A 288,358-nucleotide genomic window follows, 5' to 3' on the forward strand; every position below is an offset into this window, starting at 1 on the left:
CTGTCCTCCCTGTCATCTCAGTCCCGCCCCTAACCGCTGCAATGGGGCCTGGGCTGTACGGATCCCAGAGCTTGCCTATGCGAGCACCTTGCTTGGCCAACATGTCAGCCTGCTGGTTTCCATCGCTATGGGGTTCAGTGGTTGAGTGTGCCTTCACCTTGTGTATATAGATCTTCCCTTCCTCTCCTATGGCTGCCATGATCTTTTCCACTAACGGCTTAATTGACAGGGGTCTCCCGTCTGCAGATGTATATCCGCGACGGGACCAGATAGCCAGGTATTCCACGCACGAATTGCATATGAACATACTGTCTGAGCAAATCGTGTACGGGGTCGGGAATTCCTCGAGGTGTGTGACCACGTACACCACCACCGACAGTTCAACATGCTGGACACTTATCGTACTGGGGAGTCTAATCGCCAGGGCAATGCCTGCCTCTGGGTCATACACCCTGCAGTCTGTGAGTCGTTCACCCGCAGATACAGTGCTTGAACCATTCACATAGATTTCTCGACCTGTGGGATGTAACCCGGCCCGAAAGCCTACGTTAATTTCCCATACCCCTTCTACGGAACACCGGTGGGCTGTCCCTGGATAGATCATGTTGGCTGCGAGCCTCTGCTCACAGAGACCCTTTACCCTTAGGTCCATCTGAGAGAGGATAGGGTCCAGCGAGCAATGCGGGCACTGCTCACTGTCCCGTCCTTGATTCTCCCATCCAGGAGCATTTGGATGGGCGTGTGATGGGTAAGGAGTGTAATAGGGGCCCCCCTGTGAAGATCAGTGATCTTTTCACAGCCCAGTAAGTGGCTAGGAGGTGCCTCTCACAGTTGGAGTATCCCTTCTCCACATCCGTGAGTATCCTGGAGGAGTAGACCAGTGGTCTCAGCCGGCCGTGCTGCTCCTGGAGCAGTACTGCGCTCAGACTGTCCCCGGGACAGTCTACTGCTACCTCCAGGAAGAACTCATTTCACCCATCAATAGTGCCTCGAGCTGGCGCAGTCTGCAGGTCTTTCTTGAGATGAATAAATGCTGCCTCGCAACCTTAGTCCCAATCCCACTCCACTCCCTTGTGTAGGAGTCAGAGCAGAGGGGCTGCTGTGATTGCATAATTCTCAATGAAATCTCTGTAGTTAGCCCCAGAAAAGATCTTACTTCTGTTACTGTGTTGGAGGCTGGTAACTTCTGCACTGTTTCCCTTCTAGCTTTGTCAATGGCTCTTTCCCCAGTGCGCACAGTCAATCCCAGGAATTTTACTTCCTTCTGGCCGATCTGTGCCTTCTTGGGATTAACTTTAAACCCCTCTTCCTTCAGCAGCTCCGCCAGCAGTGGACCGTGCTCCTCCCCGTCATCGGTGAATAGGAGCAGGTCATCTACATACTGTACCAACTGCTGGGGTCTACTGAAGTTCTTTAAACAGTTGGCCATACATTGGTGAAAAATGCTGGGGCTATTGTGGAAGCCCTGGGAAAGATAGTTGCAAGTATATTGCTGGCCTTTAAAGGTAAAAGCAAACTTGTACTCGTCTTCTCTTCATAGGGGGATAGACCAAAACCCGTTAGAAATATCCAGCACCGTGAAGGTGGTCGTGGAGGCTGGGATACTTCCAATGAGGCCGGCGACGGCAGCAACCGTGGGTGCACAGGAGGGGATGTTACGGTTGAGTACTCGATAGTCCACTGTGGCTCTCCAGGAATTGTCTGGTTTCTTGACCGGCCCCAAGGGAGAGTTCACATGGATGGCTATTGGTCTCAATAACCCCTGTTTAACCAAAGAATCCAAGACTGTTTCCATGTCTGCCTCCGCCTCCCTGGGGAAGTTATACTGTTTCTGCAGTCGGGTCATGTGGTCCCCATCTATGCTAACCTCGACCCCGTTTATCCTTCCACAGTCATGTTTGTGAGTGGCAAAAGATGCAAGGTTTGCCGTCACATACTCTTGGTACTCCATCGGAGTGTTACCCACCAGTGATTCGAGGTCGTAACCCTTCTTTGGCTTCATGGTGCACACCGTCCCTTTGCCCCGTTTCTGTGGGATAACCACCACCTCACTCTCTTGTCCCGTGCATACTGCCCCCCAAAGACAGTGGTTCCTTAAATCCACTAGGATTCTATGGCCAAGAATAAAATTGGCCCCCAGGATCCCCCTCCCTTCCTGTTCTCACTTCATTAGGACACAAGTCCACTTGATGTGGAGTGTTCCCAAATGAATAGAGTGCGGAATGGAGAATGAACCAGCCTGCTCAGTGCCTGTGAAACCCACTAAGCTGTGGGGACCCCACTAGACAGAGGTGAGGCGGCGGGGTTAGCTGCATAGATAAGGGTGCTTGATGCACTGGTATCCAGCAGGTAAGTCTCTTTCACCTTTTCCACTTCTATCTGAACGGTCAGTCTCCCCCACGCATCATACTTGAGGGAACACAGGTGAACAGGCTGTGCCTGTCCTAGTCACTGTTTTGGATGGGATGGGGCAGATGGGATTTCAGTACCGGTGGCAGCAGCTACCCTCCCAGGGCCATCTAGCATTGTTCGGAGCGCAGTCATGAATGTGTCAAATGTGTGTGCAGAGACTGGTTTCCCGGTCTCGGCCTTTTGCGCAGGAGCTGGAGAATTTTTACCTGCGCTACTCTTCCACGGATTCCTACAATCCTTTCTCCAGTGGCCACTCTTCCCACACCCGAAGCAGGTACGCTTCGTATTGGAGGGGTTGCCTCCCTCTGGTGCCATTCCCTCTTATCCTGACCAGGTCTGATTTCGTGGACCCTTCCCTTGGGTGGGTGCTCTTCCGTCCCTCTGCCGTTCAGGTAGGCTAGGGTCAGTTGCCTGACCACTCCCTCCTCGGTGGCATGGGGATCTCTTGGGTCAAACCAGGCCTCAGCCTTTGCTTTAATTCGTAGTGAACTGTTTGCCACCAGGCTTCGGAGCCAGCAGGCTCTCTCGTCCCGGATTAAGAGATTCCGGTTGAGGTCCCCACCACAGGCGCTCTGGAATACAGGCCGCAGTCTGTCTGCGAAAACCTGTGGGGTTTCCCCTGTGAGCTGCACTGTTCTCCACTCTGGATAAGGGACTCCCATCATTACAGCCCATGGCTTTCAGAATTTCCTCTGCCCCCTTTTGCTCTCGGCAGAGAGGGACAGGTACAGCTTGCCATCCAGTGAGAGGAGGAGCATTTTTGCTATCTCGGCATCGTCACACCCGTTAATGTCCCCTGCCTGTTCCATTTCCATAAAGTGAATTGAGGAGTTTCCCTTCAGAATGAGCTTTCTCGGGTGGTTTATCATAACCCTAAGCTGTTGGGCAGTGTGTGGAACCAAAAATTGACTTTCTAGGGGCCCCTGACCCCCACCACCGTTGGGCGGGCCAAACTTTTGTTGCCGGACCGGGCACATCGACCCCGGTTCTGGCCCTTCTGGCTCTGGCTCGCCCACCTCTCCCAGCTGCCAAACTGAGCTGAAACTTGGCGCCACAGGTGGTGGTGGTCCACAATCCCTGTCCACCTCACAACCCGTCCACCCCTCCTGCTGCCGAACCGGTGCCATCACCGGCGCCACAGGTGGTGGTCCACAATCCCTGTCCACCTCACAACCCGTCCACCCCTCCTGCTGCCGAACCGGTGCCGTCACCGGCGCCACAGGTGGTGGTGGTCCACAATCCCTGTCCACCTCACAACCCGTCCACCCCTCCTGCTGCTGAACCGGTGCCGTCACCGGCGCCACAGGTGGTGGTTGAACAGTTTCCGCCTTCTCTTCCAGGTTTACCACGGCCGCACCCGGGCTTATTAGGCATACCATGCCTTTTGCCTTGGACAGAGCAAGGGTTAACCTTCTGATTTGTTGCTGGCAGGGACCGTGGTCTCCTGACTCAAACCCATTAGTGCTGGCTACTTTGTAAGCAGCCTGTACATCTCTTAACTTCTCCTCTTGCTCTATTACTTGAAGGGTAAGGCGAGTATTTTCTTCCTGCAGTACCTTTTCATTATTCTTAGCCTTTGTGACCTGTCACTGAAAATAATCCTGGCTTGAGTTCTTGAACCTCTCCATTAGCTGTGCCTTTCTGTGCTTCAGCTTACGGAGTTTTCCCCATAACCTTTCTCCTGCCATAGCCCTTTCATGTGATGTTTCTGCACATTCCCACATTTCTGCCTGCAGTGACTCAATGTTCTTATCTAGGAGCTGGACTTGTCGCTGTAAGCAGGCCAACCAAATTGCCTTTTCTACCGATTCCTTATGGTCTTTGCTTGCTGTCCACTGGGCCACAGCGTCTCCCAGATGCTCAGCATGCAACAGACCAAGCACCCATTCCTTAGTGACATTCACTTTCTTATACACATAGGAGGAAATCCTCTCTTCCATCTTAGTTCTTTCCTCCAAAACAGTATTCTCTGCATCACATCCTTTGTGCCAAGGTCCTGCCGCGGTCTATAGGGGGTGGTCTCGGGGCTCAGGTTCACTTCTGACTTTCTGAGCAGTTCGAATCGCTCCCAATCCCTGGGTTCTAGACTTTGGATTTATTTGGGGATGTGACAAAGTGCAAGAGGCAACTGATTTTGGTGCAAGAAACTTCGATTTTATTAAGGTAAAGAAAGTACAATGTCAAAACATACAATCACTAGAATAAAGGACACTTTATCACATATTCAAAAGGGGTTACAGTAAATAATACACCTCCCACCTCCCAATGCCTAACTCTGATGAGGTTGAACTCCAGGGCAAACAGGGATTATGCTCACTAATCCTTTTATTGTCAGTTAGCGGTGGTTCACGGTTTCGAGGTTCTTTGGACTCTGTAGGTTCTGCTTGTCATAACCCGAACGGCGTGGAAGACTTCTTACTGTGTAGTCTTCAGTTGGGTGGTGTCCGCTGATGCGGTAGGGCGCGTATTGGATTTATGGGGTGAGTACCCGCTTCCTTCCATCAGCAGTAGGTTTTAACGTTCTTTTAGGTAATATTTCACCTGTTGGTAGCAAGGAACAAATTTAGAGTGGAAACTTTCGAATCTTCAGTTTCTTCTTGAGGGGTTTCATTCTGAGAATTTATCGATCGCGGTGGTTTGACGTTCCCACATTGGCTGTGGTCAGTTGATGCCGCGATGGCGATGTCCGAAGTTACTGGGAACTGCTTTTCTCTGCCTTGATGATGTTCTTCCTTCTTCTTCGGTAGCAGAGCAGTGTAGCCCAGGAGTGTCATCGAGGCTGAAGATATTGATGTTCAGAGGAGCTGCGTAGAAGGTTGTGTAGCAAGTTCTCTGGAAGGCTCATTAAGGCTGCTGTTCCTCTTAAAACAGGGCCCCAGTTATACTTTGGAAGTCGTTCTAATCTGCGCATCAAATCAGCCCCGATTCTTTGTCTTAAATTTGGCGGGCTTGATATTTCTTTGTCATATTTTGGCCGACTCATTACTGGTAACCTGTTTCGGATGTGTAGATCTGTCGAATTTGTTTCTCGATCAGGAAAATTAGTTTTGTGGTGTCTGCCTAGGTCTGAGTTTTCCATGCGAGCTAGATGGGCCATTAACATTATGCATGCGCTGGATGGGTTTCCTGCTTAGAGCTATGGCTGGCTATCTCTGGGTCGATTGTTGCTATGTTAATGTCTCCTGGGGAGAAGGGTTTTCGGGAGATCGAGAGCCAGCGGCAGTTGGTGAGAGGGGAGCGACCTGTCAAAAGCCCAGCGGGAGATCGAGAGCCAGCGGCAGTTGGTGAGAGGGGAGCGACCTGTCAAAAGCCCAGCGGGAGATCGAGAGCCAGCAGCAGTTGGTGAGAGGGGAGCGACCTGTCAAAAGCATACCTGTGCAGCTACAGCGGGAGAGAAAGCAAAATAGAAGTAGAAAGTAATCAAAAAGTGATGTCACAGCCAATGTGGTAAGTGATTGGCTGGTGATTGGTGAGTAGCTTTTCTTTTCTTTTTTATATCAGTAAGTGAACTGCAACATTGTTATTACCAATTTAAGGGTATCTAAGGTTAAGACATGGCAGGAGAGCTCGGCCATGTGATATGCTCCTCCTGTACCATGTGGGAACTCGGGGACACTTCCGGTGTCCCTGGGCGCTACGTGTGTGGGAAGTGTATCCGCCTCGAGCTCTTGACGGTCCGCGTTGCGGAATTGGAGCTGAGGGTGGATTCACTCTGGAGCATCCACGATGCTGAGAATGACGTGAGTATCACGTGTAGTGAGTTGGTCTTACCGCAGGAGAAGGGTCCACAGCCAGATAGGGAATGGAAGACCAGCAGGAAGAGCAGTGCAAGAAAGATAGTGCAGGGGTCCCCTGTGGTCATCCCCCTGCAAAACAGATACACCGCTTTGAGTACTGTTGGGGAGGATGACTCATCAGGGGAGGGCAGCAGCAGCCAAGTTCATGGCACCGTAGGTGGCTCTGCTGCAAAGGAGGGCAGGAAAAAGAGTGGGAGCGCGATAGTGATAGGGGATTCGATGGTGAGGGGAATAGATAGGCGTTTCTGCAGACGCAACCGAGACTCCAGGATGGTATGTTGCCTCCCTGGTGCAAGGGTCAAGGATGTCTCGGAGCGGGTGCAGGACATTCTGAAATGGGAGGGAGAACAGCCAGTTGTCGTGGTGCACATTGGTACCAACGACATAGGTAAAAAAAGGGATGAGGTCCTTCGAAAAGAATTTAAGGAGCTAGGAGCTAAATTAAAAAGTAGGACCTCAAAAGTAGTAATCTCAGGATTGCTACGAGTGCCACGTGCTAGTCAGAGTAGGAATCGCAGGATAGCGCAGATGAATACATGGCTTGAGCAGTGGTGCAGCAGGGAGGGATTCAAATTCTTGGGGCATTGGAACCGGTTCTGGGGGAGGTGGGACCAGTACAAACCGGACGGTCTGCACCTGGGCAGGTCCGGAACCAATGTCCTAGGGGGAGTGTTTGCTAGTGCTGTTGGGGAGGAGTTAAACTAATATTGCAGGGGGATGGGAACCTATACAGGGAGACAGAGGGAGACAAAAATGAGGCAAAAGCAAAAGACAGAAAGGAGATGAGGAAAAGTGGAGGGCAGAGAAACCCAAGGCAAAGAACAAAAAGGGCCACTGTACAGCAAAATTCTAGAAGGACAAAGGGTGTTAAAAAAGCAAGCCTGAAGGCTTTGTGTCTTAATGCAAGGAGTATCCGCAATAAGGTGGATGAATTAACTGTGCAAATAGTTGTTAACAAATATGATGTGATTGGGATTACGGAGACGTGGCTCCAGGATGATCAGGGCTGGGAACTCAACATCCAGGGGTATTCAACATTCAGGAAGGATAGAATAAAAGGAAAAGGAGGTGGGGTAGCTTTGCTGGTTAAAGAGGAGATTAATGCAATAGTTAGGAAAGACATTAGCTTGGATGATGTGGAATCTATATGGGTAGAGCTGCAGAACACTAAAGGGCAAAAATCGTTAGTGGGAGTTGTGTACAGACCTCCAAACAGTAGTAGTGATGTTGGGGAGGGCATCAAACAGGAAATTAGGAGTGCATGCAATAAAGATGCAGCAGTTATAATGGGTGACTTTAATATGCACATAGATTGGGCTAGCCAAACTGGAAGCAATACGGTGGAGGAGGATTTCCTGGAATGCATAAGGGATGGTTTTCTAGACCAATATGTCGAGGAACCAACTAGGGGGGAGGCCATCTTTTACCCACTAAGATGAGTCCAAGCACTGGCGGTGGGGGGGCGGGGGTCCCACAAATTTTGCAATCGTACAAGACCCCATCACTACTGCTATAAATGCCCTAAATTCTGTCCTCAATAAATGGAAATGTGTTAAGGCCCTTAAAATAACTCACAATTATTCTCCTGATAAGCCCCTTCTTCAAGCAGCCTCTCACTTCCTCCGCCGTTCAAAATGGCGTCCGTAGTGCTAAGTCCTGCCGAACAGTGCCAGTCAGGAGCAGCTTATCTCCACCAATCTTGGCGAGCGATCAGCCCAGCGATGTGTGGGTGCTGTGGTGAAAGTTGTGGTGGATGATGTGAAATTCTTGCGTGCCGACGATCTTTGGCCAATGTTCCGGCCCAACTTTCCACTTTTAAGGTAAAATTTCGCCGATAGATGGACAATAGCCCAGCGATCATCAGGGGAATGTCCAGCCCCATGAGTACGAGTGGTGGATTTGGAGATAATATAACTTCATAGGAGCAAGTCTTTTTTTGGTTCCGTCTTACTGGGTAGATTTTTTACAATTAGTTTTTATATTTTTTAGATTTGTCTGTTGCGAGTTCCTCCTAAAACATTGAGGTTATTCACTCTGAAGAGAGTTACTGTGGTATCTCTTTACTTTCATAGTTCTTTGTAGTTTATTATTGTTGGTCATTTGAGCTGGTTACTGCTTTTGAAGTGCCTTTAGGTGCATCAGGTATTGGTCTGAGACCAGCAGCTGCAGTTGTCATTCCAGCTAGGCAGGATATTGATAATACCGCCAGACTGGAACTTTAACTGCAATAATTAAGAGAATGTTTTGCGAATGCCGAGAGACAGATACGCACAGCACTGTCCCATCAGTTAGAAACTTAAATGTTTGGAGTGGGGAATCTTTACCTTTTTTAAAGAAGTGCTGAGGAAGACCAATCCAGGTTTAGAAACATAGAAAATAGCTGCAGGAGTAGGCCATTCGGCCCTTCGAGCCTGCACCACCATTCAATAAGATCATGGCTGATCATTCCCTCAGTACCCCTTTCCTGCTTTCTCTCCATACCCCATGATCCCTTTAGCCGTAAGGGCCATATCTAACTCCCTCTTGAATATATCCAATGAACTGGCATCAACAACTCTCTGAATGAAGAAGTTTCTCCTCATCTCAGTCCTAAATGGCCTATCCCTTATCCTAAGATTGTGTCCTCTGGTTCTGGACTTCCCCAACATCGGGAACATTCTTCCCGCATCTAATCTGTCCAGATCTGTCAGAATCTTATATGTTTCTTTGAGATCCCCTCTCATCCTTCTAAACTCCAGTGTATAAAGGCCCAGTTGATCCAATTTCTCCTTATATGTTAGTCCAGCCATTCTGGGAATCAGTCTGGTGAACCCCCAAAACCATGTGATTTCACTTTGCACACCAATCTCTTGTGTGAGGCCTTGTCAAAAATCTTTTGAAAGTCCAAATACACCACATCCACTGGTTCTCCCTTGTCCTCTCTACTAGTTACATCCTCAAAAAATTCCAGAAGATTTGTCAACCTTTCATAAATCCATGCTGACTTGGACCGATCCTGTCACTGCTTTCCAAATGCGCTGCTATTTCATCTTTAATAATTGATTCCAACATTTTCCTCACTACTGATGTCAGGTTAACTGGTCTCTAATTACCCTCTCCCTCCTTTTCTCTCTCCCTCCTTTTTTTAAAAGTGGTGTTACATTAGCTACCCTCCAGTCCATAGGAACTGATCCAGAGTCGACAGACTGTTGGAAAATGATCACCAATGCATCCACTATTTCTATGGCCACTTCCTTAAGTACCCTGGATTGCAGACTATCTGTCTCCAGGGATTTATCAGCCTTCAATCCCATCAATTTCCCTAACACAATTTCCCGCCTAATAGCATATCTTTCAGTTCCTCCTTCTGACTAGACCCTCGGTCCCCTCGTATTTCCGGAAGGTTATTTGTGTCTTCCTTCGTGAAGACAGAACCAAAATATTTGTTCAACTGCTCTGCCATTTCTTTGTTCGCCATTATAAATTCACCTGAGTCCAACTGCAAGGACCTACGTTTGTCTTCACTAATCTTTTTCTCTTCACATATCTATAGCAGCTTTTGCAGTCAGTTTTTATGTTTCCGGCAAGCTTCCTCTTATACTCTATTTTCCCCCTCCCAATTAAACCCTTTGTCCTCCTCTGCTGAATTCTAAATTTCTCCCAGTCCTTAGGTTTACTGCTTTTTCTGGCCAATTTATATGCCTCTTCCTTGGATTTAACACTATCCTTAATTTCCCTTGTTAGCCACGGTTGAGTCACCTTCCCCATTTTATTTTTACTCCAGACAGGGATGAACAATTGTTGAAGTTCATCCATGTGATCTTTAAATGTTTGCCATTGCCTATCCACCGTCAACCCTTTAAGTATTATTTGCTAGTCTATTCTAGCCAATTCACGCCTCATACCATCAAAGTTACCTTTCCTTAAGTTCAGGACCCTAGTCTCTGAATTAACTGTGTCACTCTCCATCTTAATGAGGAATTCTACCATATTATGGTCACTCTTCCCCAAGGGGCCTCGCACAACAAGTTTGCTAATTAGTCCATTCTTATTACACATCACCCAGTCTAGGATGACCAGCCCTCTAGTTGGTTCGTCGACATATTGGTCCAGAAAACCATCCTTAATACACTCCAGGAAATCCTCCTCCACCAACATTGCTACCAGTTTGGTTATCCCAATCAATGTGTAGATTAAAGTCGCCCATGATAACTGCTGTACATTTATTGCACGCATCCCTAATTTCTTGTTTGATGCTGTCCCCAACCCATTACTATTGTTTGGTGGTCTGTACACAACTCCCACTAGCGATTTCTACCCTTTGGTATTCCATAGCTCCACCCATACCGATTCCACATCATCCAAGCTGATATCCTTCCTTAATATTGCATTACTTTCCTATTTAACCAGCAATGCCACCCAGCCTCCTTTTCCTTTCTGTCTATCCTTCCTAAATGTTGAATACCCATGGATGTTGAGATTCCTGTCTTGGTTATCATGTCTTCGTGATGCCAATTACATCATATCCATTAACTGCTATCTGCGCAGTTAATTCGTCCAACTTATTCCGAATACTCCTCACATTGAGGCACAGAGCCTTCAGGTTTATCTTTTAACACACTTTGTCCCTTTAGAATTTTGCTGTAATGTGGCCCTTTTTGCTTTTTGCCTTAGGTTTCTCTGCCCTCCACTTTTACTTTTCTTCTTTCTATCTTTTGCTCCCATTCTACTTCCCTCTGTCTCCCTGCATAGATTCCCATCCCCTACCATATTAGTTTAACCCTTCCCCAACAGCACTGGCAAACATTCCCCCTATGACATTGGTTCTGGTCCTGCCCAGGTGCAGACCGTCCAGTTTGTATTGGTCCCACCTCCCCCAGAACCGGTTACAATGCCCCAGGAATTTGAATCCCTCCCTTCTGCACCACTCCTCAAGCCACGTATTCATCTGAGCTATTCTGTGATTCCTACTCTGACTAGCACGTGGCACTGGTAGCAATCCTGAGATTACTACTTTTGAGGTCCTACTTTTTAATTTAGCTCCTAGCTCCCTAAATTCGTTTTGTAGGACCTCATCCCATTTTTTACCTAGATCGTCGGTACCTATATGCACCACGACATCTGGCTGTTCACTCTCCCTTTTCAAAATGTCCTGCACCTGCTCCGAGACATCCTTGACCCTTGCACCAGGGAGGCAACATACCATCCTGGAGTCTCGGTTGTGGCCGCAGAAACGCCTATCTATTCCCCTTACAAGCGAATTCCCTATCACTGTAGCTCTCCCACTCTTTTTCCTGCCCTCCTGTGCAACAGAGCCACCCATGGTGCCATGAACTTGGCTGCTGCTGCTCTCCCCTGATGAGTCATCCCCCTCAACAGTACCCAAAGCGATGTATCTGTTTTGCAGGGGGATGACCGCAGGGGACTCCTGCACTACCTTCCTTCCACTGCTCTTCCTGTTGGTCACCCATCCCCTATCTGGCTGTGCACCCTTTAGCTGCGGTGTGGCCAACTCATTAAACGTGCTGTTGATGACATCCTCAGCATCGTGCCTGCTCCAGAGTGAATCCACCAGCAACTCCAGTGCCGCAGTGCGGTCTTTCAGGTGATGCAGGCGGATACACTTCTCGCACATGTAGTCGCCAGGAACGCTGTAAGCGTCCCTGACTTCCCACATAGTACAAGAGGAGCATAGCACGTGTCCGAGCTCTCCTGCCATGACTTAATGCTTAGATTAACTTAATTTGGCAACAACAATGCTAAAGGTTACTTACTGATAAAGAAAAGAAAAGAAAAACTACTCACCAATCACCAGCCAATCACTTACCTGCTTCGGCTGTGACATCACCTTTCAATTTCTTTCTACTTCTTTGTTTACCTTCTGCCTCTGCTGCAGCTGCACTGGCTGGCCTCTCCGAACTCCCCGCTCAAACTGCCGCTGGGCCTTTTTATAGGCCTCTCCTCCGACGTCCCCGGATTCCCGCCTCTCCGAACTCCATACTCAAACTGCCGCTGGGCCTTTTTATAGGCCTCTCCTCTGACATCCCCGGACTCCTGCCTCTCCGAACTGCCCGCTCGAACTACCGCTGGGCTTTTTTATAGGCCTCTCCTCCGATGTCCCCAGACTCACGCCTCTCCAAACTCCCCGCTCGAACTGCCGCTGGGCCTTTTTGTAGGCCTCTCCGATTTCCCCGGACTCCCGTCTCTCCAAATTCCCCCCTCAAGCTGCCGTTGTACCTTTTTATAGGCCTCTCCTGCAACGTCCCCGGACTCCCGCCTCTCCGAACTCCCCACTCGAACTGCCACTGGGCCTTTTTGACACTGCCTTGGATTTACACTGCAAACATGCGGTGTTAAATTAAAGCGGTGTGAAACTACAGCTTCCCTGAAGTCTTGCTGTGGTTCATTCTGCAGTCAAGTCAAGTGCTGAAGCTGGATTTACATTATGAGTTCAGTGTCGGTGCAAAGTGGAAATCACTAAACTTGCAGTCTAAATTCATCTTGGATTGTGATATTGAGGGTTGCAACCAATGCTTCAGTGAGTCCTAATTTAAGCATCATATCTGCCTCTTGCAACTTCTGGCCATTTTCTTATTTAGAAATTAGAATACCAGATGTATGCTATTAATCGTGTGCTCATTGAAAGGCCATTTTGCTCATAAGCTCTTTATTTAGCGGTACCCATGAGTAGCTAACTCTTGAGAATAGGATTACAGAAGATGGTCATCTGGATTGCCAAAACTGTGTGTCACTGAATACTTATGATTGCATGAAGCCTTTCATTATCTCACAATTTAATATATGAAACAAGTCTCTGGTTCAATTGAAAAAAGATCTATTATCAATGGATTTGTATTAACATAGACATAGAAACATAGAAAATAGGTGCAGGAGTAGGCCATTCAGCCATTCAATGAGTTCATGGCTGAACATGAAACTTCAGTACCCCCTTCCTGCTTTCTTGCCATACCCCTTGTTCCCCCGAGTAGTAAGGACTTCATCTAACTCCCTTTTGAATATATTTAGTGAATTGGCCTCAACAACTTTCTGTGGTAGAGAATTCCACAGGTTCACCACTCTCTGGGTGAAGAAGTTTCTCCTCATCTCGGTCCTAAATGGCTTACCCCTTATCCTTAGACTGTGACCCCTGGTTCTGGACTTCCCCAACATTGGGAACATTCTTCCTGCATCTAACCTGTCTAAACCCGTCAGAATTTTAAACCTTTCTATGAGGTCCCCTCTCATTCTTCTGAACTCCAGTGAATACAAGCCCAGTTGATCCAGTCTTTCTTGATAGTTCAGTCCCACCATCGCAGGAATCAATCTGGTGAACCTTCGCTGCACTCCCTCAATAGCAAGAATGTCCTTCCTCAAGTTAGGAGACCAAAACTGTACACAATACTCCAGGTGTGGCCTCACCAAGGCCCTGTACAACTGTAGCAACACCTCCCTGCCCCTGTACTCAAATTCCCTCGCTATGAAGGCCAACATGCCATTTGCTTTCTTAACCGCCTGCTGTCCCTGACAAAATTATATAGATTCATGAGTTTTAGCAAAAGTTCTTTTTTTTTCAAGTGTTTGCTAAGCTGTGTATAATATTTCCATTTTTACATTGCCAATGTTAAAAAATGGAACAACAACTTAACAACTTGAAATTATTATTGAAATGATCCATTTGAAATCTGTAGAGGAAACCGAGTTCATATTTGATAAATTTGCAGAGATTTAAAAAGGATGCTGAAAAAGTGAAGAACTACAAGTTTAAAATACAACTTCTTGGATCATTTGATCCACAGCAGAAGCTTATCATACAAGATCCCTATTATGTAAGTAGCGAAAGCTTCCAATTTATTTGTTTGTATTCATACAAATGTGGCAGAATTAAAAATGTTGAAAAATCCAGAAAAGTGGAAATGTACTTCATTTTTCATTTCCATCTTCTATGCTAATAGTTAGTATGTTATTTGGAGATTTTTTTGATCCTATTTTGTTTCTCATTCCCAGGGAATTGAAAAAGATTTTGAAGAAGTGTATCAGCAATGTTTAACATGTTGAACAGCATTCCTGGAGGCTTCTACTTAACTGTACTAAGGACTACGGTTATCATGTGTTAGAAAAATCATTTTCAATGAGTACAAATCTTGCCAATATCACTGATTCGAAACTTCCAGAAAACTTCTCTCTGAAAATGAAATTAAATATTTTTTAAAAGTTGCATTAGTTTTGAATGTTTCATTATTTACGATGTTCTGGAGAGGCAGTAGTTTTTCGCCATAGTAAGGATATGAATGTGGCATTCATCCACATCGACTTAAAATGCAAAATTTGCATTCAAACTTGTAATTGATGGTCTGTTGTCATGAATTGCCAATAAGGGAAATGTCAGAACAATATGAGACTCTGTTAAAGGAAGGTTTTAACATAGGCCCCTTGGGGAAGAGTGACCATAATATGGTGGAATTCTATATGAGAATGGAGAATGAAACAGTTAATTCAGAGACCATGGTCCAGAACTTAAAGAAGGGTAACTTTGAAGGTATGAGGTGTGAATTGGCTAGTATAGATTGGTGAATGATACTTAAGGGGTTGACTGTGGATGGGCAATGGCAGACATTTAGAGACCACATGGATGAACTACAACAATTGTACATCCCTGTCTGGCGTAAAAATAAAAAAGGGAAGGTGACTCAACCGTGGCTATCAAGGGAAATCAGGGATTGTATTAAAGCCAAGGATGTGGCATACAAATTGGCCAGAAATAGCAGTGAACCCGGGGACTGGGAGAAATTTAGAACTCAGCAGAGGAGGACAAAGGTTTTGATTAGGGCAGGGAAAATAGAGTACGAGAGGAAGCTTGCAGAGAACATTAAGACGGACTGCAAAAGTTTTTATAGATATTTAAAGAGAAAAAGGTTAGCAAAGACAAACGTAGGTCCCCTGCAGTCAGAATCAGGGGAAGTCATAACGGGGAACAAAGAAATGGCAGACCAATTGAACAAGTACTTTGGTTCGGTATTCACTAAGGAGGACACAAACAACCTTCCGGATATAAAAGGGGTCAGAGGGTCTAGTATGAAAGAGGAACTGAGGGAAATCCTTATTAGTCGGGAAATTGTGTTTGGGAAATTGATGGGATTGAAGGCCGATAAATCCCCAGGGCGTGATGGACTGCATCCCAGAGTACTTAAGGAGGTGGCCTTGGAAATAGCGGATGCATTGACAGTCATTTTCCAACATTCCATTGACTCTGGATCAGTTCTTATGGAGTGGAGGGTAGCCAATGTAACCCCACTTTTAAAAAAAGGAGGGAGAGAGAAAACAGGGAATTAAAGACCGGTCAACCTGACATCGGTAGTGGGTAAAATGATGGAATCAATTATTAAGGATGTCATAACAGCGCATTTGGAAAGAGGTGACATGATAGGTCCAAATCAGCATGGATTTGTGAAAGGGAAATCATGCTTGACAAATCTTCTGGAATTTTTTGAGGATGTTTCCAGTAGAGTGGACAAGGGAGAACAAGTTGATGTGGTGTATTTGGACTTTCAGAAGGCTTTCGACAAGGTCCCACACAAGAGATTAATGTGCAAAGTTAAAGCACATGGGATTGGGGGTAGTGTGCTGACGTAGATTGAGAACTGGTTGGCAGACAGGAAGCAGAGTAGGAATAAATGGGTACTTTTCGGAATGGCAGGCAGTGACTAGTGGGGTACCGCAAGATTCTGTGCTGGGGCCCCAGCTGTTTACATTGTACATTGATGATTTAGACGAGGGGATTAAATGTAGTATCTCCAAATTTGCGGATAACACTAAGTTGGGTGGCAGTGTGAGCTGCGAGGAGGATGCTATGAGGCTGCAGAGTGACTTGGATTGGTTAGGTGAGTGGGCAACTGCATGGCAGATGAAGTATAATGTGGACAAATGTGAGGTTATCCACTTTGGTGGTAAAAACACAGAGAGACAGACTATTATCTGAATGGTGACAGATTAGGAAAAGGGGAGGTGCAACGAGACCTGGGTGTCATGGTACATCAGTCATTGAAGGTTGGCATGCAGGTACAGCAGGCGGTTAAGAAAGCAAATGGCATGTTGGCCTTCATAGCGAGGGGATTTGAGTACAGGGGCAGGGAGGTGTTACTACAGATGTACAGGGTCTTGGTGAGGCCACACCTGGAGTATTGTGTACAGTTTTGGTCTCCTAACATGAGGAAGGACATTCTTGCTATTGAGTGAGTGCAGTGTAGGTTCACCAGACTGATTCCTGGGATGGCGGGACTGACATATCAAGAAAGACTGGATCAACTGGGCTTGTATTCACTGGAGTTCAGAAGAATGAGAGGGGATCTCATAGAAACTTTTAAAATTCTGATGGGCTTAGACAGGTTGGATGCAGGAAGAATGTTCCCAATGTTGGGGAAGTCCAGAACCAGGGGTCACAGTCTAAGGATAAGGGGTAAGCCATTTAGGACCGAGATGAGGAGAAACTTCTTCACCCAGAGAGTGGTGAACCTGTGGAATTCTCTACCACAGAAAGTTGTTGAGGCCAATTCACTAAATATATTCAAAAAGGAATTAGATGTAATCCTTACTACTCGGGGGGGTCAAGGGGTATGGCGAGAAAGCAGGAATGGGGTACTGAAGTTGCATGTTCAGCCATGAACTCATTGAATGATGGTGCAGGCTTGAAGGGCTGAATGGCCTACTCCTGCACCTATTTTCTATATTTCTATGTTTCTAAGAACATAAGAAATAGGATGAGGCCATACTGCCCCTCGAGCCTGCTCCACCATTCAATAAGATCATGGCTGATCGTTGACCTCAACATTACTTCCCGCCCAATCTCCATGTCCCTTGATTCCCCGAGACTCCAAAAATCTATCTACGTCAGCCTTGAATATATTCAGACACTCAGTATGCACAACCCTCTGAGGTAGAGAATTCCAAAGATTCACAACCCTCTGAGTGAAGAAATTCCTCCTCATCTCTGTCTTAAATGGCCTACCCCTAGACACTCCAGCCAGGGGAAACAACCTCTCAGCATCTACCCTTTCAATCCCCTTCAGAATCTTGTATGTTTCAATGAGATCACCTCTCATTCTTCTAAACTCTAGAGAGTACAGGCCCATTCTACACAATTGCTATCTTCTTACTGTTCTTTATGGTGGAGAAATTGATTTGTATTTCAGAAATTATGAAAAAATCTGCATGACATAATTCTTGATCACAAAATGAAATTTTTGATGAGTTGGTGTTTATAAATACCTCCTTCACTTTAAAATATACTACGGTTTTTGTCATGGTTACATAGCAACCATCTTGAATTATACTTGCATGAAGTTTTACAGCATCCCAAAATATGTAAACAACTGTCTTTTACAATTATACATTTTTCTTCAATGTAATTATTGTATAGAAGCTAAAACTACCATTCAGTTAATTACCTTTCATTAAATTCAGATTGCCTAATTGATCTAAAATGATTAAAAGCTACAGTGAGAAGATAGGTTTTAATATTAGCAGATGTTTGGTTTGATTGTTACTATCTACAATAAAGTGCTATTCTTCACTATACCTCCATTCTGTGGAGATTTTATGTTAAAATATTCCACAATACTTGTTTAATCATACTTCTTCTTTCCCTTCCTCCATATATTGTAAGAGTGCACCTTAGTTGTGGGGAAACTGCTGGGCACAGGTATAAAAACAGTGTCTAAAAGTTAAAACTACCTTTTAGTTCATTACCTTTCGTTAAATTCAGATTGCTTGATTGATGGAAAATAAACTACAGTGAGAAGAGTACAATGAAAATGGCCCCTCAGATAGTAGTTTCCCATTCCTGCATTGAATAAAGCCCCAGGACCTGCATCATTGTAGCAGTGTGGTGTTTTTTTAACCCTAGTTATAAGAACATAAGTAATAGGAGCATAAGAAATATGATCACCTCTCATCTTCTAATCTCCAAAAAATATAGGCCCGTTCGACATAATCTCTCATCATAAGACAGCCCTCTCATCCCAGGAATCAATCTAGTGAACCTCTGTGGCATCATCTCCGAGGCAAGTATATACTTCCTTTGATAACGAGACCAAAACTGTGCACAGTACTCCAGTTGTGATCTCACCAAGGCCCTGTACAATTGCAGCAAGACTTCCTTACTCTTATACTCCAACCCCCTTGCAACAAAGGAAAACATGCCATTTGCCTTTCTTATTGCTTGCAGTCTGCTTGCGAGCTTTCTGTATTTTTTGCATGAGGACACCCAAATCTCTCTGAACACCAACATTTAAAAGTTTCTCACGATTTAAAAATGATTCTATTTCTATTCTTCCTAACAAAGTGAATATCCTCACATTTCCCTACATTATACTCCATCTGCCAACTAACTGTCCACTCACTTAGTCTATCTATATCCCTTTGCAGACTCTTGGTGTTCTCCTCACAGCATATTGTCCCACTTAGCTTTGTATCATAAGAACATAATAAGAACATAAGAATTCGGAACAAGAGTAGGCAATCTAGCCCCTCGAGCCTGCTCCGCCATTCAATAAGATCATGGCTGATCTGGCCGTGGACTCAGCTCCACTTACCCGCCCTCTCCCCGTAACCCTTAATTCCCTTATTGGTTAAAAATCTATCTATCTGTGACTTGAATACATTCAATGAGCTAGCCTCAACTGCTTCCCCTGGGAGAAGAAATTCCTCTCAACTCGGTTTTAAATTGTCTCCCCCGTATTTTGAGGCTGTGCCCCCTAGTTCTAGTCTCCCCTACCAGTGGAAACAACCTCTCTGCCTCTATCTTGTCTATCCCTTTCATGATTTTAAATGTTTCTATAAGATCACCCCTCATCCTTCTGAACTCCAACGAGTAAAGACCCAGTCTACTCAATCTATCATCATAAGGTAAACCCCTCATCTCCGGAATCAACCTAGTGAATCATCTCTGTACCCCCTCCAAAGCCAATATATCCTTCCTTAAGTAAGGTGACCAAAACTGCACGCAGTACTCCAGGTGCGGCCTTACCAAATACACTATACAGTTGCAGCAGGGCCTCCCTGCTTTTGTACTCCATCCCTCTCGCAATGAAGGCTAACATTCCATTTGCCTTCCTGATTACCTGCTGCACCTGCAAACTAACCAGGTCCCTCTGCATCTCAGCATGTTGTAATTTCTCCCCATTCAAATAATATTCCCTTTTACTGTTTTTTTCCCAAGGTGGATGACCTCACACTTTCCGACATTGTATTCCATCTGCCAAGCCTTCGCCCATTCGCTTAACCTATCCAAATCTCTGCAGCCTCTCTGTGTCCTCCACACAACCTGCTTTCCCTCTAATCTTAGTGTCATCTGCAAATTTTGTTACACTACACTCTGTCCCCTCTTCCAGGTCATCTATGTATATTGTAAACAGTTGTGGTCCCAGCACCGATCCCTCTGGCACACAACTAACCACCAATTTCCAACCCAAAAAGGACCCATTTATCCCGACTCTCTGCTTTCTGTTCGCCAGCCAATTCTCTAACCATGCTAATACATTTCCTCTGACTCCGCGTACCTCTATCTTCTGCAGTAACCTTTTGTCTGGCACCTTATCGAATGCCTTTTGGAAATCTAAATAGACCACATCCATCGGTACACCTCTATCCACCATGCTCGTTATATCCTCAAAGAATTCCAGTAAATTAGTTAAACATGATTTCCCCTTCATGAATCCATGCTGCGTCTGCTTGATCATCAGCAAACTTGGATACATTACACTCGGTCCCTTCATCTGGGTTATTAATATAGATTGTAAATAACTGAGGTCCCAGCACTGATCCTTGCGGCACCTCACTAGTTACAGCCTGTCAACCTGAAAAAGACCCGTTTATCCCTACTCTCTGTTTTCTGTCCATTAACCAATCCTCTATCCATGCTAATACATTACCTCCAATCCCATGATCCAAATATACTACATCCACTGATTCCCCTTTATCTATCCTGCTATTTACATCCTTAAAACACTCTAATAAATTTGTCAAAAACTATTTCCCTTATTTGTTCTTGTGTGGGACATCTCATCACAAAAAAATTGAGAAATGTTCTCGAGCCTCTACAGAAGTAGATTAAGCAAGACTTGTGCTAGAATGTCAAACAAAACTTTTAGTTATATAGGGCCCAAGTTTCCACAAGAAAAAAAACGGGCGCCCCTCCGAGCTGGGCGCCCATTTTCGCGCCTAAAACAGCGCCTAAAAAAATCCTCGGTATTCTCCACCGACTTACAGGTCCTGTGGCACTCGGCGCAGCCGGCACGAGCTGTGGGGGGGCGGAGCAAGGTCCCTGTGCTGAAAACAGTGTCGGGACCTCTGCACATGCGCGCCACAGTCGGCACGCATGTGCAGTAGCTCCAGGCGCCGAACTGTGTGGGAGGGGCCCGAAGCACGCAGCCCCTAGCCCTGGCCCAATGGCCTCACTGGGGCTGCGTGAATGAGGCTCCTCCCACGGCCAGCTCCTGCTTCCCCCCCCCGACAAGACCCGACACTCGCTCCCCCCCGCCGACCAGACCCGACCCGACACCCACTCCCCTCCCGACCCGACACCCGCTCTCTCCCCACCCCCCCGCCCCAACCCGAGACCCGAGACCCGCTCTCCCCGCCCCCCCCCCCGCCCCGACCCGAGGCCCGCTTCCCCCCCCCCCCGACCCGACACCCGCTCCCCCCCTACCCGACACCCGCTCCCGCCCCCCCCGACACCCGCTCCTGTTCCCCGACCCCCCCCGACCCCCCGACCCCTCCCCCTCCCCTCCCCTCCCCCTCCCCTCCCCTCCCCTCCCCCTCCCCTCCCCTCCCCTCCCTCTCTCCCTCCCCTCCCCCCTTCTCTCTCTCCCTCCCCCCTTCTCTCTCTCCCTCCCCCCTTCTCTCTCTCCCTCCCTCTCTCTCTCTCTCTCTCTCCCTCCCTCTCTCGCTCAGCGGCACGAACAGCTGCAGAATTCTCCCTGGCTGAAGCACTTTCACACAGGTAGGAAGATGGTTTATTTAATCTTTTCTTGGCTTATAAATGTTTATTCAGGTTGGATTTATTTGTATAATATTTGTAGAAGTATAAATAAGGATTTATTGTCAAATTTAATGAGTTCCCCTCCCCCCCCACCTTGTTCTGGACGCCTAATTTGTAACCTGCGCCTGATTTTTTAATGTGTAGAACAGGTTTTTTCAGTTCTACAAAAATCTTCACTGGCGCCATTCTACTTTAGTTTGGAGTACGTTTTCACTGTGGAAACTTTCAAATCAGGCGTCAGTGGCTGGACACGCCCCCTTTTGAAGAAAAAATTTTGTTCTAAACTCGAACTGTTCTACCTGACTAGAACTGCAGAAAAAAAAATGTGGAGAATTGCGATTTCTAAAATAGTCCGTTCTCCACCAGTTGCTCCTAAAAATCAGGCGCGAATCATGTGGAAACTTGGGCCCATTGTGCCTTTAATATAATAAAACATCCCTGGGCACTTCACAGGAGTGGTATCAAGCAAAACTTTATACCAAGCCACATAAGGATATTAGGTGAGAGGTATGTTTTAAGGAGCATCTTAAAGGATGAGAGAGAGACAGAGAGCTAGAGAGGCGGAATAAATTAGGAAGGAAATTCCAGAGCTTGGGGCCCAGGCAGCTGAAGGCATAGCTGCCAGTGGTAGAGCGATTAAAATCAGGGATGCACAAGAGACCATAATTGGAGCAGTTCAGTGATCTCTGAGGTAGTAGGGCTGGAGGAGGTTACAGAGATGGGGAGGACCAAGATCATGGAAGCCATTTGAAAACAAGGTTGATCATTTTAAAATCTAGGCATTGTCAGACCAGAAGCCAGTGTAGGTCAGCAAGCACGTTAATGCATTTAGCCTTTCCAGGTTTTGACTTTTTTAGGTTCCTTAGTTGTCTAAAGTGTCAATGCCAGTCCACATTGGACTGTTAAGGCTGTCTTTTTCAGGATGTGCTGCACAAAATAATAATTATGCTGTTTTAGGTTGTGTAAATAGTCCCAGCAATCCATCCTGTGCCCCATTGTAATCCATGTTAAGATCAGATGCAACAGATAAAACCGAGGTTCAAATTGGAATTTTACACAGAACTACACATGTGCTGAGTGCACTGTGGTTATACAATATGGCCTTCAGCATTACATGGTTTAGATCAAAACATTCTAAATGTCTCCACAGTTAAGAGACACATCACCAACTGTCAAAGGCTTCAAATAATGTGTAAAATTAAATAATCAATTAATTGCAGAAAATGTTTGGCATCCAAACAGGCTGTCTCGACTTGCACAGTTTGCTGTGGTTTCACAACACATATGTAGCGAACAGTTGCACCATAGTTCCCATATTATAGAAGAAAGAAATAACTTGGATTTATGTAGTGCCTTTTACGACCTCAGGATGTCCCAAAGTGCTTTACAGCCAATTAAGTACTTTTGAAGTGTAATCACTGTTGTAATGCAGCAGCCAATTTGCGCACAGCAAAGTCCCTCCAACAGCAATGAGCTAAATACCCAGATAATCTGTTGTAGTGATGGTGGTTAAGGGATGAATATTGTCCAGGACCTGGGAGAACTCCCTTGCTGTTCTTCGAAATAGTACCATGGGATCTTTTATGTCCATCTGAGACGAGCTTTGGTTTAACACCTCATCTAAAAGACGGAACCGCTGACAGTGCAGCACTCCCTCAGTACTGCACTGGAGTGTCAGCCTCGATTTTGTACTCAAGTCCCTGGAGTGGGATTTGGACCCGCGACCTTCTGACTCAGATGATAGTGCTACAAACTGAGCCACAACTAACATTCACAATGAGATAGACAAGCACATTAAGCCAGATAAATAATGATGTACAGTCTGATGTCACTAAACACACATCGGCATTGATCAGACACAATTTACGCGGTGGAATACTAATGGACGAAAATTTAACAAATCCATCTGTAATTACCTCTGCTATTTTAGCACAGGCAGTCACCCTTTTCGTTTAAACATGTTAATGCAGCCACTAAAATAGAGAATAAGCATCTATACAACAGTAACCTATAGAGTAATTTGGGAGCCAAAGTATTCTGTTTGCATGTCCTCTTTCCCTTGCTTCCACAAATAGCTTTAAAGTTACAGGTAGACCAAGCGAATTGGTTAGAATAGACTGACAAATGATAATTAGAGGGTTGACGGTGGATCGGCAATGGCAAACATTTAAAGATCATATGGATGAACTTCAACAATTGTACATCCCTGACTGGAGTAAAAATAAAACTGGGAAAGTGGCTCAACCGTGGCTAACAAGGGAAATTAAGGATAGTTTTAAATCCAAGGAAGAGGCATATACATTGGCCAGAAAAAGCAGCACACCTGAGGACTGGGTGAAATTTAGAATTCAGCAGAAGAGGACAAAGGATTTAATTAGGAGGGGGAAAGTAGAGTTTGAGAGGAAACTTTCCGGGAACATAAAAACTGACTGCAAAAGCTTCTATAGATATGTAAAGAGAAAAAGATTAGTGAAGACAAACATAGGTCCCTTGCAGTCAGAGTCAGGTGAATTTATAATGGGGAACAAAGAAATGGCAGACCAATTGAACAAATACTTTGGTTCTGTCTTCACGAAGGAAGACACAAATAACCTTCTGGAAGTACTAGGGGACTGAGGGTCTAGTGAGAAGTAGGAACTGAAGGATATCCTTATTAGGCGGGAAATTGTGTTAGGGAAATTGATGGCATTGAAGGCCGATAAATCCCCATGGCCTGATAGTCTACATCCCAGAGTACTTAAGGAAGTGTCCCTCGAAATAGTGGATGCATTAGTGATCATTTTCCAACAGTCTATCAACTCTGGATCAGTTCCTATGGACTGGAGGGTAGCTAATGTAACACCACTTTTTTAAAAAGGAGTGAGAGAGAAAACGGGTAATTATAGACCAGTTAGCCTGACATCAGTAGTGGGGGAAATGTTGGAATAAATCATTAAGGATGAAATAACAGCGCATTTGAAATGCAGTGACAGGATCGGTCCAATTTAACATGGATTTATGAAAGGGAAATCATGCTTGACTATTCTTCTGGAATTTTTTGAGGATGTAACTCGTAGAGTAGACAAGGGAGAACCAGTGGATGTGGTGTCTTTGGACTTTCAAAAGGCTTTTGACAAGGTCCACACAAGAGATTAGTGTGCAAAATTAAAGCACATGGTATTGGGGGTACTGTATTGACGTGGATAGATAACTGGTTGGCAGACAGGAAGCAGAGAGTCGGGATAAGTGGGTCCTTTTCAGAATGGCAGGCAGTGAATAGTGGGGTGCCGCAGGGCTCAGTGCTGGGGCCCCAGCTATTTACAATATACATTAATGATTTAGATGAAGGAATTGAATGTAATATCTCCAAGTTTGCAGATGACACTAAACTGGTTGGCATTGTGAGCTGCGAAGAGGATGCTAAGAGGCTGAAGGGTGACTTGGACAGGTTAGATGAGTGGGCAAATGCATGGCAGATGCAGTATAACATAGAAACATAGAAAATAGGTGCAGGAGTAGGCCATTCGGCCCTTCGAGCATGCCCCGCCATTCAATGAGTTCATGCCTGAACATGCAATTTTAGTACCCCATTCCTGCTTTCTCGCCATACCCCTTGATCCCCCTAGTAGTGAGGACTACATCTAACTCCTTTTTGAATATATTTTGTGAATTGACCTCAACAACTTTCTATGGTAGAGAATTCCACAGGTTCACCACACTCTGGGTGAAGAAGTTTCTCCTCATCTCGGTCCTAAATGGCTTACCCCTTATCCTTAGACTGTGACCCCTGGTTCTTGACTTCCCCAACATTGGGAACATTCTTCCTGCATCTAACCTGTCTAAAACCGTCAGAATTTTAAACGTTTCTATGAGATCCCCTCTCATTCTTCTGAACTCCAATGAATACAAGCCCAGTTGCTCCAGTCTTTCTTGATATGGCAGTCCCGCCATCGCGGGAATCAGTCTGGTGAACCTTCGCTGCACTCCCTCAATAGCAAGAATGTCCTTCCTCAAGTTAGGAGACCAAAACTGTACACAATACTCCAGGTGTGGCCTCACCAAGGCCCTGTACATCTGTAGGAACACCTCCTTGCCCCTATACTCAAATCCTCTCGCTCTGAAGGCCAACATGCCATTTGCTTTCTTAACCGCCTGCTGTACCTGCATGCCAACCTTCAATGACTGATGTACCATGACACCCAGGTCTCGTTGCACCTCCCCTTTTCCTAATATGTCACCATTCAGATAATAGTCTGTCTCTCTGTTTTTACCACCAAAGTGGATAACCTCACATTTGTCCACATTATACTTCATCTGCCATGCATTTGCCCACTCACCTAACCTATCCAAGACACTCTGCAGCCTCATAGCATCCTCCTCGCAGCTCACGCTGCCACCCAACTTAGTGTCATCCCAAATTTGGAGATACTACATTTAATCCCCTCATCTAAATCATTAATGTACAATGTAAACAGCTGGGGCCCCAGCACAGAACCTTGCGGTACCCCACTAGTCACTGCCTGCCATTCTGAAAAGTACCCATTTACTCCTACTCTTTGCTTCCTGACTACCAACCAGTTCTCAATCCATGTCAGCACACTACCCCCAATCCCATGTGCTTTAACTTTGCACATTAATCTCTTATGTGGGACCTTGTCGAAAGCCTTCTGAAAGTCCAAATACACCACATCAACTGGTTCTCCCTTGTCCACTTTACTGGAAACATCCTCAAAAAATTCCAGAAGATTTGTCAAGCATGATTTCCCTTTCACAAATCCATGCTGACTTGGACCTATAATGTCACCTCTTTCCAAATGCGCTGTTATGACATCCTTAATAATTGATTCCATCATTTTACCCACTACCGATGTCAGGCTGACCGGTCAATAATTCCCTGTTTTCTCTCTCCCTCCTTTTTTAAAAAGTGGGGTTACATTTGCTACCCTCCACTCCATAAGAACTGATCCAGAGTCTATGGAATGTTGAAAATGACTCTCAATGCATCCGCTATTTCCAAGGCCACCTCCTTAAGTACTGGGATGCAGACCATCAGGCCCTGGGGATTTATCGGCCTTCAGTCCCATCAATTTCCCAAACACAATTTCCCGACTAATAAGAATTTCCCTCAGTTCCTCCTTCTTACTAGACCCTCTGACCCCTTTTATATCCGGAAGGTTGTTTGTGTCCTCCTTAGTCAATACCGAACCAAAGTACTTGTTCAATTGGTCTGCCATTTCTTTGTTCCCCGTTATGACTTCCCCTGATTCTGACTGCAGGGGACCTACGTTTGTCTTTACCAACCTTTTTCTCTTTATGTATCTATCGAAGCTTTTGCAGTCCATGTGGATAAATGTGAGGTTATCCACTTTGGAGGCAAAAACATGAAGGCAGAATATTATCTGAATGGCGGCAGATTCAGAAAAGGGGAGGTGTAACGAGACCTGGGTGTCATGGTACATCAGTCATTGAAAGTTGGCATGCAGGTACAGCAGGCGGTGATGAAGGCAAATGGTATGTTGGCCGTCATAGCTAGGAGATTTGAGTATAGGAGCAGGGAGGTCTTACTGCAGTTGTACAGGTCCTTGATGAGGCCTCCACTTGAAATACTGTGTTCAGTTTTGGTCTCCTAATCTGAGGACGGACGTTTTTGCTATTGAAAGAGTGCAGCGAAGGTTCACCAGACTGATTCCCGAGATGACTGGTCTGGCATATGAGGAAAGACTGGATCGACTGGGCCTTTATTCACTGGACTTTCGAAGGATGAGAGGGGATCTCATAGAAACATATAAAATTCTGACGTGATTGAATAGGTTAGATGCAGGAAGAATGTTCCCGATGATGGGGAAGTCCAGAACCAGAGGACACAGTCAAAGGATAAGGGGTAAGCCATTTAGGATTGAGATGAGAAGAAACTTCTTCACTGAGAGAGTTGAATTCCCTACCGCAGAGAGTTATTGATGCCAGTTCGTTGGATATATTCAAGAGGGAGTTAGATGTGGCCCTTAAGGCTAAAGGGATCAAGGGGTATGGAGGGAAAGCAGGAAAGGGATACTGAGATGAAAGATCAGCCATGATCTTATTGAATGGTGGTGCAGCCTCGAAGGGCCGAATAGTCTACTCCTGCACCGATTGTCTATCTGTCTATGTTTCTATGTTACGAACAACCAATACACACTATCGGTACAGGCAGCGCATTGTTACTACTTCTAATGTAAGGAATGTGACAATATGTATTTGTATATAGTTTAATTTGTATTTGGCTTTCACATATGTAATGTCTACAGAATTGGTTGGGTTATGCATATCTTCTCGCACTGCTATATTTAGATGTTTGATGTGTGAAGAGCTTCCTGAATTGTATATGCCTTATTCGCAGTACTATGGAAATGACTACTAATGCAGGTACATGAGAGACATTTAAGGGAAGATTGATGGCTTGTGGTTAAAATGCTAATGAGGTAAGCTTTGATGTTGTTTCTCCAGAGACTGTAAAAATATTTCGAGAACTTCTAAAAATATTAACCAGATTCTAATTTGTTTCCCTCTGATTTCTTTGAGGATTTTAGGGAATATCCCTCAAGCAGCTTATGAACATATTTTTCCATGACCTTTGCTGATGTCTACTTGTATTATAGAATATTGAATGAAAATAATTGGATCTAAGAATTTGAAGATTGATGTCAAGAATCTACTTAGCATTTTGCAGCTTCTGTAATAATGTTGCACCTTCTTTATTAAACTAGCAAAGATATATACGAGAAAAACAAAATATAAAAATGAACTGAAGGAAGAAAATACCAACATTGGACTTGAATGAAAATATCTGAGTTTGCGCTTGCATTTCCTTACTTAATGAGTTGTTGACCTTAGCAATGCCATCATGTGGAGGTGCCTGCTGAAGGTCATGTAAATCATCAGGGACAGACCAGAAAACAATACATATGCAGGAAAAGAGATAACCTGCAAAGGATGTTGCGTGACTTTTAGTGGAGAGGATTGAGAACTGTACATAGCATTGGATAATACAGGGGAGCAAAAACAATGTATGTATCCACTGTTACAGATAGGACTTTTAAGCACTACTGCCCTTTCAAAGGTTGTATCAGACCCCCCATTAGCAATCTGTGTCCCTCATGATGAGGGATTATATATCTTGGGTTGCATATCCTAGGCTAATCTTATTAATTGTGCAGTGTAATTTATGTTGAATTCCTACTATGGCCCCAATTTTAATCCAACCCACTCATTGGGAATGGGATGAGTGTGCAGTTAAAATCGCAAAAATTGGCTTACCACCCTGTTCACCCCGCATGCCATTGTAACTCGAGAGATTTCTCAGGTGGCAAACACATCCACTGAATTCAAATTTGTGGTCCTATGACATCATTTAGGACCGACTCCAAAGTGGTTTTAACTGGGTGGGTCACCAATCCTAGCAGGATTGGTTTCACAAACTGAGTGACATGACTGGAAAGTGTACTTAAAGAGGCATTCACCTGCAGGCACTCGAGTCATTAAGATCTGTGTGTTATTGTGAGTAGTACATTTTCAAGGCAGTTTTCAGCTTCCAGTTTGCTTATTTGTGCTTTTTCCCCCTTACCTATTATCATTAAGCATTCACTGTATTATGGATGCTGTATATGGTTCACTGCTTTGGATGGACGAACAGTTGGAAGAAGAGGAACAGCAGCAGCATCTGGGCCTATTAAAAGACAGTAGGTGAGGGAAGCTGCTCACAGAAGGCTTTACCCAGCCCACAGTGGCTATAGGCCAAGAGTTAGTTTCTTGGATATTGCCAGTGACCATTAAAGTTACAACCACCCGTAACTTTTTGATCACATGCTTCTTCCATGCTGCTACAAGCGACATCACCCACATCTGCCAGTCTGCATTGCACAGTTGCATCAAGCAGATCACCTAGGCTCTCATTGCCAAAGAAAACCTGTAAATTACCTTCCCAATGGAAGTAGCAACCAGAATGAGAGAGCTCCTGGGATTTATAGCAGATGTCCAGGGTGTAATAGTCTGCACTCCTGTAGTTTTCAGGGCATCAGAAGATGACCACAGCTTTTCTCAACAGGAGGGTCTTCCCGCCGTCAATGTTCAACTCTTGTGTAATGATCGAACAAAGATAATTAAAAGCTGCTAGTTTTGCTGGCAGCTGCCATGATACCTTCATTATGCAACACTCATTCATCATCCAACCTTTGCACCCATCCAGGAACTTCTGTGGATAGCTGCCAGAGGACCGGGATACCCCTTGGTTGATAACACCCTTCTGCAATCCGACCACACCTGAACATCACAGGTACAGTGTAAGCCATAGGATCATTAGCAACATCGTAGAAGATGCCATTGGCATTTTGAATCCACGGTTCAAGTGCCTTGATAGCTTTGGGACCCTGTAGTTAGCTACATTCTGGATAGCCTGGCAACGTAAAGAGAACTGGAGTTGAACGAGGCATATCAACAAGATATTATGGGCTTCTGAGCTCGCACAGATGTTCTGACCACTGGGCAGAATAATGCAACGCTCCAATCTATGGGTGTGGCATTGCTGCTGGCAGGTACCAATCAGTCACCTGCTGATTGCCGATTTAGGTCTAAGAGCAAAGCAAATTGAGAGTTGTTCAACCATGATTGGACAGCAATTTCAGTCCAATTGTATGGGTCGACATTTAACAGATAGAACCTTCTCCAGGCCAAAGCCTGGACCCATGTAAACCATAAAGCCACACCAGACTTCTAAGCTGCTATTCTGAAGCGTGAGACAGAACAATCAATGAGTTACTCAAGCAAAATGTTGACATTTCTATGAGCGCAGAAGGGTGCTCAAGAATAGATCTGGAGGCCCGCTGTACAGATTACAGAATCAGACATCAGCACCTCACTACTTTTTACAGTTGTCTTATTTGTTTCCACTGATGGTGTAGTTGGTATAGCTGGTGTGCAGCTGAGCCCTATAGGCGAGATAGTCCCAGTTTCGATCGTTGCTTTCCGCAGAGCTAGCTGGTCTCAGACAGTAGTTGGGAGATACAGTTGGTTTAGGGAAACTAGAATTTCGGCCAGATCCACTGATCCCTACTTGCAAAAAAACTTGTCAAATTTGGACTCCTGGTCAAGTTCCTTTCGGACATTTACTGAAGGATTGCCACTTGGGAAAGTAGCATACGGCACCCAGGTGCTGTCAAACTGTCCCCAGCACGAGTTAGCGCCTTGAGGGCTCAGGGCAGGACAGTGAAGGAACATTTAAGGAAAATAGGATCTAATGTCAGGATTGAGTCAGATGGCATTTTCTTTTCAGACTTGTTAGCCAAATGTTCCCACGTGGAAATGTCGACGAGTTCAAAGAGTCAATAACGAAAAGGAAATCTAACAAAAAACAAATCGAGCTCTGATTATGACGATACTGGACTACTGATGTACAACCAACCACTCAATGGTACCTGGATGCAGGTAGACAGCTAAGCAGTGTCCTGGAAAGGAATAGTCCAACTTAACCCTGTGTTTAAAAAAAAAAGTCTTATTCTTGTCTCCAGTGGCCAAAGTTTCATCAACACTCTTTGACCATTTAATGCTGCTGACCTCATCGAAATAATTTCTTAATTTTTTCAGATAGGTTTCAGCCCTCAGCAAGGGGACCTAATTGCCCTGAAATGTGTAGGGATGCAAGGCTGAAGAAGTAACATGCAAAATAAGCAAGCTCATACCATCCCAGCAGAATGTTTGTGATCTGTGTTTGTGTCGAGTTACAGGTACCGAAGTGTTGGGCAACAGCCAAGCTGCTTGTGTTTAAAAGATCATTTCAGTGTGTCATTGCATTTTATTGCAAAGATAGTGTTACTGATCTGCAGGGAAAGCCAAGGACTTTAACATGCTACCATTAGGTCATCAACTTAAATTTCATTAAATTTTACAGCACAGAAGGAGGCCATTCAGCCCATCATGTGCCGGCTCTTTGAAAGAGCTGTCCAAATTAGTCCCACGACCCTGCCCTTTCCCCCCATAGCCTTGCAATTTTTTCCATTTCAAGTATATATCCAATTCCCTTTTGAAAGTTACTATTGAATCTGCACCAGACTGATTCCCGGGATGGCTGGACTGACATATGAGGAGAGACTGGATCAACTGGGAATTTATACACTGGAGTTTAGAAGGATGAGAGGGGATCACATAGAAACATATAAGATTCTGTCGGGACTGGACAAGTTAGATGCGGGAAGAATGTTCCCGATGTTGGGGAAGTCCAGAACCAGGGGACACAGTCTTAGGATAAGGGGTAGGTCATTTAGGACTGAGATGAGGAGAAACTTCTTCACTCAGAGAGTTGTTAACCTGTGGAATTCCCTGCCGCAGAGAGTTGTTGATGCCAGTTCATTAGATATATTCAAGAGTGAGTTAGATATGGCCCTAATAACTAAGGGGATCAAGGAGTATGGAGAGAAAGCAGGAAAGAGGTACCATGATCTTATTGAATGGTGGCGCAGGCTCGAAGGGCCGAATGGCCTACTCCTGCACCTATTTTCTATGTTCTATGTTCTAAGAAGAGGCACCATCAGCCAATGAAGAATTGAATGAAGGTGAGGGGTGAACCACAAAAAGGAGGGCCAGTAAAGCATACTTTTGGTGATGTCCTCAAATCTCATACCTGAAAAGCCAGAAAAAGGCTCAACTGTTAACTGTCCTTGTTACTCCATTACGTCTGCATTGAAGAATATTGAAACAATTAAGCCAACCTCGAAGTCTACAAATCAGAAAGTTATTGACAAAATAAAACTGTAATGAAAAGAAACTTTGGGCCAAAGTTCCAAATGTGATACAAGTGTTGATTTCAATTACAGACACAATATTGTAGTAAAATCAGAAAAAGCTGGAAATACGCAGCAGGTCAGGCGACATATGAAACAGTTAACGTTTCAGGTCGATGACCTTTTATCGGAACAGGAAAACATTAGAGATATAGCAGGTTTTAACAAGGTGAAAGAGACAAATGGAAATTCCATCGCAAAGACGAGCAGAACTTCTTCAAGGTGGGCATTCCTGAAAGAGAAGTGGCAGTGAATTAAACACTAATACAAAAGGAAAATACTGTGGATGCTGGAAATCTGAGATAAAAACAGAAAATTCTGGTCAGGCAGCATCTGTGGCCAATTCACTAATTCACTACCACTCTTGTTACCTACCGCCCCTCCCAGTCCCACAACATCGGTGATCATTCATCAACATACACTCCATCATCCGGAGGCTAGCATCGGCCCCCATCCGATCCATTCCTCCCTCCCTCCCTCCTCTGTGTCGCCTTGTGCTGCAGACCTATCCATCCACAGTAAGCCAGCCTCATCATTGGCTGGCTGCGGGTGGAAAACTGCCTCGCTTCGGAGGTCCCCAACCTGCCTTCCCCATTAAAATCCAGGCCCATGTGCCTAGTGAGTGAAGGAAGGAGCCATGGGAGAAGTTGGTGATTCTGCAAAGGCTACCATGTTTTTTAAAATGTATTCATTCATGGGATGTGGGCGTCGCTGGCAAGGTCAGTATTTATTGCTCATCTGTAATTGCACTTGAGAAGGTGATGGTGAGCCACTTTCTTGAACTGCTGCAGTCCGTGTGGTGAAGGTGCTCACATAGTGCCGTTGGAGAGGGAGTTCCATGATTTTGACCCAGCGACGATGAAGGAACGTCAATATATTTCCAAATCAGGATAATATGTGACTTGGAGGGGAACTTGGACGTGGCGGTGTTCCCATGCGCCAGCTGCCCTTGTCCTTCGAGCTGGTAGAGGTTGTGGATTTCGGAGGTGGTGTCGAAGAAGCCGTGGCAAATTTCTGCAGTGCATCTTGTAGATGGTACACGCTGAAAAGAGAAGGTAGCAAGGAAGAAGTGAGTGTGTGTTTGTAATGGGACTGAAACGTGGTATCCTATGCTCTTGTGTTGGGTAGTCAAGGATGTTGTGAGGGGGGTGTGGATTGTTGAGAGTGCTGGGGAGGAGCTGCCATGTTCTGTTTAGAGAGATAGAGAAATGAAGACTGTAATCATCCTAGCTACTCCTGTGAGGTCATTGAAGCATTTTCCGCATTGCTCCAGGTCTTGGGGGTAATGCTCGAGTTCACAAACTCAACAATGTGTCTCCATGGGCTAGACTTTCCACTTTTGTGCAAATCGGCCAAAAATGGGTGTTATTTTCAGTGTGGGCAGTAAATATGGGTTTTGAGATCGCCGGATTATCACCCATTTCCAAAACCCTAACTTTCCATCTTTTAAAAAGGGTGTTACCGCGAGCGATCTGAAATGGGCGTTAGCATTAAAAATTTTGATCTTCTGCCGTAAAATGTCGCCGACCATAGCAACAGCATGGCAATGCGTTTCACGAGGTCAGGGGTCATCATTACATGCGCAGAAGAGGAGACAGAGAGAGAGGGAGCAGAGAGGGATTGAAAGCGTGTGTGGCTGTGGGTGTGTGCTTGTTTGGCTGTTGTGGGAGGCACGACGGAGATTGACCAGCAGCAAAAAGCCCACTAAGCACCAAGAAGGTAGTTGGCACTGAGCTTTTGTCCAACAAATAATATATAACATAGAAGGGATGGAGGAGGTCTTGGAACTGTTAGCCAGGAACACTGGTGGCAGAGGGCTTCCAGTTGTTCCGGAGCGCGGCACTGCACCCCAAGGTGCCGCACCCCCATTGACACATGGGAGCCAGGAGGGAGATCTTGCTTCTGGCTCGGAGCACGTTTCCACCTTGGGAGAGTCCTCTCTCGTATCCTTCCAAGCAGCGGTTCTGCCATCATCACCCCCACTGAAGCAGCGCCTGAGGAGCTCCTCGGCCAGGCAGCTTGGAGTCAGGAGGGGAAGGGGTAGAGGTGGGGAGGAGAAGTGAGGTGCATGGCCGCAGGTGTTGTCTGGGGTATATTTTTAGGTTGCTGGTGCTATTTTGGTGGAAGGGTCCGGGCAAGGGGCGAGGGGGCTACCTTGTCGGTTTGCATTTGTGTTCTGTTTTGCTGGAAATGGGAACCATTGTAATGATGTAAATGTGATAAATTTGTTGTGGGGTGGGGTGTTTTTTGCAGTTATATTTATGATTTCAGACAAATGGTCGGATTAAATGTTTTTTATTTAACATAACCTTGTTGCGCATTGTCTCAGATAGCTGCACCATTACACACTGGTGATTCCTTAACATGAAAGGGTATAATTACACTTAACTTGAATCAACTTAAACTTTAACTGTCACCAAGGTGATGCATATTGATGTATGACCTACACACCCAGCAGTGTTGCAGCTTTGTAAATAACAACGTTCTTTCAAGCAAAGCGTTCATTTATGAGCTGCTGATGTAAGAGTCTTGAGGCTATGTAGTCACCATGGGCCCTTTCCTGCGGTCTAGAGGGGGGCGGGGGCATGGTTTCAGCATCAGCCTAATTGTCTAGCCTGAGGTCAGCGTCCACCTCCTCATCCTCCTCTTCCTCTCTCCCCTGAGGTGCAATTCCCTTCTGGCAATTCTTGTCCCCTTCTGATAGCCAGCTTGTGCAGCATGGAGCACACCACCACAAATTGGGCTAGCTGCTCAGGGTGGTATTGGAGCTCACCTCCTGAGTGGTCCAGGCATCTAAAGTGCTGCTTATGCACTCCAATGGTTTTCTCGACAATATTGCGAGTGGATCTGTGGCTCTTGTAGTATCGCTTCTCAGCTTCGGTGTGGGTGTCATGCAGGGGGGTCATCAGCCAGGTGGCGAGACCATATCCTTTGTCACCAAGCATCCAGCATTGACCTTGAGGCTGACTGGTAAACATGTCAGATACAGCACTTTCACATAGGATGTTAACATCATGGATGCTGCCCAAAAATTTTGCATTCACTGCCATAATAATTTGCTGGTGGTCGACAATGAGTTGCACATTCAGGGAGTGGAATCCCTTGCGGTTCCTAAAAACCTCTGCATCCTGAAACGGTGCCCGCATCGCGATATGCATACAGTCTATTGCTTCCTGCACCTTGGAGAAGTTAGCAATTTGATAGAATCCTAAAATCCTCTCAGTCTGAGCCTCTCTGGTCATAGGGAAGCTGATAAAGTCCATCCTGTGTGCGTAAAGGGCTTCAGTGACCTGTCTAATGCAGCAATGTGTGGCATGCTGAGATATAGCACAAATGTTGCCAGCTGTGGCCTGAAAAGAACGAACGAGCCGCGGTGACCTTGACCTCGACGGACAGTATGGTCCTCATGGTGCTGGCAGGCTGCACATCTCCCCTGATGAGCTGGCATATCTCACTGATAACCTCCTCGTGAAAGTGCAGTCTCCTAAGGCAGGTGGTGTCGGACAAGTTGAGGTAAGACTGCTTCTCCCTGTAAGTGCGGTGGGTGTAATGTCTGGCCCTCCTCATCAGTCTGGCACATCTTACATTGGGCACATAATACTGTCGAATGTACCTTCTGCCATCTTGAGTCTGCAGCATGTAATTGGTCATCAACAGAGGGTAAGAAATGACATGGCCCATTCCAATAGCTTCACAAACAATAAATGTCCCCACTAAGACACCTAAAGTAAATTTCAATTGTCCACAGTATGAAAAGATGTTTGTTCAGATGTTCACATCACCTTAAAAGACCTCCAGAGTACATTCAAACTTCCCCGAAGTTGAAGCAGAGCAGCCTTTTAAATGAAGCAACCTGCGATTTAGAAAATGGCGTCCATACTGTTGTGATTAGTTCAGATCAGTTCAACTTTTTCACAGCGTTTTTTTCGGCGAGTGATATTGTCGGCGAGATGTGTGCGAGGTGCCGAAAGTAATGCTGGCCGATTTTCTAGGCGTTCGTTTTGGCAAATGTGATCTTTATGACAAAAAACAGTGGCTGGGCGGTATTATTATATCTCGGCGTTAATTACGTGCCGAAAGTAACGCTGGGCGATAGGATGGCCGTTGGTTTCGCCCATTCTGATCTTACCACCCAAAAAAAGTGGGCCGGCAGTATTATTTTTTAGCAGCATTAGGTATATGCCGAAAGTAATGCTCGCCGATGTGACCAAGTAATGGGCATTACTTTCCATTTTGTGGCTAAATGGGCGATATATAGGCATTACACATCATTTCAGCGTTAAAATGGACATTAAATGGACGGTATGCATCCAAAAATAATGTAAAGTCTAGCCCCATGTCTGGTGTGTTTGGATCATCTTCCCACTGACTGGAAAGAGAGCTTCTCTCCATGCCCTCATTTCTTCTAGCAGGATCTGTAGTGAAGCTTCAGAGAATGTGGGGCCTAGCCTCCGACCCATGGTGAATCAGTTTCTTCCTCCACCACTCCAAAGCGAATGAGCCAGAAGGGATTGAAACCTCACTTTAAAGGGTGCATTCTGCTTTAAATAGACCTCTGGCTAACCTGCCAGATATTGTGCTGACAAAGTGGACGGATTTCCAGTTGTATCAGCAAATTAGGTGGGAAACTCGGCCATGAGACTGTACAATACCTGGGCCTGTTTTCTGGAGCAATGGTTGAGTTTCGAACTTGCCCTCCTACCCACATGCCGTGAATTAAAATCTGGGCCTGTGTCCTTATTGTGTATATATGACAATCCTTAGATCTTATACAGACTAAAATTAGCACAGGGTTGACAGTTTAAACAATGAAGCACTGAAACATGGCAATATGCTACCCAGCACAAAGCAGTACACATTAGAGCTGATTGTGGGGTTTTTTTCTGTAGAAAGTGTAAGGGATATATTATAGCAGGCAAAAGAGCAACAGATAGGTGATCAGAACAATACTGAAGGTAGTGAACAAATCAATATTAGGAGGGTCTGAGGAATTGCCTATGTAACACTTGCTTATGTAGGTATAGCACACTTACAATGCATTCAAACGGTATGGTTAACCTTAGTAAAACTTAAACAGCCGAAGTCAGCAGTTGCAAATTTTGATTAGAAGTCTCTGAGGAAGAGATAGGAAAGTCAGTATTTTGGAAACATGCAGACTGTGGCAAAGTGCAAATCATGGAACAACACAATGGGAGATGGACAATTGCATGTACCACTCAGAGCCAATCTGATAAGAGTTGACAAATCAATGTAACTTCGCTGATAGCAATAGACCTATCGATAATTTTGTAGGAGGGTAGCTCCTTTCCAAAGCCTGTATAAATTATACTCAAAACCTCATGTTTTTCGAAGGTTTAGACTGAACCTTCCCGTGCATTGCTCGAAATAAAGCCGGTTGAACCTGAAAGGTTTCATGTGTTACTTCTGTGGTCGTTATACAGTGGGAGCTGGGCGAGGTGTCGCTTAACTATATCAGCTAATCCACCCCAAGGAAGAGAAGCCTTCCTTTTACCCCAACAGAAAGCAACTATTATCATCGTTACAAAAGCAAAATACTGTGGATGCTGGAATTGGAAATAAAAACAGAAAATGCTGGAAATACTCAGCAGGCCAGGCAGCATCTGTGGAGAGAGAAACAGTGTTTACGTTTCAGGTTGATGACCTTTTGTCAGAACACGAATAAGATAGAGATGTAACAGGTTCTTAAGCAAGTGCAGGGGCAGGGAAAGTGGTGGGGGAAGGAAAAAAACAAAAGGGAAGGTCTGATAGGATGGAAGGCAGAAGAGAATAAGAGACAAAAGGGACGAGGGTGCATGGCAAAAGGAGATGGTAATTGGACGTTAAGAAACAAAAGATGAGTCTAGATAGGGTGTAAATAGAAAATTCATCAACAGCTGCCGTGGGAAAGAGAAAAACATTTAAAAAATAGGGGCAGAGATTATGGTGTGAAATTGTTGAACTCGATGTTGAGTCCAGATGGCTGTAAAGTACCTAAACGAAAGTTGAGGTACTTTACCTCGAGCTTCATTTGAACAGTGTAAGAGGCCAAGGACGGAGAGATCAGAGTGGGAGTGGAGCGGAGAATTAAAGTGATAGGCGACCGGAAGCTCGCGGTCAAGCTTACAGACTGAATGGAGATGTTCTGCAAAGCAGTCACCCAATCAGCGTTTGGTCTCCCCAATGTAGAGGAAACCACATCGTGAGCAACGAATACAGTATACTAAATTGAAAGAAGTACAAGAAAATCGCTGTTTCACCTGGAAGGAGTGTTTGGGGCCTTGGACGTGGGAAGGGAGGAGGTAAAAGGGCAGGTGTTGCATCTTCTGCGCTTGCATGGGAAGGGGAGGGGATGCTGGCGGTGATTGAGGAGTGGACTGGGGTGTCGTGGAGGGAGCAGTCCCTTCAGAATGCTGAAAGGGGAGGGAAGGGGAAGATATGTTTGGTGGTGAGATCATGCTGGAGGTGGCGGAAATGGCGGAGGATATTCCGTTGAACGTGGAGGCTGGTGGGGTAAAACGTGAGGACAAGGGGAACCCTATCGATGTTTTGAGAGGGAGGGGAAGGGGAAGGAGCAGAAGTGTGAGAAATAGAATGGACATGGTTGAGGGCCATGTCAACCATGGTAGTGGGGAATCCTCGGTTGCGGAAGAAGGAAGACATATCGGGAGCACTAGCATGGAAGATAGCATCGTCAGAACAGATGTGATGGAGACGGAGGAACTGGGAGAATGGAATGGAGTCCTTACAGATAGCAGGGTGGGAGGAAATGTAATCCATGTAGCTATGGGAGTCAGTGGGCTTGTAGTAAATGTTTGTCAATAGCCTATCCCCAGAAATGGAGGCAGAGAAGTCAGGGAAGAGAATAGTCAGAGATGCACCATCTGAAGGTGAAGGAAGGGTGGAAATTGAATGCAAAGTGAATGAAATTTTCTCGTTCTGGGCGGGAGCAGGAAATGTCACTGATACAGTCAACAATGTACCGGAAAAAGAGGTGAGGGAGGGGACCCGAGTAGGACTGGAACAACAAAAGGCAGGCACAGCTGGAACCCATGTGGATTCACATAGCAACGCCTTTAATTTGGAGCAAGTGAGTGGAATGAAAGGAGAAATTGTACAATGTGAGGTGGAGGAGGATGGTGGTGGATGGGGACTGGTTGGGCCTCTGTTCAAGGAAGAAGCGCAGCACCTTCAGGCCATCCTGGTGGGGGATGGAAGTGTAGAGCGATTGGACGTCCATAGTGAAAAGGAGACGGGGCCAGGAAATTGGAAACTGAAAGTGGCATCGGAAAAGTCGCTGATGTAGGTGGGAAGAGACTAGACAAGGGGAGAAAAATTAGTCGAAATCGGAAGAAATCATTTTCCTGGGGCAAGCACAGGCTGAAGCGATGAGTCTGCCAGGACAGTCCTGTTTGTGGATCTTGGGAAGGAGGTAGAAGCACACTGTGAGTGGTTGGAGAACTATGAGGTTGGCGGCTGTGGAGGGAAGATCTCCAGAGGAGATGAGGTCAGTGACTGTCTGGGAATTGATGGCTTGATGTTCGGTAGTGGGGTCATGGTCCAGCGGGAGGTAGGGGGAGATGTCAGAGAGTTGCCATTCAGCCTCCGCAAGGTAGAAGTTAATTCGCCAAACAACAACAGCACCACCCTTGTCAGCAGGTTTAATGACAATGTTGGAGTTGGATCTGAGCGAGTGAATGCTGTAAGTTCAGAGGGAGTTAGTTTGGAGTGAGTGAGGGGAGCAGAGAAATTGAGATGGCGGATGTCACGCCGACAGTTTGCAATGAAAAGATTTAGATAGGGTAAGAGGTCAGAGGGAGACATCGAGGTCGAGCGAGAATTCTGAAAACGGGAGAAAGGGTCAGCTGTGCGGGGGGAAGACTCCTGACCGAAGAAGTGGGCACGAAGGGGAAGGCGGCAGAAAAGGAGCTCAACGTCGTGCCGAACTCGAAATTCATTGAGGTGGGGGCGTAAGGGGATGAAGCTCAGGCCTTTGCTGAGGACTGATTGTTCGGGGTCAGAGAGGGGATGGTCAGAGCGGATAGTGAAAACACAGCAGGGGTGAGATTGTAAGAAGGGATGGGATCAGCGGAGAGTGAAGGGGAAGGAGGTTCCGGAGAGGCGTTGGAGTCCAAGAGTTGTTGAAGCTTACTATCCTTGACACCTGAAAGGAAGGAAAAAAGTTTTTTGTTAAAGCGCCACATGAGGCGAAGGATGAAATGGAACTGTGGACCAGGACAACTTAGTGATAGTGAGTCGGTGCTGCTGAAGAGAAAGGTCGAGAGCGTGAATCTCAGGATGCGGCGAGATCAGTGGTTCAAGGAACGCTGAATATTGTAAGGGGTGGTTTGCAAGGGGTCAGCTTTCCCTTCTGACCTTATATGAGCGGTTCCAAATCGCTCCCACACCCTTGGTTCTAGACACTAGAATTATGAAGGGACTGTGACAGACTTGGACAGACAATAGGTTTCAAGGTAGGAAGCAGGTATGGCTTTATTGTGTTTAAAAAGAAGTAAAAGGCACACCTTTAATAACACACACAGACCAATACACACTGAGGGGCACAACACATTGAATAAATTGTCCAATTACAGTCTGTGGGGAAAAGAATACAGCTTAAACTCTAAATGGGGTAAAAAGGAGAATGCAGATACATTTACACAAGTTATCTCAGCCTCCCTCCCCCAATTCCCCTAACTAACTAAGTTATAGCTCTGTGGGTTCAGGGGCCATGCTCACCAATCCCCTTTTTGACAGTTGCCGGTGAATCGCGGTTTCGGGGTTCGCTGCACTTGGCCTTCTAGGCGAGCCGTACCCCGGTCAGAGGAGAGGACTTCAGACTGCGTAGTCTTCGGTTGGGGTGCATCCGTTGATGCGGTAAGTTGCGTTTTGGATGTATGGGGTAAGTACCTACTTTCTTTGGTTAGGAATAGTTTAGTTAGTCCCTTTTGGTAATTTCTCACCCGTTGGTCGTTCCGAAGTAGATTGTAGAGTGGAAATAAATGTCGATTCTTCGGTTTTTGCTGAGTTGGTTTTGGTTGGTCGTTTCGCTGGTTGTGGTGGCCCGGGTTGTCAATTTGGTTGCTGACAACCTTCCATTTCGTGGGCCTCGTGCTCGGTCAGTCCTTGATGATTTCTTGTAGTTTTCTTCGCTACTCCATTTCTTCACTCCCCACCTCCGGCTGCTTGTGTCTGTCTGTGTTTGAGTCTGTGTTCTGCTGTTCGAGTCTGTGTCCTGCTTTCTGTGTTCTGTTCCTTGGTAAAACTGGGAAGAGATATACCCACCAAAGGCTTCCTTATCTCCCACCAAATCTAGCCCAGCTAACTGAAACTTGATTAAGTGGTTTTAATCTGGCGTTAATAGGCTTTTCGAAGTTGATGAGCTCTCCATTGTGCTAGTCTGGCCTGAGCCAGATATTTCTATGCCTGTTGAAAAGGTGTTGGAATATGTATGTGGCATTGTTTAAATGCTAATGTTTTCAAGGGGCAAGTTTCGAGGGTATACAGTTCCCAGACAATTTGATTAGTTCCAATGTCCAAACTGGCCCTTTAGATATTGACCCCACCCCTTTTCTTGCAGACCCAACATACACCTTTTAAAAATCTCAAATTCGATTAAAGTTCGTAGTTTCTTCCATGTGCACTTTAGGATTTCAAACTTTCTGATAGATAGTTCCAAATTAAATTCCCTTTCCTATGAGTCCAAACACTGGGGGGGGGGGGTCTCCATGAATGCACCCCCTTTTATCCCCTGCAGGCCTTGTCTGCCCCTTTAAAATTCATTTGTGTCCCAAAGTTTTCCTTCCATTTTAAAAGTCCAGAAAGGGATTCTTCTCCTCTGCAGGGGAAAGGTACCTGGAATCTTTGCGAGATATTGGTAAATTCTACAATATCTTAGAGATATCTGTAATCCTGGGTGGATCCAAAACATGAAGGAATCCACGTGGATTAAGTCAGAGCCAGAGACAGTTGCTGTGGAAAGAGATGTGACTCTGAAAGCAAGTTTTGATAGATATTTGATCAAACACGAGAAGGGAAGTAGAAAGCAAAGAAGATGAACAAGGTAAAAGAGACAAAAGGAAATCCCATCTGAGGACAGAGAAGAACTTCTTCAAGGTGGGAAATCCTAGAAGAGAAGTGGTAATGAATTAAACACTAATACAAAAGCAAAATACTGCGAATGCTGGAATCTGAAATAAAAACAGAAAATGCTGAAAATACTCAGCAGGTCAGGCAGCATCTGTGGAGAGAAAAACAGAGTTAACGCAGGAGATGCAACACCTGCCCTTTTAGCTCCGTCCTTCCCACTGTCCAGGGCCCCAAACACTCCTTCCAGGTGAAACAACGATTTACTTGCACTTTGAATTTAGTATACTGTATTCGTTGCTCACAATATGGCCTCCTCTACATTGGAGAGACAAAACATAGATTGGGTGACCGCTTTGCAGAACACCTTCGTTCAGTCCGTAAGCGTGACCCTGAGCTTCTGGTCGCCTGTCACGGTAATTCTCCACTCCACTCCCACTCTGATCTCTCCATCCTTGGCCTCTTACACTGTTCCAATGAAGCTCAACGCAAGCTCGAGGAACAGCACCTCATCTTTCGTTTAATTATTTTACAGCCTTCTGGACTCAATATTGAGTTCAACAATTTTAAATCATAACCACTGCCCCTATTTTTTTTTCTGTTTTTTTCTCTTTCCTACGGCAGCTGCTGATGATTCTGCCAGCTCCATTTACACCCTATCTAGACTTATCTTTTGTTTCTTAACTTGTTCCATTACCGTCTCCTTTTGCCTTGCACCATCATGCCTTTTATCTCGTAATCTCTTCTGCCTTCCTTCCTACCACAGACCTTCCTTGTTGCTCTTTCCCCCCCTCCCCCCTTTCATTGCCCTTACACTTGCTTAAAAACCTAATACATCTCTAACTTTTTCTAGTGCTGATGAAGGGTCATCAACCTGAAATGTTAACTCTGTTTCTCTCTCCACTGATGCTGCCTGACCTGCTGAGTATTTCCAGCATTTTCTGCTTTTATTATCATAGTTACCTTGTTTAAGTGACTGTTGTGGAAAAGTAATCAGTTCACAGGATTTTGAGAAAAGATTTATTTTGTTGTGTATGTATAATGTATGTACTGTAACATGCTATATAAAGCTTCTATATGTCTGTACTTGGAGCTTTGTAACAAGTTTTGGTATTTACACATGATATCGATGAAGGATATCGATGCTGAGTATACTATGCAGAGTGGTGTCTAACTTAAGGATTCTTATGAGGATAGAGTTAGTGCTATTTACTTTAGAGAAATAAAGGTTTCTAAGGTACATGTTTGAGATTTTTAAAATTATGAATTGACTGGACTCATCAGTTGGATAGGTTACTTGAGATGAATAGGAATGGTAGGACTAGAGAGCATAGGCAAAGAGTTAGGTTAGATGCTAGAAAGTACTTATTTTTGTAGAATGATCGCTGCTTGGAACAGACTACTTGCACATGTGAAGGGTATGGATTAATTGGTCTGTTAAAAGGAAACTTGACAAGTTCCTGAATGAGGAGGACGTTTCCAGTTCTACAGTGTAAGTTGCCAGCTAGTTGTGACTTCAAGGAGTTACAGGTTACCACAATTCTCTGGAACTTTAGTTGGGGAGTCAGAGAAGAATTTCCCAGAGAATTTCGCAAGTTGACTTTCGGGGCTTTCCTTTAACTTTGGTGCCATTCTAGGAGATTACTTATCTACATAAGAACATAAGAATATAAGAAATAGGAGCAGAAGTAGGCCATATGGCCCCTCGAGCCTGCTCCGCCATTCAATAAGATCATGGCTGATCAGATCATGGACTCAGCTCCACTTCCCTGCCCGCTCCCCATAATCCCTTATCCCCTTATCGATTAAGAAACCATCTATTTCTGTCTTAAATTTATTCAATGTCCCAGCTTCCACAGCTCTCTGAGGCAGTGAGTTCCACAGATTCATAACCCTCTGAGAGAAGAAATTTCACCTCATCTCTGTTTTAAATGGGCGGCCTCTTATTCTAAGATCGTGCCCTCTAATTCTAGTCTCCCTCATCAGTGGAAACATCATCTCTGCATCGACCTTGTCAAGTCCCCTCATAATCATATATGTCTCGATAAGATCACCTCTCATTCTTCTGAATTCCAATGAGTAGAGGCCCAACCTACTCAACCTTTCCTCATGTCAACCCCCTCATCCCCGGAATCAACCTAGTGAACCTTCTCTGAACTGCCTCCAAAGCAAGTATATACTTTCATAAATATGGAAACTAAAACTGCATGCAGAATTCCAGGTGTGGCCTCACCAATACCTTATATAGCTGTAGCAAGACTTCCCTGCTTTTATACTCCATCCCTTTGCAATAAAGGCCAAGATACCATTGGCCTTCCTGATCACTTGCTGTACCTGCATACTAACCTTTTGTGTTTCATGCACAAGTACCCCCAGGTCCCACTGTACTGCGGCACTTTGCAATCTTTCTCCATTTAAATAATAACCTGCTCTTTGATTTTTTTCTGCCAAAATGCATGACCTCACACTTTCCAACATTATACTCCATCTGCCAAATTTCTGCCCACTCACTCAGCCTGCCTATGTCCTTTTGCAGATTTTTTGTGACCTCCTCACTCCTTGCTTTTCCTCCCTCCTTTGTATCGTCAGCAAACGTAATACTCAGTCCCTACTTCCAAGTCGTTAATATAGATTGTAAATAGCTGGGGTCTCAGCATTGATCCCTGCGGAACCCCACTCGTTATTGGTTGCCAACCAGAGAATTAACCATTTAGCCCGACTCTGTTCTTTGTTAGTTGGCCAATCTTCTATCCATGCTAATATATTAACCCCAACCCGGTGAACTTTTATCTTGTGCAGTAACCTTTTATGTGGCACCTTGTCAAATGCCTTCTGGAAGTCAAAATACACCACATCCACTGGTTCCTCTTTATCCACCCTGTTCGTTACATCCTCAAAGAACTCCAGCAAATTTGTCAAACATGACTTCCCCTTCATAAATCCATGCTGACTCTGCCTGACCGAATTTTGCTTTTCCAAATGTCCTGCTATTGCTTCTTTAGTAAATAACACCAACATTTTCCCAACCACAGATGTTACGCTAACTGGTCTAAAGTTTCCCGCTTTTTGTCTGCCTCCTTTGTTAAATAGGAGCATTACTTTTGCAGTTTTCCAATCTGCTGGGACCTCCCCAGAATCCAGGGAATTTTGATAAATTACAACCAATCCATCTGTAGGGGAGGACGAAAACCCCCTCATTTTACCCAGAAGGAAAAGGGCTGTGGGATCAGTCTGTGCTGTGAATTGAAACCGATGGAAGGAAAACTTTGGGACACAAATGGAGACCCCCCCCTCCCCTCCCCAGTGTTTGGACTCATAGGAAAGGGAATTTAATTTGGAACTATCTACCAGAAAGTTTGAAATCCTAAAGTGCACTTGGAAGAAACTACGAACTTTAATCGAATTTGGGATTTTTTTAAAGGTCTGCAAGAAAAGGGGTGGAGTCAATATCAAAAGGGCCAGTTTGGACATTGGAACTAATCAAATTGTCTGGGAACTGTATACCCTCGAAACTTGCCCCTTGAAAACATTAGCATTTAAACAATGCCACATACATATTCCAACACCTTTTTCATCAGGCATAGAAATATCTGGCTCAGGCCAGACTAGCACAATGGCTACAGGAGGCCAATGCAATCAACACCCACTCAAACCTTGAGTAGGTTAAGATCAGTGGGAAAAAAACCTAAAAACCTCAAACTGCTGCATTTTTCAAAATCAAAAGTCCACCAATGAGAAGAATCGACTTCAGCAGGAGAGGCGGACTGGATAATCTGGCTATAAAAAAGGGGTTTCTGACATAGTGGTATCGAGAAGTGATGATTTTCCCTGCCCTCGTGATTCAACAACCACAAGCCTCTCGACACTGAAGGAAAACCAGTGTCCGAAGACACCGAAGATAGAAGAAACAAACCACCAGACTGCGGAAGGCACAAGTAGTGAGTATAACCTCTGGTCCCCAGAATTCCCAACTGAGTTAGGCCAGGAAAGGTGGGAGGTTGGGCATTGTACTGCTAAACTGGTGTAAAGATTTTCGTTGTGTCCGTTTAGTGGGATTTAGGGGGATTGTTTTGTTGGTGCATTGCTGTTTGTTGAGTTACACCTTGCCAAATAAATTGGAAGCCTAAAGTTCCTCTTGGAATCACCTTGTCTCAGTTCTATTGTATTACATCTCCTGATCGTGAGTCTTATGTCAGAACCGTGTAAGGGAAGCTAGGAGCACCTCGAAAACGCTCAACGCTCAAAGGCTAGGGAAGAAGGGGTTAGGAGTGTTTGACACTCACAGGTGCCTCACAGGCTAGGCATAAGCTGTGGGGACGCACGAGTCTCAAAACCCCCTTCATAATCTGTGGACACAGTCTCTCCAGGGGTGCTCTTGCAGCACTCAGGGTACCTCACAGGCCAGGCATAAGCTGTGAGGGCAGAAGCCCAGAGAGAGACACCCAAGGCACAACAACAACCCTGTGAAAACCCCTTACAGAACATGGCGACCACGAAGGGACTTAAGCAAACAGGAGATATTAATATAACAGATGAGGTGATAAGAGAGGAAACTAAAATGGAGGAGAGAATTTCCTCATACATTTTTGGCAAGGTGAACCTCACCAAACCTTGGGTGCAAGCCCTCACTCAGGCAGAGCGCCCAGTGGATGCTGCTGCTCAGTGGACAGCAGGGAAGGACCACAACCACAGGGTGGAAAAGGCCATCTGACTTATCTGCCTCACCCGCCAAGTCCGAAAGCTCGACCAGCGGGTGAAGGACTTCAGAAATCAGAGGAGTTCTCTGCTATCCGGGCTGCGGTTGGGGACAACCTGCTGGCCGAATTAGCTGAGGAGCAGCAAAGGAACCGGCAGTTGGAGGAGACCTTCCGAAATAGCCGGGACTATCTTCAGTGTCAGGTCACTGAGGCCAAGGGTAGTGAGGGGTCCCTCCGGGAACAGAACTCTCGGTACACCCAGAAAATTTGGGAACTGGAGAATAAATTAAAAGACGTACAGACAGCCTATAAAGTGACCAGTAGCAGTGAGTTTGCAGATCACGGTCCCTGCCAGGAGAGGATTAAAACTCTCAGCCACGCTCTATCCCAGGCAAAGGGAATGGTCGCCCTGATAGGACCTGGAGGTTCCACAGGGGACAAAGGAGAGTATTGGGGGGTAGAGGAGAATCCAAAGGCAAGAGACGCCCGACCGCCTCCTGAGGCACCGATGGTTTGTCCGGTGGGGTACCAGGAGGGGCGGGGCACGCAGGTAGTAGCATACCCAGGGCTGGGGGCAGGACCAATGTGTCCCGTTTAGCAGCAGGGATGTGAGGTTCCAGCCGAGGGTCAGTTAAGGGCTGGATCAGGTGACCAGGCACTGTCTGCTGCACCGGGTATGGTGGGACAGCCGGAGGTAGAGGGACCAACGCAGAAAGATCCTGAACCAGGGCGGATGTGCCCGGTCAGGCAGCGCAAGTACGGTCCTCCACAGGGAGGTGGCCAAGGTCGGGGAGCGCTGGAGAGCGACTTTATTATTCCCCACGGAGTTCAATCACTCAGGGCCATGGTGGCCCATATGAGGCAGGCAGGATAGCAGCAGCAAGAAGCAAGCCAGGGACACAAGGGAGCGTAGGGGCGGCTGTGGCCCCGGACCTTAAAGTAGTCCAGATGCAGGATCCGATCCTGAAGGCTGCCTTGGCTGCTATCAAAAGGGGGGAAAAGATAGAGGGCCCATACAGTGCTGTAGATATTGTTGTGCGGGAAGGCATGTTGTTTAAAGGGGACAAATGTGTAGTGCCGCCACAACACCGGAGGGAATTCCTTCAGCTGGCCCATGAGGGTCCAGTTGCGGGACACCCTGGGCCGGAATCTACCTGGCAACGGGTAGAAAAGGCAGGGTGGTGGCCAGACCTCCGGGAAGACGTCCGCAACTTCTGTGCGGGCTGTCCAGTTTGCGCTGCAAACAATCCAGACCCTCAGAAAAGGAAGGCGTCTATGGGACACGTCAGGCGGGTAGAGGGACCATGGCAGTCGATCCAGATCGACTACATCGGACCCCTACCGGCCGCCCAGGGAGGTTATAAATACTGCCTCGTCCTGGTGGATGTGTTTTCCAAGTGGGTGGAAGCCTTCCCTTGCCGAACAGCTACCGCGGTGGGGACTGCAAAAATCCTGGTGAGGGAGGTGTTCTCTCGGTGGGGTCTACCTCAAATCGTGGAGTCCGACCGAGGAAGCCACTTCACCGGCCAGGTGATGCAGGCCACCCTAAAGGTGCTGGGGATAAGAGCCAAATGGCATGTCGCCTACAACCCTCAGTCCTCAGGCACCGTAGAACGCCTGAACCGGACCCTAAGGGAAAGGCTGCGCAAGGAGATGGGAGACTCACCGAACAAGTGGGTGGAGGTATTACCGTTGGTCCTCATGGGAATCCGGGCCAGTCAGTCAAAGAGCACAGGCTACTCACCCCATGAGCTGATGACGGGCCGGATCATGAGAACCCCAGTGCATGTGTTGGCGCCAGTTCTCACCGAAGGGCAGCTCCGAGAGGTGAACCGGGACCGGTTTGTCAGGAACCTGTTTGAACACCTCAAACAGATTCACTGCCAGGCTGCGAGTAACATGGGCAGACAGCATCAGAGTAACCAATTGCTGCTAGAACCCAGCAAACACCACGAATGGGAGATAGGGGACCAGGTCATGGTGAGGAACTATGCTCGGGTCGGGGTTTTTGAAGCATTATATATGGGACCATACAGCATAGTCGACAAGGCTAGCCCTATGGTCTATGCGGTTCGATTGCCTCGCCGGGTGAAGTGGTATCACATTAATCAATGGAAATTGTTTGACCCCAAAAGAGGTAAAAAACAGAGGGGACGAGCAAGGGAAGGGAATCAGGCACTGGGGGAAGAACAGGCCCCAGTGGATTTGGAGGCTCCGGAGGAGGCAGCGGGCCCCGAAGCTCTACAGCCGGGGTTGGTTCATTGCTCCTGTAAGGCTATCCCACCACTGGGTAGAGGTTCCCAGCCCACTAACAGAAGTAGGGAGAAAGGCTCTACCATTAGCAAGGTTCAAGAGGAAGCTGAACCTCCCATGGTGGATCAGCTGGGGCTAGCCCAAGAAGTGGAGGAGATGGCATTGCAGCCCATAACGTGGGACTCTGCACCGACAGTAAGGAGGAGTGACAGAGTGCCACAGCCCAGGGCGCCGTGGTCCCCTGTTAACTTAGCCTCCCGCCCCAGACCGATACGGCGAAAGACAACAGGGAGGGTGCTCTGTTGCACTAGCAAGGGTCTCCCACCGATTATCCGGGGCTCGGGACGGCCTTGGAGGGCAGCACAAGACTCATTAAGGGGGACCATACGAGCCCCTCAGCGGAGGACATCCTGGTCCCCAGGGTACGGTCAGCCAAGTGGTCGACGACGCCTGTACAGTGACAGGATATAGCCTGGCCACCCGGGGACGGGTGGCGGTGTGTATATTTTCCCTTCCTGTTTTGTTACTTTGTGTTGTGTGTATATGTGTTTAGGTAAGGCAGTGATGGTTAGGTACAGCATTTTTGTGTTTAGAACATGTTAAGTGGGCCGAGCCTGGAGAGGTCTCTCAAGGCAAGGCCATGTTCTTCTTGCCTTTCAGATGTCAACACCTCCCTACTGGACGTTAGTGATGCTGGTATCGCTAAGGATCTGCACCGGGCACCGAGGGGGCACCGAGGACTCCCTGGTTTTCAGATGCTCCGGGGGCAGAGCGCCGACAGTGACCACAGGAGAAGGGACTCCGGCGGCGGATGGCCGGGTCACCTACTCCCACGAGGGGAAATGGCCTGGGTGGTTGGGATCGAACTCCACCAAGTACTCCAACCATAAGGACTTTACCTACGGAGAGGCCTCCATCCCCTGCCCGGAGATCACTGTGGCCACTTCCAGAGTGAGAGTGACAGAAGGCAGGAAGGTATGCCTAACTTGCCAAGGGGACATACCTCTGGGACGGTGGTGGTGGCTCAGAAAGCTCAAGAGGGACGTGGGAGACCGACACTCGGACTGGGAACGTCTGGATAATGATACCTACCGAACCATCATGGGGTCATCTGGCGGGGTCACGGTGTGCTGGGAGAAATGGTGGGCGTACGACCAAGGAATTTATTTGTGTATGTGGGGATCCACTCGCGTGTGTTCAGAGGGGGTCTCCATTGCTTTCTATAGGTGATGGCAGGATGTCGGGGATGGGGTGGTATGGGATCGCAGTGGGGAGGCGTGTGTGATCCCCAATCCCCGGGTACCAATAAATGCCACTGAACTTGTAGTTCGGGAAAGAAAACCCCCACCCACGGCCAAGCCCATCATCCCACACGAGTGCCCGACAACAACCAGGGGGCCGGGGAATGGTTTAGTGTTGGTCCCTACCGAGAAACTACTTTATCAGGGGGTACACTACGCAGTGGCATCAGTGGTGCTTATCTGACAGAAATCCGCCTACCTACGTGGTGTCCCCGGGAAACCGAGCTGTTATACCAGGCTCTGCTGCGGGAGATGTTCCGGAAGTTCTATGAACTGGACTTCGGGGATGTCAAAGTGACAGACTTGTATAAACAGTGGGATAGGGCCGAACCGGGCAGCAGAAGCGTGGCACTTTAAATGACATTCTTACGGGGTTTAACACCGGGGCGTCCGCCATAAACAGTTTGGATAACATGCAGCTGGCCCTCCAGATAAATGGGTTAAAGAATCAGCTGCGCAAAGTCCTGGGAGACGAGAATACCATAGTGGGATCTGCGCTCCACGAAGAGGTGGCAATGACAGTTCACTTAAAGGAGATTATCTCTCAATTGGAGGCGCAGGCCAGGGCTGCAAACGCCTTGATTCGGGAGGATAGAAACGCCTCCGATCAAGCCGCCCAAAATGAGGTGTGCGTGCTCTATGGGGCCTGGTTGCTGGGAGAGGGACGGAGTAACCTCGAGGATCTGAGACAGGGACAGGTCCCCTCCTGGATCAGCAACCAGCACTTAGCAGCACTGCACCCTTACGATAATGTTTTGAGTCCTTGCCAACTTCATGTAGCATCGGAAGCCTACCCGGTACCGGTGGACTGTGGAAAGTCAAATCATACCATCATGGGTGTGGTGGTCAGGATGCCCGTGATGGGGGCGTCCCCACGATCAGCACCCCTGTACCGAGTGGAGAATGTGGGAGTCATTCGTGGAGGGGTGCATGTTCGATTCCAAGAGGTCCCACCTTATGTCACAATGTGGGAGCACACTGTGACAGGTACAGACCTCTCGGGTTGTCGGAGCAGGGGAGCACAGGTAATCCTGTGCCCCCAGCACTTGAACGCTTTTGCAAGGCCACAATGCGGGTTCAGCACTGCTGGGGCAGAGCCTATCAATTGCACAATGGAGGTAATGGCCCCTAACCACATGCCTCCACAGGTAGCATATGTAGGCGGTGGGACATATTGTGTCACCACAAGTGCCCAACGGTATGAACACGGACCGGGAAGGTGGTGTCCAATTCCGTACAGCAGCTTTTGCTTTAAACCCAGGGCAGAGGTTCAAGTGGCACACACCAGAATCACACCCATCCCTGAACCTTCCACGATTCACCTCACGGTACAAAACAACCTCAGCCATCTACAACAATATGTCGCCCAGTTTGGCTATCCCATTGCCCCACTACCTGAGAAACTTACAGCCCTCCTCCAGGCAGTGGATTTGTCTGAAAAACATTTTTACACCATGGAGCAGAAAACTGAAATTCTAGCAGGGGAGATTGCCCAGATTAAACCCCCAGCATGGTGGGATTTGGGAATACGGGCAGACATACCTGCATGTATCCGGGTGGGATCGCATGCCTTAGTAATCGGCCAACTCCTGATTGTAGCTTATCTGCTAGTTACAAGCTGTAAGCTCAGGAGAAAAAGAAAAAGAACGCAGTTCCTCAGGCTACTACACAGCCAGGAGAGCCGTTGCTAAACACTCAAGGTGTGTAAACAAAGCTTGACCACGACACTTAGGCGGTTTTGTTATTTCCAGGGATGACTGCGTTTTCATACATGGCTCCTGGGGAGTTTGCAGGGCAGGTTTCTTTGTTTTACGTTTGAGACCGAAATGAGACTCCATGTACAATTACTGCAGTTACCTTAAGTACATATATGTATGTTGCTGTCGTGTATTGTAACCTGTTGGATTTCTGTGTTTAGTACCGCGTTAAAAGGAATTACGATATATATCGACGGGATCAGTTTAGAGTTAAACTGGGGAAAGTTGGGCAATTTGGGAGACCTAGGGTTTTCTCACCACCCTGAACTTTGACACACTCGAGTGGTGTCTGACTGTGTCAGATGGGGGATTATGTAGGGGAGGACGAAAACCCCCTCATTTTACCCAGAAGGAAAAGGGCTGTGGGATCAGTCTGTGCTGTGAATTGTAACCGATGGAAGGAAAACTTTGGGACACAAATGGAGACCGCCCCCCCCCCCGCAGTGTTTGGACTCATAGGAAAGGGAATTTAATTTGGAACTATCTACCAGAAAGTTTTAAATCCTAAAGTGCACATGGAAGAAACTACGAACTTTAATCGAATTTGGGATTTTTTTAAAGGTCTGCAAGAAAAGGGGTGGAGTCAATATCAAAAGGGCCAGTTTGGACATTGGAATTAATCCAATTGTCTGGGAACTGTATACCCTCGAAACTTGCCCCTTGAAAACATTAGCATTTAAACAATGCCACATACATATTCCAACACCTTTTTCATCAGGCATAGAAATATCTGGCTCAGGCCAGACTAGCACAATGGCTACAGGAGGCCAATGCAATCAACACCCACTCAAACCTTGAGTAGGTTAAGATCAGTGGGAAAAAAACCTAAAAACCTCAAACTGCTGCATTTTTCAAAATCAAAAGTCCACCAATGAGAAGAATCGACTTCAGCAGGAGAGGCGGACTGGATAATCTGGCTATAAAAAAGGGGTTTCTGACGTAGTGGTATAGAGAAGTGATGATTTTCCCTGCCCTCGTGATTCAACAACCACAAGCCTCTCGACACTGAAGGAAAACCAGTGTCCGAAGACACCGAAGATAGAAGAAACAAACCACCAGACTGCGGAAGGCACAAGTAGTGAGTATAACCTCTGGTCCCCAGAACTCCCAACTCAGTTAGGCCAGGAAAGGTGGGAGGTTGGGCATTGTACTGCTAAACTGGTGTAAAGATTTTCGTTGTGTCCGTTTAGTGGGATTTAGGGGGATTGTTTTGTTGGTGTATTGCTGTTTGTTGAGTTACACCTTGCCAAATAAATTGGAAGCCTAAAGTTCCTCTTGGAATCACCTTGTCTCAGTTCTATTGTATTACATCTCCTGATCGTGAGTCTTATGTCAGAACCGTGTAAGGGAAGCTAGGAGCGCCTCGAAAACGCTCAACTGTGTGTCACAGGCTAGGGAAGAAGGGGTTAGGAGCGTTTGACACTCACAGGTGCCTCACAGGCTAGGCATAAGCTGTGGGGACGCACGAGTCTCAAAACCCCCTTCATAAGCTGTGGACACAGTCTCTCCAGGGGTGCTCTTGCAGCACTCAGGGTACCTCACAGGCCAGGCATAAGCTGTGAGGGCAGAAGCCCAGAGAGAGACACCCAAGGCACAACAACCCTGTGAAAACCCCTTACACATCCACAATCCCTGCCGCTATTTCTCTTAAGACCCGAGGATGCAAGCCATCAGGTCCAGGGGATTTATCTGCCTTTAGTCCCATTATCTTACTGAGTACCACTTCCTTAGTGATTGTGATTGTGTTTATTTCCAACCCCCCTATTGCCCTAGACTATCCACTGTCGGAATATTGTCAGTGTCCTCTACCGTAAAGACTGATACAAAATATTTGTTCAGAGTTTCTGCCATCTTCATGTTCCTCATTACTAATTCCCTGGTCTCATCCTCTAAGGGATCAACATTTACTTTAGCTACTCTTTTTCTTTTTATAAACCTATGAAAACTCTTGCTATCTGTTTTTATATTTTGCGCTAGTTTACTTTCATAGTCTATCTTCCCTTTCTTAATCATTTTTTTAGTTGTTCTTTGCTGGTTTTTAAAAGCTTCCCAGTCTTCTGTCCTCCCACTAGTTTTGGCCACTTTGTATGCCATTGTTTTTAATTGGATACCGTCCTTTATTTCTTTAGTTAGTCACGGATGGCTATCTTTTCTCTTACACCCTTTCCTCCTCACTGGAATATATTTTTCCTGAGAGTTGTGAAATATCTCCTTAAATGTACACCACTGTTCATCAACCATCCTGCCCTTTAATCTATTTTCCCAGTCCACTTTACACAACTCTGCCCTCATACCTTCATAGTCTCCTTTATTTAAGCTTAGTACGCTGGTTAGAGATCCAACTTTCTAGGGGTGGGTCAATGGTATGCGTGTTTGTAGCAGGTCGTTATGGGTCAGGTTTCATGGGTTTGATGATCTTTGCCGTCCCTTCTTTTCATCAGTTCATATGCACCTATCGATACTGACAGATTGTTATTGAAAAAAATTATAGCAACTGTGCCAAATATTTCTCAGTTTGCCATGTAAACGGTGCTCTCATTCCAAATACTTTCAGGAGATTTTGAAGCTATCTATGGATGAACCACAAAACAATGGATGGATTCATATATTGGGCTCTGTGATATAACTTCTCCCTTGAACACATTATGCTCACATCTCTCAAGTCTGGCTTTGGAAAGCACAGCTGTGAATCAGATAATTTTCTTACTTCATGCTTTGGGCAAATTAAGCACCGATATTACATGGCAAACTGAGAAATATTTGGCACAGTTGCTATAATTTTTTTCATGTAACTATCAGATCGTCTATGACATTAATCACAGGTTGTCTGGGATCTGGAACATATTCATAATTTTTATCTGCTGATCTGGTCCATCCCTTTATGGCCCCTATCCTAAATAGAAAAATCCAGGTAATCCAGGTACTTCTAAATGGCTGAGCTCAAACAGACAGCATTTCATTTGCCTGAAAATTTCAGGCCCGGGCCAATGATTGGCTATTTTTCTCTTTTGCTTATTGATTATTTTGCATCAGTAATGAAGTGTGATGTCTGGAGTAGATACATGCTAGTTTTTTTTTTTAAATATACAGTATCCTGTGAAGTTGCTGATGATGAGTAAGAGATTTGTCCAGATTAGGACTGTTATGCCAAGTAGCATGATCTGGGACATTTATTTATCAGCATAGGAAGCAGCCCTGGAAAAGGGAGCAATTGGACGGGTGCCCAGGGGATGGCAATACTGGGATGGGGTCTCGAGCTCTAGCAGTACTTTGAGGGGGTACAAGGATATATAAATACTGGGAGGTGGTCCTGTCATAAGAAGCACTGCAAAGTAGGGGGTCTGGTGATTTTTCAGCAGGTTCTGGGATCTGGGATGGCTGGGAGGTGGTCTTCGGATCAGGGAGCACTGAGAGGGATGATCCTGGGAGGATAGGAAGCAGTACACAGATCTGGGAGTACTGGAAACGCAGTCTAGGGGACTGTAAGCACTAAGAAGGGATTGATAACCCAGGCAGGATGAAATTGAGGAGTTCCTGGAGGGAGTTTGGGAGTACTGGGGGGACAGACTCTGACAGTATTAGGTCTGGAAGCGCAGGAGGGGTGGGACCCCAGAAACATGCAAGCAAAACTGCCCTTCACGTCTTTTGTGCCATCAGGCAATACTTCCTCCCCCATGTTCCTGCCTGTTAGTCTCCTCCCCTGACTTGTACATGGCCTCTTGTGAGTGGTCAGGTATTCCCCCACTTTTCTTGTCATTAGCCAGTTCCTGTCTCTATGTTCCTGCCTTAAAGCAGTTAGTATACTGTTAGTGAGTTTGCTTACTATTATTATACAGGCTAGAATCTTCCCAGCCCTGCGAGTGCAGGTTTGGAGGCGGGTCGGAAGCTCTGAATTCACCTCCGGGTCAGTTTCTCAACTGTCGGGTCTGCCTGCGCAGGCAGACCCGACACCAAGTGGTGGGTCAGTCAGTTAGCATGCATAAGAGGTAATTTAAAGGTATTTTAAAGGACTTTACCCAGGCACTTACCATTTTACCAAGTTTTCAATGAGTTTGCTGTCCCTCGGGTTTCACGCTAGGTAAGTGTGTCGGGTTCTCAGTGACTCTCCATTGCCTAGGCTAGTTGACGGCGGAAGAAGTGGTATAAAAGCTACCATTTCACAGCTGTGCACTTTCCAATGTCAATAGCTAAAACCTTCAGGATTTGAAAGACATTTTTGAGCTATGTGCAATTAGGAAGTGTTTGCAGTTAACTCTCTATCCAGTGTCACCTCCTTGCAGCAACCTCTCTCACCATTGATGGATTGCTTCTGTCATCTGAACCTCACCTGCCATCTATTCCAGCAGCATCAGTGCCCTTGAAAAAATTTCACCTTGGTCCTCAGAATCCCACCACGATCAGTCCCAACATCAACACCACTAAACACACCAGCATCACCAACACCACCAACCTTCTCTGCAATCACCTGATGCTGCACAGGACACAGGGCATCAGCACCTGACCACATTGCTGCTGGGAGGCCAGGGATGGCCACATTTACTTCACTTGACGCTGTGCACCCTGGCTGCCAAATGATGCGCCAGGTTGGCACCACTCCACACCAGCACCATAAAGCATCCCTGCAATGCCCAAGCCATTCCTTTCACACTCATCACCATGACAAGGGTTACCCTATTCAGTATAATTCACTAATTCACTTCCAAAGGTTCACACAAATCTGTCCAAGAAATCAAGTGTTCAAAATAAAGATTTCAATGTTTGACAACACATTGGCAGAAACTCTACATGAATATTGGCTAAAAGACCCAAGTGCCTACCTTTGTGTGTTATTAGTTGGTATGATTGGACAAGGATGAGGATGAGTGTGAGGAGTGGCTAGTGAGATGGGGAAGTGGGGAAGGGTTATCCTTATGTCTGACCATTCACTACAACTTACTAAGTCACTTCCAAAAGTGCACACAAATCTGTCCAAAAAGCATAAAGGGCCTGAAATTGGTGGACATTAATTCCGCCCAAGCTGAAATCCTGATGGTACTTTGGGTGGAAGTTTCATGGAGAAATCTTCAGACGTCCGCCCGGGGGCAAAAATGGGACTTACGCGTTGAATCTGGGCAACAGCAGGCAGCAGCTCCCATTTTCGGCGACAAATGCAATTCTCAGCAAAGTACTGCTGAGGATTGAGTTGGGCCCAGAGGGGGGCACTGATGAAATTAAAAATTTTCAAAAATAAAAAAAAACACAAGAAATCCTTCAGGGGACCCCATCCTCCTGAATCCCTGCAAAAATAATAAAGAACAGTGGACCAACCTATTTTTGCAGGTCTTCATACTTACTGTTGCGGTCAGACTTGCCTCCACGCGGCGGACTTTCCCTCTTCTGGAGCGTAGGACCGCCCAGACCAAACTGGCAACTCGGCAGGCGGGAGGACACTTAGGGCTGGTGCACTCCAGTGGACGTCAGTGGGCGGTCCCCAGCGGTCTTCTCTCCCCGCCGGCAGGAGGCCTCCACCAAACTTGCTCGGAGCAGAGATCACACAGAAAACTCGGCGGCGTAAGTCCACCAATTTCTGCCCCATGGTGTTCAAAATAAAGATTTCAATGTTTGACAATACATTAGCAGAACATTGGCTAAAACACCCAAGTGCCTACCCTTGTTTGTTGTTAGTGGGTATGATTGGACAAGCATGAGGGTGAGTGTGAGGAGCAGCTAGTGACATGGGGAAGTGATAATATAGATAGAGAGGGATGGGTGGAGGTGCAAGGTAAGTTGGTGTGAGTAAGGATGTGCAGGAGTAGGGTAGGGAAGCCAGAGTGATGGGGATGTGATGAGTGGCACAGCAGAATGAGGGGGAGTATGGCTTTGCAGTCGTATTTCGAGATCTACTGAGATCATTGAAAGGTTTGCGCCACTACAGCCAGGTCCTCCTGTGCAATGTGCAACCAGGCTGCGTTGGTGTCTCTTCCACCCATTGGAAGGGAAGAGAACCCCCCCCCTACGTGTTGTGACTCCCTCCATAAACAAAAGGAGGGAGTCATGGGAGAGCCTGTGTGCAGATGTGCACCTTTGTGCAGTGCTCGTTAGTGTTTGCAGCACCTCAATGTTGCAAAACACTGACAGCACAACTGTGAAAAAAAGGTTGGCCATGGTACCTTTAAGAAAACTGGCTGATAACACGTCATCAGATGACGCCATCAGATCTGTTTTCTGTTAATTGGCTGGGAACCTCACAAGGCGGGTTTAACAAGCTGAATCAAGAGAAAATTGTGTTGAGAGGGCGGGATGGAGCCGAGAGCCTGTTCCCCACTCGCCACCAATGCCGGCCGCAGAGGACACGCCACTATTGGCGCAAATGCGGCCAGTGCAGTCTTTACTAAACATAAATTTCTGTAAACAAACTAAAATCACCTCAAAAATTGCTCCAAAGATGATCATTTTTGTAGTTTTCAAATTATTAATATTTAAAAATGATCATGAATGGAGGATGGTTCAGAACAAATCTTTTTAACTGAATTTTCAATCAAAATGAAAAAGGGAGTGACTTGCTTTGATTGACATGGACAGCAGCCAATCAGAAGGAACTCAGTAATTGAATCTCATCTTTTAGTTGGGTTTAAATCATTTGAAAAATTAAACTAACAGCTCTTTCACCTTTAGACTGAGCAAAAAAAATTCTCAATAAACCATATTTGTTTTTTTTTCCTCTATACTTCTTTTAAATATGTCAACAAAGAAGCCACAGGTGCTGCTAATCACAGTTATCTGATAAGAGTCCATAAAAGAAATTCAGCTGTTAATGGCCCGACAATTATGGCTGGAGGCTTCCTGCAGGCGGACGCCCCCGACCGAAATGTTATTTTTCTGAAAGCACCTGATGGTCCCGGAGGAGCGTATACTTACAGTCCGATGCCTAGATGCGCAGCCTAAGGTATGGGTGCACACATCCCAGGAACGTAAGCGCAACCTGCAATCACGTGGGCCTGGACCACCAATCACAATGCAATAATCTCATTGATAATAATGGGAGCTCTGTTTTTATTAGTTCCCATTACTATCAATGAGAATAACCCCCTAAAACACAGAAACACAACACAATAAATAAAAAAAACACCTCACATATTTAAAATTAATTGAAATTGAATTTAATTAAATGTTTTAGAAAAATATATATATTATTTAATTATTTTAAATATGTTTTATTAGGGTTAAAAATAAACTTACCTTAATGGACAGGGTTTTTAATATAAAAATTAGTGATAAAATTAAAATTTTCTATGTTTTAAAATTCTTACATTGGTAAAAGTAGGCTATGCGCCTGCTTTTACCAGGTGTAAAAGTTTGAAGGATATTTGCTGGGCATAATTTGAGCAAATAGCCCAAATCTCTGCGTGCGAATGTCCTTCTCCCGGGGATGCGTGCGCTCTGTCAAAAGACAGATCGCTAATGGTGGTTCCCGCCGCATTCGCATCGCGTATCGAAAACCAGAACTTGCAAGGCCTCTTCAGGTGCATGCGCACATCGTAGAGGCCGCAATTAATGACCCAGTATTTTAAATGTGAGATTTGCCTGAAATAAAGCTTTTAAAAAAAGAACAAAAAGCTCTTAAAAATCCCTACAGGGAGGAGAGACACATTTCTGATTCAATTCAGAAACCTGATACATACTGCACGTGTTCAGCATACACAAGTGGAGGATCTCTTCAAGTGTTCTGGTGGAGAAAACATTCAGTCAAAACCCAGGCTTTTAAAACAAGCTGAGGCCTTGAAGTAAAAAGTTTAGTTGAAAACCTACTCAAATTAGTCATCCAGTTTGCATTCAAATCCTTTACAAAAATACACAAATTGTTAAAAGAAAATAAAAATTTGACTTTTCCACTGAAAAATAAAGATTGGAACATTTGTAATTTAAGCATCATCAAAGCTACATCCATGTGTGTAATCAGTACAGGGTCATATTTTAAATGGGCTTTTTTTTTTAAACACACACACTAAAGTTTACCGGAATGAAACTTCTGCAATTTGCATGCCAACCTTTCTTTAAATAATTCTGAAGGAAGTAAGGAACGAAGGAAAGAAAGGGATTTTTTATAGCGCCTTTCACGACCACCGGACGTCTCAAAGCACTTTACAACCAATTAAGTACTTTTGGAGTGTAGTCACTGTTGCAATGGAGGAAACGCAACAGCCAATTTGTGCACAAGCAAGCTCCCACAAATAGCAATATGATAATGACCAGATAATCTGTTTTAGTGATGTTAATTGAGGGATAAATATTCGCTAGAACTCCAGAGATAATTCCCCTGTTCTTCTTCGAAATAATGCCATGGGATCTTTTACATCCACCTGAGAGGCCAGATGGTGCCTTGGTTTAATGTCTCATCCGAAAGACGGCACCTCCAACAGTGCAGCACTTCCTTAGCACTGCACTAGAGTCAACCTAGATTTTTGTGCTCAAGTTTCTGGAATGGGACCTGAACCCACAACCTCTGACTCAGAGGCGAGAGTGCTACTCACTGAGTCACAGCTGAAAAACATATAGTGCCACAAGTTGAAGAGAATCGTATCAGCACTGTGGCTGAATAAATATTACTCATGCATCCTAGGAAACTCTACTTTAGGATCTACTTTAACTAACGAGTTATAGTCCTGAGTATATACGAACATACGAACAATGACAGACAGGTAGAGACTTTCTGGCCCATCGAGCCTGTCCCACACAATATCACAACATATACACACCATCCCACTCAAAATCATGTGATCACCTGGGAGAGGCAACAAAAACAGATTAAAAAACCCAAGCCATTTTGGGGAAAAAAATCTGGGAAATTCCTCTTCGACCCATCTGGGCGATCGAAACGAGTCCAGGAGATCATTCTGGCCATTAAATTCTCTGCAATCATCATCATCATAGGCAGTCCCTTGGAATCGAGGAAGACTTGCTTCCACTCCTGAAGTGAGTTCTTTGGTGGCTGAATCCCTTACGAGAGCCACAGATTCTGTCACAGGTGGGACAGATAGTCGTTGAGGGAAGGGGTGGGTGGGACAGGTTTGCTGCACGCTCTTTCCGCTGTCTGCGCTTGATTTCTGCATGCTCTCGCTGTTGAGACTCGAGGTGCTCAGCGCCCATTCGGATGCACTTCCTCCACTTAGGGCGGTCTTGGGCCAGGGACTCCGAGGTGTCAGTGGGGATGTTGCACTTTATCAGGGAGGCTTTGAGGGCGTCCTTGTAGCGTTTCCGCTGCCTACCTTTGGCTCGTTTGCCGTGGAGGAGCTCCGAGTAGAGCACTTGCTTTGGGAGTCTCGTGTTTGGCATGCGGACTATGTGGCCTGCCCAGCAGAGCTGATTGAGTGTGGTCAGTGCTTCAATGCTTCAATACCTGCAGTACCTACCTTCTGTAAGAGGTAATCTCTGCCGCAGCCAGAAACAAATCTAGCTTTTGCTTGAAGGAATTCAGTGAATCTGCATTTCTCCACATGAAAGGGCAGCTTATTCCAGAGGTCTACTATTCTCTGGGAAAAGAACCACCTCCTGACATCTAACCTTGATCTAGCTTTATACAACTTAAATTTGTGCCCTCTGGTCCTGCCTAACCTATTTAATTGAAATAAACTGTCAGCTGGAATACTGTCTATTCCCTTCATTATTGTATAAACCTCAATCATATCACCCATAAGTCTAAGTCTACGCTGCTCTAAGGTATAGAATCCCAACTCTTTTAGCCTATCTTGATAATTAAGATACTTTAGACTTGGAATTAGTCCAGTGGCCTCTTCTGCTCCCTTTCCAGAGCCTCAATATCACTCACCATGTGTGGAGACCAAAAGTAGACACAGTATTCCAAGTGCAGCCTGACTAAGGTCTTGTACAAGGACAAAACAGTACGTCTCATCTTATACTCAATTAGAAATAGCAAATATGGTCGAGTGGGACCTGGTGTGGGATAGGACATGATCAGATACGTCTCTTTCCAATTCATACCCCTTAATCTTCTCCTAACCAGCCTCCCATCCTCCACCCGCCATAAATTTCAGCTCATCCAAAATTTCACTGCCCATGTCCTCTCGCCCATTACCCCCATACTTGCTGACCTACATTGGCTCCCAAACTCCACACCCATCCCCCCAATTCAAAATTCTCATCCTTGTGTTCAAATCCCTTCATGGCCTTGCCTCTACCTATCTCGTCACTTCTTCCAGCACTCTGGGCCCAAATTTCCCCATGAGTTGCCACATTTTTTGGGGTGTAACTTGATTTTTTGGTGAATCTTTTTAGTTGGAAATATGGTCATTTAATTTGCGCCAGTGTAAGTGAGTTAGGTTTTTTGTTAGGTCAGTTCTTTTTTCAAAAGGGGGCGTTCCCAGCCACTTACTCCATTTATGCCAATTTGGCCAGAAAAAAGTTGTACTAAACTAACTTAGGGCAGCGTATGTGTCCACTTTTGTCCACACAGAATGACCTTACTTACAGTTAAGGAATCAGCGCAAGTAACTATATTTAAAGCACCACCAAGCGCCAAACAAAGCACAAAAGGTAATAAGCAATTAATTAACAATTAAAATAGAAGGAACCCTGTCCCTAAAGCACCAAGACCAAAGTAATAAGCAATCAATAAATAACAAATAAAAAAAATAGAAGGAACCCTGCCGCTAAAGCATCAAAATCAATCAGTAAATAACAAATAAAAAATAGAAGTCCTACCTTAGGGAATGCAGCGGGCCACTGATGAGGAAGCCCATTCAGCCAGGGCTAGGGGTGGCGTGCTTCGGGCCCCTTCCACACAGCCTGCAGCGCGCGTTTGCAGAAATGACCTGCCAGGAGCTACTGCAGATGCGTGCAGACTCTAGCGCACATGTGCAGAGGTCTCGGCACTGTTTTCAGCGCCGGGACCTGGCTCCGTCCCAATCTATTGAGCCATGCTGTGCCATGACCAAGGAGAGTCTGGGGAGCGGCCAGAATATGGACATCTTTTTTCGGCGCGCTTGGAGGCGGACAAAAGTGGTGCACCATGGGTGAGGGCGCCAGAGAAACAGGTTAGGGAAATTCTAGCCATTTAACCCTCCATGTTTCTCTAATTCTGGTCACTTGTCCTTTGGTCATAAATACGCTATATAAATGCAAATTGTTGTTGGTGCAATAAAATCCTGAATTATTTCTTCCAAATTATTTCTTCCAGAATTGTAGCTGTCAAGATGACCAAAGTTAGAAATTTAAAACTGAACAATAAGAAAATGTTAGGAAGAGAAACACGATTCTTTTATATATTTGACTATTACATGTTAGATTCTAGGGGAATCAAGGGATATGGGGATCAGGCAGGAAAGTGGATGAGGTTGATGATCATCTATGATCTCATTGAATGGTGGAGTAGGCTCGAGTATGGCCTACTCCTGCTCCTAATTCTTATGTTCTTATATCAGCCAGAAATAAAACATGCACATATAGGTGCCCAATGTCAAGATTTCTACATAAAACATTGCTCACTGTTACAAGTCCATTACTGGAATACACAGTACTGATTGTTAGGTTACTGAAATGGCTACCTGGTTTTTCTTACTACGTGAATTTAGACAGCTATCCAAATGGAGGTAATTATAAAATATTGTACCTTTTAGCATTTTTATTGCAGTCATGTGAATAATAATCTCTCTAATTGGTGTTGAATAAGACCTAGTTCTAGATTTTTAACCTAATTCTTTTGAAGAAGGCATCAGCAGAAGGGTACATGTGAGGTGAATAAACACAAAATGATATGCTCCATTGTAGATCAGAGAAAGTGATTTGTGTGTAGTTGTTGAGCAACATTCAGGTAGGTGATCTTACATTCATTCATCTTCCATATAGAAATGCACCATGCCAAAGTAGAACAATAATAAAAATGGGAATCTGTGACTCCAACATTCCATCAGCTTGGTATACCCAGTTGTTGCCTTGAGTGCTCAGATGAAGACAATAATGCATCTTGGGTGAATACAGAGAAACTCCTTTCGATATTGACTCACAAAGGCAACACTGTGAATAGAGAAACTTTACTTAACCAATGTAAATATATTTAGCCACACATTATTTGCTAATGAGTCTACCTAACGTATTGCTATTAAATGAAGCAAACATTTGCCTAGACTGGCAAATATCCTTGTTCTGTCTGTCCAGAAATCTAAAGTACTATAAACAAACATTGACAAATTATACTTCCTCTCCATAAAGGAAGCATGTGGTGGCAGATAAAACTTTGTTATTGTAATCTTCTTGGACAGATGAAATTCAAACAATTTTAGGAAAAAGATCTGAATTCAGACTTAGGATTGGTCTATCTAAAATGCTTAGTACAATAAGGAAGGTCAAACATGACGTATTGCTACTTTGTGTGCCAATGTAAAAGCTACAAACAAAAGCAGCCCTAACACTAAAATCACACAAGATTCCGGGTTCAATTGGGCCAAACGTCAGTTTGTGAAGAATAAAGTTCAGGTCTTGCTGATAAATAAAAGGCTTCCAGGCATCTTTTATAAACCTTGACAACATAAAATGTTCACCAATTGAATTTCATTGACAGGGAAAGGCAATATACTGCAAGAGCTTCTATGTAGACATAAACTGGATAACAAACATAAAGCGAACAATAACTTCAGGAAAAATATACCCCAAGTGGTTGAAGGAATTATTTTTCCAATGTATGCAATGTAAATATTTTTTTTAAATCCCAAGGCACTTTATATAAAAATGTATAGAAGACTAATGCCGAGCCAGGAAGGGAGAGATTACGAGCAGTATGATTAAAGACCTGCGCATTCAGGAGATATTTTTAAAAGGAGCAGAGAGAGAGAGAGGTTTAGGGAAAAAATTCCAGAGCTAGATGAAGGTTCTGCCGCTAGTGGGGAGATGAAGGAGTGTTTAGGGAGGCTGGAGGGGGCTACGGAAATAGAATGGGGCAAGCCATGAAGAGATTTAAAACAAGGGCAAGCACCTTCAATTTCAGGCATTAGGGGACGGTTAGGGATAGGGGGGATGGGGGGGTGGGGGGCAAAGACAGGAGATGCTAGGTGAATGAAATTTAGTGCAGGAAAGGATACATGTTGCAGTTTTAGACACATTGAAGGTTATGGAGCAAGCAGTATGGGAGGCAAGCAAGGATAACATTGATACAATCGATTGTGGAGGTGACAGAGGCATGTACAATGATTTCCGTGGCAGAAGGGTTGAGGTAAGGACAGAGGCATGCAATTTTGAATGGGCGGAAGTAGTACAATACATAGTATTTACAGCACAGAAACAAGCCATTCAGCCTAACAAGTTTAATCCGATGTTTATGCTCCACAAGTAGGCAGCCTTAATAATGGAGAAGGTGTGGGGTCTGAAACTCAGCTCAGGACAGAACAGGATGGGAAGGTTAGGAACAGTCTGGTTCAGCTTGAAGTAATGGCTGAGGAGGATGGAATCAAAGGCGAGGCAGGGGCTTTGGACAATGGCCCGGATTTTGCAATCAGCGACGTCCTTGCACTTGCCCACAGACATTGGGCCCAAGTTTCGGGCCGCGCCTAGAACGGCGCAGCCCCGACCTGGACGCCCGTTTTTCACGCCACAAAGTGCACCTAAAAAAACCTCACAGATTCTCCGGCTCCCTGCTGGTCCTCTGGAGCCGGGCGAGGTGCAGCACGAGTTGTGGGGGACGGAGCTAGGTCCCTGCGCTGAAAACAGTGCCGGGACCTCTGCACATTGTAGGGGAGGACGAAAACCCCCTCATTTTACCCAGAAGGAAAAGGGCTGTGGCATCAGTCTGGGCTGTGAATTGAAACCGATGGAAGGAAAACTTTGGGACACAAATTAATTTTAAAAGAGCAGACAAGGCCTGCAGGGGATAAAAGGGGGTGCATTCATGGAGACCCCCCCCCCCCAGTGTTTGGACTCATAGGAAAGGGAATTTAATTTGGAACTATCTACCAGAAAGTTTGAAATCCTAAAGTGCACATGGAAGAAACTACGAACTTTAATCGAATTTGGGATTTTAAAAAAAAGATGTATGTTGGGTCTGCAAGAAAAGGGGTGGGGTCAGTATCAAAAGGGCCAGTTTGGACATTGGAACTAATTAAATTGTCTGGGAACTGTATACCCTCGAAACTTGCCCCTTGAAAACATTAGCATTTAAACAATGCCACATACATATTCCAACACCTTTTTCATCAGACATAGAAATATCTGGCTCAGGCCAGCCTAGCATAATGGCTACAGGAGGCCAATGCAATCAACACCCACTCAAACCTTGAGTAGGTTAAGATCAGTGGGGAAAAAAACCCCTCAATCTAAAACTGCTGCATTTTTCAAAATCAAAAGTCCACCAATGAAAAGAATCAACTTCAGCAGGAGAGGTGGACTGGATAATCTGGCTATAAAAAAAAAGGGTTTCTGACGTAGTGAAGAAAGAAGTGATGATTTTCCCTGCCCACGTGATTCAACAACCACAACCAGCAAGCCTCTCGACACTGAAGGAAAACCAGTATCCGAAGACACCGAAGATAGAAGAAACAAACCACCAGACTGCGGAAGGCACAGTAGTGAATATAACCTCTGGCCCCCAGAACTCCCAACTCAGTTAGGCCAGGAAAGGTGGGAGGTTGGGCATTGTACTGCTAAAGTGGTGTAAAGATTTTCGTTGGGTCCGTTTTAGTGGGATTTAGGGGGATTTAGGGGGATTTAGGGGGATTGTTTTGTTGGTGTATTGCTGTTTGTTGAGTTACACCTTGTCAAATAAATTGGAAGCCTAAAGTTCCTCTTGGAATCACCTTGTCTCAGTTCTATTGTATTACATCTCCTGATCATGAGTCTTATGTCAGAACAGTGTAAGGGAAGCTAGGAGCGCCTTGAAAACGCTCAACTCTGTGTCACAGGCTAGGGAAGAAGGGGTTAGGAGTGTTTAACACTCACAGGTGCCTCACAGGCTAGGCATAAGCTGTGGGGACGCATGAGTCTCAAAACCCCCTTCATAAGCTGTGGACACAGTCTCTCCAGGGGTGCTCTTGCAGCACTCAGGGCACCTCACAGGCCAGGCATAAGCTGTGAGGGCAGAAGCCCAGAGAGAGACACCCAAGGCACAACAACCCTGTGAAAACCCCTTACAGAACATGGCGACCACGAAGGGACATAAACAAACAGGAGATGTTAATATAACAGATGAGGTGATAAGAGAGGAAACTAAAATGGAGGAATTTACTCATACATTTTTGGCAAGGTGAACCTCACCAAACCTTGGGTGCAAGCCCTCACTCAGGCAGAGCGCCCAGTGGATGCTGCTGCTCAGTGGACAGCAGGGAAGGACCACAACCACAGGGTGGAAAAGGCCATCTGACTTATCTGCCTCACCCGCCAAGTCCGAAAGCTCGACCAGCGGGTGAAGGACTTCAGAAATCAGAGGAGTTCTCTGCTATCCGGGCTGCGGTTGGGGACAACCTGCTGGCCGAATTAGCTGAGGAGCAGCAAAGGAACCGGCAGTTGGAGGAGACCTTCCGAAATAGCCGGGACTATCTTCAGTGTCAGGTCACTGAGGCCAAGGGTAGTGAGGGGTCCCTCCGGGAACAGAACTCTCGGTACACCCAGAAAATTTGGGAACTGGAGAATAAATTAAAAGACGTACAGACAGCCTATAAAGTGACCAGTAGCAGTGAGTTTGCAGATCACGGTCCCTGCCAGGAGAGGATTAAAACTCTCAGCCACGCTCTATCCCAGGCAAAGGGAATGGTCGCCCTGATAGGACCTGGAGGTTCCACAGGGGACAAAGGAGAGTATTGGGGGGTAGAGGAGAATCCAAAGGCAAGAGACGCCCGACCGCCTCCTGAGGCACCGATGGTTTGTCCGGTGGGGTACCAGGAGGGGCGGGGCACGCAGGTAGTAGCATACCCAGGGCTGGGGGCAGGACCAATGTGTCCCGTTTGGCAGCAGGGATGTGAGGTTCCAGCCGAGGGTCAGTTAAGGGCTGGATCAGGCGACCAGGCACTGTCTGCTGCACCGGGTATGGTGGGACAGCCGGAGGTAGAGGGACCAGCGCAGAAAGATCCTGAACCAGGGCGGATGTGCCCGGTCAGGCAGCGCAAGTACGGTCCTCCACAGGGAGGTGGCCAAGGTCGGGGAGCGCTGGAGAGCGACTTTATTATTCCCCATGGAGTTCAATCACTCAGGGCCATGGTGGCCCATTTGGCCAAACTCACTCGCAGCGGGGACCCATCTATCCACTTCATGGAGGTGATGCAGGCAGGGGAAATTAATGGGTGCGACGACGCAGAGACAGCCAAGCTGCTGCTCTTCTCTCTGGACACCTATTTGTACCAGGCCCTACCGGCAGAATGCCAGAGGGGACAGCGTACATTTACTGAGGTCCAGAGGGCTGTCCTTGAGGCTATGGGCTTCGATGACGGCAGTCCTTTCGAACGGGTCGAAAGGACAAGGCAGCTCGCAGGGGAAACCCCGCAGGCGTTTGCGGACAGGCTGTGGGCGGTATACCATGCAGCCTGTGGGGAGCTCCTCGACCGGGCGAATCTTTCCGCGGTACAGACCGGCCGCTGGCTGAGGATGCTGGTGGCATACTGCTTGCCCCGGCTCAAGGCCAGGGCAGAGCTGTGGTTCGATTCCTGGGACCCCAACCTCACCGAGGAGGAAGCAGTGGTCAGGCAACTGGCACTGGTCCAACGGAATGGAGGAGAGGAGGAGGAGAAAACCTCCAAAGGTCGGGTAAATGAAGTAAAACCCAACCCGATTCCCAAAAGGGAATGGCACTAGGAGGGTGGCCGCTCTTCTGATAAGGAGGGAGTGTGCTACGGGTGCGGGAAAGCTGGGCATTTTAAAAGGGATTGCAGGAGCCTAGTAAAGAGATATGGGGGGAGAAGTTCTTTAGGAGCCGCCCAGAGTGGGGGAAGTGGAGCGAGCTCCTCCCCATCCTTTGACGAGATAGTAGCTGCAGTGAGGACAGCACTGGAGGGGACTGGGAAGGTAGCCACGGCAACAGGCAGGGAAGCACCAGAAACCCTGCCAGTACAGAGGCCGTAACTAGCCCAGACCCAGCCTGCATACCTGTGCCCACTAGAATACGACCCCTGGGGACGACCCTGGGTCAAGATGGAGGTTGAGGGTGTATTGGTCACCTACCTTTTGGACACTGGTGCTTCCAGCACGATAGTCCATTCGGAGGACCCCGCAACCTCACCTCTATCAAACGAGGTGCCGTATCAACTAGTTGGGTTCACAGGTAATGAGAAGGCTGGGTTTTTCTCAGTCCCGCTCGCAGTTCGTTTAGGAGCACTCCAAACACAATGGAAGTGCGTCCTGATGAACTGGGAGCAGGTGGGAAAAGGGATTTTGGGGGCTGATTTTATCATCGCTCGCCAGATCCTAGTAGACTTGAGGAATCACTGTCTATGGGGCACAGTGGGCACGGGAGCAGAGGGAGAAGTCATGGTTATTGATAAGAAACAGGGAAAAGGGACTCTGTGTACAATGAAGCCAAAAGGGAGTTACGACCTGGAGGTTCTGGTCGGTAACACCCCGGCCGAGTACCGGGCCTATGTGCAAGCAAATCTTGCAGCATTTGCCACCCATAAACACGACTGTGGGAGAGTCACAGGAGTGGAGGTTAGAATAGATGGGGATCCCATGTCCCGCCCGCAAAAGCAGTATGGCTTTCGCCGAGAGGCAGAAGCAGACTTGGAGACAGCTTTAAGCTCGCTTGTCGAGCAGGGTGTTTTGAGACCCATAGCCACCCATGTCAACTCCCCGCTTTGGCCAGTTAGGAAACCGGATAATTCTTGGAGGGCTACGGTGGATTATAGGGTGCTCAATAAAAACATCCCAGCTTGTGCCACCACAGTAGCGGCGGTTGCGGATCTGATAGGGGAAATCCCTGCATCCGCAACCACGTTCACAGTGTTGGACATATCCAACGGATTCTGGTCTATCCCTGTACGGAGGGAAGACCGGTGCAAGTTTGCCTTCACCTTCCGGGAACAGCAGTATACATGGAGCTGCCTCCCATAGGGCTTTCATAATAGTCCCAGCATCTTTCACCAATGCATGGCGAACTGCTTAAAAGGCTTCAGCCAGCCACACCAGCTGGTCCAGTATGTGGATGACCTGTTGTTGTTCACAGACAGCAGTGAGGAACACGGTCCACTGCTGGCCGAACTGCTGGTCTTACTGAAGGAAGGGGGTTTTAAAGTTAACCCCAAGAAAGCCCAGATAGGTCTAGGAGAGGTAAAATTCCTGGGCCTGACGATAAGGGCAGGAGAAAGGGCCATTGATGAGGCTAGAAGAAAGGCAGTGCAGGAACTCCCTGTCCCTAGGGATGTGTCGGGGGTAAGGTCTTTCCTGGGAATCACTGGCTACTGTAGGGACTTCATCGAGGACTATGCAGCCACTGCCGCCCCTCTGCCCAGACTCCTACACCAGGGGGTCGAATGAGAATGGGACAAGGGCTGTGAGGCAGCATTTGTCCATCTTAAGAGAGACCTGCAGGTAGCACCAGCCCTAGGGGCAATTGATGGGGGGGAGGAATTCTTCCTGGAGGTGGCAGCCAGTGGTGACAGCTTAAGTGCAGTGTTGCTCCAGGGGCGAAACGGTCAGCTGAGACCAGTGGTGTACTCCTCCAGGGTCCTCACGGAGGTAGAAAAGGGATACTCCAATTGTGAGAGGCACTTGCTTGCCACCCACTGGGCAATAAAGAGAGCTCAGATCTTTACCGGAATATCCCCCATTACACTCCTCACCCATCATACCCCGACGCAGATGCTGTTGGACGGGAGGATTAAGGACGGGACAGTGAGCAGTGCTAGAATCACTCGCTGGACCCTCCTCCTCTCCCAAATGACTTTAAAGGTCAAGGGCCTCTGCGAGCCCAGGCTCGCAGCAAATTTAATCTATCCAGGGCAGCCGCATCGCTGCTCTGTGGAGGGAGTATGGGACATCAACTTTGGATTTCGGGGCAGGGATACACCCCACAGACCGCGAGATCTACGTTGATGGCTCTAGTTCAGTGTCCGCGGGTACAAGACTCACGGGCTGTGGAGTTTGGGATCCCAAGGCAGGAATTGCCTTGGCTCTTAAACTCCCATGCACCCTGAGCGCCCAGCAGGCGGAACTCTCGGCGGTGATGTATGTGGTCACACACCCCGAGGAATTCCCTACCTTATACACGATTTGCTCGGACAGCATGTTCACTTGCAATTCGTGTACAGAGTATCTGGCGATTTGGTCACGCCGGGGGTACACCTCTGCGGATGGGAAGCCCCTTGTGACCAAACCCCTGCTAGAAAAGATCGTGGCTGCAGTGGGAGAAACCGGGGATGTATATATCCATAAGGTAAAGGCCCACTCCAAAACTGAGCCACGGGGGGAAGGTAACCAGCAGGCAGACCTGCTGGCAAGGGAAGGTGCTCGTACAGGTCGCCCATGGGACCCATACGAGGCAGGCAGGATAGCAGCAGCAAGAAGCAAGCCAGGGACACAAGGGAGCACAGGGGCGGCTGCGGCCCCGGACCTTAAAGTAGTCCAGATGCATGATCCGATCCTGAAGGCTGCCTTGGCTGCTATCAAAAGGGGGGAAAAGGCGGAGGGCCCATACAGTGCTGCAGATATTGCTGTGCGGGAAGGCATGTTGTTTAAAGGGGACAAATGTGTAGTGCCGCCACAACACCGGAGGGAATTCCTTCAACTGGCCCATGAGGGTCCAGGTGCGGGACACCCTGGGCCGGAATCTACCTAGCAACGGGTAGAAAAGGCAGAGTGGTGGCCAGGCCTCCGGGAAGACTTCCGCAACTTCTGTGCGGTCTGTCTGGTTTGCGCTGCAAACAACCCAGACCCTCAGAAAAGGAAGGCGTCTATGGGACACGTCAGGCGGGTAGAGGGACCATGGCAGTCGATCCAGATCGACTACATCGGACCCCTACCTGCCGCCCAGGGAGGTTATAAATACTGCCTCGTCCTGGTGGATGTGTTTTCCAAGTGGGTGGAAGCCTTCCCTTGCCGTACAGCTACCGCGGTGGGGACTGCAAAAATCCTGGTGAGGGAGGCGTTCTCTCGGTGGGGTCTACCTCAAATCGTGGAGTCCGACCGGGGAAGCCACTTCACCGGCCAGGTGATGCAGGCCACCCTAAAGGTGCTGGGGATAAGAGCCAAATGGCAAGTCGCCTACAACCCTCAGTCCTCAGGCACCGTAGAACGCCTGAACCGGACCCTAAAGGAAAGGCTGCGCAAGGAGACGGGAGACTCACCGAACAAGTGGGTGGAGGTCTTACCATTGGTCCTCATGGGAATCCGGGCCAGTCAGTCAAAGAGCACAGGGTACTCACCCCATGAGCTGATGACGGGCCGGATCATGAGAACCCCAGTGCATGTGTTGGCACCGATTCTCACCGAAGGGCAGCTCCGAGAGGTGAACCGGGACTGCTTCGTCAGGAACCTGTTTGAACACCTCAAACAGATTCACTGGCAGGCTGCTAGTAACATGGGCAGACAGCATCAGAGTAACCGATTGCTGCTAGAACCCAGCAAACACCACAAATGGGAGATAGGGGACCAGGTCATGGTGAGGAACTATGCTTGGGTCGGGGTTTTTGAAGCATTATATATGGGACCATACAGCATAGTCGACAAGGCTAGCCCTACGTTCTATGTGGTTCAATTGCCTCGCCGGGTGAAGTGGTATCACATTAATCAGTGTAAATTGTTTGACCCCAAAAGAGGTAAAAAAACAGAGGGGACGAGCAAGGGAAGGGAATCAGGCACTGGGGGAAGAACAGGCCCCGGTGGATTTGGAGGCTCCGTAGGAGGCAGCGGACCCCGAAGCTCTACAGCCGGGGCTGGTTCACTGCTCCTGTAAGGCTATCCCACCACTGGGTAGAGGTTCCCAGCACACTAACAGAAGTAGGGAGAAAGGCTCTACCATTAGCAAGGTTCAAGGGGAAGCTGAACCTCCCATAGTGGATCAGCTGGGGCTAGCCCAAGAGGTGGAGGAGATGGCATTGCAGCCCATAACGTGGGACTCTGCACCGACAGTAAGGAGGAGTAACAGAGTGCCACAGCCCAGGGCGCCGTGGTCCCCTGTTAACTTAGCCTCCCGCCCCAGACCGATACGGCGAAAGACAACAGGGAGAGTGCTCTGTTGCGCTAGCAAGGGTCTCCCACCGATTATCCGGGGCTCGGGAGGGCCTTGGAGGGCAGCACAAGACTCATTAAGGGGGACCATACGAGCCCCTCAGCGGAGGGCATCCTGGTCCCCAGGGTACGGTCAGCCGAGTGGTCGACGACGCCTGTACAGTGACAGGATATAGCCTGGCCACCCGGGGATGGGTGGCGGTGTGTATATTTTCCCTTCCTGTTTTGTTACTTTTTGTTGTGTGTATATGTGTTTAGGTAAGGCAGTGACGATTGGGTACAGCATTTTGTGTGTTTGGAACATGTTAAGTGGGCCGAGTCTGGAGAGGTCTCTCAAGGCAAGGCCATGTTCTTCTTGCCTTTCAGATGTCAACACCTCCCTACTGGACGTTAGTGATGCTGGTGTCGCTAAGGATCTGCACCGGGCACCGAGGGGACACCGAGGACTCCCTAGTTTTCGGATGCTCTGTGGGCAGAGCGCCGACAGTGACCACAGTAGAAGGGACTCCGGCAGCGGATGGCCGGGTCACCTACTCCCACGAGGGGAAATGGCCTGGGTGGTTGGGATCGAACTCCACCAAGTACTCCAACCATAAGGACTTTACCTACGGAGAGGCCTCCATCCCCTGCCCGGAGATCACTGTGGCCACTTCCAGAGTGAGAGTGACAGAAGGCAGGAAGGTATGCCTAACTTGCCAAGGGGACATACCTCTGGGACGGTGGTGGTGGCTCAGAAAGCTCAAGAGGGACATGGGAGACCGACACTCGGACTGGGAACGTCTGGATAATGATACCTACCGAACCATCATGGGGTCATCTGGCGGGGTAACGGTGTGCTGGTAGAAATGGTGGGCGTACGACCAAGGAATTTATTTGTGTATGTGGGGATCCACTCGCATGTGTTCAGAGGGGGTCTCCATTGCTTTCTATAGGTGGGGGCAGGATGTCGGGGATGGGGTGGTATGGGATCGCAGCGGGGAGGCGTGTGTGATCCCCAATCCCCGGGTACCAATAAATGCCACCGAACTTGTAGTTCGGGAAAGAAAACCCCCACCCACGGCCAAGCACATCATCCCATACGAGTGCCCGACAACAACCAGGGGGCCGGGGAATGGTTTAGTGTTGGTCCCTACCGAGAAACTACTTTATCAGGGGGTACACTACGCAGTGGCATCAGTGGTGCTAAATCTGACAGAAATCCGCCTACCTACGTGGTGTCCCCGGGAAACCGAGCTGTTATACCAGGCTCTGCTGCGGGAGATGTTCCGGAAGTTCTATGAACTGGACTTCGGGGATGTCAAAGTGACAGACTTGTATAAACAGTGGGATAGGGCCAAACCGGGCAGGCAGAGGCGTGGCACTTTAAATAACATTCTTACGGGGTTTAACACCAGGGCGTCCGCCATAAACAGTTTGGATAACATGCAGCTTGCCCTCCAGATAAATGGCTTAAAGAATCAGCTGTGCAAAGACCTGGGGGACGAGAATACCGTAGTGGGATCCGCGCTCCATGAAGAGGTGGCAATGACAGTTCACTTAAAGGAGATTATCTCTCAATTAGAGACACAGGCCAGGGCTGTAAACGCCTTGATTCGGGAGGATAGAAACGCCTCCGATCAAGCCGCCCAAAATGAGGTGTGCGTGCTCTATGGGGCCTGGTTGCTGGGAGAGGGACGGAGTAACCTCGAGGATCTGAGACAGGGACAGGTCCCCTCCTGGGTCAGCAACCAGCACTTAGCAGCACTGCACCCTTATGATAATGTTTTGAGTCCTTGCCAACTTCGTGTAGCGTCGGAAACCTACCCGGTACCGGTGGACTGTGGAAAGTCAAATCATACCACGATCAGCACCCCTGTACCGAGTGGAGAATGTGGGAGTCATTCGTGGTGGGGTGCATGTTCGATTCCAATAAGTCCCACCTTATGTCACAATGTGGGAGCACACTGACAGGTACAGACCTCTTGGGTTGTCGGAGCAGGGGAGCACAGATACTCCTGTGCCCCCAGCACTTGAACGCTTTTGCAAGGCCACAATGCGGGTTCAGCACTGCTGGGGCAGAGCCTATCAATTGCACAATGGAGGTAATGGCCCCTAACCACATGCCTCCACAGGTAGCATATGTAGGCGGTGGGACATATTGTGTCACCACAAGTGCCCATCGGTATGAACACGGACCGGGAAGATGGTGTCCAATACTGTACAGCAGCTTTTGCTTTAAACCCAGGGCAGAGGTTCAAGTGGCACACACCAGAATCACACCCATCCCTGAACCTTCCACGATTCACCTCACAGTACAAAACAACCTCAGCCATCTACAACAATATGTCGCCCAGTTTGGCTATCCCATTGCCCCACTACCTGAGAAACTTACAGCCCTCCTCCAGGCAGTGGATTTGTCACAAAAACATTTTTACACCATGGAGCAGAAAACTGAAATTCTAGCAGGGGAGATTGCCCAGATTAAACCCCCAGAATGGTGGGATTTGGGAATACGGGCAGACATACCTGCATGGATCCGGGTGGGATCGCATGCCTTGGTGATCGGCCAGCTCCTGATTGTAGCTTATCTGCTAGTTACAAGCTGTAAGCTCAGGAGAAAAAGAAAAAGAACGCAGTTCCTCAGGCTACTACACAGCCAGGAGAGCCGTTGCTAAACACTCAAGGTGTGTAAACAAAGCTTGACCGCGACACTTAGGCGGTTTTGTTATTTCCAGGGATGACTGCGTTTTTTATACATGGCTCCTGGGGAGTTAACAGGGCAGGTTTCTTTGTTTTACGTTTGAGACTGAAATGAGACTCAATGTACAATTACTGCTGTAACCTTAAGTACATATATGTATGTTGCTGTCGTGTATTGTAACCTGTTGGATTTCTGTGTTTAGTACCGCGTTTAAAGGAATTACGATATATATCGACGGGATCAGTTTAGAATTAAACTGGGGAAAGTTGGGCAATTTGGGAGACCTAGGGTTTTCTCACCACCCTGAACTTTGACACACTCGAGTGGTGTCTGACTGTGTCAGATGGGGGATTATGTAGGGAAGGACCGAAAACCCCCTCATTTTACCCAGAAGGAAAAGGGCTGTGGGATCAGTCTGGGCTGTGAATTGTAACCGATGGAAGGAAAACTTTGGGACACAAATTAATTTTAAAAGAGCAGACAAGGCCTGCAGGGGATAAAAGGGGGTGCATTCATGGAGACCCCCCCCCCCCAGTGTTTGGACTCATAGGAAAGGGAATTTAATTTGGAACTATCTACCAGAAAGTTTGAAATCCTAAAGTGCACATGGAAGAAACTACGAACTTTAATCGAATTTGGGATTTTAAAAAAAAGATGTATGTTGGGTCTGCAAGAAAAGGGGTGGAGTCAATATCAAAAGGGCCAGTTTGGACATTGGAACTAATCAAATTGTCTGTGAACTGTATACCCTCGAAACTTGCCCCTTGAAAACATTAGCATTTAAACAATGCCACATACATATTCCAACACCTTTTTCATCAGACATAGAAATATCTGGCTCAGGCCAGACTAGCATAATGGCTACAGGAGGCCAATGCAATCAACACCCACTCAAACCTTGAGTAGGTTAAGATCAGTGGGGAAAAAAACCCCTCAATCTAAAACTGCTGCATTTTTCAAAATCAAAAGTCCACCAATGAGAAGAATCAACTTCAGCAGGAGAGGTGGACTGGATAATCTGGCTATAAAAAAAAAGGGTTTCTGACGTAGTGAAGAAAGAAGTGATGATTTTCCCTGCCCTCGTGATTCAACAACCACAACCAGCAAGCCTCTCGACACTGAAGGAAAACCAGTGTCCGAAGACACCGAAGATAGAAGAAACAAACCACCAGACTGCGGAAGGCACAGTAGTGAGTATAACTTCTGGTCCCCAGAACTCCCAACTCAGTTAGGCCAGGAAAGGTGGGAGGTTGGGCATTGTACTGCTAAAGTGGTGTAAAGATTTTCATTGGGTCCGTTTTAATGGGATTTAGGGGGATTTAGGGGGATTTAGGGGGATTGTTTTGTTGGTGTATTGCTGTTTGTTGAGTTATACCTTGTCAAATAAATTGGAAGCCTAAAGTTCCTCTTGGAATCACCTTGTCTCAGTTCTATTGTATTACATCTCCTGATCATGAGTCTTATGTCAGAACAGTGTAAGGGAAGCTAGGAGCGCCTTGAAAACGCTCAACTCTGTGTCACAGGCTAGGGAAGAAGGGGTTAGGAGTGTTTGACACTCACAGGTGCCTCACAGGCTAGGCATAAGCTGTGGGGACGCATGAGTCTCAAAACCCCCTTCATAAGCTGTGGACACAGTCTCTCCAGGGGTGCTCTTGCAGCACTCAGGGCACCTCACAGGCCAGGCATAAGCTGTGAGGGCAGAAGCCCAGAGAGAGACACCCAAGGCACAACAACCTTGTGAAAACCCCTTACAACATGCACGCTACAGTGGGCGCGCATGTGCAGTAGCTCCAGTCGCCCAAAACTGTGTGGGAGGGGCCCGAAGCACGCAGTCGCTAGCCCTGGCCGAATGGCCTCACTGGAGCTGCATGCATAAGGCTGCCTCCCACGCCCAGCTCCTGCTTCCTCCCGACCCGACTCGACTCTCGCTTCCCCTCCCCCGCCCCCGGACCGGACCCGACCCCGACACCGACCCGACTCCCGCTCCTCCCCTGCCCCCCCCACCCGCGGACCGGACCCAACCTGACCCTCCGGACTGGACCCGACTCGCACTCCCCCCCTCCCCCCACCTGACCTGACCTCCCTCCCTTCCCGACCCGTGCTCCTGACCGATCCCCTCCCCCGGACTGGACCAGACCCGACCTCCTCCACCCCCTCGACCCCGGACCCCGGACCCGACCCGACCCGACGCCACCTACTTGTAAATCTAGTGCTGGGGACGGGCCCTGCCCGAAGTCTTGGGTCCTGCCGGGCCCGTTCAGCCTCCCTCCCCCTTCTCCTTTCCCCCGCTTCTTCTTTCCCCTGCTTCTCCTTTCCCTTCTCCTTTCCCCCCCTTCTCCCCCGCTTTCCCCTTCTCCTCCCCCCTTTCCCTTTATCTTCTCCTTCTCCTCCCCCTTTCCCCTTTTCCTCCCCTCTTCCCCTTCTCTTTCTCCTTCTCCTCCCCCTTCCCCTTCTCCCTCTCCTCCCCCCTTCCCCTTCTCCTTCTCCTCCCCCTTCCCCTTCTCCTCCCCCTCCCCCCTTCCCCTTCTCCTCCCCCTCCCCCTTCCCCTTCTTCTCCCCCCCTTCCCCTTCTCCTCCCCCCTTCCCCTTCTCCTCCCCCCTTCCCCTTCTCCTCCCCCCTTCCCCTTCTCCTTCTCCTCCCCCTTCTCCTCCCCCCCTTCCCCTTCTCCTTCTCCTCCCCCCTTTCCCCTTCCCCTCCCCCCCTTCCCCTTCTCCTCCCCCCTCCCCCTTCTCCTCCTCCCCCCCTTCCCATCCCCCCTTCCCCTTCTCCTCCCCTCCTTCCCCTTCTCCTCCCCCCCTTCCCCTTCTCCTCCCCCCTTCCCCTTCTCCCCCCTTCCCCTTCTCCTTCTCCTTCTCCTCCTCCCTTCTCCTCCCCTTCTCCTCCCATTCTCCTTCTCCTTCTCCTCCTCCCTTCTCCTCCCCTTTCCCCTTCTCCTCCTCCCCCTTCCCCTTCTCCTCCTCCCCTTCCCCATCTCCTTCCCCATCTCCTTCCGTTCTCCTCCCCCCCTTCCCCTTCTCCTCCCCCCTTCCCCTTCTCCTCCCCCCCTTCCCCTTCTCCTCCCCCCCTTCCCCTTCTCCTCCCCCCCTTCCCCTTCTCCTCCCCCCCTTCCCCTTCTCCTCCCCCCCTTTCCCCTTCTCCTTCTCCTTCTCCTCCCCTTCTCCTTCTCCTTCTCCTCCTCCCTTCTCCTCCCCTTTCCCCTTTTCCTCCTCCCCCTTCCCCTTCTCCTCCTCCCCCCCTTCCCCATCTCCTTCCCTTCTCCTACCCCCCTTCCCCTTCTCCTCCCCCCTTCCCCTTCTCCTCCCCCGTTCCCCCCTTCCCCTTCTCCTCCCCATTCCCCTTCTCCTCTCCCCTTCTCTCCCTTCCCACCCCTTCTCCCCCATCCCTCCCCCTCTGCCTCCCTCCCCTCCCCCTGCCCCCCCACTCTCTCCCTCTACCCCCCTCCTCCCCCTCCCCTCGCTGTCAGAAACACAGACACTGACAGACAGAGAGTGAGGGACACACACAGACAGACAGACAGAAAGATAGACACACTGACAGAGACACACTGCGGGGGGGGGGGGGGCATCCCAGCACGCTGTTGGAGGGCTCCCGGTGCTGCAGTCGGTAAGTAGAAAATGTTTTATTTATTGATTTTTAAAAAAAATTATTTCTTATTAATTTTTTTTGATTGATTTATTGGTTGATTTATTGATGTTTTTATCATTTATTATTGATGATGGCTCCTTATTTGTAAAACTGAAGTGTTTAATGTTTGTAAACTTCCCTTTAAACCCCCCCCCCCCCATTCCCTACGCCTGATTTGTAACCTACGCCTGATTTTCTAAAGAGTAGACAAGGTTTTTTCGAGCGTACAAAAATCTTCACTTACTCCATTCTAAGTTAGTTTGGAGTAAGTTTTCACTGCCGAAACTTTGAAAACAGGCGTAAGTGGCCGGACATGCCTCCTTTTGAAAAAAAAATTCTGTTCCAAAGTGAAACTGTTCTAACTGACTCAACTGGAGCAAACTAAATGCCGATAATTTGAATTTCTAAGATACTCCGTTCTGCACCAGTTGCTCCAAAAAATCAGGAGCAACTGAGGCCGAAACTTGGGCCCTTTCTGTGGGCTTTTGCACTGCCACTTGTGGTTATTACGGAGTCAAAACAGCACGGCGCTCTCTACAGGGGACTCGTATGAATGGGGAAATCAATGGTGTGTCTCCTTAACCAATCAGATTGAATAGTCCTTACTGAAGCAAGCAGGGGCCGAAATTGCCCCTTTCTTTAAGACCTGTTACCTGTTACCTCCGCAAATCGGCGGCCATGCTGCGGAGGGGAGTGGCCACCGACGTTTGGTGGAATGGCCGCTGCGAGACCAATTGCCCTCCCGAGTTTTCCTGGTGGTGCCCCGATTCCACCCTTACCGCTCCTCTGCTGCCGATCGGTGTTAAGCACATCATCACGGTGTGCACCGCCAATCTAACACCTGACGGCGACATTCCCCTCGGAAAATCTTCGGCCCGCCCGGTGGTGCCAAAACAACTCTTTCCCCGGTGGTCCAGTGAGGCTGTGGCCTTTTGCAGCAGCCGTACAGCTTCCCTTAAAGGGGAGAACTCACTGCTGCTATGTTTTGTTTTGTCAGCTGACTGCTAAGTCAGCCCAACAATTATGCCCCTGGGTTCGGCCGGGCCACCAACAGGCAGCCTGGCACCCTCTCTTAGATGCCAGGCTGCTGGCCCGGCCGAAACCCTCTATGGTGGCCCAGTGGACCGAAATTTAAAAAGTGTGGAGGCTCTCGCCTTTATTCCACTTTAAGTGAAGGGGAGAGCCATGGTGACGTGGTGCCATGATGACATCATCGCAGTGGTGAATATGCACCGCCCCCAACTTCCTCCTTTCAGTTGTTATTCCGCAGCTTTTTTGCCCCTCAGTTGTAGTCACCACCCCCCATTATGACCGACTTCCGGATGAAAACAAAAAAAAAACAAAGAGCGGAATTTCCCGAAAGAGTCGACCAGAACTGCAGCTGCGGTAAAAACCATTGAAACGAGATGCGTGCGCCCCGTTTTAGGTGGGGGGGGAGCGGGAGGGGAGGGGAGGGAGCAATTTGTACCCCGCAGAGTTTAATGCAGGATGTGCAAATTAGAATATTTAATTCAATGCAAAATTATGTACAGAAAGTGAAATAAAGAGAGGGAATGAAAGAATGGATTAAGAGAGATAAAATAGACAGGACGATATAGTAAAAGAAAACTTATATTTTTCAAAATTTCCCACAAAAATTAAAATCTGAAGGAATGAGACTGACACACTTAAAAGTAAATTTTCAGTGTCAGAGAGGTTGTTTGGCAGTAATTAAGACTTATCATGCTGTTAAAATGAACGTACACTTGAATGGATAGGCCCTAACTTTTTCTGACGTTTCAGTAGGTATTTAGTGGGTAAATACCACAACTTCATGCCCATCATGTATTTCAATGCTAAGTTTCTTGGCAAGGTACCGGTGTAGCAAAGCTTCTGGATGAGCAGGGTAACTTGGACAGCAACTTTCTGATTTCCACGTTTAACTGCACATGTGCGGATGCCAGAAGTTGCTGCCAGATTTACGCCTTAATAATGGTGAACGTTAATAGCCTCATCATTATTCTTACCACAAAATCCAGGCTAATGGCTTTTTCTAGTGTTTAGGTGGATGTCGGACAAGTAATCTTACATCATAAAAATAGTCAAGAGCTAATGGAGAAATAGAGCTGAGCATTAGTGATGTACATATGGAAGCTCAACCTGTGTATGCAAAAAATCCAGAACAAGTCCTTCCATGTAGTTTATGATATGATGACATGACTCACTGAATTACTACAAGAATAAAAGACCCATTATTGTCCCATTCAGTATTCAGTTTTAAGCAGAGATTGAACAAACAAGGTAATATATTGGGCCTGAAATTCGTGAAGAATCACTGCCGCCCGTTTCTCGGCGGTATTCGGACAGTCCGTGGTTTTTTACCGCCCGCTGCCACTGCGATCCTCCAGCGCCAATGATGGAAATGTAGTGGGCAGCAGCAGGAGCAGCATGGAGCAGGTGTTAACAGGTGGTGCAGGCCATTAGACTCGTCAAAGATTGGATGTCGAGTTCTGTGCATGCACGGTTTTTTTAAATGCGCATGCGCGATTTTTTTTTCAGAGACCGAGTTCTGCGCATGCGTTTTTTTTGTTGGAATTCACACTCACTACTAATACGAGAAGTGCCAGCAACAATAGTGACTCAAATCTATTTTGTTTTGAAGTTGCTTCAATGGATATTTGATTCATTCTATCACTGCACGCCCTGCAACCTGCCGGGTCTGTGTGTGATGTCACCGTGGCAACCAGTATTTCTTTCTCAGATGTCAAAACTTAAAGAGTAGGTCATGCAGTCACAGGGCCTCTTCTGTAATCCCCCTGAGCAAAACTGAATGGTCATGGCGGTGACTTCTGTTCAGAGGGAATCAATTAGGGTGGAAAGCATCTTTTCCATAGATACTTATTGTTGTGATCCTAACACAGATGAGACAGCACACAGGGGCCAAGTTTCGGCCTGAGTTGCTCCTGTTTTTTTGGAGCAACTGGTTTAGAATGGTGTATCTTAGAAATTGCAATTCTCGGCATTTAGTTTGCTCCAGTTCTAGTCAGTTAGAACAGTTTCAGTTTGGAACAGATTTTTTTTTTTCAAAAGGGGGTGTGTCCGGCTACTTGCGCCCATTTTGAAAGTTTAGGCAGTGAAAACTTATTCCAAACTAACTTAGAATGGAGTAAGTGTAGATTTTTGTACACTCAGAATAAACCTTGTCTACACTTTAGAAAATCAGGCGTAGGTTACAAATCAGGCAGAGGGAATGGGGGGGGAGGGGGGTTTAAAGAGAAGTTTACAAACATTAAACACTTCAGTTTTACAAATAAAGAGCCATCATCAATAATAAATGATAAAAACATCAATAAATCAACCAATAAATCAATCAAAAAAAATTTAATAAGAAATATATTTTTTTTAAATCAATAAATAAAACATTTTCTACTTACCGACTGCAGCACCGGGAGCCCTCCAACAGCGTGCTGGGATGCCCCCCCCCCCCCCCCAGTGTGTCTCTGTCAGTGTCTCTATCTCTCTGTCTGTCTGTGTGTGTCTCTCACTGTCTGTCTGTCAGTGTCTGTGTTTCTGACAGCGAGGGGAGGGGGAGGAGGGGGGTAGAGGGAGAGGGGGGGCAGGGAGAGAGGAGAAGGGGGAGGGATGGGGGAGAAGGGGGAGAGTTGGGGGAGGGATGGGGGAGAAGGGGGAGGGATGGGGGAGGGAAGGGGGAGGGAAGGGGAGGGAAGGGAAAGAAGGGGGAGGGAAGGGGAGAAGGGGGAGAAGGGGAACGGGAAGGGGAGAAGAAGGGGAAGGGGAAAGGGGGGGAGAGGAGAAGGGGAAGGGGGAGAGGAGAAGGGGGGAAGGAGAAGTAGGGGGAAGGAGAAGTAGGGGGGAAGGAGAAGGGGGGAGAAGGAGAAGGGGGGGAGGAGAAGGGGGGGGAGGAGAAGGGGGAGGGAGGCTGAACGGGCCAGGCCTGGCCGGGCCCAAGACTTCAGGCAGGGCCCGTCCCCAGCACCAGATTTACAGGTAGGTGGTGTTGGGTGGTGTTGGGTCGGGTCCGGGGTCGGGAGCGCGGGTCGGGGTAGGGAGTGCGGGTCGGGTCGGTGGAGGGGGGCGGAGGGAGGTCGGGTCGGGTCCGTGGGGGGAGGCGGTCGGGAGCATCGGATCGGGTCGGGGGTGGGGGGGTGAGGAGGGAGGTCGGGTTGGTTCGGATCGGGGATGGGGGGGGAGGAGGGAGGTCGGGTTGGTTCGGGTCGGGGGGTGGTGGGGGAGGGAGGGGGGAGGTTCCGGGGGTGGGGAGGGAGGTCAGGTCAGTTCGGTTCGGGTCGGGGGGGGGGGGGGCGCGCAGAGGGCGGTCGGGTCGGTTCGTGTCGGGGGTGGGGGGAGGGAGATCAGGTTGGGTCGGGTCCGGTCCGGGTGGGTGGGGGGGGGGGGGGGCGTCGGGAGCACGGGTCGGGTCGGGAGGAAGCAGGAGCTGGGCGTGGGAGGCAGTCTTATGCACGCAGCCCCAGTGAGGCCATTCGGCCAGGGCTAGGGGGCTGCGTGCTTCGGACCCCTCCCACACAGTTTTGGGCGCCTGGAGCTACTGCACATGTGGGGCCACTGTAGTGCGCATGTGCAGAGATCCCGGCACTGTTTTCAGTGCAGGGACCTAGCTCCGCCCCCCACAGCTCGTGCTGCGCTGCGCCCATCTCCAGAAGACCAGCAGGTAGCTGGATAATCTGTAATTTTTTTTTTTTAAGTGCACTTTGTGGCGCAAAAAACAGGCGTCCAGGTCGGGGCTGTGCCGTTCTAGGCGTGGCCCGAAACTTGGGCCCACAGGGAGGTTAAAGTAACAGTGACCTCAGTCTTTAGTAAGACACTCCAGAGTGAGGAACAGGCCTTAGCGGCTGGCTTATATACAGTGCTCCCAAGGGATTCAAGGATCCCTTGGGACTTCAGGGGATGCAATCCCTGGTGGTGGAACATGGGAGTGCATGCTTTACAGATACACAACATTACTCCCCTACAAAGTCAAAGTTAAAACTATTTACAAGGTGAGGCGGTTGGAAGCCTTTCTTTCCCTGGTGGACCGCCTCTGTACAAATGTCTGTTCTGGTGTGTTGGCTGTGCCCTTGCTGGGCTGGCGTGTTGTTGGCCCTACAGGGCTGCTGGGTGAGCCTGGCCTTGCTGGACTGTTGGGCGTGATGGGTTCGATTTCCTGGTCCAGGGTGGTGTCGTTGATCCTTTGGGTGTGTGTTGTGGCTCGAAAAAGGTGGTGTCTGCTGTGGGTTGTTCAGGGCAGTCTGTGAACTGCAGCCTCGTTTGGTCCAGGTGCTTTCTGAAAATTTGTCCATTGTCTAGTTTGACGACAAACACCCTACTCCCTTCTTTAGCTATCACCGTGCCCGCGATCCGCTTGTGACTATGTCCATAGTTCAGCACATATACAGGGTCATTCAGATCAATTTCCCGTGACACAGTGGCGCGACCATTGTTTACATTTTGTTGCTGCCGCCTGCTCTCTACCTGATCATGCAGGTTGGGGTGAACCAGCGAGAGTCTGGTTTTAAATGTCCTTTTCATGAGTAGGTCATGGGTCTCGTGTAGTAGCTGAGCAGTACTCGGGACAGGTGGGTTTGGAGTGAGCCTTCTTTGACTCGTTTAAGGCTCTGTTTGATTGTTTGTACTGCCCGCTCTGCCTGCCCATTGGAGGCTGGTTTAAACGTGGCCGAGGTGACATGTTTGATCCCATTGCGGGTCATGAATTCTTTAAATTCGGCACTGGTGAAACATGGCCCGTTGTCAGTGACCAGTATGTCAGGCAGGCCGTGGGTGGCAAACATGGCCCTCAGGCTTTCAATGGTGGCATGGCAGTGCTTCCCGACATTATTTCACATTCAATACATTTTGAAAAAGAATCCACCACCACCAGGAACATTTTACCGAGAAACGGGCCCGCATAGTCGACATGGATCCTTGACCATGGTCTGGAGGGCCAGGACAACAAACTTAGTGATGCCTCTCTGGGCGCGTGCTCAACTGAGCACACATGCTGCATTGCCGTACACAGGACTCTAAGTCAGGGTCGATACCGGGCCACCACACATGGGATCTGGCTAGCGCTTTCATCATTACTATACCCGGGTGTGTGCTGTGGCGATCCGAGATGAACGTCTCCCTGCTCTTTTTGGGTAGCACTATGCGGTAACCCCACAACAGGGAGTCTGCCTGAATGGACAACTCGTCCTTTCGCCGCTGGAACGGCTTGATTAGCTCTTGCATTTCAACGGGGATGCTGGCCCAGCTCCCATGCAGTACAGTTTTTTACTAGGGACAGTAGAGGATCTTGGCTGGTCCAAGTCCAAATCTGGCGGGCTGTGACAGGTGATTTATCATTTTCAAACGCTTCCATGACCATCAACAAGTCTGCGGGCTGCACCACCATCAACAAGTCTGCAGGTTGCGCCATTTCCACTCGTGTGGTGGGCAATGGTAGCCAACTGAGAGCATCCGCACAGTTCTCGGTGCCTGGCCTGTGGAGAATGGTATAGTTATAAGCTGATAGCGCGAGTGCCCACCTTTGTATGCAGGCTGAGGCATTAGTATTTATCCACTTATTTTCAGCGAACAGGGATATGAGGGGCTTGTGATCGATTTCCAGCTCAAATTTGAGGCCAAACAGGTACTGATGCATTTTATTTACCCCAAATACACACCTTAATGCCTCTTTCTCAATCATGCTGTAGGCCCTCTCAGCCTTAGACAAGCTCCTGGAGGTATAGGCGACAGGTTACAACTTCCCCGCAATGTTAGCTTGTTGTAATACACTCCCGACTCCGTATGATGACACATCACATGCTAGCACGAGTCTTTTACATGGGTTATACAATACAAGCAGCTTGTTGGAGCATAAAATGTTTCTGGTTTTCTCAAAAGCAATTACTTGTTTTTTTCCCCCATACCCAGTTCTCACCTTTATGCAATAACACATGTAGGGGCTCCAAAAGGGTGCTTAACCCCAGTAGGAAGTTACCAAAATAGTTGAGGAGTCCCAGGAATGACTGCAGCTCCGTGATGTTCTGTGGCCTGGGCGCGTTCCTGATAGCCTCAGTCTTGGCGTCTGTGGGCCGAATGCCGTCCGCTGCGATCTTTCTCCCCAAAAACTCCACCTCTGTTGCCATGAAGACACATTTCGACCTCTTCAGCCACAGCCTTACGTGATCCAGTTGCTGGAGGACCTCCTCCAGCTTTTGTTGGTGCTCAACGGTGTCCTGACCCGTGACCAATATGTCGCCCTGTAAAACCACCGAGCATGGTACTGACTTGAGTAGGCTCTCCATGTTTCTCTGGAAGATCGCTGCAGCCGACCGAATTCCAAACGGGCATCGGATGAACAGTTCCTTGTGCATGTTGATGCAGGTGAGGCCCTTCAAAGACTCCTCCAGCTCCTGCGTCATGTAGGCCGAAGTCAGGTCGAGCATGGTGAACATCTTGCCTCCTGCCAGCGTCGCAAATAGGTCGTCTGCCCTAGGTAGCGCGTATTGGTCCTGTAGCGAGAAACGATTAATAGTTACTTTATAATCGCCGCAAATCCTGGCTGTGCCATCACTTTTGAGTACTGGAACAATCGGGCTGGCCCACTTGCTGAATTCCACTGGGGAGATGATGCCCTCGCGTTGCAGCCTGTCCAGCTCGATTTCCACTCTCTCCCTCATCATGTGAGGTACCGCTCGTGCCTTATGGTGAATGGGTCGTGCCTCTGGGATCAAGTGGATCCGTACCTTCGCCCTGGAAAAGTTTCAAATGCCTGGCTCAAAAAGGGAAGGAAATTTGTTAAGAACCTGGGTACATGAGGCCTCATAGTGTTCAGATGTCATCCCAGTTCCAGCGGATTTTGCCCAGCCAGCTCCTTACAAGCAGTGTGGGGCCATCGCCCGGGACAATCCAGAGTGGCAGTTCATGCACCGTGCCCTCGGAGGTGACCTTGACCATGGCGCTGCCCAGGACAGTGATAAGCTCTTTCGTGTACGTTCTCAGTTTCGTGTGGATGGGGCTCAGGGCTGGTCCGAGTGACTTGTTGCACCACAGTCTCTCAAACATCTTTTTACTCATGATGGATTGGCTAGTGCCAGTGTCCAGTTCCATGGCTACGGGTAAGCCATTCAATTTTACATTTAGCTTTATAGGTGGACATTTCGTCGAAAATGTGTGCATCCCTTGTAATTCAGCATCTGCCTCCTCTCTCTGAGGCTCGAGATTGCTTTGATCCACCTTGGACCGATCTTCCTCTGCCACGTGGTGGTTAGCAGGTTTTGCAGAGCTAGCAGCTTGTCTGCAAGCTCATTGGAGATGCCCCATTGTTCCACAGCTCTTGTAAACATACCCTTTGAAGCGGCATGAATAGGCTGAATGGAAGCCTCCACAATGCCAACAAGGTGTGAATTGCCTTGCATTCATCCTTTGTTGTGGACTCTGGGTCACCTGAGGCCTGCTGGCAGGACTCCTGGTTTCTGCCCTGTACATTTCTGCTGGCAAACACAGTTCCAATTAATTTATGAACATTGCTAACACTTGTATGCTGAGAGATTTGTTTGGTGTTATCACTGGTGGACATAAACGCCTGTGCTATCGCAATGGCCTTACTGAGGGTCGGTGTCTCTACAGTCAAAAGTTTTCGCAGGATGGTCTCATGGCCAATGCCCAGTACATAACAGTTTCTGAGCATTTGCTCCAGGTAGCCATCAAACTCACATTGTCCTGCAAGTCGCCTTAGCTCGGCGACGTAGCTCGCCACTTCCTGACCTTCAGATCCCTCGGGTCAAGATGCTCCCGAACCAGTGTACACAGCTCCTCATACGACTTCTCTGTGGGTTTCACCGGAGCCAGAAGATTCTTCATGAGGCTGTAGGTCGGTGCCCCGCAGACCGTGAGGAGGACCGCTCTCCTTTTTGCAGCGCTTCCTTCTCCGTCCAGCTCGTTGGCTACAAAGTAGTGGTCTAGCCATTCGACATAGGCTTCCCAGTCCTCACCCTCCGAGAACTTCTCCAGGATGCCCACAGTTTGCTGCATTTTTGCATTGGATTCGTGTACTCGTCGCCAGTTATTGTGTTCCTAACACAAATAAGACTGCACACAGGGATGTTAAAGTAACAGTGACCTCAGTCTTTATTAAGACACTCCTGAGTGAGGAACAGGCCTTGGGCGGCTTATATACAGTGCTCCCAAGGGATGCTGGGATCCCTTGGGACTTCAGGGGATGCACTCCCTGGTGGCGGATCATGGGAGTGCATGCTTTACAGATACACAACACTTATCACATGGTGAAGCACCGATCCTACAATGAAGCTGGGGAAATGACCGCTTGTGCCGATATTATAAGGAGGAATCGCTGATCAGAGTTGTGCAGTTTTCCTGCTGCCTGTCATTTGTCTATGCATATTTGACCAGTTGCTCTCGGCCTGCAGCCAATAATGAATATGTGGAGCAAAAATAACTTCTGCAGAATGGTATGTGCACCAGATCTTTGTCTGTCCCATTTATTGTGGTTGAAAGGCTGCATTAGAGTGAGTAGCATGCGGCGGACCGGCCCGGCAATCGACGCGGTCCCGGCCTGAAAGACCATCAGCAGGCCGGGGCCATCAGAGGGAGCAGTGTGCGGCGGCATACCACTGCAGGAGGGCGACGGCTGCGAAGCCAAGTCGCTCATTGCAGTGTGGGCAGGCACAGCAGGAGGGGCGAAGGAGCGGCGAGAGATTGTAGTAGGAAGTGACCGGGGGCCCAGGAGAGGCATGAGTCTGCGACCCAGAAGAGGTGAGGACACAGGGGCAGCATGAGCCAACCCACACTGCTCTATGTGTGCACGCTCGGTCTGTGCAGCAGAGCTGGTCTCCAGTCGTCTTGGTTAATCCTTGCCACTGGACCAAGACCTAGCTCTGTCAAGCCCGTGTGGTGGCTGGTGTGCAATGGCCACCGCACGTTAAAAATTTCCAAGCACAGGCATCTTCCACCCTCCAAAATGTAGTTTGGGATCTGGAATATTAAGTACTTCATTGAAGTACCTGTGAACTCATTCCTTTTTGGCGTGGAAGCAAGTCATCCTCGCTTCGAGGGACTGCCTATGATGATGATGGTAGTTGAAGTATATTTAAACCCCTGATGGTTTGTAAATTGTGGTGAACTGTGTATTTTTTTCTTTTGTTACAGAAAATCCAAGGCACGTTATTATTGCCCTCCAGAATCCCGAAGTGCTTACATAGGTTGCTCTGGTAAATGTGGTATTGTATATATAATCCAGATATGAGGGTAACATAGAAACATAGAAACATAGAAAATAGGTGCAGGAATAGGCATTCGGCCCTTCGAGCCTACATCACCATTCAATATGATCATGGCTGATCATGCAACTTCAGTACCCAATTCCTGCTTTCTCTCCATACCCCTTGATCCCTTTAGCTGCAAGGGCCACATTTAACTCCCTTTTGAATATATCTAACGAACTGTCCTCAACAACTTTCTGTGGTTGAGAATTCCACAGGTTAACAACTCTCTGAGTGAAGAAGTTTCTCCTCATCTCAGTCTTAAATGTCTCACCCCTTATCCTTAGACTGTGACCCCTGGTTTTGGACTTCCCCAACATCAGGAACATACTTCCTGCATCTAACCTGTCCAATCCCGTCAGAATTTTATATGTTTCTGTGAGATTCCCTCTCATTCTTCTAAATTCCAGTGAATATAAGCCTAGTTGATCCAGTCTTTCTTCATATGTCAGTCCTGCCATCCCAGGAATCAGTCTGGTGAGCCTTTGCTGCAATCCCTCAATAGCAAGAATGTCCTTCCTCAGATTAGGAGACCAAACTGCACACAATATTCAAGGTGTGGCCTCACCAAGGCCCTGTACAACTGCAGTAAGACCTCCCTGCTGCTATACTCAAATCCCCTGGCTATGAAGGCCAACATGCCATTTGCCGCCTTCACCGCCTGCTGTACCTGTATGTCAACTTTCAATGACTGATGTACCATGACACCCAGGTCTCATTGCACCTCCCCTTTTCCATATCTGTCACCATTCAGATAATATTCTGCCTTCCTGTTTTTGCCACCAAAGTGGATAAACTCACATTTATCTACATTATACTGCATCTGCCATGTATTTGCCCACTCACCTAACCTGTCCAAGTCACCCTGCAGCCTCTTTGCATCCTCCTTACAGCTCACACTGCCACCCAGCTTAGTGTCATCTGCAAATTTGGAGATATTACATTCAATTCCTTCATCTAAATCATTAATGTATATTGTAAATAGCTGGGGTATCAGCACTGAACCTTATGGTACCCCACTAGCCACTGCCTGCCATTCTGAAAAGGACCCGTTTATTCCTACTCTTTGCTTCCTGTCTGCCAACCAATTCTCAATCGACGTCAATACATTACTCCCAATACCATGTGCTTTAATTTTGCACACCAATCTCTTGTGTGGGACCTTGTCAAAAGCCTTTTGAAAGTCCAAATACACCACATCCACTGGTTCTCCCTTGTCCACTCTACTGGTTACATCTTCAAAAAATTCAAGAAGACTTGGGAAGCATCTTTCATAAATCCATGCTGACTAGGACTGATCCTGTCACTGCTTTCCAAATGCGCTGCTATTATATCTTTAATCATTGATTCCAACATTATCCCCATTACCGATGTCAGGCTAACTGGACTATAATTCCCTGTTTTCTCTCTCCCTCCTTTTTTAAAAAGTGGTGTTACATTAGCTACCCTCCAGTCCATAGGAACTGATCCAGAGTCAATAGAATGTTGGAAAATGACCACCAATGCATCCACTATTTCTAGGGCCACTTCCTTATGTACTCTTGGATGCAGACTATCAGGCCCTGGGGATTTGTCGGCCTTCAATCCCATCAATTTCCCTAACACAATTTCCTGACTAATAAGGATTTCCCTCAGTTCCTCCTACTCGCTAGACTCTCAGTCCCCTAGTATTTCCGGACAGTTATTTGTGTCTTCTTTAGTGAAGGCAGCACCAAAGTATTTGTTCAATTGTTCTGCCAGTTCTTTGTTCCCCATTATAAATTCACCTGATTCTGACTGCAAGGGACCTACATTTGTCTTCATTAATCTTTTTCTCTTCACATATCTATAGAAGCTTTTGCAGTCAGTTTTTATGTTCGCTGCAAGCTTACTCTCATACTCTATTTTCCCCCTCTTAATTAAACCCTTTGTCCTCCTCTGCTGAATTCTAAATTTCTCCCAGTCCTGAGGTTTGCTGCTTTTTCTGGCCAATTTATATGCCTCTTCCTTGGATTTAACACTATCCCAATTTTCCTTGTTAGCCATGGTTGAGCCACCCTCCCCATTTTATTTTTACACCAGACATGGTACAATTGTTGAAGTTCATCCATGTGATCTTTAAATGTCTGCCATTGCCTATCCACCGTTAACCCTTTTAGTATCATTCACCAGTCTATCCTAGCCAATTCACGTCTCATACCATCGAAGTTACCTTTCTTTAAATCATTCTCTGTACTGTGCTCCCAACATGCTACGCTCCACACCCATAAGGTTGTGCTCTAGGTGTGGAGTGTAGCATGTTGGGTGCACGGATCAGACAATGGGATGGGGTGATCAGCACACCCACACAGTAGTGCTCCTGATTCTCCATCCATTACATTGAATTAGCAAGATGTGGTGTGAATCAGGTACACTGATTTTCACACCTGATTCTTAGATCCAAGCTGCCGACCTGTCTCTCCCCTGCCCCGGCTCAAGCTTGGTGAGGGGGCTGAGCCGGGGGAGGAAGGGAGAGAGAGAGAGAGCCTGGGGGAGAGAGAGAGAGAGAGCCTGGGGGAGAAAGAGAGAGAGAGAGCCTGGGAGAGAGAGCCTGGGGGAGAGAGAGAGCCTGTGGGGGGAGAGAGAGCCTGGGGGAGAGAGCAAGAGAGAGAGCCTGGCCGGGGGGGGAGGCTCGGGGCCGGGAGGTGGGGGGAGCGCGGCGGGAGGGAGAAAGAGAGAAAGAGAGACTGGGAGGTGAGAGAGAGACTGGGACGGGAGAGACACGGGTAGGGGAGGGGGTATCGGAGGGGAGAGAGGGAACTCAGGGAAGACGGATCATGTTCTTACATTGGAGTGGATGAAATCCAGAAGCCACGACACTCACTATTCACTTCATACTCAATAAACATGTTAACAATCCATACACAATGCCCCATCGATGGTGGGATGGAGGGTAAGGTCATGCAGTTGCGCTGGTGTAAGGAGGGACTTTGGCTGCGGGAGGGATGCACTTGCACTGGGGTAAGGCACTTTGACTGGGGTAAGGCACTTCGGCTGGAGGAGGGATGTACTTGGACTAGGCTGAAATTGATGCTGAAATTGTAAAAATCGCTTCCAACTCTCTATAAATCCTATTGTTAAGCTCTCAGCAATCTTTCATCAAATACTCCTGTTTTCAAAATGGCGTCCATACCATCCGCTTAAGATCGGCTAAGATCAGGTAAGACCGTACTTTTCAGGATGGTATTTAGGACGGGCAGTAAATGGATCTTAGTGATTAAATTTGCATTTTTGGGTGGTTAGTGGGTGGTAATATGATCAATTTCTGGCCCTATAGTGTTCACTCATTTTATTTTAGAGAATACTTTTGCCATTCAAAGCCGATGATGGTGGACAGAACATCCATCAACTCATGTTATCACAACTGCCATGATGAGAAAAAAAGTACAACGAATGAACTTGAGAGCACTACTCTATAAAACAATCCAGGGTTTCTACCTTCATTTCATTCTTAAATTGTAAAGTATATTAACATGCAGAAAGTTAATGCTAACTATTCAGTACTTTTCTCTCTTTAGCCCACCACCAAACTAAATGACTGATAATGAGATTGTTTACATTCTGCAAAACCTAAAACGATTGATAAAGTAACAGACCAGATCAAGTTGCTGTTTATTCCACTCTAATATAAACTCTTGTACACTCTTTCACAAAAGCAACAACTTTGTTGCAATCAAAGTTGATATTGGCCGGATCTAGGGCCTGTGTGAACAGCATAAGATTGAAGAATCGTTAATGGCAATGCAGAGTTTTATTTTTTAAATCTCCAACATTAAAACCTGAAGAAATGGGACTCCACACTTGTAAAAGTGAATTGACAGTGCCAGAGAAGCTGTTTGGCAGTAGTTAAGACTTATCACACTGCTACAAATTTACTTACACTGGAATGGACAGGTCCAAATCTTTTCTGGAGAGTTTAGTGAGTTTCTAGTAAGTGCAGCAACTTCATGCCATTCCATGCAGTCTCTCGGTGAAATACCGGTATAGTGCAGCTTTTGGAGGAGCAGGGCAACTTGGACAACAACTACCTGATTCACACATTTAACTGCACATGTGCGGTCGGTGGAAGTTGCTGACTGAGTTATACTTCAATAACTGTGAGTGCAGTTAGCTTCACCATTATTTCAACAGCAAAATCTGGCCCACTCAGTATATTTTTGCAGAGGGAACTTTGCCTTCTCAACAATGTTTTCGGTACTGAGAGGTTTAGAGAAACAACATCTGAGAATCTTTGGAAGATTCCAAAAAGCTCAAGTTTTGTGCAGGAAAACAAATGGAATATGTAGTATATACAAGCACTCTGATAATGACTCCACGAGGTAAGGGTATTGTACTTAAACTGTGGTGACCTTAGTCCATTTATTACAGCTCCTTGAGTGAGTACACAATGAGGTGAGCTCCCTTTTATACTTGGTTACCTGCAGTGTGCAGGTGACCCTCTGGTGGTACAGGTATGGAGTATACAGTGTGAAGATACATTCAGTGGTCTAGTATTACAGTGCATACATTATACATACACAACAACACTCCCCCCCGAAGTCTTGTGCTACAGGCCTTTGCACTGTGTGCTCTGGCCCTTGACTTGAGTGCCGAAAGCCCTTGCACTTTGTCTTTGCTTGGGAATGACTCTCTCCCTGTGGACCCCCAAGTCCTTATTGCCCCGACATTGAGAAGTGGTCAGCAGTGGACGGTTGGAGGTTGTAGTGAGGGTTGTGTGGGTTCTGGGTGTGATCCATGTGTCCATGGCTACATACATCCATTCCCCCCACCCCCACCCCCATACATAGATCATGTGTGTGGTTCAACACCTGCATTGCCATACGTATACAGAGAATAAAGAATCGGGTTGGTTCTGTCACTGTTTTTGAGTTCAGCAGTGGTGAAGCAAGTACATATTACAGGTACAGGTAAGTTGAGGACGTTGAGTGGTGGACAGAGCCACAGGAATGTGTGACCTCCCTGTCCTCCTTTGAGGGCTGCAGGGTCTCCCTGCTGCCCTTCAGTGCTGGTGGAAGCCTGGTCATCCTAGGTCCCGCCGGGAGGGCTGGAGGGTGCTGGTCTCTTGCTCCCGGTGCTGGCCCTGGTGTTCAGGGGGGTAGGGCCGATCTGGGGCAGAGTACCAGTGGTGATGCCTGGGCTGTCCATTGATCGCTGGCCCTACAGTGGGTATGCTCCCACTGTATGTGTGGCCACCCTCCCAGGGCATCACATTGGTCCCGGAGGCGCAGGCTACATGATCGGGTAGCCTGCTGGACCTCTGTGCTTCCCACAGGAGGTTGCCTTTGGCTTTGTCGGCGCGCATGTAGAACCCGGCATCATATCTCATTTCATCATTAGCATTCATGATACATTGACTCCAACCGCAATCAACCGACTCGACATTGTTAGTTTTCTTTACACCTTCGCATTTGTCAATTGCATCACTTTCCTGTGTACTATTAGCATCTCTGTGCAAGGTTACATTTAGATACCTGCATTTGTTAGTTACATTTTTTTCATTGGTATTACCAGCATCACTATTCAACAGTACATTTATATACTTGCGTTCGTTAATTGCATCTTTTACATTAGTGTCACCGGCATTGTTGTTCAACGGTACATTTGTATATTGCATTTGTTAAATACACCTTTATCATTAGTGTCACCGGTATCACTGTACAAAGAGTAGAACTATCCCTTTAATTGTTCTGGGTTGCCGGTCTCCTTTAAAAAGGTCCTTGCAATCTTTACCCCAATCCGGTTCGCTGCTCGGCATCACGTGTTGCTCCCTCAACGCTGCCCCTCGTGGTCTGGTCATGGCCATCTTGATTTCAGGTGCTTCAACTCGTGGTGCGGGCGCCATCTTCTTTCTCTCCACGCGATAGGCTGCGGTGATCCTTTTCTCCCCAGGAAGCCAGGAATCTACCTTCTGTGCCAATCTTCTTCCCTCGGAGTTCTGCCACTGGAGCCCGGAAGGTGAGATCTAGTCGTTTGGGTTGGATCATCTCGCCATTGAGTTGTGCAGTCTGTGTCGTTGCCACACAGTCGAGTTGGGTCGTAGGATTTCCAGGTGCTGTGATGGATCCAAATTTGGGGCCGTGTAGGACGTCGATCGCTGGGGCCTGAAGGCTTTCCCAGCTCCAACAGATTTGGATTTGCTTCATCTATCTTCTTCCCAGCAGTGTTGGACCATCACCAGCAACGATCCACAAAGGTAGCTTGTGCATCGCGCCGCCATGGGACACCTGGACATCTACGCTGCCAATGACTGGGATGGTGCCTTTTGTGTAAGTGAGCAACCTCACCTGAATTGGGAGCATTTTGGGTCGTTCGGCGGGATTGTCCCAGAGTTTCTCGAAGGCTATCTGATTCATCAGCAATTGGCTTGCCACTGTGTCGACCTCCATCGAGACTGGAACACCGTTGATTTCTACTTCCATTTTCAATGGGGAACTCTCAATGGAGCAGGTATACACTCCGTACACCTCTTTCTGGGGCTGAACCACTTCATAGACTCTCTCTTTGTCTTCATCAGTGCTAGAGCCCGGGTGATCGGCCAACTCTTCAGCGACTTAGTGAGTATAATTTCTTCTACACATTCACTGGAGATGGCCTTTAGTGTTGCAGCCTTTGCAAGTATAGTCTCTGTACCGGCACTGGTGAGCCCTGTGATTTCCTCCACAGCGCCAGCACAGGGCTAGCCGGTTGGCCCCATGTGGTGGACTCAGGGTTCGGGACTCGAAGCAGCAGCCTTGCCTCTGAAAGGCACCATTCTGTTCACTGCACTCATTGGGTTAGAGTCCTGGGGATGAGTCATCATCCTCTTGGAATCGCAGGCCGAAATCATGAATGCCTGGCTCACTTTAATTGCCTTCTGCAGTGTAACCGTAGTGTCCGCAGAGGGCAGCTTGTGGAGGAGGCCCTCATGGCCAATTCCAATGACAAAGATGTCCCTTAGTGCTTCGGTGAGGTGGTCTCCAAAGTCACACGATGCAGCCAATCGTCTCAGGTCTGCAGCATATTTTGCAATTTCTTTGCCTTCGGGCCTCTGGTGGGTGTAGAACCAGTGTCTGGCTGTGAGGATGCTCTCTTTAGATTTGAGCTCTTTATGTATTATTGTTATGAGCTCCGCGTATGTTTTGATTGTCATCTTCGCTGGGGCTAGCAGGTCCCTGACGAGGCCATGGACAGTAGGCCCACAACTGCTGAGTAGGATAACTCTGCGCATATCAGCCAGCGAGGTCGGGTCGTCACCTGCTCGGTCATTTGCAATGAAAAAGAGTTCAAGCCTTTCCACAAAGGCGGTCCAATCTTCCCCATCAGCGAATTGTTGAAAGTTGCTTAGGTTAGGCATGTTGCGCGAGGAAATTCGTAATCTCGTCACCAGTTGTAGTACATGCAAGCACTCTGATAATGACTCCACGAGGTAAGGGTATTGTACTTAAACTGTGGTGACCTTAGTCCGTTTATTGCAGCTCCTTGAGTGTGTACACAATGAGGTGAGCTCCCTTTTATACTTGGTTACCTGCAGTGTGCAGGTGACCCTTAGGTCTCCACCAGTAGCATCCTCTGGTGGTACAGGTATAGTGTATACAGTGTGAAGATACATTCAGTGGTAAGTAATCTTTTTATACGTAATGGTCCAGCTACACAATCTAAAACCCTATTTGCTTTCGTTATAACCGCTTTACACTTGTTATGCACCTTCGGTGAGTGATCAGCAATTATCTCCAAGTCTGTCTCTTCATCTATTACCCTCAACAGTTATCTCTGCATGGTAGAGAAAGGGCTGGAGTTTTCTAACTCCAATGCATGCCACTGCATTTGTCCACATTAAAGGCTACCTGTGACTCACAGTTCCATTTGCTAACTTTTCTACATCACCCAGCAAGCTATGGATTCCTGTACACATTTTCATGTAATCAGCAATTTATGAATGGTTCCATTTACGGCATCCTAATCATTAATGAAAATGGTAAACAGCGATGGTTCCAACCCTTGGCCTTATAGTGCTCCACTCATGAACTAGGTATCATTCAGATCCACCCATATTAATGACAAGCTTCTTCTCACAAGATTTCAACCAGTTACCTATCCAGTATAATATCTATCTGATAATTGGATTTGACTAAATTTTATCCAATAACCTTCTATGCAGTACTTTATCAAATGCTTTTGTAAATCAAGGTGTGTATTATCAACAGCAGACGTGCCATCATCCACCATAGTGATCATTTCATCAAAGAACTCTGTCAGGTTAATAAAGCTCACCTATCTTTCCTGAAGCCCTGCTGGGGATCTCCAATAACCACCTAATTCTTCAAATGATCATAAATAACATCCCATTTAATAATTTCCTGCTACTAATGTCAAATTCACAGTCTATAATTCCCAGGGACTGATTTATTTTAAATAATAGGACCACATCAACCTCCTCCCTATTCATGGGAACCAATCCAAATCTCAGTGAGCTGTTGAATATGTGATCCAATGGCTCACATAATACATCATCCATTTTCCTTAGCATTCTGGGGTAAATGGAAACAGATCTAATTTTACTCACCGTAATCTGAGCTAAGACTTTCAACAAAACCTCTATTGAAGCAGCTACCAGGACTGTAGCATCATCTTCAGAAACAAAAACTGATGTGTGAAATCTATTTAGCTCATCAGCCATATTTTTATTCCTGTGTCTAACCTGTCTCGATAAAACCCTCAAAGAACCAATGCAGTCTTTAATTAGTTTTTGACTTGAGTAATTAAAAGGGCTTGTAATTACTGCTACTTGTCCACAACCCTTTCAACAAACCCAATACTGGCCTCAGCTGATTTTTATACTTGCCTCTACCCTTTTGACACTCTAAAGTACCTTTATTTTGGTTAATTTCCCTATGACCCTCCTTACTTAGCCATTCAGGCTTCATTTTACAATAATTCCTTCTTTATATCTTGATTTAGTGATGGAAAGAAATGCATATAAACCCAAGCTATCATTTTGAGAAATCTGATCTCTGAAGAAGGATCTACAGCTGAGTAAAACTAATCACCTATGCCACATGGATGTTCTACCATTGGTATATTTAGAGCTAAATAGCTAGTGATGTATTTTAGACAGCCAAATAGAAATGCGTTATTTACATCCATTTTTCTGAGGTTAGCTTATTTGCATAGTTTCAGTTGCAAATGTGCACAGATGCAAGGAGCATCATCATCATAGACGGTCCCTCGAACGGTAGTGTTCTCTCGCAGGTCGGCGTTTCCCACGATGCAAGGAACACTCTAGTGGTGGAAGTGGAAAATTCTTTGTAAATTAAATTTAAAGGGAAGGGGACCATTTAAAGGGGATTGTCAGAGGGGCGAGAATTTCGAAAGCCTTCAGAAAGGCTCAGAAATTATGTTAACTAATTTTTAGCCTTTATTAAGGCTGAAAAGTGAAGGCAAAACTGAAGGTAAAGGAAAACCAAGGCTCAAACACGAGTCTACAGACGAATAACAGAGCAGCCCAATAACCGCCCCCCCTGTTTGCTGAAGTAGAGATGATGTTGCGTGAAGTATTTGCTGGGAGGTATCCCAGGCACTCTCCCCATATCTGCAGACCAGTGGAGCCACATTTCAGTTGCACAACTGGCTGCGACTGTCACTGGATGTGCCAGCCCTATTCTACATAGTAACTCGTGTTCTTGCAGCAGATGACACAGTTCTGCATCTGGCTCTCTGCTGACTTAGACCCTTTAATGACAGTATCCCACAGTCATTGCCAGGTCTTGGTAGATATATTCAGTCTTGGTACACTAGCTGTTACTCAACCTGGAAGGCCTTCTTTCATGCAGTACCACTGAAAACATGGTATGCTCTAATTGGGGTATTTCTAAGGAAGCATCCAGCATGCGGTTAGTCAGACATTTCTAATTTAGTGGTTTCATTGGGTCTGCTGTCTCAGCTTCCTTTAGGAAGGGGAGCCACTGCAATTGTCAATTATCAAAGCAAGGCCTAGTCTTCTCTGTCTGCAGATGGTGGTGTGAGGGTCCGATTGTGTGGGCATTGAGCACCTGTCGTACAGTCTGACTTACTTGACTCTCTTCTGTAGGTCCTTCTATTCTAACAAACACTTCAGATCAACAGAACATAGGAGTAGGCCATTTAGCCCCTCGAGCCTGTTCCGCTATTCAATGAGATCATGGCTGAATGGGATTCCCATTGGTGCCAGTAATGATGCTGGAAGGGCAGAAAACAACTAAGAGTTGGCACAAAGGCTCATGAGAGCCTGAGTGCAATAAGAAAATCACAAAAAAGTACAAAAACAGCCAAGTAATGACTGAAATGTTAAGGATTGAAGTTTTGTTACCTCAGTCCTTTAAATTAGCTACCTCCAAAGTTTGCCAGCAACCCTTTCAAATGGGCATCCTTTAGACTTGACAACCTCTGCACCGTAATACAAAGACATGGCATGCAGGATGCTCCAGCTCTCAAATGCATGTTATTGAAGTACTCGCCTATTAGAGGTGGGTGTTTTCAATGTTTGCTTACCCCTTTTCCCCTTCACTATAGCAGTCAGTTGTGAAACTGAAACTTCATGCAGCACAAAGTTGATAGATTTCTAATGGGAAGGATCTCCCACCCAGTTTCCTTTACCGACGGCTTGATAAATGCAGCAAAAACAGGTGGCTATCACTGGAAAGTCCAAGCTATTGTACTTGGACAGTAGTGTCAGCTGCATTCAGTTCCAGGAAAAGACCCAGACCCAAGGCTATCACTCGTATCCAAAGTGATATTCTAACTGCACTCATTACCAGCTTTCCTCAATGTCACTGAACAATATATCATCAGGCTATGTAAGGCATGTTTTTGGAGCAAATATGGTTTGACTCAGACTAGATCAGCTCAGCTCAGAACATACAAGAAAGACTTTGAGGTTGGAAACATGCCATTCCCTTTCTCACTGAATGCTTTACATAAGTGCCACTCCATGAAAATCTTTAGTAAACAATATAAGATTTACACGATCTGAAGAGAAATCAAAGTATGTCCATAGATGTCTATAACATGAAGTCTTTCAGTGTATATGCCAACTTTCAGCATTTCACACTGGCAGTTAGCCATTTTGGGGGCCCATATTTGTGTCAGTGTTTGTTGACAAAAATCAGTACAGCCACGCCCCTAGCCCATTCTCTCTTCTCCCTCCCCTACAGTCCCATTCCTCCTGATTCTGCTAGTTAATGTATCAGACCAGATGCAGGCCTTCTACTGGCTTTCAGCACTAATGGTTGGTATTTCAACCTGTAATCAGAAACTCTTGCAATCATAGTCATTTTACCCTACAAAAAATAGATATCGCAATCTGGCCACTAGGCACTAGGAGTGGTACAGAGAGGAGAAAGATACTTGTTCTGGTGCATTAGCCACTGTTCTTGGGTAGAAGCCGGTATGAGGGAAATGGATGATGGGGAAAGTGGAATGGATAGTAATAAAGGAGGGGCAATGGATGACAATGAAAATGGAAATGAGTGATAATGGAGGGGAAACGAATCAGAATCTGGAAACAACACTTTGGAAGGGAGAAATCAGAGCAAGCTTTGTGGTGGGGAATGAGAGTGCCAGCGTGAATTGGGGGAACAAAGAATGCCAGCATGAATTCTATCGGGATCAAAGAGTGCCCGCTTGTAACTAGGGAAGTGAAAGAGTACCAGCTTAATTAGGTTAGAGTGGGAAAAGAGTGCCAAGTTGAAATGATTAGGGAGAGGGTAAAGTAAAGAAAGAAGGGAATAGAAGGTTATGCCGATAGTTAGATGAGAAAAGACGGGAGGAGGCTCGAGTGGAGCATAAACGCTGACATGGACTGGTTGGCCTGTTTCTGTGCTGTATATCCTATGTAATTGCATGACTTGCCTTTATATAGCACCTTTCACGACCACCAGATGTCCCAAAATGCTTTACAGCCAATTAAGTGCTTTTTGTAGTGTCGTCACTGTTGTCATGTACGAAATGCAGCAGCTAATTTGTGCACAGCAATGTGATAATGACCAGTTATGTTGATCGAGGGATAAGTATTTTCCACGTGAGAGAGCAGATAGGGCCTCGGTTTAACATTTAATCAGAAAGATGAATCAGCCCTTCCTCAGTACTGCACTGTAGTGGCAACCTAGATTTTTGTGCACAAGTCTCTGGTGTGGGACTTGAACCCACAACCTTCTGACTCCAAGGTGAGGGTGCTATCAATTGAGCCTCTGGCTGACACCTTTGTGAAAAGTTGGGTCATTGAATGGGATGCAGTGTCTCTGTGAATTGAGTCCTGAGGGTGTAGAGTGTATTTGTGAACTGGGGCAATTAAATTCAGACCAATATCTTTTTTTTCATAACCAATATGTTATTAACTAAACACAATACAGAGCAGATAAAATAAAACTAAATAATACAGTAAGTTACATCAGTTTCCATATTCTTCTTTCTTTGGATGCCTTTCCAATTGACTAAAAATATTGAATATAACTGGAGAAACATTAGTTTTTGTATTTAACAAACATCACAAACACATTCCACACAAAAGGCAAAATAGAGGGGAGTTTCCCTTAGCTTGTAGCGCCGAGAAATTCATGCAGGCTTTTATTTAAAAAAAGGGATGCTTCTTTAAAAAAAAAAGGACACTAAAGGTGATGCTTTTTAAACATTCAAATTGATTTGCTTGCAATAACCAAATTGAAAAGACAGTGCTTTGTTGTGATTCGAATTGATTTAAAACAAGACCACACATTTTAATTTAAACTACCATAAGACAATCGCAATTTTTTTCCTGTAATCCAATTAAAACGTCCATTCATAATTTTTTTTTAGCAACTGTAACTTCAAAGCTGCATCTTTTGTTAAACGAACCATTTCATAGCTCCATAAATCATAATCAAAATAAATCTACACCTGTGTTTCTAACTTAAAATGTAATTCCATTCTCGGTGCACAATGTACATTTTTAACACTCAAATTATCCACACTCTCGTAAAACTTCCCACATCCATGACAAAGGATTAGCCAGCTAGCTTCTGCACAAAAGTGGGTGGAGCTTAAACAAACATAACAGACACTTTACTTTAAAGACAGAGATTCACACCAAACTTTCACTCAACAAAGTTTATCTTTCTCTTTCTCGGCACAAAAGCTGAAGCTTCTGTGTCGGTTTTACTTTCTCTTTTTTTAAATTATTATTATTAGTTTTTTGTTTCAGCAACTTATTTTCTAGTTCCCTGTTTTTTTTCTTCCTTTGCTGAGTTCTTAGATCTTCCTACTCTATCTCCTACTTTCTCTCCTGCACTTTATGTTTATCCTGTTTCTCAATTTCCATGTTTCACGCAGAGGTGGGTTGTGTTCACCGGTTGCTAACCGGCTTCTTTAAGTTTAGCTTTTTTTCTCATTCGCTTGGGATACTATCTCAAGCAAGCACTTACAATTTCCACCAGATTCATTACATTCCGGACCGTAATTTAAGTAAGGCTCCCCATGAATCATCGAATTGTCTAGTACGGCAGTTATTATCTTTTGTTAGGGTACCTACCTGACACCTAGCTTCGTCAAGATTCTGTTGTTCATACATTCTATCATCCTGGTCAAGGATGACAGCACTATCTCTCTCTGTGCAGTACATCACTGCATATGCAATTAAATTCATAGCTTTATCTGGTTTCCATTGCTTAGTCTTAATCTTCCTTTGAATGAATGCGACCGCACCCTCCAAAAGGTACTCTTGAATACTTATTTAGACACTTCATTAATAGTGTCTCTACCAGTGTCACATCACACTGCTTACTTAACTTTGCTTTATATTCATTCTAAAGATCCCCTTTCGGCATCTTGGTGTACTTAAGAGACACTATCGGACAGTTAATACTGACGTTCCCTCTCACGAGATTAACCCGACAATGATTGATTCATTTGGCCCAATCAAACCCTTGCCTCTGTTGCTTTATTCACAATAAACCTGGTTTTAGTTGAGGTCGTAAGTCCCTTCCGTGGTAGCCAATTGTAAGATTTATTCGATCTGTCAGATTTATTATATCTGTCAGAAGAGACTTATGTCCGTGACCTCAACAAACCACACTGGGTACAGGTATTTTGTAAATAAGCACAACAGATTTTATTAAATAGTTTGCCTCCAGTACAAATAAATAATACTTAACAAGGCGATAGTCGACAGTCTGATCCTTGAAACCTCAACGGTAGCCCACTGAGTGACCGCAGCGCTTGTCTCTTGCTGCGTTCTGTTGATCACAGTCCTTCTTCAGTTTCCTTCTGTGTTAGCACTGCCCCCAAAGTCCAATAGCTGTTACTTTATACCCTTTTCCTCCCATACAAATGCTGTGAGAGTCTGCAGCTGTCTCAAGCTTACAATAGATCATTGTAAGTCTGTGCCTCTGACCTTCTATGTTATATCTCGTTCTTCTCTGAGAACTTCATTACTGAGCTTGGCTTTACAAAATGGTACAGGCTGCATTATTTTATCTTATTGATTATTATTTGGCCTTGGCCATTCTAGTTCTAAATGGAGCTGTTTCAGCAATTACAAAAATGGTTAACATAATAATGGCTCAATTTACCATGATGCTTTGCTTCTCAGTTTTTAATCATGCTTAACTAAGCTTACACACATTTTACTTACTTTTATCATATAATAGTTCAACAAAAGCATTATTAAAACACTATCCCAACATGCAGGTAAGTTTTATCTTACACCTCCTTCCATGCACACACAAAGACAGCAGAAATCCAAGAAAACAATTAACAAAAATTAGTTTAAATTTGTGCATGGTTTTCTAGAAGTTCAGAAAAAAAGTAAAGAATTGTTGGAATTATACTGTATTTTGGAAGTCATTGCATGGAAGCACGGTTGCCAGCATATTTTGTTTAGGTCATGTGCTAATTATTTTATTTTTAAATTTCTTTCTTGAGTCCTGATTTTGATTTTTTGGCATGGCTCACAACCTCCAAGATAAATTACTGGATCTATTTTTGAAGCTTATTTGTTTGTCAGTGCTTCCTTTTATCTGAGAAGCAAATTACGAAGAAGCAGCACCTCACAATATCTACAGCATCATGTTGAGGAACCTTGGCTGCTTGTGTATCACCCAAATTGTAAGGTTTCAAATCTAAGTAAAAGCTTCTCGTCACTTAGCAAGCAAGAGTCCTTCTTAGAGGATACCCCAACTGCATTACAGGTTTAATCGACAAAAGATACAGGTCATGTGTTGGAAAGCTTATGAAAGTTAAAGTTTATAGTTAGTATGCACAGAATCAGTGTCCACACATTGTTCATAGAACTAGTTCTTCAAAAGATCACGAAGAACAAGGCACACATATTTTTCATTACTTTTGATTGATTTTGATAGACGTACCTAAATTGATCTTCATGTGGGACAAATGGCCAACTCTACTTTCCAGAGGACAGATCATCTATCCAAGGCAAGACGAGAAGTAGGGATTCAATCTTTCAGTCTTCTGTTTATCAGAGTTTGAACAAATTACAAGAAGAATGGTTTCAATACTATGAAGCCATGATTCAGTTATTCCTACTATATCTAGTTCCTTGCTACGGATTATGGATTAAAAGAGCAAATTATTATTTAAATGGGGAGAGATTATAAAATGCTGCAGTACAGAGGGATCTGGGGGTCCTTGTACATGAAACACAAAGCGTTAGCATGTAAGTACAGCAAGTAATTAGGAAGACAAATGGAATGGAGTATAAAAGTAGGGAAGTCCATGATCGTATTAAATGACAGAGCAGGCTCGAGGAGCTGTATGGCCTACTCCTGCTTCTATGTCTTATGTTCTTATGTTATTATGCACAATATCTGAGAATATAGCATTCCCTAGAGACATAAAACTTTGTTGCTATGTTTAGTTTACTGAACAGGAAACACGCCCTCTTATGATCTGTCAGTGGGGGTGTTGTGGGCTAGTGCTTGGTATGGGGACCCTCTGTCTGTGATCCACACCCTCGGGGTCTACCTGCCTTTCTTTTACCACATTCCCCGGCCACGGAAGCCTTCTCCATTTTACCAGATTTTCTATATTCCCCTCCCCTCTGCTATTCTGCTGTAACTATTTACATCTCCTCTGGAATCATCTTTTCTTTCTATACTTATCCCATTATCACTTCCTTTCACCTTAAAGTATTATCCATCTTGTTCGTTCCCTGACCCCTTTTCCCCTGGCTCTGTACTTGCTTAAAAACTGTTTTGGGCTGAAATTGACCACCGCTGGAAATGAGGCACTGGCATTGGGGTAGTCTAACCGTCGAAATTCAGCACTTAGGGGATTTGTTTTGAGTGGGGCTGAAGTAACCTCATCATGGGGCGGGGCGGAGTGGCCATCAATAGTGGGGTGGAGTAGCCGAGGCTGTCAGTCATCAGCACCACGCTAATGATGTCATCGCGCTGGCGCATCACAACGTCTCTCCCTTCAATTAAAGGGGAGGGCCGCTGCGAACTCTGCAGCCACTTTAGTGGCAAACACTGGGCCACCAGGGAGGGTTTCAGCCGAGCCAGTGGCCTGGCACCCAAGAGGGGGTGCCAGGACTCCTAATAGTAGCCCGGCCGAACCCGCAGCCATAATTGACGGACCAACCTGGCAGTCGGCCGACAAAAAAAATAACATGGCGGCCGCAGCAGTGCGCCCTCCCCTTTAAAGGTGGCCGGACCACCACACCGGGAAAGGAGCCATTTCTCGAGGGGCAATTTCGTGAGGGGGTCCCCGCCAGTCGGTAAGGGGAAAATGGACAGAGCGGTCTCGGGCACTGCTCCAAAACTCACGAAAGGCAATTTCCAAAATGGCGGCCCCTCCACGGCGAGTCAGCGACCATTCGCACCACCCCGTGGTCACTGCTTTCAGGCGGCCAGAGGCCTTATCGGAAGGGGCAATTTCGGCTCCACTATATCTAACATCTTCCAATTCTCATGAAAGATCATCAACCTGAAACATTAACTCTGTTTCTTTCTCCACAGATGCTGCCTGACTTGCTCAATGTTTCCAGCATTTTCTCTTTGTATTTCAGATTTCCTGCATCTGCATTATTTTGCGTTTGTCCTCCTGTGATCTCTCAAAAAGCAATAGAATAAACACTGTCTCAGACTGGCTTAGGCTATGAACAATAGCATAAGTGTATTAAAAATAACAGTAGCAATTAAACTATTCCTCATTGGAGTTAGAAAGTAATAAAAAGATGCAACCCTTAATAAATAGTTCCCTTCACAATAGCTTTATATGAGATTATTTTTCCACACTGCCCCTCCAAAATGAAATACATCTGACAATCGTGCAGAAACTTAAAGATATAGAAACCGTCCGCAGCTCCCAGGAATCCTCCTAGCGTGTCAATAATGCCCATCTAATAGGTGTTGAAAAAAAATCTATTTATTACCTAGTTGTAAAATCCTTTTCATTGAACTGACCACTTGACTGAACGAAACAAACATGCAGACAAGGATGTAAATGAAACATCAGCATATTTGTCTTCTTGACGCATCAAATAACTTATCTTGCTAAACTATTTTTTTTCAGGAATAAGCGCCATTTCAGACTGTACAGCCATTAGGATAGATGATAGACACCAAACACCCCTCAGGCTAGTTAACAGTCTACTATAGACCTGAAGTGTTATGGTGATTCTTTGCAGTGACCCACCATCACAAAGGACAGACTGACCCCAGTAGCAAAGGAAAATGCAGGTTTGATTTTCAGTAAGCTGACCAGCAAAGAAGACTATACATAGAAATTAAAAATACTAAAGCTTTCCCTATGTGATAAACCTCCATGATAATCACACAGAGCTCCATGTTTTCAAGTGCATTCGTGGCATGCTAATTACTAACGCTTAATTGTCATTAAGATTTTGAGTGATTGAGAAGAACTGATGGAATAATCAGCTCTTTTCAATCATTAGAAATCGGACAGTAATTGTGTATACTTTGCTCTTTAAAGTTTCAGGCATAAACTGTTCAGTGGTTTCACTATGCATAGTGCTAGCAAAAAAAGTTGTATTTTACATAGTGCCTCGTCACATCTAGAAACATTTCAAAACATGTCAAATAGCATGAATTACTTTGAAGTGCAGTGACTATTGTTATGTGGGAAAGTGTGGTAATCATGTCACACACAGCAAGATCCCACTTTCAGCAATAAGATGTATGTTAATCTGTTTTGGGGATTAATCAAGAAAGGTACATTGGGCAGGATATCAGAATCCCCCCATTCCTTTTCAAATAGTGCCATGGGATTGTTAACAAGCATCTAAATAGGCAGTTATTCATCATCCAAGGACAGCACTTCTGAGAATCCAGCACTTTCTTAGTGCTGCATTGAGTCAGCCTAGACTACGTGTTCAAGTCCTGGAGTGTGTTTTAAACCAACCATATGACTCAGAGGTGAGATTACTACCAACTGAACCAAGCTGACACCATTCTAAGATCATATCTTCCAGGTGCTCTCATAATTTATCAGTGTTAAATTTCTAGTTTCTATGGAATTAGCAGCATTCTACTCCATATTTGTTGTTAGTGCTGTGTTAAAGATCACACCATGCAGGCACCAGGCATACAGTATAACTGGGATATTATTAATCCTGTTGATTTCAGTAATCGCTGAAAATCTGTTTTCTAATGGTAAAATACAAAGAGCAGATGGCTTTTAATGGATTGAAAAACTGACATTGGACAGGAATGTGGATTTGAAAGTGGCCATTAAATACACATGTATCAAGTATTGGGACTAAAAATAGACAATGAAACATGACTCCAAGTGTCATCCTCTCTTGGGGATCTGCTTGCATCATTCTCTTGTATAAGTAGTTTTTGACTAATTATTCAGAATAGTACATCCTAAATTTTATATAAATGAATATGATTACATTATATATTGCCTTCTAATTAACTTGTGCACTTCCATTTATTTGAATTACTTTAGGAAAGGTGTAATGATTTAGGTAAACCAAGGTCTGTCTGGAGTTCAGAAAAACATCTGCAGTGAATCAATGATTGAAAAAAGCAGTTAGTAACAACCTGGCAATGTATACAAAAAGCACTCAGTCCAGTCTGTGTCAAATACCAAACACTTTATTTTATAACTGATATATATTCAGGTCTTTACAATATATACATATTGCACATGTTAGCTGGAATGTTTATAAATCTTAATGTACAGTGACTAATGACATTAGCTTGTATATTTTGTACAAATGACACTCCACTGTGTTAGAGAAAAGATAATTGCTCACAAACATCTTTTTTCAGCTCAGAGAATGTAAACCATAACCAGCATTATACTAACCTAACAATGTTGTTTTAAAATATTAAATTTTGTAATGACAGAGGCAAGAAAAAAGTCATGCAAACCATAATTTAACCCTTGGGGTACAGGGTGACCCCAAACATTCTATTATATCGATATTTTGCTGTGTTATGATGCAGCAAATGGTTTTAAACTGCATAAACATTACATATGACAAGTAAAGGTAACCAGCACTCTGAAGCATGAAAAAATCCTACAGTAAATTTAGGATACATTAGCCTTGCCTTGAACAATATCTGAGCATCTCAATGTTTAATGCAAAAGAATGTTCCAAACATCATTTGTTGAACAAGAAAGCATTTGTGCAATTTTTGGCAGCATTATACAGAGAAACAGTGAAGTGTTATTATTTTCTTAAATGTTAAGCCTTTGTAACATTGGCAATTATTTATATGAATGTACAGAATTACAGAAACAATGTTGACAACATACAAAATGCACATTAAGGAGTTTATGGAAGTAATCCATCAGTTTGCAAAAATAAATCTTTGTTCACAATGGAATATGTTATAAAGGTATTGAGATCAATTTATTTCCCTGTTGTTTTCCAAGGCACTTTTCTTGGTTCTGGGGATATCTTAATTTATTGTTGTCACCTGCAAAACAAAATTGTTGCATTTTGTACTCTCAAGGATTTTGATTCATGAAAGTTGAATGAATTCATTTTAAGTTGTGCATAGAGCCTGCTACATGTTTATCCGTGGAACATTGAAAACCTGATCTGGCTTAATAACTTCATTTTATAGATTGGTTCACGAGTGCGACTATTGCTTACTGCCATTTATGTTGTGAAAATTGCAGCAAATTCTAAACTTTTCACCATTTGTAAAAAGAATAAAAAACTTGCATTTACATAGCGCCTTTCACAACCACCGGACATCCCAAAGCACTTTACAGCCAATGAAGTACTTTTTTCAAGTCTAGTCACTGTTGTAATGTAGGAAACTTATGTGAAATTGTGAACATACCATGGATAATTTATTTTATTTCTTGTTAATGGTTTATGTCAGGGCTAACTTCCATAGAACAGAGTGCACCTTGAGATTGTCCAGTCGTATGGTTAGACTACTGCTGCTGCTGTAGTTACACCCCAAATAGTCCCACATTACTATGGTGCATGACTGGATTGGGAGCTTCCCCATGTGCTACAAATTTAGCAGCTTTTACAGTGTGTTACACTACCAGTTTCATTACATAAAGTACACTACTGTGCATTTAAGTACCAAAAGTATGGTATATTGTCCCAGTCCATATATTGCAGCTATTTAATAGCAAAAGTTGGTTAAGTACTCCACTCCTATGTATGATGTCAGTTTGGGTTCCTAATTTGCTGGCTATTCAAATGTGTGTGTGTGTGTTTTCTGCAGTTGAAATGTTCTTCCATCCAACTGATGATTATAAATATTATTGCAACTAAAATTCATGGTCAAATCCATTACACCCTTCTGGCTGAAAGGGGTGGTAGAGGAAGGAGTATCATTCATAGGAATTAAAACGTGTTAGAAAAGTCTTATTTGTGACCAATGATTAGTTCCACAATCAGTGGAGCTCACCAATGATCGTTATAACTGGAATTCAAATACGATCAAAACATTGTATCCCTACTATAAAGCTATAACACTTAGTGAGTGTAAAGAGTGATTAATCAATGATGAAATCAACATATTGTTTTCTCACTGAATTATGCACAGAAGTTCTAAGTATGACTAGAACAATATTATCATCTGTATTTCTATATATTGCTGAATCGGACCTAATATATTTATCTTGCGAATGACATCATCTGCACTGTGTTACAGGAGCCTTAAAATGCAGGAATGGAAGTCATAGATATATTGCCTGTTATTTTGTTTAAATGTGAATGGCAATTAATGTGCATAAGAATTAGGAACAGGAGTAGGCCATCTAGCCCCTCGAGCCTGCTCCGCCATCTTATGACATGTATTTTCCTAACCCATGCATTCGAGTACTCAATGGTATTGTGTCTGTTGCCGATTGGGGAGGTAGAAACATTGAATTTCAGTCGATCGCATAGTAATTACTCAGAGGGCTAGATCTTCCTCTTTCAAGATGCGTGGGCCGACCTATTGATTAAAAACCTATGTAAAATGATGTGTGCGCCAACTGCTGCCATCTCTATTAATCTTTAATTAAGTCGTAGCCATGGCAATTAGTGTTGCCTTGTACAGCACAGTAAACCAGTAAGATGGCAACACATTGCCAAGAGGCCTTTAATACTGAAACTATTTGCATTTTGAGTAATTATCCAATGTAATGTTGAGACAGTTGCAAGTTAAAGAGAGTAAAACTGTAAACTTCTACCGAAGCAGACATTTTTTGGATTACTTACACCTCTAGAACATCCAGCAGCTATCAAATATTTGGAAAGTATTTTAAAAATTGACCTACATTGATTCCGCTTCCAAAAGATGGTTGAAGTATATTAGAGCTGAATCATTTACGGACCTTTTCTCGACTGAATATGAAACAAATACCATCGATGAGCTGAACGGAAAGAAGCACGGGCAGGTTTTACGGGTAACGATGTCATCCATCTGGAGTGGATGCTAACTATAGTGCTGCATTCAGCAACTAATCGATGTTGGCTGAAGGACAGACCTATATGCATGGTCTGCCTGTAGTGGCCGATTAATATAAGAAATGTATTTACTAACGGGACAGTTTCTCCAAAGGCTGCAGCTCCGGACTGCCACGCTGACACCTCTCCACCCGGCCAAATGTCATAGAAAAACTTTAGGATGTCCGCCTCTCGTAGCAAAGCTGTTTAAGTATCATAGGACGTCAGTAAGTTAATTACACTTACCATTAATCGAATTTAGCCTTTCGCACACATCGGACTGACTGCTAATCTTGTGAGAAGTCTGGCACATCGTTTATAATCTGCGAGAAGTGAATGCCGTCATAAATTAGCAAACATGGTATACAAACACATGGTCCTAAATGCACTCACTCCTGTTCACACACATTGTACGCTCTATGCACGACTATCTCCTTGGGGAAATAGCTCGATAAGTATGGTTAGATCTTTGAAGCGGTCAGTTTCCCCTTGGCCTCTTTGATAAGTCACTGAATTCAGCAACCATATTGATATAATTCTCATAAAATATATATAAACTGACTACTGTTAATGGGATCTCTACATTCTCCACATTCTCTCATCTCTACATTCCATCCGTATGGAACCATTCTTTATGAAATGATTGCGGATTCCCGTGAATCCAGAAGGATGTATGTAAACTGATGTAAATTCTAATTTTACAATCTGGGCTTGTAACGTGTCTGTATTGTTTAATTTCCCATTACAGAAATAGTACAAAACGATCAAATATAATCCGAATCCGACCGTAGTGTAATTTTCATTTTCATGCTAACCATTTATAAGCTATTGGTACAACTTTAGAACGATTAAAATGCAATGATGTGTAATTTAATAAAGCATGAGTGAACTGCGTTGTACTTGTGACTACCATGTTACTGATGTTCCGGCAGTCATCGTTTGATAAGATCAACTCGGCCCCATCCCTCCACTTGATCGAATCAAATATACTACTGCTTACAGTGTGGATATATGCAGAGAGTTGGTACTGAGTCCAACAGAAATTATCCTCTCAATAGACTTCATCCTCCGTCGCCTGCATGTCTGTAGCAAAGCACGCTGCTTTCCAATAACCGGCGGCTTGGCTCATCACACACACCGCCAACTTTAAGACAAATGGTGTCGAGGAGGCCGCGATTGGCAAACTGCAATTGGTTTGTTATCACGACACTGCTACCCCTGAGCCTTGTACTCTTGCTTCCCCTAGAGCTGTGCTGACTTTAAGTCATCATATCCCACAGAAACTCACATTCTCATCAACGTGACACAGCTAAACTCTGATAAGAATGGAGTTCCAGGCAGGCCTCTCTCCAAAAATGAAAGTGCTCCCATGTGTCAATGCCGCCAATCTGCTACTGGGATGGCGCCCTGAACGGTCTAAACAGCAGCGACCGTTTGTAATGTATTTTTGTGACATCTCCACCGAAAGCAAGACAAATCACCCTCCCCCGCTCGATAAATGTATTCATGCAGATTCGGTATCATTCAAACTTAAAGTGCAAACTACCGAGTCTGGGTAGCATGACCCCAATAATGAACAGCCATTACATCAAGAGGTCCTGACGAAGGGTCATCGACCTGAAACGTTACCACTGTTTCTCTCTCCACAGGTGCTGTCTGATCTGCTGAGTCAGTATCCGCAGTATGTTGCTTGTTTATAAAAAAACGCACTTTGGTAAAGCGATAAAAGTAAATAAAGTCTTGGGTCTATAACGATCACTTTTACTGTAAAATGTAGCGCTGCCGGAAGCAGTAGGCAGAGGATGGCACTTACATGCTGGTGTGGTGCAGTCCCTGGTATTGTGGTACAGCCGCTGGAAATGTTTGCTGCACTTGGGGCTGAAGTAAAGAGGACCTGCAAGAAAATCAGTAGCCGGTTAAACTCGGTCGCCACTCACCAAGCAAAAGACCACGCGGGGAAACGGAAAGAGACTCCTACCCGTTAAATGTTTCAAAAATTTGTCTTTCATCTTCCTCAGATCTCTGGGTACTATTTCTGTTGGAAAATAAATATATATATATATTCTTAGCGGCGTTGCTGTGATCAGGTTAACGCAATTAACTCACCAAAAACTTGAGCATTTTAATCACTTGGTATAGATGCATTAACGATGTTTGCACGGCTCTTTTCGGATGTGTGTTGGAAGTGATTTGTTCTGTCGACAGATAACTTCATCAAATATTGACTTAAATTACTGCCCTCGCCAAGTGTGTGGCAGCCAACCGGATCTGCAGAAAATACAGCTTACATGAAGGCTTAACAGCGGGGAAGCAGCACTATCCGTGTGTTCCAGTGTTAGGGGACCATTCACAGCGGATTTCCAAAGCTCTGGAAATTCGGGACAATGGTTTGAAGTCGGGAATGCCAGGGCTCGCCGGGTAGCTTCCCATGTTGTAACAGCGGGCAATTTGTTTTAATTGCTGGGAGAATCACGCTCTAACTCTTTATGTATCCCTCTCTGTCGGTCCTAAGCAGATTAACAAATCTAAAAACAATGAAACGTATCAGGGGAAAGCAATATGATGCACGTAAAGCGCTCCTCCTCAGGTCGCCAGTCTGAAAAGGCATCATTACTCAGTTTGTAGCGCTGCCGTGGTTATAAAATACAATGGCACCGACTCCTTATCTGATCTCCTGAAAACCAGGCGGCCAATGTCCTCAAGTCACCCCTTGCTAGTTTTTATCCATTCATAAAATGTGTCTAGCTGCATTTGTAAGGATTTGCCGCTTCGTTTTCGTCTCGCGCCTTCTGTGGATTTAGCTTCGCTTGACTTTCCCGTGTCCCACAAATCCAGCGCCGCCTTTCACTATCTCTATTCTAAACCATCAGCATTAGAAAGGCGAGCAGACTCCTTGACCATACGCGTTCCCATGGGACTACAACAGCAATCGGCTGCGTTATTTAACCCGTAACCGGATCACAATAGCCCATCCCCATGATCCATTACCTCGACGCTCTTTATTTATTTGGTTCTATTCTGTAATGTGTACAAAAAGATAAATGTATTACCATCCATCATGTACAGACTTAACTCAGTAACACGTAAAAAGCATCATTGTTAGCTTGATAAGTACACTGGAAACAACATGGATCAATAGACACCAGGCACTTACCAACCCGCTCCTCCTTGTGATAGACATCATAGTCAGGTAATTCCTGAGAATCAAAAGTATAACCGACGCGTTGTGGGAAGTAGTTAACATCATTGGTTTCCTCCGCGTGGTGCTTTTGTAACTGATTTATGATTTTCAATATTAAGTTAAAGAGGGTCTTGTCCCCAAACTCCGTGAGATCTGTCTTCTCTTTGCAACATCCAGCCGTGATTATTAGAAGTACAAGTCCAAAGAATAACGGCGACCTCAGTCCGTGCATTTCTGTTGAAATCAGATGAAAGCCTCCCAACCTCGACTCGTAGCACTGAAAGAGAAAATAAATCGGCATGATGATCTTTAACAGCTTTGTGAGATAACCGCAAGGTTATGCCAAGCCACTCAGAACCGTGCTCTCCTCATTCATTGACAGTAATCATTTCCTGGTTTTCAGGGATTGGAAATCAAACTCTTTTATTGTTTAAGAGCCTATGAGACCGAATCAAAGCTTGTTGGGATTATCATCCAATGAGCATATTCTTGTTGACTATTCCCGCTTAAACTTTTGAAAGAGATGCACATTTGGTAAAAGTCGCAAAAGTGCCTAACTCTATTGTTGCTCTGCTGTTTTGAGAGAGGTGGCTAGTAAATCCAGAAAAAAATAACATCAAGCATTTTATGCCTTGCCTAAATGCAGGGACATATTTCAAAGTAGCATCTGCAGAATCTACAAAATCATTTCTATTAAAATGTTTTTCATGCATTTACCTTTAAACACGGCTTCACAAAATGTATCCTGCTTCCTCTCTCCTTGCAACCCGTGGCTTTTTTTCTGTCACCGTTCAGAAAAGGTAGAAACTTGCTCACAAAATAAATAATTTCTCCCGGTGTGCACTTTATTCCATAAACTACACAATTTCAGCCGTGCCTCCAAGCGCAGGCCCTTATATAGTATATGATGCATGTGGTAGTTCAATATGATATTATCGACTTGAGGTGGGTGGTAAACAATAAAAGTCCACTTGGCAACCTTTGTTCGGTAACTTTCGTTAGATCTTTCCCAGCCTTTTACTGACTCTTTGCAGACGTAATCGGTCCCACCGGATTACCCCGGCGTGTCTTTAATTGGAAACGTGTTAACGCTTTTTGAAAAATTCATCCTTCCCGATCAGACACTCCTTGAATTGCATTATTTTCGTCAGTCCGGATGATGAGACCGTCTTTGACTGACAACGCTGCGTGGATACCAGGAACTCCCCCCCCCACCCACCCACACACACACACACACACTTTTCCTTCTCTTCAATAAGAAAACCGGTAACTGACATTATATTCCTGCTCCTTGCAGTTCATTTGATGATCCACAGGATACGATTTCTGATAAACATATTTATTTCTCTAAGTTGCATTTCCGACGTGGCAAATTATTGGAAACGCTATGCTAAGGATAATAATTAAAGACGGGGAGGCGGGGGTGCGGGCAGTTACTCCACCGTCCGCATAGAGCGACTTAAAGATAGATTGATATTGATATTCTACCCTAACGCAAAAATCCTCAAAACTCAAGCCTCAAAAGGGATCAGGACACAGTGGTCGGGTAGCTGGTATAACTTCGTGAAATCTAACTCCCTTTACCCTTTCCATTTACTCAAAACGTGCCTGCCACTTCCCTCAGGCTAACACAAATACTAAAGCCGGATCTGTATAAAACCGGAGTGAGCAGTTGTTTGGCCATCTCTATTCGAAATGGTGCTTTTGATGATTTAAAAGAACTTCCTATTCATTACAACTTTATGATGAAGTGTTTCCCCCTTTACTGCTTTGAATGTAGCTGCATCAAATGTCAAATTAGAGAAAAGACACAAACGGTAACCACATGCATTTTACGGGGGAGGAAACTGACAACAGCGCCATTCAGCGACTGGCGAGAGTCATTCAGTTGACTTAGACAAACCATGGGGGCTGATTTACAGTGAGATTGTGATCGGCACAGCCTTTTAATGCGAACTTCCGCCCTAGTGATAAAAAATACTCCGGTTATTAAAATCGTGCCGTTTAAGCAACGGATGTATAACGTATATAATGCCGTAGAAAATCCCCTTTGAGGGAATATTTGTACCAAAGGGTCCGCATTGCTAACCATTCGAAACTCCCCTCGTTAGATGCATTGTTTACTACAGAAGAAATGTTCTTAAACAAGGTTTGAGGGTAACGGATCTCTGAGCAAATGTTATGTAAAATGTTGGTGACTAGCCTACTTCCTCCCACTAGATGCCACTCATTCGCTTAGTATACATATATATGAGTCACAAAGCATTCTTACTATTTTGTTTTGTAGCAACCTCTTCAATAAATCATTATACGATTCAATTATCTCTACATTCATTTTGGTGGAAAAGTAAAAGTGAATAAAAAGGATGCAATGCCAGTTGAAAGTAGTAAAGGATTGTTTTTCACTTTGATTTGAGTAGCTTAATTTTCAAAAACAGGGTCACAAATATCAGCAGAAAGTAAGAAGGTTTTTGTGGGGTAAGGCTTTGCTAAGTGCATTCATGAGGAACATGTGCATCTTTTGTGAGCTTCGGCGTTAAATTGAAAGTTGACGATTGTAGTTCAGGTCACACTAAAGGGAATAGTCCAGTGCCAGTTTACTCTGGCTCTTTCTTCGATGAGCTGCTGAGGTTGTGACACACTTTGCACATTTGGTCTATATGTGTATTCATGCTAATCCATAAGCAAGACCTTGCTAGAATTCTGTGCTCCTGCAGCATTTGCACTTTCCGTGTACTACATTTGTTCACTGAATTATACATATTCAACAATGAACAGCTATTCCCATACATGCACCATGAGCTGTGGAGATCGCGATTAGCCTATTTATTCTTCGTAGAGCCCCATTATATTGTGGGTATTATATCTCCTGTCTCTCTCAGATAATCGTGTGTGTGTGTGTGTGTGTGTGGGTGGTGGGGGGGGGGGGAGGTGATCTTTCTTAACCTAAATAAAATATATATTGACCAGATTAAACAGATTCCATTTATTTAGGAGAATTATAATATATTTTTTTAATAAGTTCAGGGGATATTTCTAGAAAGTTACTCTTTTACTGTGGAGAACAGAAATGCATAAAAAATGAGAAATAAAATGAAAAAAAATAATTGTAAACACGGGAGATCTGAAATAAAAACACAAAATGCTCGAAATATGCAGCAAATCTGTCAGCATCTGAAAACAGAAAACATAGGTTATAAAAGCAGCAACAGCGTTTACTTATATAGCACCTTTACAGAAAAAACGTCTCAAAATGCTTCACAGAAGCATAATCAGACGAAATGGATGCCGAGCCAAAGAAGAAGATATTAGAAAGGATGCTCAAAAGCTTGGCCAAAGAGGTGGGTTTTAAGGAGGGTTTCAAAGGAGCAGAGGGAGGCGGGGAGGTTTGGAGTTGAAATTCTAGAATGCAGAGCATAGATGGCTGAAAGCACGGCTGCTAATGTTAGGTTGAAGTAAGCGGGGAAATCAGGAACGCAGAGTTCTCAGCAGGCTTTGTAGGTTAACATTTTAAGCGGAGACTCTGCCAGAACCTGAGTGAGCTGAAGGAGGGTAAGATCTCGTCTATCAGACAGTCTCACATCTCTTGGGCTTTGCACTGGGCATAGTATAACTCACATTCAGAACTTTATTAATGTAGAAGAGAAGCAACACTTCTGCTAGCTCTCCCATAATATTAAAAGTGAGCTAACTGAGAGGGAAGCCCTGTAAATGGATCATGGAACTCGTGCAGTACTTTTTTGTTGTGTCCAGTGTGACTTGCAAGCAGCGTGTGTCCTAGAGTATAACTTGGGTCTCCCTGCTGTAAGTACATCCCATTATATATCTATCAATTTTAGACCAGTATTGGTTGTACAATAGCTACTTTAGTGGTTATATATTATCATGTAAATAGCCCTGAAAGGCATTTTACAGTGCCATAAATGGAAGAGTGCAGAGTGACAGGAACTTTGACAGTGACAGTGAAATTATTGCTCAATCAATTATGCGCCACTATTAATTTTAATTTAAAGCATATTGAAAATTTTATACGGGTTACACACTCCATTGCAAACTGCTATGTAAACATTTTTTATGGGAATTCAAATCTAAAAATGTCCACATTTACATGTTATATTTCCCTGTGACTCTTGAAGGTGATGCTTTAATGGGAGATCCACTGATCACTAACCTGTAATGGCTCTTTGTCACGTCCTGGCATCGTGCTATATTATCTTTTCTTCCCAAATCACTCAAAATGCTTTCTGAAAAAAGTAATCTACATATTTTTCTCAATAATTACAATTACTATTGTCCAAAATGGGATTTTAAACACTATATATATTTTTAATTACATGTTACACAATAACATAATTAAATGCATCCATTGACTTGTCCATTGAATAGTTTATCTCCCAACTCCTTTAATGCCCTCTCCGAGATCATCTTGCTCATGAGACCCATCTCCTCCTCCTTGAGACCCATTTCATGCTCCCTTGCCACATACATTTCCCTCTTTTACGGTTCTGATTCTACTGCACAATTTGTTATCGTCCGTGGTTTAATTATTCGAGCTATGCCTTCCCCCAGATCGTTAATAAGTATAATAAATAGAAGGGAGCCTAGCATTCAATTTTAAAGTCTGTTTAAACAAAATGTTATCAGTATCCACATTAGTATACAATAATTTTCAATTTATTATCAAATTATATCAGCATGTTCTATTTAAATAATTGTTGAATTTGTCACTTTTTATTATTTGCTTTGTGAACTTTTTACTTCTCAAAGTTAGAGATGTTGATACTGGGGAGTACAATGCTTTTGTGTGTCAGTATCAAGCATTCACAACTCAGGCATAGTCTGATTTCAACAACAATAATAACAACTTGTATTTATATAGCGCCTTTAATGCAGTGAAACACTCCAAGGTATTTCACAGGAGTGCTTTGAGACAAAAGATTTGACACCGAGCCACATAAGGAGAAATTAGGGCAGGTGACCAAAAGTTTGGTCAAAGAGGTAGGTTTTAAGGAGCGTCTTGAAGGAAGAAAGTAAGGTAGAGAGGTGGAGAGATTTAGGCAACAGAAGGCACGGCCACCAATGGTTGAGCGATTATAATCAGGGATGCTCAAGCGGGCAGAATTAGAGTAGCACAGACATCTCGAGGGGGAGGTTGTGGGGCTGAAGGAGATTACAGAGATTGGAAGGGGTGAGGCTTTGGAGAGATTTGAAAACAATAATTTCATGCAAAGTAAAGCTTCAACTACTCTGTCCCTATCTCAAAATAGCACCCTCTGTCTGAGTGGGAATGCCAATTTAGTGATCCACTAGGAACTGAATTGAGACGCATAAACTCATTTCACATATCTATAATACCTGCAGTGTACCCAGCTTGCCTCTGATGTATTCACAATGCCCGCATTGTATGTAGGCTGCTTCTATTGTATACCACCTACAGTGAATTCAGAATCCTTTAGAACCAGCAGACAGAGGAAACTTTGAGGCAACCAGTCAGAACTGGGTTTGACCTCAGATCCAGAGGTGAACAGCCATCTAATCCCCTACCAATAGTGGTCGGCCCGTGCAGCAGAAGCTGGAGGCCCGCAACTCGCCCAAAATTGGGCCTCGGTCCACATTTTAATACTTGCGCCGAGCTGCTAGCGCCAGTCTCATCTCTAGAAGCAGCGGGACCAATTTGGGCCTGGGACCTGCTTCTCCTGGCTCCACATAAAGGGAAGTGTAAAAAAATGCATGCATTTTTGTTGAGGCCTCCAGTGGTCCCTTTAAAGAATATCACCTGTCCTGAGAACTATATGGGGCAAAAATTAGTTGACATACCGCCCCCTACCGCCCACGTACCACCTACGTACCGCCAAAAATGCGATTTTGGTAAAAAAAACACCTACATACCACTCGGTGGAATATTCATCATTGATATACCGCCGAGCGGTATGCACACCGTTCGCCAGGGCAGGACCGCCCGCATACCGCCCAAAAAGTCCGATTTTCTTCGCATACTGCCGACATACCACCAGAGCTGCATACCGTCCTGGAAAAGATGGTTTTACATGATGTAAAGTGGACGGGAATGGGCAGTCGTGCTCGGAGCTGCCATTTTTAAATCGGAAAAAGTCAGCTAATGCAGCACCTCTGTATTTCTGAGGTGAACAGTGATTTTACAGTATGATTTACAGCGGGAAAGATATTTTTATTGTTACTGAGTAACAAGATAGAAGGCATTTAAGTTATTTTTTTTCATCGAAAAATATCGTGGAGATTTAAAAAGAATAGGGTCTGTACTATCTCAGCCTGTATTGCTGACTACCTGTCCAATGGAGGATCCAGATGTAAGAAGGTTTATTGAGCAGAGTTATAAGGGTAATGGAGGAGGTCGCAGATTGATGAGGAAGGGGAGGAGGCCTTATCTGCAAAGGATTTTCAGGGAGAAGCGTTCATACTTGGACCTGACCGATCGACAATGCGTTCGAAGGCTGCGATTCTGAAAAGAGGTGATCACTGAGATTTGCCAGCTCATTAAGGCAGACCTACAGCCCAGTACCACCAACATTACTGCACTCTCTGTCGAGATGAAGGTGACTGCGGCACTTTCCTTTTATGCATGCGGCTCTTTTCAGGCATTAGCTGGGGACATATGCTGCATTTCTCAGTACGCTACTCATTGGTGCATTCGACAGGTAACCAAAGTACTGTATGCATGCCGGATATAATTTATGAACTTCCCAATGGCCAGGGAGGCACAGAGGGAGAGGGCTTTGGGTTTTGCACTCATTGCCAGCCTCCCCAAGGTGCAGGATGCTGTTGATTGTACCCATATTGCCCTGCGAGCACCATTACAGGAGGCGGAGGTGTACCGAAACCGTAAGGGATTCCACTCCCTCAACGTGCAGCTCGTACGTGACCATACACAACGCATAATGGCAGTGAATGCCTACTTTCCAGGGAGCATCCATGATGCACACATCTTGCATGAAAGCACTGTGTCTGACCTGTTCAAGTCTGAACCACAAGGTAAATGCTGCATGCTGGGGGACAAAGGGTACGGCCTCGCCACCTGGCTCTTGACCTCCCTCTGGAACACTCAGACAGAAGCCGAGCAAAGATATAATAAGAGCCATATAGCCACAGGTAATATTATCGAAAAGACAATTGGAGTGCTGAAGCAGTGCTTTTGATGCTTGGACCACTCGGGAGGCAGGCTGCAATACCACCCTGAACAGGTGGTTCAGTTCACAGTGGTGTGCTGCATGTTGCATAATTTAGCAATCATGCGGGGACAGGAGTTGCCACAGGGAACTGCGGGACCACCTGAGGAGAGAATGCAGGAAACGGAGGAGGAAGAAGAGGAAAATGAGGGGCAGGAGGATGAGGAGGTGCTTCCAGGTGAACCCATGACACCCCCCCCCCACCTCCCCCCCCCCCCAACACCACAACACCACAGCGGAGGGCTCATGGAGCATATGGCACTGCAAAATTGTTACGTCAGCACCTCATAAATGAACGCTTTGCTTGAATGTGGAGAGCTGTGTTTTGGGACGCTGATGACTGTTATCCCAAAAGTTTGATACTGTGCAAGAGTGCTTAAATTCAATTGAAACATTTATGTAAAAATGTAAAAAATATACAACAATTTTAAAACTTTGTAAAACTTATAACTGTAAAACACCTAATAACTTTAACATCTTTAACAACGACTTTAACAAAGGTCTAACAACTTTAATAACAATTTTAACAAAACTTTTACTACTTTAAATAACTTTTACAACTCAAATTTCAATTATTCAATGAACAAGTACAACAAAAAGACCCTTTACTGTCCTCGGTCATGATCTCGGCCCCGTCTTCAACTACATGCTACATCACCCTTGGGACTACTCCCCTCTTTCTTACTCCTGTCCTTCACTATCCCACTGCCCCTGAGCCTGGACCTCCCCATGGTGGTACCAACTGGCATGCAACTGTGCACCCCGTGTGCTGCTGCTATCGTTGGAGGTCAGACATTACAGGCGCAATAACCGGGGCCTCAGGAGAAGCTCGTGATGTGGAAGGCACGAATTCAGGATTGGAAGATGACGTCAGCTCCCCACCCTCAGGTGCTGTTGACCTGACTATTATTGCACAGGGGGGGGGGTGTGGGGTGGGGGGTGGGATTCCGCGCCATGTCCCGATCCCATCGATTGCCGCATGGCTCCATCGCAGTGATCATACGCAACCTTTCCTCCAATTGCCACTCTGATAGAGCCACGATGTTTGCGGCTATTGTAGTCATGGCCTTGAGCAGCTCTCGACCTATCTCGACACCGGCCTGTGACAGACGCACCATGTTCTGGTACATGCCTACAGCAACCAATCTTTTTCTGCACCAACCTCCATCACTGCGGCAAAGGCGCTGAAACACTGGGGGTGCCTTGCTGCGCATGGCGTGGTCCAGCAGAATCAGAGGACCCATGGGGGAATCCCCTGAATACAGACTCGGTGATGGAGGACATTCCAGCTGGCCCACATGGAGCTGGTGTATCCTCCTCAGTCTCCACCCCTACTTCCACCTCCACTGGCTCATGGATCAGCAGCTCTTCCTCTTCCTCTTCATTTTTGTCTTCCTCATCTCTGCCAGCAGTGAAGTCAGGAGAGGGCTGGGTGACGTCAGAGGTGGAGGCAGTGGGTCTCTCTGTGTCGGTATGGTCTGAATCATCCGAGTCTGGAAGTACAAAACAACATTTAAAAATCTTGGCACCAGGGAATGGGTCAGGGTTACATGAGTATATAGCACAATAACTTATCGGAGTCTTACTTAAATGTCCACCACTGCTGCAGTACTGCATTACATATCGCAGACAGACACGTTACATGCCCCCAACATTGCAGTACATCACATGAGGCCAAAATTACAGTGCAATAAACTTACATTACATTACATCAGGCCAACATTACAGTTACAGTTACATTACATGATATGAGACGACCGCAACACAGACTGGATTGTATTCACCTTACCATCCTGTGTGAGTGGGTCAGCTCCAATGCCGGTGGTGGCACGGTTGCTTTCCCCAACTCGGGACAGGGCATGGATCCCAATGTCAGTCAGAGGCTCCTGGGTTGTAGGTCCTCCCCCTGTACGCCACTGATCGGCTGCTATTGCAGATGTCTTCTTCTGCAGAAAGTAAATTAAATCAAAGTAAAAATCTTCAATCCATTTAACATCGTAGACACACAGGATCTCACACACACACATGAAAAAAACACTGCGTTGATCCTCGTCATTGCCTGAAAGCACGAATACATCGCCGTAACCTTAAGATCAATAACATCATCTGTGTGACACAGAACCTACATTTACATGGTACATGGCACATGGTGGATACATAAATAGAATCATTACTTACTCTTGCTACCCTCACCAGGTTATTTCACCTCTAACGGCATCTTTCCCTGGTGCGTACCATGGTACTTTTGGAAGAGACAGCCTCCCTGATCTCGTTGTACTGATTTGAGGGGTGGGGGGGAGCTTTCCACGCCCACCCTTCATTAGCTCAGAATACCTCTCTGTTATATGCTCGAGAAGGGTGGGTAACTGTCTCGTCAAAGGCGGGTGCCCTCAACCTCCCAACCTTTTCGATGTTCCTGCGCTTTGATTTTTTTTTAACATTTCCATACTATTTCTGTTGTTATGATTTTTCTTTGTAATATATGTCTTATTCAAACTGTAGAATTATTAGTTGTTATGAATATTTTTTAACTCTGCAATGTGTTTTTAAAGTAACTGCCCGTCGAATAGCTTGCTGCTCCTTCTCACTCTCTCTCCCTCCTCGTAAATCGCTGCGCATGCGCGGGTGACCCCTAACCCCCAAAATCGTGGGTAAAACGCTTCTGTGAAAAAAACAGAAAAAAAAAACTTGCGCATGCACGGTTGAATGCTGCATCGTCCATCGAAGGGAAAGTCGATCTGGATCTGGTTACATACCGCCTGCTGCAGATCGCTGGCATACCGCCAACATAGCACCACAAATTTTTTGAGCAATTTTTTCCTCTTCGGTCTCAGCGGTATGCTAGCGGTTTGAAACGATGCACTACCGGCATACCGCCGAGAAATGGGCGGACCTTATGCATTGACCAATTTCAGGCCCGATGGATTTTATTCTGCTGTATGACCAGATGGTAACTGGGATATAGTGTCACCATCTATAAGATTTTGTATTGTATTGAAAAGTTTAAATGGACTTCTGAAAATATCTTTATTTGGAATAATTATCGAATTAACAATATATAAATTGTTAATAATTTATATATTTTTTATTTTGTTAAAACTTGATTACTATATTAAGAATTTAAAAAAAATTCGGTGTATGTGGGTGGCTCACTATAAAGTTATATATTTTACTTGTCTCTTAGATATTATATGCTCTTACAGAAAGAGCTGTTAAGATTTCATCTTACCTTTACTAATATTGTCATCATTACTATTGTCACCCTTGAAGATTGTTGTAAAAGTACGTTGATTATACCTAGTTCTGGCTGCACACATTGTGTAGCAATATACCTGCAATGAAAGATAGAGTTGCTGCTGTCATTTTAAAGAAACATAGAAACATAGAAACAAAGAAAATAGGTGCAGGAGTAGGCCATTCGGCCCTTCGAGCCTGCACCACCAATCAATGAGTTCATGGCTGAACATGCAACTTCAGTAACCCATTCCTGCTTTCTCGCCATACCCCTTGATCCCCCTAGTAGTAAGGACGACATCTAATTCCTTTTTGAATATATTTAGTGAATTGGCCTCAACAACTTTCTGTGGTAGAGAATTCCACAGGTTCACCACTCTCTGGGTGAAGAAGTTTCTCCTCATCTCGGCCCTAAATGGCTTACCTCTTATCCTTAGACTGTGACCCCTGGTTCTGGACTTCCCTAACATTGGGAACATTCTTCCTGCAACTAACCTGTCTAAACCCGTCAGAATTTAAAACGTTTCTATGAGATCCCCTCTCATTCTTCTGAACTCCAGTGAATATAAGCCCAGTTGATCCAGTCTTCCTTGATAGGTCAGTCCCACCATCCCAGGAATCAGTCTGGTGAACCTTCGCTGCACTCCCTCAATAGCAAGAATGTCCTTCCTCAAGTTAGGAGACCAAAACTGTACACAATACTCCAGGTATTGACAAAGGAGATCAATGTGCAAACATCATCAAGGTCCAGCAAGGTTTTGTTTGTGCAGAGGCACTAATTGATATGTCCTTACTATACAGTATAAATGCACACGAGGCCCATACTTGAGAGAACGTCACTCTGTGACCAGTTACCTTTATTCCAAGACCTCAAGTGATGAAGGTGGATGGAGCTTCCCCTTTTATACCTAAAGGTCCAGATTAGGAGTGTCTCCCACAAGTTCACCCCCTTGTGGTCAGTGTTCTCAAGGTGTACAACTGAGGTCAGCTTATGCATGGGTTACAATGATAGTTGAATACATGACATCACCTCGCCCCCAAAGTCTTATTGGGATCACAGGTTAAGTCTCTTTGGTGGTTTACGCTCCCTTGTAGAGCGTCTGTGTTGGGGCTCCGGTTGTTGGGCGCTAGTCTAAGTGTCTGCTCTTTGCGGTGCCTCAGGTCTGTCCGGACTGCCCACAGTGACTGGGCTCTCCTCCACTTGGTTCCGGTGTTCGGTCACCTGTGGTGGAGTAAACTCTACACCGTGTTCTTCCTCTGCTTCTTCTATGGGTTTGCTGAACCTCCTTTTAGTTTGATCCATGTGTTTGCGGCAGATTTGTCCATTGGTAAGTTTAACTACCAAAACCCTATTCCCCTCTTTGGCATTCACAGTGCCTGCAAGCCATTTGGGCCCTGCAGCGTAATTAAGGACAAAAACAGGGTCATTGGCATCAATACATCGCGCCCTAGCATTCCTGTCATGGTAGTCACATTGTGACTGACGCCTGCTCTCAACAATTTCTTTCACAGTAGGGTGTATAAGGGATAACCTGGTTTTGAGCGTTCTTTTCATTAGCAGCTCTGCGGGTGGAACCCCTGTGAGTGAGTGTGGTCAGGATCGATTGGCCAACAGGAGGTGCGATAAGCGGCTTTGTAGGGAACCCCCTTGGATTCTGAGCATCCCCTGTTTGATTATCTGCACTGCTCGTTCCGCCTGGTCATTTGAGGCCGGCTTGAACGGTGCCGTTCTGACATGGTTGATTCCATTGCCTGCCATGAAGTCCTGGAATTCAGTGCTTGTGAAGTACGGGCCATTGTCGCTGATTAAGACATCTGGTAGACCATGGGCGGCAAACATTGCCCGTAGACTTTCTACCATGGCAGAGGATGTGCTTGAATTTAAAATGGCACATTCAATCCATTTGGAGTAGGCGTCTACGACAACCAAAAACATTTTTCCCATGAAAGGACCTGCGTAGTCTACATGGATGCGTGACCAAGGCTTGATGGGCCAGGACCAGGGACTAAGGGGGACTTCCCTGGGTGCATTGCCCAGCTGAGCACATGTGTTGCACCTGCGAACACAAAGTTCCAGGTCTGCATCTATCCCTGGCCACCAAACGTGTGACCTGGCAATTGCCTTCATCATGACAATGCCTGGGTGCTCATTGTGGAGTTCTCTGATAAACACCTCTCTGCCCATCTGGGGCATGACTACTCGGTTTCCCCACAGTAGGCAATCGGCCTGAATCGAAAGGTCATCCTTGCGCCTATGAAACGATTTAAATTCCTCAGGGCATGCCCTGTATAGTCCCCATTCAGGACACATTTCTTAACTAAAGGCAGTAGCGGGTCTTTATTTGTCCAGACTTTAATCTGACGGGCTGTCACAGGTAAGCCTTCGCTTTCGAAAGCTTCAACAGCCATGACCATCTCAGTATCATGCTCAGTTGCCCCCTCAGTGGTGGCTAGTGGGAGCCTGCTGAGTGTATCGACGCAGTTTTCAGTGCCCGGTCTATGCCGAATTGTGTAGTCATCGGCGGCTAACGTGAGTGCCCACTTCTGTATGCGGGCCGATGCATTTGCATTTATGGCCTTGATGTCGACCAAAAGGGATGTTAGGGGTTTGTGATCTGTCTCCAGCTCAAATTTCCTGCCAAACAGGTACTGGTGCATTTTTCTTATTGCATATATACATGCTAGCGCTTCCTTTTCTACCATCCCGTAGCCCCTTTCTGCCTGGGACAGACTTCTGGAAGCGTAAGCTACCGGGTGTAACTGACCATTGGCATTCACATGCTGCAACATACACCAGACCCCATAGGACAACGCATCGCACATTAAAACAAGTTTCTTACAGGGGTCATATAACGTTAACAGTTTGTTGGAGCATAACAAATTGCGCGCTCTATCAAAAGCCCTTTCCTGGCTGTCCCTCCAGACCCAACCGTGACCTTTGCGTAGGAGCACGTGTAGCGGCTCTAACAACGTGCTCAATTTGGGAAGAAAGTTACTAAAATAGTTCAGGAGCCCCAGGAACGAACATAGCACCATCGTGTTACGGGGTCTGGGTGCTCTGGATCGCTTCCGTTTTGGACGCAGTAGGTCTGATCCCATTTGCTGCTACCCTCCTCCCCAGGAATTCTACCTCTGGAGCTAAGAAGACGCACTTCGCCTTTTTCAGTCGCAGCCCTACCCGGTCCAGTCTGCATAGCACCTCCTCCAGGTTGTGGAGGTGTTCTTCAATATCGCGACCCGTGATGAGGATGTTGTCTTGAAAAACCACCGTCCTTGGAATCGACTTGAGGAGGCTTTCCATATTTCGCTGAAAGATCGCGGCGGCTGAACGAATCCTGAACGGACATCGGTTGTACTCAAACAACCCTTTATGTGCCGTGATGGTGGTCAGCTTCTTCAACTCAGTCGCCAGCTCCTGGGTCATGTAAGCTGAGGCCAGGTCCAATTTTGAAAAAAGTTTGCCACCGGATAGCGTCGCAAAGAGGTCCTCCACTCTCGGTAGCGGGTACTGGTCTTGGAGTGACACCTGATTGATGGTGGCCTTGTAATCGCCACATATCCTGACCGACCCATCCGCCTTGAGCACCGGCATGATCGGGCTCGCCCAGTCACTGAATTTGACTGGCGAGATGATGCCTTCCCTCAGCAGGCGGTCCAATTCGCATTCTATCTTTTCCCGCATCACGTATGGCACTGCTCTGGCCTTGTGGTGTACTGGCCTGGCGTCCGGGTTTATGTTAATTACTACCTTGGCCCCCATGAAAGTGCCGATGCCGGGTTGAAATAATGAGTCAAATTTGTGCAGGACCAGTGAGCATGATACTCGCTCCACAGAAGAAATTGCATTGACATCGCCCCATTTCCAGTTCATGACAGCAAACCAACTCCTCCCCAGTAGTGCGGGACTGTCTCCCGGGACAATCCAGAGTGGCAACCTGTTCTCCGAATCTTTGTGGGTCACGACTACCATGGCGCTGCCTAGCACCGGAATGATCTCTTTTGTATATGTCCGTAGCTGTGCGTCAATCGGCAATAATTTTGGCCTCCTGGCCTTGGACACCCACAACCTTTTGAACTGTTTGATACTCATCAGGGACTGGCTGAACCCCGGGGCTAGTTCCATTAATACTGGGATGCCATTGAGAAGCACTTTCATCATTATCGGTGGGTGTCCTGGTATATGAACTGTATATGTGCTCCACATGAACTCGCTGAACTTCAGCTTCCAGCGATTTCCCCCAGTATTCATTTGGCCTCATAGGGCTTACATCGGGCCCGTCCTCCTCGTACATCAGCCTGGCTGCACGCTTCCTGCACATACGCGCCAAGTGACCGCTGACGTTGCAGTTTCTGCAGGTATATTGCTGATACCTGCAAACTCTGGCTGAGTGTTTGCCTCCACACCTCTAGCATTAGCTGGAGGCCCCGTTGTTGGAAACAGAAGGTCCATTACCAGTCGATCATCTCTGACTGTCTCTGTAACTGCCCTTAAGCGCACCATTAACAGGTGTTGATGGGCCCATTACTGGCCGCATTGTCCATTGCGATGGCATAAATCGCCGTTCAGCTAGCCATTGTCTCTGTTGAATTCCCCCTTAGGGTTCGACTACATGCTGGGACATGTCCGATTGCCATTGTCTGCCTGGAGAACTGTGTACCGCGTTAACAATGTTGACACCCTGGTCGTTTGCTGCATTTGAGCTAAGATTTTTGTCATACATCATTCTGGTCTCTTCCTTCCCTGAGATAAATGTCTGGGCTATCAGAACCGCTGCTTTCAAGGTCAAGTCTTTGGTCTCAATCAGTTTTCTGAAAACCCCAGCGTGTCCGATGCCCTCATTAAAAAAGTCTCGCAGCATTTCCGCTCAGCATGCATCTGGGAACTTACATAGGCTCGCCAGTCGCCGGAGGTCTGCCACGAAGTCTGGAACGCTTTGCCCTTCTCACCACTGGTGCGTGTTAAACCGATGTCTCGCTATGTGCATGCTGCTCGCCGGTTTAAGGTGTTCCCCGATCAACTTACTGAGCTCTTTGAACGTCTCGTCCGCCAGCTTCTCTGGCGCTAGAAGATCCTTCATCAGGGAGTATGTTCTGGATCCACAAACCGTCAGGAGATGAGCCCTGCGTTTGTCGGCCGAATCCTGTCCCAACCATTCCTTAGTGACAAAACTTTGCTGTAGTCTCTCAGTAAAGTCGTCCCAATCAGCACCAACACAGTACCTCTCTTCTGTGCTGCTAGTGGCCATGCTCGCGTGGTTTAAATCCCAGTTTCTTATCGCCAATATGTCCTTACTATACAGTATAAATGCACATGAGGCCCATACTTGAGAGAACGTCACTCTGTGACCAGTTACCTTTATTACCAAGACCTCAAGTGATGAAGGTGGGTGGAGCTTCCTCTTTTATACCTGAAGGTCCAGGTTAGGAGTGTCTCCCACAAGTTTGCCCTTTATGGCCAATGTTCTCAAGTTGTACAACTTAGGTCAGCTTATGCATGGCTTATACTGATAGTTGAATACATGACACTAATCATGTAGAAACATATCATTTGACACTTCCATGAGATATCACCATGAGGAAAATAACACAAGGCTTCTCTCTCTTTCTCCGCAAACAAAAATAAAGGTTTTTTCAACCACTAAAGATGTTGCTTAATGTTGAAGTTCAAATGGCAGTGAAAATTAAACAATTCACTTTTTGGTTATTTAATTTGAAATTATAAGATACTTCCATATCAGCCTAACCAGTATTAGTGACAAGATTTCTGGAGGCCTACTCCAGCAGCAGAAGTGAGATGGGTGGGATGTCTAGCGCCAATCAGCCCCAACCTTGACCCAGTCACAAATCTCGGGGGCAAGATCGTTTGAATATTTGTTTTGTGAGATGGAGACCACTCCCTTGGACAGATCGGCCGTCACTTTAGCTGTAAGCTCAACTTTAAAAAGATGATTGATTCTGCGTTCTTGTGCCCCAAAATGAATTTCCAACCACATATCCGAACTATCATTAAGACCATCTATTTCCATCTCATTAATAGTGACAGTGACTCCACCCCTGCCTCAGCACGTGTGCTGCTGAACTGCTCATCCAGGCCTTTGTTACCTCTAGACTTGACTATTGCAATGCACTCCTGGTCGGCTTCACACTTTCTGCCCTCCATAAACTTGAAGGCCTCCAAAACTCTGAAAGTCCCATTCACCCATCACACCTGTGCTCGCTGACTTACATTGGCTCCCGGTTAAGCAACCGATTTTACTTCTGCAAATGGAATGCAAATATGTCTGCAACTTTAACACAGTTTGCATTCGGGCAAAGGAGGCAGGACAGGTGGTATTTCAGTAAGGTGATGTCATGCCCCAGATCCCATTTCCTCTTCTGACATCAGAAGAAGAGGGTGTGGATGGAACAACTGCCTGATATTTCCTCCTAAGATGTCAACCATGGCTCAGTGGGTAGCCCTCTCACCACTGAGGCGAGAGAGTTCTCCTAGTGTCCCTAAACCAACAACACTAAAACAGATGATCTGGTCATTATCACATTGCAGTTGTGGGAGCTCACTGTGTGAAAATTGGCGCCATTGTTTCCTACCTCATCATCATCATCATAGGCAGTCCCTCGGAATCGAGGAAGACTTGCTTCCACTTTTAGCATGAGTTCTTAGGTGGTTGTACAGTCCAATACGAGAATCACAGTCTCTGTCACAGGTGGGATTGACAGTGGTTGAAGGGAAGTATAGGCGGGGAGTCTGGTTTGCCGCACGCTCCTTCTGCTGCATGCTCTCGGCGACGATACTCGAGGATCTCAGCGCCCTCCCGGATGCACTTCCTCCACTTCGGGCGGTTTTTGGCTAGGGACTCCCAGGTGTCAGTGGGGATGTCGCACTTTATCAGGGAGGCTTTGAGGGTGTCCTTGTACATTACAACAGTGAATACACTTAATGTAAGAACACAAGAAATAGGAGCAGGTGTAGGCCTTATGGCCCCTCAACCCATTCAATAAGATTCTGGCTGATCTACCTTAGCTCCATTTTCCCGCCCTGTCCTAATATCCCTTGATTCCCTCAGGATTAGAAATTGCGTAGTGCCCTGTTTGGAGCAATAACAGAGCGCAGAAGTATCGCCGGGTGGTAAAGATTTCATTCTGCCAGGAGCTTCAGCTTTAGAAGTCCAAGAGGGAAGTGGAGCACTAAATCAAGTGCTCCCAATTCTCTTAGAGCATGAAAGGGAGTGAGAGGGGCGGTGTCGGCAGAGCACTGAGCAATGTTTGGGGCAGTGCTGTTGCTTTTACAGGCTCCTTCCCTCCCTTAAAAGGGAAGGGCCAATGCTGCATTAAATGAACCCTCAGGCTGTGTCTGTTGGGCGACGGCACCTGTGCTACACGCATAGCAGCCCCATGCACTCAGAGTGTGCAGGGCTGAACAATCACGGGGGCCAAAGAAAGCAAAATACACCACACTGGGAACATAGGGCTAGAAATTCTTCAGCCTGTCGTTATTTGATAAATAACATCATTTTTGTGAAGAAATAAGAGTAAAAATGTCGCCATTTTTTAACGGGGTAAATTTGGTGTCAAAATACACATGTCGTTAAAAAACGCCATTGCATGAGGATTCACGAAGAAAACCGCGATCTCACCAACTTTAGCCCGAGGCCTTTCAAAGCCAAAAATACAGGCCTCGGGAGGGGAGAAAACACACAAAAAATGTTTCAAAAAACAAAAAACCAAATGTCATGTACAAGACCCTTAATTAAGTAATTGCTGCAAAAGAATTAACAAATCAAAACTTTAACTTGCCTTTTTTGAAGGTCTTCATACTTATCGAAATTTCTGAGGCTGCAATGCCTGCTTTTCTCGTGTTTTCTTTTCACCTTAGTACGGGTTTGCCAAACGGAAAAATTTAGGTGGTGTGTTTTTTTGGCTTTACTCCTTGGCAATCCGTTTTCGATATTTCGAAACCGCCATTCTTAACCTTTGGGGAATTTTGTTATTTTTGTTTTAATGACAAAAGAACACTTTTAACGCGAAAAAAATTGTGTTAAAACATGCATTAGGCTGGCAAATTTGTAGCCTATAATTATATTTTGCCCTACCTGACCACCACTGCCTTAAATTAACACACGCCAAGCAGCCGGCCGAGGTGACAACACCTCCTGCAGCTGCAGGGAGTGAATATTGCATCCGGGGTAGTATCAGGCCACTGCGCACTGGATGACATCACGATCTCCCGGGTGCATGAGATTGAGGCGGTACCTTTAGTGCCAGCACAAACCTGCCAAAGGAGTTCGTGGGCATTGCTAATTTCGCCGCGCCCGGATAACCCCTTAGGGCCCCGATACGTCGCCCGGAAGAGCTAATGGGAGGCGCAAACCAGGCCATTTCTCCCCCTAAGTGTCCAAAATGCTATTGATCTCAGTCTTGAATATATTTAATGACTGAGCATCTACTGCCCTCTGGAGTAAAGAATTCCAAAGATTTACAATCCTCTGAGTGAAGATATTCCTTCTCACCTCAGTCCTAAATGGCCGACACTTATCCTAAGACTATGACCCCTAGTTCTTGCCAGGGGAAACCCTCTAAGAATTTTCAATGAGATCACCTTTCATTCTTCTAAACTCCAGAGAATCTAGGCCCATTCTACTCAATCTCTCCTCATAGGACAACCCTCTCATCGTAGGGAACCTTTGTTGCACGGCCTCGAAGGCAAGTATATCCTTCCTTAGGTAAGGAGACCAAAATTGTACACAGTACACCAGGTATGGTCGCACCAAAGTCCCATATAATTGCAGCAAGTCTTCCTTAATCTTATACTCCAACCCCTTGCAATAAAGTACTTATTTTTCAACATTATTTATTATTATTTGTTATGATTTAGAAGTACTGACTTGGCTGTGAAGCACTTTAGGGCATTGAGGTCATGAGAGTTGCTACATAAATGCAAATCTTACTTTTTCCTGTCGGAGTTTCTCATCGGGCCAAGAAAAAGAATGGTGACAATAAGGAGATATTTCATAACTCTTAGCAAAAATATATTCCAGTGAGAAAGAAAGACTCTAAGAGAAGGATGAACCTTCCATGACTAACTAAAGAAGTAAACATTGGTATCAAATTGAAAACAAAGGCATACAATGTTGCTAAGAACAGCGGAAGGCCAGTGGATTGGGAATTTTTTAGAAACCAGCAAAGAACGATTAAAAAAATGATAGAGAGAAGATAGCTTTTGACAATAAATTAGCAAGAAATATAAAAACAGACAGTAAGAGCTTCTACAGGTATATAAAAAGGAAGCGAGAGGATGAGACTGCGGAATTAATAATGGGAAACAGAGAAATGGTGGAGACTTTGAACAAATATTTTGTATCGGACTTCACGGTAGAGGACACTAAAAGCATCCCAATAATGGATAATCAAGGGGCTATAGGGTGGGAGGATCTTAAAACAATCACTATCACTAAAGAAAAAGTATTCGGTAAACTAATGAGACTAAAGGTGGACAAGTCCCTTGGACCTGATGGCCTGCATCCTATAGTCTTAAAAGAGGTGGCTGCAGAGATAGTGAATGCATTGGTTGTAATCTACCAAAATTCCCTCGATTCTGGAGAAGTCCCAACGGACTGGAAAACCGCAAATGTAACGCTCCTATTTAAGAAAGGAGACAGACAGAAAGCAGGAAAATATAGAGGAGTTAGCCTAACTTCTGTCATTGGGAAAATGCTGGAGTGCATCATTAAGGAAGTAGTAGCAGGACATTTAGAAAATCATAATGCAGTTAAGCAGTGTCAGCATGGTTTTATGAAAGGAAAATCATGTTTGACAAATTTGCTGAAGTTTTTTGAGAATATAATGAGCAGGATGGATAAAGGGGAACCAGTAGATGTCGTATATTTGGATTTCCAGAAAGCATTCGATAAGGCACAACATAAAAGATTACTGCACAAGATAAGAGCTCAAGAAGTTGGGGGTAATATATTAGCATGGATAGAGGATTGGCTAACTAACAGAAAGCAGAGAATCGGGATAAATGGGTCATTTTCCGGTTGGCAAACTGTAACTAATGGGGTGCCACAGGGATCAGTGCTGGGGCCTCAACTATTTACAATTTATATTAATGACTTGGATGAAGCCACCACGTGTAATGTAGCCAAATTTGTTGATGATACAAAGATAGGTAGGAAAACAAGTTGTGAAGAGGATGCAAAGAGTCTACAAAGGGATATAGATAGGCTAAGTGATTGGGCAAAAATTTGGCAGATGGAGTATAATGTAGGAAATGTGAGATTATTCATTTTGGTAGGAAAAATAAAAAAGTAAATTATTATTTAAATGGGGAAAGATTACAAATGCGGTGGTACAGAGGGATCTGGGATTCCTTGTACATGAAACACAAAAAGTTAGCATGCAGCTACAGCAAATAATTAGGAAGGCAAATGGAATGCTGGCCTTTATTGCATTTGGGGCGTGGAGTATAAAAGTAGGGAAGTCCTACTACAACTGTACTGTTGGTAAGACCACACCTGGAGTACTGCACATAGTTTTGGTCTCCTTATTTAAGGAAGGATATACTTGCACTGGTAGGAGGTTGATTGCTGAGATGAAGGGGCTGTCATATGAAGAAAGGTTGAGCAGGTTGGGCCTATAATCATTGGAGTTTAGAAGACTTAGAGGTGATCTTACTGAAACGTATAAGATTCTGAGGGGGCTTGACAGGATAGATGCAGAAAGGATGCTTCCCCTCGTGAGGGAATCTAGAACTAGGGGGCATAGTTTCAGAATACGTGGTTGCCCATTTAAAACGTAAATGAGGAAGAATTTCTTCTCTCAGAGGGTCATGAATCTTTGGAATTCTCTACCTCAGAGAGCTGTGGAGGCTGGGTCATTGAATGTATTTGAGGTGGAGATAGACAGATTTTTGAAAGATAAGGGAGTCAAGGGTTATGAAGAGCGGGCGGGGAAGTGGAGTTGAGGCCAGGATCAGATCAGCCATGATCTTATTGAATGGTGGAGCAGGACTGAGGGACCAAATGGCCTACTCCTGCTCATATTTCTTATGTTCTTATGTTCTTATGTGACCCAGCGATTCCAGGTCCCAGGTGGGAATTTCATGCCCCAGGTGCTTGTCTGTGACCTACTGGTTGAATTTAAATCTTGAAGACATCTTGTACAAACGATAATAGAGGCTGAGAAAATGTGCTCCGCATAGCAGCACCAATGACATCAGAAGCTATCATGGACCCAGGGAGCCTGCACAAAGGAATGTTAAGTTAAGTATACCTCTGAAATCCTACTCTGCTGGTAGTTTAACTGTAACCTACTCAGTGGTGCTCTTTCAAGCAAATATTGGATTTGAAGCCAAGAACACCATCAATATTAACTAAGAGTGCAATGGTAATCAAAAATATTCTTAATAATTAAATATTAATGAATTATTAATTCCATTTCGAGTAAATTTATCTTTGACTGATATCACAGCAGATTTTCCCATCTCCAACTATGTTTTCCAGTACCACCAGCATACAGGAATTGGTTCCTGCTCCAAGATAACTATCATCAGCCAAATTTGAACCAACTTATGGTATGTCATGCAGAGGGGAGAAAGAAACATTACATAAGCTTATATTTATTTCCAATGAAATCCTGCATTAAACACGGCATAGCAATAATGGGTACAATCAATTATATTTTATGATTAAAATAAAATGCAGTCTAACAATAAAACTATAAGAATTATTTAAATAACCTTTGCTTGGGCCAAATACCAAATTAGCAGAAGCACCAAAATAAGAATCTACACAAGTAAAGTTAATAGTTACATGTGTTCTGTGGAAAGGAGCATTCTGAAGTTTCATAAGAGTACACTGGAGTTTTTGTACACCCAGACAGAATTTATACAACTGCGAGTCCATCACCTATAGCCATGAGAAGTCAAGGCCAAGTATAGTTTCCGGTGAATCGAAATTGCAGCGTAGAGGCTAATTTAAAGTCATACATTCAGTCCTTATTTTTATATAATATTTAAATGTTTTAATTATTATTTAGTTAGATAGCAAAGCCTACTGCAATTGGAAAAGCAGAGAACTAGTTGGTTGAACCTTAGGAGTTTTTCTGCAGTACAGGTTGAGGAACTAGGATGTGCAAAATGGAGGCACTACACCGCCATCCCTGGTGCGATAGGTGTAATTACAGAGTGACACTATTTACATGGGTGGTTTTTATTAGACATGTGGACATAGAATTTATAATAGAAAAGTTGACACAAGAATGTGACAAAAATATGACAATGGATTATATAGCAGGAAGTATGCACAGTTATAAGAATTGAAATATAAATACAGTTATAGCTAATGAACAATATTTAGTTTTTTTACAGGGCAGAAACCACTCAGATTTATAAAAGGAAAATCGTGTTTGACAATTCAGAGAATCATAGAATAGCGCAGCCAGAAGGAGGCCATTTGGCCCTTCGAGTCTGTGCTGGCTCTTTCGAAGAGCAACCCAGTTAGTCCCAATCCCCAGCACTTTCCCCATATCCCTGTAATTTTTTCTCCTTCAAATATTTATTCAATTCCCTTTTGAAGCCTACTATTGTCTCTGTATCCACCATCCTATCAGGCGGTACATTCAAATTCATAACCACTTGTTGCATAAAAATGTTATTCCTCATGTCGCCTCTGGTTCTTCTGCCAGTCACCTTAAATCCTAGCCCTCTTGTTATGGAACTTTCAGACATTGGAAAAAGTTTCTCTTCATTTACTCTATCTAAACCCTTCTTGATTTTAAACACCTCTATCAAATCTCCTCTTAGCCTTCTCTGCTCCAAGGAGAACAGCTTCTCTAGTCTATCCACATATATATATTCCCTCATCTCTAATAAATCTCTTCTGTACCCTCTTCAAAGCATTCACATCCTTACTAAAGTGTGGTGCCCAGAATTGAACACATTGTGCCAACTGGGGCCGAACTAGCATCTTATATGGGCTTAGCACAACTTCCTGGCTTTTGTACTCTATGGCCAGAATCTTTACCTTGGAGTTGGGTCGGGTGCATGTAGACCATGTAACGTAGCAGGTCACCATCTCGAAGATTTCAACAGTGCGTTCTGCACTGCACGTTTAACTCAGTTGCACCAATTAAAGAAGTCATGTGGGTTTCCAGGCCCAATTATATGGAGCGGGTCTGGTGACATCACCGATGACTCGTTTTCAGCGCAGATATTTAAAGCAGCCTTGTACACATTTAATTTGAAGGTTGCTGTAGGAGTGTTCAAGGTGGTTTGAAGAGCTACAAATTGCTGCATAAGATTGAGAATTCTGTGGGTCATGGAGACACACAGACAGAAGGCTTTGCCAAGATTCTCAGACTCTCTGGACATAGCCTCCAAGTCCAGGTCCACATCTGACTGGCTCTGAGCAGGACTCATGGGCTGATTCACCCTCCGGGGAGTTGGCCTCTGAGTTTCCCCTTGTGCTGGGCATTCCTACAGGCCACAGGGGCCAGGAGCCTCAGCCTCTTCAAACCCCAGGAATGTCAGCTCTTCCAATGAGGTGGTTTCCCCACTCGGTGCAACTGATGGAGGGTCCTGCTCTGTCACCACACCTTCATCATCTTCCTCAACATCTCCCCCATCGGTTGAAGTGGATGGTTCACGGATAGGCTGCCATGCTTCTGGCTCCTCATCTTTAAGCACAAAGCAACAGAACTATGGTTAGCAGCAGGGGAGGGAGCAGGAAGGGAAGAAGAAGGTGACATTGGACATTTATATGTAAAGGGGGTACAGCATTTTCTATCAAGGGTCAAGGATATCACAGAAATCCCACAGGGCATTCACAAACTGTCATTGTCCACTGTCTCTCTGGCCACTATCACACCAACTGGTTTGCCCATGAGGGTGTACACCTGCTCCTCCACCGGTGTGCTGCTGCTCTGTCCTGTTGTGAGTCAGTTTCGCCTGCAATAAGAAACACAAGAAGGTGTGAATGAGTGTGCAGCTCATCGTGTGTCACATGAGCCTTCCGTAATTGAATAGCTGCTAGTGCCGGCAACTGTGCAGATGTCCATTTTAATCTGCGTGGCTGCACAGAGGGAATGTGTGAACAGTGGGATTAGGTGAGAACCACCTTACACTAGTGATGAGACTGAAGTATTATGAACGCATATCAAGAGTGAACCAGTAGTGCGAGGAGGGGTGAGGCTGGGATGGGCAGGGCATGGCTGGTGAACTGAGTCTGATCTTTTATGGTGTGTTCACCAATGAAGACCATGGCTTGGTGCACATAGAAAAGGAGCAGGTACTGGAAAGATTTTACATTGTGTGAGATAGAGAAGTTCACATTATGGCATTGCAACGTTAAAAGAAACGGCACTCACCCTGATGAACCGAGTGAGGTCGTTGAACTTCTTGCAACATTGTGTCACCGTTCTGGCCACCATGTTCCTGACGGAAACGTGCTGGGCCACCTCCCTCCAAAGCCTTTGGAACACTCTAGGAACAGGCCTCCTTCCACCTGGAAGCTGCAGCACACTCCATCACCTCTCAATAGCAACCTTTAAGGCATCAACGGCCGCGGCTGAGAAGCGGTGTGCATGCTGGTCACCTTCCTGCTCTTCCATTTACCCGCTTTGCTAAGAGTGAATAGTTGAAACAGCACATGCGTACACTTATCTGACCGCACCTTTAAGAATCAGCTTTCCCCGGTATGTATAGCGGACTTCAGAGCATGCGCAACTCTTCTTCAAATTTAGCACCCCGATTTTCGGCCATCAAGATAGTCACCAAGAAATCAAATAGGGAATTCATAAGAAACTTCTTTAACCAGAGAGTGATGAGAATGTGGAACTCGCTACCACAGGAAAGACAGGAGGAGACTCAAGTGGAGCATAAACACTTATGGATTAGTTGGGCTGAATGGCCTGTTTCTGTGTTGTATATCCTATGTAGTCCGATGTAAGTGAGTCAAACATGATTTTGCCTATCAGAGTTCTTTGAGATTGTAACTAGTAGGATAGATAAGAGGGAACCAGTGGATGTTGTATATTTAGATTTTCAAAAAGCATTCGATAAGATACCACACAAGAGGTTATTACTTAAAATTAGACCTCATGGGATTGGGGGTAATATATTAGCATGGATTGAGGATTGGTCAATGGACAGAAAACAGACACTAGAAATAAATGGGTCATTTTCGGGTTGGTAGACTATAACTAGTGGGGTACCTCAAGGACACCCGATGTCCGTATGCCTGACATAAGACTCCCAAAGCAAGCGCTATATTTGGAGCTCCGACATGGCAGGCGAGCCTCAGGTGGGCAGAGGAAATGTTTCAAGGACACTCTCAAAGCTTCCTTGATAAAGTGCAGCTTCCCCACCAGCACCTGGGAATCTCTAGCCCAAGACTGCCCTAAGTGGAGGAAGAGCATCCAGGAGGGCGCTGATTACCTTGAGTCTTGTCGCCGAAACGATGCAGAGGACAAGTGCAGGCAACAGAAGGAGCGTGTGGCAAACCAGACTCCCCACCCACCATTTCCTTCAACCACTGTTTGTCCCACCTGTGACAGAGGACTGTATCTCCCGTATTGGACTGTACAGTTATCTGAGAACTCATTTTTGGAGTGGAAGCAAGTCTTCCTCGATTTCAAGGGACTGCCTATGATGATGACCACACGGATCAGTGCTTCGGCCTCAGCTATTTAAAATCTATATTAACAACTTGGAAAAGGAAATTGGATAAGCACTTGCGGGAAATAAACATACATGGCTACAGGGATAGAGGGGGAGGGGGGGCGGGGAATGGGACTGACTGGATTGACGTGGACTTGAAGGCCCGAATAGCCTCTTTCTGTGACGTAATGACTCTATGACTCTATAACTTGTATTCATATAGCACCTTTAACATAGTAAGATGTAATAAGGCACTTCACAGGAGTGTTATAAAACAAAATTGTGCACCGAGCCACAAAAGAAGATATTAGGGCAGATTGGAAGAAGGGACTGAGTGTAACGTAGCCAAGTTTGCTGATGATACAAAGATGGAAGGAAAAGCAATGTGTGAGGAGGACACAAAAATTCTGCAAAAGGACATAAACAGGCTAAGCGAGTGGGCAAAAATTTGGCAGATGGAGTATAATGTTGGAAAGTGTGAGCTCATGCACTTTGGCAGAAAAAAATCAGAGAGCAAATTATTATTTAAATGGAGAAAAATTGCAAAGTGCCGCAGTACAGCAGGACTTGCATGAAACACAAAAGGATAGTATGCAGGTACAGTAAGTAATTAGGAAGGCCAATGGTATCTTGGCCTTTATTGCAAAGGGGATGGAGTATTAAAGCAGGGAAGTCTTGTTACAGCTATACAAGGTATTGGTGAGGCTAGACCTGGAATATTGCATGCAGTTTTGGCTTTCATTTTATGAAAGGATATACTTGCTTTGGAGGCAGTTCAGAGAAGGTTCACTAGGTTGATTCCAGGGATGAGGGGGTTGACTTATGAGGAAAGGTTGAGTAGGTTGAGCCTCTACTCATTGGAATTCAGAAGAATGAGAGGTGATCTTATCGAAACGTATAAGATTATGGGCCCAAGTTTCCCCAGGAGTTGCTCCTTTATTTTGGAGCAACTAGATTTTAAAAATCACAATTCTCCCCATTTAATCTGCTCCAGTGTAAGTGAGTTAGTTAGGTTTTTTTTTAGTTTCATTTTTTTTTCAAAAGGGGGCGTTATTAGCCACCTACGCCTGTTTTGGCCATTTAAGCAAGTTTAGCCAGCTAAAAGTTACCCCAAAAGTAACTTAGGATGCATATGTGGCCACTTGTGTCCGCTCAGAAAAACCTTGCGGTGAATTAAGAAATCAGCGCAGGTAGCCAGGGATAGGGGGAGGAAGGGAAGTGAAAGGATTTTGCAAAGCACTAAACACCTTAACAACAACATTAAAGAAGCATAAAAACCATCATCAATAATAAATAAAAAGTAAATCAATTACTAAAAAATAAAAAGTCCTACCTCGCCGACTACAGCACGCACCGGCACGCCCTTGGGCAGGGCTAGGGGCGAGAGGCTCACAACAAGCAGCAGGAGAGCCCTTTGGGCTGGTTACCCTGAGAAAGTGGTGGTGGGCCTTCTTGAACGGCTGTGGTGATGGTGCTCCAGCATTTATGGCTATCCTATGTCTCTACTATATGACACTGGCATGAGGCACTGCAAAATCTAAGTAAAGCAGTGGGTCAATTCATTCTTGATGAACAATATAAATAGAAATAAATATGTTGGTCTACTTTGTAGTAGCAATCTTAGAATTCCGCCGCAAACATGCTGTATGACTGCTGGTGCTAATCTGGTGGCCCGGACTCAAGCCGCGCGCCCCACCACCCCGGGCTCCTCCAGCTCCTGCTCCTCCTGCTCCTGCTCCCCCGGGCTCCTCCAGCTCCTGCTCCTCCAGCTCCTGCTCCTGCTCCCCCGGGCTCCTCCAGCTCCTGCTCCTCCAGCTCCTGCTCCTGCTCCCCCGGGCTCCTCCAGCTCCTGCTCCTCCAGCTCCTGCTCCTGCTCCCCCGGGCTCCTCCAGCACCTGCTCCTCCTGCTCCTGCTCCCCCGGGCTCCTCCAGCACCTGCTCCTCCTGCTCCTGCTCCCCCGGGCTCCTCCAGCACCTGCTCCTCCTGCTCCTGCTCCCCCGGGCTCCTCCAGCTCCTGCTCCTCCTGCTCCTGCTCCTCCTGCTCCTGCTCCCCTGGGCTCCTCCAGCTCCTGCTCCTCCAGCTCCTGCTCCTCCAGCTCCTGCTCCTCCAGCTCCTGCTCCTGCTCCCCCGGGCTCCTCCAGCACCTGCTCCTCCTGCTCCTGCTCCCCCGGGCTCCTCCAGCACCTGCTCCTCCTGCTCCTGCTCCCCCGGGCTCCTCCAGCTCCTGCTCCTCCAGCTCCTGCTCCTCCAGCTCCTGCTCCTGCTCCCCCTGGCTCCTCCAGCTCCTGCTCCTCCTGCTCCTGCTCCTCCAGCTCCTGCTCCTCCTGCTCCTGCTCCCCCGGGCTCCTCCAGCTCCTGCTCCTCCAGCTCCTGCTCCTCCTGCTCCTGCTCCCCCGGGCTCCTCCAGCTCCTGCTCCTCCAGCACCTGCTCCTCCTGCTCCTGCTCCCCCGGGCTCCTCCAGCTCCTGCTCCTCCTGCTCCTGCTCCCCCGGGCTCCTCCAGCTCCTGCTCCTCCAGCTCCTGCTCCTGCTCCCCCGGGCTCCTCCAGCTCCTGCTCCTCCAGCTCCTGCTCCTCCAGCTCCTGCTCCTACTCCCCCGGGCTCCTCCAGCTCCTGCTCCTCCAGCTCCTGCTCCTCCTGCTCCTGCTCCCCCGGGCTCCTCCAGCTCCTGCTCCTCCAGCACCTGCTCCTCCTGCTTCTGCTCCCCCGGGCTCCTCCAGCACCTGCTCCTCCTGCTCCTGCTCCCCCGGGCTCCTCCAGCACCTGCTCCTCCTGCTCCTGCTCCCCCGGGCTCCTCCAGCACCTGCTCCTCCTGCTCCTGCTCCCCCGGGCTCCTCCAGCACCTGCTCCTCCTGCTCCTGCTCCCCCGGGCTCCTCCAGCTCCTGCTCCTCCTGCTCCTGCTCCCCCGGGCTCCTCCAGCTCCTGCTCCTCCTGCTCCTGCTCCTCCTGCTCCTGCTCCCCCGGGCTCCTCCAGCTCCTGCTCCTCCTGCTCCTGCTCCTCCTGCTCCTGCTCCCCCGGGCTCCTCCAGCACCTGCTCCTCCTGCTCCTGCTCCCCCGGGCTCCTCCAGCACCTGCTCCTCCTGCTCCTGCTCCCCCTGGCTCCTCCAGCTCCTGCTCCTCCTGCTCCTGCTCCCCCGGGCTCCTCCAGCACCTGCTCCTCCTGCTCCTGCTCCCCCGGGCTCCTCCAGCTCCTGCTCCTCTAGCTCCTGCTCCTCCTGCTCCTGCTCCCCCGGGCTCCTCCAGCTCTTGCTCCTCCTGCTCCTGATCCCCCAGGCTCCTCCAGCACCTGCTCCTCCTACTCCTGCTCCCCCGGGCTCCTCCAGCTCCTGCTCCTCCTACTCCTGCTCCCCCTGGCTCCTCCAGCACCTGCTCCTCCTGCTCCTGCTCCCCCGGGCTCCTCCTGCTCCTGCTCCTCCTGCTCCTGCTCCCCCGGGCTCCTCCAGCTCCTGCTCCTCTAGCTCCTGCTCCTCCTGCTCCTGCTCCCCTGGGCTCCTCCAGCTGTTGCTCCTGCTCCCCCGGGCTTCCCGGCAAGCATCCCTCGGCACACACAGCACACACACTGAACTGGAATCTATTATGGCCCAAGTTTCGGAGCAAAATATTGGAGCAACTAGTTTAGTTTGGAGTATCTTAGAAATTTTAATTCTCACCATTTAGTTAGCTCCAGTTCTAGTGAGTTCGTTTAGTTTTGTTTTAGTTCAGTTTTTTTTTTCAAATGGGGTGTGTCAGCCACTTAGGCCTGTTTTGCAAGTTTGAACTGCAAAAAGTTATTCCAAGCTAACTTACAACGGAGTAAGTGTCCACTTTTGTAAGTTTCTGAAAAACCTTACCGAGAGAGCAGGCAACCAGAGACAGGGGGTGGGAAGCATTAAACACAAAGGACTAAAGCATTAAACACATCACTTAAAATGGCCTAAAACCTCTTGCGATGATATTTTGCCTTATATCTGCTGAGTGAGGACAGTTGTTTCTCTTTTTATAAATAAGCAAGTGTAGGCTCCCGGCTGAGGCAGACACATCAACACCTAATTGTGACTGAGTTGATCCTTCAGAAAAGATCATTAGTCCAAATGGGAAGCATTAAACACAAAGGACTAAAGCATTAAACACATCACATCAACATCTAATTGTGGCTAAGTTTGGAAAACATCATACCCCATTAGTCCAACCTATTACTTGAATAACTCACCTCGGATTAGATTATCTCTCATTTGTAAGAACTAACTGTTTGGCATTAATGTGCCTCTGTCAGGGACTGACTGTTAAGAGTAACGTGGTGTAACCCACCCTAACCCACCACTGTCTCCCACACCCCGAACTGCACTCTTCACTGCCTCCCCCCCCACCCCCCAATCCTTCACTCCATGTGTCCCTCCTCACTCCTACACCCCCAACACCACACTTTTCCCCGCCGCCCCCAACCCAACCCCTCGCAGCCAGCAGAAGGACCAATCTGTGCGTCTCAGATACTATAGAGCAATCAGTCGCTGGCTTCCTTGGCCCACAGACACCCATCCCACTGCAGCAGGAGAGATCTCCGAACCACAACACGCCACACCAGCACACCCCTCGGTGGTCATGGCTAGGTGCAGGAGGCAGGCATCACTGAAGGGGTGAGGGATGTCTATCTTTTGCAGGTGTTCCTAAATGTTGTGTGGTGATATGATAATGGACCATGATTCAGTTTCAATGTATAATAAACTTTATTGAAATCTTTACAATGTACTTTACTTTAGTGCAATAAAATAATTCTTGTATCAAAATTTAATTTGATGTGACTCTTTAAGATCACTTAAAAACTCTAAATACTTATAAAGTTTTAAAGTTACAAAACTTAGTAAACAATTTCAATTTGTGAACAAGATCACTGAAAAACCTTAAGATAACTTTTAACGCAGTAAATTTAAACAACTTATTAAATGTGAGAACGTTTACACTCAAAGATCACTTAAAAACTCTAAGATCACTTATATACTTGTAATGTTACAAAACTTGGTAAACAATTTCAATTTGAAAACAGTTACAACAGTGACATCAACAACTACTACATCAACAACAGCAGCAAAGAAAGGCTGCACCAGCTCTCATGCACACCTTGGTGAATGTGCATTGCCTCATGGGTGGGGTGGTGTGATGGGGGTTGGGAGGTGGGGGGCAGAGAGTGGGGCCCAGCTTGGGTCTCTACAGAGGCTAATACGGGGATTGCTGTTGGAGTGGTATTTGACTGGCCAGGATATGTGCCTTTATTGCAGCAGCTAACTCCCTGATGGCCTCTGCCATCGTTTGTGCTGCTCCTGACATTCGCGCACTCGGTTCACGTGGCATAACTGCTATTTCTCCAGACAGTGCTGTTAACTCATCACCAACCCCTCTGACAGTGCCCTCAAGTGAACAGGTAAGACCATTGCTCTCCACACCCAATGCAATAACCTCAAGCGCATCTGTAGAACGCTGCATCTCAGGAGAACCTATTTGGATTCTCCTTCCTCTCGCCCCGGCTCTGCCTCGTGGCACTCCTCCAGTGCGAGGCACAGGGGGGGACGGTGGGACCCTGGGTGTTCCAAGCTGCATTCCACCTCCACCACTGGGACCCTCTACCTCTGACAGTGGGACCCGCAACCTCGGAAGATGTGAAATCATGGAACGTCGGACCAGAACTTACATCACTAAACACGGATGGGTACATGAGGAGACGTTGGCATGCCGCATCAGAACTCAAAGCACAATGCAAGGATGGGGTTGGATGAAAGAGTGGAATGTTGGAAAAGAACTCATGGTATTTTCTGGAGAGTGAGGCCCTGCACTTTGGACTGATCCATATTACGATCAACATTCTCCCCTGAACACAGATCCATGCCCCCGCTCCTCCCCCGCACCCCCCCCGCCCCCCCCATTGCCTTGGTCTTGATCGCACGCATCTGAATCTTCTTCTGAATCTTCTGGATTGGCATCATGTTCTGCAAAATATAACTGAACAGTCAAATGGTTAGAAGCACAGGAGTGGGCAGGGTGGGTGACATGAGTAGTCTCGCACGTAGCAGGCCAGGCAGCAGGTTGATTTGAAGGGTCACGATGCATTTTCAGGACTTGCCCTCTCCAACGCCTGTGGGTCCAGCTTGTGCAGTACTGATTGCCTTTCTCCAGGCACGACTCATCAGGGCAGTTGGTGCAGATTTGGTGGGCCTCCTCCTGTTCGTGTTCTTTCCCTTTTGTTGTGGGCCAATTTCCTCTGCAAAGATGAAAATATAACTTTTTAGAGAGGGTGCCTTTCTGCTGGGTGGGACATATACAGCTGGTCACATTTACAATTGCAATTCCATTGAGAAAAGGAAGATATTACTTGCACTAACTACTTGATCAAGGTCCTGCCATTTCTTTTTACACCGGCTCCCAGATCTCCTGGTATTCACCACTCTGCAGTATTCGGCTGTAACTAGGTCCCAGCGTTTCTTGATTTCTTTGGGTCCCACCCTTGTGCAGCCTCTGTTGCTGGTGTCCAGCTCCTGCTATCTCCCCTCAATGACATTAACTAGTGTCTCCACTTCTTCATGCAAGAAGTTCTTCATTCTCGCTGCACGTTCTTGCTTTGCTGCACTGGATTTACACTCAGTGATTTTTAAAAACACACAGTCCTTACCTTGCATGCACCTATGCAGCACTCCTTTACTCTCCAAGAATCACTTAAAGACTTTTAATTTCTTCCCTTCCTGCATCCAAAAATCACACAACTCGCTCTAACTGAGTGCCACGTTCTCCCTTTAAATGACCTTGCATGTACCTATTCAGCACCTTTGCAGCACTCCTTCGCACTCCAAGAATCACTTAAATACTTTTCACTCCTTCCCTACCTGCATCCAAAAGTCACAGCTCGCTTTAACAGAGTGCCACGTTCTCTCTTTAAATGGCTGATTGCCAAAGTCGAAGATCCATTGCGCATGCGCGCACGCTATAGGTGAGGTGAAGGCCCAGGGGCAGCACGGGCCAGCCAGGTCTCCAGTTGTCTTGGTTAACCCTTGCCACTGGACAAAGACCTAGCTCTGTCAAGCCAGTGTGTGGCTGGTGTGCAACGTCCACCCCAAGTTAAAAAATTCACGCACAGGCATGTTCCACACTTCAACATGTAGTTCGGGACCTGTGAACTCATCCTTTTTTGGTGTGGAAGCAAGTCATCCTCATTTTGAGGGACCGCCTATGATGATGATGATAAGTTAGACTGCAACACTGAGGTATAAATGTTCAACACCATTGTGTCAAACTACCCTATCAGCTGCTTTCACAGAGGCTTGATCTCGGTGTCATTTCTTTTGCAGAGAAAACAATTGCTCTGAAAGAAAGGTTTGGATTTATATAGCGCCTTTCACGGCCACCGGACATCTCAAAACACTTTACAGCCTATGAAGTACCTTTGGAGTGTAATCACTGTTGCAATGTGGGAAACGCGGCAGCCAATTTGTGCACAGCAAGCTCCCACAAACAGCAATGTGATAACGACCAGATAATCTGTTTTAGTGATGTTGATTGAGGGATAAATATTGTCCAGGACATGGGGGATAACTCCCCTGCTCTTCAAAATAGTACCATGGGATCTTTTATGTCCACCTGAGATAGCGGACGGGGCCTCGGTTTAATGTCTCATCCAAAAGACGGCACCTCTGACAGTGCAGCATTCCCTCAGCACTGCACTGGAGTGTCAGCCTAGATTTATGTGCTGAAATCCCTGGAGTAGGACTTAAACACACAACCTTCTGATTCAGAGGTGAGAGTGTTAACCACTGAACCACAGCTAACAGCTGAGAAAAGATTTCAAGTAAGCTGAGGCCTCTCAGTAAAGGGGTTAATGTCCCAATATCATAAAAGGCAATTTTATTGGTAAGTTTCATTGTGCTGTGAAATATGTAATTTTTAATGTCTTTATTGCATCTTATTTGAGTAATTTGATTTGTTCAATGAATGATAGTAAATTTGGCAGATGGAGTATAATGTGGGAAAATGTGAGGTTATCCACTTTGGCAGAAAAAATAGAAAAGCAAATTATAATTTAAATGGAGAAAAATTGCAAAGTGCTGCTGTACAGAGGGACCTAAGGGTCCTTGTGCATGAAACACAAAATGCAGGTCCAACAAGTAATCAGGAAGGCACATGGAATGTTGGCCTTTATTGCAAGGGGGATAGAGTATAAAAACAGTGAAATTCTACTACAACTGTACAGGGTATTGGTGAGACCACACCTAGAGTACTGCGTACAGTTTTGGTCTCCGTATTTAAGGAAGGCTGTTCAGCGAAGGTTCACTCGGTCGATTCCGGAGATGAGGAGGTTGACTTATGAAGATAGGTTGAATAGGTTGGGCTATGCTCATTAGAGTTCAGAAGAATGAGAGGTGATCTTATCGAAACATATAAGATATTGAGGGGGCTTGGTGGATGCAGAGAGGATATTTCCACTCATAGGGGAAACTAAAACTATGGGACATAGTCTCAGAATAAGGGGCCGCTCATTTAAAACTGAGATGAGGAGGAATTTCTTCTCTCAGGGTTGTAAACCTATGGAATTCTCTGCCTCAAAGAGCTGTGGAGGCTGGGTTATTGAATATATTTAAGGCGGAAATAGACAGATTTTTGAGCGATAAGGGAATAAAGGGTTATGGAGAGCGGACAGGGAAGTTGAGCTGAGTACATGATCAGATCAGCCATGATCCTATTAAATGGCGGAGCAGGCTCGAGGGGCCAAATGGCCTACTCCTGCTCCTATTTCTTATGTTGTTACGTGGTGAAAACATCCACAAGACTACAACTTCATCGCCAACACATCACCATACCAGCAAAACCCCTTCAAGCATTTTGTAACAAGGTAGCCATCTCTGGCAAGTACCAAACAATTGTCGGATTGTTCATCGAAGTGCAACAATTTACATGAGCTCACATTACAACAACCTAGCCATCTCTGTTGACTATGAACAAAGTGTTTGATGCATCATACAAGTGCAAATAATGTTAAAAGCTCATATCTTCACAAGGTCAGCATATGTGGACACCTTCACAAAGTTCTTTACCTTATCTTGAAGAGGGCTTTACCACCCCTTCTCTTCTCCCCCCTCCCACACCTACTGTTCCTCCTCAATGGGGTCTCAGGGCCTTCAGCAAGACTGGTAATCGGCTGCTGACTTGGATCCTCAGCCATATATGGTGGCCTAGCAGGATGTCCCCGACTAGCTCAGGCCCTGGAAGACTTGGCTGCAGACTGCATTACCTCAGCATGGCTGGAAGCATTTTGTTGTGTTGTTGTGGGGTGCGAAGAGCAGCAGCTGCGAAGGTGCAATGATTTTGTCCTGAGAAAGGACATCACAGTCCAATTGACCCAACATGCTGATACTCCCCTGAGGCAGAGCATCATCATCTGCAGAAATCTGGCTGTGGTGAAAATCCTGCATTGGTTCGGCAAGGTTAGGTTGCCATTGAACTGATTGGGCCCCAGACCGGATGGCAGTGGTCAGTGCGCCCATTGGATTGATTTGTCTCTGCATCAGGAGTGTCTGCAACTGCAATACACCAGAGAGCTGACTCAGAACACCATGCACTGATAACATTTGAGTATGGAAGCCTACAATAGCAATGGCCTGGTTCTCAATGGTTACTGCAACATCAGCCATAGCCCATGGGACCATATAGTCACAGTTTGCATTCAGTATCCATTGATATATACCAAAGATGGGCTCGATGGCGCTGCTGAGAGCCATGAGCAATAGTTGAGGCAGCCTCCTCCATCCTCACAGCTAGTGCATCGAGACTCTGGGGCACCCTTGCTAGTGCACCCAGCAGATCGCTCTGCAACTGCAGGGATTGTTTTGCAACAACCTCTAGGTCGGGTTCATCGCCAGATTGCTGTTGAGCATCACTCAGACGTGCACTCACCCTCTGGGGAGCTGGCTCCCGGGCTTCCCCTCCCCCATAGTGTTGCTGGAGGCCACTGGGTCCCGGACCATCACCCACCTCCACCTCCCCCAATACCCCTTGGTCAACAGCCCTGCTGGCCCCGCTCTCCAACGGCACAGCCTCTTGCGTGAGGTTGAAAGAGGTGTCGTCCTCCTGCTCCTCCTTGTCGCCACCATCTGCACTCGTGGAAGGCACCTGGGAAGGTTCCGATGGATCTGGCTGGTCATTTGAAAGCACAAATACCGAGCAGCGGTCAACTGCAGCGGAGGGTGTCAGGAGCAGGAAAGGCATTCGTGAATGCCAGTCTCGTGGAAACAGCTGCACGTTGATGGTGTGGGGGCCAAGTGTCCTGCAGGTTGCTGCAAAGGAACTCAACATACCGTCACTGTACCGAGGGGTGTCAGCCGCACCCACCGCCATCGCACCAACTTGCCACCCATCAGGGCAGCTCTCCATTCCTCCAACGGAGTGAGCACTTGGAGGTCTGGCTCCCCTCCACCAGTTTCCATTTGCTCCCAACAGTAGTGGGTGAGCTTCGGAGTTAGAGGCCTTCTATCAATGGGTCCCAAGCGCCTTACATACTTTAGTACATGCTACATTATGAGAGTCTTCACAGCTCGATGTAACTACCATTCGCGGCGTGGTGTTGCGATGGCAATGCTTGAATTAGGGGGCCAGGACCTAACAGTAACGGGGGGGATACCATCTTTGACACACATATGAAGACTGAGGAGTTAACAACATGAGGGGTGGGTCTGCAGAGCCGAGTAGTAAGGTTAACAGCGCATGCAGTCCCTTGCAGTGGGTGAGGCTGCAAATGGGAACCTTGACTGTGGCCTCACCCACTTACAGCATGGATTCAGAAACATTACAATGAGCAGAGAGTGCACATTGAGGTCAGAGCATAGCAGGTTGAAGTTTGAAATTAAAGATACTCACCCTCACTATCCGTGTCAGGTCGTTCCACTTCTCTCTGCATTGCATCACTGCCCTTGGCACCGTGTCACTCACAGACACTTGCTCTGCTATCTCCCTCCAGAGCCTATGGTATGTTTGGGTTTGGGGTCTCCGCCCAGCCTCTGTCTTCAGCACCTGCCAAAGCCTCTTGAGGGCATCAAAGAGGCATCCACTGCAGCGTCCGCGAACCGGTGGGCACACTGATGAACTACTGCTCTAAGGTCTGCCATGCTCACGGTCTGTGTCAGTGCGTTGGAAGTGAATATACCCACGAGGTGTTGAGCTGGACTATCAACGTTTCAATTCAATCCAGGTGGCACCACTATGTCTGTGGTGCAGCTCCAAATGCCGAATGTTGAGCCCACACTTAATGGCCCACTTAGCGCAGTGTAGTGCCTCCAGGTCGGTGTGCAACACCATGATTTTACGCTCCTATCAATTCTTTAGGCATCAACACTGAATTTCGCATTTGGGGACACGCCTGAAGTGAGGCATTAAAAATTTCTCTCATGCGGTAACACCGCCTCAAAAATGGTGGTACCAAATTTTGCCCCCATGTCTTTCATATGTATCCTCATGTGTGCTTCTCCAATCTTTCAGTAGGTGGACATTTTACACTTTAGTGAGGTGAGGCTAAAACAAAACATTAAGCAGTTTTATTTCTCAAACAAGTGAACATACAGAGCACAGTTATGATCAGACTTATTTAATTTTAATCATTATAACTTATCTTCATATAATAATACAAAATATGCATTGGTCAGTCATCTTGCTTGACCTAAAAATAGTAACTTCTAGCTATCCTCTTGCATCTTAATACTTTGGGCCTGGGAGAAGACTTGTCCTAACAACCTGCTGTTTAAAAACCCAACTATCATCATCATCATCATCAAAGGCAGTCCCTCGGGATCGAGGAAGACTTGCTTCCACTCTTAGCATGAGTCCTTAGGTGGCTGTACAGTTCAATACGAGAACCACTGTTTCTGTCACAGGTCGGACAGATAGTCGTTGAGGGAAAGGGTGGGCAGGGAGCCTGGTTTGCCGCACGCTCCTTCCGCTGCCTGCGCTTGATTTCTGCATGCTCTCAGCGATGATACTCGAGGAGCCCAGCGCCCTCCCGAATGCACTTCCTCCACTGAGTGCGGTCTATGGCCAAGGACTCCCAGGTGTCAGTGGGGATGTCGCACTTTATCAGGGAGGCTTTGAGGGTGTCCTTGTAACGTTTCCTCTGCCCGCCTTTGGCTCATTTGCCGTGAAGGAGCTTCACGTACAGCACTTGCTTTGCGAGTCTCGTGTCTGGCATGTGAACGTTGTGGTCTGCCCAGCGGAGCTGATCGAGTGTGGTCAGTGCTTCAATGCTGGGGATGTTGGCCTGGACGAGGACGCTAATGTTTGTGCGTCTGTCCCCCCAGGAGATTTGCAGGATCTTGTGGAGACATCGCTGGTGGTATTTCTCCAGCGACTTGAGGTGTTTACTGTACATGGTCCACGTCTCTGAGCCATACAGGAGGGCGTGTATTACTACATCCTTGTAGACCTTGAGCTTGGTGACAGTTTTGTGGGACTGATCTTCAAACACTCTTTTCCTCAGGTGGCCGAAGGCTGCACTGGCGCACTGGAGGCGGTATTGGATCTCATCATCAATGCCTTCCTTCAAACCCAACTATCAGTGTGTGTGTTCACTCTAAGTTTTTCCAGTACATTGATGACTGCATCGGTGGCATTTCCTGCTCTCACCCTGAACTAGAAAATTTCATTCGCTTTGCATCCAATTTCCACCCTTCCCTTACCTTCACATGGTCTATCTCCTAATCTTTCCTTCCCTTCCTCGACTTCTCTGTCTCCATCTCTGGGGATAGGCTATTGACCAGTATCCACTATAAGCCCACTGACTCCCACAGCTACCTGGACTGCACTTCCTCCCACCCCGCATCTTATAAGGACCCCATTCCATTCTCCCAGTTTCTCCATCTCCATCGCATCTGCTCTGACGATGCCACCTTTCACACTAGTGCCTCTGACATATCTTCCCTTTTCTTCAACCGAGGATTCCCCTCCGCCATGGTTAACATGGCCGTCGACCGTGTCCGTTCTATATCCCGCACCTCTGCTCTCATCCTTTCCCCTGCCTCTCAGGACCCTTGACCTCACCTTTCAGCCCACCAGCCTTCACATTCTATGGATCATCCTCCGCCATTTCCGCCACCTCCAGCGTGATCCCACCACCAATCACATCTTCCCCTCCCCTCTCAGCATTCCGAAGGGACTGCTCCCTCCGCGACACCCTGGTCCATTCCGCAGTCATCCCCAGCACCCCCTCCCCATCCCCTTTCTACAGCACCTTCCTGTGCAAGCACAGGAGATGAAACATCTGCCCTTTTACCTCCTCCCTTCTCACTATCCAGGGCCTCAAATACTCCTTCCAGGTGAAGCAGTGATTTAATTGTACTTCTTTGAATTTAGTATCATCATCATCATCATCATCATAGGCAGTCCCTCGGAAATCGAGGAAGACTTATTTCCACTCCTGAAGTGAGTTCAACAGTCCAATACGAGAACCACAGACTTTGTCACAGGTGGGACAGATAGTCGTTGAGGGAACGGGTGGGTGGGACTGGTTTGCCGCACGCTCTTTCCACTGTCTGTGCTTGATTTCTGCATGCTCTCAGCGTTGAGACTCGAGGTGCTCAGTACCCTCCCGGATGCACTTTCTCCACTTCGGGCAGTCTTTGGCCAGGGACTCCCAGGTGTCAGTGGGGATGTCGCACTTTATCAGGGAGGCTTTGACGGTGTCCTTGTAACATTTCCGCTGCCCACCTTTGGCCCGCTTGCCGTGAAGGAGCTTCACGTACAGCACTTGCTTTGCGAGTCTCGTGTCTGGCATGTGAACGTTGTGGTCTGCCGAGCGGAGCTGATCGAGTGTGGTCAGTGCTTCAATTCTGGGGATGTTAGCCTGGATGAGGACGTTGATGTTGGTGCGCCTGTCCTCCCAGGGGATTAGTAGGATCCTGCGGAGGCATCGTTGGTGATATGTAGACCATGAGCTTGGTGGCAGTTTTGAGCACCTGGTCTTCAAACACTCTTTTCCTCAGGCGGCCAAAGGCTGCACTGGCGCACTGGAGGCGGTGTTGGATCTCGTCGTCGATGCCTGCTCTTGTTGATAGGAGGCTTCCGAGATACGGGAAGTGGTCACGGTGTCCTGGGCCACGCCATGGATCTTGATGACTCGGGGTTAGTGCTGTGCGGTGAGGACAGGCTGGTGGAGGACCTTTGTCTTACGGATGTTTAGCATAAGGCCTATGCTGTCGTATGACTCAGTAAATACGTCAACCATGTCCTGGAGTTCAGCCTCTGTGTGTGCGCAGACGCAGGCATCGTCCGCATACTGTAGCAGAATTTAGTATACTGTATTCACTGTTCACGATGTGGTCTCCTCTACATTGAGGAAACCAAATGCAGATTAGGTGACTGCTTTGCGGAGCATCTCCGTTCAGTCTGTAAGCGTGACCTTGAGCTTCCGGTCGCCTGTCACTTTAATTCCCCGCACCATTCCCATGCCGACATCTCCGTCCTCAGCCTCCTACACTGTTCCAATGAAGCTCGAGGAATATCACCTCCTCTTTCATTTAGGCACTTTATAGCCTTCTGAACTCAACATTGAGTTCAACAATTTCAGGGAACCTCTGCCCATTTTTTGCTCTTTGCCCCCCCTCCCCTGCCCGATCTTGTTTTTTTTCACTTTGTCTCCAATGGCAGCTGGTCATTATTCTGCCATTCACACCTTATCTAGACCAACCTTTTTCTAACTTTGGCCATTACCATTTCAATTCAGCCCATCATCCCTTTGTCTCTCTAATCTAGTCTGCCTTCCACTCTATCATAGACTTTCCCTTTAGTTCTTTCTTCCCTTCCCCCTTTCAGTGCTCCTTCAGAATCTGTTATTTTCGAACATTTGGCAGTTCTGACGAAGGGTCATCGACCTGAAACGTTAACTCTGTTTTTCTCTCCACAGATGCTGCCTGACCCACTGAGATTTCCAGCATTCTCTGTTTTTATTTCAGGTTCCAACATCTGCAGTATTTTGCTTTTATATTATATGTGTGTTTCCATCATTACTTTATATCCACGTGTTTACAACCAGATAGCCGCTGCCAGCACAATGAGTGTGAAGTGTTTAACATAGAAACATAGAAAATAGATGCAGGAGTAGGCCATTCAGCCCTTCAAGCCTGCACCACCATTCAATAAGATCATGGCTGATCATTCACCTCAGTACCCCTTTCCTGCTTTCTCTTTATACCCATTGATCCCTTTAGCCGTAAGGGCCACATCTAACTCCCTCTTGAATATATCCAATGAACTGGAATCAACAACTCTCTGCGGCAGGTAATTCCACAGGTTAACAACTCTCTGAGTGAAGAAGTTTCTCCTCATCTCAGTCCTAAATGGCCTACCCCTTATCCTAAGACTGTGACCCCTGGTTCTGGACTTCCCCAACATCGGGAACATTCTTCCCGCATCTAACCTGTCCAGTTGCCTTTATTAGCCGAGGCATAGAATACACGAGCAGGGAGGTCATGTTTGAACTGTATAAAACATTGGTTAGGCCACAGCTAGAGTATTGCGTGTAGTTCTGGTCACCACATTACAGGAAAGATGTGATTGCACTAGAGTTAGCACAGAGGAGATTTATGAGAATTTTGGTTATGAGGAAAGATTGGATAGGCTGGGTTTGTTTTCTTTGGAACAGAGGAGGCTGAGGAGAGACCTTATAAAATTATGAGGGGCCTGGATAGAGTGGATAGGATGACCTAGTTCCCTTAGCAGAGGGGTCAACAACCAAGGGGCATAGATTTAAAGTAAATAGATTTAAAGTAATTGGTAGGAGGTTTAGAGGTATTTGAGGGGAAATTTCTTCATGCAGAGGATGGTGGGGATCTTGAACTCACTGCCTGAAAGGGTGGTTGAGACAGAAACTTTCACCACTTTAAAAAATACTTGGATGTGCACTTAAAGTGCCATAACTTACAGGGCTACGGACCAAGAGCTGGAAAGTGGGATTAGGCTGAATAGCTCAAAAGTACTTATTTGGCTGTAAAGCACTTTGTGAATCCGTTGGTTGTGAAAAGCACTATATAAATGCTAGTCTTTCTATCACAGTTGTAAGATCCGGCGAAATCATCGACATTAACCTTTGGGGCTAGAACCTCCACTTTTGAGTTTAGAACCCAAAAATGGGTGTTATTTCCAGCGTGGGCGTTAAAAAAGGGTTTTCAGATCGCTGGATTCTCGACCATTCTCAAAACTCCTAGTTTATATTTTTGAAAATGGGCGTTACCGCGAGCGACATAAAATGGGAGGTAATGTTAAATTTTTCTGACCTTCTGCCGTAAAATGTGTCCGTCCTTAGCAACGGCATGGCAATGCTCCGGAGGCCAAGGGTCACCATGACATGCACAGATGAGGAGACAGAGAGAGAGGGAGCTCAGAGGGACTGAAAGCATGTATGGCTGTAGTGTGTGCTTGTTTGGCTGTTGTGGGAGGAACGACGGAGATTCACCAGCAGCAAAAAGCCCACTAAGCACCAAAAACATAGTTGGCAGCGAGTTTTTGTCCAACAAATAACACATAAAATGGAAGGGACGGTGGAGGCTCTGGAGCTGGTAGCCAGGAACACTGGATGGCAGAGGGCTCCCAGTGATCCCGGAGCGCCACAGTGCACCGCACCATGACGCACCCCTATTGCCAACCACACATGAGAGCCAGCAGCAACATCTTGCTTATGGCTTGGAGCACGCTCCCACCTCGGGACCGTCTTCTCCCATATCCATCCAAGCAGTGCTTCAGCTGTCAACCCCCCCCGCCAAATGAAGCATCGCCTGAGGACCTCATCAGCCAGAAGGCTTGGAGTCACGAGGGAAAGGGGAAGGGTAGAGGTGGGGAGGTGAAGCGGCGGGGGGGTGGGGGGGGGAAGTTTGGTTTGTACAGAAATACTAATGATTTCAGACTAATGTTCAGTTTAAATATTTTTTATTTAATAAAACCTTGCAGCACATTGGCTCAGATAGCTGCACTTTTACACGCTGGTGATTCCTTAACATCAAAGGCTATAATCACACTTAACTTCAATCAACTTAAAGTTTAACTGTCACCAAGGTGATGCCTACCATTGCTGTATGACCTGCACACTCAGCAGTGTGTCAGCCTTGTAAATAACACCAACGTTCTTTCAGGCAAAGTGATCATTGATGGGCTCCTGACGTAAGGCTCTTGTAGCTATCATGTCACCATGGGCCCTTTCATGCGGTCTACAGGGGGCGGGGGCATACTTTCAGCATCAGCCTGATTGTCTGGGCCGATGTCAGCATCCGCCTCCTTGTCCTTCTCTTCCTCTCTCTGGTGAGGTGGACTGTCAGGCTCATCAGGCAATTCTTGTCCCCTTCTGATAGCCAAGTTGTGTAGTATGGAGTAGACCATCACGAATTGAGCTACCTGCTCAGGGTGGTATTGGAGCTCGTCTCCTGAGTGGTGCAGGCATCTGAAGCGCTGCTTCAGCGCTCCAATGGTTTTCTCAATGATATTTCGAGTTGCTCTGTGGCTCTCGTTGTATTGCCTCTCGGCCTCGGTGTGGGTGTCATGCAGTGGGGTCATCAACCAGGTGGCAAGGCCATATCCTTTGTCCAGCATTGACCTTGTGGCTGATTGTTAAACAAGTCAGATACAGTGCTTTCACGCAGGGTGTGCGCATCATGGATGCTGCTCGGAAATTGAGCATTCACAGCCAGTGTAATTTGCTGGTGGTCAACAACCAGCTGGATATTCAGGGAGTGGAATCCCTTGTGATTTCTGAAAACCTCTGCATCCTGAAAAGGTGCCCGCATCATGATGTGCGTATAGTCTATTGCTCCCTGCACCTTGGGGAAATTTGCAATTCTGGAGAAACCTAGAGCCCTCTCACTCTGTGCCTCCCTGGTCCTAGAGAAGCTGATTAAGTCCTTCCTGTGTGCGTACAGGGCTTCAGTGACCTGTCTAATGTAGCGATGTGTGGCATGCTGAGAAAGTCCGCAAATGTCACCAGCTGTGGCCTGAAAAGAACCTGAGGCATAGAATGACAGTGCCGCGGTGACTTTGACCTCGACGGACAGTGCAGTTCTGATGGTGCTGGCAGGTTGCAGATCTGCCTTTATCAGCTGGCATACCTCAGTGATAACCTCTTGATGGAAGTGCAGTCTCCAAAGGCAGGTGGTGTCAAGCAAGTCGAGGTAAGAATGCTTCTCCTTGTACTTGTGGGGGGTGTAACATCTGGTCCTCTTCATCTGTCTTTCACTTCCTTCATTGGGCACATAATGCAGTGCAGCGTTCTTTCGGTGATGTCGAGTCTGCTGCATGTATTTGGTCACCAAGAGAGGGTGAGAAAGGACAGGCCCCATTGCAGTAGTTCTCTGTTTTCCACTGATTGCATACAAACAAGGAATGTCCTGACGAACACACCTCTTCAATTCCAATCGGTCACAGTGTGGTCAAGATGTTTTTAGAGATGTTCACATCAACTCCAATGACCTGCAGAGCACATCCAAACTCCGCCAAGGTTTTTAAAGGAGCACAGCAGCCTTTTAAAGGACGTGACATATGATCTACAACATAGCATCCATAACGCTATGATTAGTTCCGGTTAGTTCCACTTTTTGTGGGCGGTTTTTTGAGCGAGCGATATTGTGGGCGAAATATGTGCGAGGTGGTGAAATTGGCGATGGGCGATCTCCATGGCCGCTAATTTGGGTAAATGTGCTCTTTACGACAAATAACAGTCGGCGGGCGCTAATATTGAATCTCGGCGTTAATTCCGTGTGGATAGTAACACTGGGCGATATTTTGGGCATTAAAGTCGGCCATCTTGCTGATTCCTCCCCAAAAAGTGGGTAGGTGGTAATATTTTTTTCAGTGTTAATCCCCTGGGTAAAGTAACGCTCAGCGATATGTTTGAGAAAAATGGCAGTTTCCATTTTGTGCCAAAATGGGCGACATATGGGCAATATACGTCATTTCAGCGGTAAAGTGGGCGTTAAGCAGGCAAAAAAAGTGGAGGGTCTAGCCCTTGGACTTATAAGTTTTGAACTTTGCTGGGACACATTCACTGTACAGCAGAAGTGCTAACCTGGGCAAATCCAAACATGTTTTAACTTGAATATACATTAGCTGGGCGGGAATGAGAATGGCTGAAAGCGGGTTAATCGGGCGCCTTTTGTCATGGAACGGGGATCCATCAGTGAGACATTAAGTAAGGTGGCCGGTGTTTCAAGCCATTGAAAGACAAAGGAAAGCTATTTTGACCACAGACTCATCGGAGCCACCCATCAAGGGATAGCCCAGTTTGACAAAGGGGCAGGCAAAGACTATATTTTTGCTTTTCAGTTGGACAGCCTCAGGCGGGAAGGACAGTTGGACTTTTAGCAGTCTTGCAGGTATAAGAGAAGGCAGTTGGAAGCCATCTCTCTCTCTCCCCTCTTCTACGCCTGCTTGCAACGCACAAGGACCAAGCACTCCATCTGGAATGGAGAGAAGAAACCACCATATACGAGCCAAGAGAGCCTTGCGTCTGCGACTGGGAGGCTGATCTTGAGACTGGACTTGAATACCACAGTTTGGTATGGACTCTTTGGGAGAAGTAGCGAGTAAGCCAGAGGGGTAATTGGTGAGCATTTATCCCAGCCGACAGATCTTTAAGACCACCGCATAGTGTGAAAGGATGTCGTGTGTCCCAACCAAGCTTTAGGGGTTTTCAGGGGAGGTGTTTTAGACATGGGCACTTCGCGTTAGGGGCCTATTTACACAAGCCAAAATGTGTATTGTACTGCATTTGTTTGTTTTACACACCAGGGTGTGTGTGGTTTTACTGGGTGCAGGTGTGTGTTTTAACTTTAATAAAAGCATTGCCGGTACTCGGACCAACGTACCCGTCCCTGACTCATTCATCTGTTCAGTACAGTAATTCCAGCATTAGAACTATTGTAAAGTGAGGGTGCTTCGAAAACATCTAAGAGAAACCACTTGTACAATCTCCATTTATTGAATTCTGTTTCACAACTTGCCATTGTAGGATTTGAACTCACAACCACTGCAATGCTAGTCCAGCACCATAATCACTATACCACCATGTCTGAAATTCCTGGGCTCCAAGGAGGTGGAATGGTTGATTTCCACTCGGAGGGGAACATTCAAGGTGGAATCTGGTTAGTCAGGATACCACCCAATTTGCATAAGCCTTTACATTCTAGCAAGGGTGATTTTGGTGGATCTTTTGAGTATTCGGGAGTTCCCAGCATTTCTAGGAATTCTGCCCTTTACTAAAGCTTCAGTGCCACTGATAATCTTAGGAGACCCCAAGAACTTTACTAGGGAAAGGTGATCTGGGAGACGATGGATTACCTTGCTCCATTGGGAGCAGAAGATGTGGAGCCGATTATTTTCTCTGGGCTCTAGCCAGGACTCCACTCGAGTGTCGTAGTGGCATGGGTACGCTCCAACATGCCGCGAAAGCACCCTTGCAGGCACACAATGCCAGTGTGCGCTAGGGTAATCTTCGGTTGCCTGAGGAAAAGAGTGTTTGAAGACCAGGACCCCAAACCTGGCACCAAGCTTATGGGCTACAGGGCAGTAGTGATACCTAACCTCCTATATGGCTCAGAGATGTGGACTATATACAGTAGACATCTCAAAACGCTGGAGAAGTATCACCAACTCTGCCTCTGCAAGATCCTGTAAATCCATTGGGAGGACAGACGCACCAATGTCAATGTTCTCGCTCAGGCCAACATCCTCAGCATCGAAGCACTGACCATGCTCGATCAGCTCCGTTGGGAGGGCCACATCATCCGCACGCCTGCTACGAGACTCCCAAAGAAAGTGCTCTACTCGGAGCTTCGTCACGGCAAGCGAATCCCAGGTGGGCAGAGGAATCGCTTCAAGGACACCCTCAAACCCTCCTTGATGAAGTACAACAGCCCAACCGGCACCTGAGAATCCCTGGCCCAAGACTGCCCAAAGTGGAGGAAGAGCATCTGGGAGGGCGCTGAGCACCTCAAGTCTCATCGCCAAGAGCATACAGAAACCTAGCGCAGATAATGGAAGGAGAGTGCGTCAACCTTGGTTCCACAACCACCCTTTCCTTCAACCACTGCATGCCCCGCCTGTGACAGAGACTGTAGGTCCTGCATTGGACTCTTCAGCCACCTGAGAACTCACTTTTAGAGTGGAAGCAAGTCATCCTCGACTCCGAGGGACTGCCTTATGCTAATGATGCCCGACCTGGCCTGGGGTCTGTAGCAACTGCCATGAGAAGATGGGGAGGGTTCGGATCTGCTGCACTTGCGGCATGGATCGAACTCGCAAGAATTCAAAGTATATTTTTATCTTTCTGCTGCATGTGTGCTGGTCAGCTCCAGCTTCTCTGCTCCCCTACTGGAACTCATAAAAAAGAGTGGGAGAGCGATAGTGATAGGGGATTCAATCATAAGGGGAATAGATAGGCGTTTCTGCGGCCGCAATCGAGACTCCAGGATACTATGTTGCCTCCCTGGTGCAAGGGTCAAGGATGTCTCCGAGCGAGTGCAAGACATTCTAAAAAGGGAGGGAGAACAGCCAGTTGTCGTGGTGCACATTGGTACCAACGACATAGGTAAAAAAAGGGATGAGGTCCTACGAGACAAATTTAAGGAGCTAGGAGCTAAATTAAAAAGTAGGACCTCAAAAGTAGTAATCTCGGGATTGCTACCAGTGCCACGTGCTAGTCAGAGTAGGAATTGCAGGATAGCACAGATGAATACGTGGCTTGAGCAATGGTGCAGCAGGGAGGGATTCAAATTCGTGGGGCATTGGAACAGGTTCTGGGGGAGGTGGGACCAGTACAAACTGGACGGTCTGCACTTGGGCAGGACCGGAACCAATGTCCTAGGGGGAGTGTTTGCTAGTGCTGTTGGTGAGGAGTTAAACTAATATGGCAGGGGATGGGAACCAATACAGGGAGACAGAGGGAAACAAAAAGGAGACAAAAACAAAAGACAGAAAAGAGATGAGTAAAAGTGGAGGGCAGAGAAACCAAAGGCAAGAAACAAAAAAGGCCACTGAATATAAAAGGGCTGCAGGAGGGGTCAAAACTAAAAATCATGGTTTAAAAACTAGGATGAAAACACTCTACCTAAATGCACGCAGCATTCGAAATAAAGTAAATGAGTTGACGGCACAAATCATTACTAATGGGTATGATTTGGTGGCCATTACAGAAACATGGTTGCAAGGTGGCCAAGACTGGGAATTAAACATATAGGGGTGTCTGAAGATTCAGAAATATAGGCAAGAAGGGAAAGGAGGTGGGGTAGCTCTGTTAATAAAAGATGATATCAGGGCAGTTGTGAGGGATGATATTGGCTCCAATGAACAAAATGTTGAATCATTGTGGGTGGAGATTAGAGATAGTAAGGGGGAAAAGTCACTGGTCGGCGTAGTTTATAGGCCCCCAAATAATAACTTCACGGTGGGGCGGGCAATAATCAAGGGAATAATGGAGGCATGTGAAAAAGGAACGGGCAGTAGTCATAGGGGATTTTAACCTACATATCGATTAGTCAAATCAAATCGCACGGGGTAGCCTGGAGGAGGAATTCATAGAATGCATACGGGATTGTTTCTTAGAACAGTATGTATCAGAACCTACAAGGGAGCAAGCCATCTTAGATCTGGTCCTGTGTAATGAGACAGGAAAAATAAACGATCTCCTCGTAAAAGATCCTCTCGGAATGAATGATCACAATATGGTTGAATTTGTAATACAGATTGAGGATGAGGAAGTTGTGTCAGAAACGAGCGTACTATGCTTAAACAAAGGGGACTACAGTGGGATGAGGGCAGAGTTGGCTAAAGTAGACTGGAAACAAGGACTAAATGGTGGCACAATTGAGGAACAGTGGAGGACTTTTAAGGAGCTCTTTCATAGTGCGCAACAAAAATATATTCCAGTGAAAAAGAAGGGCGGCAAGAGAAGGGATAACCAGCCGTGGATAACCAAGAAAATAAAGGAAAGTATCAAATCAAAGACCAATGTGTATAAGGTGGCCAAGGTTAGTGGGAAACTAGAGGATTGGGAAAATTTTAAGCAACAGCAAAGAATGACTAAAAAAGCAATAAAGAAAGGGAAGATAGATTACGAAGGTAAACTTGCGCAAAAAATAAAAACAGATAGTAAAAGCTTTTACAGATATATAAAACGGAAAAGAGTGACTAAAGTAAATGTTGGTCCCTTAGAAGATGAAAAGGGGGATTTAATAATAGGAAATGTGGAAATGGCTGAGACCTTAAACAATTATTTTGCTTCCGTCTTCACAGTGGAAGACACAAAAACCATGCCAAAATTTGCAGGCCACAGAAATGTGGGAAGGGAGGACCTTGAGACAATCACTATCACTAGTGGGGTAGTGCTGGACAGGCTAATGGGACTGAAGGTAGACAAGTCCCCTGGTCCTGATGAAATGCATCCCAGGGTCTTAAAAGAGATGGCGGAAGTTATAGCAGATGCATTCGTTATAATCTACCAAAATTCTCTGGACTCTGGGGAGGTACCTGTGGATTGGAAAGCAGCTAATGTAATGCCTCTGTTTAAAAAAGGGGGCAGGCAAAAGGCAGGTAACTATAGGCTGGTTAGTTTAACATCTGTAGTGGGGAAAATGCTTGGAACTATCATTAAGGAAGAAATAGCGGGACATCTAGATAGGAATAGTGCAATCAAGCTGACGCAGCATGGATTCATGAAAGGGAAATCATGTTTAACTAACTTACTGGAATTCTTTGAGGATATAACGAGCATGGTGGATAGAGGTGTACCGATGGATGTGGTGTATTTAGATTTCCAAAAGGCATTCGATAAGGTGCCACACAAAGGGTTACTGCAGAAGATAAAGGTACGCGGAGTCAGTGGAAATGTATTAGCATGGATAGAGAATTGGCTGGCGAACAGAAAGCAGAGAGTCGGGATAAATGGGTCCTTTTCCGGTTGGAAATCGGTGGTTAGTGGTGTGCCACAGGGATCAGTGCTGGGACCACAACTGTTTACAATATACATAGATGACCTAGAAGAGGGGACAGAGTGTAGTGCAACAAAATTTGCAGATGACACTAAGATTAGTGGGAAAGCGGGTTGTGTAGAGGACTCAGAGAGGCTGCAAGGAGATTTGGATAGGTTAAGCGAATGGGCTAAGGTTTGGCAGATGGAATACAATGTCGGAAAGTGTGAGGTCATCCACTTTGGGAAAAAAAACAGTAAAAGGAAATATTATTTGAATGGGGAGAAATTACAACATGCTGTGGTGCAGAGGGACCTGGGGGTCCTTGTGCATGAATCCCAAAAGGTTAGTTTGCAGGTGCAGCAGGTAATCAGGAAGGCAAATGGAATGTTGGCCTTCATTGCGAGAGGGATGGAGTAAAAAAGCAGGGAGGTCTTGCTGCAACTGTATAAGATATTGGTAAGGCCGCACCTGGAGTACTGCGTGCAGTTTTGGTCACCTTACTTAAGGAAGGATATACTAGCTTTGGAAGGGGTACAGAGATGATTCACTAGGCTGATTCCAGAAATGAGGGGGTTACCTTATGATGATAGATTGAGTAGACTGGGTCTTTACTCTTTGGAGTTCAGAAGGATGAGGGGTGATCTTATAGAAACATTTAAAATCCTGAAAGGGATAGACAAGATAGAGGCAGAGAGGTTGTTTCCATTGGTGGGGGAGACTAGAACTAGGGGGCACAGCCTCAAAATACGGAGGAGCCAATTTAAAACCGAGTTGAGAAAGAATTTCTTCTCCTAGAGGGTTGTGAATCTGTGGAATTCTCTGCCCAGGGAAGCAGTTGAGGCTAGCTCATTGAATGTTTTCAAGTCAAAGATAGATAGATTTTTAACCAATAAGGGAATTAAGGGTTACGGGGAGAGGGCGGGTAAGTGGAGCTGAGTCCACGACCAGATCAGCCATGATCTTATTGAATGGCGGAGCAGGCTCGAGGGGCTAGATGGCCTACTCCTGTTCCTAATTCTTATGTTCTTATGTTCTAACTCCCAGTCTGCTCTTGATCTTTCCTTCCTATTGTTCTCTGACTCTCCTTCATGTCCAGGTTTCTTCCAGCCCTTCGGTCTTTTCCTGTGGACTACATTTCCCTCTGTGCTGTGTCCAATTTGCCTCCAGTGTTACTTGAGCTAAATCAGAGCTGGCGCCAATTACTTTAAAAACCTCTAAATACTAATGAGGGGATTAAACCGAAACAAAGCAGAACAAGCTGTTTCATCGTATATAAATAAAATATTAGCTTAATTGGCTTACTCAGTTCTCCTGAAGTGATTTATTTTGCATTATTTTAAATAAATCTAGAATAAAGCAGTATACAATATACCATGTATAAGATAAAAAGAGTAAGTCTGTAAAGGATTTTGTTGAGTCCTTTTTGTACCATTGAATCTCCCCATCCTATTTATACCAAATAATTGTTGTAAGTCTGAGGAAACCAAAAAGACTGAAAATGAAGACTGGGTTAAAAGAGATATTTGCACTTCAAAACAGAATGGCAGCTGGACTAAATCAGCAAGGAAAACAGAAGATCCGATTTACCTGAGTCTCCATTGATTTTGCGTGGATCGCTAACTAAATGGGTGGATCTCCTGCTGGAAACAGGTGGATGCCCCATGAATAAATGGTAATCGGAATCAAATGCCATCGTCATAACCTTCAATTTCATCTCCACCCGCTGGAATTCCACCAATTCCTGTTCCTGCCCATAAAGTATAGTGGTAGAGGTTGGGAAGCAACCATTTTGAGTATCCGTTCAAGGGATCCTTAGCTGCAGTTAGTGAAAGCAGATTGCAGGCTTGGCACATTTTATCTTTTGCAGACACTTGTAAATTCTGTGCATTAAAAACTTCCACATGTAATGACCGTTTGCAAAAAAGTTGACTGCTGTGCTCAGTTGACGCTTCCAATCATTCCTGATACTTTGACCTCTCCCTTACTGCTGCGAGCATATTTCATGATGGCAGTTTGCCAAATTCATGTAAATTAGGCCCAAATATGAAAAATGCAAGGATCCCATGCTGACTCCTTCAGGCAGATGCAGTGCCTATCCCGCCAATATGTCCTCCACTCCAAACCCGCTGCATTAGGAAAAGTGTGGCTAAAGTAAATGTTGGTTCCTTAGATGACGAAACCGGGGAATTAGTAATGGGGAACATGGCAGAAACTCTTTTGTGTCAGTCTTTATGGTAGAGGACACTAACAATATCCCAACAGTGGATCGTCAAGGTGCTATAGGGGAGGAGGTGGTACCCAGTAAGATAATGGGTCGAAAGGCAGATAAATCCCCTGGATCTGATGGCTTGCATCTTAAGGTCTTAAGAAAAGTAGCAGCAGGGATAGTGGATGCATTGGTTGTAATTTAGCAAAATTCCCTGGATTCTGGGGAGGTCCCAGCAGATTGGAAAACTGCAAATGTAACACCCCTATTTAAAAAGGAGGCAGACAAAAAGCAGGAAACTATTGACCTATGACTTCTGTGATTGGGAAAATGTTGGAGTCCATTATAAAAGAAGCAGTATCAGGACATTTGGAAAAGCAAAATTTGGTCAGGCAGAGTCAGCATGGATTTATGAAGGGGAAGTCATGTTTGACAAATTTGTTGGGGTTCTTCGAGGATGTAACAAACAGGGTGGATAAAGGGGAAGCAATGGATGTGGTGTATTTGAACTTCCAGAATATATTTGAAGAGGTGCCACATAAAAGGTTACTGCACAAGATAAAAGTTCACGGGGTTGGGGGTAATATATTAGCATGGATAGAGGACTGGCTAGCTAACAGAAAACAGAGAGTTGGCAACCAGTAACTAGTGGGGTGCCGCAGGGATCAGTGCTGGGACCCCAACTATTTACAATCTATATTAACGACTTGAAAGAAGGGACTTAGCAAAGTTTGCTGACGATACAAAGATGGGAGGAAAAACAATGTGTGAGGAGGACACAAAAAATCTGCAAAAGGACATCGACAGGCTAAGTGAGTGTGCAAAAATTTTGCAGATGGAGCATAATTTTGGGAAGTGTGAGGTCATGCACCTTGGCAGAAAAAATCAAAGAGCAAGTTATTATTTAAATGGAGAAAGATTACAAAGTGCCGCAGTACAGTGGGACCTGGGGGCACTTGTGCATGAAATGCAAAAGGATAGTATGCAGGTACAGCAAGTGCTCAGGAAGGCCAATGGAATCTTGGCCTTTATTGCAAAGGGAATGGAGTATAAAAGCAGGGAAGTCTTGCTACAGCTATATAAGGTATTGGTGAGACCACACCTGGAATACTGCGTGCAGTTTTGGTTTCCATATTTACGGAAGGATATACTTGCTTTGGAGGCAGTTCAGAAAAGGTTCACTAGGTTGATTCCGGGGATGAGGGGGTTTTATGAGGCAAGGTTAAGTAGGTTGGGCCTCTACTCTTTTTAATTCAGAAGAATGAGAAGTGATTTTATCGAAACGTATAAGATTATAAGGGGGCTTGACAAGGTGGATGCAGAGAGGATGTTTCCACTGATGGGGGAGACTAGAACTAGAGGGCATGATCTTAGAATAAGGGGCGCCCATTTAGAACAGAGATGAGGAGAAATTTCTTCTCTCAGAGGGTTGTAAATCTGTGACATTCACTGCCTCAGAGAACTGTGGAAGCTGGGACAGAAATAGACAGATTCTTAAAAGATAAGGGCATAAGGGGTTATGGGGAACAGGCAGGGAAGTGAAGCTGAGTCAATGATCAGATCAGCCATGATCTTATTGAAAGGCGGAGCAGGCTCGAGGGGCCATATGGCCTACTCCTGTTCCTATTTCTTATGTTTTTATTCTCTTATGAGTAGTGAACACTCAGACTACAGAGATACGGAGTGGAACCAGGCTTTATTCTTCTGCTGTCCTTGCAGGAACAGTCCACTTTGATGCATCAGTCTCACATTCTAGATGAACAGTGTGAGATGTTTGCACCCTCACCCGTGTCAATCAATGGAAATATTGAAAAATTACCCATTAGTTACTACTCCGCAGTTTAAAGACGAAAAGCTATACAAGTGAACAAGATGTGATCAGGTCTTTGTAGCTTGCCATATATGGACATATTGATAAGGAACCTTTAGTTCAGAAAAGTATAAAAAGTTTTAGACAGTAATGAGAATTTGGATTTGAAGGGTTTGATCAACCTGCAAACTGAGCTCAGAACTGTAACGTGTTGGAGTCCCCAAACATTAGGGGCTAAAAATTTGTTGCTTAGCGCCACCCGTTGGCACTTGAGAGGGGCACTAATGGGCCACTAAGTGCTTACTACCCGAGCACCATGCTGTTAGTGCCTGTCGCAAACTTCATTGGTGGTTTAGCGGCGGTGCTATCAGTTAGCACTGCGTGCTGTAGCTCACCCACTTGGTGATGTCATGATTGTGCAATGCCACGTTCTTGCTGCGATTGTCTGCTGTAATGCCTGCCGCCATCACCGATGGGGAGAGCAGGTGTTCCGTGGAAGCTCCCTATTATAAAGCAGGAGCAGGTGGGTACTCAGTGTAAAATCTTTGAACATTGCTGTGATTCTGTGAGATCTGATGTTTTCAATGCTCCCTTCAAATTTTGTCTCATTTTTCGGATGATCCAGCTGACCTCCTCTTTAGGCGCTAGGATGCCAGTTTCCTCGTGCCAGACCTTCATTATCTGTGCAGCACTACCGCCCCGTAGCACCCTGTAGGTGGTTTTGAATCACCCCAGCCTAGAGTTCTAGACACGGGAATTATTTGGGGGAACAGAAAACTGAACAAGAGCCAGGTCTTTCGGCCAGAACTGTACAATACTTTATTCGGTTCCGTGCACACGCACACACACACACACACACACACACACACACACACACCAGTAAAAGTAATACCTGGTGGCGTAAACGAAACAGTACAACAGTCGAAAAACTGGCCCATCCTAACAGGCCCCTGTCAAATATTAAGATGGTCAAGAAAACAACACACTACAGTAATGTACAGGGTATAACTGGATTCGTCCAACAAATCCCACCTTACACACACTATATTCACACTCAGCACCTCCCCACTAAACCCCTAAGGCTTGGTTTGGGACACACGACACCCCCTCACACTCGATTCATGGGCTTGGTTAATGCTCACCTAGATAATCCATTGGCTTAGTCGCTGCTTCTTCCTTGGGGAAAGCTTTCTCTTCCGATTCCGTGCCGACGTTGCAGCATTCAGGTCCCGGTCTCGAGGGTCCTCCGACGGGAAAGTAGCGAGGCTCTTGGTCCCTCATTGGTGGGTTTCCTCTCCGTCCCGGATGGAGTGCACAGTTCTTGAAGTGAAGAGAGAAGAGAGAGAAATGCCAGCAAACTACCTTCTCTTATACATTACAGTCCATGCTTCTTCCTGCCAAAATAGAGTATTTCCTTTGTCTGGGGTGATTATCTGAATGGCCCATCATCCCAGAAACACTGCTGCTATGAACACACAGTGATATTCCTGTGGCAGGTATCTCATTGAGGATGGCATCTTTGGTGAACGTATCTAACTATAACTTTTCTAGAATAGTACAATAGAGGAGACCATTGGCATTCTGAAATCCCGCTTTAGGTGCTTGGATAAATCTGGTGAAACTCTCCAGGACAGCTCAGCAAAAATGTCTGGAATTATCGTGGCTGACTGGTAATGTTTTGATGCAGAAAGAATTAGTACTTCCTGAAGCTGAAGCGGATGTCCCTCTATCTTCACAGCTGGAGAAACTTGCACAAGAGGTAGAAAAGGTCAAGCAAGAGACCCATCAGCCTGCAGCCAGCGAAAGAAGGTAGCAACATATTGCTGATTGTTAACAATTTAAAAAAAGGGCTGTACAGGAAAATAAAAACCCTTTCCTAATGGCAGGTCACCCCAGATACGCAACTCCCGTATTAAGACCTCCATTCTCAAATGAATCTATGCCTTGCCTCAGTAATAGAAATCTCACATTTAATTTACTCAGTCCACTAAATTCCATATATCCAGATAAATGAACTCAGAAGCCTATGTAGCTGAACAATTTTCAAAAGGCCATCGATATTTTCAAAAAGCCTTCGAATTTTTCAAAAGGCCTTTGATAAGGTATCACATAGTAGATTCATGACTAAGGTCAGAGCATGTGGAGTCAGGGGACAAGTAGCAGAATGGATAGCAAGCTGGCTACAAAATAGAAAGCAGAGAGTTGGGGTGAAAAGTAGTTACGCAGACTGGCTAAAGGTAGGAAGTGGTGTACCACAAGCGCTGGAACCACTGTTATTCACCATTTACATAAACGATTTGGACTCGAGAATCAAAAGTACAATTTAAAAATTTACAGATTGGGGCGTGTAGTTAATACTGAGGAAGACTATGACAAAATACAAGAGGACATTAATAAACTTGCAGAATGGGTGTGTAATTGGCAAATGAATTTCAATATTGGTAAGTGTGAGGTAGTGCATTTGGGTAGGAAGTATAAAGAGGCCACATACACTTTAGAAAATAACATCTAAATGACATAGTGTAGCAAAGGGATCTAGGGGTACACATATAAAAATCAATAAAAGTAGTGATACACGTTATTAAGAACATAAAAAGGCTAGCCAAGCACTCGGGTTAAAATTTGTATAGAACCTTGGCTAGATCAAACGGAGTACTGTGCACAGTTCTGGTCTCCATATTATAAAAAGGATATAGAAGCAATGGAGTAAGTGCATAAAATATTTACAAGGATGATACCAGAACTGAAAGATTGAACATGCTGGGGCCTTAAGGGAATAAATTCCATGACAATCTCATGAGAGACAGAGACCTCTGTTACTATTCCTTTTAGCCCAAAGGTTCTGGGTACAGGCTCAGAGGTGCTATTGATCGATAGATATAGACTTTGAGAACAGACCAAACAGTCCCAATTAAATCTTGGAAGGCTTGTGAAAGTATCTTGTTAAGACTGACCCCCAAGGCATCTGTGGAGGCCACGGTAACTGGCACTCCGGAAGCCTCTATTGTCCTTAGTAAATTGCCCGAAAATTGCAATGTGCACACACACCAGAGGAGGCCTCGCAAATGTTGGTTCTCGGCACACGATGCGTATTCGTCGAGATCCAGCATTTGCGATCTGTACGGGGCAGAGATTTGGGTTATTTGTCCAGCTCATGCCCAGCAAATGTCTTCAAACTCTTATGCCTGGTAAAAGCAGGCGTATAGCCTACGTTTACCAGCATAAGAGTTTTAAAACATAGAAAAGTTTAATTTACTCACTAATTTTTATATTAAAACCCTATCTATTAAGGTGTTTCTTTTTAACCCTATTAAAACATATTTAAAAAAATTTCCAAAAAGTATTTTTTTTTCTAAAACATTTAATTAAATTCAATTTCAATTAATTTTAAATATGTGAGTTTAAAAATTTTTTATTGTGTTTTTGGGGGTATTCTCATTGATAATAATGGGAGCTCATACAAACGGAGTTCCCATTATTATCAGTGAGAATATTACATTGGGGCCGATTTTGATGAACTTACCTCCGACCGCAATTTTTGGGCCAATATTTCCTCCTGTATCCTGTTGTCACAGATATTTCCTGGGCTGCCACACTATATAGTGTGTTTTGATATGATATGACAAACTTCCTGCACGGTGTAGCAGATGCATGTTGTGAATCACTTCTGCTTATCCATCATTTCAACCATGTCCCTGGAAACCATCTCTGCAGGTGAGACCGATGCTCCCTAATCAAAAGCAAAATACTGCGGATGCTGGAATCTGCACTAAAAACCGAAAATGCTGGAAATGGGTCTGACGAAGGGTCATCGACCTGAAACGTTAACTCTGCTTTCTCTCCACAAATGCTGCCTGACCTGCTGAGATTTCCAGCATTTTCTGTTTTTGCTCCCTAACCAATGCTCTTTTGATGACTGGGTTACTGAGATCTGGGCCCCCATGGCATCTCAGCTGAGGGTGGACATTTCTCCACCCTTCATGGCGGAACAGCCCGATCCCCACCTTCCACTCCCTGCCCATCATGCTGACCAGTGGTTGGTACTTCACCCAGTGAAAACCCTTTTGAATGCTAACTACTTCCTCTTGAGTGAGTGGATCTAGGACAGGAGGTGTGCAGCTTGAAGTGTCCTCCGTTAACTGGTCCTCTTCTCCTCCAAGACATTCCCATGGATATTGTAAACACACCGAGAGGCTAAATATCCACATGGCATCCCCCAGTCTCCTGTTGTAACTCTGACAGGAGACCGATTCAATCCTCATGGAATTTCGGCCTCAAACACTTCTTTAGCTTTGTGAATAATCACATGCTTCTTTCAAGAAAGAACAGCTAAGTAATTGTCCATTTAAAAACCTTGATATTCCACATGAAGCTGAAACTACCTGTCCTCTCCCTTGAATCAACTTACTCTGAGCAATGTGATTTTTACTTCCCCCATCTCCCACTACCTCTCCTGTGTACCTTCCAGTGAGCAGCAAATCGTTTTTCTCGTATGCACTCAAACTTCAAAAAGAGAATGATCCCCCTCCACCTGTAGTTGTTTGTCTTTGGTTGTATACAACTTTTTTCTTTCAAGGAGAGAATACAGTAATAATGGAATATGAGAGAAATTTCACTTTGCATTTTAAAATATGAAGCGCAAGGAAATATGTAAAACAGTAAACTTCTAAGGAGGACAGGACATCAAAACACAAATATTTAAAGAGATTCTAAGAATTTAAGACAGCATTGAATCGAAAATATATATCAGTTTGTCCTCTCCACCCCTTCGCACAGATCACGGGGCTCATAATCTGATGAGTTCATCGGGCACCTGTTCCACATATTATTGGGCACAGAGACTTGCAAGCAATGTTCCCTGTAACTTGCGCTTTGTTCTGCCTGGTCTGTTTCTTTTAATATTAGGTCCCTTTAAATTTCTGTGCACGTGTGGTATTTGCAATTTAAAAGCCGGTGAACAAACTGCGTGGGAGCTTTCAGATTACTGCGCGGACGCGCGCAACTTAGAGGGAACATTCTTGCAAGGTTTCCAAAACATCAGATGCACTTTAATGTAGGGGGTCCTGTGCAAAGGGTGTTAGTAGACGAGAGTGGCAGAGTAATATTCAAATGATCTGACCCCACATTATCCAATGAGGTCAGTTCCTTCCTTCACAGCGCATGCAGTGCCTGAACACTGTTCGGTATAGTCCCAAGGCCATTTCATCAGCCCCTGAGTATAGTTTACTATGGTCTCCATCTCATCTATTTAATCTCCTGAAGAAAAGCTCTGCTAAAAAATATTATATAATCCCAATAAGTGATCAGGAAAAGTCCAGACAACAATGTCATGTCCCAGTCCCCTCCCCCACCTTTCCCAGTCTCAGCAACACAAGAATCATCATGTCTCTTGGAATATTTCATCATGCTTGTCTATACACAATCCTATAATCTTTAGTCTCTTATTCCTAACTAAATATTTATCCAACTTCTTATTGAAAGAGTTAATCAACTGCTTTTGCTAAGAATCAGTTCCATGTCCAGTAATATCAGCAAAGGAAAGGGAGATCCTTGAAATCTAGTCTCCCTTTAGGCTTGTTAATTCTGAACATATGTCCTCTAGCTCTGCACTTAACATTACAAGTTAAATTGTTTATTTACATCTATGTTATTTATGGTTCTCAGCCTTAAAGTGTCCTGGGTCATATCCATTCTCAATCTTGCAATTTTCATAGAATCATAGACATTATCTATGGACCCCTTGAGATAAAGGCCAACATTCCATTAGCCTTTGATTACTTTTTATATCTTAGCACAAACTTTTATTGATTTGTGTACATGAACACCCAAATCCCTTTGCTCCAACACAGTCCCTAGTCTATCGGAATTAAGAAATTATCCCAATATGACTTTCTTGGATTGAAGGGGATGACCCCATATTGATTTCCATCTGTCATAGTTTTGCCCACTCACTTAATCTGCCTATGTAACATCATGCTTCCATCTGCACAAGTTACTGTGCATCCTAACAGCGTCATTTGCAAACTTGGATCTAAAACTCTCTATTCCTTCATCTAAGCCATTAATATATGGTGAAAAGCAGAGGTATCAGCATGCATCCTTTGGGAACACCACTGTTGTGTATATGTATACCCTGTACACTCAATGTACAGTTACATAAGACCACTGTATACACTATGCCTGTACCACCAGAGGGTGCAACTGGTGGAGACCTAGGGGGTCACCTGCACACTGCAGGTAACCAAGTATAAAAGGGAGCTCACCTTACTGTACCCTCATTCAGGAGCTGCAATAAATGGACTAAGGTCACAACAGTTCAAGTGCAATACCTTACCTCGTGGAGTCATTACGAGAGTGCTTACAATAACTGGCGACGAGATTATGAATTTCCACGCGTAAAATGGCTAACCTTGGCAACTTTCAACAATTTGCTGATGGGGAACATTGGGATGCCTTTGTGGAAAGGCTCGGACACGACTTCATCGCGAACGACCTGGCGGGAGACACACCGACCTCGCTGGCTGATAAGCGCAGAGCTATCCTGCTCAACAGTTGTGGACCCACCATTTATGGCCTTGTCAGGGACTTGCTATCCCCAGAGAAGACGACAACCAAAACGTACGTGGAGCTCATAACAATGATACAGAAACAGCTCACGCCTAAAGAGAGCATCCTCACAGCCAAACATCGGTTCTACACACACCGGCGGCTCGAAGGCCACGAAATCGCAAAATATGCTGCAGACCTGAGACAATTGGCTGCATGGTGTGATTTTGGCGACCATCTCACCGAAGCACTGAAGGACATCTTTGTCATTGGAATCGGTCACGAGGGCCTCCTCCACAGACTGCTCTCTGCGGACACCACGGTCATCCTGCAGAAGGCAATCAACATCAGCCAGGCATTCATGGCCTCGGCCTGCAATTCCAAGAGGATGATGACTCACCTCCAGGACTCTCACCCGGCAAGTACCATGAACCGACTGCCGCCTTTTAGAGGCAAGACTGCTACCCCGAGTCCCGCAACCCTCAGTCCGCCAAATGAGGCCAACCAACCAGCCCCATACTGGCGCTGTGGAGGAAATCACAGGGCTCACCAGTGCCAGTTCAGAGACTATACTTGCAAAGGTTGTAACACTAAAGGCCATCTCCAACGAATGTGTAAGAGAAAATTTACTCATCGAGTCGCTGAAGAGTTGACCGATCACCCCGGCTACAGCGCTGATGAAGATGAAGAGAGAGTCCAGGAGGCGGCTCAGCCCCAGGAAGAGGTATACAGAGTGTTTACCTGCTCCACCGAGAGTTTCCCGTTGAAAATGGAAGTAGAAATCAAAGGTGTTCCAGTCTCGATGGAAGTGGACACAGGGGCGAGCCAATCACTGATGAATCAGGCGGCCTTCGAGAAAGTCTGGGACAATACCGCCGAACGACCTAAAATGCTCCTGATCCAGGCGAAGCTGCTCACTTACACAAAAGACACCATCCCAGTCACTGGCAGCGTAGATGTCCAGGTGTCCCATGGCGGCGCGATGCACAAGCTACCTTTGTGGATCGTTGCTGGTGATGGTCCAACGCTGCTAGAAAGAAGATGGATGAAACAAATCCAAATCTGTTGGAGCAGGGAAAGCCTCCAGGCCCTGGCAATCGACATCCTATGTGGCCCCAAATTTGGATCCATCACAGCACCTGAAGATCCTACCGTCCGACTCGACTGTGCGGCGACGACACAGATCGCACTACTCAATGGCGCGATGATCCAACCCAAATGACCAGACCTCACCTTCCAGGCTCCAGTGGCAAGACTCCGAAGGAAGAAGATCGGCACAGAAGGTAAAATCCCGGCTTCCATGGCAGAACCTGGGGAGAAAAGGATCACCGCAGCCTACCTCGTGGAGAGAGAGAAGATGGCGACCGCACCACGAGGTGAAGCGCCTGAAATCAAGAAGCCACGACCAAACCACGAGGGGCAGCATTGAGGGAGCACAGACAAAGTGCAAGGGTTTTGGGCACTCAAGTCGAGGGCCAGAGTACACAGTGCAAGGGCCAGTGGCACAAGACTTACGGGGGAGAGATGTTGTGTATGTACATACCCTGTACACTCAATGTACAGTTACATAAGAACACTGAATGTATCTTCATACAGTATACACTCGGCCTGTACCACCAGAGGGTGCAACTGGTGGAGACCTAGGGGTCACCTTCAAACTGCAGGTAACCAAGTATAAAAGGGAGCTCACCTTACTGTACCCTCATTCAGGAGCTGTAATAAATGGACTAAGGTCACAACAGTTCAAGTGCAATACCTTACCTTGTGGAGTTATTAATAGAGTACTTACAGACACAATAACCACTTGTTCTATCCTGCCAATCAAACTATGTTCCCTTTATTGTTACTCTCTTTCTCCGCCCCCTCAACCAATTACCACCCATAATCACAAGGTTATCTCAAATTCCTTCACTAAAGCATTACGCCAGTATAAAATCCTAGCAGATCAAGTCACTCAGTAGCTCCTCTTGAACAGTCAAGGAAACCCAGGCCATTGTCGCAACAGAGTTAAACACGCAAGTCCTGCTGAAGATGATAAGGAGAATTCTGACTTTACAAGACACTTCACCATGAGTGAGGTATTACTCGGTATCAAAGTGATGAAAAACAATAAAGCAGCTGGATTTGATGATATTCTCTGTAAACAAATCAAACACTTTGGACCTGTGGCTCTACTGTGGCTACTTGATATGGTCAACAATTGCTTAGTCACCAAAAAGATCCTAATCTGTGGTGACAAGCAAGAATAGTGACAATTCTAAAGCCCGGCAAAGACCCATGCAACCCTAAGAGCTTCAGGCCAACTCCCTATTATGCCACACCTGTAAACTGTTTGAGCAGGCTCGAAGGGCCATATGTCCTTCTCCTGCTCCTAATTCTTATGTTCTTATGAGGGAATCCTGAATCGTCTGGTCCCCTTTGTAGAAGAATGTCTTATCCCTGAACAAGCAGGATTCAGGCCAGGAAAATCCTGCACAAGCCAGCTTCTGAATCTGACCCAATTTATTGAAGATGACTACAAGATTGGGCTAATAACAGGTGCAGCCTTTGTGGATTTATTGGCTGTGTATGAGATGATCAATCAATGGATTCTTGTGCAGAAGATATTCCATATAACAAAAGATGCTAGATTGACTGAGCTGATATGCAACTTGCTGACCAACAGATGTTTCTTTGCTGACCTCAGCAGCAAGTGAAGCAGATGGCGCAGACAGAAGAATGGGCTACCTAAAGGTAATGTTTTTGCTCCTCTGCTGTTTAACATCTATACCAGCGACCAGCCCATCCATCCACACACCAGAGGTTTCCTCTATGCTGATGATCTGTGCATAGTGTCTCAGGATCAATCCTTTGATAAAGTAGAAGAGTCCTTTGGCAATGAACTAGCTGAGCTAACCAACGACTATGCGACCGATCAGTTGCGGGCCAACCCTGAAAGACACAGATCAATGCTTCATCTTGGAGGGTTATAGGAAGCATGCAGGAAAGTGGAGTTGAGGTCAAGATGAGATCAGCCATGATATTGAATGGCGGAGCAGGCTCAAGGGGCCGTATGGCCTACTCCTACTCCTACTTCTTATGTTCTTATGTTCTTAAGAACAGAAATGTCAACTAAGAACTTGGGGGGAGAAATTTGTGGTTTTTGTGCCTCCCGTTAGTGCATCCGGTGCGCTCACGGGGCGTAAAAGACTTTTCACCCGGGCTACAGCACTGCTAACGATCCTCGCAAAATTCCAGGAGTTTTGCAGTGGTGGTAACTGGTACCCAGATCTCTACCAGTGCACTTAATGGAGCCAGTTTCAAATGGCTTTTAAAATGATTCTTCTCCCTCTTTGTTGGGAGCATGTGGCCTCATGTAAGCTTCTCCCCACATCAGGAACTCATTATCTTGAGAACTGCTAGCACAAATCCATACCTAACTCTTCATAGCATTAGTTCAGCATTTATGTTCCTGCTAAATTTGTAGCGTGTATCTGGATAGGTTGGCAAATGTGTTGGTCATTAGCTTAACAGTATAACTTTAAAATGGAGGCAATTTGACCAATATAATCTAAAAATATCACAGAAACAAGAACCTTAATTTCCTTCAATGAAAGAGTTTGCAAAGAAAGCAACATCACAAATGGATTATGGTAGGCCCTGCAACACAATCAACCTAGAGGTCATAAAAGTGTTTGTCAAAGTTCTGGATAAAAGGCTGTTAGTCAAACTCAAAGCTATGGGGATTCAGGTGAACCTGAGAATAAACTAAAAGTTGGCTGAAAGGTAGAAAATAATAAGAGTTTGAAACTAAAGATGCCTAAAAATGTACATGGTTATGTGATCAAAACTGTGACGTGAAAAAATCTCTTCGGACCGGATGGATGATTAGAAATGCTAATGTCTTGGTTTCCTGTGGATGGTATGGTTTATTTGTACTATATACAATCTCCCTGTTGCTAAGCGATTATCCATTGCTTTTAAGTTACGACTTCAACCTTGTTTATGTATTTTATGTATAATGCTCAGGTAGGATTTGAAGTTAGCTTAACAGAACTGTTTGCGAAGATAATGGAAGGAAGTTTGGTAGGATTTAGAATAAACACATGACAGTTTGCTACATCATAAAGGAGGTACCACTCTGAAGTGAATAGGTTTCTGGCCTGGGACTCATGGGATCAAAATGCAGAATAGGGATGAAAAAGATAAGATACGAATTTCAAAAAATGAACCCTGGGAAAGTGTAAACACAGAAAGACATGTGACCAAAATCTTTAGGGCGGGCTTTGACACAAGAATTGAGACAAAGAACACAATATGCCATTGGGTGTAATGGTTTCAGGGAAACCTCTATTGGTTAAAATGTCTTGTCAATATCCTGATTTAAGCCCGCCCATAAAAGTAGGGTAAAAGTGACCTCCCAGAAGCTTATACTCACAGAAGAGACAGAGAGAGAGGTGGAAGTTCTAGACTAAGAGAAAGATGCTGCAAGGAAGAGAATTGTTCACGTGTGTCAACCGTCTGTCGGATCGGTATCAACTACTTGTCATGGTTGTATGTTTTTGCTGTAGGATAATGTGTTATATTCCATCTTAAAATCTGACTAAACACAAAATACCCACCATATTGGTTTGTACTCTAGCCAGATTATTTAAAGTGACCAGAGATAGCTATAAAGAGATTATTTCTAACAAATTAGCGAGCCGAGGTAGGACTGCAAAAGGGTTATTGTGATCGAAAAGAGTTGAGGACAGTTTCAGTTTATAAAGATAGGCATTGTTATCGGGATGGCAGCTGCATATTTTAGAGACAAAGTTACGAACAGTTTCTCAGATAAGTTAGGAGCCCCGGGGTCCCAAGCGGTAATTGAGGTAGTGCAGGGTGACGAGAAGAGTTATTCTGAGATTTGGGGTGAGATAGGATCCCAGGTAAATGCGAAGAAATGCAAAGTTAAGGAAGCCAGAAATAGGCTGGATTACGCAGCCCACTTATGAGCCGTTTGGTTGGGAGGCTAAGTTGTACTCCCTGAAAGAGAGAAATTCACAACTTGAAAGGGAGTTGCAGGACTGGCAGAACAGACACGACTCAACCTGTGCCCTTCTATGTCAAGAGCAAGCCTCAGCAGATGCAGCACGACTTGTTTCAAGACTGCACCATCAGGTCTATGAGGATAACAAGGCTTTAGAAATTAAAAATGAATCCCTGATCTCTCAACTTGAGAAGACCAGGGTGGCCTTGAGAGAATTACTCAAGAAATCCTGAGCGTCGACCATACGCAATGCGAATTACAAATTATGGAATTGAAGTGAAAACCGGGAAGACAAACGACTTCAATTGCCTTAAAGCTGGGAATCCCATTATTAACTTGGACAATCTAACAAGAAAAGCCCAGCGCAATAATAACCCCATCTGCCAAAATAGTTCCTCACTCTCTGCGCATCCCCCTCCCTATCCAGGACAAACTGCCCCAGTAGAAATGAAGCAGATATAGTCACCATACCAGTGGTGGGCAAAATATGGTCCACGGGTCATATCCGGCCCGCCAAGTCATTCTATCTGGCCTTCTGGACGGGACACAAATAGAACGCAAACCGGAGCTGGAGCTGCACAGTTGTCTATACGCTTTCAGTTCTCATGGGGCAGAGACAGACCTAAATTGCAGCCAAGGAAAAAACATACTAATACTTCATTCAAATTAATAATTCGCATAAATGATTCTCTCTGGTCAGATCGTAAAAGGATCTGTCTCGTAATTCTGTGCTCCAATGGCGGATGTCCCTACTCAGAATGCACTGCATACTCGAATATGCCCTATCCAATTTGGAGTTCAATTATGGCCGCTCATCTCCATGACTCTTTTTCCGGATACACTGACCGGCGCTGCACCTTTCCTCTCCTGGTGTAGTCCTGTCCAGAGTATGATGGCAAGGGAGTTCTCATCATGCACCAATTGAGGCAGTTGGGGAGCAGCTTTGGTGAGGCCTATAAAAGGCTCAGTGGCAGCAGCATCGAGGAGGCCAGCTGGTGCAGCTGCAGCAAGGAGGCAAAAAAATAGTAGAAAGAAATCGAAAGGTGACATCACAGCCAGGTGGGTAAGTGATTGGCTGGTGATTGGTGAGTAGTTTTTCTCTTCATTCTTTATCAGTAATGAACCTTTTAGCATTGTTGTTGCCAAATTAAGTTAATCCAAGAGTTAAGTCATGGCAGGAGAGCTCGGACATGTGTTATGCTCCTCCTGTAATGTGTGGGAAGTCAGGGATGCTTCCAGTGTCCCTGATGACTACGTGTGCAGGAAGTGCATCCGCCTGCAGCTCCTGACAGACCGCATTGCGGCACTGGAGCTGCGGGTGGATTTACTCTGGAGCATCCACGATGCTGAGAATGACGTGAATAGCATGTTTAGTGAGTTAGTCTTACCACAGGTAAAGGGTACACAGCCAGATAGGGAATGGGTGACCAACCAAAAGAGCAGTGCAAGGAAGGTAGTGCATGGGTCTCCTGCGGTCATCCCCCTGCAAAACAGATACACCGCTTTGGGTACTGTTGAGGGGGATAACTCATCAGAGGAGAACAGCAGCAGCCAAGCTCATGGCATAGTGGGTGGCTCTGCTGCACAGGAAGACAGGAAAAAGAGTGGGAGAGCTGTAGTGGATTCTATTGTAAGGGGAATAGATAGATGTTTCTGCAGCCGCAACTGAGATTCCAGGATGGTATGTTGCCTCCCTGGTGCAAGGGTCAAGGATGTCTCTGAGCGGGTGCAGGACATTTTGAAAATGGAGGATGAACAGCCAGTTGTCGTGGTGCATATAGGTGCCAACGATATAGGTAAAAAATGGGATGAGGTCCTACGAGATGAATTTAGGGAGCTAGGAGCTAAATTTAAAAAGTAGGACCTCAAAAGTAGTAACCTCAGGATTGCTACCAGTGCCACATACTAGTCAGAGTAGGAATTGCAGGAGAGCTCAGATGAATACGTGGCTTGAGGAGTGGTGCGGTGCGGAAGGGAGGGATTCAAATTCCTGGGACATTGGAACCGGTTCTGGGGGAGGTGGAACCGGTTCTGGGGGAGGTGGGACCAGTACAAACTGGACGGTCTGCACCTGGGCAGGACCGGAACCAATGTCCTAGAGGGAGTGTTTGCTAGTGCTGTTGGGGAGGCGTTAGGAGTTGGTATGGGTTGAGCTGCGGAATACCAAAGGACAGAAAACGCTAGTGGGAGTTGTGTACAGACCACCAAACAGTAGTAGTGAGGTTGGGGACAGCATCAAACAAGAAATAAGGGATGCTTGCAATAAAGGTACAGCAGTTATCATGGGTGACTTTAATCTACATATTGATTGGGCTCACCAAACTGGTAGCAATGCGGTAGAGGAGGATTTCCTGGAGAGTATTAGGGATGGTTTTCTAGACCAATATGTCGAGGAACCAACTAGAGAGCTGGCCATCCTAGACTGGGTGATGTGTAATGAGAAAGGACTAATTAGCAATCTTGTTGTGCGAGGCCCCTTGAGGAAGCGTGACCATAATATGGTAGAATTCTTTATTAAGATAATTAAGAAACTAGGGTCCTGAACTTAAGGAAAGGTAACTTCGATGGTTTGAGGCGTGAATTGGCTAGAATAGACTGGCAAATGATACTTAAAGGGTTGGCGGTGGATAGGCAATGGAAACATTTAAAGATCACATGGATGAACTTCAGCAATTGTACATCCCTGTCTGGAGTAAAAATAAAATGGGGAAGGTGGTTCAACTGTGTCTAACAAAGGAAATTAAGGATAGTGTTAAATCCAAGGAAGAGGCATATAAATTGGCCAGAAAAAGCAACAAACCTGAGGACTGGGAGAAATGTAGAACTCAGCAGAGGAGGACAAAGGATTTATTTAAGAGGGGGAAAAAAAGAGTATGAGAGGTAGCTTGCAGGGAACATAAAAACTGACTGCAGAAGCTTCTATAGATATGTGAAGAAAAAAAGATTAGTGAAGACAAATGTAGGTCCCTTGCAGTCAGATTCAGGTGAATTTGTAATGGGGAACAAGAAATGGCAGACCAATTGAACAAATACTTCGGTTCTGTCTTCACGAAGGAAGACACAAATAACCTTCTGGAAATACTAGGGGACCGCGGGTCTAGTGAGAAGGAGGAACTGAAGTATATCCTTATTAGGCGGGAAATTGTGTTGCGGAAATTGATGGGATTGAAGGCCAATAAATCCCCGGGGCCTGATAGTCTGCATCCCAGAGTACTTAAGGAAGTAGCCCTAGAAATAATGGATGCATTGGTGATCATTTTCCAGCAGTCTATCGACTCTGGATCAGTTCCTATGGACTGGAGGGTAGCTAATGAAACGCCACTTTTTAAAAAGGGAGGGAGAGAGAAAGCAGGTAATTATAGACCGGTTAGCCTGACATCAGTAGTGGGAAAAATGTTGGAATAAATTATTAAGGATGAAATAGCAGCACATTTGGAAAACAGTGACAAGATCGGTCCAAGTCAGCATAGATTTATGAAGGGGAAATCATGCTTGAAAAATCTTCTGGAATTTTTTGAGGATGTAACTAGTAGAGTGGACAAGGGAGAACCAGTGGATGTGGTGTATTTGGACTTTCAAAAGGCTTTTGACAAGGTCCCACACAAGAGATTAGTGTGCAAAATCAAAGCACGTGGTATTGGGGGTAATGTACTGATGTGGATAGAGCACTGGTTGGCAGAGAGGATGCAGAGAGTCTGGATAAACGGGTCCTTTTCAGAATGGCAGGCAGTGACTAGTGGAGTGCCGCAGGGCTCAGTGCTGGGACCCCAGCTCTTTACAATATACATTAATGATTTAGATGAAGGAATTGAGTGTAGTATCTTCAAGTTTGCAGATGACACTAAACTGGGTGGCGGTGTGAGCTGTGAGGAGGACGCAAGAGGCTGCAGGGTGACTTGGACAGGTTAGGTGAGTGGGCAAATGCATGGCAGATGCAGTATAATGTGGATAAATATGAGGTTATCCTCTTTGGGGGCAAAAACACGAAGGCAGAATATTACCTGAATGGCGGCAGACTAGAAAAAGGGGAGGTGCTTCGAATCATGGGTGTCATGGTTCATCAGTCATTGAACGTTGGCATGCAGGTACAGCAGACGGTGAAGAAGGCAAATGGTATGTTGGCCTTCATAGCTAGGGTATTTGAGTATAGGAGCAGGGAGGTCTTACTACACTTGTACAGAGCCTTGGTGAGGCCTCACCTAGAGTATTATGTTCAGTTTTGGTCTCCTAATCTGAGGAAGGATGTTTTTGCTATTGAGGGAGTGCAGCGAAGGTTCACCAGACTGATTCCAGGAAAGGCTGGTCTGACATATGTGGTGTGACTGGATCACCTGGGCCTTTATACAATGGAGTTTAGAAGGATGAGAGGGGATCTCATAGAAACATATAAGATTCGGACGGGACTGGACAGGTTAGATGTGGGAAGAATGTTCCTGATGTTCGGGAAGTCTAGAACCAGGGGACACAGTCTTAGGATAAGGGGTAGGCCATTTAGGACTGAGATGAGGAGAAACTTCTTCACTGAGTTGTTAACCTGTGGAATTCCCTACTGCAGAGAGTTGTTGATGCCAGTTCATTGGATATATTCAAGAGGGAGTTAGTTATGGCCCTTATGACTAAAGGGATCAAGGGGTATGGAGAGAAAGCAGGAAATGGGTACTGAGGGAATGATCAGCCATGATCTTATTGGATGGTGGTGCAGGCTCGAAGGGCCGAACGGCCTACTCCTGCACCTATTTTCTATGTTTCTATGGGACGGCATTAGTAATCTTTGCAGAGGGCCATAATGATGACTGAGGTGGGAAATTGATACTGACACAGGCTATAAAGAGGGGACAGTTCTATTTCACAGCACTGATTTACAGAGACCAGAAGATATCACAGCATTTTCAACTTTTATCTTTGATTCATTTCTAAGCAGTATCTAATACATGTTGTGCATGCAAGATAGCATTAGACCACGATCTGAAATTTTGTTTATGCAATGTTTATGTTTATGCTTGTGCAGAATCTCTTCCAGTGGCAGGAGCTCAGGAGCGGCCTGCGCTGGCCCATGCGATTCGTGGAACATTGGTGGGCAGCCTCTACTGCTCATCAAAACTTGTTAAGTGGCCCTCCAGCCCAAATAATTGCCAACTCCTGCACTATACCCACAGTCCCGGTAGAAACAAAGCAGGTTAATATAATCACTACTACCACTCGATTTGGTGACCCTACACCCTCGGATGTTGAATTTGATGATGATACCTCCTCTGCAGCCTGCAACCTACCTCCAAATGAGGAAATATCTACTACCAGTAGAAGTCTGACCCAGCCAGAGTGGCCAAGGACTTGGGGCAAATAAACTGGGGGACAAACCCAGTTGCCCTAACAAGTGACTGTGATGATTTCTGTCGCTGTCACTCCAAGTTATGGTTGAAAGACTTAAAACAAATTCTGTTGGCAAGTGCCTCATGGCAACTCAAGGCATCACTCCCACAAGAAATCTACGATAAAAGTAAGGGTTGGTGGAATGTCATGGATGCAATTTGTAATTTTTTGGGCATGAAATCAGTCAATTTTACCCATGCAGGTGGGGAAGCCCGGCAAGAAGCTAACGAACACCCTATGGCCTTTGCAAATTGATTGTATGATTTGTACAACCAGTCCCAGGAAAACCATGACGGTCAAAGGTTTTTGGAAACTGAGGGATTTAAACTGGCATTCATCCACACTCTCAAGGGACATTCTTGGTATCACCATCCATCAGGGAACCCTGTGAGCTTATCTGTTGGCCTCTTGCACTTGAACTTGGGTTCGAGTTAACTCGTCACCCGCCCCTACTGAGTCCAAAGTTTTGGCTGGGGAGGGTCCTCTGATTCCACAGACCCCTCCCCAGCTGGGAGACAGACAGAATTTGTTATAAACCTGGACATTATGGTCGCCAATGCCGCTATAGTCAATGTCCGAACAATGGCCCACGTTACCAAGTCTCCAATCTGTGATTTGAACTCTGTGCAGTAGGAACTAGAAAGCCTTTTCACAGCAGTTGTGGCCATGAAACGCGATCAGACAAGGGGAAAAAACGTTTTGTTTGTTACTCTTAGCGGAGATGCGCTCCGAGACTCACGGTCACAGCGCTTCGTGGTGACTCCATCTTCTCCAGTCTGGTACGGGGAGGACCGCTGACTCTTTGTCCCGGCCACTGATCACGGAGGCTACCGCCATGTTATGCTTGTGGATTCCGGTTCCACTGTGACTATTTTACATTACCCCGCTCCCTTTTTCCATTCTGGAACTGCCCTAAACCTTTCCGGCTTTAATGGTTTTATTCAGTTAGCTACTCAGGGATCAAGACATAGTCTTGTCTGTCGATGGGCCCCTCTCCTGTATATATGGCCATGACCAGAAAGGTATCCTCGGAAGCGACACGGTGTATAAACACCGTGCTCTCCTTGTCTACGCTCCTTGATAAAGTGCAACATCTCCACTGGCAACTGGGAATCCCTGGCCCAAGACTGTCCTAACTGGAGGAAGAGCATTCGGGAGAGCGCTAAGCACCTTGAATCTCGTTGCCGAGATCACGCAGAAACCAAACGCAGACAGCGGAAGGAGCGTGTGGAAAACCCACCTTTTCCTTCAACTACTGTCTGTCCCACCTGTGACAGAGACTGTAATTCCCATATTAGACTATACAGTCACCTGAGAATTCACTTTTAGAAGCAAGTCTTCCTCGATTTCGAGGGACTGCCGAGGAGGAGGATGATGATGATGATGACACTAATAAATGTCTTTGGGGGCACTTTAATGAGGGACTACTGACACATATTTCAGATTCCCATTTGGTATATGTGATTTAAAAAAAACCTGTGGGTTTCATCCTTCCTCGGACTGTTGACCCCCTGTTTAATAAAAAAATTCATAAATTTTCAGAGGTTTTTGTTAAGTACAAACATGATTGTGGTAGAATGTCAGGAGATGAGGAAAGTAATGGACCCTCCCACTCTCCTGTTAAGCAGTATTCCATTCCGGCTGAGAGTAAACCTTATGTTCGGTCTACAATTGATTCATTGTTAAAGCAGGGTATTACCCGCACTGGCACTTTTACCACTAACTCTCCAAACTGGCCAATTAAGAGACAGCCGATGGTTGGCATCTAACAATTGATTATTGCAAACTTAATTCAGTAACCCCAGTTTGCGTGCCTGTTGTTCGGGAGACCCCCACTCTCCTGTCCCAGATTCCACCACATAGCAGCTATTTCTCCCACTTTGACATTTCAAATGGGTTCTGGAGTATTCCTGTTTGGGCAGAGGATCAGTATAAGTTTGCCTTCACCTTTTGAAGATCAAAGTTATCCATGGACATGTTTACCTCAAGGTTTTCACAATGCCCCAACTATATTCCACAAACGGATGGCTCAGGCAGTTAAACCTTTCTCGAGATCTGATTGTCTATTGCAATATGTCGATGGCCTTTTGCTTGCTGCACCTGCCAAACAGACTCCTATTGAAAAAATTGAGGAGTTATTGGACTTTCTTCTGAAGGCTGGGCTAAAAAATAATTCAAAGATGGCATGATTGTCACAACCAGAAGTGATATTTTTAGAGGTTACTGTGGGACCGAAGGATTTAGTCCAGACCAGCAAAAGATTGATGTGATTCAGCATTTACCATTGCCTGCATCCAAAACCCCACTTCGTTCCTTCTTGGTTTTGGTGGGATACCAGCGCTCATTTATTCCCAGTTTTGCAGAACTGGCCAAATCCCTATATGAACTATTAATGGGCAAAGAGGATTCTGTGGTGCGTGATTGGAGAGCCAAACATACCAGGGCTGTGTCCCTCCTTAAAACTGCTGTTATGCAAGCTACATGCCTGACAAGTCCTGACTGAGACAAGTGTTTCCAGCTGGAGGTGGGATCCATAAATCAGAGTCTTGCTGTTGTTCTGTGCCAAGAAGTAGAGTAAATTTATGTCAATTACGTACGCCTCTCGCCTTTGACTGGCGTGGAGACGAATTACACTGTGTGAGTGACATCTGCTGGCCACCTTTTGGGCGGTTAAACACTTCGAGATAGATTTTCCACTTCACATTGCCCAAAACGGCCTTTCATCGCCCATTTTGACAAAAAAGTGGAAATTCAGGCCAGATAATTGCTGAAAAATCCCCCTGACTTTCGGCTCACATCGGCAAGTTGATCGCCGAGGTGATTGCCCACACATCGCCCAGTCTAGCTTTCGGCACATCGCCTGGCTGATCGCTCGCTGAGAACATCGCTGGAGAATAGTTGCTTTTCCCGGGCCTTCCTCACAGAGCTCGGCTCTACGGACGCCATTTTGAATGTCGGAGGAAGGGAGAAGGCTGCTAAAACAAGGCTTATAATTTGTGAGTTATTTAACATCCTTTTACTGATAGAGCCACTCATATTTATACTAATATTTATATTTATGAATATTTATATATTTTTTAGTACCAAGGGCATTTATAACAAAGTGATAGTGATAAAAGTTGTGATAGTGATGGGGCAGAAACCCTGTGGGAGTTACGCGGCTGCAAAGTTGTTGCGCCAGCAGCTCATAAATGAATGCTTTGCATGAACTTACGTTAGTGACAGTGACAGTGACAGTTACAGTTACGGTTAGATAACAGTTACGTTTGCGTTGAGTTACGTGTTAACCTTGACTGCTCTGGCTTGACCTGGCCATTGTTGTACAACAGTTGCATTAATGTTTTAACTTAACTTTACTTACATTATTAAAAGACCATGCACAACAATTGTAAGGTTCAATAAAATGTTATTATGAACAATTTCAATTTTAACCCCCCCCCCACCCCTCAACAGTAACAAGAAGAACAACAAGAAAAACATGAACAACAATAATACACCCCTCCCTACCTGCGGCCACATTTCCCTCCAGATCCTGGACCCCGCCCCCCCACCCCCAGTGTCCTAGCCCCACCCGCCCATTTTGGTCCCCGGGTACCGAGACGACACGGGCGTGCAGTGGGCAACGCCAAGACTTCCTGCCGTGGTGGGGGCGATGGTGGCGCGATCGGCTGTTGGAGTGGAAGACAAAACACGGGCTAAGGCATCGTCTTCCAAGTCAGAAGGAAGTGCTTCCTCCTGACTCGCCTGTGTGCTGGGGGTTGTACTTTGATCGATCACGGCACCTTGGGGTGCAGCACCTTGCTCAGCCAGCAACGCATACCGCAAGGCATTGGTGGCGGCGGATCTGTGCACGCATCTCCTTCAGCGTCTGCTGCATTGCCTCCGCTTGGGCAGCAGACACCCGGGAAAACTCCCGCGCGAACCGCACAAATTCCTGGAGATGCTAGAGTCCATTGGCAGGTTGAGCAAACTGATAATCCATAACCGCCACACTCCCTTGAATCTTTTACTTAAACCAGGGGACACTTTGGCTCGACTTAGTCATTGGACTCTTCTGTTAACTCAGAGAGATTTGGAAATAACGCCATAGCAGACAACTCTACTACCTCAGCTCCTGCTGTACGAGGGGGGAAGTCATGAATTCTCACTTCCACCATTGAAGTTCGGCCATCACCCCGTCTCTCTTACTCTGTTAAGTGGCGCCCAGGACATCTACATTGATGGATCATCCTATCACAGGGATGGAAAGCCCCTTACTGGATTTGCAGTAATTATGCCTGACTGAGAACTTAAGTATAAATGCATTCCCCATTCTGCTCAATAATCTGAAGTTTCAGCCCTGGTGACAGTGCTATAAAATACCCATGACATACCTGTTAATGTTTGGTCAGATAGTGCCTATGCGATTAACACTTTGTTATCTTTATTGCTGTATTGCTCAAAATAATATTTGTCCCATTGATGTTAAGACCATGCATACCTCTTTGCTTCTCTTTGGGACTCTTTAAATTCACGTTCAGCGCCTATTTATTTTAATAAGGTGAAGTCCCACTCATGTTCTTCTAACGTACACTCCCAGGGTAACTCACAGGCAAATCCTGCTACTAAGGATGCCGCTGTTAACAATGATCTCTCCCATAAGGTCAGTCTCAAGTATCCCAGGTGGGGACATCGACCTCCCTTCCCTCCAATCAGTTATTCCCCCTATGCAGTTGTTATTGCATGGCATCAAAATGGATGTTCATTACCTCAGCCCACTCCATGGGCTGCAGACACACAATTGGCTCCGGATCAGTCTGGGAAAGCTGCCCTGTTAATGTACAATCCCTGCTTGCGGTGGCTATTGTCTGAACTCCCAGTTGTCTGTATTCCCCCATCCGTGGCACCCGAAATTTTTGATCACCTTCATTCAAACCCGGCAGGAGAACACTATTTAGCTGCTGTAACTGTTCAGAAGCTACGGAAATTTGCATGGTATCCCGATTGTGAAGGATGTTACTCAAAGGGTGAATCGTTGCCTGCCCTGTTTGCAGCACAATCCAAGTGCCCACACTAATTGCGCACTGTTGCGTAGTACCCCTCCTCCCGATGGGCCATGAACTCACCGTCAAATTGATTTTATAGGGCCCTTACCGACAGGACCTTTTGGTTTGTGTTATTGTCTGGTCATAGTTGATAAATTTACTAAATGGATGGAGGCTTTTCCATGTAAAATAAACATAGCGGCTCGACTTTTATTGGGTGAGGTGATCTGCAGGTGGGGTGTGCCGATCCATGTTGATAGAGATCAAGGATCTTTACCGCCCAAATTTTTACTGAACAACAATGGATAAAGGGTATCTCATATAAACTTCACATCACCCACAATCATTTGGAGTGGTGGAAAGAGGAAATCGAACTCTGAAAACTACATCAAACAAATTTTGTGCAGATCACCCCATCAAATGGTCCAGTATGTTGCCAATGTGTCTAATGGCTATTAGATCCACCCCGCATAGCACAGCGGGTATCTCGCCCTACCAGGCTATGACCGGGCGTGTAACGTGCATGCCAGCCCATCTGTTAACCCCTTCAGTCACACCCTTAGTACAGGGAATTTCCAACCAAAAATGGCTTGAAACGGTGGTAGAGAACATAGAGCAATCTATCATGTTTGTAGCTACACAAACAGGCAAATCAAAAACCCAGGCAAAAAAATACTTCGACAAGAAATTTTGACCATTTGAGTATCAAGTGAGAAATGTTGTAATGGTACTAAACTATGGAAAGAGGCAACATTGCTCTGAACCAAAGTGGAATGGTCCCTTTCTGAATTTTGTCAGGGCCAGTCCTTCGGTTTATCTGGTGCAATTCCCTAGGAAAAGGAGGAGGACCAAGGTGGCTAAATGGTACCATAGCGATCAGTTGAAAACTGTGAAAGAATAAATATTGCATATTTTACCTTACAGAACCAGTTAAGAATGATAATGAAACATGTAGCACACTATTAGTTATCGAACCCTCCTTCTGGAGGTAATCATATACTTAAGACACTCGAATGCCTCTCCAATCTCTACAAATTGGGTGGAATACTACGATCAAACCAACGGTGAGGGTATATCATGTCGAATTTTAAAGGAAATATGCAAAGTAAAAGTTAGATCCGAGGGATGTGTGGTACGTCCATCGACACTCACTACTTGGAAGTGTCATCTTTTGGTTCTTGAAGGACACGGAGTTCGGGTACAACTACACTGCAGCACAGAGGGATACAACCCAGAGGGCCCGGAAGGCAAAGCCCCAGGATGGTACCGGAAGGTATCCACAGCATAAAACTGGACTGATAGGAATACCCTATGAAGTAAAAAGTGAAAAATGGGACATTAAGAAATATGACTTTTAAATTGGCCATCATTTTGGCTGGAACATGAGGGTGATACCAGTGGAAAGCCAAGTGGCAAGAAAATAATTCGAGAAATAACACACGATGCTGTGCGGGATGGTGTGTTAGTAGTGGAGATGTAGTTGTAATAACACAAAAAAAGAGAGATCACGGTAAATAAAACCAGTAATAGGAAAGGAAACTGTCCTGAAATAACAAAAGGTCCCGATAATGGTTTATTAGTAGCTTGCACCTGTGAGAGCCTGTATAATGTTAGATATGAGATTGTCCCAGTGATATTTAATCTTTCAGCAGTCCAAATGCCAAAGGGCCTGTGCAACCTCACACATGACCTATTTTACAGTTACCTGGTGAGGCAAATAGTTAAGGATTTTGTTGAAAGGAATGCAGGCAAAGACAGTGATGAATCTTGGTCCCCCGATTGATGGACAGTGGTATGAACCAATGGTAGGGGGAGGAAATGATAAGTGTAAGTCGAGAAATAGACGAGGGTTGGGAGAATGGATAGGAATAGGTGCCATAGCAGGAACTGCAGCACAGAATAGAATAGACATAGACAAGTAACTATTACTATGCAGCAGGAGGCCTTGGAAGCGGTGGTAAAATTCGGACATCCAATTCCACCACTATCTCTCAGTTTAAAGACTATTATTGAAAGAAGGCCTCCCAGAAACACTTGGTTAAAATGCAGCAAGATAATGCCCAAACTGTGCAAGTTAGGGGACCAGAAGTGGTAGGAAGTAGCCTCTAATGCTAGTCAGCATCCTTGGGCACGAATTCTATCAGCAGCCTTAGTAATTGTCTGGTCTTACTAGTTCTAATTATAATGTCATGTTACTTGAGATTCTTGACATGCCTGTCAAACCAATAATCTAGAGTTGGCACAGTTGGTAGAGATTCATAAATGAGGACAAAATAGAGTTTACTCCCTCTCAAGATGGGTACTGTTAGAAACTAAAGGTGCCTAAAAATGTATATGGTTATGTGATTAAAACTGTGATGTGAAAAATGCTGTTTTTAAACTCTTGATATTTGAATTACAGACGAAAAGTCTCTTTGGACCAGATGGATGCTTAGAATGGTAATGTCTTGGTTTCCTGTGGATAGTATGGCTTCTTTGTATTATATACAATCTCCCTGTTGCTAAGCAATTATCTGTTGTTTTTAAGTTAAGACTTGAGCCTTGTTTATGTATTTTATCAACATTAACAATGGTCCAGTCTTTTCTCTCTCTTTGTGCATCTGGACTCTTCATCTCTAAACCACTCTTTGCAATGTTGTCTCAGATTCTCTTTTTACATCCTTATATTTATTGACTACCCCTCCTCAGCACTCAGACTTGTCCATTTGTAGCTATAAACAAATCACTACACAAGCCAGGGGAGGTAATTCACCAGCGCTAGATCAGTGCAGGTTCATGGCCACTGTATCTGCAGATTGATGCAGCTCTATAAGAGATATAGGCAATTTCCGTCCAAACTATGCCAAATTCTGCTTCTTTCCTCCGCCCCCCACCGCGCCCCCAGCTCCAAGGGCACACTCTCTCCATTGATAGTGCTCTATTCAAATGCACGAGCGACTTCCAAGCAACACAGGGTGGCTCCGCACAAGGCGAAAGAAAAGGATTGAAAGGAAGGCTCGCACTATCTCGACCCAAGCAACACGGATTTCTCCACCCCAACTCTGGTTATAATCGTCCAGAAGATACGTTTTTTTTTCTATTTATTCATTCACGGGACGTGGGCTTCGCTGGCAAGGCCACAATTTATTACCCATTCCTATTTTCCCTTGAGAAGATGATGGTGAGCCGCCTTCATGAATTGTTGTAGTCCGTGTGGTGAAGGTACTCCCACAGTGCTGTTTTGGAGGGAGTTCCAGGATTTTGACCCAGCGACGATGAAGGAATGGCGATATATTTCCAAGTCAGGATGGTGGGTGACTTGGAGGGGAACTTGCAGGTGATAGTGTTGCCAGGCACCTGCTGCACTTGTCCTTCTAGTTGATAAAGATCGTGGGTTTGGGAGGTGCTACCAAAGAAGCCTTGGCGAGCTGCTGCAGTGTGTCTTGTAGATGGTACACACTGCAGCCACAGTACGCCGATAGTAGAGAGAGTGAATTTTTAAGGTGGTGGATGGGGTGCCAATCAAGCGGGCTGCTTTGTCCTGGATGGTGTCGGGATTCTTGAGTGTTGTTGGAACTGCACTCATCTAGGCAAATGGAAAGTATTCCATCACACTCCTGACTTGTGCCTTGTAGATGGTGGAAAGGCTTTGGGGAGTTAGGAGGCGAGACATTCACCACAGAATACCGAGCTTCTGACCTGCTCTTGTTGCCACAGTATTTATATGGCTGATCTAGTTAAGTTTGTGGTTAATGGTGAACCCCAGAATGTTGATGTTGGAGTTCAGTGCTAGATCCGAAATTTGCCATGTAAACCCAGCGTGCAAGCAAACTCAGAGGTGCTGTCAGCACCTCTTAAAGGGAAAAGCACATCTTTCAGACAAGTTTGCATTTAAGCTTTTGAAAAGTTTTTTTTGAAGTTACTGAAGTAATGGCTTGCTGCTAAAAGTTATTTAAGTGTCTAGGGAGTGCTGCTGGATGTTTGCAGGGCCTCGGTTGATAAAGGAAGGCCTCTGAGAAGACAGAAAAAGCTGGAAATACTCAGCAAGTCAGGCAACATCTGTGGATAGATATTTCACATCTCGGGTCGAGATGCTGCCTGACCAATTGAATATTTCCAGCATTTTATGCTGTAATTTCAGATTTACAGCATTCATTTGCAGAGGGAAGAGGGGGAAGCAGAAGAGGGGGAAACAGAAGAGGGGGAAACAGAAGAGGGGGAAACAGAAGACGACGAAGCTGAAGAGGGGGAAGCCGAAGATAGGATCCATCCCAGAAAACTTCTATTTGGCCGGGGTGGAATCATCCACCTGCGGTCACAGTGACCACAATCTCAATTCCCTTTTCATCATTAGTCCCACACCTTACCTTCCCTCTGTAAGTGACCATCAAATCATTCTCTTGGCCATGATGCTGAAATAAAAGCCAACACAATGCAAACTTTCCACTCTAACTTTATCCATATATGCATCCAATATGACATTAAGAAACCAACTCATTACCTGTAAGTATTCTCTTAGTGACTGGCTTGTGTGTGCCTTTGCCTATCCTACTGATATTATGCAATGCTACCCCGGTGGCTGCAGCATGGCTGGTGGAAGACTTTCAGTGGGGGACACTGCATATGGCCTTGTTCGATGACCTTGAGGAGCTGGTGGGTTTCTCTTTCTCTTTCTCTTTCTCTCTTTTTTTTCTCTCTCTCTTTTTCTCCTTGTGTGAAATGTGGAAGGCACAAGGGTAGAATTATGGTGAGTGGAGGGCAGGAAAGCAAGAGATGCATGCCAGAAGGAGGATAACATATGAGGATACCAGCATTCTTTCTGCCACGCTGCTGGCCAAGGGCTCATCCATGCCCCTGCCAAGAATGGCCTGCACTGTCTCTTCCAAGGGGGTAAGTTGAGGCTAGGAATGGGAGATGTGCCTCGTGATTGGTACAGATTGTTGGCAGGTGAGTGATTGGGAGGTGGGAGTCGTGCATTGAGCAGTGTTTGAGGCTAGTGACGCAGATGGTAGGAGACAGCTTTTGACGATGCATTCATTGACCTTGACCACTGGTCTGAGGTCATGAAGCTTCTTTCGGCACTGGAGCCAGGTGGTAGGGGCAACACCGCTGTCAGTGACTGGCTCGATGATGTGGTCCCACATCGTTCGTTCTGGAGGGCTTCCTGGCCACTGTGGGTAGAGGACCTCTCTTACAGTGTTGACCCCTGAACAAAGTGGAATTCTGTGTGCGATTCCCTGGGTGCCCCTTCCCTAGCTTGCTAAGCCATTTGTGTTAGTGCTGAAGGACATTTCCCATTTTTTGAAGGTTGGAAGAGAATTCAGCTTTAAGTGTTGAAGACTCCCATTCGGGACTTCTTTTTAATATAATTTTTTTTTAAAGGCAGTGAGGTCTGAAAACTGCATTTTTCACTTCATTTTAATTTGTATTAGTTCTGAACGCATTGCCCTTTTAATTTCCCACAATTCCTTTCAAACTCCATTTTGGATATGAGGAAAGATTGGTGATGCTGGGTCTATTTACTTTGGAACAGAGGAGGCTGAGAGGAGACCTGATTGAGGTGTATAAAATTATGAGGGGCAGGATAGAATGGATGGGAAGGACTTGTTTCCCTTGGCAGAGGGGTCAACAACCAGGGGACATAGGTTTAAAATAATTGGGGGAGGTATAGAGGAGAAATGAGGGGAAATGTCTTCACCCAGAGGGTGGTGGGGGTCTGGAACTCACTGCCTGAAAGGATGGAAGAGGCCGAAAGCCTCACTACATTTAAAAAATACTTGGATGTGCCGTAACCTACAGGGCTACGGACCAAGAGCTGGAAAGTGGGACTCGGCTGGATAGCTCTTGGTTAGCCGGCGCAGACACGATGGGTCGAAATGGCATCCTTCTGTGCTGTAAATTTCTATGATTCTATGAATACAGTTACTAACTACAGTAAGAGAAGTGAACATAGTTACACCATAAGGTAAAAATAGCAAGTGCGAATGTATAGGGGGGAAATGACTCAAAGCAATTCCTTATAGATGTAACATAGTCAAGATGCTTGCAGCAGCTGACTTTTTAAAATGTGTTTATATTCTATAACAACTATTGTTATATAAACAAATATCAAGTTCTTGAAGTACTGTACCATTATTCTAGTTTGGAGGGAGGTTCTGAATAAAAGTCTGGATTTAAACATGCATATTTATATATGCATAATATATATTAATTATCTGGATGATAATTAGAGGACATGGGTCTGGTGACACCATTTGATGACGTGTTGTCAGCTGGCTTCCTTAAAGGGAATATGGCCAACTTTATTTTGACATATGTGCTGCCAGTGTTCTACAGCATTGAGGTGCTGCAAACACTGACGAGCATTGCACAAAGATGTAGGACTGCACCTAGGCTCCTCCATGATCCCTTCCACAGGTCACAGGAATGTGGGAAGGGAGGACCTTGAGACAATCACTATCACTAGGGGGGTAGTGCTGGACAGGCTAATGGGACTCAAGGTAGACAAGTCCCCTGGTCCTGATGAAAAGCATCCCAGGGTATTAAAAGAGATGGCGGAAGTTATAGCAGATGCTTTCGTTATAATCTACCAAAATTCTCTGGACTCTGGGGAGGTACCAGCGGATTGGAAAGCAGCTAATGTAACGCCTCTGTTTAAAAAAGGGGGCAGACAAAAGGCAGGTAACTATAGGCCGGTTAGTTTAACATCTGTAGTGGGGAAAATGCTTGAAGCTATCATTAAGGAAGAAATAGCGGGACATCCAGATAGGAATAGTGCAATCAAGCAGACGCAGCATGGATTCATGAAGGGGAAATCAAGTTTAACTAATTTACTGGAATTCTTTGAGGATATAACGAGCATGGTGGATAGAGGTGTACCGATGGATGTGGTGTATTTAGATTTTCAAAAGGCTTTCGATAAGGTGCCACACAAAAGGTTGCTGCAGAAGATAAAGGAAATGTATTAGCATGAATAGAGAATTGGCTGGCGAACAGAAAGCAGAGAGTCGGGATAAATGGGTCCTTTTCGGGTTGGAAATCGGTGGTTAGTGGTGTGCCACAAGGATCGGTGCTGGGACCACAACTGTTTACAATATACATAGATGACCTGGAAGAGGGGACAGAGTGTAGTGCAACAAAATTTGCAGATGACACAAATATTAGTGGGAAAGCGGGTTGTGTAGTGAACACAGAAAGGCTGCAAAGAGATTTAGATAGGTTAAGCGAATGGACTAAGGTTTGGCAGATGGAATACAATGTCGGAAAGTGTGACGTCATCCACCTTGGGAAAAAAAACAGTAAAGGGAATATTATTTGAATGGGTAGAAATTACAACATGCTGCGGTGCAGAGGGACCTGGGGGTCCTTGTGCATGAATCCCAAAAAGTTAGTTTGCAGGTGCAGCAGGTAATCAGGAAGGCGAATGGAATGTTGGCCTTCATTGCGAGAGGGATGGAGTACAAAAGCAGGGAGGTCCTTCTGCACCTGTATAGGGTATTGGTGAGGCCGCACCTGGAGTACTGCGTGCAGTTTTGGTCACTTTACTTAAGGAAGGATATACTAGCTTTGGAGGGGGTACAGAGCCAATTCACTAGGCTGATTCTGGAGATGAGGGGGTTACCTTATGATGATAGATTGAGTAGACTGGGTCTTTACTCGTTGGAGTTCAGAAGGATGAGGGGTGATCTTATAGAAACATTTAAAATAATGAAGGGGATAGACAGGATAGAGGCAGAGAGGTTGTTTCCACTGGTCGGGGAGACTAGAACGAGGGGGCACAGCCTCAAAATACAGGGGAGCCAATTTAAAACTGAGTTGAGAAGGAATTTCTTCTCCCAGAGGGTTGTGAATCTGTGGAATTCTCTGCCCAAGGAAGCAGTTGAGGCTAGCTCATTGAATGTATTCAAGTCACAGATAGATAGATTTTTAACCATTAAGGGTTACAGGAAGCGGGCGGGTAAGTGGAGCTGAGTCCACGGCCAGATCAGCCATGATCTTGTTGAATGGCGGAGCAGGCTCGAAGGGCTAGATGGCCTACTCCTGTTCCTAATTCTTATGTTCTTATGTATGTTATGTTCAATATCCTTATGGAGGGAATCACAGCATGCAGGTAGTCCTTTTCCTTTCCCATGGGTGCAAGAGATCACCCTAGGAGATCAGCACAGCCTATTTGCACATTGCACAGGAGGCCACAAGCAGGGATGTAGTCAGGAGGACCTGGCTGCAGTGGCACAAACCTTTCAATGATCTCAGTAGATCATGAAACATTAGCACAAAGCCACACTCAACCTCATCCTGCTGTGCCACTCATCAGATCCTCATCACTCTGCTTTCCTTACCCTACTCCTGCACATCCTTACTCACATCAACTTACCTCAGACCACCACCAATCTCTCTGTATTTATATTATCGCATCCTCATCTCACTAGCCACCGCCCCCACTCACCCCCATACTGGTGCAGTCATACCAACGAACAACACACAAGAATAGGCACTTGGGTGTTTTATTCAATGTTCATGTAAAGTTTCCATTATTGTAGTGTCAAACATTGAAATCTTTCTTGTCAACACTTTGTGTTCTTGGACAGATTTGGATGCACCTTTGAAAGTGGCTTAGTGAGTTGCAGTGAATGGTGAGACGTAAGGGTACCCCCCGGAATGCTGATTCATGTGAATGGAATGGGTTGGGCATTGCAGGGATGCCTTATGTTGTTGGTGTGGATTGGTGCCAACCTGGTGCATCATGTGGCAGCCAGCGTGTGCAGCATTAAGTGAAGTGAATCTGGCCATGGTGAGGCCATCCCAGGCCTCCTGGTCAGAAATGTGGTCGGATGCTGATGCCCTGTGTCCTGTTGAGCATCAGTTGATTGCGGGGAAGATTGTTGGTGCTGCTGGTGTGCCTGGTGCTGCTGGTGTTGGGGATGATCATGGTGGGATTCTGAGGACAGAGGTGAGAGAGTATAAAGGGCATGCATGTAGGTGTTATGTGAAGTTGAGATGGCAGAAGCATTTTGTCAATGGTGAGAGAGGTTGTTCCAATGTGGTGACACTGGATAGAGAATTTACTCCAAACACGCAACCTGCGTAAAGCTCAATCTATGTTCCAAATGCAGTAAGCAACAGCTTCGGAGCTTGGAAAATGAAGAACTGTGAGGTGGGAGCTTTTATAGTACATTTCCAGCTATCAAGTAATAAGCTGATTCAATGGCCATTCAGCTCCCATCTCAGCTTAACAGACGTGACCCCGAGCAGCAAGGACCCTCTGGGCGAGCACATAAAATCAAAAGGTAAGCTGAAATGTATTCTTAATGCTCAGCGCTGACAGACCCGACATTGGGAAAGGCGCGTGGCGGCAGGTACACAGCGAGGTCCCGACCCGCTGAGGGAAAAAAATCCTTTCCCACCCGACCCACCAGAGAATCGCGGTCATAGAGTACAAAAGCAGGGAACATGCTAAACCTTTATAAGTCACTGGTTAGCCTCCAGCTGGAAAACTCTATCCAATTCTGGACACCACACATTAGGAATGATGTCAAGGCCTTGGAGAGGGTGCAGAAGAGATTTACTAGAATGATACCAGGGCTGAGGGACTTAAGTTATGTAGAGAAGCTGGAGTTGTTGTCCTTCGAGCAGAGTGTCTCTTGTGAACCCACTATTATAATTGTCAACATTCATTAACATGATGCTCACCCTGTTTACTTTGGCATCAACTTCGACTGGTAACTAACCTACAAAAACCATCTGCTGAAAACTGCAGAGAAAGCCAAAACCCCGAAATAACCTAATTGCAAACCTGGTGGTTCTGCCTAGGTAGCAAATATCTCCACTTTACTCAACTGCTCTTGCACTCTGCTGTTCAGTTGCAGAACATTGCGCTCCTATTTGGCTTGGTCACTATACACTAAGCTGGTGGATACTAAACTGCATTCTACTATCTATCTTCCATCAGGCAATTTGTACCCTACTCCCCTCTGAGTCCTCTGCAACATAGGTTCTCCACTTCTTTGTTGTTTAGATGAAGCAGAAAAATTGGTGAATAGTGTTGGTGACATGTTGCCAATTCACTCTGATTTGTTCCATCCACTAGCAACGCAACTCTCTTCGAGACACCCAATATGCTTCGAGGGGCTATATGGCCTACTCCTACTTATATTTCTTATGTTCTTATGGTCAACTATTGCTGCACCCGTTGACTTTTCTTGACCAACTCGCTGGATTGAAACATGGACAACAAATTCTCCTATAAATCAACCTGGCCTGAATTTTGCGGTTAATAATAATGGTGAGGCTGTCAGCGCTCACTGATATTAAAGTGTAAATTGGACAGCATCTTCCAGTGACTGCACATCTGCAGTTAAACATGGAAATCAGAAATTTGCTGTCCGAGTTGCCCTGCTCCACCAGAAGCTTTGCTATATGGTGAGAGACCGGTATTGAACTTTATGGAAGGGCATGAAGTTACAGTATTTATGTATATACAGTATATTTATATATATATATTAGGGTTTGTCCATTTCAGTGTAAATACATTTTTAATGGCATTTTAATGGTATGTTTTAAGTACTGCCAAACAATGTCTCTGGCACTGAAAATTAACTTTTACAAGTGTGGAGTCTCATTCCTTCAGATTTTAATTATTATTGGAGATTTAAAAAAATAAAACAATTTAAATAAAATTTTTTTTTTACTTTTTCTCTATCTCTTATCTCTCTCATAATCCCATCTTTGTTTCCCTCTCTTTATTTTGCTTACTGTTCTTGATTTGACATTGAATGACATATTCTACCTCACACTTCCTGGTTCAGACTCTGCGCACCTCATTAAGAATTCTTCAACCTGATTGGTTAAAGAGATACACTGTTGCCTGCCTTATTCATAGAGGTCCCAGATACCCTGTAGAATATGCTGTGCAGAAATGGCTTTCTAATCACAGCAAGTTCCAGTGCAAAACCCCATAAAAAATGTAGGCAATGCTTAGCAGCATTTATTCATCGTTGACCACAAAATCCAGACCAATATCTTGTCTGACCCTAAGGATTGTCAACCAGGATTCAACTGGCCGCATCATACTTGGGTGCTTCACAATTGCTTTCGAATTGGACAGGAACAGTGTGCCTGAAATCTTTACATATGGGGTCTACATTACAATAAATAGGGGGTGAAATTGAGGGACATTGCACCTCCCCGTTAGTGCCCGTGGGAGGTGCTGATGTGGTGTAAATGAGTTTTTGCCTGGGCACCCCAAAAACAGCACCTCTCGCTAAATTGGGCGGGGGTGGCTTTGTGGTGGTGCTAACAGGTACTGGCCTGCCCGGCTGCGCAAGGCAATGAAGACGTCATCGCCATACGCAGCGCCCTGTTTCCAGCCCAGAAGCTAAATTCGGTCGCGTCCCCTGTCTTACCACCTGGCGCTGACAACAACAGCTTCAGCTGTCGAGTTTCAGTTGAGAGTCGGCTGGAGGAGCGCTATTTAAAGGCACCTTCTTTGGAAAAAATTTTAGTCGGCCGTTACTGTTTGAAGCTTACTAACACATAGGCAGACTGGCTGTTTGACAGATTTGAGTGATGTTCAGTTGAAGGTGTGTTCTAGCTCTTAAATATTCCTGTCTTTCATTGAGGGCAGATTTGAAATGACAATATTTATGTCGTTTCATGGGGGCTGTGTTGGCACTCGATCTCCTGCTCCGACGTCACCGTCGGAGGCAACCTAGGCAGAGAGAAAGGCAGAAAGAGCGACAGCAAATTTGGCCAGAGGGAGGAGGCCCAACAAGACTGTCACCAGGAGACCTTACCCTCCCAGGGTATTCCGACAGCAGTTCTCCTACATCAATTTCACTGAGGAACTGTGTGTTCGAAGGCTGCCCTTCAGCAAGGACGTGGTCACAGAGCTCAGTCATCTGCAACCAGACCTTGAGCCTCAGACCAGGGTGAGGACAGCTCTCTCAGTGGCAGTCAAGGTCAACATCGCGCTCAATTTCTACGCCAGTGGATTCTTCCAGTGTGCAACAGGAGACATCTTCAACGTCTCCCAGTTTGCTGTCCATTGCTCCATCCGCGAGGTCACAGATGCCCATGACCAGAGAGAAGCAGCAGGAGCGTGTATGTGACTTTGTCAGGATAGTGGGTTTCCCCATAGTGCAGGGCGTCATTGACTGCATCCACATCGCTTTGTGAGCATTGCACCACAATCCTGAGGTATTCCGTAACCGCGAAGGCGACCACTCACTGAATGTGCTGTTGGTGTGCAACCACATCAGCAGAATCCTCACCGTCAATGCCCACTATCCTGGCAACAGCCATGATGCATTCGTTCTGCACCAGACTGGTGGGCCAGCTTTCTTACAGCCACCACATCAAGCTCACAGCTGGCTGGTCAGAGACAAGACTACAAGCTCTCCACCTGGTGCATGATTCCCCTCCGCAACCCCACCACTCCTGTCCAGTAGTCATACAATGACAGCCATGCTGCCACCAGGAACATTATTGAGCATCGGAGTGCTCAAGCAACGGTTCCATGGCCTTGAACGCTCGGTAGGAGTCCTGTAGTACTTGACTGAGCAGGTGTCACTTTTAGTCGTTGTCTGCTGCATGCTCCACAACTTAGCCATCATGAGGGCACAGCCATTGCCACCAGGCATTGCCGCACCACCTCAGGAAGAGGTGGACGAGGAGGAGCAAGAGCATCAACACCAGCGATGGAGGAGGCAGCCAAACACTCAGGATTCTGCAAGGGCGGTCCACGACCATCTCATCAGACTTCGGTTCCAGTGAATTCCATCTCAATTCCCAGTTCCTCCGCATGTCTCCATCAGCACATTAATCAATCTCCCCTTCCATACCACAGCCCCAAAACTGAAATGAGAAACACCATAAAAGATGGAACATTCCAATTAAAATTTATTTCATAACATTTAAGAGTATCATAAACAACAAATATATTTAACAATCACCCTTGCGCAATTCCTTCTATCCCCTCTTAACACTTGGTTTACCTATTCTACTGCTCCTTCGCAATGTGTCCCTGTGGTTGCAGCAGTGCTGGTGGAAGGCTGCTGAGTGTCAGGGCCAGAGACTACAGATGGCCTTGCAGGATGCCCTCGACCAGGTCTGGGCCTGGAAGGCCCAGCAGTACACTGCACCACCTCAGGTTGGGCAGCGGCAGTCTGGGCTGGCTAGATGACAGGCAGTGATAAGTGCAATGGCAGAGTGGCAGTGGTGGGATCAGGGATGCTGTCACCCTGAGAGAAGACAGTAGGTTCCTGCTCCATTGACCCACTGCCACTACCCCGGAGCAGCACCCCTGCAAACCCAACAAATCTGCTGGAGCACAGATTGGTGGCCTGCTGTGACACCGTGAGATACCCAGTCAACTGTGTGGGACCCAACGGCGATGGCAGCAGTCCGAGCACATGTAGCATTCAGCTGAGACTGTATGAGAGCAGTCTGAGCTTCGATGCCACCAACCATTGTCTGCATTATAGCACTAAGACATTGCATTGCTTCTGCCTGTGCTGCAATGGAAGCTGTCACATCACCCATAACGTGCGTATAGAGCTCTGGATCTGCATGGTCTCTCTGGGAGTCCACCATCGTCTGTAGACTAGAAATGATGGGCTGCATGGTGTGCACAGAGCTCAGTGCAATGCTGGAAGTGGACTCCTTCACGCTCCTTACCATAGCAGAGAGGCTCTCGGGCACCCTTGCCATTGCAACTATTATGTTGAAGTGCATGGCCATCACCCTTCTTGTGAACGCCTCTCTATTGAGGTCCTCATCTGAGTCCTGTGCAGCAAAACCCGCGCACGAACTCTCCCTCTGGGGAGCTGTTTCCTGAAGTACCCTTTCCCCCTGACCTTGTTGCAGCCTGCTAGGCCCCTGTGCAGCACCCAGTGCAGATCCTTCTGCTAAGCTAACCTCTAAGGACCGTGTAGTGCCAGTCTCTGAGCTGGTGCCTGCGGGTGAGAGATGCAGTGACACGGTGCTTGGGTTCTTCTCCTCCTCCTCTTCTCCCTCCTCAGTGTGATGGGGGTTGGGGGGGATGGGGGGACTCAAGGACAGGCTGCACATCTGCTGGCTGATTATCTGAAAGCATAAATGGCACAAGACTCACGTTAAGGTGAGGGCAGAGGGGCAGGAATGGAGCAAGGGAGGCAGAAAGTATCAGGAGCTGGAAAGTGATAAAGCCTTCTGGTGTGACGAAGTGGGATGAGAAAAGGAGAGGGGATAATGATACTGTTGTTGCACCCAGCAGGGTCGATGTCTCCGGCGGCCACGGCATCCACCACCTGGGGGCTAATGAGCCGCAGCACTCGCTCCGCCAGGTCAGACAGCTCCTTCAATTGAGGTTCACCCCCGCCAGTCCTCTGCTGCTCCCTCCTACTATGTGCTATCTTGGCCTGCAAACTAAAGGAACTTTTGTGAGTAAGAGCCCAGCTCTTGTGTATGTGCGAGATATGCCTGCCATTGCATAGCTGTGAATGTAGGCAAAGCATGTGATGAGGACATGAGTGTGAGCATCTGCACATGTTTGATGGTTGAATGGTGGGGCAATGGTGATTTGCTCACTGTGCACAGACAGAGGTTCAGAGGCTGGTATGTAGGAGGTGTGGCAGCATGTACTCAACTTGACCACCTGACTGAGGTCATTGAACTTGTTGCGGCATTGTGTCAGGGTTTGATCGACTACAATGCTGGCCGATACCTCCTTGGCCACTTCTCTCCGCATCGCCCGAAGACCTGTGGCAATGGCCGCCTTCCAGATGTGGGGAACAGCAAATCCCTCCTTATCTCCACTGTCCCCACCACTGCCTCCAATGCCACATCATTGCATCGTCTGGCCCTCTCCCTTGCGGTAGGATTTCCAGCAGCCATCCCAGAAAGTTCTTTCAGTAGCTCACAGGTCTCCCTCAAATGTAGCAATGCTGAAAATGAGCTGGTGTAGTTTAATATAACCTTCCCTTTAAGAGATGGAACCAGCCAGTGTGAAGGAGAATTGCTGAATACAAGTCACCTGAAATTGGGTAGTGCTCTGCAATTAATGACCCTACCGCATCTCACTGAAGTCATTAGCACCTCAAATACTGCCCCTTTTCTTCCTGGGGCACTAAAGCCCAATTTAGCAGAAGTTAACAAATCATTTGCGCCTGGCGTTAACTTTTGAAACCTTTAAAAGTTAGCGCGGCGCTACCAAATTTCAACTCCATAATGTTCTAGTAGCCAAATAGAAACCACATCCTATGTCATTGAATCATGCTCACTAACTAAATTATCTGATGGCTTATATGCTTTGTACACTGGTGATGACAATATTCTAAGATGGTTGGTATTATACGCCGAGTTTACATACGCTAAATAAATAAAACAATCTTCATCCTAATTGTTGCTGAAATATTCAGGATCAGTTGTCTGATAAAAGTCTCTTTACACCTCCATATAAAGTTTGGTTTATATGAGGGCCAAATCAAGTTTGGTTATCCAAATATCAATGCAATTTAGAGAAAAGTGGTGGGGTTTGGTAGCAAGAACTCAAGGTATTAGCTAACAGTTAAATTAACTAAAAACTTAAGCTTTTTAATCGGACTCTGCTTAAATTCTATCTCTTTCACCAAGCATTTGGTCAGCTGTTCTGCTTTGGCTTGGTGTCAATGTTTATCTGATTACTCTAATGTGAAGGGCCTTGGGATGCTTTACTATATATCAAAGGCACTATATAAATGCAAGTTGTTGGTGTTTTAATAAGTTTATTTGGTAAATAAGTATATAAGTCATAGTGCAACAGATAATGTAGGACAACCAGCTATAGAACTATTTAAGCAAGTCTGATGCATTCAGCATGTTGCATGCCAGACACAAGACTCCCAAAGCAAGCGCTCTACTCGAAACTCCTTCACGGCAAACGAGCCAAAGGTGGTCAGCGGAAACATTACAAGGACACCCTCAAAGCCTCCCTGATAAAATGCAACATCCCCACTGATACCTGGGAGTCCCCTGGCCATAGACCGCCTTAAGTGGAGGAAGTGCAGCCGAGAGGGCGCTGAGCACCTCTAGTCTCGTCGCTGAGAGCATGCAGAAATCAAGAGCAGGCAGCGGAAAGAGCGTGCGGCAAACCAGTCCCACCCACCCTTTCCCTCAACGACTATCTATCCCACCTGTACAGCCACCTAAGAACTCAGGTTAAGAGTTGGAAGCAAGTCTTCCTCGATTCTGAGGGACTGCCTATAATGGATGATGATGGATGCATGTTTAAAATGCTTTGTTTACTTTGTCCACCTACAGTATATCAAGAGCTCGGTTTGCTTTATGTTCATTTACAATATTGAAGTAAACAACAAAAGCTCCAGAATTCAAAAATAACTAACTAGTTGTAAAATGATTGCGTAGCAGTAACCACGATAGAACTAGGAAGTAGCTAAAAGCTAATGGCCCAGATTTTGCTGGAGAGGGGATTTTGCGCCATGCCCCGTCGGACTAAGAGAGTGAGAGAAAAAAAGAGACAGAAAGGAAAAATAAGAACATTTTAAATTTTAAAAGTTAAAAGTCTCTAATAACAATTTTCTACCTGTAGGAATGAGACTCCTCAGTTTCAATTGTTTCCTTTCTGGACTGAGAGCTTGAGTAGCATTACATAAACACCTCATTAAAAAGGTAAATTTTTTTCTTTATTCGTCCATGGGATGTGGGTGTCGCTGGCAAGGCCAGCATTTATTGTCCATTCCCAATTGCCCTTGAGAAGGTGATGGTGAGCCTCCTTCTTGAACTGCTGCAGTCCGTGTGGTGAAGGTATTATTGTTTTTAATAGCGCGTTTTTTAACAACTGAGTGACTTGTTAGGCCATTTCAGAAGATAGTTAAGAGTCAACCACATTGCTGTGGTCACATATAGGACAAACCAGGACTACATATTTCCTTCCCTAGACATTAGTGAACCAGATGGGTTTATTATGACAATCCGAAAGTTTCATGGGCCCAAGTTTCAACTGGATTTGCTCCTATTTTTTTGGAGCAACAAGTTTTTTTTTTTGAGTATCCTAGGAATTGCAATTCTCTACATTTAGTTTGCTCCAGTTCTAGTGAGTTAGTTTAGTTTCGTAATAGTTCAGTTGTTTTTTGCAAAAGTGGGTGTGTCAGCAACTTAGGCCTGTTTTGCAAGTTTGAACTGCAAAATGTTACTCCAAACTAACGTAGAATGGAGTAAGTGTCCACTTTTGTAAATTCTGAAAAACCTTACCTAGAGTGCAGGCAGTCAGAGACAGGGGGTGGGAAGCATTAAACACAAAGAACTAAAGTATTAAACACATCACTTAAAATGGCCAGAAACCTCTTGCGATGCTATTTTGCCTTATATCTGCTGAGTGAGGACAGTTGTTTCTCTTTTTATAAATAAGCAAGTGTAGGCTCCCGGCTGAGGCAGACACATCAACACCTAATTGTGGCTAAGTTGGTCCTTTGGAAAACATCATACCTCATTAATCCAACCTATTACTTGAATAACTCACCTCGGACTAGATTATCTCTCATTTGTAAGAACTAACTGTTTGGCATTTACGTGCCTCTGTCAGGGACTGACTGTTAGAGTAATGTGGTCTAACCCACCACTGTCTCCTTCACCCCCAAAAGCACTCTTCCCAACAGCACTCTTCCCTCCCTCCCCCCCCCACCCCATCCCCCAATCCTTCGCTCCGTGTGGCCCTCCTCACTCCTACACCCCCAACACCACTCTTTTCCCCCGCCGCCCCCAACTCAATCCCTCGCAGCCAGCAGGAGGACCAATCTGTGCGTCTCAGATACTATAGGGCAATCAGTCGCTGGCTTCCTCGGCCCACGGACATCTATCCCACTGCAGCAGGAGAGATCTCCGAACCACAACACGCCACACCAGCACACCCCTCGGTCATGGCTAGGTGCGGGAGGCAGGCATGACTGAAGGGGTGAGGGATGTCTATCTTTTGCAGGTGTTCCTAAATGTTGTGTGGTGATATGATAATGGACCATGATTCAGTTTCAATGTATAATAAACTTTATTGAAATCTTTACAATGTACTTTACTTTAGTGCAATAAAATAATTCTTGTATCAAAATTTAATTTGATGTGACTCTTTAAGATCACTTAAAAACTCTAAATACTTATAAAGTTTTAAAGTTACAAAACTTAGTAAACAATTTCAATTTGTGAACAAGATCACTGAAAACCTTAAGATAACTTTTAACGCAGTAAACTTAAACAACTTATTAAATGTGAGAACATTTACACTCTAAGATCACTTATATACTTGTAATGTTACAAAACTTGGTAAACAATTTCAATTTGAAAACAGTTACAACAGTGGCATCAACAACTATTACATCAACAACAGCAGCAAAGAAAGGCTGCACCAGCTCTCATGCACACCTTGGTGAATGTGCACTGCCTCATGAGTGGGGTGGTGGTGGGGAGGTGGGGGAGCTGGTGGTGGGGCGGTGGGGGAGGGAGGGTGGGCCCAGCTTGGGTCTCTACAGAGGCTAATATGGGGATTGCTGTGGGAGTGGCATTTGATTGGTCGGGATGTGTGTCCTTATTGCAGCAGCTAACTCCCTGATGGCCTCTGCCATCGTTTGTGCTGCTCCTGACATTCGCGCATTCAGTTCACGTGGCATAACTGCTATTTCTCCAGACAGTGCTGTTAACTAATCACCAACCCCTCTGATGGTGCCCTCAAGTGAACGGGTAAGACCATTGCTCTCCACACCTAATGCAATAACCTCAAGCGCATTTGTTGAACGCTGCATCTCAGGAGAACCTATTTGGATTCTCCTTCCTCTCGCCCTGGCTCTGCCTCGTGGCACTCCTCCAGTGCGAGGCACAGTGGGGGGACGGTGGGGACCTGGGTGTTCCAAGCTGCATTCAACCACCACCACTGGGACCTTCAACCTCGGAAAATGTGAAACCATGAAACGTCGGATCAGAACTTACATCACTAAACGCGGATGGAAATGTGAGGAGACGATGGCATGCCGCATCAGAACTTAAAGCACTACGCAAGGATGGGGGGTGGAATGTTGGACGAGAACGCATGGTATTGTCTGGGAGTATGAGGCCCTGCACTATGGACTGATCCATATTAAGATCAACATTCTCACCTGAACACACATCCACGCCTCCCCCCCCCCCCTCCCCCAATTGCCGTGGTCTTGATCGCACGCATCTGAATCTTCTTCTGAATCTTCTGGATTGGCATCATGTTCTGTAAAATATAACTGAACAGTCAAATGGTTAGCAGCACAGGAGTGGGCAGGATGGGTGACATGAGTCTCGCACGTAGCAGGCCAGGCAGCAGGTTGATTTGAAGGGTCACGGTGCATTTTCAGGACTTACCCTCTCCCACGCCTGTGGGCCCAGCTTGTGCAGTACTGGTTGCTTTTCTCCAGGCACGACTCATCAGGGCAGCGACCCTCTGTTCCAAGGGTGTCAGTTGGTGCAGATTTGGCACACCTCCTCCTGTTCGTGTTCTTTCTTTTTGCTGTGGGACAATTTCTTCTGCAAAGATGAAAATATAACTTTTTAGATAGGGTGCCTTTCTGCTGGGTGGGACATATACAGCTGGTCACATTTACAATTGCAATTCCATTGAGAAAAGGAAGATATTACTTGCACTAACTACTTGATCAAGGTCCTGCCATTTCTTTTTACACTGGCTCCCAGATCTCCTGGTATTCACCACTCCGCAGTACTCGGCTGTAACTAGGTCCTAGCGTTTCTTGATTTCTTTGGGTCCCACCCTTGTGCAGCCTCTGTTGCTGGTGTCTAGCTCCTGCTATCTCCCCTCAATGACATTAACTAGTGTCTCCACTTCTTCATGCAAGAAGTTCTTCATTCTCACTGCACGTTCTTGCATTGCTGCACTGGATTTACACTCAGTGATTTTTAAAAACACACAGTCCTTACCTTGCATGCACCTATGCAGCACTACTTTGCTCTCCAAGAATCACTTAAAGACTTTTCACTCCTTCCCTTCCTGTATCCAAAAATCACACAGCTTGCTCTAACAGAGTGCCACGTTCTCCCTTTAAATGGCCGATGCCAAGATTGAAGATCCATTGCGCATGCTGCCAACAATGCAAATCATGCTAGGCCCTAGCCCCACCCCTCTGCATGGACACAGTACAGTACTTGTTCCGCCCCCCTCAGCTTCGGATGTACCACGCCACAGGCCGACGAGAATTGCAAGGTAGCTTTTCTTTTCCTGAATAGTCGATGGAACTGACAGAGGTGCGCTGCTCTAATCATCAGCTAAAACTTGGGCCCATGATCACCATTATTGATACTAACTGTTTATTCCAGATTTATTTAACTGAATTTAAATTCCCCAGCTGTTATGGTGGGATTTGAACTCATATCTCCAGATTATTAGTCTAGCCTCTGGATTACTAGTCCCGTACTATAACCACTATGCCACCATTCCCTGTTACACATTAGCACTACCTTTCCGTGGTGAGTTTACTTGTTAATTAATCAGGAAATGCAGCAATTTCTTGAAACTCACCAGGAGCGAGCTGCTGTTTTTGCGAGGCTGACGGCGGAGCGATGCAAATCGTCCATCAACTTGTGGTGATTCGCAACTCGTAGAATTATAGAATGATACGGTATAGAAGGAGGCCATTCGGCCCATCATACCTGCACCAGCTCTTTGGTCAAGCTATCCAATTGGTCTCACTCACCCATTCCTTCCCCTTAGCCCTGCAATTTTCTTCCCTTCAAGTATTTATTAATTCTCTTTTGAAAGTTACTATTGAATCTGCTTCCACCACCTTTTCAGACAGTGCATTCTAGATCATAACAACTCGCCGTGCAATAAAATGTTTCCTCATGTCTTCCCTGGTTATTTTTCCTATCACTTTAAATATGTGCCCCTTGATTATTGACCCTTCTGCCACTGGAAACAGTTTCTTCCTCTCTGCTCTATCAAATCATTCATGATTTTAAACACCTCTATTGAATCTCCCCTTAACCTTCTCTGCTCTAAGGAGAACAATCTCAGCCTATCCAGTCTTTCCACATAACTGAAGTCTGTGGAAAGTTATGTGGAATGAATCCATACATCCATCATCATCATCCATTCTAGGAAATCTATTCTGTACACTCTCTAAGGCCTTGACATCCTTCCTAAAATATGGTGCCCAGAATTGAACAGTGTACTCCAGCTGAGGCCTAGCCAGTGATTTATAAAGATTTATCATAAAAATTCCTTGATTTTGTACTCTATGCCTCTAGTAATAAAGCCAAAGATCCCATAAGCTTTGTTAACAGCCTTCTGAACTTGTCCTGCCATTTTCAAAGATTTGTGCACCTATATTCCCTGCTCTCTGTTCCTGCATCCCCTGTAAAATAGTATAATTTAATTTATATTCTCTCTCCTCATTCTTCCTACCAAAATGTATCACTTCACACTTCTCTGTTAAATTTCATCGACAACGTGTCTGCCCATTTAACCTGTCTGTCTATGTCCTCGTGAAGTTTGTTACTATCGTCCTCATTGTTTACGACAGTTCCGAGTTTTGTTTCAGCTGCAAACTTTGAAATTATGCCCTGTATATCCAAGTCAGTTCATTAATATATATCTAAAAGATCAGTGGTCCCAATACTGATCCCTGGGGAACACCACTGTATACTTCTCTGCAGTCTGAAAAACAATTCTTCACCATTGCACTCTGCTTTCTGTCTCTTAGCCGATTTTATATCCGTACTTCCACTGTCCCTTTAATCTCATGAGATTTAATTTTGCCAACAAGTCTATTGTGTGGTACTTCGTCAAATGCGTTTTGAAAGTCCTTATACACCTTCATCAACCTTCTCTGTTGCTTCATCAAAGATCTCAATAAAGTTAGTCGAAAAATATTTGCCTTCAACTTTCATTTATTAGCCCATACTTTTCCCAATGCCAATTAATTTTGTCTCGGATTATCGTCTCAAAGTTTCATCACCACCATCGTTAAGCTGACTGGCCAGTTATTGCTGGGTTTATCCCTCTCTCCTTTTTTAAACATGGATGTAACATTTGCAGTACTCCAGTCCTCCAGCATCACCCCCATATTGCGTAGAGGTGAGAACTGGGTATGGGGGAAAAAACAAATAATTGCTTTTGAGAAAGCCAGAAACATTTTATGCTCCAACAAGCTGCTTGTATTGTATAATCCATGTAGAAGACTCGTGCTAGCATGTGATGCGTCGTCGTACGGAGTCGGGAGTGTATTACAACAAGCTAACGTTGCGGGGAAGTTGCAACCTGTCGCCTTTGCTTCCAGGAGCTTGTCTAAAGCTGAGAGGGCCTACAGCATGATTGAGAAAGAGGCATTAGCGTGTGTGTTCGGGGTAAAGAAAATGCATCAGTATCTGCTTGGCCTCAAATTTGAGCTGGAAACCGATCACAAGCCTCTCATATCCCTGTTCGCTGAAAACAAGGGGATAAATACTAATGCCTCAGCCCGCATACAAAGATGGGCACTCGCGCTATCAGCATATAACTGTACCATCCGCCACAGGCCAGGCACCGAGAACTGTGCGGATGCTCTCAGTCGGCTACCATTGCCCACCACGGGGGTGGAAATGGCGCAGCCTACAAACTTGTTGATGGTGGCGCAGCTCGCAGATTTGTTGATGGTCATGGAAGCGTTTGAAAATGATAAATCACCTGTCACGGCCCGCCAGATTCAGACTTGGACCAGCCAAGATCCTCTGCTGTCCCTAGTAAAAAAAACTATGTACTGCATGGGAGCTGGGCTAGCATTCCCATTGAAATGCAAGAGCCAATCAAGCCGTTCCAGCGGCGAAGGACAAGCTGTCCATTCAGGCAGACTGCCTGTTGTGGGGTAACCACGTAGTGCTACCCAAAAAGGTCAGGGAGACGTTCATTCTGGATCTCCACAGCACACATCTGGGTATAGTAATGATGAAAGCGATAGCCAGATCCCACGTGTGGTGAACCGGTATCGACTCTGACTTAGAGTCCTGTGTACGGCAATGCAGTGTGTGTGCTCAGTTGAGCAACGCGCCCAGAGAGGCACCACTAAGTTTGTGGTCCTGACCCTCCAGACCATGGTGGAGGATCCATGTCGACTATGCGGGCCCATTTCTCGGTAAAATGTTCCTGGTCGTGGTGGATGCTTTTTCAAAATGAATTGAATGTGAAATAATGTTGGGAAGCACCACCACCGCCACCATTGAAAGCCTGAGGGCCATGTTTGCTACCCACGGCCTGCCTGACATACTGGTCAGTGACAACGGACCATGTTTCACCAGTGCCGAATTTAAAGAATTCATGACCCGCAATGGGATCAAACATGTCACCTCGGTCCCGTTTAAACCAGCCTCCAATGGGCAGGCAGAGCGGGCAGTACAAACAATCAAACAGAGCCTTAAACGAGTCACAGAAGGCTCACTCCAAACCCGCCTGTCCCGAGTACTGCTCAGCTACCGCACGAGACCCCACTCGCTCACAGGGGTGCCCCTGGCTGAGCTATTCATGAAAAGGACACTTAAAGCCAGACTCTCGCTGGTTCACCCCAACCTGCATGATCAGTTAGAGAGCAGGCGGCAGCAACAAAATGTAAACAATGGTCGCGCCACTGTTTCATGGGAAATTGATCTGAATGACCCTGTGTATGTGTTAAACTATGGACATGGTCCCAAGTGGATCGCGGGCACGGTGATAGCTAAAGAAGGGAGAAGGGTGTTTGTAGTCAAACTAGACAATGGACAAATTTACAGAAAGCACCTGGACCAAACGAGGCTGCGGTTCACAGACTGTCCTGAACAACCCACAGCAGACACCACCTTTTTCGAACCCACAACATACACCCAAAGGATCAACAACACTACGCCGGACCTGGAAATCGAACCCATCACGCCCAACAGCCCAACAAGGCCAGGCTCACCCAGCAGCCCTGCAGGGCCAACAACACGTGAACCCAGCGAGGGCACAGCCAACACACCAGAACAGACATTTGTACCGAGGCGGTCCACCAGGGAAAGAAAGGCTCCCGACCGCCTCACCTTGTAAATAGTTTTCACTTTGACTTTGGGGGGGGCGGAGTGATGTTGTATACCTGTAAAGCATGCAATCCCATGTTCCACCACCAGGGAGCGCATCCCCTGAAGTCCCAAGGGATCCCAGCATCCCTTGGGAGCACTGTATATAAGCCGGCCCCTAAGGCCTGTTACTCACTCTGGAGAGTCTCAATAAAGACTGAGGTCACTGTTACTTTAACCTCCCTGTGTGCAGTTTATCTTTGTTAGGAACACAACACTGTGTAGATGTATTTTTGGGGTATTCCTATTCATGCTTATGGGGTTTCCATACATACGGAATCCCCTTAAGCATGAATGGGGACACTGTTCTTTTATTGGTTGGGCCGGCCCACGTGATCCCAGGGGTGCTTGCGAACCGTGTGCGCCCCTAAGATTTGTGGGCCTCTGCCCGCAGGTACCCGGAGAGAAACAGCTCATCGAATCTCCATATCTCCCGGACCACCAGGTATGCAGGCATTTTATTTGCAGATTGGTGGCATTTCCCGCCGGGAAGCGGCTAGATCTCATTTGTACTTTCTGTATTCAGCTTGGTTCTCTACTGTATTATTAACCTTACATTTGTCATAAGCCTCTGTTTTCTGTCTAATTTTAACCTCCATATCTTTTGTCATCCAGGGAGCTCTAGCTTTTGATGCCCTTCCTTTCCCCCTCATGGGAATGTGTCTATTCTGTATCCGACCATCTCCTCTTTGAAGGCCTCCCAAAACTGTTACTGTTTTGCATACCAATGATTGACTCCAATCCACCTGGCCCAAATTCCTTTTCAACTCACTGAGATTAGCCCTCCTCCCATTAAATGTTCTTATGTATTTCATAGGGAATATATTCCTCACCACAAATTGCAGCATGATTTACATATTAATAACAGTGAGATCGATGTTATCTCATCATTATATAGGCAGCAAAATCTGGGCCAATGTTTCATTGTTATTTTAAAAGTGATTACTGTTGATACTGTGTATACCATGTCAGGAAGTGCATTCCAGGCAACAGCAGCTCAGAAGTTCACAGTTCTTTGACCAGAACATGTGTTCATTGCTGGTAAAAGTGTATTGGTCTGATTTCTTGTATTGTATTGATCAGTACTGTCAAAAGGGATATTGTTTACTTAATTATATCTAATTCTACATGCAATGTACTGATTTTAATTGATTTATTTAATCGTTTTATTGATTTGATGATTATACTTGGTGTTAAGTGGTAAATGGTAAAGAGTATAAAGAGATTCATCCATGACGCCTTCTTCTTCCTCATCTCCATGCTGCTCCTGGGTGATACCATCTGCAGATATGGGGCCAGCTTCCATGTGTACACAGATGACACCCAGCTCTAGATCTCCACTACTTTTCCAGACCTCTCCACTGCCTCTACTGTCAGACTGCTTGTCCAACATCCACCTTAAATGAGCCTCCAGGTAAACATTCGGAAGACTGAATCCATCGTTTTCGGCTCCCACTATACATTCCATACCCTCAATACCGACTCTATTCCCGTCAATGGCTACTGTCTCAGGCTGAACCAGAGCCCATTTGACCCTAAATTGAGCTTCCAACCCCTCCATCACAAAGTTTGCCTTTAACATCGTCCACCTCCAACTCTACCTCTGCCAATTTGCCAGTAAAGTCTTCATCCATGCCTTTGTTAGCTCTAGACTTGACTATTCCAATGGTCTCCTGGTTGAAATCCCATCTTCTACTCTCTGTAAACTTCAGCTCTTGCAAACATAAGAATTAGGAGTAGGTGTAGGCCATATGGCCCCTTGAGCCTGCTCTATCATTCAATAAGATTATGGATGATCTTTGACCTCAACTCCACTTTCCTGCTGGATCTCCATATCCCTTGATTCCCCTAAAGTCCAAAAATCTACCGACCTCAGCCTTGAATAAATATACAATTCAGCATCCACAGCTCTTTGGGGTAGGGAATGCTGAAGATTCATAACCCTCTGAGTGAAGAAATTTCTCATCATCTCTGCCTCAAATGGCCTACCACTTTTTCTGAATCTATGCCCCCTAGTTCAGATTCTTCAGCCAGGGGAAACAACCTCTCAGCATTTACCCTGTCAATCCCCCTCAGAATATTGTATGTTTCAAAGAGATCACCTCTCATTCTTCTAAACTCCAGAGAGTATAGGCCCAACCTACTCAATCTCTCCTCAAAAGACAACCATCTCATCCCAGGAATCAATCTAGTAAATCTTTGTTGTACCGCCTCTAAGACAAATATATAATTCCTCAGATAAGGAGGCCAAAACTGTGCACAGTACTCCAGATACAGTCTGATTGTATGCCCTGTACAATTGTAGCAAGACTTGCTTACTCTTGTACTCCTACCCCCTTGTAATAAAGGCCAACATGCAGTATGCCTTCCCAATTGCTTGCTGTGCGTGTATGCTAACTCTCCGTGTTTCCTGTATGAGGACACCTGAGACTCTCTGAACACCAGCATTAAATAGTTTCTCGCCATTTAAAAAATATTGTTTTTCTATCCTTCCTACCAAAGTGATTAACCTCACAGTTCCCCACATTATACTCCATCTGTCACCCTATTGCTCTCTCACTTAATCCCTTTACAGACTCTTTGAATCCTCCTCACTGCTTACTTTCCCACCTAGCTTTGTATCATCAGAAAACTTGGATATATTACACGTGGTCCCTTCATCTAAGTCATTAGTATAGATTGTAAATTGCTGGGTCCCAAGCACCGATCCTTACGGCACCCCACTAATTACAGCCTGCCAACCTGAAAATGACCCTTTATTCCTACTCTGTTTCCTGTCTGTTAACAAATCCTCTATCCATGCTAATATATTACCCCCAAACCCCTGAGCCTTTATCTTATGTAACAACCTTTTATGTGGCACCTTATTGAATGCCTTTTAGAAATCGAAATATACTCCATCCACTGTTTCTTCTTCTTCTTTATCTACTCTGCTAGTTACATCCTCAAGAAACACTAATAAATTTGTTAAACCTGATTTCCTTTTCATAAAATCATGTTGACTCTGCCTAATCATATTATGATTTTCTAGGTACTCTTTTGCCACATCCTTAATAATGGATTCCAGTATTTTCCCAACAACTAATTCAGGCTAATTGGCTTGTAGTTCCCTGTTTTCTCTCTCCCTCCTTCCTTGAATAGCAGGATTACATTTGCTACCTCCAATCCACTGGGACCGTTCTAGAATCTAGGAAATCTGGAGAATTTTATAAAATCATCCAAACCTACATGGCCTGCATTCTATCCTGCACCAGGCCCTGCTTGCCCATCACTCTTGTCTTTGTTTTCCTACATTGGCTCTTGTCTCAAATTTTAAGTTCTTATCCTTCTGTTTAAAGTTTTTCAAGACTTTTCCCCTCCCTATCTCCATAAATCTCTGGCAGCCCTCCAACCCCCATCCCCCAGAACTCTCTGACTCTGACCTCTTGTGCATTCCCCTTCCCTTTGTCCCATCAGTGGTAGTTGTGTCTTCAGCTGTCTAGACCCCTTTCCCCTCCCTCGACCCATCTGCCTCTCCACCTCCCTGTCCTCCTTAAAAGCCTCCTCCTTGTGCAAGTTTTCGTTCATCCCTCCTTAGATCTTCTTTTTGTGTTTCGGAATCTTTTTTTTTCTCACACCTCTTTCGCGTACCTTGGGACATTTGTCTAGGTTAAAGATGCTCTATAAATCTAAGTTGTAGTACTAATAACCAAAAATGTTCGTAATGCAGAGCAAATCAGTCAACATCTGAAAGAGAAAGATAGATTAACATTGCAGGAACTGGCTGGAAGAGTCTGGATAAGCTGTTTTAGGACTGACCAAAACAAAGAGGGAAGGGAGAACAAGTACAGGTCAGGAGTTGAAAGATACACCAATGGGTTTTGATACACTCATATAAAAGGATGAAACTGAGTACTGTGAACAATGAGCAAGTGTGACCTTATCTCCTTTAATAAGTCTCCAAAGTGCAGGTACCTCATGGGTGGCCTGCTTATATACAGTGCTCCCAACGAATGCTGGGATCTCTTGGGTAGGCCCTCTGGTGGTATTGTGATGCAAGTTGCAAAGGGTTAAATATATAACATCACTCCCTCGTAAATTTAATAGTACACTAATTTAAAGGGTGAGGTGATCTGGAGCTTTTCGCTCCCTTGTCAATCGTCTCGGTACAAATGTGGGTGTGGGTGAGTTGGTTAGTTCTTTGCTGGGCAGCTGAGGATGGTGGGTTAGGCTTCGTGGTCAACCATGATGTCGGTTGCCACTTGTGTGTATGTGTTGGAGGGTCAAAGTTGGTGGTGTCCTCTTCGGGTTGTTCATAGCTGTTGGTGAACCGCAATTTAATTTGGTCCAAATGTTTTCTGCATGTTAGTCCATTGGCCAATTTGACCTGAAACACCCTACTCCCTTCTTTGGCTATGACCGTGCCAGTGAGCCACTTAGGACCATGTCCATAATTGAGTACAAACACAGGGTCATTGACCTCAATATTGCGTGACAAATTTCCGCGTTCATGGTACATACTTTATTGATGCCGCCTGCCCTCCACATGATCATAGAGATCAGGGTGGACAAGCGAGAGCCTTATTTTGAGCGCTCTTTTCATGAGCAGCTCGGCTAGGGGAACCCCGGTGAATGAATTGGGTCTGGTGCGGTAGCTGAGCAGTACTCGGGACAGTCGGGTCTGCAGGAAGCCTTTCGACACATGTTTCAAGCTTTGCTTGATGGTCTGAACTTCCCATTCTGCCTGGCTGTTGGATGCGGGCTTGAACAGGGCAGATGTGACGTGCTTGATCCCATTGTGGGTCATAAATTCCATGAATTCAGCACTGGTGAAACATGGCCCATTGTCGCTGACTTGGACATCGGGCAGGCCGTGTGTGGCAAACATAGCTCTTAGGCTTTCGATGGTGGCAGTGGACGTGCTTACGGACATTATTGTACATTCAATTCATTTTGAATAAGCATCCACGACAACCAAGAACATTTTGCCTAGAAATGAGCTCGCATAGTATACGTGGATCCTTGACCACGGTTTGGAGGGCCATGACCACAAACTTAGCGGTGCCTCTCTGGGTGCATTGCTCAGCTGAGAGCAAGTGTTGCACTGGCGCACACATGACTCTAAATTTGAGTCGATGCCGGACCACCACACATGGGATCTGGCTCTGGCTTTCATCATTACAATGCCTGGGTGGGTGCTGTGCAGCTCACAAATGATCATATCTCTGTCTTTCTTGGGCAAGACCACGCGATTACCCCACAACAGACAGTCTGCCTGCAAGGACATTTCGTCTTTGTGCCTGTGGAAAGGCGTAATCGCCTCCTGCATCTCCGCTGGGACGCTGAATCAGCAACATGGAGGACATAGTTTTTTTACCAAGGACAGCAAAGGATCCTGGCTGGTCCAGGTCCTGATCTGGCAAGCCGTAACGGGTGTCTTTTCATTTTCGAATGCATCCATTACAATGAGCAAGTCCACAGGCTGTGCCATTTCCACCCCAGTGGTGGGCAATGGTAACCGACTGAGAGCATCAGCGCAGTTCTCTGTGCCCGGTATGTGGCGGATTACATAGTTGTATGCCGACAGCATGAGCATCTTTGGATGCAGACAGAGGCATTGGTGTTCATCTCTTTGCTCTCAGAGAACAGCGATATGATGGGTTGCGGTCAGTTTCAAGCTCAAACTTGAGGCCAAACAAGTACTGGTGCATTTTTTTTTACCCGGTAAATGCACACCAGAGCCTCTTTTTCAATTATGCTGTAGGCCCTTTCGGCCTTGGACAAACTCCTGGACGCATAAGCGACCTGTTGCAAAATCCCCGATTTGTTAGCCTGTTGTAACACACACCCGACCCTGTATGACGACGCATCGCAAGCTAGCACTAATCGTTTACAAGGGTTATACATGACAAGCATTTGTTTGAACACAACAGATTTCTGGCTTTCTCAAAAGCAGCCTCTTGTGAATTCCCCCATACCCAGTCATCTCCCTTGTGCAGTAGTACATGTAGCGGTTCTAGCAGGGTGCTTATCCCAGGTAGGAAATTACCAAAATAGCTAAGGAGTCCCAGGAATGACCGCAGCTCCGTCACGTTCTGTGGTCTCGGTGCGTTCTTGATGGCCTCCGTCTTGGTGTCGGTGGGTCTGATGCCGTCTGCTGCGACTCTTCTTCCCAAGAACTCGACCTCCAGTGCCAGGAAAACACACTTCGAGCATTTCAACCTGAGCCCCACGCGACCTAACCGACTAAGAACCTCTTCCAGATTCTTCAGATACTCAATGGTGTCCCGACTTGCAACCAGTATGTCATCCTGGAAAACCACGGTGCGAGGAATCGACTAGCAGGCTCTCCATGTTCCGCTGGAAGATTGCTGCAGCCAACTGAATCCCGAACGGGCATCTGTTATAGATGAACAGACCTTTGTGCATGAAGACTCCTCCAGCTCCTGCATCATGTAGGCCGAGGTCAGGTCCAACTTGGTGAACGTCTTTCCTCCAGCCAGGGTGCAAATAGGTCGTCTGCCTTGGGTAGCGGGTACTGGCCCTGTTGCGAAAAGTGGTTAATCGTTACTGCCCACCTGTTGAATTCCACCGGCGCGATGATGCCTTCTCGCTGCAGCCTATCCAACTCAATTTCCACTTTCTCACGCATCATATAGGGTACCGCCCGTGCCTTGTGGTGGGTGGGTCACGTACCGGGAACCAAGTGGATCTGCACTTTCGCCCCCAAAAGCTTCCAATGCCTGGCTCGAGCAATGATGGAAATCTGCTCAGAACCTGGGCACATGAGGTGTCGTCGATGGATGAAAGCGCTCAGATGTCGTCCCAGTTCCAGCGGATTTTTCCCAGCCAGCTTCTGCCAAACAGTGTGGAGCCATCCCCTGGCATGATCCACAACGGGAGTTCATGTACTGCTCCATCATCGGAGACTTTGACTTCTGCACTGCCAATTACAGGGATTAGTTCCTTGGTGTATGTCCTTAGTTTGGTGTGAATGGGGCTGAGCTTGGGCCTGTTGCCTTTTTGCTCATTATGGACTGACTCGCACCTGTGTCCTGTTCCATAGATACTGGAATTCTGTTCAGTTCAACTTTCAACATTATTGGTGGACATTTCGTGGTGAATGTGTGTACCCCGTACACTTCTGCCTCCTCGGTACGAGTGTCCAATTCAGCCTGAGCCACAGTGGATCGATCTTCCTCTGCAACGTAGTGGTTTGCAGGGTTTGCAGCTCGCCTGCACATTCGCTGGAGGTGTCCCATTGTTCTGCAGCCGTTGCAAGCATAGTGCTTGAAGCGGCATTGATGGGGCCGATGATCACCTCCACATCGTCAACAAGGTGTTAACTGCCTCGCTTTGATGATTGATGGCGGACTCTGGGTCATCTGAGGTCGTGCAGCAGCAGCTGGTGTGTACGTTCTGCCATGTATATTCCTGCTCGAAAATGACGTTACTTTGTGCACAGTAGTGGCCGAAACCTCTTTACTCTGCGAAATCTGTTGTTGCTGGTGGACATAAATGCCTGGGCTATCGTTATGGCTTTGCTTAGTTTCGGGTTTCAACAGTGAACAGTTTGCGAAGGATTACCTCATGGCCAATGACCAGTACAAAAAAGTCTCTCAGCATTTGTTCTAGGAATCCCTCAAATTTGCAATCATGCAAAGCACCTTAGTTCGGCGACATAGCTCGCCACTTCCTGGCCCTCCGACCGTTGACATCTGTAGAACCGATATCTTGCCATCAAAACGCTTTCCTTAGGATTTAGGTGCTCCCGGACCAGCGTACACAATTCTTCATAGGATTTAGTTGTTGGTTTTACCGGAGTCAGAAGATTCTTCACGGGGCCATAGGTTGTTTCCCCACAGACAGTAAGGAGGATCGTCCTTCGTTTGGCAGCGTTCTCATCCCCTTCCAGCTCGTTGGCCACAAAGTATTGGTTGAGTCTCTCCACGAAGGCCTCAAAATCGTCCCCTTCTGAGAACTTCTCCAGGACTGTCCTTTACATTTTCGTGTGGTTGTTCGTCACCTCGTCGCCAATTGATAAACTCATAATAAAGGATGAAACTGAGCACTGTGAACAATGAGCAAGTGTGACCTTTGCTCCTTTAATAAGACTCCAGAGTGTAGGTACCTCGTGGGTGGCCTACTTATATACAGTGCTCCCAAGGGATGCTGGGATCCCTTGAGACTCCAAGAGGTAGGCCCTCTGGTGGTGGTGTGATACAGGTTGCAAAGGGTGAAATTCATAACAGGTTTAATTGACTAAATAGACTTTAAAATGCTATATGTAAAATGTTGTACGTTATCATCATCATCATCATAGGCAGTCCCTCAAAATCGAGGAAGACTTGCTTCCGCTCTAAAAGTGAGTTCTTAGGTGACTGAACAGTCCAATAAGAGAACCACAGTCTCTGTCACAGGTGGGACAGACAGTTGTTGAAGGAAAGGGAGGGTGGGACAGGTTTGCTGCTTGGTCCTTGCGCTGCCTGCACTTGTTTTCTGCATGCTTTCGGCGACGAGACTCGAGGTGCTCAGCGCCCTCCCAGATGCTCTTCCTCCACTTAGGGCGGTCTTTAACCAGGGACTCCCAGGTGTTAGTGTGGATGTTGCATTTTATCAAGGAGGCTTTGAGGGTATCCTTGAAACATTTCCTCTGCCCACCTGGGGCTTGCTTGCCATGTAGGAGTTCTGAGTAGAGCGCTTGTTTTGGGAATCTTGTGTCAGGCATGCAAACAATGTGGCCCGCCCAACAGAGCTGGTCGAGTATGGTCAGTGCTTCGATGCTGGGGATGTTGACCTGATCGAGTACAGTAACGTTGGTCCGTCTGTCCTCCCAGGGGATTTGCAGGATCTTGTGGAGACAACGCTGGTGGTTATTTCTCTAGCGATTTGAGGTGTCTACTGTAAATGGTCCACATCTCTGAGCCATACAGGAGGGCGGGTATCATTACAGCCCTGTAGACCATAAGCTTGGTGCCAAATTTGAGGATCTGATAGAAACATAGAAATTTACAGCGCAGAAGGAGGCCATTTCGGCCCATTGTATCCGCGCCGGACGACAAAGAGCCGCACGGCCCTCGGTCAACAGCCCTGAAGGTTACATATAAACCTACGAACAATGAACAATGGCAGAAAGGCAAAGAGCACCCAGCCCAAGCAGTCCGCCTCACACAACTGCGACACCCCTTATATTGAAACCTTCTATACTCCACCCCAACTGGAGCCATGTGATCTCTTGGGAGAGGCAAAAACCAGATAAAACCCAGGCCAATTTGGGGAGAAAAAATCTGGGAAAATTCCTCTCTGACCCATTCAGGCGATTGAAACTAGTCCAGGAGATCACCCTAATTTTATTCGACTCCCTGCAGTACTTATCATTATATCTGCACCGGCCAACAAAAGGTCATCCAGTCTAATCCCAATTACCAGCTCTAGGTCTGTAACCCTGCAGGTTACGGCACTTTAGGTGCCCATCCAACCATCTCTTAAAAGTGGTGAGGGTTTTTGCATCCACCACTCTTCCAGGCAGTGAGTTCCAAATCCCCACAAGCCTCTGCATAAAAAAGCCCCCCCCCCAAATCCCCTCTAAACCTTCCACCAACCACCTTAAAAGTCGAGGAGGCGGGAGCTCGGAGCAGCGCGAGTCCGGGGTCGGCGAGAGGCGTACCGGTGCAGCTACAGGGAGAAGGCAAAAAAACAAAGGTGACGTCACAGCCTAGGGGGTAAGTGATTGGCTGGTGATTGGTGAGTAGTTTTTCTTTTTCTTCTTATATTGGTCAGTAACTTTTAACATTGTTATTACCAGTTTAAGTGTATCTAAGGGTTAAGTCATGGCAGGAGAGCTCGGTCGGGTGTTATGCTCCTCCTGTACCATGTGGGAACTCAGGGACGCTTCCGGTGTCCCTGACGACTACGTGTGTGAGAAGTGTATCCGCCTCCAGCTCCTGACGGTCCGCGTTGCGGAATTGGAGCTGAGGGTGGATTCACTCTGGAGCATCCACGATGCTGAGAATGACGTGAGTATCACGTGTAGTGAGTTGGTCTTACCGCAGGGAAAGGGTCCACAGCCAGATAGGGAATGGAAGACCAACAGGAAGAGTAGAGCAAGGAAGGTAGTGCAGGGGTCCCCTGCGGTCATCCCCCTGCAAAACAGATACACCGCTTTGGGTACTGTTGAGGGGAATGACTCATCAGGGGAGGGCAGCAGCAGCCAAGTTCATGGCACCGTGGCTGGCTCTGCTGCACAGGAGGGCAAGAAAAAGAGTGGGAGAGCGATAGTGATAGGGGATTCAATTGTGAGGGGAATAGATAGGCGTTTCTGCGGCCGCAACCGAGACTCCAGGATGGTATGTTGCCTCCCTGGTGCAAGGGTCAAGGATGTCTCGGAGCGGGTGCAGGACATTCTGAAATGGGAGGGAGAACAGCCAGTTGTCGTGGTGCACATTGGTACCAACGACATAGGCAAAAAAAGGGATGAGGTCCTACGAAACGAATTTAAGGAGCTAGGAGCTAAATTAAAAAGTAGGACCTCAAAAGTAGTAATCTCGGGATTGCTACCAGTGCCACGTGATAGTCAGAGTAGGAATCGCAGGATAGCGCAGATGAATACGTGGCTTGAGCAGTGGTGCAGCAGGGAGGGATTCAAATTCCTGGGGCATTGGGACCGGTTCTGGGGGAGGTGGGACCAGTACAAACCGGACGGTCTGCACCTGGGCAGGACTGGAACCAATGTCCTAGGGGGAGTGTTTGCTAGTGCTGTTGGGGAGGATTTAAACTAATATGGCAGGGGGATGGGAACCAATGCAGGGAGACAGAGGGAAACAAAAAGGAGCCAAAAGCAAAAGACAGAAAGGAGATGAGGAAAAGTGTAGGGCAGAGAAACCCAAGGCAAAGAACAAAAAGGGCCACTGTACAGCAAAATTCTAAAAGGACAAAGGGTGTTAATAAAACAAGCCTGAAGGCTTTGTGTCTTAATGCAAGGAGTATCCGCAATAAGGTGGATGAATTAATTGTGCAAATAGATGTTAACAAATATGATGTGATTGGGATTACGGAGACGTGGCTCCAGGATGATCAGGGCTGGGAACTCAACATTCAGGGGTATTCAACATTCAGGAAGGATAGAATAAAAGGAAAAGGAGGTGGGGTAGCATTGCTGGTTAAAGAGGAGATTAATGCAATAGTTAGGAAAGACATTAGCTTGGATGATGTGGAATCTATATGGGTAGAGCTGCAGAACACCAAAGGGCAAAAAACGTTAGTAGGAGTTGTGTACAGACCTCCAAACAGTAGTAGGGATGTTGGGGAGGGCATCAAACAGGAAATTAGGGGTGCATGCAATAAAGGTGTAGCAGTTATAATGGGTGACTTTAATATGCACATAGATTGGGCTAGCCAAACTGGAAGCAATACGGTGGAGGAGGATTTCCTGGAGTGCATAAGGGATGGTTTTCTAGACCAATATGTTGAGGAACCAACTAGGGGGGAGGCCATCTTAGACTGGGTGTTGTGTAATGAGAGAGGATTAATTAGCAATCTCATTGTGCGAGGCCCCTTGGGGAAGAGTGACCATAATATGGTGGAATTCTGCATTAGGATGGAGAATGAAACAGTAATTTCAGAGACCATGGTCCAGAACTTAAAGAAGGGTAACTTTGAAGGTATGAGGCGTGAATTGGCTAGGATAGATTGGCGAATGATACTTAGGGGGTTGACTGTGGATGGGCAATGGCAGACATTTAGAGACCGCATGGATGAAGTACAACAATTGTACATTCCTGTCTGGCGTAAAAATAAAAAGGGGAAGGTGGCTCAACCGTGGCTATCTAGGGAAATCAGGGATAGTATTAAAGCCAAGGAAGTGGCATACAAATTGGCCAGAAATAGCAGCGAACCTGGGGACTGGGAGAAATTTAGAACTCAGCAGAGGAGGACAAAGGGTTTGATTAGGACAGGGAAAATGGAGTACGAGAAGAAGCTTGCAGGGAACATTAAGGCGGATTGCAAAAGTTTCTATAGGTATGTAAAGAGAAAAAGGTTGGTGAAGACAAACGTAGGTCCCCTGCAGTCAGAATCAGGGGAAGTCATAACGGGGAACAAAGAAATGGCGGATCAATTGAACAAGTACTTTGGTTCGGTATTCACTAAGGAGGATACAAACAACCTTCCGGATATAAAAGGGGTCAGAGGGTCTAGTAAGGAAGAGGAACTGAGGGAAATCTTTATTAGTCGGGAAATTGTGTTGGGGAAATTGATGGGATTGAAGGCCGATAAATCCCCAGGGCCTGATGGCCTGCATCCTAGAGTACTTAAGGAGGTGGCCTTGGAAATAGCGGATGCATTGACAGTCATTTTCCAACATTCCATTGACTCTGGATCAGTTCCTATGGAGTGGAGGGTAGCCAATGTAACCCCACTTTTTAAAAAAGGAGGGAGAGAGAAAACAGGGAATTATAGACCGGTCAGCCTGACCTCAGTAGTGGGTAAAATGATGGAATCAATTATTAAGGATGTCATAGCAGTGCATCTGGAAAATGGTGACATGATAGGTCGAAGTCAGCATGGATTTGTGAAAGGGAAATCATGCTTGACAAATCTTCTGGAATTTTTTGAGGATGTTTCCAGTAAAGTGGACAAAGGAGAACCAGTTGATGTGGTATATTTGGACTTTCAGAAGGCTTTCGACAAGGTCCCACACAAGAGATTAATGTGCAAAGTTAAAGCACATGGGATTGGGGGTAGTGTGCTGACGTGGATTGAGAACTGGTTGTCAGACAGGAAGCAAAGAGTAGGAGTAAACGGGTACTTTTCAGAATGGCAGGCAGTGACTAGTGGAGTGCCGCAAGGTTCTGTGCTGGGGCCCCAGCTGTTTACATTGTACATTAATGATTTAGACGAGGGGATTAAATGCAGTATCTCCAAATTTGCGGATGATACTAAGTTGGGTGGCAGTGTGAGCTGCGAGGAGGATGCTATTAGGCTGCAGAGTGACTTGGATAGGTTAGGTGAGTGGGCAAATGCATGGCAGATGAAGTATAATGTGGATAAATGTGAGGTTATCCACTTTGGTGGTAAAAACAGAGAGACAGACTATTATCTGAATGGTGACAGATTAGGAAAAGGGAAGGTGCAACGAGACCTGGGTGTCATGGTACATCAGTCATTGAAGGTTGGCATGCAGGTACAGCAGGCGGTTAAGAAAGCAAATGGCATGTTGGCCTTCATAGCGAGGGGATTTGAATACAGGGGCAGGGAGGTGTTGCTACAGTTGTACAGGGCCTTGGTGAGGCCACACCTGGAGTATTGTGTACAGTTTTGGTCTCCTAACTTGAGGAAGGACATTCTTGCTATTGAGGGAGTGCAGCGAAGGTTCACCAGACTGATTCCCGGGATGGCGGGACTGACCTATCAAGAAAGATTGGATCAATTGGGCTTGTATTCACTGGAGTTCAGAAGAATGAGAGGGGACCTCATAGAAACGTTTAAAATTCTGACGGGTTTAGACAGGTTAGATGCAGAAAGAATGTTCCCAATGTTGGGGAGGTCCAGAACCAGGGGTCACAGTCTGAGGATAAGGGGTAAGCCATTTAGGACCGAGATGAGGAGAAACTTCTTCACCCAGAGAGTGGTGAACCTGTGGAATTCTCTACCACAGAAAGTAGTTGAGGCCAATTCACTAAATATATTCAAAAGGGAGTTAGATGAAGTCCTTACTACTCGGGGGATCAAGGGTTATGGCGAGAAAGCAGGAAGGGGGTACTGAAGTTTCATGTTCAGCCATGAACTCATTGAATGGCGGTGCAGGCTAGAAGGGCTGAATGGCCTGCTCCTGCACCTATTTTCTATGTTTCTATGTTTCTATGCCCCCTCGTAATAGACCGCTCTACATGGAAATAGGCCCTTACTATCCACTATGTCCAGGCCCCTCAATATTTTGTACACCTCAATGAGGTCTCCTCTCAACCTCTTCTGTTCCAATGAGAACAAACCCAGCCTATCCCATCTGTCTTCATAACTAAGATTCTCCATTCCAGACAGCATCCTAGTAAATCTCCTCTGCACCCTCTCTAGTGCAATCACATCCTTCCTGTAATACAGCGACCAGAACTGCACGTAGTACTCCAGCTGTGGCCAAACCAAAGAATTATACAATTTAAGTATAAACTCCTTGCTCTTATATTCTATGCCTCGACCAATAAAGGCAAGCATTCCGCATGCCTTCTTAACCACCTTATCCACCTGGCTTCAACTTTCAGGGATCTGTGGACAAGCACTCCAAGGTCCCTTTGTTCATCGACACTATTAAGTGGCCTACTACTTAATGTGTATACCCTTTCCTTATTCGCAAAGTGCATTACCTCATACTTCTCGGAATTAAATTCCATTTGTCACTGCTCTGACCAGTAGATTGATATCCTCCTGCAGCCCATGACTTTCCTCTTCATTATCAACCACACGGCCAATTTTAGTGTCGTCTGCAAACTTCTTAATCTTCGAACACTCTCTTCCTCAGGCGGCCGAAGGCTGTGCTGGCACACTGGAGGCGGTGTTGAACCTCGTTGTCGATGTCTGCCCTTGCTAATAATAGGCTTCCGATGTATGGAAAGTGGTCCACATTGTCCAGGGCCGTGCCGTGGAGCTTGATGACTGCAGGGTAGTGCTGTGTGGCGGGGTCAGGTTGGTGGAGGACCTTTGTCTTACGGATGTTTAGTGTAAGGCCCATGCTTTCATATGCCTCAGTGAAGGTGTTGACTATGACTTGGAGTTCAGCCTCTGAATGTGCGCAGACGCTAGCGTCGTCCGTGTACTGTAGCTCGATGACAAAGGATGGGATGGTCTTGAATCTGGCCTGGAGCCGACAACACTATATAAGAGTCAAGTCTGTCAATACTTTGCAAAAGTATTGGAAAGACAAAAGGTGAATGGCCCTGTAAAGGAAGAAAAAGCAGTGTAATTGGAAAGGTATAGCAGGAAATGAGAAAACTAGTTAAATTGTGAAGGTTTTGAAGTGAATATTCGGACCAAAAGGCTACAGTGTGTCCAAAAGGTAGGTGAGATGTTTGGAGTAATTTTACAAATCCATACTGATAGTGGGGAGTCTCACGTTATGGTAACACATAACAGAAATCTGGGTGCATCAGCTCATGAATTTCTGATCATTCATCGTTGTATGTTTGATGTGTGTGACTCACCGGTGAAGCTCCCTGTCAACAAAATGGACTCGTAAAGTTGCCTCTACTGCTTCTGATTTTTGTGTAGAGTTAGGTGGAGCATTATTTGAAACCAAAGATGGAAAGGCCAGATGACAATAGGAGGGAGTTGGTGAAATAGCGAACCGTAGGGAGATCAGAATCATGTTTGTGGATGAACAGATTCTTCCAATAAACTGATAACCTGATCTTCATTTGGTTTCCCCGGTTAAGGAGTGGTATTTTAGTACACATTGGGGGAAAAATTCATCATAGCCCGTTTTGAGGGTGGTACCACTTTGGAGGCAATAAACTTAGCATCAGACGCTAAAGTTTAGCGCACCCCACAAATTCATTTTAGCGCTAACGGAAGGAAACATAGAAATATAGAAACATAGAAAATAGGTGCAGGAGCAGGCCATTCGGCCCTTTGAGCCTGCACCATCATTCAATATGATCATGGCTGATCATACAACTTCAGTACCCCACTCCTGCCTTCTCTCCATACCCCCTGATCCCTTTAGCTGTAACGGCCACATCTAACTCCCTTTTGAATATATCCAATGAACAGAACTCAATAACTTTCTGTGGTAGAGAATTCCATAGGTGCACAATTCTCTGGGTAAAAAAGTTTCTCCTCATCTCAGTCCTATATGGCTTACCCCTTATCCTTAGACTATGACTCCTGGTTCAGGACTTCCCCAACATCAGGAACATTCTTCCTGTATCTAACCTGTCCAATCCCGTCAGAATTGTATATGCTTCTATGAGATACCCTCTCATTCTTCTAAATTCCAGTGAATATAAGCCTAATCGATCCAGTGTTTCTTTATATGTCAGTCCTGTCATCCCGGGAATCAGTCTGGTGAACCTTGGCTGCACATCCTCAATAGCAAGAATGTTTTTCCTCAGATTAGGAGACCAAAACTGCATACAATACTCAAGGTGTGGTCTCACCAAGGCCCTGTACAACTACAGCAAGACATCCCTGCTCCTATACTCAAATCCTTTCGCAATGAAGGCCAACATGCCATTTGCCTTCTTCACCGCCTGCTCTACCTGCATGCCTACTTTCAATGACTGATGTACCATGACACCCAGGTCTCATTGCACCTCCCCTTTTGCTAATCTGTCACCATTCAGATAATAATCTGCCTTCCTGTTTTTGCCACCAAAGTGGATAACCTCACATTTACCCACATTACACTGCATCTGTCATGCATTTGCCCACTCACCTATCCTATCCAAGTCACCCTGCAGCCTCTTAGCATCCTCCTCACAGTTCACACTGTTACCCAGGTTCGTGTCATCTGCAAACTTGGAGATATTACCTTCACTTCCTTCATCTAAATCATTAATATATATGTTGTAAATAGCTGGGGTCCCAGCACTGAACCTTGTGGTACCCCACTAGTCACTGCCTGCCGTTCTGAAAAGGACTCGTTTATTCACACTCTTTGCTTCCTGTCTGCCAACCAGTTCTCTATCCACATCAATACATTACCACCAATCCCATGTGCCTTAATTTTGCACACTAATCTCTTGTATGGGACCTTGTCAAAAGCCTTTTAAAAATCCAAACACACCACATCCACTGGTTTTGCCTTATCCATTCTACTAGCTACATCCTCAAAAAATTCTAGAAGATTTGTCAAGCACGATTTCCCTTTCATAAATCCATGCTGACTTGGACCGACCCTGTAACTATTACATCTTTAATAATTGACTCCAGCATTTTTCCCACTACCGATGACAGGCTAACCAGTCTATACTTCCCTGTTTTCTCTCCCTCCTTTTTTAAAAAGTGGGGTTACATTAGCTACCCTCCAATCCATAGGAACTGATCCAGAATCCATGGAATGTTGGAAAATGACCACCAATGCATCTACTATTTCTAGGGCCACTTCCTTAAGTACTCTGGGATGCAGATTATCAGGCCCTGGGGATTTATCGGCCTTCAATCCCATCAATTTCCCTAACACAATTTCCTGACTAATAAGGATTTCCCGCAGTTCCTCCTTCTCGCGAGATCCTCGGTCCCGAGTATTTTCGGGAGGTTATTTGTGTCTTCCATAGTGAAGACAGAACTAAAGTATTTTTTCAATTGGTCTGCCATTTCCTTGTTCTCCATTATGAATTCACCTGATTCTGACTACATTAGTCTTCACTAATCTTTTTCTCTTCACATATCTATAGAAGCTTTTGCAGTCAGTTTTTATGTTCCCTGCAAGCTTACTCTCATACCCTATTTTCCCCCTCCTATTTAAACCCTTAGTCTTCTCTGCTGAATTCTAAATTTCTCCCAGTCTCAGTTTTGCTGCTTTTTCTGGCCAATTTATATGCCTCTTCTTTGGATTTAACACTATCTCTGATTTCGCTTGTTAGTCGATTTTGAGCCACCTTCCCCGTTTTATTTTTATGCCAGACAGGGATGTACAATTGTTGTATTTCATCCATGTGATCTTTAAATGTCTGCCATTGCCTATCCACCGTCAACCCTTTAAGTATCATTCGCTAGTCTATTCTAGGCAATTCACGTCTCATACCATCGAAGTTACCTTTCTTTAAGTTCAGGACCCTAGTCTCTGAATTAACTGTGTCACTCTCCATCTTAATGAAGAATTCTACCATAAGTGGGGTGCTAAATCAAGCTCTCCACTTCCTTACTGGAGAGCTATCGGGTCGGACGTCTCAGCAGCGCTGCACACTGGACTGTGCAGCGCTGCTGCGTCTGAGGGCCCCTTTCCTTCCATAAATGGAAGGGCCCACGCTGCCGTCTCTGCAAAGGAAGAATCACCTACCTGGACCACCTAGGGAGCGGGGGTACCTCACGATCAGCCCGACACTCAAGCAGAGTGCCGGGCTGAGTTATCGCAGCTAGGACCCTGCAAATAAACCGGATCGGCTGCCCGGTCCATGCCTTCTGCTGTTGCTGGTGTCTTCGCCCGGCGCTGCTGCAGGGGGTGAAAGTATGGTTTGTGTACATGGCGTAACTGGGGCGATGCGGGCGCAGGAGATCAGGGCGAAACGCCGTAGCGCTGCCGCTAAACTCCCGCCCAATAGGTCAATAGTTGATGTTAGCGCCGCACCTGGTTGCAAAGGCATTTGTGCCCTGTTAGCGCCCCCCCCCCGGATTGCTAATGGGAGGTACAAATGCATTCAAGTTCTAGACCATTATCCTTTCTGCTGAGTCAGTTTTCAGTGTACTGGAGAAAATAATTGTTGTAAATTGTGTGATCATTTTCATTGGGAAAATAATTATAGACAAATGGGCTCAGATGTAGGACTATTAAGATTAAAATGTATATTCAGGTAATGGTATAGTCACTGCCAACATATACACAGCTGTTAGACTGTAAAAAAGGCTATTAGATATCTCATACATTCAATGTTAACCACCACAACCAGAATTAGGTGTCAAAAGTTCAACTCAGAGCCTTGATAAACATTATGCCAAAATTAAATGCAGGTTGTACAGATTTAGTTTCCCAGGAAGTCATCCTTGACATGTGTGACATACATATGCTTCAGGGACAGCCTGACCATGCTGAATGGATACCTGGGGATTTGAACTCAACTTTCTTAGGAATAAAATCCAAGGTTCTATTTGCTTTTCTTATTGCTGCGCGCATGGTTTGGATAAGTAAGCGGTGAGTCAACATTCGCATCTTGGTCTCTTGAGCTTTCCTCTGGCAAGTTCTGCCCCACCCATGGAGTACATCTGCTTTATATTTTTTTTTATGTTATTCACAGGAAAAATTTTATAATTAATCATTGTCGACTTCCGACAATGTAAATAAGTGAATTGTTTTTCTAGAAATCAATAAACTGACTAACTTTATGATTAAGAACTTTCTGATGCTCATTATTTTTGCTTGGAGTTAAGGCCTACAATTTGCTATGGCCTATGTCTAATAGTCACAAATACATATGCCTTAATTTATCAGAAGCCCCAGGCATGAAGCTAACGTGACTGTACCTGAATTTATAATATCAAACACAAGTTGTGTAGCTCCATCCTCCTCTCAGTGCCATTAAGAGATATTTACATTCTTCAGCCTGTTGCCATTATCCCCTGAAAACCAATTGGCCCTCACTGTTCCAGATTATATGGCTACTAGACTGTTTGATTTATTTCTAGGTCTTTGGGTCAGTCCACCTTCAAGATAAGAATTTTTCCTTTTTTCTTCTTCTTTTGTATATTAGATGATTCTGGGAGCAGAAAACGAATTAGAATTACACTGAGGTACCAGTAGACAAGCCACGCAGTCTGACCAAAACTAATGCATACTCTACCATTTATTTAGCAAGCACTGCTCAATTCTGCACTCAAGCATAGAATAGAAATTTACAGCACCAAAGGATCTTAGAGAGGGTGCAGAGGAGATTTACTAGAATGGTACCATGGATGCAGGACTTCAGATGGCAAAAATAACACCAGGTTTCTCTTCGCCACCGCTAACCATCTTCTCAAACCACCCTCCCCTGCCTCCTTCTCCCCTGCCCCCAACAATAAATGTGAGGAGTTCATGGACTTCTTTGTTAAAAAGATCAACAACATCTGTTCAACTGCTTCTGCTTTCAATTCTCTCCCTTCCCCTAGCCCACCAGGCCTTATTTCCTCTCCGTTTTTCCCCCTGCCCTAACCCAAAATTTGCATACTTCTCTACTATCTCTCCTATCTCCCTTCTTCCCTTTCATGGCTTATCTTGTCAATGAGACCAACCTCCTGCTCTCTTGACCTTATTCCAACTAAATTGTTGACAACCAAACTTTCCTTCATGGCTCCCATATTGTTAACGGTTCTCTCTCCTCAGGTATTGTCCCCCTGTCCTTCAAATTCAAAACAACCTTTGACCCCTCCTTCCTTGCAAATGTAAGTGGTTTTGTCCTTGGTGGTTTCGAATCACCCCCCTTACAACAGTTCTAGAGATCAGAATTATAATGGTGAACAGTAATACACAGTTACAGCCGAATCTTTCGGTCTCAACCATCACAATGCTTTTATTCAAGTTAAAGCACACACCTGCACCCAGTAAAACACACCCTGGTAGTGTAAAACAAACAAAACACAGTACAACACACAACTCTGGCCTGTGTAAACAGGCCCCTAACGTGAAGTACCCACGTCTAAAACACCCCTGCTCGGATTCAAAAGTGCACCTCCGAATCTGTCCAACAGAATGTACTAACGATTATGATCGTGTTAAAACCTCCCCACTAAAAACCCTAAGGCTTGGTTTGGACACACGACTCCCTTTCACACTATGCGGTGGTCTTAAAGATGCATGGGCTGGAATAAATGCTCACCAATTACCCCTCTGGCTCACTCGCTGCTTCTCCCGATGAGCCGTATCTTCTGATTCTGTACCAATCTGTGGTATTCAAGTCCAGTCTCAAGCTCAGCTTTCCAGTCGAAGTGGCGAGGCTCTCTTTGCTCATGGATTGTGTTTCTTCTCTCCGTCCCAGACAGAGTGCTCAGACCTTGTGCGTTGAACAAAGTGAGTAAGCGTTGAAGAGGAGAGAGAGATGGCTGCAAAGTGCCTCTATTATACCTGCAAAAATGCTTCTTCTCACGCCAAAGGTTCAACTGCTCTTTGCCTGAGGCAGTGCAACTGAAAGAGCAAAATCATGTCTTCGGCCTGTTCCTTTGTTACTGGCTATTTCCTCGATAAGGCTCCGACCAGATTGGGTGGTCAAATAGCTTCCTTTGTGTCCTGAGCACCGACCAATCTTGTTGATCTCTCACTGATTGCATGACAAAAGGCCCGTCCATCAACCATTTCAACCACTGACTCCTTGTCCACCTGACGTGTATTCCTGTGGGATATGTTTGGACCTGTCCCACGTCTGTCCTTCTGCAGTAATAACCAAGTTCCAAAACTTAGGGCTAGATTTTCCCCAAGCAGTTTTGTCGGCGCACTGACCTCAAGCGTGTTGACTTGCGCACTGGAAATGGCGCCGGCAAAAACTCGCCCCATCCTGGCCGCTGCATACAGTCCCCGAGTCCTGGCATGGCGTGGAGGCTGAAGGGGGGCCCGCGCACAAAGCATTGTCGGCACCTGCGCGCATGCTCAGTGAAGGGACGCCCGATCTCGCCGCACCCTATCTCTGGCCGAGTGGACTCCCGCACCGGCCGGCCAGCCTGCTGAATTCCTGGGCAGGTAAGGACTTTGCTTTTATTTTTTATTTAGTGGCTGTGCTTTGTGTGGCTGTGCTTTAAACTTTTGATTGAGGCGGGGGCGGGGGAGGAGGAGGAGGAGAGTTTTGGGAGGGAAGAGGAGGACATTTTTGGGGGAGGGGAAGGAGGAGAGTTTTGGCGGGGGTGGGAAAGAGATGAGACTTCCAGACACAAGAGCTGTGATTCCTCCAGTCGCTCAGTGCCCCCCCCGAGACGCTCCGGCCCAGCAGCTGTGACTTCTCCGGTGCATGTCTTCCCTCTCCTATCCCAGGCCGAATGCCAGGCCAGCTGCCTTTCCCGGGCAGACTCTAAAGATAAGGGAAGATTTACTTTTTTTTAATTGTATTTTATTGGTTTGAGCTTTTACTTAATGTTTGCTGTTTGGTTGTTGAGGTCCTCTCCAGTTCCCTTCCCTCCCCTGTCCCTGCCCTAATGTTTGCTGAATGTGCGCTGCTTTTTCTTAACTGCTAGCAAGGTTTTTCAGAGCTGGCCACATACGCTGACCTAAGTGGATTTGGAGTAAGTTTTTGCTAGCCAAAGTGGCATAAATGGCCAAAACTGGCGTAAGTGTCTGGGAACGCCCCCTTTTGAAAAAAAAACTGACCTAAAAAAAATCATACCTAACTGACTTACTCTGGAGCAAATCTTTTGGGGAAAATAGCATTTTCTAACTTACGCCAGAAAAAACAACTTACTCCAAAAAAATTGATGCAAGTTATGCCAATGTTGGGCCCTTAAAGTCCAAAAGTATGTTTTCGTCGAATTCTTACACAAACTATCACCCCATCTCCAACCTCCCTTTACTCTCCAATGTTCTTGAGCATATTATTGCCCCCCAAATCCATGCCTATCTTTCCCCGAGCTCCTTGTTTGAATCCCACTAATCAGGCTTCCACCCCGCCACAGTACTGAAACGGCTCTTCCCAAGGTCACAAGAGACATCCTAATGGACCTGTCTCCAGCCTTTCACATTGTAGACCACAAAATTCTGCTCCAATGCCTCTCCACCGCCATCCAGCTGAATGAGACTGCACTCCCCTGGTTTCATGCCTATCTTTCCAGCCATAACCACAGAATCACCTGTAATAGCTTCTCTTCCCGATCCTGCACTGTCACCTCTGGTATCTCTTCAAGGACCTATCCTTGGCCCCCTCCTATTTCTCAGGTGGCATCATCCAGCAACACATCGTAAGTTTTCACTTGTCCGACATCCAACACTGGATGAGTAGAAATTTCCTCCAATTAAAATTTGAGAAGATCGAAGCCATTGTCTGCGGTTCATACCACAAACTCCGTTCCCTTTTCACTGATTCAATCTCTCTTCCTGCAACTATCTAAGGCTGACCATGTTTGATCACAACCTCGGTGCCATATTTGATCATGGATTGAGCTTCCTACCTCATATCCGTTTTATCACTAAGACGGCCCATTTCCACCTTCGTAACATCGCCCTTACTTCAACTTATCTGCTGCCGAAACCCTCATCCATGTCTTTATCACTCTAGACTTGACTATTCCAACACACTCCTGGTCGGCCTCCCAAGTTCTACCCTCCATAAACATTGGCTCCCAGTTGAGCAACGCCTTGATTTTAAAATTACATCCCTGTTTTCAAATCCCTCCATGGCCGTGCCTCTCCTTACCTCTGCAATCTCCACCAGGCTGATAATCTCCCTAGACCTCTGCACTCTACCTTTTGAATAACCCCGATTTTAAATGCTTCACCATTGGAGGTTGTGCATTCAGCTGCCTTCGTTCTAAGCTCTGGAATTCCCTCCCTATATCGCTCTGCCTTTCCATTTTTCTTTCCTCCTTTAAGATGCTCCATAAAATCTGCCCTAACATCTCCTTATATGGCACGGTGTCAATTTTTTATATATACACTGCTTTGAGTACTGTTGGGGAGGATGACTCATCAGGGGAGGGCAGCAGCAGCCAAGTTCATGGCACCGTAGGTGGCTCTGCTGCAAAGGAGGGCAGGAAAAAGAGTGGGAGCGCGATAGTGATAGGGGATTCGATGGTGAGGGGAATAGATAGGCGTTTCTGCGGACGCAACCGAGACTCCAGGATGGTATGTTGCCTCCCTGGTGCAAGGGTCAAGGATGTCTCGGAGCGGGTGCAGGACATTCTGAAATGGGAGGGAGAACAGCCAGTTGTCGTGGTGCACATTGGTACCAACGACATAGGTAAAAAAAAGGGATGAGGTCCTACGAAAAGAATTTAAGGAGCTAGGAGCTAAATTAAAAAGTAGGACCTCAAAAGTAGTAATCTCGGGATTGCTACCAGTGCCACGTGCTAGTCAGAGTAGGAATCGCAGGATAGCGCAGATGAATACATGGCTTGAGCAGTGGTGCAGCAGGGAGGGATTCAAATTCTTGGGGCATTGGAACCGGTTCTGGGGGAGGTGGGACCAGTACAAACCGGACGGTCTGCACCTGGGCAGGTCCGGAACCAATGTCCTAGGGGGAGTGTTTGCTAGTGCTGTTGGGGAGGAGTTAAACTAATATTGCAGGGGGATGGGAACCTATACAGGGAGACAGAGGGAGACAAAAAGGAAGCAAAAGCAAAAGACAGAAAGGAGATGAGGAAAAGTGGAGGGCAGAGAAACCCAAGGCAAAGAACAAAAAGGGCCACTGTACAGCAAAATTCTAAAAGGACAAAGGGTGTTAAAAAAACAAGCCTGAAGGCTTTGTGTCTTAATGCAAGGAGTATCCGCAATAAGGTGGATGAATTAATTGTGCAAATAGATGTTAACAAATATGATGTGATTGGGATTACGGAGACGTGGCTCCAGGATGATCAGGGCTGGGAACTCAACATCCAGGGGTATTCAACATTCAGGAAGGATAGAATAAAAGGAAAAGGAGGTGGGGTAGCATTACTGGTTAAAGAGGAGATTAATGCAATAGTTAGGAAAGACATTAGCTTGGATGATGTGGAATCTATATGGGTGGAGCTGCAGAACACTAAAGGGCAAAAATCGTTAGTGGGAGTTGTGTACAGACCTCCAAACAGTAGTAGTGATGTTGGGGAGGGCATCAAACAGGAAATTAGGAGTGCATGCAATAAAGGTGCAGCAGTTATAATGGGTGACTTTAATATGCACATAGATTGGGCTAGCCAAACTGGAAGCAATACGGTGGAGGAGGATTTCCTGGAATGCATAAGGGATGGTTTTCTAGACCAATATGTCGAGGAACCAACTAGGGGGGAGGCCATCTTAGACTGGGTGTTGTGTAATGAGAGAGGATTAATTAGCAATCTCATTGTGCGAGGCCCCTTGGGGAAGAGTGACCATAATATGGTGGAATTCTGCATTAGGATGGAGAATGAAACAGTTAATTCAGAGACCATGGTCCAGAACTTAAAGAAGGGTAACTTTGAAGGTATGAGGCATGAATTGGCTAAGATAGATTGGCTAATGATACTTAAGGGGTTGACTGTGGATGGGCAATGGCAGACATTTAGAGAACGCATGGATGAATTACAACAATTGTACATTCCTGTCTGGCGTAAAAATAAAAAAGGGAAGGTGGCTCAACCGTGGCTATCTAGGGAAATCAGGGATAGTATTAAAGCCAAGGAAATGGCATACAAATTGGCCAGAAATAGCAGCGAACCTGAGGACTGGGAGAAATTTAGAACTCAGCAGAGGAGGACAAAGGGTTTGATTAGGGCAGGGAAAATGGAGTACGAGAAGAAGCTTGCAGGGAACATTAAGGCGGATTGCAAAAGTTTCTATAGGTATGTAAAGAGAAAGAGGTTAGTAAAAACAAACGTAGGTCCCCTGCAGTCAGAATCAGGGGAAGTCATAACGGGGAACAAAGAAATGGCAGACCAATTGAACAAGTACTTTGGTTCAGTATTCACTAAGGAGGACACAAACAACCTTCCGGATATAAAAGTGGTCAGAGGGTCTATTAAAGAGGAGGAACTGAGGGAAATCTTTATTAGTCGGGAAATTGTGTTGGGGAAATTGATGGGATTGAAGGCCGATAAATCCCCAGGGCCTGATGGACTGCATCCCAGAGTACTTAAGGAGGTGGCCTTGGAAATAGCGGATGCATTGACAGTCATTTTCCAACATTCCATTGACTCTGGATCAGTTCCTATCGAGTGGAGGGTAGCCAATGTAACCCCACTTTTTAAAAAAGGAGGGAGAGAGAAAGCAGGGAATTATAGACCGGTCAGCCTGACCTCAGTAGTGGGTAAAATGATGGAATCAATTATTAAGGATGTCATAGCAGCGCATTTGGAAAATGGTGACATGATAGGTCCAAGTCAGCATGGATTTGTAAAAGGGAGATCATGCTTGACAAATCTTCTGGAATTTTTTGAGGATGTTTCCAATAAAGTGGACAAAGGAGTACCAGTTGATGTGGTATATTTGGACTTTCAGAAGGCTTTCGACAAGGTCCCACACAGGAGATTAATGTGCAAAGTTAAAGCACATGGGATTGGGGGTAGTGTGCTGACGTGGATTGAGAACTGGTTGTCAGACAGGAAGCAAAGAGTAGGAGTAAATGGGTACTTTTCGGAATGGCAGGCAGTGACTAGTGGGGTACCGCAGGGTTCTGTGCTGGGGCCCCAGCTGTTTACATTATACATTAATGATTTAGACGAAGGGATTAAATGTAGTATCTCCAAATTTGCGGATGACACTAAGTTGGGTGGCAGTGTGAGCTGCGAGGAGGATGCTATGAGGCTACAGAGTGACTTGGATAGGTTAGGTGAGTGGGCAAATGCGTGGCAGATGAAGTATAATGTGGATAAATGTGAGGTTATCCACTTTGGTGGTAAAAACAGAGAGACAGACTATTATCTGAATGGTGACAGATTAGGAAAAGGGAAGGTGCAACGAGACCTGGGTGTCATGGTACATCAGTCATTGAAGGTTGGCATGCAGGTACAGCAGGCGGTTAAGAAAGCAAATGGCATGTTGGCCTTCATAGCGAGGGGATTTGAGTACAGGGGCAGGGAGGTGTTGCTACAGTTGTACAGGGCCTTGGTGAGGCCACACCTGGAGTATTGTGTACAGTTTTGGTCTCCTAACTTGAGGAAGGACATACTTGCTGTTGAGGGAGTGCAGCGAAGATTCACCAGACTGATTCCCGGGATGGTGGGACTGACCTATCAAGAAAGACTGAATCAACTGGGCTTGTATTCACTGGAGTTCAGAAGAGTGAGAGGGGACCTCATAGAAACGTTTAAAATTCTGACGGGTTTGGACAGGTTGGATGCAGGAAGAATGTTCCCAATGTTGGGGAAGTCCAGAACCAGGGGTCACAGTCTAAGGATAAGGGGTAAGCCATTTAGGACCGAGATAAGGAGAAACTTCTTCACCCAGAGAGTGGTGAACCTGTGGAATTCTCTACCACAGGAAGTAGTTGAGGCCAATTCACTAAATATATTCAAAAGGGAGTTAGATGAAGTCCTTAGTACTCGGGGGATCAAGGGGTATGGCGTGAAAGCAGGAAGTGGGTACTGAAGTTTCATGTTCAGCCATGAACTCGTTGAATGGCGGTGCAGGCTAGAAGGGCTGAATGGCCTGCTCCTGCACCTATTTTCTATGTTTCTATGTTTCTATAACATTCCTGTGAAGTGTCTCGGGACGTTTTATTAAGTTAAAGCTGCTATATAAATATAAGTTGTTGTTATGTTGAGAGACTAGAGAAGCTGAGGTTCTCCTTCGAGCAGAGAAGGTTAAGGGGAGATTTAAAATCATGAGGGGTTTTGATAGAGTAAATAAGGAGAAATTGTTCCCAGTGGCAGAAGCATTGGTAACCAGAGTTACGATAGTTGGCAATAGAACCAGAGGCAAGATGAGGACATTTTTTTTTACACAGCAAATTGTTATGATCTGGAATGCATTACGGAAAGGGTGTTGAAAGCAGATTCAATAATAACTTTCTAAAGTGAGCTGGATAAATACTTGAACGGGAAACATTTTCAGGGCTATGGGGAAAAAGCAGGGGAGTGCAATGAATTGGATAGCTCTTTCAAAGAGACGACAGGGGCACGATGTTCTGAATGGCCTCCTTCTTTGCTCTATCATTCTATGATTCCATGAAAAGGAACCCATTTGTTCTGTTGTGTCTCTGCCAGTTCTATGTTAGTGTGTGCAAACCTAATCTCACTGCCTCGTGCACTGCCCTGTGTTCTTCCCTCTATTTCAAATATTTAGCTGATTTTCCTTTAAAAGTTGCATTGGTTTCTGACTGAAACCCTCCATGGGCTATAAATTAGCCATCCTAACGCACGTTTTAACGCCATTTTTTCGCATTAAAATGTTTTTTTGTCGTTAAAAAAATTTAAGAACATTTTTCAAATTTGGCCAGCGGTTTAATGCCGTCGTCACAAAATAAAAACTGCCTTTTCTCAAACCCGTTTTTGTGATGTCACAAGCCGTCAAAAATAACGATCTCACCGTTTTTGTGAATTTAGCCAATAACGACATTTTTAAGGACAGTGATAAATACCGAACTGAAAAAGCTTGTCTTACCTGGTCGAATTGGATCAAAATCGTCGATAACGGTGCCATCTTCGAAAATGGAGTTGAGTTAAAGATTTTGGAGGGAAGGTTGTGTTTTGAATTCGTTTTTAAGGACAGTTAAAGATAGTTAAGGGCATTTAAGGACATTTTAAGAATGGGGCCTATTCTATCTGTGCCATATTTGGTGACTGCCTATGCTATCCAGGATAATCATAGAAAAAGGCTTATTTGACAGCATTATCAGCATAATCAAAGATGTCACAGACTTATGGGGAGGAGGCCTTACCCCCAATGAGTTTACAGGGAACAGCGCTCATACCTCCACCTGACTGAGGCACAGTGCATTAGAAGTCTACGCTTTTGAAAAGAGATGGTCACAGAGATATGCCAGTTCATAAAGGCAGACATACAGCCTACAAGCATGAGGAGGACTGCACTACCTGTCGAGGTGAAGGTGATTGCCTTCTATGCCTCCGGCTCCTTTCAGGCATCAGCAGGGGACATATGCTGCATCTCGCAGCACGCTACGCATCGCTGCATTCACCAGGTGACTACTGCACTGTTTGCATGTAGGAAGGACTTCATCAACTTACCAATGACAAGGGAGGCACAGAATGAGAGGGCTATAGGCTTTTTACGAATTGCTGGCTTCCCCAAGGTATAGACTGCCACTGACTGTACACACATCGCCCTGCGAGCACCTTTACAGGAGTCAGAGGTTTACCGAAACCAAAAGGGATTCCACTTGCTGAACATACAGGTTGTCTGCGTCCATACTCAGCGTATCATGTCAGTAAATGCAACATTTCCAGGGAGTATCCATGATGCTTTCATAAGAACATAAGAAATAGGAGTAGGCCATTTGGCCCCTCGAGCCTGCTCTGCCATTCAATAAGATCATAGCTGATCTGATCATGGACTCAGTTCCACTTCCCTGCCCGCTACCCATAACCCTTTAATCCCTTATCACTCAAAAATCTGTCTATCTCCGCCTTAAATATATTCAATGGCTCAGCCTCCACAGCTCCCTGGGGCAGAGAATTCCATAGATATACTGTTATGTATGCTTGCTTGTATTGTTATATGATGTTTGTAACACTGAATGTACCTTACACTGTACACACCTTACTGTACACCAGAGGATGCTGCTGCTGGAGACCTAAGGGTTACATACACACTGCGGGTAACCCAGTATAAAAGGGAGCTCACAGCTTGGTGTCCTCAGTCGAGGAGCTGCAAATAAAGGACTACAGTCTACACAGTTTAAGTACCATAGCCTGCCTCGTGGAGTCATTACCAAAAGTGCCTGCATACACTGCATACACTACATACAACCCTCTGATCGAAGAAATTCCTCCTCATCTCAGTTTTAAATGGGTGGCCCCTTATTCTAACACTAATTTTAGATTCCCCTATGCGTGGAAATAGCTTCTCTGCATCCACCTTGTCGAGCCCCATCATTATCTTGTAAGTTTCAATAAGATCACCTCTCATTCTTCTAAACTCCAATGAGTATAGGCCCAACCTACTCAATCTGTCTTCATAAGTCAACCCCCTCATCCCCAGAATCAACCGAGTGAACCTTCTCTGAAAAGCCTCCAATGCAAGTATATCCTTTCTTAAATATGGAGACCAAAACTGTACACAGTGCTCCAGGTGTGGCCTCACCAATACCCTGTACAGTTGTAGCAGGACTTCTCTGCTTTTATACTCGATCCCCTTTGCAATAAAGGTCAACATTCCACTTGCCTTCCTGATTACTTGCTGTACCTGCATACTAATTTTTGTGTTTCATGCACAAGGACTCTCTGTACTGCAGCACTTTGCAATTTTTCTCAATTTAAATTATAACTTGCTTTTCTATTATTTCTGCCAAAGTGACTAACCTCACATTTTCCCACATTATACTCCATCTGCTAAATTTTTGGCCACTCACTTAGCCTATATCCCCGAGCAGATTTTTTGTGTCCTCCTCACAATTTGCTTTCCCACCCATCTTTGTATCATTGGCAAACTTGGTTACGTTACACTCGGTCCCTTCATCCAAGTCATTAATATCGATTGTAAATAGTTGAGGTCTCAGCACTGATCCCTGCGGCACCCCACTCGTTACTGGTTGCCAACCAGAGAATGAACCATTTATCCCTACTCTCTGTTTTCTGTTAGTTAGCCATCCTCTATCCATGCTAATACATTACCCCCAACCCTATGAACTTTTAACTTGTGCAGTAAACTTTTATGTGGCACCTTGTCAAATGCCTTGTGGAAGTCCAAATATACCGCATCCACTGGTTCCCCCTTATCCACCCTGTTTGTTACCTCAAAGAACTCCAGCAAATTTGTGAAACATGATTTCCATTTCATAAAATCATGCTGATTGAATCATGCTTTTCCAAATGTCCTGCTACTGCTTCCTTAATAATGGACTCCAGCATTTTCCCAACGACAGATGTTAGGCTAACTGGTCTATATTTTCCTGCTTTTTGCCTGCCTCCTTTTTGTAAATAGGGACATTACATTTGCGGTTTTCCAATCTGCTGGGACCGCCCCAGAATCTAGGGAATTTTAGTAGATTACTACCAATGCATCCACGATCCCTGCAACCACTTCTCTTAAGATCCGAGGATGTAAGCCATCAGGTCCAGGGGACTGTCTCACAGCTGGAGGAGCAGCCAGAAGGCCAGAGCTGGATACTGGGGGCAGAAAGGTTATGGGCTCGTCACCTGTTTCATGCCCTCCTTCCGCAAAACACAGACAGAAGGCGAGCATTGCTACAATATGTGCCACATAGCATAGCATCTAACTCCCTCTTGAATATATCCAATGAACTGGCATCAACAACTCTCTGCGGCAGGGAATTCCAAAGGTTTGCAACTCTCTGAGTGAAGAAGTTTCTCCTCATCTCAGTCCTAAATGGCCTACCTCTTATCCTAAGACTGTGACCCCTGGTTCTGGACCTCTCCAACATCGGGAACATTCTTACCGCATCTAACCTGTCCAGTCCCATCAGAATCTTATACATTTCTATGAGATCCCCTCTTATCCTTCTAAACTCCAGTGAATAAAGGTCCAGTTGATCCAGTCTTTCCTCATATGACAGTCCAACCATCCCTGGAATTAGTCCGGTGAACCTTCGCTACACTCCCTCAATAGTAAGAATGTCCTTCCTCAGATTAGGAGACCAAAACTGCACACAATATTCCAGGTGAGGCCTCACTAAGGCCCTGTACAACTGCAGTAAGACCTCCCTGCTCCTATACTCAAATCCCCTAGCTATGAAGGCCAACATACCATTTGCCTTCTTCACTGCCTGCTGCACCTGCATGCCGACTTTCAATGACTGATGTACCATGACACCCAGGTCTCGTTGCACCTCACCTTTTACTAATCTGTCACCATCCAGATAATATTCTGCTTTCGTGTTTTTGCTTCCAAAATGGATAACGTCACATTTATCCACATTATACTGCATCTGCCATGCATTTGCCCACTCACCGAACCTGTCCAAATCACCCTGCAGTTTATTAGCGTCCCCCTCACAGCTCACACCGCCACCCAGTTTAGTGTCATCTGCAAACTTGGAGATATTACATTCAATTCCTTCATCCAAATCGTGAATGCATCTTGTAAAGAGCTGGGGTCCCAGCACTGAGCCCTGCGGCACTCCACGAGTCACTGCCTGCCATTCTGAAAAGGATCCATTTATCCCGACTCTCTGCTTCCTGTCTGCCAACCAGTTCTCTATCCACGTCAGTACATTACCCCCAATATCATGCTCTTTGACTTTGCACACCAATCTCTTGTGCGGGACCTTGTCAAAAGCCTTTTGAAAGTCCAACTGCACCACATCCACTGGTTCTCCCTTGTCCACTCTACTAGTTACACCCTCAAAAAATTCCAGAAGATTCGTCAAGCATGATTTCCCTTTCATAAATCCATGCTGACTTAGACTGATCCTGTCACTGCTTTCCAAATGCACTGCTATTTCATACTTAATGATTGATTCCAACATTTTCCCCACTACTGATGTCAGGCTAACCGGTCTATAATTACCTGTTTTCTCTCTCCCTCCTTTTTTAAAAAGTGGTGTTACGTTAGCTACCCTCCAGTCCATAGGAACTGATCCAGAGTCGATAGACTGTTGGAAAATGATCACCAATGCATCCACTATTTCTAGGGCCACTTCCTTAAGTACTCTGAGATGCAGACTATCAGGCCCCGGGGATTTATTGGCCTTCAATCCCATCAATTTCCCGAACACAATTTCCCGCCTAATAAGGATATCCCTCAGTTCCTCCTTTTCACTCGACCCACTGTCCCCTAGTACATTCGGAAGGTTATTTGTGTCTTCCTTCGTGAAGACAGAACCGAAGTATTTGTTCAATTGGTCTGTCATTTCTTTGATCCCCATTATAAATTCACCTGAACCCGACTGCAAGGGACCTACATTTGTCTTCACTAATCTTTTACTCTTCACATATTTATAGAAGCTTTTGCAGTCATTTTTTATGTTCCCGGCAAGCTTCCTCTCGTACTCTATTTTCCCTCTCTTAATTAAACCCTTAGTCCTCCTCTGTTGAATTCTAAATTTCTCCCAGTCCTCAGGTTTGTTACTTTTTCTCGCCAATTTATATGCCTCTTCCTTGGTTTTAACACTATCCTTAATTTCACTTGTTAGCCACGGTTGAGCCACCTTCCCCGTTTTATTTTTACTCTAGACAGGGATGTACAATTGCTGAAGTTCATCCATGTGATCTTTAAATCGTTGCCATTGCTTATCCACCGTCAACCCTTTAAACATCCTTTGCCAGTCTATTCTAGCCAATTCACGCCTCATACCGTCAAAGTTACCTTTCCTTAAGTTCAGGACGCTAGTTTCTGAATTAACTGTGTCACTCTCCATCCTAATAAAGAATTATACCATATTATGGTCACTCTTACCCAAGGGCCCTTGCACAACAAGATTGCTAATTAGTCCCTTCTCATTACACATCACCCAGTCTAGGATGGCCAGCTCTCTAGTTGGTTCCTTGACATATTGGTCGAGAAAACCATCCCAAATACACTCCAGGAAATCCTCCTCCACTGCATTACTGCCAGTTTGGTTAGCCCAATCAATATGTAGATTAAAGTCACCCATTATAACTGCTGTACCTTTATTGCACGCATACCTTATTTCTTGTCTGATGCTGTCCCCAACCTCACTACTACTGTTTGGTAGTCTGTACACAACTCCCACTAGTGTTTTCTGCCCTTTGGTATTCCGCAGCTCCATCCATACCGATTCCACATCATCCACGCTAATCTCCCCCCTTACTATTGCATTAATTTCCTCTTTAACCAGCAACGCCACCCCGCCTCCTTTTCCGCTCTGCCTATCCTTCCTAAATGTTGAATACCCCTGGATGTTGAGTTCCCAGCCTTGGTCACCTTCGAGCCATGTCTCCATGATGCCAATTACATCATATCCGTTAACTGCTATCTGCGCAGTTAATTCGTCCACCTTATTCTGAATACTCCTCACATTGAGGCACAGAGCCTTCAGGCTTGTCTTTTTAACACACTTTGCCCCTTTAGAATTTTGATACAATGTGGCCCTTTTTGTTTTTTGCCTTGGGTATCTCTGCCCTCCACTTTTACTATTCTCCTTTCTATCATTTGCTTCTGCCTCCATTTTATTTCCCTCTGTCTCCCTGCATAGGTTCCCATCCCTCTGCCATATTAGTTTAACTCCTCCCCAAAAGCACGAGCAAACACTCCCCCTAGGACATTGGTTCCGGTCCTGACCAGATGCAGACCGTCCGGTTTGTACTGGTCCCATCTCCCCCAGAACCGGTTCCAATGTCCCAGGAATTTGAATCACTCCCTTTTGCACCGCTTCTCAAGCCACGTATTCATCTGCACTATCCTGCGATTCCTACTCTGACTAGCACGTGGCACTGGTAGCAATCCTGAGATTACTACTTTTGAGGTCCTACTTTTTAATTTAGCTCCTAGCTCCTTAAATTCGTATCGTAGGACCTCATCCCGTTTTTTACCTATATCGTTGATACCTATGTGCACCACAACAACTGGCTGTTCACCCTCCCTTTTCAGAATGTCCTGCACCTGCTCCGAGACATCCTTGACCCTTGCACCAGGGAGGCAACATACCATCCTGGAGTCTCGGTTGCGGCCACAGAAATGCCTATCTATTCCCCTTACAATTGAATCCCCTATCACTATCGCTGTCCCACTCTTTTTCCTGCCCTCCTACGCAGCAGAGCCACCCACGGTGCCATGAACTTGGTTGCTGCTGCCCTCCCCTGATGAGTCATCCCCCTCAACAATACCCAAAGCGGTGTATCTGTTTTGCAGGGGGATGACCGCAGGGGACCCCTGCACTACCTTCCTTCCACTGCTCTTCCTGTTGGTCTCCCATTCCCTATCTGGCTGTGTACCCTTTACCTGCGGTGAGACCAACTCGCTCAATGTGCTATTCAGGTCATTCTCAGCATCTTGCATGCTCCAGAGTGAATCTACCCGCAGCTCCAGTGCCGCAATGCGGTCCGTCGGGAGCTGGCGGCGGATACACTTCCCACACACGTAGTCCTCAGGACGCCGGAAGCGTCCCTGACTTCTCACATATTACAGGAGGAGCATAACATGTGTCCGAGCTCTCCTGCCATGTCTTAATCCTTAGATTAACTTAATTTGACAACAACAATGCTGAAGGTTACTTACTGATAAAGAAAAAGAAGAAAAACTACTTGCCAATCACCAGCCAATCACTTACCCCCTTGGCTGTGACGTCACCTTTCGATTTCTTTCTGCTTTTTTGCCTTCTCTCCCCGCTGCAGCTGCACCAGCTGGCCTCACCAACGTCCTGCTCCACCTCCGATGACGCCTTTCCTCATAGCTTAATTATATCAAGTCTGAAATAATCTTTCCTGGGCTTCTGTTGCGTTGTTTGCAATGTTCAATTTGCTACTTCAGAACAACTTTGGCATGAGCCTGGCATCATAGAATAGATCCTACTCTGTGAATGTAATTTCCGGAAACTTTGAACCACTCGAGGTATTCTGGTAAAAATAAAATGACTCCTTTGATTGATCTGTAGTGCTCTAGTGAGTCACTGTATGTTGCTTAAATCGAGCAAATGTGTCAGCACTTTGGCTGAACAGTAAACACATTTGTAAACTCACTTGTTTAATTTTGTGGGTTACCCATGCCACCTGTAGGAAGAATTAGGGTAGGTTAAAAATTGCACATTTTTATATATATAGAGATTATTATAAATATACAGGCCCCAAAAACCTTCAATGACCTCGCCTTCAGCTGGGAACCCTGTCTCAAATCCCTGGGATGGCACTTAGCACTGCTTGAGGATGTCAAGGTGACAGTGGCCCTCCATTTCTATGTTACAGGACCATTACAGGCTACAATAGATGGCATAAGTGACATCACCCAGTTGGCTGACCAATGTATCAGGGATGTGACAGAAGCGCTGTTTTGTAAGACCAATTCATCTCCTTCCCCGTGGAGGCAGCAAACCAAGAGAAAAGAGCTGAGCATGTGGCCAGGAGAGCAGGCTTCCCAAGGCGGTGTAGTTTAGCTTTGCGTGCCCCACGTGAGCGTATTATGCAGGGCTGTGCTCGGTTTCCTATCAGAAATGATGCTGTTATCTTGTCAGTCCTCAATACTTCCCTCTCCTCCACCCAGACCATCGGGTCAGGGGATGGCTGCTTGGGGACAAGAAATATTCCTTAAACATCTGGTTCATTATTCCTACAAAAGCAAAATACTGTGAATGCTGGAATCTAGAATAAAAACAGAAAATGCTGGAAATCTCAGCGGGTCAGGCAGCACCTGTGGAGAAAAGAGTTAACGTTTCGTGCCGATGACCGATGACTGTTCGTCAGAATTGACGAATGTTTGAAATTAACAGATTCTTAAGGAGCACTGAAAGGGGAGGATAGATCAAAAGGGAAGGTCTGTGATAGGGTGGAAGACAGGAGAGACCACAGGCTAACTCTGACCTCTTCAGACTTGAACACCTGCACTGCTCCAATGAAGCTGAACGCAAGCTCGAGCCACAGCACCTCATCTTTTGTTTAGGCACTTTACAATCTTCTGGACTCAACATCGAGTTCAACAATTTCAGACCTTAACCTCTGCTCATAGTTTGCTCTTTTGTATTTTTTCTCTCTCTCTATTTTCCATGGCAGCTGGGAATTATCCTGCCATTCACACCCTACCTAAACGAATCTTTTTCTAACTTCTGCCATTACCATCTCAAGTCAGCCCATCATCTGTTTTGTCTCTCTAATCTCTCCTGTCTTCCACCCAATCACAGACCTTCGCTGTTGTTCTTTCCTCCCCTCCCCCTTTCAGTGTGTCTTAAAGATCTGTTCATTTCTAACATTCACCAGTTCTGACGAAGGGTCATCGACCCGAAACGTTAACTCTGTTTCTCTCCACAGATGCTGCCTGACCCGCTGAGATTTCCTGTTTTTTTCTGTTTTTATTATGGCTCATTATTCCTGTCAGGATCCCGGGCACAGATGTGTAAGAGTGCGACAGTTAGAGCCATGCCTTTACCTGAGCTCCCATAGGACAGACCAAGGGCCTTCTGAAGCAGAGGTTCTGCTACCTGGATGAATCTGGTGGCGTTCTGCAGTACAGCCCTGACATTATCCATACTTGTCATTGTCTGTTGCATCTTCCATAACCTTCCCTGCAAAGAAGCCACTCTTAGAGACACCTGGGGTAGAAGAAATGCAGAAGCATGAGTAGGAAGATCAAGATGCTAATGAATAGCAAGGACTAGCAATCCCACCAGCTTTCAGAGGTGTGAGGTAGAAAAACATCAAACAGAGGTTGGCTTGAATCACCCCTCCACTGCTCTCCACACCACAGTGCACCAATGCTCCCTCCTCCCTTCTCATCAATCCTTACACTAACGAAACTAAAATTCAACCTTCTGCGCTGGTTGAACTACTCTGGTGCTTCTATGAGGTGGTTCCCCTGTGGCCACAGCTTGGGAGATGGAAGGCTGTTGACTTTGACTAAGGGTACGGGATGGCCATGGTAGATCACCTCCAGGAGCTTTGGCATTAGAGGGTCTGGTTGCAGACTGCTGCATCTCGCAGCAGATGGGGCCGCCTGACCCGGCTGGCTGTCTGGAACCAACAAGGGCACTTGTTGAAAGGCTGGCGGGGGAGCCAGTGTGCAGTCCTCCTGAAAGAGGACAGCATGTGTCTCTCCCATGGCACCACTGCCACTGTTTTGGGGCTGAGCCTCGGTACTCCCACTATTCTGCATGTCAAGCACCTCCTCCACCAGTGGGGACAGGATATGGATGTATGCTCTCCCTCTTCCTGTGCGTGACTGCTCAATGGTATTATGCACCAGCTTCTCCTTCAAGAAAGAAGGAGTCTGTGAGTGGAAGCTTAGTGCGATGCTTTTAGAATGTGCGTGCCTGGATGGAATAGTGTGGATGCCGTGCAACAGATGGCAGAGGCGTGGGGGTCATTGCGAGGTCAGCAGCCAGTGCAGAGTGTTCCAGTAGCAGCAGAAGGAGGTCAAGTGAAATGAGTTGCTGTGACTGGAGAAGGGTGAAGGAAAACAGGGGAGGGGAGGCTTGTGATACTGGGGCTACAGGCAAGAGCTCATTCCTCCTTCTACAGAGCCCCTGCACAAGGGCATTCGATAAAATAGGCGCATGTGCAGCACCAGCTTTTCCTGCCATTTTGACTGTTGTAAAGAGAATTCCCGTTGGCTGCAGCCAAAGAGCACCTCTGACTTTGATTTTGATCTGATAAAGTTAACTTGTTAGAGAATAATAATTCAGGGAAGAGTTCATCTGTTTGCTATTTTAGTATAGAACCCTTCACCCCACTTTCCTCCCCTTCCCAGACCAACCTTGCCACTGGCTGCTATACCGGGTTGGAGCCGTAAGCTGAAGTGGAGTGCCCATTTGGCATTTGTCGGCTGGTATTCTGGCCTGGAACCAGCGAGCTGAAGCAGAGTGCTCATTTGGCATTTTCCCCCTGCTGGTAGCATGGTAATGAGGCCCGGTCCTCAAATGAAGGTGCCTGCTTTGAAGAAAAATGTCAAGGAAAGTAACGAGGTTCGCTGCCAACGGTGCCATTATCCAATCTTAATGATTGCAACTAACAGCTATATAAGTATAAGAGCCAGTTATTTTACATTGATAGTATTGTCTATCCAAGCAGATTCTGATGTCAACCAAATTTTAATAGGTTAACACAGGACTATTGTTATACTGAATTTACATTTTTCTAGGTGTAATACAAAGATGGTAATGAGCATATTTCTGAACAAACACAACAAGCTAGAAAACACAGACCTGCTTAGTATTAGCGGAGCAAGATTATTCACTTCCTATCCTTATTTGCTCATAGAGCTGACTGTACAAAAGTACGCACTATTTGCTATCTTCAGTTAGCAAAGTATTTTACATGTCACTCCAGTAGAACTGGTAATATATACATTATTGCAACCTTAGCTTCCTTCTGCAAAGTTAGGGGTGTGAAATTGGGATCGGTAGCAGCCGTTGTTTGGGTGCTAAGGTGCTGCTTGGGTACCAAAATGACATTCAATGCGAGCGCACATGCACCTGTGCCACGAATTACAACAGACGGCATATTGGTGAGGGTATTAGCATGCTTGCAGCTAATATCTTGCGGATGTATGCAGAGCAGGCAGATCATGACGTCAATCAGTGTGCAATGCTGATTTGATGCTAGCACTGCCATTTTAGAGCTCAACGTTCCAGCCAACGTCCTCTCTTAACCTCGCACAGCTGAACACGTGTGAAGCAGCAGGAAGGACCCCCCCATCAGCGCTATTTAAAGCGATCATCAATTACTTACAGCTTAGTTGCTGGTTGTTTTCTTCTGGCCGTTGCTACGGTTCTACAAGCGCTTGGTGTTTTCTATAGTAGTTTCAAGTTGCAAAAGTCTGTAGGGAGTGGTATGGCAGGTGCTGAAGGATTTTTTCTTGGATTCAAGGCATCTGCACAAACCATGTTGCTGCCAAACATGGGTGCAGTAGTAGGCCTTCCCCTTGGAATACAGCATGATTGGGAGAATGAACAGAGGCCATGCAGAGCAGGACGAGCTGCTGGAAGAGGGAGGAGGAGGGGCAGAAGGGCTCTCAGCAGGAGACCATATCCACCTAGGTTGTTCAGGGAGCAGTTCTCCTACCTGAACCGCAGCAAAGAACAATGTGTGAGACATCTGCGCTTCAATAGAGACTTCATTGCTGAAATCTGCCATCTGGGGCAGCCACAATTGCAACCTCAGAGCAGGGCAAGGACTACCTTGCCAGTGGCTGTGTAGGTGACCGTGGCGATGAACTTTTACGCGTCTGGATCCTTCCAGGCTGGAGCTGGAGATATTTGCAACATCTCACAGTTTGCCATCCACTGTTGAGTAAGGGAGGTCACTGAGACTCTCTATTCTAAGACAGCTGACTACATTTCATTCTCTCTTTCCACAGAACAGCAGGCAGAGTGAGCACATGGCTTTGAAAGGATTGCAGGCTTCCCCATGGTGCAGGGTGCCATTGACTGCCTGCACATCGTTTTGTGAGCACTGCATGCCAACTCTGCCATATATTGGAACCGAAAGGGATTTCAATCCAGCTGGTGTGGACCATAGGCAACGTATCATTCAAGTGAATGCCCGGTATTCTGGTAGCAGTTATGATGCCTTCATCCTGCGGCAGTCCACTGTGTCATCTGCATTTGGGCCACCAAAGCAAACCGAAGGGTGGCTACTATCTGCTGATGACATGGCTCATGACTCTGGTGTGCAACCCACTCACACTTAGGCAGCATGCTTAGAATGAAAGCCGAGCTGCCACACAAAATGTAATAGAATAGACCATTGGCATGCTGAAACAATGCTTTTGCTGTCTTCACCGCTTTGCATGCTGCACAACCTCACCATCATGAGAGGACAGCCCTTGCCACCAGCTATATGGTGAGGAGGGGGAGGGGGAGGAGGAGGAAGTAAGGACGCAACCAATACAGCCCCTTTCTGCCTAGGCTGTCAGTGAAGAACTAATTTGAGTAACCGCAACAACAATTCCCCATTCACCAACAGTTCCAACCCTTACCTACACTCTGTCACTGACCATCACAGCGTCCAGTTGACTACAATGCAAAACTAAAAGCTACAACAAATTAAACATTCCAAACCAAATTTATGAATCAAATCATGCCATATTGCATACAAATGTAAACTAATCACCCCTGTACATTCCTTAATGTCTGTTTCCCATGAACCTTTGCGTGTCCTAGTGCTCCTACACAGTGCTACCCCAGTGGCTGCAGCATGGCTGGTGGAAGACTGCAGATCGCCTGGCATGATGACCTCCAACATCTCGGGGCCCAGCTACAACTGCACCATCTCGGCCTGGGCGGCAGCAGTCTGGGTTGGCTGGCTGACAGACAATAGCAAGAGCACTGGCTGAGTGGCAGTGGTGGGAGGAAAAATGCTGTCATTCTGAGAGAGGACAGCAGGTTTGTGATCCACGGAGCCATTGCCACTCCACTGGGGATGCACCTCAGCAATTCCAGTAATCTGTTGGAGGACAGAATGCTGGACTGCTGTGACACTCAGCAAGCTACTTTGAACACTGTATTCCACAGCCATGATGGAAGCAATCTGAGCTTGCACGGTAGCAAGCTGATATTGCATGACAGCAGGCTGAGCTTCCAATGCAGCACTCAGATGTTGAGTTACTGCTGCTTGTGCTGCAATGGAAGCTGAGACATCAGCCATCAGACGCTGCATCATCGTTGGGTCCACAAGTGCGCTAATGGAATTGGCCACTGCTTCCATGCTGGAAAGGATGGGCTCCAAGCTCTGCACAAAGCCCTGTACCAAGTTGATGCTGGACTCCTCCATACTCCTTAATATTGCATGCAGGTTTTCTGGCAAGCTTCTCAATGCACCAAGCATTCCCATTGTGCATTCATTGTGCCTACCCATCAGCCTTCTGTAGCCCACCACATCAAAGTGCTTATCTGAGTCCTTCGCCGCAAAACTCATATCCTTGTCCCTGTTGTGGCTGCAAGTCACTCGTGCCTGGTGTCTCACCACGTGCAGATCTTGCCTCTATGCTATCCTCTAAATTACAAGTGGTATCAGTGTCTGAGCTGGTGGCTACGAGTGTGAATTCGAGTGATGTCTTCTTGTTGTTCCTCCGCTGCCTGGCCAGGTAGCAGTTCTTGGGTATCTGAAAAGAGAAAGGCACAAGGGGAGGGGGCAAAGTATGAGGTACATGCTTACACTATCTGCAGCTTGTAAAGAGGAAAAGATTGTGAGATGAGGAAGAAGTGGAATGTGAGAAGGAGGATTAAATATGATGATACCCTCATCTTCGATGGTTTCAGCCCTGCCGTTGGCCATGGCCTCAGTAATGGGCATTAAAATAATGGCCGGCACTGTCTCTTCCATGGGGATTAGCTGCTGGTTAGCTGTTGCTGCCACTGGTTGTGTGCCACCTTGTCCCGCAAGAGAGGGAAGTTTATCAATGAGTGTGATGGAATATGTTTGGACGATGTTGTTGTCATGGTTGAACAGCCGGCAGTGTGTACAAGCTGTGAGATGTGGGTGTGAGGCTTACAACATAAGAACATAAGAAATAGGAGCAAGAGTAGGCCATCTGGTCTGTCGAGCCTGCTCCGCTATTTAATATTATGGCTGATCTGATCATGGGCTCAGCTCCACTTCCCTGCCTGCTCCCCATAACTCTTTACTCCCTTATCGCTCAAAAATCTGTCTATCCCCAATGACCCAGCTTCCACAGCTCTCTGGGGCAGAGAATTCCATAGATTTACAACCCTCTGAGAGAAGAAATTGCTCCTCATCTCAGTTTAAATGGGCAACCACTTATTCTGAGACTATGGGCCTGAAGGTGAAAGCCAAGGCCCACCCAAGTGCCGCCCAAAGGACTGCTGAGAGACCTGGGGGTACTTTGCTAGGAAGATTCCTCAAAACATATGCCAGTACCACCCGGCGGTTAAAAAATGACTTACGCCGTGAATCTGGGTGGCAGTGGTCGAGAGCTCCCAATCTCAGTGGCAGATGCGATCCTCGCCAAAGTGTAGCCGAGGATTGACTTGGGCCCAGGGAGGGAGGAGCACATAAAAATAAAAATTTACACACAAAAATAACCTACTGGAATACCTTCAGGGGACCCCATCCACCTGAATTGCTGAAAAAAAATATAAAAGAAGTTCACTTATCTTTTTTTGCAGGTCTTCTTATTTACCGTCAGGGTTAGACCTGCCTTCCCCTTGCAGCCGCTGACTCCCGCCCGGAGGAATCTGCCAGCTCAGCGGGCAGGTCACTTACGCGCCTTGCGCGCTAGCGACCATCAGCGGGCGGTTCCCAGCAGTCCATTCCTCCCGCCGGCGGGAGACCTAGTATAAAATGGCACCAAGGAGAGATCGCCCAAAAGTCTCAGTGGCAGTCAGCGGCAGTGGGCGGTAAGGCCACCAAGTTCGGGCCCTATGTCGCTTAGTTTTAGTTTCCCCTATGAGTGGAAATATTCTCTCTGAATCCACCTTGTCGAGCCCCCTCATTATCTTATCTGTTTCGAACTCCAATGTGTTTAGGTCCAACCTTCTCAACTTGTCTTCATAAGTCACCCCCCTCATCTACGGAATCAACCTCGTGAACCTTCTCTGAACCAATGCAAATATATCCTTCCTTAAATACGGAGACCAAAACTGTACACAGTACTCAGGTGTGGCCTCACCAATACCCTTTACAGTTGTTGCAGGACTTCTCTGCTTTTATACTCTATCCCCCTTGCTATGTGTGTGAGGGTGAGGTGAAACATATGAATGTTAAGTTTGAGTCCTGATTGATAGAGATTGTTAGTAGGTGAGTGATGGGGGTGTGGTGCATTGAGCAGTGTGTGAGGATAAGGCATTTGAAGATGCATTCACCGATCTTGACCTCTCAGGTGAGGTCATTGAACTTCTTGCATACATGCATCCACGTCCTCGAGGCTTGATTCCTAGCATTGACCTCCGCAGCAATCTGTTCCCATTGCCTTTTGAGCATGTGTCTGGAGGGTCTCCTGGTCCCTTCCACAGAGGACCTCTCTCCTCCTGTCCACCTCCTGCATCTACGCCTCCAGACTGAAAATCTTGGAGCCCGCACTCTCCCATGTTGTGCCATTCTTCACTGTTTCCCAGGTCAGATTAATTTCCTGAACGACTGCCAGCACCTGCTCCAGCCACAATGCCCCTCCCCTTTAGAGGTGCAGGCTAGATTTGAGCAGTGGTGCTAGCAAGTTATGATTTTGGGTCCCCTGCTGATGCATGCAGCCAATGAACAGCAAGGTTAGCACTGACTGCACGCTGAAATCATTATAATGAGAAGGCAGCATGAAGTTGGCGCGCTGCCTGCATTGCACTGAACGGACACAGGTTAATTGCGCATCATGATTCCGGTGCCCATTTTCAGGGGCTAACCAATTTAGCCCCCTACATCCCAAGCGATACCATCCATTTTTATATTGTTATAAGAGCCCAATTGCTGGAAATGCTGGTGACACACAATATATAAAACTTCTTATTATGAGGGGCCGTCATGGAATTCATAAGTTTGGAGGTTACTGAAGTTAATGAAGACAACACTCCTAGTTGTGTAATGACAATATCACACATTCAATATGGAAATAATTATCAGGTTGGTATGTTGCCTTCCTGGTGCCAGGGTCAAGGGTGTCACTGAGTGGCTGCAGGGCATTCTCGGGGGAGGGGGAGGGTGAACAGCCAGAGATTGTGTTCCATAGTGGGACCAATGACATAGGTAAATATAAGGATGAGGTCCTGCAGGCAGAGTTTAGAGAACTAGGAGAAAAATTAAAAAGCAGGACTTCAAAGGTAGTAATCTCTGGATTACTCCCAGTGCCACGAGCTGAAATTAGAAAGCAAAAATAAAGAAAGTGAGGTTGAAGGAGAGAGGAAACAAGCAAGAAAAAAGGTTAAAAAAACAAATTTAAAGGCTCTTTGCCTAAATGCACGTAGCAATCGTAACAAATAGATGAGTTGACAGCACAAATAGATACAAATCAGTCTGATTTGTTCGCCATTACAAAGACGTGGTTGCAAGGTGACCAAGACTGGGAACTAAATATTCGGGGTACTTGACAATCCGGAAGTTCAGACAGACAGGAAAAGGAGGTGGGGTAGCTCTGTTGATAAAGGATGGAATCACTGCAATAGTGAGAAATGATATTGGCTCAAATGATCAGGATGGTGAAACAGTTTGGGTGGAGATAAGGAATAATAAGGGGAAAAAGTCACTTGTGGGTGTAGTCTATTATCATCATCATAGACAGTCCCTTGAAACGAGGATGACTTGCTTCCACGCCAAAAAATTCCAGGTCCTGAACTACATCCTGAAGGGTGGAAGATGCCTGTGTGTGGATTTTTTTAACATGTAGTGGCCGTTGCACACCAGCCACCACACGGGCTTGACAGAGCTAGGTCTTGGTCCAGTGGCAAGGATTACCCAAGACGACTGGAGACTTGCTCTGCTGCACGGACCTAGCGCGCGCACACATCGCAGTGTGGGCTGGCCCGTGCTGCTCTTGGGCCCCTGGCCCTGAACTCTCACCTCTCCTGGGCCTCATCATGTCCCTCCACAGTCTCTCACTGCTCCTTTGCCCTGACCTCACCGCTCCTGCTGTATCTGCCCACGCTCCAATCACCGACCTGGACCTTGATGCCGTCACTCTTTGCTGCCGTCGCAGCTCGTGCTGTTCCCTGAAGTGCTATGCCTCAACCCTGCTCCCGGGGCCTCCACACTCCTTTATTCCAGTGAGGAGGAAAGGGTGTCAAAGAAAAGATAGCCATCCATGGCTAACTAAAGAAATAAAGGACGGTATCCAATTAAAAACAAGAACATACAAAGTGGCCAAAACCAGTGGGAGGACAGAAGATTGGGAAGCTTTTAAAAGCCAGCAAAGAATAACTAAAAAAATGATTAAGAAAGGGAAGATAGATGATGAAAGTAAACTAGCACAAAATATAAAAATAGATAGCAAGAGTTTCTATAGGTATATAAAAAGGAAAAGAGTGGCTAAGAAGAGTCCTCAATTCGAGGGGACCGGCCTAGAGAGAATGTTTGTGTCCTCTACCTGAAAGACTGATGGCAAATATAAATATTTTGCATCAGTCTTTACGGTAGAGGACACAAACAATCTTCTTAGGCGGTCCCTCGAATTGAGGATGACTTGCTTCCACTCTTTAAAAAAATGAGTCCTTAGGTGGCTGAACAGTCCAATGCAGGAACCACAGTCCCTGTCACAGGTGGGACAGATAGTCATTGAGGGAAAGGGAGGGTGGGACAGGTTTGCCGCATGCTCCTTCTGCTGCCTGCGCTTGATTTCTGCATGCATTTGGCGATGAGATGCGAGATGCTCAGCGCCCTCCCGGATGCACTTCCTCCACTTAGGGCGGTCTTTGGCCAGGGACTCCTAGGTGTCAGTGGGGATGTTGCACTTTATCAGGGAGGCTTCAAGGGTGTCTGCCCATCTGGGGCTTGTTTGCCGTGAAGGAGTTCCGAGTAGAGCGCTTGCTTTGGGAGTCTCATGTCTGGCATGCAAACAGTGTGGCCTGCCCAATGGAACTGGTTGAGTGTGGTCAGTGCTTCAATGCTGGGGAAGTTGGCCTGGTCGAGGACGCTAACGTTGGTGTGTCTGTCCTCCCAGGGGATTTGTCGGATCTTGTGGAGACATCGTTGGTGGTATTTCTCCAGCGACTTGAGGTGTCTACTGTATATGGTCCATGTCTCTGAGCCATACAGCCCTGTAGACCATGAGCTTGTTGGTAGATTTGAGGGACTGGTCTTCAAACACTTTTTCCTCAAGCGGCCGAAGGCTGCACTGGCGCACTGGAAGCGTGTTGAATCTCATCGTCAATGTCTGCTCTTGTTGATAAGAGGCTCCCGAGGTATGGGAAATGGTCCACGTTTTCCAGGGCTGTGCCATGGATCTTGATGACTGGGGGGTAGTGCTGTGCGGCGAGGACAGGCTTGTGGAGGACCTTTGTCTTACGGATGTTTAGTGTAAGGCCCATGCTTTTGTATGCCTCAGTAAATATGTCGACTATGTCCTGGAGTTCAACCTCTATATGTTCAGGACAAAACTACAGAACTAGTGGGAACCTGTTCAAACTTCGCCATCACCAGGCCAGGTCCAAGTCCAACCCAACCTCCGTCGTTGAGCTACAGTACGCGGATGATGCCTGCGTCTGCGAACACAAACAATATTCCAACAGTGGATAGTCAAGGGACTATGGGAGGGAGGAACTTAACACAATCACAATCATGAAGGAGGTCGTACTCAGTAAAATAATGGGACTAAAGGTGGATAAATCCTCTGGACCTGATGGCTTGCATCCGAGGGTCTTAAGAGAAGTAGCGGCAGGGATAGTGGATGCATTGGTTGTAATTTACCAAAATTCTCTGGATTCTGGGGAGGTCCCAGCAGATTGGTAAACCGCAAATGTAACGCTCCTATTTACAAAAGGAGGCAGTCAAAAAGCAGGAAACTATAGACCAGTTAGCCTAACATCTGTGGTTGGTAAAATGTTGGAGTCTATTATTAAAGAAGCAGTAGCAGGACATTTGGAAAAACATAATTCAGTCAGGCAGAGTCAGCATGGATTTATGAAGGGGAAGTCATGTTTGACAAATTTGCTGGAATTATTTGAGGATGTAATGAACAGGGTGGATAAAGGGGAACCAGTAGATGTGGTGTATTTGGACTTCCAGAAGGCATTTGACAAGGTGCCACATAAAAGGTTACTGCACAAGATAAAAGTTCATGGGGTTGGGGGTAATATATTAGCATGGATAGAGGATTGGCTAATGAACAGAAAACAGAGAGTCGGGATAAATGGTTCATTCTCGGGTTGGCAATCAGTAGCTAGTCGGGTGCCTCAGGGATCAGTGCTGGGACTCCAACTATTTACAATCTAGATTAATGACTTGGAAGAAGAGACCGAGTGTAATGTTTGCTGATGATACAAGTATGAGGAGGATGCAAAAAATCTGCAAAAGGACATAGACAGTCGAAGTGAGTGGGCAAAAATTTGGCAGATGGAGTATAATGTTGGAAAGTATGAGGTTATGCACTTTGGCAGAAAAAATTAAAGAGCAAGTTATTATTTAAATGGAGAAAAATTGTAAAAGTGCTGCAGTACAGTGGGACCTGGGAGTACTTGTGCATGAAACACAAAAGGTTAGTATGCAGGTACAGCAAGTGATTAGGAAGGCCAATGGAATCTTGGTCTTTATTGCAAAGGGAATGGAGTATAAAAGCAGGGAAGTCTTGCTACAGCTATACAAGTTATTGGTGAGGTCACACCTGGAATACTGGGTACAGTTTTGGTTTCCATATTTAAGAAAGGATTATACTTGCTTTGGAGGCAGTTCAGAGAAGGTTCACTAGAAACATAGAAACATAGAAAATAGATGCAGGAATAGGCCATTCGGCCCCTCGAGCCTGCACCGCCATTCAATAAGATCATGGCTGATCATTCCCTCAGTACCCCTTTCCTGCTTTCTCTCCATACCCCTTGATACCCTTAGCCATAAGGGCCATATCTAACTCCCTCTTGAATATATCCAATATCCTAGGTTGATTCTGGAGATAAGGGGGTTGACTTATGAAGAAAGGTTGAGTAGTTTGGGCCTCTACTCATTGGAATTCAGAAGAATGAGAGGTGATCTTATTGAAATGTATAAGATTATGAGCGGGCTTGACAAGGTGGATGCAGAGAGGATGTTTCCACTGATAGGGGAGACTAGAACTTGAGGGCATAATCTTAGAATAAGGGGCCGCCCATTTAAAACAGAGATGAGGAGGAATTTCTTCTCTCAGAGGGTTGTAAATCTGTGGAATTCACTGCCTCAGAGAGCTGTGGAAGCTAGAACATTGAATGGATTTAAGACAGAGATAGACAGTTTCTCAGCTGATAAGGGAATGAGGGGTTATGGGAAGCGGGCAGGTAAGTGAACCTGAGTTCATGATCGTATTCAATGGTGGAGCAGGCTCGAAGGGCCGTATGGCTTACTCCTGCTCCTATTTCTTATGTTCTTATGTTCTTATGTTATGGAGGTGAATGTAGGTGATGGAGACGATAAGGGGTCGGAAGCTTCGGCTAGGGTCATGTAGGTGGCAGAAGTCTGAACAGTCTGGTTGAGTCTCAGAGAGTGGTCAGAGAGGGGTATGTAGTCAGTGACTAGGGATCAGAGTTTGTGGTGAGGTTGAGAGCAGATAGTTTACCATGGTCACAGTCACATAGGTCATCATTTGTGACTTTGACAAGGGCTGTTTCAGTGCTGTGGCAGGGGCAGAAACTTAATGGAAGGGGTTCAAATGTGGAGTTTTGGAAAAGTTGGGCATGGATGTTGGAGGCCACAACACATTCAAGGACTTGAAATAAACATGGATGTCTGACATAAGTATTAACAATGCAAGTATTAATAGTTGAATGACTGGATTTTGTTCAGCCAGAATCTTATTTGACAAATGTGCTGAACTGAAATCGCATTTTGCTACCCATAATTTCTGTTATTATTGTGTCTAAACGTTATGAAGACTTACAGCCAGCAGCACTGGGAATTGTTATGTTTGGATAACAGCAGGACCTAATTTAGTTCCAATTCAATAATTTTACCACTTTGTTCACAAGAGCCCTGAGGAATGATTTTACTTAAAAACAGTTCCTCTTTAATGTGGTTGTGAGAAAAAGCAACAATTATGGAGAGATGCCCTATCATTGTGAACTTCTACTTTTATCATTTCTTGGACCAGTAAATTGAATGTGACAGTTGGTTTCCAATTGCGGGATTGTTCAGCACAGTGATTTGCAAACATGCAAAAGCATCTCAAGCAACACATAGAAACAACTCAATCTACTATGTAACAGAGCAGCAATGCTTCTTTCTTGAAGAAATTTCTCTAAGCTGGAGTTTAATAACCATAGTTACTACATTTGCTCTCAATCTCACTAAAATTTCTCTGAAACTTTTACAAGTTTTGCATTTTGACAAGATCACAGGATAATTACGCTCAGTGAATTCATCTTCAAAATGCCATTTCCCACCAATTGCACCACTAGCCTCACACACTGCTCAACACACCACATCTCCATCACTAACCTACCAACACTCTCTATCAATCACGACTCATACCTCACATTCATAGCTTCACCTCACCCATACACATGTATCACTGCTGCAAGCCTCACACCCACATCTCACACTTTGCAAGCACTGTCAGCTCTTCAACCATGACAGCCGCATCACCCAAACACATTGCACCACACTCACTAATGCACTTCCCTCTCTCTTAGGACATAACCAGAGGCAGCAGAAGCTAACCAGTGGCGGACAGGTGGGACTGCATGTCCTTAACCCGTGGAGGAGATGGTGCTTGCTATCATTGGAGCAGTCATAGCTGCAGGGCTGAAACGATAGAAGGCGATAGTATCCCCATACCTAATCCTCCTTCTCATATCGCACTTCCCCCTCATCCCACAACCACTGATTTACAAGCTACAGATATTGTAAGCATGCACTTTTACTTTCTCCTCCATCTCCCCACACCGCAACCCTACCCTTGTGCCTTTCTCCTTTCAGATGTGCAAGAACTGCCACCTGGCCAGGCAGTGGTGGAAGAGCAGCGGGTGGGAGAGGAAGAAGGCAGTTATGATGAAGAAACACCATCACTCGCTGTCACACACACAGCCAACAGCTCAGATACTGACACTGCGTGTAATTTAGAGGCTAGCATAGAGGGAGCATCTGTACATGGTGAGACACTGGACAAGAGTGGCCTGCAGCCAGGGCAGAGGCCAAGAGCAGCGCAGGTGCTAGCTCGCCTGAGGGCGAGGTCCCACACGAGTTTTACTGCAGATGACTCAGATGAGCACTTCGATGGGTTGGGCTACAGAAGAAGGCTGATGGGTATTCACAACAAAATGCTTGGTGCACTGGCAAGTCTCCAGGAAGCTTGCGTGCAATGTCAAGGAGTATGGAGGAGTTGGCATCAACTTGGTACAAGGCTTTGCACAGAGCTTGAAGCCCATTCTTTCCAGCATGGATGTCGTGGGCAACTCCATTAACACATTTGTGGACCCAACCAGGATGCAGCGTCTAATGGCCGATGTCTCAGCTTCCACCCAAAATCTGAGTGCTGTTCAGTATGCTCTCATACAAGCTCAGCTTGCTTATATACAAGCTCAGACTGCTGCCATCATGGCTGTGAATACAGGGGCTTGCAGGGTTCCACAGCAGTCCAGCAATCTGTCCTCCAAGGTTACTAGGATTGCTGATGTGTCACTGCGAGGGAGTGGCAGTGGCTCCATGGAGCATAAACCTACTGTCCTCTCCTAGGACGACAGCATTTATCCTCGCACCACTGCCACTCAGCCAGTGCCCTTGCTGTTACCCGTCAACCAGCCAGCCCAGACAGTTGCCACCCATGCCGAGATGGTGCAGTCAGCAGCTCGGTCTGCTAGGCTCAGAACTGCTCAAAGCCATCCTTCAAGGCCATCTGCAGTCTCCCCCACTGAAAGTCAGCAGCCTTCCAACAATCATGGTAGCACCGTGCCTGGAGCACAAGGATAGACAAACGCACACAGAAGACAGGCAGCAAGGGAATGCACAAGGGTAATTAGGTGATGCTTGTTTGCAATATAGCATGGTTTGATTTTGTAAATCTAGTTTCTAATGTGTATTTTGTGTGGCTTTTATTTTTGCATTGTGGCCAAGCGGACGCTGTGACGGTCAGTGGAAGAGGGAAGGTAAGGTATGGAACTGTTGGTGAATGGAGAATTAGGGTTGCGTTTACTGGCATCGCAGCTGGATGAATTGTTCACAGACACCCCGTCCAAAAAGGGGCCATCTAGGTTGCCTCCTCCCTTCCTCTTACACTCCCTCCTCCTCTTCCTACTCCTCCTCCTCTTCCTGCTGCACCTCAGCTGCTTGCTGTATAGCTGGTGGCAAGGGCTGTGCCCTCTGGATGGCAAATTTGCGGAGCACATAGCACACCACCAGGAATCTTGACACTGCTGAGTACTACAATTGGTGAGGCAAGTGAGGCGAGATACTGCTCAGTGCGGAAGGGGCATATGTGCAATATGATTTGAATAGGTGATCTGAGATACTTGTCACTGTGGGGTGACGGGGCCAAGGACGGACCACTGCTGGAATTATTACTTTGTAGGGGGAAGGACATCCTTGAGCAAGTGGCTAAAAGAAAAGGCCGAGTGGGCGGGTGAATGGGTCAGCCATGTAATGCTGAAGTGAGTGGGTGTTTGGGGGCATGGTAGTTCCTTGGGGTCACCGGCAATGAGCGCTAATGGAGAAGGGTTATTGAGTCACCGGCTGCCGGGAGTTGGTTTTGGAATCAAGGACCAAAGTGAGGTGCCTGAGACGGGTGCCTTGAAGAAAAGGCAGCTGGCAGGGTGAGGTGGGACGATGTTCAGGAGAGTTATAAGGGGACAAAATCTTTCCAAAAAGTTATATATTTACTGTTAAACTTTAATAATAATCTTTTTTACTGAACGATACAATAAAACAATGGAGGTTGACAAAGTTAGGTCATTTCATATTTCAATCCTCCATGGTCAAAGTCAACAGGTACATGCAGACTTAACCTGGTAATTTTTGGTAATAATTCTTAATATATTATTGGGCAGTTGTTGCTTTTGTAGCTAATGTTATGTGACATTTAACATTGAAAACCCCCTATCACAGCACTGCCTATAGGCATAATTGGTTATGAGCGTAAATGTTGATACTTTTATAATGCATTTTCCCATTGAGATAACATGACAGAGGACTTTCCAATGCACTTTAAAATTTAATATTTCTACCCACTCAGTGACTTTAATACATAATAGATGTTCTTATGAGATTAGATAGCTGAATGGGTAGCATGTTGTCAGCCTACAAGATTTTGCACTGATATACAGGAAGAATGAAATTAAGCTGTTTCTGAGAATATGGATTCAACTTGAAATGCAAATTGGGTGGTTTCTCTAACGGGTTACCGACCTGCAATGTCAGTTTTATGGTTGGACAGCAAGTTAAAATTCTACCCCCTTATATCATCTCTCACTTTCAGTTTGGAGAAAACAGTTTAGATGAAAGAACAATGGGGGAAAGTAAGTAATTAAATCATGAATCTGTTCTTTATAAACAATTTATAATCTTTTTTTTAAACAAATAATGAATGTTGCTGACAGACAAAATGTCCCCATAAACTTCAACATTACTGTTTGGATAGGTGATGTCATAAGCAGGATTAGACACTATATTACCTTCCTTCTTTCATATGATCTATCTCTCTCTCATATATGTCTCAATGAGGCACAAGAATCTATTGATTTTGTACTTAATTTGACTCCCATTCAGCCTATTTCCTTCTCTGTTGTTCCTCTGTTTCTTCCTCAATCCTTAAATCTCAATGGATAAGGCTATTGGTCCAGCCATTCACTAAGGTCCCTGTTGCCCTCACTGCACCGTTATCAGCTTGCACTTCCAACAAGTTACAGCACAAACATTTATCGAGCTGTAAGGTGCAGGAAAAAGTCTAACTAATGGCAGACTCTGCGAGATGCTCATTTCCAGCAAGATCTGGCCCATTGTGCCCCCAGTCTGTGCCCCCAGTCCCCCCGATGTGTGCTGTGCTCTATTTTCTGCTGTGCTATGCTCTACTCCCACCCCCTCCAATGTATAGTATTCTTTATCTCCTCTCTGCTATGTTCTGCTCTCGAGCACTTGCTATGCTCTATTATCAACCCTGCTCCTTCCCATTTGCGCACTGCTCCTGAAATCACTCCTCACTGTAAGCTTTTCATAAATATGGAAATTATCATTCTGAACAAGACCTTCAGTCAATGGCAGCAGTCTGATGTCTTCACTGGCAGAGTTTGCTTTTTGTGCGGTCATTAACTGGCCTCTCGTGCCATTGCACATAGAGACTCAAACCAAGTAAACTCTACAGTAAAGTGGGGTTAGAGGGCAGGGTGCACAGATATGATTTGGTTTCCATTTTAACGACATTATTTATAGTTAATTAGCAAAACTTAGGGCAATTTGGAAAGCATCGGGATAGAGTTGGCTGGGGCATAAGAATTTCTCTGAGGAGCTGTGAGATTTAAAATTGAGATGTTAGTGTCACTATTGGCAGGAGGTTGTAATTACTGTGTGACAAGCTTATACCAGCAGTTTGTAATTATAAGTGTGCACATAAGTATTTATAATAGAGAAATGTGACACAAAATGTAACAAAAATGTGACAACGGATCATGAGGAAATGTGCACAGATATTGTTATGTATGCAACCCTATGTAACCAGCATTCTACCGCCACCAGAGGGCGTATATGTTGGAGCCCCAAGGGATCCCAGCATCCCTTGGGAGCACTGTATATAAGCAGGCCTCCCATGCTGTACCAACACTCTGGAGTTAGAATAACTTACTCATGACTACAGTACTCAATCACCTTACTTTATTATGGACGTAACAACTGGCGACGAGATAACGAACCATCACGTGAAAATGAAGAGAACTGTTGGTATCTTGGAGAAATTCTCAGAAGGGGATGATTGGGAGGCCTTCATGGAGTGACACAACCAATACTTCGTGGCCAACAAGCTGGAAGGGAAAGAGAACACTGCCAAACGAAGGGTGATCCTCCTTACCGTCTGTGGGGCAACAACCGATGGCCTCATGAAGAATCTTCTTGTTCAGGTGAAACCAACAACCAAATCATATGAAGAACTGTATACGCTGGTCCGGGAGCACCTAAATCTGAAGGAGAACATTCTGATGGCAAGGTATCGATTTTACAATTGTCAATGGCCTAAAGGCCAGGAAGTGGCGAGCTACGTCGCTGAGCTAAGGCACCTTGCAGGACATTGCGAATTTGATGGATTCCTGGAGCAAATGCTAAGAGACTTTTTTGTGCTTGGCATTGGCCATGAGGTTATCCTTCGCAAGCTATTGATTGTTGAAACACTGAACCTGAGCAAAGCCATAACGATAGCCCAGGCATTTATGTCCACCAGCGATAACACCAAACAAATTTCGCAACATAAAGATGTTTCAGAAAGTACTGTACACAAAGTAACGTTGTTTTCAGGCAGGAATGCATATGGCAGAACATACACGCCTGCAGTTGCACGGCCTCAGATGACTGAGTCCGCCATCAAGCATTAATGTGAGGCAGTTAACACCTTGTTGGTGCTGCGGAGGTGATCATCGAGCCCATCAATGCCGCTTCAAACACTATGCGTGCAAAGGCTGTGGAACAATGGGACACCTCCAGCTAATGTGCAGATGAGCTGCAAACCACCACGTTGCAGAGGAAGACCGATCCATGGTGGATCAAACTGAACTAAAGACTCAAACCGAGGAGGCAGAAGTGTACGGGGTACACACCTTCACCACGAAATGTCCACCGATCATGTTAAAAGTTGAACTGAACGGAATTCCAGTATCCATGGAATTGGACAAGGGTGCGAGTCAGTCCATCATGAGCAAAAAGGCCTTCGAGAGGCTGTGGTGCGACAAGGCACACAGGCCAAAGCTGAGCCCCATTCACACCAAGCTGAGAACTTACACTAAAGAGCTGATCCCTGTAATTGGCAGCGCAGCAGTAAAAGTCTCCTATGATGGAGCAGTGCACGAACTCCCTCTATGGATTCCAGGAGATGGCCCCACACTGTTTGGCAGAAGCTGGCTAGGGAAAATCCGCTGGAACTGGGACAACATGTGCTTTCGTCCGTCTACGATGCCTCATGTGCCCAGGTTCTGAGCAAGTTTCCGTTGTTGTTTGAGCCAGGCATCTGAGGTTTCTCGGGGGCGAAGGTGCAGATCCACTTGATTCCCGGTACACGACCCATCCACCACAAGACACGGGCGGTGCCATATATGATGCGAGAGAAAGTGGAGATCGCGTTAGACAGGCTGCAATGAGAGGGCATCATCGCACCGATGGAGTTCAACAAGTGGGGCAATCCGATTGTTCCGGTTCTCAAGGGCGATGGCACAGTCAGAATTTGCGGGGACGATAAAGTAACGATTAACCATTTTTTGCTGCAGGCCAGTACTCACTACCCAAGACAGACGACCTATTTGCGACGCTGGCAGGAGGAAAGGCATTCACCAAGTTGGACCTGACCTCAGATCAGATGACGCAGGAGCTGGCAGAATCTTCGAAAGACCTCACCTGCATCAACACGCACAAAGGTCTGTTCATCTACAATAGATGCCTGTTTGGGATTCGATCGGCCGCGGCTATTTTTCAAAGGAACATGGAGAGCCTGCTAAAGTCGGTTCCGCGCACCGTGGTTTTCCAGGACGACATACTGGTCACAGGTCTGGACACCATCGAACACTTGCAGAACCTGGAAGAGGTTCTAAGTCGGCTAGATCATGTGGGACTCAGGTTGAAACGCTTGAAGTGTGTTTTCCTGGCGCCAGAGGTCAAGTTCTTAGGGAGAAGAATCGCGGCAGACGGCATCAGACCCACCGACGCCAAGACAGAGGCCATCAAGAACATGCCGAGACCACAAAATGTGACAGAGCTGCAGTCGTTCCTGGGACTCCTCAATTATTTTGGTAATTTCCTACCTGAGTTAAGCATCTTGCCAGAACCCCTATATGTGCTGCTACGCAAGGGAGATGACTGGGTATGGGGTAAATCACAAGAGACAGCTTTTGAGAAAGCCCGAAATCTGTTATGTTCCAACTAACTGCTTGTCCTTATGATCCTTGTAAATGTTTAGTGCTAGCTTGCGATTCATCTTCGTACAGGGTCGGGTATGTATTACAACAAGCAAAAGAATCGGGAACATTGCAACCGGTCGCTTATGCGTCTAGCAGCTTGTCCACGGCCGAAAGGGCCTACAGCATGATTGAAAAAGAAGCTCTGGCATGCGTTTACGGGGTAAAAAAAATGCATCAGTATCTGTTTGGGCTTAAGTTCGAGTTAGAAACTGACCATAAGCCGCTCATATCGCTATTCTCAGAGAGCACAGGTATCAATGCCTCTGCTTGCATCCAAAGATGGGCGCTCACGCTGTCTGCATATAACTATGTAATTTGCCACAGGCCAGGCACAGAGAACTGCGCTGACGCCCTCAGTCGGCTACCATTGCCCACCACCGGGGTGGAAATGGCTCAGCCTGTAGACTTGCTCTTGGTGGTGGATGCATTTGAAAACGAAAAGTCACCCGTTATGGCCCGTCAGCTCAAAACCTGGAGCAGCCAGGATCCTTTACTGTCCCTTGTAAAAAAACTGCGTCCTCCATGGGTGCTGGTCCAGCGTCCCAGCGGAGATGCATGAAGAGATCAATTCGTTCCAGCAGCGTAAAGACAAAATGTCCATACAGGCAGACTGTCTTTTGTGGGTTAATCACGTTGTTTTGCCCAAGAAAGGCAGAAAAACGTTCATACGCGACCTACACAGTACCCACCCAGGCATAGTAATGATGAAAGCTATAGCCAGATCCCATGTGTGGTGGCCCGGTATCGACTCAGATTTGGAGTCTTGTGTGCACCAATGCAACACCTGCTCTCAACTGAGCAATGCACCCAGAGAGGCACCGCTAAGTTTGTGATCATGGCCCTCCAAACCGTGGTTTAGGATCCACATTGACTTCGCTGGCCCGTTTCTAGGCAAAATGTTCTTGGTTGTTGTGGATGCTAATTCAAAGTGGATTGAGTGTATAATAATGTCTGCAAGCACGTCCACTGCCAGCATCGGAAACCTACGAGCCATGTTTGCCACGCATGGCCTGCCTGATGTCCTTGTCAGCGACAATGGACCGTGCTTCACCAGCACTGAATTCAAGGAATTCATGACCCGCAATGGGATCAAGCACGTCACATCTGCCCCATTCAAGCCAGGCAGAACGGGCAGTCCAAACCATCAAGCAAAGCTTGAAATGCGTGTCGGAAGGCTCCCTGCAGACCCGCCTGTCCCGAGTCCTGCTCAGCTACTGCACCAGACCCCACTCGCTCACAGGGGTTCCCCCAGCTGAGCTGCTCATAAAAAGGGCGCTCAAAACAAGGCTTTTTCTCGTCCACCCTGATCTCCATGATCACATCGAGAGCAGGCGGCATCAACAAAGCATGTACCATGATCACACAAATTTGTCACACGATATTGAAGTCAATGACCCTGTATTTGTACTCAACTATGGACATGGTCCCAAATGACTTGCTGGCACTGTTATAGCCAAAGAAGGGAGTAGGGTGTTTTAGGTCAAACTTGCAAATGGACTAACTTGCAGAAAGCATTTGGACCAAACCAAACTGCGATTCACAAACAGCCACGAGCAACCTGAAGAGGACACCACCAACTTCGACCCTCCAACACACACATAGGTGGCAACCGACATCATGGTTGACCACGAAGCTGAACTCATCATCCCCAACAGTCCAGCAAGGTCAGCTGTGCAGCAGCCCTGCGAAGAACCAAAAAACTCACCTGCATCTGTGTTTGTACCGAGACGATCGACTAGGGAGCAAAAAGCCCCAGATCGTCTCACCCTGTAAATAAGTGTACTATTGACTTTGGGAGGGAGTAATGTTATGTATGCAACCCTATGTAACCAGCATTGTGCCGCCACCAGAGGGCATAACTGTTGGAGTTCCAAGGGATCCCAGCATCCCTTGGGAGCACTGTATATAAGCAGGTCTCCCATGCTGTACCAACACTCGAGTTAGAATAAAGAGACTAAGGTCACACTTACTCACGTCTACAGTACTCAATTACATTATTTTATTATGGATGTAACAGATACGATTTTTGTAAGCTGGTTGTTTAAAATTTTATAGCATGATTTTTATTTCTTTTTTACATTTTATTAATGTTTTGTGCTTTTTAAAGCACCATGACAACCTATCCATTCTCCGACAACCAAACCTTTTCGGCAAAGGATTGTTAACTCCAGCCTTGAATTGATGTTATGACATAATGGTGTATGAACGTTTATGAAATTCTTTTGTTCATTGCCTTAGTGGAGATCATAAGTTATTTAAATAAATTGATTCAAGGCCTCTGTGTTTACATTTTTTGTTTTTGATGCATTGAGTTCCAGGTAATAGTGGTTTGGAAGGGACTTCACAAGCAGGAGATGGGTGTTTAAATCTTCACTGCTGCAATTCCACACAAATATTTGGATTGATTCAGTGCAGCTGCAACAGTTCTTATATTGCTGGCATGAACACAAAGGTATGGGGCAATGATACTCTACACTGAAAAGCCTGTTTTTGCACATGATTGGTTATAAACATACGTAATTTGTGTTTGTGGTTAGGATTTAAGACTGAGAAATAAGAAAAGGAGAACAGGCCAAGAAATATAAAATGCTCAAACACATGACGTTGCCTGGAACTGCAGCTTCAACTGATTTACAGAGGATAAAGAGGAAGCAGTCAGCCATGCACTGCAATGGAATGAGGCTTAAACAAAAGCACAACATGCAGAATTGTTTTCTTTAACAGAAAAGATGATGGTCTGCTGCTATGGAAAGGAACTTGTAACCTACTGTTTACAATGTTGTGCAGCAGGCTGCTTATTGAGAATCCCAGGTGGACTGCCTCAAGGAAAATTGTACATTCCTGTCTGTCGTAAAAATAAAAAAGGGAAGGTGGCTCAATCGTGGCTATCAAGGGAAATCAGGGATAGCATTAAAGCCAAGGAAGTGGCATACAAATTGGCCAGAAATAGCAGCGAACCCGGGGACTGGGAGAAATTTAGAACTCAGCAGAGGAGGACAAAGGGTTTGATTAGGGCAGGGAAAATGGAGTACGAGAAGAAACTTGCAGGGAACATTAAGACGGATTGCAAAAGTTTCTATAGATATTTAAAGAGAAAAAGGTTAGTAAAGACAAACGTAGGTCCCCTGCAGTCAGAATCAGGGGAAGTCATAACGGGGAACAAAGAAATGGCGGACCAATTGAACAAGTACTTTGGTTCAGTATTCACTGAGGAGGACACAAACAACCTTCCGGATATAAAAGGGGTCGGAGGGTCTAGTAAGGAGGAGGAACTGAGGGAAATCCTTATTAGTCAGGAAATTGTGTTGGGGAAATTGATGGGATTGAAGGCCGATAAATCCCCAGGGCCTGATGGACTGCATCCCAGAGTACTTAAGGAGGTGGCCTTGGAAATAGTGGATGCTTTGACAGTCATTTTCCAACATTCCATTGACTCTGGATCAGTTCCTATGGAGTGGAGGGTAGCCAATGTAACCCCACTTTTTAAAAAAGGAGGGAGAGAGAAAACGGAATTACAGACCGATCAGCCTGACATCGGTAGTGGGTAAAATGATGGAATCAATTATTAAGGATGTCATAGCAGTGCATTTGGAAAGAGGTAATATGATAGGTCCAAGTCAGCATGGATTTGTGAAAGGGAAATCATGCTTGACAAATCTTCTGGAATTTTTTGAGGATGTTTCCAGTAGAGTGGACAAGGGAGAACCAGTTGATGTGGTATATTTGGACTTTCAGAAGGCTTTCGACAAGGTCCCACACAAGAGATTAATGTGCAAAGTTAAAGCACATGGGATTGGGGGTAGTGTGCTGACATGGATTGAGAACTGGTTGTCCGACAGGAAGCAAAGAGTAGGAGTAAATGGGGACTTTTCAGAATGGCAGGCAGTGACTAGTGGGGTACCGCAAGGTTCTGTGCTGGGGCCCCAGCTGTTTACACTGTACATTAATGATTTAGACGAGGGGATTAAATGTAGTATCTCCAAATTTGCGGATGACACTAAGTTGGGTGGCAGTGTGAGCTGCAAGGAGGATTCTATGAAGCTGCAGAGCGACTTGGATAGGTTAGGTGAGTGGGCAAATGCATGGCAGATGAAGTATAATGTGGATAAATGTGAGGTTATCCACTTTGGTGGTAAAAACAGAGAGACAGACTATTATCTGAATGGTGACAGATTAGGAAAAGGGGAGGTGCAAAGAGACCTGGGTGTCATGGTACATCAGTCATTGAAGGTTGGCATGCAGGTACAGCAGGCGGTTAAGAAAGCAAATGGCATGTTGGCCTTCATAGCGAGGGGATTTGAGTACAAGGGCAGGGAGGTGTTGCTACAATTGTACAGGGCCTTGGTGAGGCCACACCTGGAGTATTGTGTACAGTTTTGGTCTCCTAACCTGAGGAAGGACATTCTTGCTATTGAGGGAGTGCAGCGAAGGTTCACCAGACTGATTCCCGGGATGGCGGGACTGACCTATCAAGAAAGACTGGATCAACTGGGCTTGTATTCACTGGAGTTCAGAAGAATGAGAGGGGACCTCATAGAAACGTTTAAAATTCTGACGGGGTTAGACAGGTTAGATGCAGGAAGAATGTTCCCAATGTTGGGGAAGTCCAGAACCAGGGGACACAGTCTAAGGATAAGGGGGAAGCCATTTAGGACCGAGATGAGGAGGAATTTCTTCACCCACAGAGTGGTGAACCTGTGGAATTCTCTACCACAGAAAGTTGTTGAGGCCAATTCACTAAATATATTCAAAAAGGAGTTAGATGAAGTCCTTACTACTAGGGGAATCAAGGGGTATGGTGAGAAAGCAGGAATGGGGTACTGAAGTTGCATGTTCAGCCATGAACTCATTGAATGGCGGTGCAGGCTAGAAGGGCCGAATGGCCTACTCCTGCACCTATTTTCTATGTTTCTATGTTTCTAAGCTGCCCACTGCACGCGAGGCTCCATTGGTCGCATTGGGTCTCAGAAAATTATACCCTGTGGTTTTGAAAAAAGGCATGTGGGGCTAATTTTCCTGTTGGACCTGCGTGTGAATGAGTGCCAGGTGGAGCGTGTACGAAGTGAGCTCCATCTGCAATGATCCAAACATTTCTGTTATTTAAATGCCCAGGTTCAGAAAATTCAAAAAAGCCTCCTGCCCCGAACTCTGTCCCAAAGTTCCTGTACATTGTTTAAAATGGGATTTAACTTGGGTTCCTGTGTGCTTGCTGGTTCCCCTCTGCAATCTTCCAATCAGAGAGTGGCCGGGTGCAAGGCCTATGGTCTGCTTCTTCTCGGCGCCACTCAAAATGGGCGCCTTACTAACTATACTGAGAGGGCTAGGGGTGCACTATGTGTTCCATTGTATCTTGCATGCTCCCTTAGGTGACAAACGTGTGGGTAGCTTTCATACCTCCTTCGGCTCCCACTTCAGAGACTTGAGCACCTAACCCAGTCTGACATTCCCAGTGCCAGTACTGAGGTAGTGTTGCCCTGTTGGCGGTGCCGTCTCTCGGATGAGGTATTAAACCACGGCCCCGTCTGCTCTCTCAGCTGGATGTAAAAGGTCCCATGGCCACTGTTTTGAAGAAGAGCTGGGGAATTCTTCCTGGTGTCCTGGCCAATATTTAACCCTCAACTTACATCACTAAAAAAAACCAGATGATCTGCTCATTATCACATTGCTGCTTGTGGGAGCTTGCTGTGCACTTCCTACGTTGCAACAGTGACTATATTCCAAAATGTATTTAATTTGGAACATCCTGAAGCTGTGAAAGATGCTATAGAAATGCAAGTCTTTTCTTTTTTAGCAGAATCTTCAGATTTGTCTTTGGACCAAGGAGGCATTTGCTGATACTTACATATTTGTTGGCCATGGCTACACATCCTGCTCACCTGATGAGGAAAACTGAGTTAAAAGGAATGAAAGATATGGATGACCTACATATATATAAGAAATAAAGTACTGATAAGGTCATTTGTGATGGTTATTTATTGGGCACAAAAGGAAATGCTAAAGCTCACTTCATTGTCTGTCACAGGTTAAGCAGCATCCATCAAACATGCTTACAAAGTTGGCCTTCATTAGATCAAGCTAATAAATTATTAAATGCCACCATAAATCAAGGCAATATTTTTATTAGAAGAGCAGGGCATAACATGATATTGCTGATTTGGTGGAAAACTCGCACTGTTCATGCTCTTTTCCTGTAAATTGTTATAGATCTAATTTTTTTTAAATAAAATTTTTCTTCAAGGCAAAAACAATCTGACAACTGATTCCTGTAAATTGAATTAAAATTATTTAAGACTTTCAGCAAAGTATACATTAAAATTGAAAAATCCTGAAAGTGCAGATTGCATAATAAGTCTAAAAATCAATGTACATTTTCGAATTTCTGTCATTTTTTGTTTGGGTGGAGAAAGTTGATGGTCAAATTAATATTGATTAATGTGTAAAATAAATCACCCACCCATTGGGATGTGTGAAATCGTTTTGCAACTTTACAGAACTGTATCTCTTTAATAAATCGAAATTGGTTTGTCATTGTAAGTGATTTGTTTGCAAAAATAACTGTTTTATTTCAGAGTAAGAATCATTCAACTAATGTTAGTTATTAACGTCCAACATTCACAAAGCTTCTGTGGATATCTAAAAATATATTTGGAATGTGCAGTTTATTTTTAGACAAGTGAAGTTTATCCACAAATTACCATAGATGTCAACATTTGTTGAAAAGTTAGTAAAAACCCTATATGTTCAAAAGAATTGTGAGTAAGAGCTAAATTCCCCAACCCAAACCCAATGAAGCTGCTGTAGAATCTTCACGGTAGCACTGAGGAGTCTTTCATGGATGTAATTTAGAAGTAATACACGCGTGAAAATCAAAAAAGACATTGGAATGCATTGAAATGGATTCAGAAAAAAGCAAAGATGATTCTAAGAGTTTGAACTCTAAAGGAGACTAAGAGTTATTTCCATCATAGAAAAGATATGAAAAAAGATATAATCCAGGTCTTTTAAAATAGTGGGAAGAATGGATAGTTACTTAAGGACTTGAACAGATATAAGAACAAAAGTACATAAGAAATAGGAGCAGGAGTAGGCCATACGGCCCTCGAGCCTGCTGCGCCATTCAATAAGATCATGGCTGATCTTATCATGGACTCTGCTCCACTTCCCCGCCTGCTCCCCATAACCCCTTATCCCCTTATCGTTTAAGAAACTGTCTATTTCTGTCTTAAATTTATTCAATGTCCCAGCTTCCACAGCTCTCTGAGGCAGCGAATTCCACAGATTTACAACCCTCTGAGAGAAGAAATTTCTCCTCATCTCTGTTTTAAATGTTGTGATTTAAAAAGAATGGGGCCTGTGTTATCTCAGCCTGTATTGATGACAATTTGTTTACTGCAGGAACCAGATGTGAGGGAGTTTATTGAGCTGAGTTATAAGGCTCATGGAAGAGGTTGCAGAATGATGAGGAGGAGGAGGCCTTACCAGCAAAGGATCTTCAGGGAAAAGTTTGTCCGAAGGCTGCACTTCCGAAAAGAGGTCATCAGTCAGATTTGTCAGTTCATTAAGGCAGACCTGCAGCCCAGTAGCACCACTATTACTGTACTCCCTGTAGGGATGAAGGTGACTGGCACTTTCCTTTTATGCATGTGGGTCTTTTCAATCATCAGCTGGGGACATATGTGCTATTTCTCAGTATGCTTCTCATCGGTGCATTCGACAGGTAACCAAAGCACTGTATACCCATCGGATGGAATTTATAAACTTCCCAATGACGAGGGTGGCTCAGGGTGGCTTTGGGATTTACATGTATTGCAGCTTCCCCAAGGTGCAGGGTGCTATTGACTGTATCCATATTGGCCTGCGAGCAGCATTATAGGAGGCGGAGGTGTACTGAAACTGTAAGGAATTTCACTCCCTCAACGTGCAGCTGGTATGCGACCATACACAACAGATAATGGCAGTGAATGCCAACTTTCCAGGGAGCATCCATGATGCGTATATCTTGTGGGAAAGCACTGTGTCTGACCTGTTGAAGTCTGAGCCACAAGGTAAATGCTGGATGCTGGGGGACAAACGGTACAGCCTCGCCACCTGGCTCTTGACTCCCCCTTGCGGAACCCTCACACAGAACCCGAGCAACGATATAATAAGCACCATATAGTCACACGTAACATAATTGGAAAGATAATTGGAGTGCTTTCGATGTTTGGACCATTTGGGAGGCAGGCTGCAATACTACCCTGAGCAGGTTGCTAAATTCACAGTGGTGTGCTGCATGTTGCATAATTTAGCAATCATATGGGGACAGGAATTACCACAGGGGACTGCGGTGTTATATATGTAAAGCTGTAAATACCTTGTTCAACCACCGGAGGGCTCATCCCCTGGATTCCCAACGGATCCCACCTGTACATCAGGAGGCCTCACAGGCTGGAGAGGCACTCTGGAGACCTGTAATAAAGGACTACGGTCACACCTTACTTTGAGTTCACAGTATCCGGTCAGATTCTTTATTCAATACATAACATGTGGGACCACCTGAGGAGAGAGTGCAGGAGACGGAGGATGAAGAAGAGAACAATGAGGGGCAGGAGGATGACGAGGAGCTTACTGATGAACCCATAGCACCACCCCCCTGCCACCACAGTGGAAGGCACGCGGTGCATATGCCACTGCAAAATTGTTATGTCAGCAGCTCATAAATGAACGCTTTACTTGAATGTGGAGAGTTGCATTTTGTGACCCTCATGACTGTTACCCCAAAGGTTTGACACTGTACAAGAGTGGTAAATTCAATGCAAACCTTGATGTAAAAATTAAAAAAATATACAACAATTTCAAAACTTTGTAAAAATTGGCTGTTACAAAATAAAAACTTTAATAAATATTTGATAAACTTTAATAACAAACCCTTTAGTTTCCCTGCCCATGCCCTCTGCCCCTTCCCTTCCCTTTCCCAGTGGCCGTGGGCATGTACCTCCTGGGTTTATACAAAGCCAGTTTCCAGCACCGCACCCCAAGTGCCGTTGCTTTCGTTGGGCGGGGGGTGGGGGAGTGAGACATTGCAGGCACAATAACCGGGGCCTCAGGAGAAGCTCGCGATGTGGAAGGCGAGGCTTCAGGGCTGAGAGATGATGTCAGCTCCCCACCCTCAGGTGCTGTCGACCTGACTACTATGGCACGGAGGGGTTCTGTGCCATGTCCCGATCCCGTCGATTGCCGTATGGCTTCGACGGTGTCGGCGATTTGCTCCATCGCGGCGATCACACACAACCTTTCCTCCGATTGCCGCTCTGAGAGAGCCGCGATGTTAGTGGCTATTGTAGTCATGGCCTTGAGCAGCTCTTGAGCTATGTCGACGTTGGCCTGTGACAGAAGCATCGTGTCCTGGTACATGCCTACAGCAACCAACCTTTGCTGCACCAACCTCCGTTGCTGTGGCAAAGGTGCTGCAACACTGGGGGTGCCTTGCTGTGCATGGCTTGGTCCGGCAGAATCAGAGGACCCATACGGGAATCCCATGAATATAGACTCCGTGGTGGTGGAGGATGTTCCAGCTGTCCCCCATGGAGCTGGTGTATCCACCTCCGAGTCCACCACCAGCTCCACCTCCACTGGCTGCCAGATCAGTGGCTGTTCCTCTTCCTGTTCCTCTTCCACATCAGGAGAGGGCTGGGTGATGCCAGAGGTGGAGGCAGTGAGTCTCTCTGTGTTGGTGTTGTCTGAATCATCCAAGCCTGGAAGTACGAAACAACATTTAAAAAAGCTTGGCACCAGGGGAGGGGTCAGGGTTCCATTAGTACATAGTACAGTGACTTATGGCAGTCTTATTTAAATGTCCACCACTGCTGCAGTACGGCATTACATATCGTAGACCGAGTACATATATGCATTGTGTTACATGCCCCCAACATTCCAGTACATCACATGAGGCCAACAGTACAGTGCAATAAACTTATATTATATTACATCAGGCCAACATTACAGTTACAGTGTTACAGTTAGGTTACATGACATGATAGGACCACAATACAGACTGTATTTTATTCAACTTACCATTTTGTGTGAGTGGGTCAGCTCCAATGCCAGTGGTGGCACAGTTGCTATCCCCCAACCAAGGACAGGGCACGGATCTCGATATCTGTAAGCGGCTCCTGGGTTGTGGGGACACACGCGCACACAAATTTACATGGTACATAGCACATGATGGGCAGGGGGCATAAATAAAATCATTACTTACTCTTGCAAACCTCACCAGGTCATTCCACCTCTATCGGCAACTGTTCCCAGTGCGTGCCATCATACTTTGAGGACACAACCTTCACAATCTCTTCCCAAATTTTGTTGTACTCCTTTGGAAGGGGCTTTCCACAACCACCCTTAGTGAGGTTGGAGTATCCCTCTATGATGTACTCCAGAAGGGCAGGTAATTCCGTTTCATCAAAGGCAGGCACCCTCAACCTCCACTCCTCGATATTCCTGTGCTTGGATGTTTTCTTTAACATTGGCATAATTTTTTTTCTGGACATTAATTTTTCCTTCTTAAATCTCTGTTCTTGTATTGAAACTGAATAATTATTCTTCCTCCTCCTCCTCCTTCTCCTCTCTCCCTCTCCCTCTCCCTCCCCACCCCCCATGTTTGAGTGATCCCTGAAATCACGGGTAAAACGCTTGTGAAAAAAAAATTGGGGAAAAAAAATTGCACATGCGCAGTTCCATGCTGCACACACATTGAACAGAGAGTCGATCTTGATCAACTGCTAAGATGCATGCAGATCGCTGACATACCACCGACATAACGGCAAATAATTTTTCACCAATTTTGCCTTCTTCGGTCTTGGCGGTATGCCGGCAGTATGAAACAACATACTGCCGGCATACCACCGAGAAATGGGCGGACCATCGGTATTGACCAATTTCAGGTCCATGATGTATAATGCAGGATGTACAATTTGCTAGGTATAGTTCTGAAATATGTGAGCCAATGGATTGGAAATTGATTTCCACGTCCAGAACTGACCTTGCACACAGAGTGCCCACCCCAACTGGGAGGCCCGTGATCAGCCTGAAATTGGGCCTCATGCCTCATTTGATTCATTAAACTGAGCTGTCGGTCTCTGCTGTGCCTCTAGAGGTAGCTCGCCTAGTTCAATCAGCTGAATTTCAGGCTGCATTCCTTGCTGGCAGTAGCCCTCAAGTATGTCCTGGAGGAGTGGGAAGACAACAGGAGGGAGTCCGATTGTGAGTCAGCAGCGACCCTCAGGAGACATGTGGATCTAGCTTTTTTATGGCAGCCGCTTGTTAGGCCGCATTCACACTCGTAAACATGAGCAGAGCTGCCCAATTCCATGTAGCCCAATTCCTCTTTGGGTATGTAAAACAGGCGACAGACCCGTTATTATCAGATGTGAGGGGCCAATTGCTTGTGTTAGGTGGCAGCCCCCAGACACCTGAAAATTGGCATTGGCCAATGTAGCATTGATGTTTTTCAGGAGTCCTTGGGATACAGGGCATAGCAATGACTAATTCTACATCAATCTGTTTTCCAATGCTTATCAACATGCTCTGCATTTGAGAGTTTCTGTTTTTATTTTACACAGATATTGTGGAATTCTCTTTGAATTAACTTTGGACAGGTAGGGATCGCTATTACAGAATCTTTTTTCAGGAGATGAAATGAGACAGATAAAGTTCTTCATGGATTAGATCGTGTGTGGTCAGTGGAAGGAACACACTTGATGAGGGGAATTTTCCTTTCTTATTGTTTACTTATGTTTTAACATCTTACTGGCTGTGTAAATCACACCAACAGATAAAGAAATCTTGCAAATAATCAGCAACAACTTGTATTTGTATAGCGCCTGTAATGTAGTAAAATGTCCCAAGGCGCTTCTCAGGAGTGTTATGAAACAAAATTTGATAACGAGTCACATAAGGAGATATTAGGACAGGTGAAAGTGATAGAGTGAGGTAGAGTGGCAGAGAGGTTCAGTGGGGGGAATTCTAAAGCTTAGGGCCGAGACAGCTGAAGTCATGGCCGCCAATGTTGGAGCAATTAAAATCGGGGATGTGCAAGACTCCAGAATTGGAGGAGCGCTGAGATCTTGAAGAGTTGTAAGGCTGGAGGAAGTTATAGAGATAGGGAGGGGCGCGGTCATGGAGGTATTTGAAAACAAGGAATACTGCTTCCCCGCCACCCCCCCCCCCCCCACTCCCGCCCCCCCCATCCCCTCCTCCTCTGTCAGGTGCCCATGTTAGTGCCCATAGTCGCACAGCCGTCTGCCTGACAGAAGCAAAACATAAGCACCCTTACACTGGTTACGCTGCTGGCATTTGCAACGTTGGCCTGGATATCAGACAAATCAGAGACAGTGGAGGGGTAAAGAGAGGTGTTGGTGAGGTAGGGCTGGGTGTAATCAGTGTACATTTGGAAGCTGATGCTGGAGTTTTGGATGATGTCGCTGAGGGGAAGCATATAGATGAGAAATAGGAGAGGGCCAAGGATAGATTCTTGGGAGACTCCAGATGTGTGGGAGTAGCAAGATAAACCATTGCAGGTGATTCACTGGCTACGCCAGGATAGATAAGAATGGAATCAGGCAAGTGCAACCCCACCCAGCTGGATGACAGAGGAGAGGTGTTTTAGAAGGATGGTGTGGTCAACTGCGTCAAAGGCTGCAGGTAGGTAGGATGAGGAGGGATGGTTTACATTGGTCACATTCACAAAGGATTTCATTTGTGACTTTGATGAGAGCTGTTACAGTGCAGTGGCAGGGTTCAAACATGGAGTTGCAGGAAAGGTGGGTACGGATTTAGGAGGCAACAACACATTCAAGGACTTTTGAGAGGAAAGGGAGGTTGGAGATGGGGCAGTAGTTTGCAAGGACAGAGGGGTGAAGGGTGTTTTTTTTTGAGGGGTGGGAGGGGTGATGAGGGCAGATTTGAAACGGCGGGGGAAAATACCTGAGGAGAGAACTATTAGCAATATCAGTTAAAATGGGGACCAGGAAGAGAAGTTAGGTGGTCAGCAGTTTGGTAGGAATAGGGTTGAGGGAGCAGGAGGGGGTCTCATGGACAAGATAAGTTCTGAGAAGGCATGAGTAGAGATAGGAGAGAAATTAGAGAAAGATGCAAGTTCAGGGCTTGGGCAGAGGGAGAAACTTAGAAGATGTTTGGCTTGGTGGGTTTGGGGAAGGGAGGGAGGCAGCAAAGGCAGATGAATGGATGGTCTCAATCTTACAACAATTTGCATTTATATAGCATCTTTAACGTAGTGAAATGTCCCAAGGCTCTTCACAGGAGTATTATGAGACAAAAAATTTGACACCGAACCGCAAAAGTAGAAATTAGCGCAGGTGACCAAACGCCAAAGAGGTATGTTTTAAGGAGCGTCTTAAAGGAGGAAAGAGAGGTAGAGAGATGGACAGGTTTAGGCAGGAAGTTCCAGAGCTTGGGGCCTAAGCAACAGAAGGCACGGCCACCAATGGTTGAGTGATTACTATCAGGGATGCTCAAGAGGGCAGAATTAGAGGAACACAGATATCTCGGAGGATTGTGGGGCTCGAAGAGATTACAGAGATATAGATGAGCGAGGCCATGGAGGGATTTGAAATAAGGATGAGAATTTTGAAATTGAGGCATTGTTTAACCTGAAGCCAATGTAGGTATGTGAGCACAGGGGTGATGGGTGAATGGGACTTTGTGTGAGTTAGGACATGGGTAGCCGAGTTTTGAATGACCTCTAGTTTACATAAGGTAGAATGTGGGATGCCAGCCAGGAGTGCATTGGAATAGTCAAGTCTAGAGGTAAAAAAGGCATGGATGATGGCTTCCGCAGTGGATGAGCTGAGGCAAGGGCAGAAACGGGCGATGGTACGGAGATGGAAATAGACGGTCTTAGTTATGCTGCGGATATGTAGTCGAAAGCTCATTTCAGGGTCAAATATAAAACCAAGGTTGCGAACAGTCTGGTTCAGCCTCAGACAGAAGTTGGGGAGAGGGATGGAGTCAGTGGCTAGGAAACGGAGTTTATGGCGGGGTTTTGGTCTTCCCAATATTCAATTGGAGAAAATTTCTGCTCATCCAGAACTGGATGCCTGACAAGTAGTCTGACAATTTAGAGACCGCGGAGAGGCCAAGAAAAGTGGTAGTGATGTAGAGCTGGGTATCATCAGCGTACATGTGGAAACTGACGCCGTGTTTTCGGATGATGTCACTAAGGGAGATCCTTGCACTTGTTGTTGGAGGTGAGAGTGGAGGAGGCAGGTGAGAGGGGTTTAATTAGAGAAGCCGGGAGTTATCTTTGTATTCCAAGGTGATCCTGGATGTGAGCAGTTTTGGCAGAGGGGAGCAGGACATGATAGTGCTTTGTGTGCTCCAGACAGACCTGGTAATGAATGGCTAAACCAGTTGTCTGTCATAAGTTCAATTACTCAGTTCTAAGGATTGAGGGGAGGTCTTTTGACAGGGAACATTTGGATAGGAATTTCAGGTTTTTAAGGAGACTGATTCTGTCTGTCAGGGAATTCGTGGGTGAATGATCAAAGGGAAATTTTCTTAAGGCGCATCCATCATTTTGTGATTGGAGAAGAAATAAAGCATACACATCAAGAGACAATGAATACTTCAGTGGAGCAGAGCCTGGATGTTGAGTGGCACATCGTTTTCATTATTGTACCCCGTTTTTAAGTGGCAACAAAAAAGTGTCAATCACAACACATCCACAATAATAGCCAGGAAATTTCTCAGAACTGCTGCCAGTGCTCTAACTGCACTGGATACTGCATTTGAATTAATATCAATGGCATTTTCGCCACACTTCTGTGGAAGTTACCACTTCTGTGGTAAAATGGCAGCAGCTCCGAGGAAATTCTTGCCCAATTTTCTTTTCACGTTTATGAATCACTGATGAGCTTCGTAGCACTGATATCTTTAAAAAAGTCTGAGACTCGACTGGTAAAGTGCAGAATAGCTGTGGACAATGACACAAAGACATCGCATGAGGAGAGCGTTAGCAGAAGGGTCGAGAAGGGTCTGGGTCTGTTGAGAGAGGAATATCACAAAGAACTTGCGAAAAGTAATGCAAGCAGATTTTCTGTGATTTGCACAATCATTTTCAGCAACATGTCCAAACACATTGATTGTGTACAAGTGCATAATAGTGCATGTAATGACAATACTGTAGCCAGATGGATACGTTTACTTATGTATTCACAAGGGCTAAAAATATGCCCGATAATAACAGAGCAGATATGTTGGGTAAAAGCAATCAACAGAGAGTGACTGGCTGACTGTGGTGTGCTGCGTAATTTTCTGGTGTGGAGAGAAGCATGGGACACTGGATGAGGACGAGGTGGCAAGAGAGGCAAGGATGCTGAGGGCCAGCAGTGCCAGGATGGCAGGTGTGTGTAGGATTTCTTCCTACGGGTTTTGAACATCAAGACTTATAAGAACACTGAGATTTTCCAATACAATGGACTTTGATTAAAATGACAACAAGTTCTGAGTTCAACACCACCACATACAGATTTAAAATCAAAAACCAAAACCCCGAATCTCTAGCTCACCGATTTTAGATTCACATGACCAATTTTCCCAGTTGCTTACAATTTAAACAACCTCAAACTTCGTATATGCTGCTACATTAATTGGTTATGCACAATTCTCTCGCAATGTATATATCCAACTGTTTACAGTTATTTCTCTAATTACGTACAATTAAAACCTACGTTAACTGGTCATACATTCAGCAATAACTATGCTTAAACTGGCTCAGTATAATTCAATGGGTGATCAGTCCTTCCGAATATATACCATCCACATGTTCCCTTCCACGTGTTCGATGGCTGTCTTCCAACAACTCCTTCCGGTGTTCCATTCCAAGCTCTGGAGAGAGAATGTTCTTTGTCTCGTAGATTTCATACCTCAAACAAGCTGAACCCGGTCAAAAGCTAAATGTCCAACTCTATTTGGTTAGAGATTATGCGTGCAGTTCCACTGATTGGTCAATTTGAATGTCCATCAAAAATACCTCTTCCTGGTTGATGCAACTTCCTGTTTAAATTCAAACTTCACTCAGTTCTGCTTTGGAATTAGCCCCTCTCCTGAGGCTACTTTAAACAGGCAGGCTATAGCCTTCACATGGCCAGAATTTTTTTATTTTCCCTAATGCAAGGGCAAGTCTACTTAATGGCAGATGCCATCAGATGCCTTGCTGTAGAAAAATCTGACCCAATATATTCCTTTCTTAAACCCCACCGCCTCTCTCTTCTTCAAGAGTCCCTTCAAAACCCAACTCTTTAACTAAGCTTTTGATGAACCCCTTTAATCTCCCCCTTTCTGGCTCAATGTCCATTTTCCAAATGCCTCTCTATGAAGCCTGTTGGGACTATTTTATATTAAAGGCACTGTATGAATGCATATTGATGTTTTGTTAGTGTTTCTTTTACTTGGCTGATAACCTGCATGTTTTCATTCCATAGATATATAGAGGAGACACCGTATACAGGAGAGGCTGTATGGCCTACTCCTGCTCCTATTTCTTATGCTCTTATGTTCTTAAATGTTATGGGCTAGAATTAGCCAACCTTACGCACATTTTAATGCAATTTTTTCATGTTAAAACTGTTTTTTTGTTCTTAAAATAAAGTGCACAAAATTCCCCAAAGTTTAAGAATGCTGTTTTCAAAATATCGCCATTTTTCGGATCACCATACCTTAAAAATAGGAACGCCTAAATTTGGCCATTCAGCGAACCCGTACTCGGGTCAAAAAACAATGCATGGAAAAAGCAGGCATTGCAGCCTAAGAAACGCCGGTAAGTAAGAAGACCTACAAAAAAGGTAAGTTGAAGTTTAAAAAAAATGTTTTTTTCAGTGATAGATTTCTTAAAGTTTTTGTGAATGTTTTCTCATTTTCTATTTTTTTACTTTTGCAAATTTGTTTTGGTGTTTTCTCCCCTGTATTTTTTGGGATATCAGCCTCGCTGTAAAGTTAGAAAGGACAGCGGTATTAAACACGATTCCTCAAGCAACGTTGTTTTTTAACGACAGGGGTATTTGTTGGCCAAACTTATCCCCTTAAAAAATGATAATTTTTCTTCGTATTCCTTCACAAAATGATGTTATTTCTCAAATAACGACAGGCTGGGGAATTTCTAGCCCTATGAGTGAAGTTTCAATGCTGTTGGAATAGTTGGCTTTTTACTTCTGTAATTAATAATAATATCACGCATTCCCTTACAATTTACCATTTTTTAATCGAGATCTGGGTCATTAAATAAATATATTTCACATGAGCAATGAGGCATAAAACTTGGCTAAATGTATTATAATGGAGTCAAAGTAGTTATGTAAATAGAATGCTGGTTTCGAGAATACCTACATTTAGTGCACTGGAGAGAATAATAATGCAGTCATTAATTTTAAAGCACTTTTGTTGAAAAGCCAGAACACAGAAGGTGACGCAGAGTGTATTTTTCCCAAGTCCAAGATGAAAGCAAAAAAAAAATGTTTATAGAGTATGTTTCAATATTTTAAAATAAAGTGCACATGTAAGTAGCAAGATGCCATTTTTGGTGATACAATAGCACTGTTGTTGAACATGTCCAGTATACGTGCAAACTGTTATAGAGCTCCCTAGTGGACAACTGCAACTAGTGGACTACTGATGTAATAACAATAAAGCCATGTGCAGTTCTTATTCAGCAGCCATGTTAATGCAAGTGTATATATTAGCTGTGTCTCAAGATATTACAGATTGGC

The 288,358-nt window shown here is 45.9% G+C and overlaps 1 protein-coding gene across 1 annotated transcript; it reads right to left on the minus strand.

Moving 5' to 3' along the window:
* Window positions 1-109,504: 109,504 nt before the first annotated feature.
* Window positions 109,505-115,107, minus strand: LOC139266757 (ALK and LTK ligand 2-like). Its single transcript, XM_070884352.1, has 5 exons — window positions 114,849-115,107; window positions 113,673-113,729; window positions 113,508-113,588; window positions 111,941-112,017; window positions 109,505-109,712 (listed from the first exon to the last, which is right to left on the minus strand). The coding sequence occupies exons 1-4, from the start codon at window positions 115,105-115,107 to the stop codon at window positions 111,953-111,955; spliced, it is 462 nt and encodes a 153-aa protein (XP_070740453.1). The 3' UTR covers window positions 109,505-109,712; window positions 111,941-111,952.
* Window positions 115,108-288,358: the final 173,251 nt, after the last annotated feature.

Source organism: Pristiophorus japonicus, chromosome 7, assembly GCF_044704955.1.
Source record: "Pristiophorus japonicus isolate sPriJap1 chromosome 7, sPriJap1.hap1, whole genome shotgun sequence".
In the NCBI taxonomy this organism is placed as follows: Eukaryota; Metazoa; Chordata; class Chondrichthyes; family Pristiophoridae; genus Pristiophorus; species Pristiophorus japonicus.

Excerpts from the sequence above, each read along its gene's own strand:
- LOC139266757 (XM_070884352.1), bottom strand. The coding sequence starts at position 115,107 with ATGCACGGACTGAGGTCGCCGTTATTCTTTGGACTTGTACTTCTAATA. Across the intron at positions 113,589-113,672 it reads ATTTTTGAAACATTTAACGG|GTCCTCTTTACTTCAGCCCC; the intron begins GTAGGAGTCTCT and ends ATTTTCTTGCAG. Across the intron at positions 112,018-113,507 it reads GGACTGCACCACACCAGCAT|ATTATAAACGATGTGCCAGA; the intron begins GTAAGTGCCATC and ends CACTTCTCGCAG.